This window comes from Cervus canadensis, chromosome 4 (genome assembly GCF_019320065.1).
Source record: "Cervus canadensis isolate Bull #8, Minnesota chromosome 4, ASM1932006v1, whole genome shotgun sequence".
In the NCBI taxonomy this organism is placed as follows: Eukaryota; Metazoa; Chordata; class Mammalia; order Artiodactyla; family Cervidae; genus Cervus; species Cervus canadensis.
In genome coordinates, this window is record NC_057389.1 from 77,297,097 (window position 1) to 77,585,454 (window position 288,358).

Below are 288,358 nucleotides of genomic sequence, written 5' to 3' on the forward strand. Positions count from 1 at the left end.
GTTTTCTATTTGATTGCTATTTTTGCATAAAATAAAAGCTTTTAATAATGTATTTTTACCTAGGAATCAAGCTTATAAAATGCTGTGTGCTTCTATCCTTAATCATATCTTGGATTAAAATTGATTTTACACCATGGTAGAGAACGCATGCAGACATACACACACACACACACACACACACATACACACACACACACACAAAATATATAGTAAGGGCCTGTTTTCAGAAGAGATTCACCATCGTCCATGAAAACTATTAAATATGTCTTTTTAAATTATTTTGAGAGACACCTTGTTTTGCAGAACTCTTTGAGTTATTCATATCGTCTTCAAGGCACTATTATAAATAAATTGTGTCACATAATTGTAGATATGTTAAGCTCGTTTTCCCAAAGTCATGCAAAGCAATCTATTATATAAGCAAATACTCACTGCATATGCTGCGAGAGAATACAAGAAAATTATTAGTCTTCAATCTAATTAGGAAATAAGATATTCTCATAAAACCAATAGAGAACATATGAATAAGCAGGCTTTTACATGAACACAAAAATCACTTTTTCTGATTTTATACAAACATGGGACACTTCTCCCACGTATCCTTTCTCTAAAAGACAGTTAGAGGAAGAAGAAACTCGCACTTTTATTTCTCATCTTGTATTACTTATGGCTTGAACGAGATGAATCATCCTATGCTTTTCAAGAGCAGAATGTTGTGTCTTAGACTTGCACACCGAGTAAAGAGCTCATGCTTTCCACAGAAAGGGATGAAAGAGAGAACCAGATTAAATATGATGCTCTCTGTCTCTTTGAGAAGTGTTCTTTTACAGTTAAGAAAGGCTAAGAAATTTTGTTGTAGATCTGTTTCTTGATGACCTAGATTATAAGCCTAAGTCTATACTCAACATTTCTATACAGGAAATCCACATATATTGTAGTATATCCTTGATGGGTTGAAAAATTAACTCCCCCCAAAAAATAAATACAGTGGCAACAAACCCACATGTTACAATTCTGCTGTCCTTTTCTGACCCTTCTCTAGAGACCTCGGAGGATGACACCTATTTGTTTTCTAGGCTCAGAGATAAAAAGAAAAGCTTTTATCTGCCAGTAAATCACATTCTTTAGGGACCCTGGAATAAGGCAGAACCTGGAGACTTAGTTGAGTAAATGTCTGAATTTACCATGTTCATCAGGAAACAATGTAGAAGCATTAATTTAGGGTAGCTTGCTCTCTGGGGTGACATGGAGTGTGTAATTAAAAGCAATTGGGGACACACGTGGCTCTGGTTTTCACAATGGGGGCATGTTTTTATGCTAATTTACTTGCTGAGTTCAGGTTTTTTTCTGCAAGCAATACAATGAGTAGACCTTACATACTATCATTTTAGAGTGCAAAAAAGAATTCATAGGGACCATCCACTAAAAGTGGTGTACATGCATACACAAATTAGTTCTGTGTTCTTTGGTTTGCCTTGATTTTTATTGCTAGTGAATAACTGACTAGCAGAAAGTGACTATTAGAAATTATTTTTTTACAACTGTCATTTGAACTCTCTTTAGACAGTAGAAAAGAAAGTCATTTAAATCATTTTATCTTAGCAATATGCATTTTTTCCTTAGAAGAATTTAAGTAATTTCTCTGTACAGTTACAGATAAAATCTAAAATTTAAGGTTTCCAATCCAAAACGTAAGAAAAGCAGCTCCTCTAAAAATTCAGTAAACTCATTTTGCTTAGTTTAATATAGAGTGAGATCGTCAGCCAACCAGAAAAATATTATCTAATAAAAGAACTATGGGCAAAGGACAAAATTAAGACAAATAATCAACAGGCAAATGAAAATATGTTCAACTTCAAATTTAAATAACTATAAGTAGGCATATCTTTGAAATATAATTTTTTACCTATAAGTACTTTTTTAACTTATCAAATGCCCATGATTGGTAAGTTGGTGAGAAAATGCCAACTCTTTCATGTTGGTAAGAGTTCAGTTCAGTTCAGTCGCTCAGTCATGTCCGACTCTTTGAGACCCCATGAGCTGCAACACACCAGGCCTCCCTGTCCAACACCAACTCCTGGAGTCCACCCAAAAGCATGTCCATCAAGTCGGTGATGTCATCCAGCCATCTCATCCTGTTGTCCCTTTCTCCTCCTGCCCTCAATCTTTCCCAGGATCAGGGTATTTTCAAATGAGTCAGTTCTTTGCATCAGGTGGCCAAAGTATTGGAGTTTCAGCTTCAACATCAGACCTTGCAACGAACACCCAGGACTGATCTCCTTTAGGATGGACTGGTTGGATCTCCTTGCTGTCCAAGGGGCTCTCAAGAGCCTTCTCCAACACCATAGTTCAAAAGCATCAATTCTTCTGCACTCAGCTTTCTTTATAGTCCGACTCTCACATCCATACATGACTACTGGAAAAACCATAGCCTTGACTAGACAGACTTTTGTTGGCAAAGTAATGTCTCTGCTTTTTAATACGCTATCTAGGTTGGTCATAACTTTACTTCCAAGGAGTAAGCGTCTTTTCATTTCATGGCTGCAATCACCATCTGCAGTGATTTTGGAGCCCAGAAAAATAAAGTCTCTTACTGTTTCCACTGTTTCCCCATCTGTTTGCCATGAAGTGATGCGACCAGATGCCATGATCTTAGTTTTCTGAATGTTGAGTTTTATGTCAACTTTTTCACTCTCCTCTTTCACTTTCATCAAGAGGCTCTTTAGTTCTTCTTTGCTTTCTGCCATAAGGGTGGTGTCATCTGCATATCTGAGGTTATTGATATTTCTCCTGGCAATCTTGATTCCAGCTTGTGCTTCTTCCAGCCCAACATTTCTCATGATGTACTCTGCATATAAGTTAAATAAACAGGAGACAATATACAGCCTTGACATACTCCTTTTCCTATTTGGAACTAGTCTGTTGTTCCATGTCCAGGTCTAAGTGTTGCTTCCTGACCTGCATACAGGTTTCTCAAGAGGCAGGTCAGGTGGTCTGGTATCCCCATCTCTTTCAGAATTGTCCACAGTTTGTTGTGATCCACACAGTCAAAGGCTTTGGCATAGTCAATAAAGCAGAAGTAGATGTTTTTCTGGAACTCTCTTGCTTTTTTGATGATCCAGCGGATGTTGGCAATTTGATTTCTGGTTCCTCAGCCTTTTCTAAAACCATCTTGAACATCCGGAAGTTCACGGTTCATGTATTGCTGATGCCTGGCTTGGAGAATTTTGAGCATTACTTTACTAGTGTGTGAGATGAGTGCAATTTTGCAGTAGTTTGAGCATTCTTTGGCATTTCCTTTCCTTGGGATTGGTAAGAGTTAGGTGGGTACAAATCTTTTGGAGGGAAGTTTGGCCAAATATAGTAACTGCAAAATACTATATAAGTTTAGAGGATTTCCCTGGTGGTTCTGTGGTTAAGAATTCACACACACACACACAAAAAAGGAATTCGCTTGCCAGTGTAAGGGACATGGGTTCAATACCTAGTCTAGGAAGATTGCACGTGCTGTGGAGCAAGTAAGCCCAGACACAACCACTACTGAAACCCATGCCCCCAGAGCCTGTGGTCAACAAGAGAAGCCATCACAATGAGCAGCCTGCACACAGCTAAACAGTAGCCTCTGCTCGCTGCAACTAGTGAAGGTCTGCACTCAGGAAGGAAGATCTAGCACAGCCAAAATTAATTAATTAATTTAAAAACATACAAACAAGTTTAACCTGATAATTATAGTGCTGATAATTTATTGGAAGAAGATAATAAATCCTCAAAAATATTTTAGAGGTATATAATATTTGCACATAAAAACAAGAGACTAGAATAAGCTAATTGTTAGTCAATGAAAGAGCTATAAAATAAACAATATAACATGGAATACTATGCGGCCGTCAAAAACAACAACGATTAATTAATTTGTATCTACCCTGGAAAGAAGTATAGAACATAATACAGATTTTTAAAAATAGATTATTAAGCATAATATATAATGTTATCCTTACTTTATAAGCCTATATGTTGAAAGGTACCTGAAAGTATGTTACCCAAAATATTAATAGTGATTATTTCCAGGTGTTGAAATCTGCAGTGGTTTTTATCACATTCTTATTATTTTTCCACATTGTTAAAATTATTACACTGAATACACTTTACTTACAGTTTGAAGAAAAACCAATTGATATTTCCTCAGTTTTAAGGTAAAATCTCCTTTCATTGATGACAACGATACTTTAAAATAAAACTAGAAAACACCTCAGTTTCTTTACACTCTGTAGAGGAACATGCATATTATAATTATGCAGTATTTTTAGTAAATCGGTGTGAGTCTTTTGTGTTTGAAGCTTTGTCTCACTAAGAGTAACCAGTAAAACAGGTGTGCTAGGCACGGTAGACCATCTGCTTCTCTTTACAGAGATTTTTTTTAAGAGGATGGAAAAGGATTTAAAATCCATCCTCACTGACTGAAATCCTAGGAGAAGAAAATTAATACCTTTCCTACAATGCAGCATTACCTTCTGTTGTTATTTTCAGTGAATGTATATTTAAAAACTACCAACAATACTGTTTACAAGGTTTTGGAAATACAAGCTTTGACTAAGGCCAGAATCTCAAAGGTTACTTGCCAAAAGGATGTTAATTAATAGCTGAGCTGAAGATGGAAACAACAATAACACTAAGTTCTTCCCAGAAATTCCCAATTACGATTAAAGCTCTGTGTTGTGAAACAAAGGCTTGGGGGTCTCTTGAACAGAGAACATTTCTACCTTTCCTTCCTGCTTTATTATTTCTTTCTGCTACCTGAAGACAGAATCACATTTGTGTCCCTAAGAGAGAAGAGGATAAGATTTCACAAAGGTATTATGTTTGTTTTTTAGAGAAGCCACACAATACTCCCCTATAAAAAACCCATTAATGTGGTACAGCCACTTTGGAAGATACTTCAGCAGTTTCATACAAACATACTTTTACTGTGTGGCCCAGCAGCCACAGTCCTTGGTATGTATCCAATAAGTTAAAAACTGAAACGGAATGGTATTTTCCCAAATGAGTTAAAAAACTGCGATATGAATGTTTACAGTAGCTTTTTTCAGAACCACCCAAACTTGGAAGCAACTAGATGGTCTCCAGTAGATGAATGGATAAACTAACCATGATACATCCACACAGTGATGAAAACACATGAATCTTAAGATACGGAGAACCAGAGAACCTAAAATGCATAACTGAAAAGATGAAGGAAACTTGAACACTTTTTGCTAAGTGTAAGAAGCCAATCTGAAAAAGCTACCTAGTGTATAATTTCAAGTATGGGACATTTTGGAAAAAAGCAAAACTATGGAGACAGTAAAAAGTTCAGTGGTTGCCAGGGGTTTGTAGGGGAGGAGGGGAGCCAGAGATGAATAGGCCAAGCACAGGGTACTTTTATGACAGTGAAACCATTCTGTATGATACAATAATGGTATAGATATGTCTCATTATACAAAGCTCACAGAATGAGCAACACAAGGAGGTACACCCAAATGTAAACTATGGACATTTAATAATATATCAATATCGACTTGTTAAATGCACAACAGATTGAATTTGAGCAAACTCTAGGAGGTAGTGAAGGACAGGGGAGCCTGGTGTGCTGCAGTCCCTGGAGTCAACAAAAAGTCTGACTCGACTTAGCGACTGAACAACAAATATACTACACTAAATTCAGATATTAATACTGGGGGAAATTATGGGGGATAGGAACAGGGAGAAGAGTATTTGTGAATTCCTTGTGCTTTCCACTGAATTTTTCTGCAAAGCCAAACTGCTGTAAAACATAAAATCTATTAATTAAAAACAGATGACCAGGTCATGAATGGCTGCTATGAGAACACTGGGATCCATCGTAGAGTTCTGAAAGTCACCAGTAGCTTTGCTTTTGCAAGCGCTGCCAGACCTGGACTGCAGCTTTGGGTCCGGCAGGGCACAGCACACCACATGGATGGGAGAAACATTAAGAATTACATTGAATGCATACATACAAGCTGTTGTATTCATTTTTATCACATGATGCATTAGAACATTCTATGCATAATTTGAAGTCATATTTTTAAAACTTTGACACTAAATTCCTTTAAAAATATCTTAGTTGCTATTTGTTGTATTCATGTCAGAGATTTTCAAGTATGAGAAACATGATTGGGAAGATCTGAAGTATGACACCACTGTGTCTTGATACCTATGGAGTTAGAACAGGCAGGCGTGTGTGCACGCGTGCTCAGTTGTGTCTGACTCTTTGCAACCCCATGGACTGTAGCTGGCCAGGCTCCTCTGTCCATGGGATTTTCCAGGCAAGAGTACTGGAGTGGGTTGCCATTTCCTTCTCTGAGCATATACTACCTTCATTATTATGACTTCCGTGTTTCTGAAATCACTTGGATGAAAACCCCAGCAGTCACAAAAATGCACCACCCAGATCTCCTGCTACAGGGGGCATTGTTGATGGACAGCCATCTGAATTTACCTCAGTGTCTGGGCTGAGGACATACTTTCCCAGTGGCTAAGCAAAGAGTACAGAGAACTTGCTAGTGCAGGCCTACTCTGCCAGAAGATGGACTCATCTCCAAGGACTCACCCTGGGAATGCAAAGCTCGCTTAGGTCCCTACAGTCTGAGACTTCTTTCCAAACCTCTTTGCCTTCCCCTCACCTTTCACTACACTGTGAAGACCTACACTGTGGTCTGATGGCTCTCCCTGAAACTCCTACGTCCACCCCTTTATCCCTCACAAGCATCTCCCCTGTAAATTGCTTGCTTGTCTGATCCTACCTTGGCATCTGCTTCGGAGAAGACCTGAACTAACACAAAGACCAATCCCTAACACATGGTCATTTTTATACTTAGAAACATAATCATGTCAGTGAAACTCTATAAAGCTCACACATCTACTTTTCTGATTTAAACTCTAATAGGGGCTTCCCTGGTAGCTCAGCTGGTAAAGAATCTACCTGCAGTGCAGGAGACCCCGGTTTGATTCCTGGGTCAGGAAGATCCCCTGGAGAAGGGATAGGCTACCCACTCTAGAATTCACGGGATTCCCTGGTGGCTCAGAGAGTAAAGAATCCATCTGCAACAAGGGAGATCTGGATTTGATCCCTGGTTTGGGAAGATCCTCTGGAGGAGGGCATGGAAACTGACTCAAATATTCTTGCCTGGAGAATCCCCATGGACAGAGGACCCTGGTAGGCTACAGTCCATGGGGTCACAAAGAGTTGGACACAACAGAGTAACTAAGCACAGCATAGGACAGCCACAAAACGGGGGCTTCCGTGGTGGTTCAGTGGTAAAGAATCCCCTTGCCAAGGCAGGAGACGTGGGCTCAATCCCTGGATCAGGAAGGCCCCCTGGAGGAGGAAATGACAGCCCACCCCAGTATTCTTGCCTGGGAAATCTCGTGGACAGAGGAGCCTGGCAGGCTGCAGCCCATGGGGTCATAAAGAGTTGGAGCGACTGACCACACAGTACAGCCACAAACTCTTTTTGTTAAGATAATCACATATCCTGTGTAATTCTCAATTTTAAAGAATACCAATTTCATTGATTATGGTTTGTCATGTAGTTCCCAAGTAGATACTGTACCTTTGGAACTCATGCGTTTCTCTCTCTCTCCACTAGTATGAAGAACAAAAGTAAGAGAGAGGCTTCGATATAACCCAGGCTGCTCAGTAAGCATCACTGTTTCCTCATGTAAGTGCCACTAGACTATCTTATCTTTTCCATGTAAATACAACTCACAAACTACTCTTATTATCTGTAAATGTGTGACAGAGAAGATGTGGAAACAATGAAATCTGGCCAAGGCGCAAAGTCATATCTTCAATGAGATTAAATTACTACAAAGCGATTGTGACACAGAGGTGAAACCCAATCAGCTGAACTGCAATCTGTTGAAAGAAAAGTTATTCATAGAGAAGGAGTGGTTTGTATAGATTCTGGAAGAGGAAATCATTCAAAGTAGAGAAAAAAAATTCGGCATTATCCAGAAGAGAGCAATATAACTAATTGATATGAATATTCAACAACCTAGAGTAGCCATGCACAAATCAGACTGGATGACTCTAACCACTGAGAACACAAAATTTTCTCTTAGATTATTACAGCTGACTTGCATATGAAAGAGAGATGTATTTGCCTTTTCTGGCAAACTTCTGATCTACTTAGAAATGATTTTTTTAAATATAAATTAATAAATCACCACTATGGACAATGTCTCAGGCTCACCTGAGCTGTATCAGCTCTCAATTCAGCTCAGTTCAGTCCCTCAGTCGTGTCTGACTCTTTGTGACCCCATGGACTGCAACATACCAGACCTCCCTGTCCATCACCAACTCCCAGAGTTTATTCAAACTCATGTCCATTGAGTTGGTGAGGCCATCCAACCATCTCATCCTCTGTCTTTCCCTTCTTCTCCTGCCTTCAATCTTTCCCAGCATCAGGGTCTTTTCAAATGAGTCAGTTCTTCGCATCAGGTGGCCAAAGTATTGGAGTTTCAGCTTCAACATCAGACCTTCCAATGAATATTCAGGACTGATTTCCTTTAGGATGGACTGCTTGGATCTCCTTGCAATCCAAGGGACTCTCAAGAGTCTTCTCCAACACCACAGTTCAAAAGCATCAATTCTTTAGTGCTCAGCTTTCTTTATAGTCCAACTCTCACATCCATACATGACTCCTGGAAAAACCATAGCCTGCACTAGACAGACCTTTGTTGGCAAAGTAATGTCTCTGCTTTTTAATATGCTGTCTAGGTTGGTCATAACTTTTCTTCCAAGGAGTAAGCGTCTTTTCATTTCGTGGCTGCAGTCACCATCTGCAGTGATTTTGGAACCTCAAAGAATAAAGTGTGTCACTGTTTCTACTGTTTCCCCATCTGTTTGCCATGAAGTGATGGAACCAGATGCCATGTTCTTAGTTTTCTGAATGTTGAGTTTTAAGCCAACTTTTTCACTCTCCTCTTTCATCAAGAGGCTCTTTAGTTCTTCTTCACTTTCTGCCATAAGTGTGGTGTCATCTGTATATCTGATGTTATTGATATTTCTCCTGGCAATCTTGATTCCAGGTTGTACTTCATCCAGCCCAATGTCTCTCATGATGTACTCTGTACATAATTTAACTAAGCAGGGTGACAATATACAGCCTTGATGTACTCCTTTCCCGATTTGGAACCAGTCTGTTGTTCCATGTCTGGTTCTAATGGTTGCTTCCTGACCTGCATACAGATTTCTCAAGAGGCAGGTCAGGTGGTCTGGCATTCCCATCTCTTTAAGAATTTTCACAACAGTTTGTTGTGATCCATACAGTCAAAGCCTTTGGTATAGTCAACTCTAAGAACCAGCAATATAGAATTTCTGGATGAACAAGTACTGCTACCCCTATGGGCTTATTAGTCAGTCAGACTCTAGACACACATTCATCTCTCTATTGTACACATCCTGAAAAATCATTTCAAATACAAAAAGCTTTTTCACTGCTTACCAAGACTCCAAAGAGAAGAGACCACTATGTTTGCAATGTAAGCATTTATTCAATGTAAGCGTTTGTATAAATGTAAGCACTTATTGTCATGACCTATGGAGGTTCTTACTCTACCTGTGAGCTCACAAGTTAGCCTGGCATCATGTCATGGGTGCTGATAGAAAACACAGGATCCCCAGAGCAGAGCTGAAGGACACAATAGCAACAGCCAAAGTGTCGGCATATTTGTAGTTACCTGAACCCCACCTCCCACAGGACAACAGGAAGAGGGCCAGGGGACAGCTGTAATTCACAGTTGGTTATGTTAAAGTAAAAGGAACCCCGAATCGAGAGAGCCAGAATCTTTTCTTATGGGCAGTGACCATGCCTGGGCTTTGCTCTGGAGACTGATACTATCTGTTTCTTTCAAGGCTACAAGTAAACCTGTCCTTTGCTCCAAAGAGCAACACTTTCTCTATTTTTCAGGTGTGCTCATTATATAGACATCCTTGAGATTGTCCAGAAATGAAGGGCAGTGCCTCGCTTACAATAGGTACAAAAATATGAAAGACCCCTAAAGGATTATCTCCTAATAAGTACATATTGCACAAATTCTCAGTTCTGAAAACATTAACTGATAGACTAATGGTTTGCTTCTAGAAATCTTGTCTTTCCCAGTCCTCTTAATATAAATTAGAGGTGAAAAGTTATTACCCAGTCTAGTCTAGTCTAAGATAAAAGCAGATTTGCTATAATAAAAAATAAAAAAATGGCATACAGATATAAAACGCCATGTCCTTCCAAAAACTGACTCAGGCTTCCCTGGTGGCTCAGTGGCCAATGCAAGAGAAATGGTTTGATCCCTGTTTCAGGAAGATCCCACATGTCATGCAGCAGCTAAGCCCGAGCACCACAGCTTCCAAGCCTGTGCTCTGAAGCCCAGGAGCACAACTACTGAGCCTGCAAGCCACAACTACCGAAGCCCGAGGGCCCTAGAGCCTGTGCTCCCCAACAGGAGAAGCTCCCACCATGAGAAGCCTGTGGACTGCAACTCGAGAGTAGACGCCATTCGCCACAACTAGAGAAAAGCCTGCCCAGCCACGAAGACCCAGCACCGCTAAAAATAAACAAAAATAAAGAAATCGATTTTCAAATACTCTTTTCCCCCTTAATATTTCTGTATTTCCAGCACTGTGAGTTTTCTTAAAGATTGTTTGGTTTCTGTTCTTTTCACCTTCAGAATTGCTCGAAAATGTTCTGATTTTTATCCTGCAAAACAACTCACTAGTTTGGAGTCACTCCTCAGTCTTGGCGATTTTGAAAGTTTAGCAAACTGCTATGTTGTTTCATTATTACTATAGTGGTTACAGTTTTCTTCTCCCTTCTGCTTTCAGAGCTTTTGTTTAGGTCAAGCTGCAAAATACTTTTAATCCTTCCTTGATAATTTGTACCAGACATAGTGTCTCCCTTCAGAGATCTGAGACTGCAGTAGAAAGGAAAATCTCTATTCTCTGGTTATGCTAATTGGAACACACTGCCTCGCTCTCTTTTTCTCAATGAGATGTAGAAATGGTAATTTTATATTGTTTAATTTTTTAAAAAAGCATTTAGCATTTTATACAGAATAGGAAAGTGGTTGTCTTTAAAATACAAGTGGGTAATCTTAAAAACACTCCCTGTCATAAATGGTTAAACTCGAAGGGAACATCATTTCTAATTTTGCAATAATTGTCTATGGCAGCTTCATTTGATGTGGATATTAGATTTGTAGGCAATGGAACACTCTCAACTTGGAGTCTGCTTTCCTTTATTATAAGCAAGCTGCTCACTGAAAGAAGAAAAACAGTTTTGGCCTCTTCAATAGCTCGTTATTTGGAGCAGCAGGCTTCAGCTTGGTAGCTGGAACCAGTTCTGGCTCTTGGCCAGCTTTGTCTCCTTTCACACACACACATGCAGCAGCTGACTAGAATCACAGACCCATGGAATGATCTGGTTTCATGGGTTCTCAACACTTCCTGGGGTATAAATCCACACGCTCCAGGGCCCACCATAATAGGAAAAACAAAACCCAAAGCCCCAAATACAAAATTTTCTCTAAAAGTTGTGCCCTTTCTACCATTATGATAATATCTTAGAATTGGTTCTCAAGACTTAGGCATGCCTTCTATGCTGCATCTATGTTTGTCTTAGGTGAGAGCCACTGCTGGTTTCGATGAGACGGGCTTGATTGGCCGAGGTCACAGAGCTGGCTGGTGGCCGAGTCAGAACCAAGGTCCGCATCTCTTCCCTCTCAGACATGTTTTTCAATATCTTGCCTCCTGGGGCACTGGGCAGGTACCTACCTGCCCATTCAGCAACCTAACCCTGTTTCTCTTTATGCTCTGTTCTCTGGGCAGGGCTTCACTTGATGAGTGAGTTAGCCTTGGGCGTAAATCAGGCAGTTTTCATTAAAGCTTAAAGGTCATTAGGGTACCATTAGCAAATGAAAGTTTTAGTTTAACTCAAAGGCACCCTAGTAGCCTGAAAGAATGTTTGTACTCCTGTATACATTAAGCCAGAATTGAGGACCTTTAATTTAGTAATTTAACAAATAATCCAAAACATTGCCTTCTCGAAACTTATTTAAGAATCTACACTTTTCCACTTGATGAAAGTTCTGTATTTCCTTCACTTGTTCATTTTTGTGACTATTAATGAATCATTGATTGGTTGCATATTCATTCACTGGCATCACATATTTTATTGAGTGACAGGAATTTCAGAATAAAGATAAATCTAGTGCTCCCTGAACTCAAGTCACTGAAAATCTAGGAAAGAATAAAAAGTATATAAACAAAAGTCATTTGGCTTGAGTAAGAGTGCAGCCATGTTGGAAGACCTTTTTTCCTAAAATATATTGTAAAATCCCTGCCTTTGCTACTAATATAGAACCCTATTATATTAAGACAATCAAAACTATTAAAGAAAAATGGTAAGAAATATAAAATCATACATTTCAATAACTGCTTATTAAAAGCAAGATTTTCATAGTTTTCTAAGAATTCATGTATATATCACCTTATTTAACCTTCCAAAAAACTCTAAGTAGAATATATACTAATAATATGTAATCTATCACCATTTTATAGGTGAGGCACTGAGACTCAAAAGTTTGGCGTCTTGCATACGGTAACCAACGGGGTTATGGTGGTCTGTCCCTCTTCTGATCTCTGTCCTTACCTAAGGTCCTATGAGCTGGGACTGAAGCTTAAGGCAGCTTTTTAGACCCAGGCAATGTTTTTGGAGGGGGGTGGGTGCTGAATTCTTTCCTTTTTGCCTATCATGGGAATCCAGAAAGAAAAGTAAATTCACTTTACCTCTGTCTCTCAAGCCTAGAATAAAACTTAAACAGAATGTAGCCCAATGTGTATTCTTGGCATCCTTGTCAAGGAGCAACTGACCTTATAAATGTAAGTTTATTTCTGGGCTCTGTCTTCTGTTCCATTGGTCTGTATGTCAGTTTTTATGCCTGTACCATACTTTTTTTTAACAGATAAATGAATAAAGATAATGTGATCTATACACACAATGGGATATGTTTCAGCCTTTAAAAAAAAGGGGGGGAGGGGGAGGAAACCTTGCCATTTGTGACAATGTGGATGAACCTGGAGGACATTAAGTGAAATATAAGGCAGTCTCAGAAGGACATATACTGCCCAATTCCACCTACTTCCTACTTTAGATTACATAACTAAAGTAGTCAAACTCAAGAAAGAGGAAATTATAATAGTGGCTGTAGGGCTAGGGAAATGAGGAGCCATTATTTAATAGGTATAATGCATCGGTTATACTAGATTAACAAATTCTAGAGATCTGCTGTAAAATATAGTTCCTACAGTTAGTAATATGGTACTGTGCAGTTCAAAATTTGTTGAGAGTGGATCTCTTATTAAGTGTTCTTAACACGCACACACATACACACAGAAGTGGCCCAGTTAAGGTTTACTTTAAAAAACAAAAGCCTTAACTCCCAGTCTAAACTATCAAAGATGAGAACTTAAAAAAATAAAACACTACATCTAAAAAAAAAAATTCTAGCATTTTTAATGATCAAGCAGAACTTTCTCTTATCAGATGCAAATACCATTGTCAAGTTGTGACACATCTACTTTCCAAAGGTAGAATAATCAAATAAGAGAAAGGCTGCCCTTACTTTTCCCCAGAGTGAGGTATTTTCTACTTTCTTGCTGTCATTCCCTAACTAGCTTACTGCTAGAAAATACTGTTTGCATATTTCTGGTTTTTTTTTTTAATTGTTATTGGAGTATAGTTGATTTAAAGTGTTGTGTTAGTTTCAGGTGTAAAGCAAAGTGAATCAGTTATATAATACATATAGCCACTCTTCTTTAGACTATTTTCCCATATAGGCCATGACAGAAAATTGAGTAGTTTCCCGTGCTATAAATTGACATTTCTGGTGGTTTTTGAAGTTCTTTCCTTTCTTGTCATTTACCAGAACCTCTCACATAGGAAATTCAAGTGATTAAGGTAAAAAGTATGGCCAAAAGAACCAGTATGGCTATATTTAGTTACAAATATATATAACTGCCAAGGGATTATCCAGGGCAGAATACTGGAGTGGGTAGCCGTTCCCTTCTCCAGGGGATTTTCCCAAACCAGGGATTAAACCCAGGTCCAGAATATTGGAGTGGGTATATGTTCCCTTCTCCAGCAGATCTTCCTGACCCAGGAATTGAACCAGGGTCTCCTGCATTGCAGGTGGATTCTTTACCAGCTGATCTACCGGGGAAGCCTATATATATATGTGTGTGTGTGTGTGAGAGTGTGTGTGTGTGTGTGTGTGTGTGTCTTGTGTGTGTGTATTTGTAACTAAATATATATGTGTGTGTACACATATATACACACATTCTTTTTTAATATTATTTTGATAACTTGTTTTTTCTCCATTCTTATTCCATACGTCAAGCTACCTCAACTAACCTCTTAATTTTTAATTTTGCTTCACTGATTTGATAGTTATTGAGTATGTAGCTATAGGGCTCAAATTAAGAAATAAACAATTCCAGTGTTTTTATATACTGTTTAGTCACCCTTAAAGAACCATTTATCTTTCAGCCTATTCTTAGAAATCTTTCATCATTATCAATTTATAGTAATGTAAGCAGTCTCTAATTTTGACTTTGGTTTACAAGGGCTAGATGATTTTCCTAAAATAAAATAGATCGTCATGTAGGTAACCTGATTGTTGTTAGACTCAGGGGATGCTTACAATGGGACAGTGTAGGAAAGGGATAAAGAATGGGTTCCAGAGTCAAATTGCGTCGGTGGGTCTGATCTGGGGCTCTATCATTGATTCACTGTGTGATCTTTGGCAAATTATTTAATTTCTTTGTGCCTTGGTTTTCTCATGTTAAAAAAAAATGGGGGTAATAATAGATTGATGATTTAGGATGTGTAGACTGCTGAAAAGAAATGCTATCTATGGTCACTCTTACGTGGGAGAACACTGGTTCATTCCTCTCCCTCTTATTGCAGGAATTCAGCCCTCTATTTAAATTCTCACCAATTTGCTTCTGGGATTTTCCAATTATGGCTCTCAGGAATTCACAAAAACCTCACATTCTTCTGCTTTGGTTTTCACCACTCAAGGGCATCTTTGGACTTCTCTGCTTCTGGCCCTATGACAAGGCTAACATCCAGCTGTACCAAAGGTGCTGTTTCTAGATGCCTCCAATGTCTGTTCTACCTGGAAGGGAAAGGAATACATCTCCTCCCATCTCCTGATGTCAGGATTTAGCCTTGTGTGCCTCAGGAAACTGGCTTCTATGCTCATGCCTTCTGCCTTTTTCCATGAGCTCCACACTTGAAGCCCTAGCTGGGGAAAGAGTGATGTCTGAGGCTCAAACCCCCTTATCCTCACTACTCCCTTCCTCCTCCTCCATGAGAAATTCTCTTGAAAATGAGTTTGGGAAAGTCCTGCCCAGGAGCTCCTCAGACATGCTTCCTACTGCTGTGCTTATTTGCTCAGTTGTGTTTGACTCTCTGCCACCCCATGGACTGTACCCCGCAGGCTCTTCTGTCCATGAGGATTCTTCAGGCAGGAATACTGGAGTGGGTAGCCATGCCCTCCTCCAGGGGAACTTCCCAACCCAGGAATCAAACTGCTGTCTCCTGCATTGCAGGTGGATTCATTACCAGCTGAGCTACCAGGGAAGCCCCAGACGTGCTTTAGTGGCCTCAAATCTGAACCCCAGATTCAATCAGGACTCAGATTCTCCCTATTTGGTTATGCAACGATGCTAGTAAAATCCTGACATGCTCTTTGAGCAACCAGTGGAGAAAAATTTCTTCCTGTGCTCCCTCTTGGGTAATTACACATTCCTATACTATCTCCAGTAAATATATTTTCTAAACACATTAAAGCTTTCCATATGCTTTTGTGATTTTCAGCATGCCACTGTGTGTGAACTATAAAAGCCTGAAATATTTGCTGCTGGTAAGATAGCACCACATCCATCTATTTCCTTACACATCTTTCCATCAGGAGTACAATATTTCTCCATAATAGCATCTATTAACAAAGTTATCAGTTCAATGTTTTATCAGTTGAGGCAAACAACTGATTTAATTACCTAGAAGGTTTTTTCTTTGAGGTTCAGAATAGCAGACAAAGAAGGAAATTAATATGCATATAGCTCTCCGGAAAACATGAAGTTTTCATGAGAGAGGAGGGTCACAAACTATTATTTTCTGCAGGCTTTTCCTGATGGATAATGTTTATATGCACAAGTATATTTATCCACTGTTTCTATAAGCTTAGCAGAGGTACAGCTGGCTGCAATTTGTACACAATAACCTGAAGCCCAACTTAAGCCCCACTCCTCATCTCCCACTAATGTGTCATATATTAGCAATTAGGAATCCCTGGTTCCACGATTAATCCTTTCTATGATGAACAGGGCAGCAGAGGATGAGATCATTACAGCATCACTGACTCAATGGACATGAACTTTAGCAAACTCTGGAAGATGGTGGAGGACCGGGAAGCCTGGCGTGTGGCAGTCCATGAGGCTGAAAAAGTCAGACTCGACTTAGCAACTCAACAACAATACCTATGTAAATATTGCAGTTGTTAATGTATCTTGAGGTATATCTAAAACCTCCAGCTGATGTTCCACCTGGTGGGGCTTCCCTTGTAGCTCAGTCGGTAAAGACCCAGAGGAATCGGGTGGAGAGGGAGGTGGGAGGGGGGATCGGGATTGGGAATACATGTAAATCCATGGCTGATTCATATCAATGTATGACAAACCCACTGGAAAAAAAAAAATAATAATAAAAAAAAAATAAATAAAAAAAACAAAAAAAAGAGAATCTGCCTGCATTGCAGGAGACCCGGGTTGAATTACTGTTTGGAAAGATCCCCTGGAGAAGGAAATGGCAACCCACTTCAGTACTCTTGCCTGGAGAATCCCCATGAACAGAGGAGCCTGGCAGGCTACAGTCAATGGGGTTGCAAGAGTCGGACACAATTTAGCGACTAAACTACCACCACCTGGTATGGTGTTTCCAGTTTTGTGAATTTTATCTCTGAATCAACTAACAGAAAATGCCAGTGTCTTGAACCACTACTAATAACTGGGTCTAGAACCCTATTTATCTCTATATTTCAAGAATGTGCCTTTTCATTTGACTCTAGTGAGCTTGGAATGTTAAAAATGCCTTACATAGAGATTCTCTAATATCTGGCAATGGTGCCATTCAAGTGTACCATAAAATAAGGGGCTGGATTAGTCTGCTGTGGAGAAATTGAAGACAAGGCAGCTTCCATGAAACAAAGACTAAGGCAAGAGAGTAAGAGAAGACACAGCTGCTTACCATCAAGACCAAGCTCCACAAGTAGCAGTGGAAGCCTGAAATGAAACACTGATACACATAAGCAGGAAGGACTATTGTTCATGCACAAACTTTTCAAAACCATGATGCCTGCACCATCATCACTGTCACTAATATCACCTTGCAAGCATTTATTTCTTAAAAATAATCTGCAAAGAAAAATCAAGATGCTTGCTTTAACATCAAAGTAGAGCTTATTATGTAGTAAAGCATATATTCGGAGAAGGCAACGGCACCCCACTCCAGTACTCTTGCCTGGAAAATCCCATGGATGGAGGAGCCTGGTGGGCTGCAGTCCATGAGGTCGCTAAGAGTCGGACACGAATGAGCGACTTCACTTTCACTTTTCACTTTCATGCATTGGAGAAGGAAATAGCAACCCACTCCAGTGTTCTTGCCTGAAGAATCCCAGGGATGGGGAGCCTGGTGGGCTGCCATCTATGGGTTCGCACAGAGTCGGACACGACTGAAGTGACTTAGCAGCAGCAGCAAAGCATATATTATTTATAAGTTTTAAAAGGAAGGATAAAGCCCTTAAAGGAACTACCTCAGTCATTCAGAGAATGCAAATATTCCTGTTTCAGTCACCCATCCTCTCTAATACAGCTCACAGGGACTGTTGAAAGCTTCAACTAGAGTTTCTATTGCTAGGGCATAAACCAACATTCACTCAGCCGCCTGTAAATGACAGAGCTAACAAACAGCTGGAAGTTTCACACTTTTAGAAGAGATGGTCATCACCCTAGAATACCCTTCTGCATCTGAATATAGGCAAAGGATGAAGATTATAATCATTTTTCAATCTTGTGCAGCTAGAAAGAGAGATGCTGAACCAGACATGCTAATTTTGTTAAGGTGTCACTAGGCTGTTCACCATGGTTAAAGTCCTATTGGTGTTTCCATAAAAGAGAGAGAAGGGGAGGGAAGGAAAAGGGAAATTAGAGGAGGACAAAAACTTAACAATTAAAAGTAGGCTCACTTATCTGCACTTATTACTATCAACGTTTTCACGATTTGACAGGGGCAGTGAAAGGGACCAACGCCCAACTTTGTTCAGCATTTTTTCAACTGGTCTTTGTCCCTAGACACAAGCTCAGTTGGAAGCACCTGGCAAATCACACTATAATGTAAGCACCTTAAATCAAATGGGTTATTTTGTATATGAAGATGTCCCACCAAATGAATAATTTATAACTTACGGAGGTTTTTTTCCCCCTCTAAAGGAATAACGAATATTCACCTAACCATCTATATGTGCTCATTCAGTTCTTTTTTTTTTTTTTTCCTCAGACTACGTTCTCTCCCTCTTCATCTCCAAAAAGGAAAAGAACGATCATCAATGGCTAATAGCAGCTGCAGAAGCAACACCAAAAGCCGGTTTCACGCTCAGGAGAGAACGCTGCGTCTCCTCCTTGTGGTTTCGGGTGCTCTACACGATCAAAGAAACCTCTCTAGTAACGAACTATAGAAATGATCCCTGAAAGTATAGTCTTGCTCATTCAGTTCTTGATGGCGACAAAGTCCAACCTTTTACCAGGTGATTACCTAGAGCGTGGAGTACAGTGTATGATCACATGGACAGAGTTTATTCCCCATGGAGTGGGAGGAGACCCATATAGATAGTGAAGCCTTGATGTAGGACTCATAAATACAATGCAACTGCCAACTGAACTCACTGACCAAGGAAAAAGAAAGTATTTCCATTTAGGGAACAAACCTGGATGCCCAGTATTTTCTATTGAATATTTAGGTCATCCTCAGCACTTTTTTTCCAGGTTAAATAATTCTACCACTTTTATTCTTCACTCAAAAAGATCTCATTTCAGATACCTAACAACCAATCACATCTGTGAAACTTGATTGGATCCTGATTTGAAAAATATATACAAAAGACATTTTGGGATAATTGGAGAGTTTTGAAAATGACTATATTAGGGAATTACTGTTAATTTTCTTAGGGGCAATGATGACATTATAGTTTTACATGAAACTATCCTTAGTCTCCTCTTCATGGATCACAGACCTGTGGGGGCAAAAGGGCTTGCATAATTCAATGAAGCTATGAGTTCATACAGTGCAGGCCCACCCAAGATGGAAGGGTCATAGTGGGGAGTTCAGACAAAATGTGGTCCATTGGAGCAGGGAATGGCAAACTACTCCCTGCCACAAGAACCTCATGAACAGTATGAAAAGGCAAAAAGATATGATCAGAAGACAAACCCCTCAAGTCAGAAGGTGTCCAATGTGCTACTGGGGAAGAGCAGAGGGCAATTACTAATAGTTCCAGAAAGAATGAAGTGGCTGGGCGGAAACAGAAATGATGCCCAGTTGTAGATACGTCTGGTGGTGAAAGTAAAGTTGGGTGCTGTAGAACAACAATATTGCATAGGAACCTGGAATTTTAGGCCCATGAATCAAGGTAAATTGCATGTGCCCAAGCAGGAGATGGCAAGAGTGAACATCAACATCTTAGGAATTAGTGAGCTGAAATAGAATGGGAATGGGCAAATATAATTCAGATGACCATTATATCTACTACTGTGGGCAAGAATTCCTTAGAAGAAATGGAGTAGCCCTCATAGTAAACAAAAGAGTCTGAAAAGCAAGAAATACTTGGGAGAAATTTTAAAAATGACAGAATGATATCAGTTCATTTCAAAGGCAAACCATTCAACATCACAATAAACCAAGTCTTTGCCCCAATCACTGATGCCGAAGAAGCTAAAGTTGACCAGTTCTATGGATACCTATAAGACTTTCTAGAACTAACACCGAAAAAAAACATCCTTTTCATAATAGGAACTGGAATGCAAAAGTGGGAAGTTAAGAGATACCTGGAGTAACAGGCAAGTTTGGCCTTGGAGTACAAACTGAAGCTGGGCAAAGGCTAAGAGGGTTTTGTCAAGAGAACACACTGGTCATAGCAAACACCCTTTTCCAACAACACCAGAGATGGCTATATACATGGACTTCATCAGATGGTCACCACCGAAATCAGACTGATTATATTCTTTGCAGCCAAAGATGGAGAAACTCTTATACGGTTAGCAAAAAACAGGACCTGGAGCTGACTGTGGCTCAGATCATCAACATCTTATTGCAAAATTCAGACTTAAACTGAAGAAAGAAGGGAAAACCACTAGGCCATTCAGGTGCGACCTAATTCAAACCTGTTGTTATCGTACAGTGCAGGTGACAAATAGATTCAAGGGATTAGATCTGGTAGACAGAGTGTCTGAAGAACTATGGACAGAGGTTTGTAACACTGTAAAGGAGGCAGTGACCAAAGCCATCCCCATGAAAAAGAAATGCAAAAAGGCAAAGTGGTTGTCTAAGGAGGCTTTGCAAATAGCTGAGGAAAGAAGAGAAGCAAAAATCAAGGGAGAAAAGGAAAGATTTACCCAACTGAATGCAGAGTTACAGAAAATTGAAAGGAGAGATAAAAAGGCTTTCTTCAAAGAACAATGCAGAGAAGTAGAGGAAAACAATAGAATGGGAAAGACTAGAGAACTCTTCAAGAAAACTGGAGATGCCAAGGGAACATTTCATGCAAGCATGGGCACAATAAAGGACAGAAACAGCAAGGAACTAACAGAGGCAGAAGAAATTAAGAAGTGGCAAGAACACACAGAAGAACTATACAAAAAAGGTCTTTATGACTGGGATAACCACAACAGTGTGGTCATTCACCCAGAGCCAGACATCCTGGAGTGTGAAGTCAAGTGGGCCTTAGGAAGTATTACTACAAACTAAGTTAGAGGAGTTGGTGGAATTCCAGCTGAGCTATTTAAAATCCTAAAAGATGATGCTCTGAAAGTGTTGCACTCAATATGCCAGCAAATTTGGAAAACACAGCAGTGGCCACAGGATTGGAAAATGTCAGTTTTCATTCCAATCCCAAAGAAGAGCAGTGCCAAAGAATGCTCAAACTACTAGACAATTGTGGTCATTTCTCATGCTGGTAAGGTTATGCTCGAAATCCTTCAAGCTAGGCTTCAGCAGTAATGTGAACTGAGAACTTCTAGATGGTACATGCTGGGTTTAGAAAAGGTAGAGGAGCCAGAGATCAAACTGCCAAAATTCAGTGGATTATAGAGAAAGCAAGGGAATTCCAGAAAAAACATCTACTTCAGCTTTACTGACTACACAAAAGTCTTTGCATGGATCACAACAAACTGTGGAACATTTTTGAAGAGATGGGAATACCAGACCACTTACCTGTCTCCTGAGAAACCTGGATTCAGATCAAGAAGCAACAATTAGAACCTTACAGGAAACAACAGACTGGTTCAAAATTGGGAAAGGAGTACAGGAAGGTTATATATTGGCACCCTGTTTATTTAACTTCTATGCAGAGGGCATCACATGACATTCCAAGCTGGATGAATCACAAGGTGGAATCAAGATTATCAGGAGAAATATCAACAACCTCAGATATGCAGATAGTATATAATGGCACTATAACGGCAGAAAGTAAAGAGGAACTAAGCGGTCACTTGATGAGGGTGAAAGAGGAGAGTAAGAAAGCTGGGTTAAAACTCAACATTCAAAAAACCAAAATCATGGCAACTTGTCCCATTACATCATGGCAAATAGAAGGGGAAAAATTGGAAGTAGTGACAGATTTTATTTTCTTGGGCTTCAAAATCACTGCAGATGAAATTAAAAGACATTTGTTCCTCGAAAGGAGAGCTATGACAAACCTAGACAGCATATTAAAAAGCAAAGACATCACTTTGCCAACAAAGGTCTGTATAGTCAAAGCTATGGTTTTTCCAATAGTCATGCACGAATGTGAGAGTTGGACCATAAAGAAAGCTGAGCACTGAAGTACTGATGCTTTCAAATTGTGGTGCTGGAGAAGACTCTTGAAGAGTCCCTTCGACTGCACAGAGATCAAACCAATCAATCCTAAAGGAAATCAACTGTAGCTATTCATTGGAAGGACTGATGCTGAAGCTGAAGCTCCAATACTTTGGCCACCTGATGCGAAGAGCTGATTCACTGGAAAAGCCCCTGACGCTGGGAAAGATTGAGGGCAGGAGAAGAGGGCAGCAGAAAATGAGATGGTTAGATAGCATCACTGACTCAATGGACGTGAATTTGAGCAAACACCAGGAGATAGTGAAGGATAGGGAAGCCTGCCTTAGTTGGACATAACTTAGCAACTGAACAGTAACAACCTTATTCTTAGAAGTTGCACCTGAATTACTTTGAGATGAGGTGTGATGTCTGTAACTTTAAAGTGATATACACACATATAAGTACAATAGCATAAATTATTAACAAAATGGTAAGCATTTGGTTATTCACTGTATTATTTCAACTTTTCTATATTTTTTTAAATTGTCATAATAAAAATTTGAGAAAATAGTTTATCTTTCACAGTTAGGGCAACCTGAAGAAAACAAACAGTCCAGGCAGTGTCAAGGTTAAAAATGGTGGGAAGATCCAGTTTTCCACACCCATGGGAGTCAAGTAAAATATAGTAAGCAGAGATAGATATCTGAGAGGAAAAATTCCATAAACAAACAGAGGTGAGAACTCCTCTCCCAAGTTAGGTTGAAAAGGAAAATAAATTTGATTGAATTTGTTTCCTTCATTCATTTATTCCACAAATATTTATTGAATATTTACTTTGTGGACCTAATGTGGGATCAAATAATAAGAAATTCCTCTAGGAATTTGTAATTTGAGAAAAATCAATATTAAATATTGTCAGTTCTTCCTCGCCCAACTTTTCATCCCTTTTAACAACTCCATTGAACCATCACTTGATACAACTACAGCTCCTTCTCAATTTTGCCATCATTCTATGCTGGATCATTGCAGTTGCTCCAGACTTGATAATGCCATTCCCCTGCTGAAACTCTCCAGTCTGTCCACTGGCCTCAGATCTCTATGATTAATTAGATCTCTGATTATCTCTCCAGGCTTACCTGTCACCACTTCATATCTCTCTCAAAAATACCTCAAAATCTGAGCAAAGTAAGTTAGACAGAGAAGGAGGAATATCATATGACATCCTTTATATGTGGAATCTAAAAAGAAATGATATATATGAACTTATTTACAAAACAGAAACAGACTTCCAGACAGAGAATGAACTTATGGTTGTGGTGGGGGGTGGTGATGGGGGAGGGATAGTTAGGGAGTTTGGGATGGACAATGTCCACACTGCTATACTTAAAATGGATAACCAACAAGGACCTACTGTATAGCACATGGAACTCTGCTCAGTGTTATGTGGCAGCCTGATGGAAGGGGGTTTGGGGGAGAATGGATATATGTACATGTATGGCTGAGTCCCTTCACAGTTCACCTCAAACTATCACAACATTGTTCATGGCTATACCCCAATACAAAATAAAAAGTTAAAAATATACCTCAAAATCTACACTCAATATAGATTAAATTGCCCTCCGTTTTCCAGATTGCCATGTTCCCTCTCACTTTTCCTATCTGCACATGATGTTCCCTCTATTTTGAATCATGTTCTCCAGCCAGCTCCTCCTCTATCTTTGCTTGTCTACATCTTACGGAGTCTTTAGGTCTCATGGTATATGTCACTTCCTGCAGGAAGCTTTCCTTGTCTTCCAAAGTTGCAACCTATTTGAAAATACCACCATCTACTTTCCCTATCAGACCATTTACCACAACATATTCTAATTGCCGCTTAATAGCTTAGTCAGTCGGAGAAGGCAATGGCAACCCACTCCAGTATTCTTGCCTGGAAAATCCCATGGACAGAGGAGCCTGGTGGGCTACAGGCCATGGGGTCTCGAAGAGTCAGACACAACTGAGCTACTTCACTTTCACTTTTCACTTTCACGCATTGGAGAAGAAAATGGCAACCCACTCCAGTGTTCTTGCCTGGAGAATCCCAGGGACGGGGAAGCCTTGTGGGCTGCTGTCTATGGGGTCGCACAGAGTTGGACACAGCTGAAGTGACTTAGCAGCTTCAGTTCAGTTCAGTTGCTCAGTCGTGTCCGACTCTTTGCGACCCTATGAATTGCAGCACGCCAGGCCTCCCTGTCCATCTCAAACTCATGCTCATCGAGTTGGTGATGCCATCCAGCCATCTCGTCCTCTGTCGTCCCCTTCTCCTCCTGCCCTCAATCCCTCCCAGCATCAGGGTCTTTTCCAACGAGTCAACTCTTCGAATGAGATGGCCAAAGTATTGGAGTTTCAGCTTCAGCATCAGTCCTTCCAATGAACACCCAGGACTGATCTCCTTTAGGATGGACTGGTTGGATCTCCTTGCAGTCCAGAGGACTCTCAAGAGTCTTCTCCAACACCACAGTTCAAAAGCATCAATTTTTCGGCACTCAGCTTTCTTCACAGTCCAACTCTCACATCCATACATGACCACTGGAAAAACCATAGCCTTGACCAGATGACCTTTGTTGGCAAAGTAATGTCTCTGCTTTTTAATATGCTATCTAGATTGGTCATAACTTTCCTTCCAAGGAGTAAGCATCTTTTAATTTCATGGCTGCAGTCACCATCTGCAATGATTTTGGAGCCCCAAAAAATAAAGTCTGTCACTGTTTCCACTGTCTCCCCATCTATTTCCCATGAGGTGATGGGACCAGATGCCATGATCTTAGTTTTCTGAATGTTAACCTTTAAGCCAACTTTTTCATTCTCCTCTTTCACTTTCATCAAGAGGCTCTTTAGTTCCTCTTCACTTTCTGCCATAAGGGTGGTGTCATCTGCATATCTTAGGGTTATTGATATTTCTCCCGGCAATCTTGATTCCAGCTTGTGCTTCTTCCAGCCCAGCGTTTCTCTTGATGTACTCTGCATATAAGTTAAATAAGCAGGGTGACAATACACAGCCTTGACGTACTCCTTTTCCTATTTGGAACCAGTCTGTTGTTCCATGTCCAGTTCTAACTGTTGCTTCCTGACCTGCATGCAGGTTTCTCAAGAGGCAGCTTAGTCAGTGTTTAAAAATTACAATGGTGCACTTTTCACAATGAACTCTGGCAACATTGATAAGATAAGATAACACTGATTGGAAATATTAAATAGGTACTAGAAGAGTTTTCAGTCCTTTATATAGATGAAACCTGAAAGCCATGGTTATTGTTGCATATTGCCATGGGGGAAACTGTCTAGTTAGGAAATTCCAACAGAGACTACCTAGCAATATATTAGCTCTTTTCTGTGTGGAATTATTGTATCCTTTGGAACAGATAAGAAGTCAAAACTTAATCCTACATGTCTGTTGTTCAGTCATGAAGTCATGTCCCACTCTGTGACCCCCGTGGACTGCAGCACACCAGGCTTCCCTCTCCTTCACCATCTCCTGGAGCTTGCTCAAACTCCTGTGCATTGAGTCAGTGATGCCATCCAACCATCTCATCCTCTGTCACCCTCTTCTCCCCCTGCCTTCAATCTTTCCCAACATCAGGGTCTTTTCCAATGAGTCGGTTCTTCCCATCAGGTGGCCAAAGTATTGGACCTTCAGCTTCAGCATCAGTTCTTCCATTGATTATTCAGTGTTACTTCCTACTATCTCTACCTGGTATGATACCATGGGCCCTTAAAGGGCACACACACACACATACAACTGAAAGAAGTGAAATCTCATACTCTGATAATACGCTTATCAACCCCACTGATTATTCCTTGAACTATTCACGAGACAGCCTTTCCTGCAACCTCTGCCAATGTAAATTATTTTAATTGTAACAGTAGGCTTTACCGCATTACTGAGCCCACCTCTTTGCCTTTCTCTTTTGCTTTCTTTCTCTTTACCCTTCTGCCATGGATTATTAATGACGGTTGGCTGTGATTTATTAGCCTTCTTGCACAGGGTTTCTTAAGGGTGTCATTGACATTAGCTAACAGCCAGTGTCATAAACCTGCCATAATCCCTGTCACACTGTTTCCACTTAAACACCTGCTATTTTGCCCCACCTTCATTCATCACTGATATCCTTCTGGGAAGACCAAATAAACGCAACTCTATTATGCTCTATTTATAGTAGTACCCTAATAGCATATTTAAAGCTTGAAGTTCAGCTCAAAGGCAGTTCAAACATAACATCGTATGTTGCTATGCATATATATTTAAATATTACCTTTCTCACTTTTAAAACCAACTAGTTCACATAATAAAGCAGTTGACAAGCTAAAGTGATAATTTACTCTTATTTGAAAAATGAGGAGTCAGCTAGATTTATAGTTTGCACCATACGTTTATTGTATATGTATCACAAAACATGTCTACCCAGCGTTCTGTCTTCTGATACTTTAAATATCCACAGTAAATGATATCCCTAATGATGAAGAGCTTACAAGATCCCAAATATTACAATATTGTCAGTGTATTTTTAGTGTTTAGTGCATGTAATTGCTAATTCTTTCTGAAATGTAATGCATGTGTTTATAGGTGCTGTAGTCTATATTTTCAACTTTTAAGAGTCATTAGTCTCTTTTTAGAATGTCTGTCCTGCATGCACCAATTATCTGCTCTAGGTATTTGCCCAGTTCTCATCTAAATTTTACTTTTTATTTGAGAACATTAAGTTATTTCTGGATGTAGGTAAAAACCTTATGTGTATGTATTGTGTGCTCAGTTACCCAGTTGTATATGACGACTCTTTACAACCCCCTGGACTGTAGCTCCCCAGGTTCCTCTGTCCATGGAATTTTCCCAGCAAGAATAGTGGAGTGGGTAGTCATTTCTTCCTCCAGGGGATCTTCCCCACCCAGGGGATCAAACCTGCATCTCCTGCATTGGCAGGTGGATCCTTTACCACTGAGCTACCTGGGAAGCCAAAAAACCTTATCGTACATAGTTATAAAAGTTATGATCACCAGAGACTGTCTAATACTGAATTTTCTACCAACTAACCTTTAGTTGTGTCACTTAATGGTAATAAATGTGATCATAGCTTGCAGTGCCTTAAACAAGAATTCCAACTTTCTTCCATGCCCTGGTGGTCAATTCCAGTCTCTGCCTTCATCCTTTGGAGGAACCAAGGCACAAAGTTTTCATGATTCTGTATGAGCAGAGCATGAATCTTGGCCTTGAATCTTTGGGTTTCTTAATTAGTGCTTATTTTACTAGATCGGCCACAAATCTATTCTTAAATCCAAATGCTATTAGGATGTCCAAGATTAAATAAAAATCAACAACTCGAGCTGACTAATTCAGGAAAAGAACATGTAATGTGTCTTACTTTACATTTTAGTGTGCTTTAAAATAACCTTTAAATTTCTGAAGTTGTTGATTAGAATTGTAAGAAAAGACACAGAGCAAAATGCTTTCTTTGACTTTTTTCACTCAATGAACGTTATGTCTTTCCTAGTAACGAATGTTTTATCCTCAACAGAAAATTTGGAAAATAGAAAAGAACAAGGGACAAATAAAACATCACTTGCAATCTGATTTTCAGAAATAACCTCTACTATTAATAACATCTGGGATTGTCTTTCCCATCCCCTGTTACATATGCCCATAGCACCAGGTATTTCCCCCTTTATATTGGTCATAATTATGTTTGTTTTTCTTCTAAAGACTGCAGCCTTCTGGAAGCAGGACTGTCTCTGCCTTAGGCACGGTCATAACCAGAGTTCCTAGTGCAGAGTGTGACTCATAGCAGGCATTCAACAAATATTGACAATGGAAAGATAAGTGGCTCTGTGCATTTTATAGATATATTTCTTGCTTCCAAATAAACAGTACTATACAGTGCACATAGCATGTGTTTTCAAATAAAAATCCACGCCAATCAGGATGGCTGCTATCCAAAAGTCTACAAGCAATAAATGCTGGAGAGGGTGTGGAGAAAAGGGAACCCTCTTACACTGTTGGTGGGAATGCAAAATAGTACAGCCGCTATGGAGAACAGTGTGGAGATTCCTTAAAAAACTAGAAATAGAACTGCGATATGACCCAGCAATCCCACTTCTGGGCATACACACTGAGGAAACCAGATCTGAAAGAGACACGTGCACCCCAATGTTCATCGCAGCACTGTTTATAATAGCTAGGACATGGAAGCAACCTAGATGCCCATCAGCAGATGAATGGATAAGGAAGCTGTGGTACATATACACCATGGAATATTACTCAGCCATTAAAGAGAATTCATTTGAATCAGTTCTAATGAGATGGATGAAACTGGAGCCCATTATACAGAGTGAAGGTAGCCAGAAAGATAAAGACCAATACAGTATACTAACGCATATATATGGAATTTAGAAAGATGGTAATGATAACCCTATATGCAAAACAGAAAAAGAGACACAGATGTACAGAACAGACTTTTGGACTCTGTGGGAGAAGGTGAGGGTGGGATGTTTCGAGAGAACAGCATCGAAACATGTATATTATCTAGGGTGAAACAGATCACCAGCCCAGACTGGATGCATGAGACAAGTGCTCGGGCCTGGTGCACTGGGAAGACCCAGAGGGATCGGGTGGAGAGGGAGGTGGGAGGGGGGATCGGGATGGGGAATACCTGTAAATCCATGGCTGATTCATGTCAATGTATGACAAAAACCACTACAATATTGTAAAGTAATTAGCCTCCAACTAATAAAAATAAATGACAAAAAAAATCCTTACTAGGGAGATGGGAGGGAGGTTCCAGAGGGAAGGGACATATGTATACTTATGGCTGGTTCTTGTTGTTGTTTGGCGGAAACCAACAAAATTCTGTAAAGCAATTATCCTTCAATTAAAAAATATTTTTCAAAAAAAAATCCTTACTATACACAATTTAAAACATGATCTCATTGTGAATGGACCTAGAGTCTATCATACAGAGTGAAGTAAGTCAGAACCACTGAACCAGTGAAGTTGCTCAGTCATGTCCGACTCTTCGCAACCCCATGGACTATAGCCTCCCAGGCTCCTCCATCCATGGAATTTTCCAGGTGAGAGTACTGGAGTGGGTTGCCATTTCCTTCTCCAGGGGATCTTCCCAACCTGGGGATTGAACCCAGGTCTCCCGAGTTGCAGGAAGATGCTTTACTGTCTGAGCCCCCAGGGAAGCCAGAGAAAAACAAATATCATATATTAATGCATGTATGTGGAACCTAGAAAAATGGTACAATGAACCTAGCTTCAGAGCAGGAATAAAGATGTCGATGTAGCGAATGGATATGTGGGGGAAGGGGAGGGTAGGTTGAATTGGGAGATTAGGTTTGACATAAAGACACTACCATGTGTGAAATAGCTAGCTAGTGGGAACTTGCTGTCAGTGAGCTCGGCTCAGGGCTCTGTGATGACCTAGATGGGTGATGGGGCGGTGGGTGGAAGGGAGCTCTGAGAGGAAGGGGATATATGCGTACATATTGCTGATTCACTTCCTTGTGCAGTAGAAACTAAAACAGCCTTGTAAAGCAATTATACTCCAATAAAAAAATATTATCTCAGGTGATAAATGATTTACACCTTGTTTCACTTCTAGTTTGAAATAATGTATATACTTCATAAAAAAATATCATTAGAGTGAAGCATGGGTATCCAGCCAAAGACATTTATCTAAATGTTGATAATGCTGTAGTGGACTTCCCAAATTTATAGTACCCTATATTTTTAATTTGTCACAATTTCTCAAGGAAAGCCCCTGAACTGCCATGTTTCCGTGAGAATAACCTGAGCTTGAAAAAGTGGTGGTGGTGACTACAACAGAACAATCACTAGCCTATAAGAAGGAATGGAGTCTTCTGAGGCATTTTAAAACCAATGCATAATGATGATGATGGCAGATGCTTTAACGTGAAAAACATGATAGATGTCTCTTCCAATGCCTTATAGCTGAGTAATTCTCAGAAGATCTGAAACAAGGGTAAAATTTAAATACTAAATGCAATGCCTTATATTTACAACTACCTATAAGCATGAAGAGCTTATACTTACTAATCCCCATTATGATCATCTCCTTTCAACCTTCTTCTTCACTGACCTCTTTTCATTCTTCACTTTTAATATATGCAAGGCTCTGTTCCAGGCACATGCCAATTGTCACCTTTTTTATTTTCAATACTTTGCAGTGGTTTTTCCTCTTCCCTATCTGGCCATGATTTCCTAGCCATTTAACATAACTGGTTTTCTTTCCATACTCTGTTAATATTGGTGACTTTTCATTTTCTTGTGCTATAAGCCCTCCTTTGGGCAATCTTACATACTTTCATAGTTTCAACTATTGCATCTTTCAGAACCATATTTCCTACATCCTGATTGCTTCTCCTCCCATTCTCTGAAATTTTGGCACCTCACTCATCTTCTCCACACCAAGTTAGGCTTTCATTCTGGGTGATTCAATTTCCGGTGGTTCAACACCTGCTTCACACATCTTTCAAGACCTCTGTCATCCCACTTCAGCCACACACTCCCATGGCTGTTCCTTGGAACTTATGATCAACTGAATATATTCCACTGTCAGAATGACTAATTCAGGTATTCTATGCTTCCCAGGTGGCACTAGTGGTAAAGAACTCATCTATCTAACGCAGAAGACAGAAAAGTAAAAGAAAGTGAAAGTGAAGTCGCTCAGTCGTGTCCGACTCTTCTGACCCCATGGACTGTAGCCTACCAGGCTCCTCAGTCCTTGGGATTCTCCAGGCAAGCATACTAGAGTGGGTTGCCATTTCCTTCTCCAGGAGATCTTCCCAACCCGGGGATCAAACCCGGGTCTCCCGCATTGCAGGCAGACGCTTTACCATCTGAGATGCCGATTCGATCCTTGGATCAGGGAAGATCCCCTGGAGGAGGGCATGGTAACCCAGTCCAGTATTCTTTTTTTTTTTTTTTTAATTTATTTATTATTATTTTTGGCTGTGCTGGGTCTCCTCTGGGAGGTAGATTTGGTTGCAGTGTGTGGTTTTCTCATTGCAGTGGCTTCTCCCGTTGTGGAGCACAGACTCTAGGCGTGTGGGCTTCAGTAGCCGTGGCACGCGAGCTCTGTTACTCCACCACATATGGAATCTTCCCGGACCAGGGATCGAGCCAGTGTCCCCTGCATTGGCAGACAGACTCTTATCCACTGAGCCACCAGGGAAGTCCCCAGTCCAGTATTCTTGCCTGGAGAATTCCCTTGGACAGGGGAGCCTGGTGGGCTACAGGCCATAGGGGCACAAAGAGTAAGACATGATTGAAATGACTTAGCACCCATGCTCTGACAAAGCTTCTCTTTTTCCAGTTTCTTCCTGAACTATATTCTCACTACAGTTTTTCAAAAGCCTCAGTAGATCTGCAGTTCACTGACCCTTTATCTTTCTCCTGACAATCAAGTTTGCCTTCATTTCTTTCTCATAAACCTTATCTATTTTAATCCAGCACTTCAGTAGTTTCTTCCCAACATCCTAAACTCCTTTGCCCAGCTGTTCTTCTATCGCACTTTCTCATCAAGCTCACTTCAGTTCCAACATTCCCCTGGAGAAATATCCTACGCTAGGCAGGTTAATGTTGCCACATATTCATGACTCTTAACCTTAATCCTCACACTGCTGAAAAATGTATTTATGTTATGTAGGCAAGTCTCCAATTCTTCATCATGATTATTCCAAAATGTTTCTAATTACCCTCAAAGCTCTGATACCCTCTCTGCCACCTCCAGCTTGTTAGTCACTCCCAGATTTTCTCATCTCCTACTTTACTGAGAAGAGCATAACCACAAAACAGAATTTTCCTCAACTTGTCACAATAAGTTTACCTACAACTGCATCCACTCTTTCCTTCCTCTGTCTTAGCAAACATTTATTGTCTACTGTGTGTCAGACACTTCGCTGGGAATACAAAGAGTGAGACAGATACAGTCTTTTACTCGTGAAGCTCATAGTTTGGTAGAGAAGAGATCCATTAAAGAACTATACCAATAATTAATTTGTGATCAGTGCTATGATGAAAACAGGATGCTACAAGATCCAAGGACAGTGGGGCCTGACCTATATTTAAAGTAAGAATTAAAGATAAACAGGGGTTGTTCAGGCAAATGTATATATACATAGGAGTTCCAGTCAAGAACACAGATAAGAGCATGTCACATCCAAGGACATAAGAAATGGCTGATGTGTGAGGAGCTCAGAGAAATCAGTATGAGATGAGAGTGAGGGCAGACAGATCCCTGCTAACCATGCTAAGGATTTCGGCATTTTTCTAACAACAGGGGGACATTTAAGCAGGGCAATATGATTGGGTTTGTTGTTTTGTTTTATTTTTTTAAATCACCTAAATCTGGCATTAAGAAAAGATTGTTCAGACTTGGGTGGGGGGGTCAGTGGAAGTAGGAAGAGCAAAGGCCTGATTGAACTGTACTGACCAGTGAGTGTGAGAATGAGGAAATGGATTAGCAAGAGCGTATTTATCTTTCTAATTTGGTTACAAAGGAAAAGCTGGTTACTGCAAGAGGATGTGAAATCATAGGGAGGTTTGCTTTCATTTGTAACACACTCGAGTACAGACATTAGGGAGAGGACAAGAGTGAAGGTGTTATATTTGCAAAGATCCAAAGAAACCTAAAAAGCAAACTTCTTCAGGGAGCTTTCACTAAAATTAGGCACATGTATGCTTGAAAAGCCTGGAGGAGGGCATGGCAACCCACTCCAGGATTCTTGCCTGGAGAATCCCCATGGACAGAGGACCCTGGCAGGCTACTATCCATGGGGTCACAAAGAGTCAGACATGACTAAGCAACCAAGCACAGCATAGCATCTTGAAAAGGGGGCCTCCCTGGTAGCTCAGCGGTTAAGAATCTGCTTGCGATGCAGGAGACCCAGGTTTGATCCCTGGGTTGGGAATCCCCTCGAGGAGGGCATGGCAACCCACTCCAGGATTCTTGCCTGGCGAATCCCCATGGACAGAGGAGCCTGTTGTGAGCTGCAGGCCATAGGGTCACACAGAGCCAGACATGACCGAAGCGATTAAGCAGCAGCATGCTTGAAAAGATCCCTCCTTATCCTGGGAAGGACACTGCACAACGCAGCACGTGTAATAAGTTATACAGTTTAGTGTGAGGGAGCGACTGGGTGGGGAAACTAGCGAAGAGGTGGTACATAAACTGAGCCTTGAAAAGCAGATAGACTGAAGATGTCCTGAGCTGCGGTGATGGCAGGTTAGACACAAGAGGTGTTTGAAGAGAAGAGTTCTATTTCCTTTTGCGATGAGGCCAATGTAGATAGCTAAACCTAAAGGAAACTACAAGTTTGAAACCTAGGTGTGTGTGAGTTGGTGATATTAATCTGAACATGAAAGAGCTCATGCCCTGCTTCAGTTTCAGAGATAATTTTCTCCCTCCCTCTAATGAAGCAGGGAATGAGGATCAAGAGATGGAGGGAAGAGGTGAGAAGGAGAAGCTGACCAATATCCAGAGATTACCAAGCTCAGTCTCTATTTTGTGGCTTATTTCCTCTTAAAATTTCTCCAGATGGCAAATCTACACACATTCAAACATAAGCTCAAGTTATTATCCGTTTTGGTCTGTGAGTTGGCAGAAACAAAGGAGGGTAATAAGGCCTCATAGTGACGAGGGTCTGGGCAAGTCGGCACTCTCTTACTTTTGTAGTCAGAAAGGGAACCAGCACAAACTTTGCAGAGTCTGGCAATAAGCAGTGAAATTATCTCTAGAACTTTATCTCAAGGAAAGAATTGCAAAAAGCACAGGTATGAGGAAGCTCATGCAGAGTTATTTTTAGAATTAAAAATTTGGAAACAACCCATGTGCCCATTTTTTGAGTAATAACTAAAGTATGATATATCTGTACAAGGCAATACCATGGAGATGTTTTTTAAAAGAAACAAATCCAGACATATCTAAATATATCAATAGAAATACATTCACAAGGAAGGCAAAAAATGTTATTGAAAATATTTGGCAATACAGTTGATCACATTTATGAAAAACTATTTACTTTCAAAAAAATCTTAAAAGATACACAACCAGAGGTAAACATTATTTTGGGAAAATATGCAACTAGGTTTTAAAAGTGATTGAGATTGGGATTATAGTTCCTGTCAGGTTCATTTTTACTTGCTTTTATTCTCTTCTGCTTCCTAATTATTTGGTAATTGATAAAGATTGTTCTTAGAAGCAAAATTTTTTTTTAGCTTAAAATCCAAATATAAATAATTTGGGGTGATATATACTTATCAACATCTGTGTGCTTATTGGCCTATCCATAATAAAAGGGAAAGTAAATAGAAAATTTAAAGCTGGAATAAGTAAAAGCCATTTCATGTTTATGACACCACAGACTTTCTTCTTAATGTGATGCTATACTAAAAGGTTTTCTAGAGACTTTAAAGCATTAAGTCACCTCTCTACTCAACAAAAAGTAAGATGCAGCAAGTAAAAATGGCCTTTCAAAATTGGATGGATGCCCTAGTAAAATCCAATTAGTGGCAGCTTTCTTAAGACTAAGAATCATTTCCATTAGAGTGGTCCTTGGTCAGAGACCATTCTTTAAGAAATTCTAATCTCTCCAAGATGAACACAGCTTAGTTTAGGATTCTTGAGACCTTAATGTATAATATACCTGTAGAAGCGCCCTTCACTTAGAAGACTCTCTGAAATGAATCAATTAATAAAAGAATAATTAAATACATAGTTATATGGCCAACAGGACAGAATGTGCATCAGAAATTGAGAAGCTGAACATGACAATAATGTACCTAATAACATTAGTAATACTAAAAAATAATAGCTGCTATAAGGGAAGGCAAATTCGTCACTGCTAAAAGTGACACTAATATCAGAAAGTGCTGTCTCAGTCCCTTTCAGCTGTCACAAGAAATACCATTGATTAAACAATAAACGTTTATTTTTCACAGTTCTGGAGGCTAAGAAGTCTGAAATCAGGGTGCTAGCATGATCAGGTCCTTGGTGAGGGCCCATGTTTTGGTTATGTCTTCCCCTGGCCTTTCCTAGGTACATGCATGCAGAGAGAGGGAGATGGGGTATTTCTTCCTCCTTCTCTAAGGCCATGAGTCACATCATGGGAGCACCACCCTCATGATCTCATCTAGACCTAATTACTATGCCTCCCAAAGGCCCCACCTCCCAATACCATCACAATGGGAATTAGAACTACAACATACAGATTTGGGGGGGCACTCAAACATTCAGTCCATGGCAAATGCCAGCATGTCTTACAGAGGCAGAATGTCTCCTTAATCATATTATCCATTAATTGATGCCATTATTTTTACAGGAAAAAAAAAAAAACAAACAATGGAAGTTGGGTGGTCGGCATGACTGCCTAGTAAAAAGGAGATGCCAGAGAGAAAACTTGACAACACCCACCAATGTCTCCAGTGGAGGGTGGATGCTTTAGTTTACAACCCCTCTACCTAGTTCTCATGGCAGGTGACCCTAGTTTAAAGGCTGATAAATCAGGTCATTACAGGGTGATGTCATTAGGCATTTAAGCATCACAATTGTCCCTGTTCCCCCCACTCAGCCACTGCCACTCTCTCTGATTCCACGTTCACTAAATAGCTTCTAATTGTAATGTGCTTCCCCACACAGATTTCCTACTAGGAAGGAATGTGCTGCTCTTGCAGACTTGAAAAGTCCATGAGATAGCTACATTTCTCTTCTCAGCTTTCTGTCAGTCTCATTTACACAAACCATCATCGATGAGCTCATCTGCTCTATGCTGGAGAGCTTGGGGTTCAGTACAGTTCAGGGAGGCTGATCAACTCCGATGGAATCACCTAACCCTTTTACTCATTCACAGAATTTGACCCTTGCTCACAGTCTTCCTCTTTATCTCAGACTCTGGCACCCCCATGGGTGATTTCAACATCTACATGGATGTCCCACCTAACATCCAGGCCTCCAGGTTCTTTCACACACACATATTCTACTAGCTTTTCCTTCGCTCTGCCTCAGGCACCTGCTCCCACAGCCATATCCTAGATCTTGCCAGCACCATCTGAAATTGTTTTACATTTCAAATCATTAACTCATATTTCTTGTTCTCTGACCACAAGTTCTCCTTTCCCAGCTCACCGTTCCCTCCTCTCCTGTCAACTGCTTCCATAAAGGAATCAGAGCAATTCAGAATTTTCTCACAGAATTTTGTAGTCATTTCCCAAAGATTTTTAGCTATCTTTTTTTGTGTTGTATAGCATAAAATCGACCTTGTTCATCACTTTGAAATGTACGGTTCCCTGGCATTAAGTACATCACATTGCTGTGAAGCCATCCAAAGCTCCAGAACTTCTTTTATCTTGCAGAACTGCAACTCTGTACCCATAAAACACTAACTCCCTGTTCCTTCCACCTCCAACCCCTGGCAACCACCATTCTACTTTCTGCCTCTGAATTTGACTACTCCAGGTACTTCATGTAAGCAGAACCACACAGTCCTTCTCTTTTTGTGACTGGCTAATTTCACTTAGCATAATGTCCTCAAGGTCCATCCATGTTACAGGATGTGTCAGAATTTCCTTTTCCTTTATAAGGCTGAATAATATCCCATTGTATGTACAGGCCATATCCTGTTTGTCCATTCATCTGCTGATAGACACTTAGGTTGCTTTCACCCTGTGGCTACGGTGAATGATGCTGCTAGAAATGTGGGTGTATTTATTCACCTTTTTTGTTGCTGTCAGCCTCTGAAAAGCTTTATTAATTACTCCTTTACAAACCAAGCCAGTACTAAAATAATCCCTCAGATATTTGCCCTCTATCTTCCATCTTTGCTTTGTCTAAAAATGGTAACGATAACTCAGAAACTCCAGGAGATAGTGAAGGACAGGGTAGCCTGGCGTGTTGCATCCAAGATATTGCAAAGAGTCAGACACGATTGAGCAACTGAACAACAACTCAGATTCACCTTTGTGATGGTGCTTTTTGGCTAAGGTATTTAACCTTGTTAAAGGCTATTCATTGACCCTGCTTATCAATGGATATATTTGATATATCCATTATATATATCAATATATATTGATATCAATGGATATTAATACTCTATATTTCTAGCTAGCTAATGAATGTTTATTAAACAGGCAAAGCTATGCAGGGGACTTCCCTAAGAGGGTTCAGACTAACAGTATGGCTTTCAAATATAGTTTTTTGAAGGATTTCTCATTACATAGCCAGCTCTCCTATCCTTCAGGCACATGGGACAATTTTACTTCCTTACTGTCCTTGCAGTTAGGAGAGGTTAAGAGACTAGTTCTGGCAAACGGCTGCAAGTTGAATGTGTGTCTCACACTGAAGCATTGCAGGTTTCCTTCTGGACAAATGCTCTCTCTTCTGCTGCTGCATCAACTAAGGAGACCACTTGTTCCAGATGGTATAGCTTTAGGACGGTGGCACTGTCAACGAATGATCACTGAAGGGCCATATGGAAGGCACTTTCCCTGGACGGCTGCCCAGAACCTCAACAGACATTTTGTAAGCAAGAAATAAACCACTGAGATTTGTAGGATTATTTGTTTATGTAACATAACCTGGTCTATCCTGACTAATACAGTAGGGAGCTATGTAATCACATAGTGGGTCGTGATATACCCATTAATCACACAGCTATTTTTTTTTAATGAGGCTAATATATGTTAATATAGAAAAATCTTCCAAATACATTTACTTTAGAAAGCAATGGGACTTGCTCATTGCTAAGTGAGCTGGTGGCTCAGTGGCTAAGACTCCACAATCCTAATGCAGGGGGGCCTGGGGTCGACCCCTAGTCAGAGCACTAGATCCTACATTCCACACTGAAGAGTTCGTGTGCTGTAACTAAGACCCGGCACAGCCAGACACATAAATAACAAATATATACATTTTTCAATTTAAAAAATAAAATAAAAAACAGGACACAGAATGTAGTATATAGCATGCTATCATTTGTATAAAATACAAATAAACACTTACATAGACATTAAATACCTGCTCAGGTATTTTTTTGAATTAAAAAAAAAAACTGATAAGAGTGGTTGCCTCGGAGAAGAGGATGGGAGGACAAACAGGTGTGGGAGAGAGAGATTGTTTACTGTCAGAATATTTCAATGTATTTAGTATTTAACAATATTTTAAAATAAAAAATGTGCATGGATTACCTGGTCACAGTAAATAAGCTTTAAAAGCTATAACAAAAGTCTAAATTGTCTAGTTGTTAGGGGATCAGAAAGAAAAAAATAAGTTTGAGTAATCATGCAGAAATCAGATTGACCAGATTTGACAGCTTGTAAATATTAAGCATATTGGTTAGTCACCCAACCGTGTCCAACTCTTTTGCGACCCAATGGACTGTACCCCACCAGGCTCCTCTGTCCATGGGGTTCTCCAGGCAAGAATACTGGAGTGGGCAGCCATTCCCTTCTTCTTCTTCAGGGGATCTTCACAAACCAGTGATCAAACCCTGGCCTCCTGCATTGCAGGTGGATTCTTCACAGTCTGAGCCACCGGAGAAGCCCAAATATTAAGCATAAGGGAAAGGTAGAAGTCAGAGATGGCTGTAACATGAGTTCCTTGAGGGCAAGAACTCACACTGGCTTCTTTAATTTCATTGATAGTAGGTATGGGACTGATCAACTACATATCAATAATGGTTACGTGGGAAAAATAATTTTTTCCTTTGCAATTTATATTACATTCTGAGGTAGGAAATGTTTTTCATTTTGTACATAATAAAATTTCAATAAGTGATTCCTTTACTTTTATTTTGGCCTACTTGTTACCTTCAATTCCATATAGCTATTTAATAAGAATATGTTAACAAAAAGATAACATCAGACCATGGAAATATGGAGTCAAACATAATGCCTTCACATTTATCAAATATTAAATGGTTGAGATTCAAAGGTCTAGAAGAATTGAAGCTGTTTGAGAATTCAGTCATCATTTTATAGAAAATAACTTGGCTTAAAGTATGATAGCATTTATATAAATCTATTTCTGTATTTTGTTTAACTTCCAAACAATAGTACTCATTTGTTTCAAGTTTTGCATAACAGATATAATGTTTGGTTTCTTTTTCTTCTCTTCTGATTTGCTGGAATTTTGTATAACACACTATAAATAGCATTGCTCACAAGAACAATTACGTTTCTTTTCCTTGAGATTTTTAAAGATATTTTAACTGTATAAAGCATATAGTAGCCTACCACGTGTCATAGAGTGATTTCCAATCTCTCAAACGTGGGGAAGAGGACAACAAGCTGCTTGGTTTTGGAGGAACCCCTTTACATGTAAGGAGACCAGTATTTGCTCCAAATAAAAGTGGAAGGGGTGCAGAGAGTTCTCTCGTAATTCGATGAGGCAGAGCAGATCACCTTTCTTTTTCACAGGTAAAGGTAGCCCAGTGACCCAGAAAGAGAAAAGGGGGGCATCGCCCAGTTGCAGAACTCTGCCTGCCGGCAATGATGCTACGAATGTAGGTGCAGGCAAAAGCCTATCTGATTCTAGGCATGACTAGGTTCAATAACCAATGATGCAGAAATCTAGAGGTTTTCACATGCTGAGCATCTACCTGTAACTCAGCCTCCTTCCTCTGACCCAGAAGATTTCTGACTGGTGCTCGGTCCTGCAAAGCTTCAGCATGTTCCAGGCTGTTCACATACCACACAACTGGTACTTCAGTTTTCACCCTGGCCCTTCCACTTTTACATTTATTCCTGCTTTCCCAACATCTGACCTTATTCATCACTTGTTCCTTGCTGTTGGCATCCCTACCCCATCATGACTTGCACTCACTCCTTGATGCTGCTGCTTCTGGCTGCTTAGGGAATCACTTCACCTTGACCTGCTTGACCTTCACCTCCTTGCAGGCTTCTGCAGGCAACACCTTGCAGTGTACCCCAATCCTTCCAACGGAGCCTAGACAAGTAAACAGGAGACCTTACGAGACTGTACCCAAAAGAGTCTATCATTAGTCACCTCCAGTATCACAAGAAACTATGCCGGTCAAATTGTCACTGCATTTGTCAGCATCATATGATATTCTGTCCTCCAAAGGAAAATCTCAAGTCACTAAACTGCAAGGGGGTATCAAAAGTCTTTTGTAACCCTGAAATTGTGTTGTCTTTAATCAAGGCTTTCAAATAATTATTTCCAACAACTGAATTCCTAGAAATGACAGATTTTTAAAAAAAGATTTTTCTGTTTATTTATATATTGACTTATTTTTATAAATATACCACATACTAATTATAGTGATATAAGACAGTTGACATTTTTATTGCCTTTTCATGAGGTGAGAGAGGGGTCCCACCATCTCCAACCCCTTTTTATTTGTGCAGAATCCCCAATTTGCAATATCATCTGTTATAGAAGCCACAGTAGTCAAATGTTTCATCTTCATGTTCCTGGAGGCTTACACTCAGGCATGTGACCAAGAGTGTTTATCAGAAATTATTCTTGAGAAATGTGGGGACATCTGAAAGTCATTCACATGACTTTTCTGGGGGGTTTATCTTAAAAGAGGAAGACAATTTTCCTCATGTATCATGTGCAGGAGTGTGTGCTAGGTCGTGTCCGATTCTTTGCAACCACATGGACTGTAGCCAGCCAGGTTCCTCTGTCCATGGGATTTCCCAGGCAAGAATACTGGAGTGGGTTGCCATGCCCTCCTCCAGGGGATCTTCTTGACTCAGGGATTGAATCTGGGTCTCTTTCATCTCCATGTGCCATTCCCCTTTACTCATTTCTCCATACTTGTAAAAAGAGTCAAGTTTTAGAATGCTTTAGAGGGATTATAAGGGTGTATACAGAAGGAAAAGTCCAACACAACAAAAGATTTGCATGACTAGAAAACATCCTAGCTGTACCCTCGGTGTATCTAAACACCTCTTTACCCTTTTGCAAGGTAGTAACTACATTTATTTTTCATAGATTTAATTCTGCTAAACATCACTGTAACTTAGGACATCCCTGTAACCATCACCAAAAATGTGGTTCTTGTGCTCGCTTCGGCAGCACATATACTAAAATTGGAACGATACAGAGAAGATTAGCATGGCCCCTGCGCAAGGATGACACGCAAATTCGTGAAGCGTTCCATATTTTAAAAAAAAAAAAAAAGAAAAAAAAAATGTGGTTCTTCTGTGGAAACTAGGAAGAAACACTCCTTCTTCAAGACCCTTTACTGACATGTAACAGAAAATTGTTATTATTTACCGATTTTATTAGAACAAGACACTTTAATACATTAAGCCCCCCAAACTAATTTCTATACAAGATTCCATAACATGAACAGTATATCTTATATGTCACAGACAGACTATAGCCCCATCCTTGGCTTGTTTTCCAAGGGCATGTGCTGTGCTTAGTCGCTCAGTCATGTCCAAGTCTTTGCTACCCCATAGACTGTAGCCTGCCCAGCTCCTCCGTCCATGGGATGCTCCAGGCAAGAATACCAAAGTGGGTTGCCATGCCCTTCTCCAGGGGATCTTCCCAACCCAGGGATCGAACTGGGGTCTCCTGCATTGCAGACAGATTCTTTACCAGCTGAGCTACCAGGAAAGCCCTTCCAATTTCATGAGAACCCCCAAATGGCTAGATCAAGGTTATTGCTTCCAATTCAGTGAAACCATAATTGTTTATCTGCTGAAAGAAATCTTTGAGCACTAAGAATGCTAAATCAGCAAAGCCCCAAGAAGGAAGGACAAGTAGGTCATTAGGTTTAATAGTGAGAGGTGCCACTCCCAGTACCATCCACTGATTCTTGGACCCATATATTATTGCTGTAGTGGAAAAGCACCAAGTATCTGCCTCTGGTTCAGAGTACAAAGGCATCTACAGAATAGCACCCAGAGGAGTTCCCCAAGCTATATAACTGAATATTCAATAGGCATTCTCTTCCTCTATAAGGCAAGCTATCAAGTGATGTCACATGGTGCCCTGCAACCCTAAAGGTATCGGTATATTGCATTATTTCACTAAAAAGTAAACTTATTAAAAGTAACATTTTTTGGATAGCCAACAAGGACCTGCTGCAGAACACAGGGAGCTCTTGCTCAATATTATGTAGCAATCTAAATGGGGGAAGAATTTTAAAAAGAATTAGATACACCTATATGTATAACTGAATCACCTCCCTGTACAGCTCAAACCATCACAACACTGTTACTAAACTGTACTGCAATATAGAAGTTTAAAAGGTAACATTTTGAAAAAGAAGTTGCTAACAAACCAAGTGTTCATTAAATCCGTAGATTGTGTTGCTTGCAGATGTATAGTAGCCAGGAAAGGCAAATCCAGATCCTAAATAAATATCCTTCCAACGAAAACAAAAACTACCCCTTCCTGAATCAGCATACTCTGCCTGACACCAATTGCTTGTCTGGTCCCCTTGGAGCTGGGGACCACATCAGAGGCTCAAATTTAGTTAACACAAAGGTCAAGTTGGACATTCAGTGCTGGGAGTAGGCAGGCCAGCCTTGGTGATGGGGAGTCCATGTAGTTAAGCCCATGCCTAGGTTCTCCTTGTCTCAATGTGACCACTTTATGTGTTCGCCAAGCAAGCACAGTGTGTCTCAGGGCACATCCGATTCTATTGCAAATATTTCATTTATGATAGCAAGTTCATGAGTTGAATCCTAAGGACAGGTGCTCAATCTCTGCTAGGATCTACTAGCTGTTTCTCAAAAGGAGAATTATTAACTCGGCCAAGAGAGTGTGCTTATGTGCCAGCACCCTACAGGCCTCTGTTATGATGTATGTATTGAAATTTTCACAGAATTTAGAGAGAATTCCAATCTGCTATAGAAACTTGGAATCCTGTTGGATTCACCAGGTCATAAAGGAGCAGAGCTGCATGCAGTACAGCTTGAACTGTCCGCCTTCACAGGTTCTGAGCCCCACTCGAATTTGACAGCTTTGAATCAAACCTCTACCTTATGTTGCTTCCAAACTCCAGTGAGGTCTTTCAAGTGTCATGACTCTCTCTTCAGGGGCAAAGTTGTCCTTCATAGTGACAACGATATTCCTCTGTGCTTCAGATAAGTGGGAAGCCTATCTAAGGTCAATGATACCTCTTTTCCTGGGTGTTTACAGCATGGAGTAATAATGTATTAGACTAGCATGAGAATGGTGAGACATTCAGGTTCAAATTGTACAAAGTTCAAGAGCAGTTGTAATCCTGAGACAAGGTAAGTATACTACTGCAGGAAAGGAAGATAAATTTCCGAGATTTTCTGTTTATTGAGAATGCATTTGTCAGATCAACAGATGCAAACCAAAAACTGCTTTTATTCACTCCAGTAAAGAAACTAAACCTGGATTGGCCACTCTGAGTTGAAAAACAGTTGTTGTTTAGTCTCTGAGTCATGTCTGACTCTTTGCAACCCCATGTACTATAACCTGTCAGATTCCTCTGTCCATAGTATTTCCCAGGTGAGAAATAGTGGAGAGGATTGCCATTTCCTTCTCCAGGAGATCTTCCCAAACTGTGGATCAAACCTGCGTCTCCTGCATTGGCAGGTGGATTCTTCACCACTGAGCCATCAGGCAAGCCCCTGAAAAACTGATTCAGTTTATGATAATCAACTAGATGTGAATGTTTATGAAATACCTAGGGTATTTCAGCCTAGGCCAAACAAACTACTTTGGAATCTTTTAAGTCTTTGAAGGTAGCATTTAACTTTGTATCTCCCCCCCACCACCTCTCCCAGCCTTCTCCCACAGATATGATACAGCTCTTGATCTACTTTCTGATGGGGATGGGGAGCTCTAAGTTTTTTTTCTCTGAACCTTCCTACCATAACAGCTAGAGTGACCATATAATTTATCATCAAAACCAGTTTACTTTTGATAGTGAAAAGTGAAGTGAAAGTGCTCAGTTGTGTTTGACTCTTTGTGACACCATGGACTATCCAACCCATGGAATTCTCCAGGCCAGAATACTGGAGAATATTCCCTTCTCCAGGGGATCTTCCCAACCTAAGAATCAACCCAGGGTCTCCTGCATTGCAGGCAAATTCTTTACCAGCTGAGCCATGAGGGAAGCCCCTTGAAAAGAAGTATTATTAATAATTATGCCAGAAAAAGAGATACAGACTGATCCTTAAGGAACCAGCAATCCAGTGTGGGGATTTGGCCATTTGCTGAGGTTATCTGTACTGGTACTACATTTACAAACCAGGAAAACAACTATCAGATAGGTTCAGGGACATACTAGGCCTTGATGAGCTGGATTTGGTTCACAATTTTATTCAAAACCTGAATGCTTTCAGTCTCCATTCTAACTAGTGAACCACACTGAGAATCAACTCCATTTCTTGGAATTAGTGTTAGCTCAAAGCAATGTCCAAATATCCCTGAAAGTTCTGGGTAGTTCTATTTTCCCAGTGCACAGTTACTCTGATAAATGAAAATTTTCCTTTGTGGAAAGCTAGAAAGAAAATCATAGAACATACTTATGAAGTATTACAAGGTCCCCTTAAGTGCATCCTTGTGTTGTTGGTCAGTTGCTAAGTCGTGTCTGACTCTTTGCAACCCCATGGACTGCAGCATGCCAGGCTTCTGTCCTTGCCTGTCTCCCAGAGTTTGCTCAAACTCATGTCCGTTGAGTCGGTAATGCTATCAAAACATCTCATGTTCTGTTGGCCCCTTCTCCTCCTGCCCTTAACCTTTCCCAGCATCAGTCCTTCAATGAATAAATTCAGAACTGATTTCCTTTAGGATGGACTGGTTGGATCTCCTTGCAGTCCAAGGGACTCTCAAGAGTCTTCTCCAACACCAGAGTTCAAAAGCATCAATTCTTCAGTGTTCCGCCTTCTTTATAGTCCAACTCTCACATCCATACATAACTACTGGAAAAGACTATGTGGACCTTTATTAGCAAAGTGATATCTCTGCTTTTTAATATGAGCTTTCCTTGTCATAGCTTTCCTTCCAAGGAGCAAGTGTCTTTTAATTTCATGGATGTAGTCACCATCCACAATAGGGAATGGCAAACCACTCCAGTATTCTTGCCTCAAGAACCCCATGAACAATATGATAAGGCAAAAATGCATCCTGCATCACCTCAAAGTTTTAGGGATGGTTCTGTAGGGACTCAGGTCTGAGAATTAAGTGAAGAACTGCGACTCTGTTGTGCTAGCTGAACACAGGCCTCTCCCAGTCGAGAAAGGTGCTGCTGTTGTTACAAAAATCAAATAGGGCCTGGGTGGCTCTTCTCTAGGGATTCTAATTATAGGCCTGGAGACAGTCAGGGTCAGTGGAGGTCAGGCACATGACTAGGATTTTCCTTGTTTGATAACTTCCTCAGGTAAGACCATTACAGAGTCTTCAAGCAAGGCAGTTACAGATTTATCCCCAGAGGGAGAAGATACTACCTTTGAGACATTCTATTCCTTCCAAATATCCCTATTCCTATTCTTACCAATCAACTCTTTTTCAATAACTGCTCTAGGTTGAACATAGGATTTATTGACCGCACCAGGACAGTCTGGAGCGGGAAAGGGGATGATATGCTAATGAAAATTATCCTAATAGCCAAGACATGGAAACAACCGGAATGTTCATCAACAGATGGAACGGATAAAGAGAATGTGGTACCTGTATATGACGAAATACTACTCAGCCAAATAATGCCAGGTGCAGCAGCATAAATGGACCTGAAGATTGTCACAGTAAGTGAAGAAGAGTCAGAAAAGCGAAAGACAAAGTTGAAAAGGGAAAGACAAATACTGTGTGGTGTCACTTATGTGTGGAATCTAAATTATGACACAAATGAATTTATCTGTGAGACAGAATCACAGACAAGGAGGGCAGACTTGTGGTTTCCAAAGGGGACCAGGGGTAGGGGAGGGATGGATTGGGAGTTTGGGATTCAAAGATGTAAACTATTACATATAGAATGGATAAACAACGGGTTCTACTGTGTAGCACAGGGAATTATAGTAGTTCAATATTCTGTGATAATCCATAATGGTAAGGAATACGGAAAAAATGTGTATATATGTACAACTAAATCACCTTGATGTACAGTAGAAATTAACATTATAAATCAACTATACGTCAGTAAAATAAATTTTTAAAAAAGAAAAGAAAACTATGCTGGAGAAAGAAAACAAGAGACATCAAATATCCAGAAGAAATTAGATGTAAAATCACTTTAGCCATGCTCGTTAGATTATTTTATGACATTAGCCATGAGGTTGCTCAAAGTCCTTTCTTCAATAGATATTTCACTCTAGATGATAATTTGATTTAATCTGAATGAATAAACTGACAGACTTAATATTAGCTAAATATTGTCTTTATGTCCAAACATGCCAATAAACAATCCAGATTCATTGCATTCCATCAGTTTCCCTTACCCACTCATCTTACCAACTTGTTATCAGTCAGTGTTCTTAGTATCAATTGATTCCTAACAGCGAGTGTTGGGCCATCTGGATTCCCACTAGGTAACTGTTTACTTCCTAGGATGGCTTATTTTGGAGCATCTAGGAGAAGGCAATGGCACCCCACTCCAGTACTCTTGCCTGGAAAATCCCATGGATGGAGGAGCCTGGTAGGCTGCAGTCCATGGGGTCGTGAAGAGTTGGACATGACTGAGCGACTTCACTTTCACTTTTCACTTTCATGCATTGGAGAAGGAAATGGCAGCCCACTCCAGTGTCCTTGCCTGGAGAATCCTAGGGGCGGGGGAGCCTGGTGGGCTGCCGTCTATGGGGTTGCACAGAGTCAGACACGACTGGAGTGACTTAGCAGCAGCAGTAGATCTGATGGATGCTCAGTAGAATCTGATACCAATGTCAGATCACCACAAAGACAGCATAAAAGCTCTCCCCAGGTACATTTTGGACATCTAATTAATCGTGTGTTCTAATGAGCTATAGCCTATACAAAAAACTTACAGTAAGCATTTGATTTCTGCATTAATGAGCACATACTACTTGGTCCTTCAAATGGCTATTCTAGTCAAAGCAGAGCACTGTGTATTTTGCAAAGCTAATGTATTTAAATCTTTCATCACTCAGAATAAATTAGTGATTCCAAGCTGTGGAACAAGAGAATAAAAAACAATTCCAACAGAATGGTAAATGTGACCAAAAAGTATCATTTTCATGCTTTGGAGACAGGGATTAGGACAAATCTGGCTCTAGGACAGAATTTTGTCTCATCAATAAATGAAGAGTTGGATTGGGTGAACTATATAGCAGCTTCTAGCTCCAGTAATCTATGAGTTTGTAAAACATTAGCTTGGAAAAACACCTGAATAATTAAATATCCCTCAATGTTAGAGAAGGATAGGTGCTTACCAAGTTCAGGGTGTATGGTTTCTGTTTTTGTCTTTCCTGCTCACAAGAGTGGTGAGCTGAGGGGAAAAGAACTGTGCAATGCTCGTTCCATGCTTTAGCAGAAAGAAATCAGTGTAGGTATAGTTCAGGAAACCGCTCGGCCCCCAGTCTGGAAGATCCTGAGAAGATTGACAAGAGTGTAAGCATGCTGAGATTAAGAGAACCACCCACACGGACACTGAAGGTTTTTAGTTTGGGTGTGACGCTGTTGACCTTCTTCTTTTTGCCACAGATTACACCCCTTACACGCCAACATGGATTTCACACCTGCCCCACTATGGGACTCTACCATTTGCAACCCAGTACACATCTCCTACGGGGCTACAAGAAGTTTGTGAAAACTTTGTGAAAATAAATGTGACTCATGTCCCACACATTGCACTCCTAAAAATTAAATGATGCTTCGTATTATTATTTTGAAAAATCTTTTAACAGTTATTTATATGACCTATCTTTGAACCTTTGATGCCAAATAATGGTTGCCTTCTTTTGGATGTAAGTTTTATTAGACAGTAAATGTTCTCCAAAAATGTAATTTTAAAAAGAAGCTGAAAGAAAATAAATATTTAGAAGCAAATGTCTTATAACTACAAAGCAAATGTCTTGTAATTTAGAGGCAGACACAGTTCATCTTCTACCATGCTTGCTGGTTTTCTGTATATGACTCAGATTTGATTAATAATGATGAAAAACAATACTGTGAGATCAGGAAGGTGGCGCTAGTGGTAAAAAGAACCCGCCTGCCAATGCAGGAGACATAAAAGATGGAGAGTTTTTATCCCTGGGTTGGAAAGATCCCCTGGAGGAGAGCATGGCAACCCACTCCAGCAGTCTTGCCTGGAGACTGCCATGGACAGAGAAGCCTGGTGGGCTACCGTCCTTGTGTCACAAAGAGTTGGACAGAACTGAAGCCACTTAACAAGCAGGCAAGGTCAGGAAAGCATAATTTATCCTTTGAAAGTTATTTTTACTGAATCCCTCAAAACTACTGAAATTACACTTGAAGTAAAATTCTGTGATTTGATGCGCCTTTATTTTGAATCCAGTTGAAACTTTGGGCTTTGATCTGTAACTGTGAATTACTCAACGTAGGCCTCAGCATGTTCTGTTTTGTAAGAAATTATTGTGCTCCACTCTGGAATGAATATCCCCAGGGCTGCTTTAATGGTCTCGGCTCTAATGCATGATAGTTTAAAATTTTTCCAATTTGATCAATTCCTTTAAATTTGAATGAGATTCTGCTTCTCCTCGTGTACTCAAATAATGCTATTGACCGGCAATCAGTAGGGCATACACTTTGAGTAGATTTTGGAGTTGTGGAGACTCTCAGTCTCTTCTCCTTTGACTAAAGACGCTCCTGACCGGTGACGGTACTCTAGCTGTGGAACAGAGTGAAACCCAGAAGTCCACACGGGCCCACTCTCAGCCTGGGGCACCTTGGCACCATCTTCTAACCAGCAGAATTAACTGTCAGCTGACAGTTATTTTCATCTCTGAAGTGTATCCAGGCTTCTGCTGTCTTGTTTTCTCTTTCAATTTCCTTAAGTTGGAATTGCTTTATTTGCTACTACTTCCTAGCTTAGGTTGAATTTCAAGCCAAGGACATTACTGCAAGAGTTGCAAGAAGAGAAAATCAATACCATATGGATTGCCAGTGAAAATGATTATGAATAACTTCTGATACCTCTTTGTATTTAAGGTTCATTGTTTTATCTTCTCCATTTATGGCTTTATGAGTTTTTATAATGAAATTGTTGTGGTTGAAATAAAGACTCAGAAAGAAAAGTGTCATGTCTACACAAGTTTGTAAATTCTTAAATGGTATGCTTCTTTTTTCAATATATGCTTTTCTTTTTTAATCTTTCATCATGGACATAAAAAGGATGATGTTCCTCCTAGGCTTTTCAATAAGAAAAAATTTGACCATTCTCTTGTTCAAATTTATAATAAAATGGTCATGTTCAGCCTGATGTAAGTTAAAGATATTTGCTGTCCACTAAAATTTTCACTCAATTTCAGCACATTGAAAAATAATTTTTTTGTATAGTATGATGTATTTATTTTAGATCTGATATTTCTTTCAAACTTTGACCATGAAAGAAAAGATTTAGCACACCCATGAGAAATGTTCTAAATTTTAGGAAAATCACAGAGATCCAGGTCAAGCTTTGAGCATTTTGGGGCTTAAGAAAATGTATTTCACTCTCTGACAGAAAGTGGGGTGGAAGAAGGTTGAGATGCAAGAGTCTGCAGGGCTTGGTAGTCTCCTGGAGAAATATGACTCTGAGGCTCTCCAGATTCAGGGACACTGATCCTGACTTTACCTTTGGGAAGGTTGATTCAGAAAAGAGCCAGAATCTTGCTGTCATCTTCAATAAAGAATCACATATGATACTTTGGTTGTGGGCAATAGAAGTGACTTTAGTTACTGAAATGAAAAAAAGTAATTCACTAGAGGGATCACTGGTATTTCCAAGATCCAGGAAATACCAAAGACACAGACTTCGGAAAGGACAGGAACCAGAACTGCTTTGGTGATCCGAGTGCTCATTGAAATCCAGACTAAGGAATGAAATAGCACCAGTTATTTCCCTTCTCTTCATTTCTTCTTTTGAGATTCAAGTTTGGGTTAGAGAGAGGACAATTTATCTAGCTAGGGTCCTAGATCTGGGTGGGCAAGACTCTTTGATGGACAAACTGCTATGTTTTTATTCATGGGGGATGTGGAGAGATCGGAAAAGGAAACTAGGAGGCTATTACCAGAAGAAAGCAAGGAAAAACCAACAGATAAGCCTTACAGGCAATATTTTTCTCATAGTCATTGTCCCAATACCCTCCTTTCTCCATAACCCTATGCTGTTGACACTGTCTTCAGCCCTCCCCTCCCTTTCTTATTCTTGAGAAAGAACTGAAAAACTAATTCAGCTTTGAGAGCATTAAGTACATTAAAGAGCTCTTTGTTGGTTAGGCTTTGCCTTGTGGTTTGGTTCTAGAATAGGCTCTGCCTTGTTCTTGAGGACTTCTTGTTTATGAGATTCCAGTTCTAGGGACCAGACCTTATCTTATTTCCTGGATCTGGGTTGAACCAGGACCCTGCTATGCTTCTTACTATGCCCTCATCCCCACAATAGGCTTAGCTGCTTTGCTTCTCTTCCAGTGGATGCCTGGTACCCTGTTCCCTAATACCAGACTCCTCTGGGGCTCCCTATTTGATTGCTTCTGGATTTCCAAGCACCATACTTCCTCCATCAGAACAATTTTGATATTCCTGGTGGGATCCTAATGATGCCAATTGACTGTCTGCCACATTTTCTCTCTTTTTCAATTAAGAATCATCTCTTCATAGAGTTCTGGCTCATCCAGTATTCCTTTTTAATTCTACCTTTTAAGTTTATTTTAGTAAATATTGAACAGATCCAAAACACTAATGATAATATATGTAAGGTTTTAAAAAATATCAAATAATTTCCAATGTACTCCCCCACTCAGTTTAACAGACAGTATGTGGTGTCATTCTCCCTTAAAGTAAACCTTTGCTCAGCTGTTAGCATGAGTCCATTTCCCCTCTAAAGTCAGGGAAACTGTTAGAAATTCAGCTCTAATAGTGCCTGTGTAACCTTAGACTGGAGCTTTAATTTACCACTCAATAGATAGAAATGTATGTCCTTCATTCAAATGCTCTCAGTGAGTATCTAGCACTCTGACCCCCCTTCTTAAACCTGCTCCACATAGCTGTAACCAACCTGCATAAGCCCACTTGTCCTGCGGCAAGATGCTCACTGATAGTTTAATCAGAGATCATTAAATCCTTTTCAGTTGAATACAAGATGTGCCTTAGAGCAAAGGCCAACAGAGACCAGGGCTCTACGACCACGGAAAGAAGGCTGCACAGAGGGCCACACTGTTTGAGAATTCATTACCAATACTCCTAAGTTACAAGATTACATGAGAAACTAAAGGTATCATGAGCTGTTGTTGTTCAGTCACTAAGTCATGTCCGACTCTTTGTGACCCCATGGACCGCCGCACACCAGGCTTCCCTGTCCTTCACTATCTCCCGGAGTTTGCTCAAACTCAAGTCCGTTAAGTCGATGGTGCCACCCAACCATCTCATCTTTTGTCACCCCCTTGTCCTCTTTTTTTTTTTTTTTATTATATTATTTTTTTTCCAGTGGGTTTTGTCATACATTGATATGAATCAGCCATGGATTTACATGTATTCCCAATCCCGATCCCCCCTCCCACCTCCCTCTCCACCCGATTCCTCTGGGTCTTCCCAGTGCACCAGGCCCGAGCACTTGTCTCATGCATCCCACCTGGGCTGGTGATCTGTTTCACCTTAGATAGTATACATGCTGTTCTTTTGAAATATCCCACCCTCACATTCTCCCACAAAGTTCGCTGTGGTACATATACACCATGGAATATTACTCAGCCATTAAAAAGAATTCATTTGAACCAGTCCTAATGAGATGGATGAAGCTGGAGCCCATTATACAGAGTGAAGTAAGCCAGAAAGATAAAGAACATTACAGCATACTAACACATATATATGGAATTTAGAAAGGTGATAACGATAACCCTATATGCAAAACAGAAAAAGAGACACAGAAATACAGAACAGACTTTTGACCCCCTTGTCCTCTTGTCCTCAATCTTTCCCAGCATCAGGATCTTTTCAAATGAGTCCATTCTTTGCATCAGGTGCCCAAGCATTGGAGCTTCAGTTTCAGCATCAGTCCTTCCAATGAATATTCAGGGTTGATTTCCTTCAGGATTGACTGATTTGATCCCCTTGCTATCCAAGGGACTCTCAAGAGTCTGACTGAATGAAAGTCACTCAGTTGTGTCCAACTTTTTGTGACCCCATGGACTATACAGTCCATGGAATTCTTCCTCAGGTCAGAATACTGGAATGGGTAGCCTATCCCTTCTTCAGGGGATCTTCCCGATCCAGGAATCGAACCGGGGTCTCTTGCATTGCAGGCAGATTCTCTACCAACTGAGCTATGAGGGAAGCCCAAGAGTCAAGAGTCTCCTCCAATACAATTCGAAAGCATCAATTCTTTAGTGCTCTGCCTTTTTGGTCCAACTCTTACATCTGTACATGACTACTGGAAAAACCATAGCTTTGACTATACAAACCTTTGTCAGCAAAGTGATGTCTGTGCCTTTTAATATGCTTTCTACATTTGTCATAGGTTTTCTTCCAAAGAGCAAATGTCTTTTAATTTCATGGCTGCAGTCACTGTCTATAGTGATTTTGGAGCCCAAGAAAATAAAATCTATCACTGTTTCCATTGTTTCTCCATCTATTTGCCATGAAGTGATGGGACCAGATACCATGTCAGTTTTTTGAATGTTGAGTTTTAAGCCAGCTTTCTCACTCATATAGGAAGTTATTCTTCCCTAACTTGACCACTTAAACATCCATCCCATTTAAATATCCCTCCTGTTTAACACCAGTATTTATTCCAGCCTTCCAAATCATTTTCCCTGTGAGTCAGTGTTTCCTTGAGTATATGTCTCAGTTATAGAATTAATTATGCTAGATGGTTATTATTTGTTTAAATGTATCCCTTCACATTAGACAGAGCTCCTCAAATGCAGGGCTCTTCCTTGCTTTTCTTATCTTTTTATCTCTCTGTATCCAGCACCATGATCACTTAGTAGGTACTTAATAAATGTGTGTTTCATGAAAGTTGTAGAGGCAGAGTTCAGCTTTGCTAGTCTTTCTTAACATAACTCTAATATAAAAATAGCATTAAAAAAATAACATTTCAGTAGTATGCCTGCAAAGAATGTAGGTCTAAGATTGCTGCTCTGATACTTGAAAAGAACCAACAATCAAATTTGCACATACAATTCATGGAAACATACAATGGTAACAAATTGTCTTTTTATATATAAATTTTAAGGCCCTCAGCCTACATTCCAAACTTCTTCTTTACTAATATTATACATTAACTACTCAATTCAGATTCTCTGCTTTAGGCTGGCCTTGTTTGTTATTGAGTGGGCAGGGAGAATTTTTTATATTCAGCCTGAAGCAATGACCAGGAACTCTTAATGGGAATGCTGACTCTACCCCTCAACTTATACCCCATACTCCCCATCCCCAGGGTGCCAACTATCACATTAAGAGTGTAGGAAAGCTCTACAAATGTTGACAGACAGAATCACACCCATAACTTAGTTAATTTCAGCTTAAATGGATATGTCCAAGTCAATGCCACCCACATCTGAAATTCCCTGATTTTTCTAGTACTAGGTGGTTTTTTTTTTTCCTTAAAAGAAACTCCATTCTGTTGGCCATAGAAATTATTCAAAACTTCAACAATTGTGACATTGTCTTGCAAAGATCATTAGGGATCTTTTAAAATTCATCTTAGGAAAAAGTCTGTAAATATGTAAAATGTTGTATCTGATTAGGGAAAACAACAGAATTTAACAAATCAGATTCTAAGGAGGACATAATAAGCACTTTAACGGTTACTGTGTGTGGGTTGGTTCTGCAGTGGCTGAACAGCTCAGACTATTGAAAGAGCAGTGTTTCTGTGCGTGGGTAGTGGGCGGGAAGGGATGTCCTATATGCAGGCAGCTAAGCAGCAAACATTTGTGATTGCAACGCAGAGGAAAACATCGGTAAATCTTATGAGCGTAAAACAAGTACACAGAGACTTTCTTGTCAGCCTGCATGCATTACAGCAAGGGTCAGTAACCTAGAATGCATGGTCTAATTCTGGCTCACTTAAGAGTTTTAAAAATCCTTGGTGGAGCTTTCACCAGCTCAAACCAGATCTGACTGGACATATGTGGGCAGTTTGAATTAATGTAACTTTCCTTTTTCCTAACCAACACTGTACCACTCAACTTCATCCCGGTTTCCTGAATTTAGAATTCAACTGGGGTTGGCTTTATATGGCTATGAAGTAGCTGACATTTTGATGAATAAATTCCCAAATTTATCATTCTTAAAATGTGAATTTCTAGACTTTCTAAGGCATATTGTTTTTTTGTTTTTTTCTTTTTTCTATTATAAGTTCTTGGGAGTTTAAAGGCCTTAAGAAAGTGAAACTTTCTCTTTTGGGAGGTGGGAAGGATAAAATCTCATTCAAAAGCAAATTGAAATCTGGGAGTCATTTTTATTTTTGGGGGGGAGTAATGTTTAAACGAGAATATAAATTAAGCGTAGTAGACAAAAGAACAATCTGAAAATGGAACAGCCACCACATAAGCAATATCAATCAAATAACAACTTTTAAATATAAAATGGGCCTGAAAATGTATGGTGGGGGTGGGAAAGAGCATTTGCCAGTTGGAATACTCTGGCGAAAAAACAGGGGTCTAGGGAAAAAAAACAATACAGTTGACCCTTGAACAAAGGGAAGGGGTTGGTTCACGGCACCAACCCTCAGTGCAGTTATATGCAGTCAAGAATCCACATGTAATTTATAGTCAGCCCTCCACATATGTGGTTTCCACATCCAAGCCTCCACATCTGTGGATTCAACCAACTTTGGTTCCTATAGTATTTACTGTTGAAAAAAAATTTCATACAAGTGGACCTGAGCAGTTCAAATTTGTGTTGTTCAAGAGTCAACTGTTAGGAAAAGGACTCTCTGGCATGCCATTCAACTCATTCACAAAAGCAACAGGAACCATCACTTTCAGAGTCTGAACTCAGGAGTTCTGGAAAGGTTTGTCTGCAACCAGATCCTCACCCACCCTTGGTATTTCCATCCCTTAAAATGCCTTCTAGAGAGATCTTGGGGGCAAGAGTGTTAGATTGTGTCCAAAAAGTTCTCTGATATAAACTACAAATATTCCTGACATGCTAACGCAGTATATTATTATTAATGCTGAGTCGTTTCATCAAAGGAATGGAAATTCCACAAGAACGAAGAGGAGGGAGACAGTTTTGGAACAGATCCCACAGACCTGTGAGTATAAGAGCACAAGACTGGCGCTGAAACAATGGGAAGGATTCTGAACTTGGAACAGGGAAATAAGGATGGTGGGAGTTAGAGAAGTGTGAGAAGACATTTAAATTTCATTTTTTCCTAGGATAAGACTATTTTAGTTCTAGCTTTCTAAAGTTAGCGCAAGGATGATGCTTTGTAGTATCTGGTAGTTTCTTTAAACACCTGAAAAAATTTAAGGTGCAAAGAACACAAGCTTTAGAATTCCAATCTAGGTTTAAACCATTCTCTGCTTCAGGCAAGTTAAACTCTCTGAAGCTAGAGATAATGTCTAGTGGACTTATGTGGATGGCCTTCCTGGCATTCAGTTCTCTTTTCCCTTTTCCTAAGAAAATTCCCCTATTTCCCAGCCAGTGGCAGTTTGGGAAGGATTAAACATAATTCTAATAGTTGGCTTTGATGAGGACAAACTAATCATTTCATCAATGTAGGCTAAGGCTGCCTAGAGACCTTAGAGGGTGGAGATGAGGCTTCTGGGATACATGCTAACTCTTCTCAGACGTCTGCAATAGTAAGAGACCCTCACTACTCTTACATATGGTGTGATGCGCTAATGTGAGTCGTGGAATGACTGCAGCCATTTTGCTACCACAAAGGAAGCCAGCTGAAATGGATTTGATGTACAAAAGAGGGCAAAGCTGAGAGAACTGAAGAGAAATTCAGCCAGAGCAATGTTGAAATTGTACCTGAAGACTCAACTACCACTGGACCTTTCAGTTATACAAGCCAATACTTTCCTTTTATTACTTGAGCTAGATTTTGATTACATGTTCTATTATTTGCCACCAAAAGATTGCTAACCAATACATGGATCTGATAGGATTTTTGTGAGGACTGTGGCCTAGCATAGTGCTTGATATACAAATATTAGTTAAACTAAGACCTCTCTACTAGTTTATCTTTTAAAATTAATAAATACATGCTGAACATCCAGAATGTCATATATTACATGACACAACGTTCTAGGATCATGAAGGTAAATAAGACTGGATCTCTGCTCTTAAGGAGTTTATGAACAACTAAGTAGTGGGCTTCCCTTGTAGCTCAGTTGGTAAAGAATCTGCCTGCAGTGCAGGAGACCCGGGTTCGATCCCTGGGTTGGGAAGATCCCTTGGAGAAGGAAATGGCAACCCACTCCAGTATCCTTGCCTGAAAAAATCTCACGGACAGAGGAGCCTGGTGGGCTGCAGTCCATGGGGTCACAAAGAGTCAGGCATGACTGAGCAACTAACAACAGTGCTATATACTAGTCTTTCAATAATATTTGGATATCACTAGAAAAGTGTAAGTAATCAGAAACTGTGTCCTTTCATCTAGGATACAAAGTTAGATTACCTAGAACTTAATATGTGAATACAGAAATACTGACTAAAAAGTTAGGTTATCTGAATATATCAACTATAGTAAGGTAATCTAATCATTTCTTTAGAAACAGATAAATAGCATATAATCAATGTTAACTAGGTTTTAGCTATGTTTTTCACTTCTTTACAAATATCAATACCTGTTAGGGTTCCTTCTGGTATCATTTAAAAATATAAACATTCTTCTGTGACTCAAAAAGTAATCAAGTACAGCAGAATTTCTAGTATGTCTCATTTAAGTATAAATTTATTATAGTTCAGAAGAACTTGTAGATCTTTCATAAATGCAGAAGCATTTTTTCCCTAGGATTTCCAGTTGGACTTCTGCTGCTACTGCTGCTAGTATTTTCTGAGTGGGAGAGTGCTATTTTTAGAGCCAGAGTACAGTTGCTATTATAAGCTTTCTTAAGAGTAGGAATACTTACCAGTGACCATTACTTAAAATTTGGTTGGCTTCTGAAGTGATGTAAATTTGCTTCTTGACAGTTTGGGGAACAATACATGGTATATGATTATGATTCTACTTTAAGTTATTCATACAGTAGCATTACATTGAATTGGGTATTATAATAATTATTTATGCAGTATAACTTTGCAAAGTTGATCATAGTAATTTTCCTTTGTTATATCACTCTTTGCAAAGGGGAACACCTACTCTAGGTGGGCAGATTATTCTCAAAAATGAGTTAAAATGTACCAATAAAATGTTTAAAATTGATTAACGATATAGCAACTGGACTGGTTTCAAAAATAACAAGTGTTGGACACAAGCTATGTCTAAAATCATTTTCCCTATTATTTCAAGGCAATCCATTTCAGCCAAAGAATGTACTGCTCTCTTTAGCAATCTCAAATGTTGGCCTATTTAATTGAAATTTTCAATGAGGAGTTTCAATGAGTAGTATCTGATTTCACTTTCACAGGCAGAAGCTAATCAATAAGGAGGGCAAGCACTCAAAATAGTTTCTCTTCAAGGTAGGAAATAAATTCATGTAATGCTCCCTAAGGAAGCAATATATATTTTCTACAAATGATGATTAAAAGAAAAGAAGGAAGATAAGGCAGCAAGTTAAGTAACAAACATGTTATTACCACCCGATGTGTCATTCAACCTATCGCTGATGAATGATAGTGTTGTTTGCTTGTCCAGCAGTTTGAGCTAAACTTCCTTTTGAATCTGCTGATCGACTGACTGACAGTACAGTTGCTCTCCAAGTTTGACCGATTTTTCATAATCCATAATTAAATGTTGGATATTTTAAAACTTTGTTTTATATTAAAAGTATGAAGCAGAGAGGTAAATACCAAGAAAAGACAAGCTGGCCAGCACCTATTACAAAGGAAAGACCTTTGTTCCCTGTTTCGACGTTGGTCTGTTTTTGTCTCTCTTCTCATTGGCACTGTATCAGCTTGAAGTCAATTCCAAAGATGAATGGTTCTTTCTCCTCCTCTTCCTCATTGTCATATTAAATCCTTGTCTGCTTATGCAGAATTCAAGTAATTCTTCAAGAATTCAAGGACTTCTGGGACTGAGTCTGTCCTTGTGCATCTATGATTAAAAGTGAAGGTCACGTCCAGACAGGATAAGATAGTGTAGACCTGTTTTTCTCACTCCCCGCTGCTAAGTACAAATATAGACCCTGGAAATGGGGCATGAGACAACTGAAAGAGAAATGTGAAATGTGTTTAGAAGAAAGCAAGGTGTTTTGTGACCCTAAGATTGTAGAAGCAATATAACTGTAGGAACAATAGAATCCCCCTACCCAACAAAGGAAGGCCATCCAGACCCAGGATACCTTGATTTTCAACCTAGCAATAGTAGGCAGCTCATTCCTTTCCCAGACTCCCTCTGACAACACCACATGAACCTGACCCCACCAGCAAGTGAGATGTATTGGGAACACTGCTAGGAATAGGTGACCAGAGGAGGTAGCCTCCTCCTTTGTTGGGCTTGAGATTCCCATTTTCCATTCAAAGATATTAAGGCAGGCAGGCAGAGCTAGCAGGAGAGACCCAGGACAGTAGCATGATCTGGGAAGCCTCTTTGTCCTTAGAGGTCTTTGTCCTCTCCTTCCTCCCCTCTGCAGGGGAGCAGGTAGGGGTGGGAAAGGGCAGGAGTGACACTTCTTTTCCAGATGATAGATGAAAGAAGAAAGAAGGACAACAAATTTTATGAGGGCCATATTATCCTGATGCTAAAACGAGACAAAGGTAGCACCAAAAAGCAAGCAAACAACAAATGTACCGACCCATATTTCTCAGGAACCTAAATCCTCAACAAAAATCTGCAACAAAATATGGGAAACCAACAAGATGTTAAAAAAAATTGTACCATGATCAAGTGGCTCTTATTCCAGGTATACAAGCCTAGTTAAATATGCAAAGCTCGATCAATGCAATCTGCTGTTTATCACCAACATTCATAATGGCATTTCAATTAATGCAGAAATGCATTTGTTTACAAAATCTAATACCCTGCTTATGATTAAAACTCTCAGCAAATTAGGAGAAGATAATTAACATAACCTGATAAAGAGCATCTACAAAAACCCTACAACTCATATCATACTTAATAGTAGAAGTCTAAGATCAAGGTTGGGGCTTCCCTGACGGCACAGTGGTAAGGAATCTGCCTGCCGATGCAAGAGACGCAAGTTCCATTTCTAGGTGGGGAAGATCCCCTGAAGGAGGAAATGGCAATTCACTCCAGTATTCTTTCCTGGAAAAGTCCCATAGACAGAAGAGCCTTGTGGGCTGCAGTCCATGGGGTCGCACAGAGTCAATACGACTGAGCACAGCACAGCACTCTCTAAGGTCAAGGTAAGGAGGTTGGCTCTCACCATTTTAATCAACATATTGCTGGAAGTTTGTTTTTCTTTTAAGTTATTGCCACTGTGATAGGCAAAAAAAATATAGTTTGTAAAAGAAAACAATCTGTAATGTCAGGTGACATGATTGTCTACACAGAAAATACCAAGAAGTCTACAAAATATAACCCCACAAATTCCTAGCACTAGAAAAAGAGTTCAACAAGATGGCTCAAGATCAATACACAAAAACCAATCACATTTCTATATACAAAAATGAACATGCAGAAGTCACAATTTAGAACACAATACCATTTATAATTTCTCCAAAGAAAATACTTAGATGTATACTTAAAGACATGTCTAGACTTTATATGCTGAAAATTATAAAACACTGATGCTGGGAGATCAAAGCAAAACCAACTGAAAGGAGGCAAATACCATATTTATAGATTGTAAAACTCAGCTCAGTAAAGATGTCAATTCTCCTCAAATTCATCTATAGGCTAAATGCAATTTGTACCAAAATTCCAGAAAGAATTTTTGTAGTCCTAGACAAGCTTATTTAAAAATTCATATGGAAAATCATAGGCCCTAGATATAGCTTAAAATCACTACAAAAAATAATTAAGTGGGAAGAATTACTCTACTTGGTATTAAATCGTTTTACATAGTCACAGTAATTAAGAATATGGTATTGGCAGAAGGATACATAATAAGTACTTTTTGAATAAGTAAAGCAAAACAAAAATGCTCAAACTTAATACCTATACAAAAATTAACTCAAAAAGAATCATGGCTTACATGTAAAATGTGAAACTGCACAACATCAAATCAATAAATTTTTGGCTGTGTCCCGCAGCTTGTGGGACCTTAGTTCCCTGACCAGGGACTGAACCCTGGGCCACATTAGTGAAATTGTGGAGTCCTAACCACTGCACCTGGTAGCTTAGTTAGCAAAGAGACCGCCTGCTGTGCAGGAGACCCAGGTTCGATCCCTAGGTTGGGAAGATCCTCTGGAGTAGGAAATGGCTACCCGCTCCAGTATTCTTGCCTGGAGAATTCCATGGACAGAGGCGCCCAGCAAGCTACAGCCCATGGAATCACAAAGAGTCAGACATTATTGAGCCACTAACAACCACTGGACCACCAAGGAATCTTCTAAATCCCAATCCGCTTATAGAAGAAAAGAGCAAAAAAAAAAAATAATAATAATAATAATCTTTAGGATCTCAAGGCAGGAAAAGACTTCTCTGACATGATACCAAAGCATTTTCCATATAAGGAAAACTTGATAAATTGAACTTCATCAAAATTTTAAAATTTGCTCAGAGAAGAAAATGAGAAGACAAGGGAGAGACCGGAGAAAATGTCTGCAAAATGCTTATTTGACAGAAGACTGGTATCTTTAATATATAAAGAACTCTCAAAATTCAATACTGAGACTTCCCTGGTCGTCCTGTGGCTAAGACTCCATGCTTTCAGTGCTGGGGGCCTGGGTTCAATCCCTGATCAGGGAACTGGATCCCACATGTTGCAGCTAAGAGTTCATACGCTCCAACTAAAACATCGTTTATGCCGCAGTGAAGATTGAAGATCCTGTGTGCCGCAACTAAGACCTAGTGCAACCACATAAATACTTCTAAAAAACCCTCAATTGTAAAATACCAAACAACCCAGTTAGAAAGTAGACAAAAGACACAGTTATGTGACCAAACAAGTAAATAGACGGTAAGTAGTCACATGAAAAGATATTTAACATCATTAGCCTTGGGGGAAATGCATATTAAAACAATAAAGAGCTACTACTACACACCTCTCACAAGGGCTAAAATTTAAAAAACTAGTAAGAGTACCAAATGTGGGTGAGAATTAGAGTGTGAATCACTCATACTGATGGAAATGTAAAATATTTCAGCCACTCTGGGAAATAGCTTGGCAGTTTCTTAAAAAACTAAACATCTAATTATTGATATTATACGATCTAACAATTGTATTCCTGGGCATTTATACCAGAAATATGAAGACTCACAATCATACAAAAACCTGTACTTAATGTTTACAGGAGCTTTATCCATAATAGCTACAAATTGGAATCAAACCAAATGTCCTTCAATAGATAAGTAAATATTGGAAAATATTATTATATAGTACATAATACTACTTAGCAACAAAAAGAAATGGACTATTCAGTTAAAGTTGAAGAAGTACTAGTAGTAGAAGGAGAAGGAGTACAAGTAGTGAAAAAACAGGAGACATCTGTGAAGTAGAAGAAAAAGGATGAAAAAAAAAAAGCATTAACAAAAAACCACTTTCTGAGGAAGAACCATGCACTGGCACAGCAATTGCTGGCCCAGAGAAGAAGAAAAAGGAAAAAAAAAAAAAAGAGTTAATGATGACTACTGGAAGGAGCCATTCTTTCAAAGACTTCATAATTGAATCACCTGGATATATCATGCGTAAGATTCAGTCAGAAATATACCAGAGATGCTCTCTAAAATAATCAGTGGGAGGTTGGATGAAACAAAACGATTAATCATCAATAGCATTTCATATCTACTTGTGCCCTGATATCAACTGTTAATTTTATTATGTCATCATTTCTTAGAATATCTGCTATACAAATAAAAATATTTTCTTTGTATTAAAAAAAAGAAATGGACTATTGACAGATGCAACAACTTGAATGAAATACCAAGAAATTAGGCTGAGCAAAAAAAGCCCGTCCTGGTGGACCCTTCCCTGCAGTGAGGGGAGGACATGGCGACTCTCTTTCCTGAGATCTCAGAAGTGACCTGTGATGGAAAAGTCCAGTACTGGTCAGCCCACGGGCCTGTAAAGAGGAAAGAGAGGACCCGGAACCAGCTGTCCTGACCAACTAGAGAATAGCAGGCAGCAGCAGGGTGGACTGGACGGGCCTGTTGAAAATAAGCCTCAAGAATGCGAGCGACTGTGCCGCTCAGATTCCTTTTCACCCTCCAGAGTAGGACAACCTGGGTCTGAAGGGCCAGCAAGTTACCTTAGAAGTCACTCGAGCGTCTCCTTGGAAACTACACGTCTTTAATCCTGCTGTGACGCAAGAGGCAGTTCAGAACCCCAGGCTTTTCCTTGCTGAGAGCCTGGGAGCGAGCGACGTCCTGCTCTGGTCCGCTCAGACTCCTTTCTGTGGACTGCCGCCGCTGGGCGCTCACACCTGGGAGGACTTTCCAGGCTGTGAACCCCGTGCAGGCCAGAGGGAGGCCTGTTATCTGGAGATACTAGAAAGATCTCCGTCCTTCCCTATATAAATCACCTCTTTTCTTCAGGTGAAGACCTTTGAAAGGGGAGGAGAAAAGTGTTGAAGAGAAACATATGCTACTCTATTATAAAATATTCTCGAAGGGACTTCTAGCCTTTAGCCTCAATAAATAACGCCAGGTCCTCTACTTTTCTAGGGGGACAAGTTTCAATCAGAAGTTGGCTTCATAGAACCTGAAGATTACTCACCCAAGTTCAAATGGCACTTAAAAAAAAATTAAAAATTAGAAATTACAGTGAGTAGCCTTTTCCCAAGCTCACTGACAACTCATACTTTTAGGGTTTATCCTGCAATGCATTAAACTACTTTAAATCCTTGGAAGATGGAGGTCATTGTTAATTTCTCATCCAGTTAAAAAACTGAAATGTATTATACTGACAGTACTTGGAGAAGGAAATGGCAACCCACTCCAGCGTTCTTGCATGGACAATCCCATGGACAGAGGAACCTGGAGGGCTACAGTCTACGGGGTCACAAAGTGTCGGACACGATTTAGCAAGTCAACAACGTAGTATTTAGGAAAACCTTTATCCTAACCTATGTTCCTTCATCACAGGACAAGATAATGAGCAAGCCTGGCTCATTTGCTAATCAAAACAGCTGTGAACCTTAGTGATGACTGTGGCACCTCCTCCCCTTTCCACACACACGTGTGCCTGTTGCCCATCGCAGTAGTCTTCAGTTTCTTTATTGGAGGGGGCAGTAGGGAAGGCCTCTGTGAATTGTTTAGTGGGTAATTCTGCTGTTCTGTTGTTGTTTTTTAGTCACTTATTTGTCTCTGACTCCTTGCCACACCATGTACTATATAGCCTGCCAGGCTCCTCCTGTTCATGGGATTTCCCAGGCAAGACTACTGGAGTGAATTGCCATTCCCTTCTCCAGGGGAATCTTCCCAACTCAGGAATTGAACCCGAGTCTCCTGCTTAACAGGAGAATTCTTCACCACTGAGTCACCTGAGAAGCCCAATTCTGCTGAGTATTAATATTTTAGGAAGCAGGCACAAGATAGAGCATTCCCAAAGGGTGTTTTTCTAATCAATGGCAGTCTCAAGAATTGGGACCTTTGAGCAAAGAGAAGGAGACACCACTCAGTAAGTCAGAAGGTTCCTAGCTCCTTGGTGCTTTCCCAGGTGTTCATTCCTGGGCCTGCCTTTTCACTTAGCCTCCTGAGTCATCTAGTTGATGAATGTTTTCTCTCTGGTGGGAATAGTAATGTCCTATAAATTCTTGGTGTGAAGTTTTCCATGTCAAACTCATGTTTGCCTTAAAAAAAAAAAGCCCATGCCCAAAGGTTACATACCATATGATCACATTGTAAACACTTCTGAAATAACAAAATTTTAGAAGTAGGGAACAGATTACTGGTTACCAGGGATTAGAGTGAAGAGGAGAATAGTTTTGAGGAGAAGGTGGGAGAGAAATGAGTATGTTATAAAATGGTACATTTTATTTAAAAAAGGAGGGGGGTCCTTGTGCTGTTTGGTATTATAACTGGTCATTATATGAACCCACACAAGTGACAATGTCACATAAAACTTCACACAAACACACACACACAGAGGCACAGACCACAAATGAGTAAAAGTAATACTGGGGAAACGAATAAAGTAGGTGGATTTTATTAATGTCAATATCTTTTTTATGATATTAAGCTATAATTTAGCAAAATGTTATCACTGGAGTAAACTGAATGTAATGTACTGGGATTTCTATTATTTCTTATAATTGTGTATGACTCTATCATTATTTGAATAAACACTTCAATTAAAAGAAGTGAAAGTCAGATTTATACCTTGAAGCTTGAAGTTGGTAAATGTGGGACAATCAGAAGAAGTTGATTGCAGATTTACAGATTTCATTGGTCTAATTTTAGATGCTGAAAAACATGAACAGAATAATTTGAGATAGTTTTACATAGACATTCTATCCCAAGGGATTCCATAAGGTAATTAGGATATTTATCATTACCCCTAAGCTTTGACTTCCTTGGTGACTTAGACGGTAAAGCGGTAAAGCGTCTGCTTGCAATGCAGAAGACCCGGGTTTGACCCCTGGGTTGGGAAGATCCCCTGGAGAAGGAAATGGCAACCCGCTCCAGTACTCTCGCCTGGAAAATCCCATGGACGGAGGAGCCTGGTAGGCTACAGTCCATGGGGTTGCAAAGAGCTGGACATGACTGAGCGACTTCACTTTTCTTTCCTAAGCTTTAACGGAATTCATGCTCTTCCAAAAATGTTCTTTGATGCCTCTGAAATTTAATGTGTTCAATAGTACTTGGAAATTGGTTGATATAATTTTTAATGTCAGTGACTGGCAATTTTTTCAGGTGTTTCTGAAGGGAAAATTTCTGTATAAATTCAATTTCCTCCAAATATTTTTCATTTGCAAGGAGTAATCTCTCCTTGTATTCAAGTTTTGTGTTCTTCTCCAGAAAATGTAATTTTTAGTTAAAGTATAAATCATAAGGAAAGCATAGCCTATACTCCAGCTATTTTCCATTTTGTCCTGAACCAAGTCATGATGTAGTCCTTTGAGACATTAAGTTCAATACACTGCCAAATTTATCCTTTTATAATAATTAAGGTCATTGTAAAGAATGTATAATATAAATCACTCCAAGATATACAAAACATCACCTGTTCAAAGCTCATTTCAGCACATTTTCAAGAGGCTTCCCATAAAACAACTTTCAAATATGAATTTTTGGAGTGATGCTTTATAAGATACCTTATCTTCCCTTGTCTCCCTTAGTATGGATTTGAAGAAAGCTCAAAGTGGATAAGATTAAAATATCAACTTGTACTAACATTCTCTTTTTTTCTCCAGAAGATGAATTCATAGAACTGCTCAGACCACAAATAGATAAACTTACACCTGACAGGGGGAATCCCAGGTGGCACAGTGGCAAAAATAGTCTGCCTGCCAATGTGGGAGATGCAAGAGATGCAGGTTCAATCCCTGGGTTGGGAAGATCCCGTGGAGTAGGAGGTGACCACCCACTCCAATATTCTTGCCTGCCAATGTGGTTTTCACCACTATATGGTAACAATTTTCACTTGGGCTTATTCCTGAGATTTTGGCCCCATTCATCCACCGTGTATGGAAACTTATTTAAGGGTTTGAGTCTAACCTGGGGTAGGTTTGTGGTGGCAATAAGGATCCTAAAACCACCATTACAGCAAGATTAAATTAATGTGTAAGAATGCAGTGGAGTTAATTCAGATCTGTGTGTGTGTTAATTGCTCAGTCGTAGGCAGACCAGAAATTACATGCCTAAAAGTCCTTCAGTTTAGTAATGGTCTGAGTCAGCAAGAATTCCCTGGGCACTCCCACCTCCAAGAGTCAGTGGAAACCAAATCAATTCTCTGAAGCATGTGTGCAACTAGAGGGGTGGGCATGTTGCCAATGCAGTCTCTCCATAGAGATCCTCTTGTTATGACATCAACCATAAGAGAACTGTCAGCCCATGAAAGACAAAGCAAATACAAAGGGATCTTTTAATACATAAAATGCATAGACCTTGGTTAATGTTTTGAAAATACATATGCATATTAGATATTTTGTAGTTGGTGTTAATTTTATAGATTTTATAATTTCTATTACTATAGAACTTATAACTTTTAACTTATAACTCTGTTGGACTTTTAACAGTCTTTGTTTTACCTTTGAATCTTTCAAAAATATACCCCATAGCCTTTAAACTCTTGAGAGTTAATTAAATTACAATTAAATGGTATACTCAGCAGCAGAGAACAATTTCATCAGTTAGGAAAGCAAAAGTAGGGCTTTATTTTCAGGGTTTTCGTTATAAAAAGGATATCATTAAAGGAAGGATGATTTTGTGATTCCTAATTGATAAAGTGTAAATGGAAAAAAAACTGATCTTGACCAATATCAATATCCAGAATTATTTTCTATAACCTATATTAACACCAAGGATTACTCTTGTTATGGTAATGAGGCAGACTAAAACAGTAGTGTGTAGACAGCCAATTGTTAAATAATGAAGAATTTTTGTAAGACAGCTGATGTCACATTGATAACTTGAAATTGGCCATGCTGGGAATATTTAAGTTACGAAAATTACCAAATTCTACAAACCACCAGCTCCCCTTTCCTCCCCAGAGAGCCAGTTGTTAACCACTTACCAGGGTACCACTGAAGTTTACTCATACTGGTAGAGAAAGTGACTTATTCATTTGTGATTTTGAGCAGGAACTGAAGGAGGTCCTATCCATCTTAAAGTAACTTCTTAACTAGTTTGCCGTGATAAGCATTAGACCATTGTTAGATAGAGAATTATATCCAGAGAGTCAGTCTGATAGTGAACTACAACCTAGAAAACTATAATAAATGTCTATGTTGTCTTGTACAATTTACAGAGCTCTCAACATGGTTGGTGTCATTTGATCTTTACAACCATCCTAGTGAGCAAGTTTCATTACTATTCTCATTTTATATGTGTGGTAGCTGAGGCTCAAATTTAGTATCTTTAGTATACTAAATATAGTATACTAAATCTTTAGAATTTAGTATCTTTTTTGAAGGTTACACACCAGTGATGGAACTGATAAACTTAAACTATACCTCGTATTCCTAACTTTAGAATACCTTCCACTATGTCCTGTTTTGGGCTTCCCTGGTGCCTCAGTTTAGCCCCAGGGCTTTGCTTTCATCTCAAGTGCAGCGTTAGACATATATCTGTCAGTAGCAGTCAGGGAATTAGAAACCACTCTAGGTATTTCAGGGCTTCCCTGGTATCCTTTTGGATAGTAAAGAACCTGTCTGCAGCATGGGAGACCCAGATTTGCTCCTTGGGTTGGGAAGATCCCTTGGAGAAGGGAATGGCAACCCACCCCAGTGTTCTTGTCAGGAGAATTTCATGAACAGAGGAACCTGGCGGGCTACAGTTCGTGGGGTCCCAAAGAGTTGGACATGACGGGGCAACTAACACTTTAACTTTCTAGGTATTTCTAGGTATTTATGAAGGCTTTTTTATTTTTTAATGAAAATGTTATAAGGAAGGTGATAGCTAGAAATCAGTAATTGTAGGAAGTTGCTCTCACTCTCAATCTTGAAGATATTTGGAAAGCTAGCTTTGTTCAAGAATCACCTTAATAACTCATGTTTTTCTAGTTAATTAGTGGTTTGTACACTTTAGGGTGGGTCAGGTTGGAGAATAGGAAAGGTACTAAAGAGGTCAGGGAGAAGTTATCCTACCAACTTTGTTCTACTGTAGGCAAAAAGATCCACAGTGATCCTTTTTAGGACCAAAGAATGATTTTAGAATTAGCTCAAGGTCTAGAAGTGGGATTAAAGTAGAATTAGTTTCAACACATTTAGATCTGATTTATTTTCCAAAGACAAAGGTGCCCTTGCTTCTTGTCTGAGAACACATGATATTCTTTAGGATCGGTTTCAAAGTGATCTGGGAGGTTGGATGCATGAGACAAATGCTCAGGGCTGGTGCACTGGGAAGATCCAGAGAGATCGGATGTGGAGGGAGGCGGGAGGGGGGATCGGGATGGGGAACACATGTAAATCCATAGCTGATTCATGTCAATGTACGGCAAAAACCACTACAATATTGTAAAGTAATTAGCTTCCAACTAATAAAAATAAATGGGGAAAAAAAAGTCAAACTGGAAGTTATGCACTCTTCAAAAAAAAAAAAACCAAAGTGATCTGGGAGTCTACAGTTTGTATAAAAAGATATAATTAAAGGTGAAAAAGAGCCATTTACTACACCAGGGATCAAAGAAACTTGGTCTAGAAGTTTTACAGTTCAACGTGGTTGAATTTATTTGCTCACATGAGGCAATGCAGAGTCAATGCCACTGAAGGGTGGATGGATAAGATACAAAGCAAAACTGCTTCACAACAAAACAACTACTTATTTTTCTGTTGTATATCATATGCATAAACATATTTACATATTACATGCACATATATTACATATTATATGCATGCATATTATATGCACTGTGTGACAATTGTTGATTATATATTATCCAAAGGCATATGATATTATACACTTACACACACATTTAGAATGTAGATAGCTACAAACTCACAGTGACACCCTTTATCATTGCCCACCCCACCCTTGATCTTGTCCAGGCTCAGCCAATTGCCTGGTGGCAGTCTCATGCCACAATAGAGAATCCATAAAACATATAATCTACTTGCAGGCAGTAGAGAGACATATGGGAAACTCACATTAGTGAGACCACAATGCAGAGATCATAAAGGGAGAAATTATGTTTGAGGTAAAAGAGGGTAAGAATTAGCCCTTCGGTGGGACTAGAATATCAACATCATTATGCTAGGTCATCTGAAACTCATTTTGTTTTTCAGGAGCTGAAAATTTGGTAACTCACAATAGATTCATTTTACTCACATTTCTTAGGCTTGAGACCTGATAAAGGTTTAAGTTGATTCTCACATTTTTTTACCTTAGACTTCTCAGGCTGTCAGAATCCTTGTTGCTTCATTTACTTTACATGTGGAAACTCTGTATTAAGTAGAGGACAATTTTAGACAGTTTTAGATCTTAATATACTTCTAAGTTTCTGGCTCCCTAACATCTGTTCCCTCATGTTTCTCAACACAGGGGTTTGATGTCTTTTTAAAGGATAACTGATGTGGCATTCACTAAAAGGAAACATGATGAAGAAGGTGGCAGTGTTCTCCACCTCTCCCCACAGCGAAATGATACCCCTTTGTTGGAAGGCAGTCTCTCTGAGTGGTATGAAAGCACCAGAAAAAAGCTCTGGCTTTACCCTCAGCATTGACTGGAAAGACAGGGGGACTTTATTTTCTGATCACTTGGCATTTGATAACCTTCATTTAGGGGCTTCCCAAGTGGAACTAACTGGCCTGCTATCAGGAAGATCCCCTGGAGGAGGGCATGGCAGCCCACTTCAGTGTTCTTGGAGAAGAGCCTGGCAGGCTACGGTCCACAGGGGAACAAAGAGTCAGACATGACTGAAGCAAGCATGCTTCACATGCAAGCACAACCTTCATTTAATATTTATCCATTTATTATTTTGGCTGCACCGGGCCTTAGGAGCAGCATGCAGGATCTTTTGTTTTGGCTCATGGGCTTAGTTGCCCCTTGGCATGTTAGATCTTAGTTCCCTGACCAGGGATCCAACCTGTGTCCCCTGCATTGAAAGGGGGACTCAACCTCTGGAGCACCAGGGAAGTCATGACAACCTTCATTTAGCCTACTGAAAGCTACTGTCCTTGAGAAAGAAAACTTGTGTGCCATAACACAAACACACCTAAATTATTAAACTATATTCTGAATATCACAGCTCTCAGCACCTTCATTACTTCTCTGCTCCTAGTCATCATGTTGTGTGTGCACTGTTACAATAGCTTCCTTAATGGTTGCCCTTTTAGCCTAATTCCTTCGGAGCAGGCAGACAGACCTTCTTCAGATGTAAATTGAATTATGCCAAGTGAAAAGTGAAAGTGTTAGTCACTCAGTCGTGTCCAACTCTTTGCCACCCAATGGATGCTGGAGTGGGTAGCCATTCTCTTCTCCAGGGGATCTTCCCAACCTAGGGATTGAGCCCAGGTCTCCTGCATTGGAGACAGATTCATTACCGTCTCAGCCTACAGGGAAGCCTGAATTATGCCAAGCTCCTTGATAAATTCCCCAGTGGCTTTCCTTTATATTTCTCATTTGTAAAAATGGATTTAACAAAAATGCCTGCTCACTGAGGTTCTGAAAATTAAATAAGTATGTGGTATATAGTAGGTACTCAATAAATGTTCAGTGGTATCATTGCTAATATTATTATATTTGTTCAATGGGTAATGAGTTGATAGTGATTTGCTACTTAAAACATTTTTTGAATTACTTGTGATGTTTCAGTTGATACTTTTTTGGAAGAATCATTAACCATTGCTAAATAAATTAGTCCTGGCTACTACACATTTTGGAATGCTATATATACAGAATGCATATGTGAAAAGCAGCTTCATATGCAAATGACTGCCAGATCCTGCTTATTTGTTCGGGTTTGTATTTGAAGATGGTGCTTCCCAGGTGGTTCTAGTAGTAAAGAACCTGCCTGCCAATGCAGGAGATGTAAGAGACTTGGATTTAATCCCTGGGTCGGGAAGATCCCCTGGAGAAGGAAATGGTAACCCACTCCAGTGTTCTTGCCTAGAGAATCCCATGGACAGAGGAGCCTGGCGGGCTACAGTCCAAAGGGTTGCAGAGTCAGACACAACTGAAGCGATTTAGCACACGGACACACACCCCCCCCAAATATACTCTCCAAATTTTGGAAAAAGCTAATAATTTTCATGGAATGTGCAAAATAAATAAACAGGCAGTATCATAATTCTTTTTCACATATTTTCTGTATTCTGTTTCATTATCAAAGGAACCAAGGCAGTTTACAAAATTACTTATAGTATAACAAGGTAAAAATAAAAGGGAGATAACATATGATAACATATAAGATTATTCCAGAGCTGGTTCACCAACATGCTTGTCAAAAGGTACATGGACTGCCTGGAAATAGGCTAAAAAGTTGGTTCTAGACTTCCTAGAAATCAGTGCTGGAAGTAAATATAAGAGTTAAATGATTTATGACATCTGTAAGATGAAAACAAATCAGCTCTCTAAAAGAAGTATGGCTCTTCCTGGTATTGTAACATAAAAGGAATTTGTTTCTGGGGTTCTCTTATAAATGAAATCAAATGGTATAGTAAATATCATCCTTAAAATATTCTGATAGTAACTACTCTAATGAGTTTCATAGGGCTGTTTCTTATAATATCCCTCAATATCAAAACAGAAAGAAAGAGCTTGGTAATTAAAACAAGTCTATGAAGGTGTTTTTGAGCAGGCAGTGGAAGAGACACAAAACAGTATGGGCCAGATACATCTGACTAAATCCAGTGATAAATTTGAGAGTATCTGTAGAAATTGAACTGGTATATTTTTTAGAAAAGCCTCCAAAGAGTAATTTTTAAAATGAATTTTTGGTGTCATGCAACAAGAGGCTTAAAGTTGTACTATCAAATGTATGTCTCTCTTGCTAATTAATGGCAGACATATTAATTAGATGGACATCCTCTTATCAAAGCTAAGGCTAATCAGTATATATTAGAACAAACACTAATTTCAAACAATGTAACTTCCTATTGAATCCCCAAGGATAAACTAGTTGAAAAGAATGCCTGGGATATAGAATTGTTAACAGTTAACAGTTGGAGAATGTTTACTAAAAATAATTATTAATAACTATTTGTGTACTTACATGGCTGAAAAGACCAGCATATATAAGAAAGCCAATTGTACACAAGTAAATATTAGTTTTATTGGTTTAAAGATCCTCTCATTCATTGGGACTTGACATTTGGAATAAGAATGGATTAAGAAGTATTTAACTACAGACCATAGTCATTCTCTGACTGGTGCTGTGTCTGTGAGTGTTAAAATTCACAAAGCTGTGCTTAGAAATAGTTCTTGATTTTCTCTCAACCCTTTTATATCCATCCTTCATATGTATAGAGTTAGTCTAGTTCAACTTGACATAAATCACTAATTTAGGATCCCACTTTCCCTACCTGCTTCCTCCCTTCCTCTTTCCTTTCTTCATTCCCTCCTTCTTTCTTTCTTTGCCTAGACAATTTGAATCTGGAGGAGCAGCAGTAGTGATAGTAAGTAACCCCTCAGTTGGACAATTTGTGCCAGGATCTCCTTGTTTACTTCTTGTTACATCATGAAAAGCGGCATAAATTCATGGACTTTGGAGTCAGACATATGTATTGAAATTTTAGCTCTGCCATTCACTAGTTGAGTGATCAGAGCATTGCCTAGACTGTCTTCTCTTCGAGTCTGACTTTTCTCATCTATGAAAAGGAGAAAGTGATACTTACCTGCAATAAAAGACATGGTTTCTAGAAAGTGCCTGACTCTCTTTGTTCAGGCACTCAGGAGTTGTTAGTTCCACTCTCTCCCATTTATTATTATGCTTCCCTTGTTGCTCAGTTGGTAAAGAATCTGCCTACCATACAGGAGACCTGGGTTCAATTCCTTGGTCGGGAAGATCTCCTGGAGAAGGAAATGGCAACCCACTCCAGTATTCTTGCCTGGAGAATCCTATGGACAGAGGAGCCTGACAGGCTATAGTCCATGGGGTTGCAAGAGTTGGACACGACTTAGCGACTAAACTACCAAAGCCTATAGGCAATATTGATAAAATTATACTAAAAGTGACAGTTACAAGTGGATCCTTATCTCAGCAACTGGGGTTAGGCTTTACTTCTGTAAAAAGAACTCACATCCCTCTATTTGACTTGGTACCTGAAAAAAGGCAGAATAATTGTCCTCCCAAAGATGTCCACATCCTAATCCTTAGAACGAATAAGTGTATTATCTCACACAGCAAAATGGCCTTCACATTAAGTGAAGGATTTTGAGACAGGGATTATCTTGGATTATCCCAGAGAACTCAGTGCAATCAGTGGAGTTCTTACAAGTGAGAGAGGAAGGCAGGAGAGGATCTGAGAAGATGTCAAGATGGAAGTAGAATTTAGTGTTACGTGATGCTGGCTTTAAAGGTGGAAAGTGGCCAAGAAACTAGGAATACAGGAAGCCTCTGGAATCTGGAAAACTCAAGGAAAGGAATTTGCCCCTAAACACTCCACTGTCTTGCCAACGATGAGATTTCAGCTCAGTGATAACAATTGTGGACTTCTAACATCCAGACCTGTAAGATAGTAAATTTGTGTTGATTTTACACCACTGAGTTTGTGGTAGTTTGTTATACAGCAGTAGGAAACTAATATTGTGCTGTTCTCTGCTTGTCCTTCTTCCCAAGGCTCTGTTACTTCTAAGGTGTGCAGGCTGAAGGTACTCACTGCAACTAAATTGGGCTCATTTGGAGACTTTTCTGTGGATGGAGTTAAGAAATATTTACACAAAATTCCTCTGAGTTCATGCCGATATCTCTCATGTAAATTCACAATTATTGGCTGGTTAGGTGGTCTCTTTTTTCATCTGTATCAATATCAGAGATGGTAGAATAAGATATCATCATTACTCATTTTGCTTTATCCCACATTACACATATAACAGTCTCAGAAAAATAGCAAGACTATTACCAACAACATGATTATTGGAAAGTTGAAAAAGAAAAAAAGAAACTTTGTTGCATTTTTTTTGTCCTTAGGATAAAATTTATGAGGGATGTATAGTCAGATTACTTTATTTTAAAATCACTTGGGATTACAAGCTTTAAAAAAATCAGTTTACATGTATAGGATGAAAATCATCATTCTTTTCCTCTGTTTACCAATCATGACCTCAAAATCTATCAGATAATTATTTTAATTTCTTTAGATAATGTTTTAGTCTACTGAGTTTATTAATAATTAACCTTTATTATAACAATTGTATGTAATTGGGTTTTTCTGATATCCGGAAATGAATTCTAAAGCCAGATTCTATTTTCTTTTTTGAAATCTTGATCATGACTTTGTTTCCTTTTCAACACCACTAATAGATTTCTAGTGAGATGTCAAGGTCTGGTTTAAAAGCATGATGGAGGAAGCTGAGGACTGTAGCTCTGGTTTGGAGTACAAACACTCCACAACTAGATTCTCTTTAGTATTCCAAAACTAAGATTAAGTTGACTAGATAGCTTCCAAAAGCAAGGGATGAGGCTTCCTAGGTGGCTCAGTGGTAAAATAATCTGCCTATGAATGCCGGAGATGTAGGAGATGCCGGTTCAATCCCTAGGTTGGGAAGATCCCCTGGAGAAGGAAATGACAACCCACTCCAGTATTCTTGCCTAGAAAATTCCATGGACAGAGGAACCTAGCAGGCTACCATGGGGTCAACAAAGAGTGGGACATGACCAAGAGACTGAGCGTAGGCACACACACACGAAAACAAGGGCTATCCCATCACTAAGGACTCCAATAGCTATAGTAATTTTAGGCTACAAAATCTATTCCATTGTAAAGAGACCACATTAATGTCTCTTTGCTGATCTGAGTCCGGAACAGAAGAGTAGAGGTAAAATATGGAAAGGCAATGAGATATAAGATGACTCTGGCTTTCACTGTCATAAGTATAAACTGACAAGTACACACAAATATATATCAGACTAACAGGGCTAGAAAGCAGCAAGTATTGGCATTTGGTTGAAGTTTTTTCTTGGTTAATATCAAGTCACCCAAGCTGACAGAACACGAAGCATTAAGTCACAGTCCAAAGGGTTAGGTCTGCAATTGGCAGAGTTTCAGCCAGAAGCTTAGGTAGAGCTGCCCGGTGACTGGAGCAGCTGCCCTGAAACAAAGCTCTGGCAGGGTGTGGCCAGTTTTGTCAACTAGGAGAATACAAACCTGAAGCCCAGGGAGCCTCACAACAACAGTGAGATAGTCAGAGATTATATTAGAGCAAAGCCAAAGACGTGAAGCAGGACTGAGCTACAGTTCGGAATTCAAGTATTCTCGTGGGCACAGAGCCAGGCCACACAAGAAAGAATATAAATAGGAGAGACAGTGGTGAGCTGAACCAAAAGACAGGAATGAACGCTTAGTAGTCAGGATTCTTCTGTTGCAAACAAAGGAAACATTCTGGTAATGCCAGCGAAACAGAATTGAATGAAAAGCATTGCTAGCCAAGCGGGGAGGGGGGTGGGTTGTCGTGGGTGGTAAGGGTGGTCTAACAGAATTAACAGGAAGCGGGAAGCAGGAGGGCCAGGTGTGGGTAGGATCTAAAAGGCTCCAAAGGCTGGGAAGTAGGATCGTAACCACGGTTCGAGAGCACAGATCGCAGCCCTAACCCTAACCCTAACCTTAACTGTATGGCCAGAATGCTGCTTTTCGATGGAGTGTGATTGCAGTTGTTTTTAGAGTCCGTGTCTCTCTGCTCACCATTTAAACAGGGCATCTACTGGCATTGTTTGGGCAATGTGTCCTATTACTCTTCCCCCACCTGATAACACACCTATAGGGAGCCAGAGCCCCAGGTTAAAGAATACCGTGGGATGGAGAAAAGTCATCAGAAGGAAATCTGGATGCCATTGCTGCTGTTGTTCAGTCGCTAAATTGTGTCTGATTCTTTGCACCCCCATGAACTGCAATGCGCCAGGCTTCCCTGTCCTTCACTATGAACAACAACGGCACCCAAAACAGGAAAGGGTAAACAGATGCTAGACAGCTAATATACCACGAATGTCCAAGTATACATGGTAAAATCAAGAATAATAGGGCCTGGAGCAGATTTAAATAATTATTTGCTCTGGACCACAAATTCAGTTCCATAAGTCTTGTGCTTTAAAGCTATAAAACAACTTGGGGTCTGATATTTTCAACAACTGATTTTCATTCATGTTGACCTAGAAAATGCAGTTTCCTAAGGGTCACATGGTGACTAGCAATGACCATGAATTGAGTGCTTTCTGTATGCTAGATACTGTGGTAAGTTGATATATCATTGCATTTAATCTTCCTCATAGCCTTATGATGCAGATATTACACATTCATTTTACAGGTGAGCGAACTGGGGTTTCTGACAACTTAAATTGTTCAAGGAAGAAAAACAGAAGGAATCTGAAAAGTAGTATAATTCAAATTGTAGAAGAGGTAGCATAAGAGCTAAAGGAAAGTGAGGTTCTAACTAAGGTATCCTCCCACGTCAGTTTTAACTTTTGTTGACCTTGCGATCTTGTTCAGTCAGATATGGTATCAGCAGCATAATAGGAACAGGTGGGAGGATGAAACTATGTAGAGAATTCAGCAGTACTACTTGGTGAAGAGAAGGATGAAGCATAGATCAGGGGCAGCCAAACATGACAGAGACTGAAGAAACATAATTAGACACAGATTCTGACCCCAGTCACGGCAGTCCTTTGTTCACTGTCCAAAGGGCACATGAAGTTCAGACATGGCTTAGATGAGCTTTGGAAACAATGGAGTACAACGCAGGAGAAGGATACTGTAATCCAGTAAGCCCAGTCAGGAGGTGATATTTAAAGAAGTTGAGGCATTTGCGCCTCAGAGCGGGACCGTAGCCAGTGACCTAGGGTCTAGTCTGAACTTGGTTTAGTGCACAATTTTCCACACCAAGTTTATACTTTTTCTATATTGGATGGGGCTCTGGGAAAGGCTACGGTTTTGGTTATAAAAGGAAACCAAAGGAGAAGTCCAGGACTAGAGACTGGGAATCATTATAGGGGTAACAGAGAGAGAAGTGGCATAGTTGGAAGGCTACTCTCTGATGCAGAGCTCCTCCTCGGCATTCTGCATCTTCAGCTGGAGGACTGCATGATTCCTGTGGGTGAGGCGGATGAGACACCCAGTCTAGGTCACATTTGGCCCATGAGCTGGGATGGGCTCTTGAGGAAGATATTGGGGAATATTACATGGAAGGGGGCTTTCCCTCGTGGCTCAGACAGTAATGAATCTGCTTGTAATGCAAGAAACCTGGGTTCAATCCCTGTGTTGGGAAGATCCCCTGGGGACAGGAATGGCAACTCACTCCAGAACTCTTGCCTGGAAAATTCCGTGGACAGAGGAGCCTGGCAGTCTACAGTTTATGGGGTCACAAAGAGTCAAAAATGACTGAAGTGATTATCACTTTCAACAAACACAACCATGGAAAGCAAAAGGAGACTCGGGGGAGGAAAATGGAATGGGGACCAATGATTATGGCCATCTCTAAACTTTGGCTTCATATGTGATTCAGAATTCAAACTGCTATTGAGAATATTACAAAAAAAAAAAACCAAAACATAGCTTTAGTTAATTCTTCCATTTACCACAAAACAGCATCCTTTGAATAGCCAAACTTGTTTAAAGGCTGCCAAAATTCAGGTCTGTTAATGGAAAAAACAAAAATTAAATTGCCTGCCTAGGGATTTAACCGCTCTTCTTGGCAAGATACTTTCATCACTTTTCAGGGTGTTTGTAGTTCTTCTCTGTAGAGAAGAGCTCTTCTCTTTATTTACTGAAGTTCTTTCTCTTACAAATGCATTCTTTCCTCTGTGAGGTTTTAATGTTATGTTGTTTACAAATTGTCTTTTCTTACTTACATTCTGTCTAACCTTTAGTTGCTCTTTCACTTATAGATGATACACTCTATATAGAAAGTGTTCCTTTCAAGAGTGCTACGGACTGAATTGTGTCCCCCCACCTCCCCGCCCAAATTCACATATTGACACCCTGTGCGTGTTTGCTTGCTAAGTTGATTCAGTCACGTCCAGCATCTTGTGATCCCATGGACTGGAGCCCACCAGGCTCTTCTGCCCATAGGATTTTCTAGGCAAGCACACTTGGGCTTCCCTGGTGGCTGAAACAGTAAAGAATCTGCCTGCAGTGCAAGAGACCTGGGTTCGATCCCTGTGTCAGGAAGATCCCCTGGAGAAGGGAATGTTGACACCCTAACCTCTAACATGGTAGCATTTCTAGATGAGACCTTTTGTATATAATTAGGTTTATATGAAGTCACGAAGGTGGGTCTCTTGATGGGTTTGGGGCCCCTTTAAAAAGAGGAAGAGTGACAGATTGCATGCACCGAGAAAAGGTCATATGCGTACATGATGACAAGGCAGCTAGCCATCAGAAAGCCAGGAAGAGAGCCCATACTAGCACCCTGGTGGCTAGACTTCTAGCTTTCAGAACTGTGAGAGAAACTTCTGTTGTTTAAGCCACTCAGGTGATATTTTTACATCAGGAGTCTGACAAGGAGTCTGAAAGATGTGATTATAAAATACAATACTGAAGACTATGACTCCAAAATACAATAAAACCTCTCAGAAAAGCTCTTTGATTCTTATGTGTTCATTTTTGCCAACCACAGAATACTTAAAATAATTTTCTTGGGCTGTGTAAGCCGGTGCCTTGACCCTCTCTGACTTGACTCCTGTAACAATCTGAAGGAAAGGTTGCGAAGGGGCTGCTACTGCTGCTGCTAAGTCACTTCAGTCATGTCCGACTCTGTGCGACCCCATCCCTGGGATTCACCAGGCAAGAACACTGGAGTGGGTTGCCATTTCCTTCTCCAATGCATAAAAGTGAAAAGTGAAAGTGAAGTCGCTCAGTCATGTTTGACTCTTCGTGACCCCATGGACCGCAGCCTACCAGGCTCCTCCGTCCATGGGATTTTCCAGGCAAGAGTACTGGAGTGGGGTGCCATTGCCTTCTCCGTGCGAAGGGGCAGCTTTCCCCAAACCTGACCTCGCTGCTGCCTGTGACTGGCTTTCTCCCAGAATCCTTCCCTTGCTGCCCCTACTTCAGGCTTGACTGGGGAAAGATTATTTTTCTATTCTGAGTAGAACATGTATCTTTGCTCCCAGGCTCTGGCTATTGCTAGTGTCTCATTCTTCCTGCTTCTACTTCACCATATATTAATGTTTCTTGTCCTCTTATTTTTTTAATTTTTAAGAAAATAAATGTGTTTTGAGGCCACATACCTTAAATTTTTTTCTGTTTCTGGTTTTATGGATATATAATTGATATAGAGCACTGTATAAAATTAAGGAGTACAACACAACATTTTGACTCACATATACATCATGAAATAATTACCACACTGTTTAGTGAATATCCATCACCTCATATAGATACAAAATAAAAAAATTCTTTTTCCTTGTGATGAGAACTCTTAGGATTTACTCTCTTTACAACTTCCATATATAACATACAGAAGTATTACTTGTATTAATTATGCTGTACATTGAGCAGTTATTTATCACATAACTTCCAGTAATAAGACCATTTACTTTTTCATGTTTTAAAATTATATTTATTTATTAATGGCTGTGCTGGGTCTGCGTTGCCGTGTGCGGGCTTTCTCTGGCTGTGACGAGCAGGGGCTATTCTCTAGTTGTTATGCAAAGGCTTCTGATTGCAGTGGCTTCTATTGCAGAGAACAGACTCTAGGGCACACCAGTTACAGTAGTTGCAGTTTGTGAGTTTCAGCAGTTGTGGCACATGCGCTTAGCTGCCCCATGGCATGGAACTTAGACCAGGGATCAAACCCCTGCCCCCTTCATTGGCAGGTGGATTCTTAACCAATGGACCACCAGGGAAGTTCCATTTATCTTTTCTTAATTACATCTGTCCTCCACGAAAATGACTGTTTCCTCTATTTTTATTTTGAAAAGTTCTGGTAAAGATTTTAATCTCATTTTGTAGTTTATATTTAACAGTTTATCACTTGTACATCTTGGGCAAATCAATTTATCTTTTGAGCCCATCCTTCTTCTTTCCTAGGAGGGAAAAAAATAATATCTGCTATGTTACTTCATCAGCTGTTGTCAGAATCAACAGAAAGAATCCTATACATCAGAGTTTGTGCAAATGTTGCTTGTTACATTGTTAGTTGGAAAATATCTGTCTGCATTTAACTCAGCCAGGTTGGCCACATAGTTGATGAGTGAGTGAGTGAGTGAAAGTCGCTCAGTTGTGTCCAACTCTTCAGCCTCATGGATATACAGACCATGGTATTCTTCAGGTCTGAATACTGAAGTAGATAGCTTTTCCCTTCTCCAGGGGATATTCCCAACCCAGGGATTTAAACCAGGTCTCCGGCATTGCAGGGGAATTATTTACCGTCTGAGCTACCAGGGAAGCCCTACACAGCTGATACACAACACCAAAGTAGAGTGTAGATTAATTAGTCCTTGGTGCTTATTTATATTTTTAGGGTATTTCTTGACCAATATGTGCAAAACAAGTTTGTCTTGGGAGAGAATTTTAATAGTATGTATGAGAGGCAGAGGAGAAAATGATTATAACACAGATCTATATGTTAGTTTACAATCTTTAATGATATCCTGGAAATTTGTAATTATCAAATTTCTCTTCTGACAAATGCTTTTTTTTATCATGTTCTACAAGTTTTTTGCTTGAGAGAAAGAATAGTAGGTAATTTTGTGGAAAGTAAAGCTGGCCATTTTTTCTTTTTTTGGCATGCAGTAAGATTTCAACTGAGACAAAAAAGGAAATGGAATAGCTTTCCTGCTTTTAAAACTCTAGTTGAAGGCCTTATTCCTAAACTCTCTCCATTCTGGTTGTATGTGTGTCTGTGTGTGTAAATAGGCATGGTTAGGTAACACAGTGAGTGTGAAAAGAGGTGAGAAGAGATACAGTAACAGAAATAAAGAATCAAAAGACGTAAGGGAGATATTGGACTATTTATACTATTAAAGGCACCCAGAAATTTTGTTTTTTCTTCCCTTCTCAAATTCCCACTTGATAAATTGTTTTTTCCTGAGGAATTCATGACAGTCTTAGACTGAAGCCATTTTGAAGTAACTTCCCTCCGAGTTCTAAAGGTGTGGTAAATCTGCTTTTATCCTGCTTTTCTTAATAATAACAGTTGTTGCATGTCCAAATGATGAAATGGATATTTGCTTATATCTATAGAGACATAAGGGCTCAGCAGTGAAGTCTACTTATAATGCAAGAGACCACCTACAATGCAGGAGATGCAGGTTTGATCCCTGGGTCAGGAAGATCCCCTGGAAAAGGAAATGGCAACCCACTCCACTATTCTTGACTGGGAAATCCCATGGACAGAGGAGCCTGGCAGACAACATTCCATGTGGTCACAAGAGTCGGATCACCACCACCATAGAGATATAAATTCAACAAAATAAAGTTCTGGGTGATAAAAAATGTGACACTGCTTTGGGAAACATGAAAAATATTAATAATAATATAAACACCTAATGAGTAGCAAATGCTAGGAAACAGGTGGTGAAATTAACTATAGATAATATAGCAGATAAAAATGATGATCTGTCTGCTCATGCTAAGACATCATGCTACGGAACAAAGAGTTTTGGTTAAGATGCCTGTATTTGATTATTCTCTCTTTAACATAAGTTATTTTGTATTGCCAATTTTTTCTTAGAAGTTAACAGAACTGTAAGAAAACATTACTGACTTCTCACTTAGGTTACCAGCCAATTTTAATCTATAGGAGCTTCTAGGTCAAATTTTAACAAAATCAGTCTTTACTGAAGTGTTTAAAAACATAAACATTTATTCCAATCCAGATATAATTTTAAAATGTGACTTGGTCTAATTAAATACTTGTATTTCTTAAACATTTATCAGACTTTGATGTAGAGGTGTTCTTGATCTAAACTGAGGTTTTTGAGGTGCAGAGTATAAAATGGTTTGTTGATCGCTGATGACAATATTTACAGTTCCTAAAATGCAGACATTTCTTCACCATTTAGTGAGATATGCTTAATTCTATTTCTTGTCCAGTATCTGGTCCTGGAATATATCAGAACTGTGGAGATGTGTGATTTTAGGGATATTATCCCCAAGCCTGAGCATGCACAAACTGTAGTTGCTTTTTGAATTTCTAAAAAAATGATGGTAGTGTGGTAAACACAGGGGCAGTCCTTACTACCACCGTTCCTCTATGACACGTGATACCAGCCACTTCATAGCCTCCAGTCTGGGAAAGCAGGAGAGTAGAGAGGTAAAAAAGAGGTACTGTTGTACTACAAAAACAAAAATGGCATCTTTCCATACTAACTACCCCTCTGAACATTACACATTGACTCTATCACAGCCTGCTAAAGTAGAAAGGGAAAATGAGAGAAATCCACAGTCATTTTAAAGTGCATTTGTTTCATTGAAGCCTTTCAAGTTTTTTGTGTGGGGTGTGTGTGAGACTGACTCAAGGCTTCCTTGATGCAGCAAGTACACTGAAAATATAAAAAGAAGTTTGCTAAGTTTGATTTTTCTTCATGCACACCTTTATGTCTGACGTTTGAAAGGGCTTTAGACACCGTTTCCAAGAAATGATAGTTTCTGAGTCCTCTATAATGCCTTCATGGTGCATTGATTTCCATAGAGGTCTCCTATATAACCAACCATAAGAGAAGGAATGTAATCTGCCTTCCCTGTTTGGGCAGAGTGGACTGGATGGAGAACAGAGTTAGAATCGGTTTCAGTTTGATGAGTTGATGAGTTGAGTGATGTTTGGTTTCTAGGAACTTCAGGAGATTGGCTAGATAGACAATATTACATAGATAACAGTAATTATAACAGTTACCACACTATATAGTTGAGAGGATTACTTGAACTCACAAATGACTTCTCTATAGACAGGAAATGGAATGCAAACGTAAGCCACAATTTCTAAGCGTCTGAATCCTAGATACAGCACTGGAGTTACAAAAAAGTGGGGGAAAAAGTCAATCCAGTGATGTCATTCCCTGAGGCCAGGCTTTCAAATTCTTTGGCACCTGGAGGGGTGTGCTCCTCACACTCGGCAAAGCCTCGGCAACCTGACTTGGCACAATGGCGCCCTTAGGCTCTCTGCTCATTCAAGCAGCGGGGGACTTTTCATTCCTCCTCTAAACCATGGGCGATTTTCTCCCAGTTCTTGCCAGAGACCTAACCAAGCCTCTTCTCCCAAGGCCTCACCCAGGGAAACAGACGCGTAACCACAATTACTCCACGATGTCTACACGCACCACGGGTGCGGAGGTGGGGAGGGAGGCGTGGCTTGGCTTTTATAGGCCTTTCCAGCCAATGAACAAGCTGCTTTTCTTCCGGTCGGCAAGTCGACCAATCTGAGCAAGTCGGTGTAACGTTCGGCTGTACTCGGCTCTTTTCGCTGATGCGGGCAGCTCAAGGGGCGGCCGCCGCTGGAGAGACGCTTCCCTTTTTTATTTTTTTATTTTTTTCCCCCAAGCGTTCACTTCCGGGTCCGGCGCCGATCCGGATGCCTGAGGCAGAAGGATGTTTGACCTCCGGATAAGCGAGGAGGCGCCGCTGTGCATTCATTGCCGGCTGCATCGGTGGCGACAGCAGCGGCCCGGGCGGCGACTCTCCGGCCAGAGGCGGCGGTAGGACGCACCGGCAGCAGTGAGGGGACCGAGTCCGAGCCGAGCTGCGTTACCTCCCTCGCTCGTTCCTTCCCCCTCTACCTCGCTCGCTCCCTCCCTGCGTGGCTCGCTTTCCTCCTCCGGCCGCCGGCGGGAGCAATGTGCCGCCGCTGCCCCCGCCGCCACTGACTGACGGACCGGGGGGCGCCGCCCGCGCCCGGGGCCGACCCACCGCTGGCGGCCGCGCCTCTGAGGTAAAGCCCCCTCTGCGTTGGCGCCTGGCTGGGCGGCCCCGGCCCGCCGGCAGCCTCGGCGCGGCCGCGGCGCCCTCCTGCCCGGGTGGGGCTGGGCGGGCTGGGGTCCCGGGCTGGGTGGGGTGGGGTGGGGTGCGGCGGGGGCGGCGCCGCCAGCGGGGGCCTCGGGAAGGGGTGGGCGAGGAGGACCCGCGCGGGGGCGCGGAGGCGCGGGGCTGGAGGGGGCCGCGGCCGGGGGGCGAGGGCGCCGCGGGCTCGCTGGGCAGGAAGGGGGCCGCGGGCGGCGGGCCGGGCTGGCCGCAGAAGTTGCCCGAGTGGGGCGGCGCGAGTGGGGACCGCGGGGAGGTGGGCGAGGTGGGCAAACGCAGGGGCTTTTGGGGGGAGGGTTGGGAGGTCGGGAGTGCAGCCCCCCAGCGCTCCTAGGTTTGTCCAGACAGTTCCCTTCGGAGTAGGGATTTTAGGCAAGAGGGTGGGAGCTATCGGTCGGCTGGAGGGAGGGGTCAGGGGCTAGCATTCATTTCGGGGAGAAACTTCCCGATGGGGTATTTGTTTCCAGGTTGCGGGGGCGGGGGGGCGGGCAGGGATTTACCTATTTGTTTGAGCTTTTGACTTAGCTCAAAACTTACCCAAGGCATTAGTCGGGGAAACAAAATTACTCTGATGGTTACTGTTAGGCTGCTGGTTTGTTTGTTTATTCTACTTGCTAGGGGAAGTGACACACAGAAGCGTCGGCTCTCTTGGTCCACAGCCCCCACGGTTCTTTTCTGCGGGGTGGTGATGGAGATGTGTGTTTGCTTCTGGGGTGGGGGTAGTTAGGCCTGTGTTAGGATGGTTCCAGTTCTCCCAGGGAAGGAGGAAAAGTTAATGGGTGGGAGAGAGTGTGTGTGGGAGATGGCTACTGTTGCTGCCATTGTGCGAATTAGTTTTAACTCTGTTGTAATGAGTGCCTAGGCTGGTCAGCAAGTGACCCTTTTTTAACCTTTGGTTTTAGAACATCGACTTTAATTGGACAATTAAAAACCTACTGATTTTTAGTAAGTTAAGAAAAAGTCAGTACTTAATATCTTTTACGTTTGCAGTTACTTCTTGTGATAGGAATGACATTGGCCCACACAGAGAGTAAAAGAGGTTAAGCTATATCTGACTTAGAATACTTTCTAAAATTAAAAATATCTAACTAGTAAAGCCATGTGTATGTTTTTGAAGAATATTTGCGTTCTTTATAAATAAGCAAATTGTGAAAGAAAAGTATCATAAAAGTTGCAAGATGTGAGGCCAGTTTAAGAAAACACCTCCCACCAAAAATCAGATCTGGTTTGTGACATTCTTAGTAACTTTTTGGGGGGAGGGAAGTGGAGAGATGTACTTAGTGTATTTTATAATTATTCCCAAACTTTTGCTTTAACTGTATTCTGAGCTAAGATAAATTATCTTCATATTTTATATACATTAACCTTATAGTTTGTACAAAACATGAAAATCATATTTATGGGAATTGGAAGAAAGGTGTAATAAAATATACTGCATAGCTTTGGTATAGATTCAGAGCAGAGTGTGTAGACACTTTGGTATTCAGGGAGCTTCCTTTTCTGGATATGCCTCAGGTGTAAGTAGTTCTTAGAATGGGGAACAGAAAGTTTAATGTTGATGTGTATGAGACTTTTGGCGGAATCTTGGAAAATGATTTTTTTTTACTGATGATTTAGTGTGCTCATTGACCAAGAGGTCGTTAACCAAAAAATTAATGAATTATATAATTATTGACATTTTCATTGTTAGATTCGCAAGCATTAACTATTAACAAAATCTTCAGCACATGAGATGCATTTATTACTTCAAATAAAAGAACTAGGATTCAAAGGGATAGTTTAGTTCAAACTGAAACTTTGTGCAAGGGACTTTTACTGTGTGTTGAGGATGAAAGAGTGGGTAGACACATGAAGAGGAATTAGATCCAGTTAGTTACCTTTAAGGGAGAAGCAGACACGCACAGAAATAATTGCAACACAGGACTCCTGTGGGGCTTATTAGAGATGTACGGAAGTGTGGGGGTGGTGGTGATGGTGTGTGTGTGAGAGAGAGAGACTGATTTTTGACTGGGAATTACAAACGAGTTTAAAGCTGGTAATACTCCATTTAGGCCTTAAAATATTTTAATGATCAAAATGGTTGTGTGTGTGTAGAGGTGGTATTTTTGTAGGCGAAAGGAGCAGTTGAGCATGGACATGTTGGTTTGATATGATGGGGCCTGTTGAACTGGAGGTAAGGCTGCTGTGCCAGGAGGTTTTTATGGGAAATGAAGCTATAAAATTAGGTGGTGATCAGTCCATGGACATCTAGAATGCCTTGTATTTACAGATGAGTCAGTTCACCATATGAAGATCCAAGTTTGTAGATTCTAAGGTGATAGGGAGTACCTATGAAAATAAGGCTAGTAAGTTTAAAGGAAACAAAGTATAACAGAATAGTCAGTTTGTTATCATTCATGCTTATAGAGGAGATCCAGAACAGTATATGAAACAGTTTATACATGGCTTTGTCATATTTCTTTACTTGCTTTTGGATATGAGTGTGTGGTAATCTGGCAGTTGGTTATGTGAAATAAATCTAGATTTTTAAACATGTGACTTGGAAAGAAATGGGAATCTTTGCATTTCTTCTCTGGGTCCCCTCTGTAATCCCCTTCATGCTGGTAATAGACCATCATTCTGGCAGGGTTTTTTGGTTCATATTTTTTCAGAATGGAGCAAGTGGTGGTTTAGTTTCCAAGAGCTTTCTAAAAGAATTTATCAGACTAAATAGAGGGAATGCGAAAATAATAAACAACAAAATACAGGTCTTTGGATAGTTATAATATTGTTAATACATTTTAAGGTGAGATTTGCTATGGATGAAGTGAAATATGAGGAATCTACATAGGATGAGAATTGACTATAATAGTAAGATGACTACATGAGAAAATTCCACAGTTCTGGATAAATATGTACAAGGTTTTTAGTCATCTTAAGTATCAACAATTCTAAAAAAATTTAACCCCCAATTTAATCATTATCCAAGGAGTGCTTAAAAAATATCACCCTTACGACACCAGTGTTTAATCATCTAGTCATGTTGCAGGGGAGATTGACAGTTCTTACTAACTGTTCCCTTCTTAGTGTTCAACGAGCACTGACTTTATAACTGAATTTGTATCTCAAATCTCCCAATAATAACAGTACCTATTACAATTTATTAAATGCCCACTTTGTGGACCTTAAATGATACTGTTATAAGACAGCTCTATGAGTTAGGTGGTATAACACTTGCTTTTGACAGTAGGAAACAGTCTTCTAGAATTTAAGCATCCTGTTTAAGATATATCTTGGGAGTAACAGAGGGGATATTTAAAGTTTTTTTTTTTTTTTTTCTTCTGGTTTTGCAGTGTTAGGCCAGTGATATCTTCCCTAATCTTCCTTTTTGTCTTCTCTTACGCAGTTGGCACTTAGCGGTATTGATTAGTGTTTTTAGTATGTGTTTGGGTGTTGTTTTTCTAAGATGTAATTTCTTTGGAAATGGTGGTTTGGGGATATCTGTAGTTTTCTAATCGTAGAGTCTCTAGGAGCAGAATGGTTCTAGTAACTTAAGCTACCGCAGAGTATCATTTTTGTGATGATCTATAGGAAAGAACCATACATGGGATTATTAATATGTAGAAATCAGGTGTGTATTGTCTATTAATGTAAAGTGACTTTGGAGAGCCTCTGAACTAGTCAGGAAACATGGAATGAGACAGAAACGTGGAGATGGGTAAGTTTTAGAGACAGTGGAGACTGCTGTTAGCCATAATCTTTCCAGCTCCCTTCTCAAAGTTGAGATTTAGGAACTGTGAATGTTTGGGTTTCTTTCTATTATGGGATGTAAGGAAGATGCATAGTGATTTGTTCTTTAACCATATTAAGTGACTGGTTATATTCTCTCCTTCTTATCCCTGCCAATCATCTTAGTTCTGAACATGAAGTATTTATGTATTTGGTAGTAAGACACATTTTGATCATTTTTTTTTACTAATGACTTATCAAATAGTTATAATTTAATTTGATGAAAATCTGTAACTGTTATATCCAATGACTATACCATATCCACATTTTTTTTTTACAGCTTTTACTGTAATTAGGTAAAAATCTCATGATGGATGCCCTCTTTCTTAAACACAAATTTCTAATGTTTCTTTTCTTCAGTGAGTTGTCAGACTTTTAACTGTATTCAAATTTATTACATATATTTAGCTGATTAGGTGCTGAACTACTTTCGTTAGCTGAAAAGAGTGGGGATAGAGAGTTTCTCTGCCATTATATTTTTCATCAGGACTGAGAAAACTCATATGAAGTGCTAGGATGTGATGCCTGGCACACAGTAGGCACTGTGCAAATCTTCTCTTAAATGTAGAAGTTGCTGATGTATATGAGTTGTCAGAGGGTTGATTGGTGCGTAGAATCAGCAAAGACTCTTAGGGATAGCCTATTACAGGAGAATCTCTGAACTCACCTCTCTTGAACCCACTCAAAAGATTGTTGTACTCTCCATTCATTTACTGTTTGATGTCCATGCTACGTTAAAAGGCAGTAGACTACCTTCTAGTTTCTTGAACTTTTATTCCCATCAGTTACTGTATACCAAGGTATACAGTAACTGATGGGAATAAAAGGTAATGGCAGTTGTAATAACATTGTAATGTACATGTAATTATGTCTTGTTGTAATTACATAGTTTAATGAAACATTATTCAGTGAACTATGAAGGCAAAAAGGTGTTTATCTTGAGACCCAGTGACTGCTTTGAAAAGCAGTTGAGTCATTGAGTAGTTGAAGTCAATAATAGTTAAAATAGTTTTAGGTGAAATAACTTAAATGATTAGGGGAAAAAAAAACCTTAAAGATCTTAGATTTCACAATAAGATTCTTCAGTAAAATTGTTTTTAAGAGTTGTGAGATGTCTTTCCATGTTTAAGAGACAGAAGCTGGAAATCACAGGTGATGTACTATGGGTGTGGTTTTTGCAAGAAAAATAAAGTAGGACTACAATCTGTAGACTTATGCTTGAAGGAAAGGCCTTAGCAACCTGCATTAAAAGACGTCTTGTGGTTGTTTTAGTGTTGGTGGCATTCAACTGTTTAAAGTATGTAGATTTTTTACGATTCCCTTTGTTAAACTCATTTATGAACTGTTGGTTAACAAAAATATATTGAAGAGGTATCTACTTCTGAAATAATACCTCTTTTATACTCACAGAGATTTATTTAACAGTATCCCCTTTTAAAGAAGAGAGAAATACTGGTCCTCCTGAACATACAGTCATTCATATTTTAGGATGAATTGTTCAATTATCAAGTCACATGGTATCCACTTGTTTCCTGATACAGTCCCTTATCTGATTTTGGGGTTCCCTTTCAGCTGTTACACAGTGTCAGGGATGGATAGAGCCATTTGTAATTCCACCATCTCCTCAACCTGAGTGGGGGCTGCAGGAGTGAGTTGGTAGAGGAAATTGTTCTTTGGAAGAGGAAATGCCATCCCCTTGATGTATACCAGGAGCTGTTGAGCTTGGTGCAAAGCGTGCTGGCCTAACAGCTATGGTAACTACCCGCCTTTCCTGTCTAGCTCAGCCCAAGTGGAAAGGAAAGCCTGCAGGTATGTATAGGAGAAGAAGGTCCAAGTTAGAGAAGGAGAGGTAGCTGGAGTATACTCTTTATCTTGGTGTCCCACATCACAACACCAGAAATGCAGTAGCTTCTGAAATGGAGCACTGAAGTATGAAGGCGGGGCTAGTTTTTCAGAGTGTTGGTTAGCTCCTGTGTAATTTACTTGGCTCTGCTTTCCTCTCTGTATGGGGTTCTTCCTCCTCCTGGTAGGTAGCAGGGTCCTGGTGCATTGACCAGGACATCTTTTGCACAAGCCTACCTGCATACTTTCCCCTTCATGTTTTTTTTTTCTCCCCCTTAAATTTTTGTTTCTTTTGGCTGTGTTGGGTCTTTGTTGCTCTGCATGGGCTTCTCTAGTTGAGGTGAGCAGGGGCTACTCTTCGTTGCAGTGCATGGGCTTCTCATTGCGGTGGCTTCTCTTGTTGCCGAGCAGCGGGTCTAAGTGCATGGGCTTCCGTAGTTGCAGCTCCCAGGCCCTCGAGCACAGGTTCAGTAGTTGTGGGCACCGGCTGTCGGCTGTCTTGGTTGCTCCGCGGGATGTGGGATATTCCTGGACTGTGGATAGAACCGGTGTCCCCTGCGTTGGCAGGCAGATTCTTATCCACTATACCACCAGGGAAGTCCCTCTTCATGTTTTATTGACCGGAATTAGATCACATATACTTCTAAACCAGTTATGACATGGGGAACAGGGTTACTGTAGTGAGTTTCTACTAATCAGGATATAGTCCCTGCAATTGGGGACGGGGTCACGTGTTCCTGAGTTACATGGTGGAGGGAGGATGTTGTAAAAAACTGTGGGATGGAAGAATATGGGGGAAGTGGATGTTACAGAGGCAACCAATAGTGACCACCACATCTACTTGTTTAAAGGATGAAAATAAATAATGCATACAAATGCACTTTGAACTTTAAAAGTGTTGTGCAAATGTAACAGATGAAAGATTAGAAAGCTGTTTCTATGTGACTGTCTTAAATATGCTCAGGTATGAATATTTTAGGAGCTGAAAACACTGCTAGTTTCTTATTGACTAACTTTCGAGTCAATAAAATCGATTATTACTTTTTTCATGGAAAAAAGCTCTTTTTACTTTCATACGGCTATTTTAACTTTAAATTAAAAATTTGTACCTCTAAACTTGTTTAAATTTTTTTGTGTTGTTGTTGCCCTCCTTCCTGGACAAAACTTGTCCAACATCATTGATCTCATCAGATTTCTCTGTGACACCTGGAGGGGAGAGTAAGATGTCTTGAGGAAATGGGAATTTATCAGTCAGAAATGGTTGGTTTATTTTGAGTCAACGAATCTCATTGAGGTAGGAGGGAAAGATGGATGTTATATTATCTTGACTACAGCCACCTCCCCACCTCCCCCACCGGCCCCGAAAATTGTAGGGCCAGAGGAGAATCACAGACGACTTTTAGAACTGAAGTGAATTGTGGAAGGTTGAAATGCTTGTCATGTACCTGGTTAATAGAACCCTTCTATCCTCGTTGACAGGTTGATGCTCTTTCTGACCAAAAGGGGAGAGGCTGTGAAAAAATTTGTGTATTTTGCAATTTTGCTCAGGACCATGGGCTAATTATGTAAAGCAGTCAGCCAAGTACCTTTAAAGTTCTCAGGGTTTGGAAAATTGTAGCCAGAGTTGAAGTGTGTGTGTATGTGTGTGTTTGTGTGCATATGTGTTTAAATAAAATAAGCAAACAGATCTTTTAATCTTCCCTCTTGCAGTCCACAAAAACAGCACACTTGCATTCCCACCTGCCTCCACACACAAAATACACCCCCCCCAACCACGCAAAGTAACCTCAAACTTGGTCTGCTGAAATGAAAAGGCAGAAGCAGAGTGAGTGCTTGGAACAGTTCTTGTATTTTTAGTTTCAAGAAAGTTATCTTAAAGATTTCTTTATTGTATGTGTAAAAGAAAGAAATTGTGTGTGTGTGTTTATGGGGACATATATGGAGATACATGTATGTATAAATACATAATTAGTGTACATAATTAATTATTGTAATTCTAATCGCTGCGGTGTTGTAAATATACAGAGTAAATCCATCCATCCCGTGGAAGGATATTTATGTTAATGACATATTTATAAATAGATTTGGGATGATTTTTACTTTTACACTTTTTATACTTTTCTGTATTTGGATTTTCAGCTATGATTGTGCATTATTTGACCATCAGAAAAAAATACTGAGTTTTTTTATTTGAGGGAAGAAAACAAAATTTGGGGATGGGATGTTTTCTCCAACCTAGAATTTACCATAGTCCACTTGATTCATTGTAAATTACCTTGAATAGAGTATGCTCTGAATGCACTGTTACTTTGTAATAGCCTTTATTTAAAAAACTGGGCTTGTTAAAATTATGTTTCTTAAAATTTTAAGTTGAAATTAGCTGTATGAATCCATATGATACAAGAACATTTTATAAAAGTAGACTTCTGAATTTTTGTAATTATTAATTGTGTTATTTATTTTAAACTTGTTTGGTTTTGACTTCAGGTGGTATACTTGGCAGGGTATCAAGAGTATGATATATTGGAGTCAAAGTTACAGTAAGAATTTCCTTTAATAAAAAGGGAAGTGAAAATTCATTTTCCCCTTACACCCAGTCTGTGTCTTGTTTATTTTCTGTTTCTGTGAAATACTTATTGCAATGAATACTTTCAGGCGAACATAGTAGGTAATGTTACAGGGAGAGAAAATTCCTGATATTCCACTATATGTATGGCTATAAAGCCTTTTCATAAAATCCTAGTTTGGCATGTAAAAATAACCTAGCATTGTTTTGGAGGTGAAACTAGTAGGTATCAATTGTTGGTGAGACATTTGAAGAAGAAACTTGTATTTGTAGATGCATATTTTTATAAAACATTATTTTATATTCTTTTGTTCCAGGAATCTGAAAACAATATTAACATTCCCGCCCCCCCCCACCTCCCAAAATGTAAATCTTAAAGATGTGGAATCATGTAATGCCAGTTTTTATTTAAAAAAAATGGTAGACTATTTATTGAATTCTTTTTCTGTCATATGAATGTCAGGGCATATTATTGCTAGTGTTTCTTAATATATTTAAGATTCTGAAAATATTAGAGTAGTTAAAATATCAATGTAATCAGCCCTTTAAACTTATTTTTTTGAGTATTTTCTGATAGTTGAAAGTTGATTACTGAAATATGTGTTGTGTGTTTATATACCGTTAATCTAAATACTCTACTAATGAAAGTTGTTTTTTGAAGGCTGACTGAACAATAAAATTCTGAGCACTGGGAATGAGAACATCAAATAAAATAAATTTTACTATACCCACTTTTTAAAAAAAAATCTTCCAACTGAAAATAATTTTTTTTTTTCTGTGGCAGAATAAAGAAGAGAACAAAATTGGGCAATTTTAAAGATAGTGCTTTAAGTTCTTGCTATAGGGCTGGGAGTGCTAATACTTGCTAGTAGATGAGAGAAAGAGCTTGTGGAGAAGGCAGCTTGTTCACATTAACATTTTCTGTGGAGTTTCAAAAAATGACAGATACCCATGCTGTTGAATCTGGGGATGGGGCCAGGGCATTGATCTGTTTTAGGATTTCTACAGGTGATTCCAATGTGCTTCAGGGTTAAAAATGACTGATTTCCTTTCTTACGGACATCTCTCAGCTCTTTTTGAAATAATGACTTCCTTTTACTTTCAGATTGTCTTTTGAATCGGGGAGGGAGGTGTAAAGATAAGAAAGAAATGCATAGAAAATATATGCAAGAGGAACAGGTTAATGAAGTGAGTTCTCTTCAGGGTTTCACACTCAGAATCCTTCATGAGGCTACTGTATTGCTTGTTCATTAGCATCTTTTGAATAGTATAGCACCACAATTAGTGGAGTTTTGACATTTGGAAAATTTGTTAAAGGGAAATTTATCAGATTAAATTAAGGCACCAATTCAGATTTTGCTAGAAATCTTTTTTTTTAAACTTTTTATTTTATATTGGGGTGTAGCTGATTAACAGTGTTGTGATAGTTCCAGGTGGACAGCAAAGGGACTCGGCCACACATCTACATGTGTCCTTTCTCCCCCAAACTCTCCTCCCATCCAGGCTGCCATGTAACATTGAGCAGAGTTCCATGTTCTGTACAGTAAGTAGGACCTTGTTGGTTATCCATTTTAAATATAGCAGTGTATACATGTCCATCCCAAACTCCCTAACTGTCCCTTCCTCTCATCCTCCCCACTGGCAACCCATAAGCTCTTTCTCTTAAGTCGGTGTTTCTGTTTTGTAAGTAAGTTCATTTGTTTCATTTCTTTTCAGATTCCACATACAAGGGCTGTCGTAGGATACCTCTCCTTTTCTGTCTTAACTACACTCAGTATGGCACTCTGTAGGGCCATCCATGTTGCTGCAAATGGCGTCATTTCATTCTTTTAATGGCGGAGTACTATTCCGTCGTATATGCACACCACATCTTCATCCAGTGCTCTGTCAGTGGACATTAAGGTTGCCTCCATGTCTTGGCTATTGTAAACAGTGCTGCAGTGAACATTGCAGTGCGTGTATCTTTTCGAATCGTGTTTTTCTCTGGATGTATGCCCATGAGTGGAATTGCAGGGTCATACGATAGCTCTATTTTCAGTTTTTTGAGGAACCTCCTTTCTGTTCTCCACAGTGGCTGTACTGATTTACATTCCCACCACAGTTTAGGAGGGTTCCCTTCTCTCTCCACACGCTCTCCAGCATTTATTGTTGGTTGGTTTTTTGATGATAGCCATTCTAAATGATGTGAGGTGATACGTCATTGTAGTTTTGATTTGTATTTCTCTAATAATTAGCATTGTTGGACATCTTTTCATGTGCCTGATGGCCATCTGTATGTCTTCTTTGTAGAAATGTTTACATAAGTCTTGTGCCCATTTTTTGAGTGGGTTGTTGGTTTCGATGCTGTTAGATGTCATGAGATGTTTGTGAATTTTGGAGACTAATCCCTTATCAGTCATATAGCTGCTCTTGGTAGTCTCTTAGGATCTTTGGTATTTCTGTGGAATCAGTTTAACTTATCCGTTTTCATTTCTAGTTTTATTGATTTGAATCCTCTCCCTTTTTTCTTGATGAGTCTAGCTAAAGGTTTATCAATTTTGTTTATGATTTCAGAGAACCAGCTTTTAGTTTCATTATCTTTGCAGTTTTCTTTGTCTCTGTTTCATTTATTTCTGCTCTGATTGTTTTGATTTCTTTCCTTCTACTATAGGTTTTGTTTTTTCTTCTTTAGTTTTTTTAGGTTAGGTTGTTTATTTGAGATTTCTCTTGTTTCTTGAAGTAACATTGTATTGCTGTATAACTTCCCTTTTAGAACAGCTTTTGCTGCATCCCATAGGTTTTGGACCATTGTACTTTAATTTTCATTTGTCTCTAGGTATTTTTTTTTTTTAATTTCCTTTTTGATTTCTTCAGTGACCCATTGGTTGTTTAGTAGCATGTTGTTCAGCCACTACATGTTTGTGTTTTTTAGAGTTTTTTTTTTTTTTTTTGTAGTTTATTTCTATTCTTGTAGCATTGTGATCAGAAATGATGCTTGATATGATTTCAGTTTTCTTAAATATACCAATGCTCACCTTGTGCCGTAGCATGTGGTCAGTCCTGGAGAATGTTCCATGTGTATTTGGGAAGAATGTGTAGTCTGCTGCTTTTGGATGAAATGCTCTTTAAATACCAGTTAAGTCCAGCTCTTCTAAAGTGTCATGTAATTGTGTTTCCTTACTAACTTTTTGTCTGGATGGTCTGTCCGGTACTAAAGTCCCCCACTGTTACTGTGTTTTTGTCGATCTCGCCCTTTCTTACTGTCAGTATTTGCCGTGCGTGTTGAGCTGCTCCATTGGTGGGTGCACGTGTGTGTGCATGCTCAGTGATGTCAGTCGTGTCCAGCTCTTTGCTACCCTGCTGACTGTAGCCCGCCAGGCTCCTCTGCCCATGGGATCATCCGGCAAGAATACTGGAGAGAGTTGCCATGCCCTCCGCCAGGAATCTTCCTGGCCAGGGATCGAACCCGAATCTCCTGCGTCTCCTGTGCTGACAGGCGGGCTCTTTACTCTCTGAGCCATGTGGGAAGCCTCGGTTGGGTGCATATGTATTTATAATTGTTATATCTTCTTTTTTGGATTGAACCCTTGGTCATTACGTGTAGTATCCTTATTCCTCTCGAAATCTTTAGAAACCTCAGTGATGAAAGCAATCCTGTCTTTAAAGTTAGTGTAAGAATGTCACTCATCAAAATTTGATTAGTTTTGGGTTATATTTATCATATTTGCAATATTGTTGAGTTGTATTTTTCATTGAACCTAAGGATGGAAGGAGCCTTAATGGTTTTTTGGTGTAATTGTCCTTCTGCTTTATTCTTTTTTACCATTGTTGATGAGGTATTGTTTCTGTTTTTCCCTTTGTTGGAGATAGTTTAGTACTTCAGTTATAGTATATTGTGCATGTAGTATATTATTTTTATCAGATGTCACTAAATGTATACATGTAAGTACACTGTGATAATAGGGTTTTATGGTTATTGTATCTTGTCATTTATGGCAAATCAGGTTTCAAGATGACTCATTTACTGCTCCTCCCTAGGTCAGGAACATTCTTACTGGTTATAGCATTTTTCTCATGACAAAATGAGGGCAAGCCATTTTATGAGTTCAATACATTAAATTCCATTCAATGAACATTTTTTTCGTAGTGGCAAATTTGCATGTGGCATTTCTTCTATCAGTGTCAAGGGTTAGATATTTGTAAACAGCGCTGATAGGAGAATTTGTGGTAGAGAAATTTAAGAGTGGGTACACTGTAGGGGGCTTCCCTGGTAGCTCAGCTGGTAAAATATCTGCCTGCAATGCAGGAGACCTGAGTTGGATCCCTGGGTTGGGAAGATCCCCTGGAGGAGGGCATGGCAACCCACTCCAGTATTCCTGCCTGGAGAGTCCCCATGACAGAAGAGCCTGGTGGGCTATGGTCCATGGGGTTGCAAAGAGTCGAACACAACTGACTGACTAAGCACAGCACAGCAGAGTGTAGTGGAGATATTATGTGTGAACTGTTGGGAGGCTTTTAGAATTATTTTGAGTTCTTCAATTTACTGCAATAAAAGCCATGATAAAGATGTTACCAGTTACATCTTGCACATATAATTAGTAATGGATTAATGAATACTCTTCTCAGTTCAGTCACTCAGTTGTGTCCGACTCTTTGCGACCCCATGAATTGCAGCACGCCAGGCCTCCCTGTCCATCACAAACTCCCAGAGTTGACTCAAACTCATGCCCATCGAGTTGGTGATGCCATCCAGCCATCTCATCCTCTGTCCTCCCCTTCTCCTCCTGCCCCCAATCCTGCCCAGCATCAGGGTCTTTTCCAGTGAGTCAACTCTTCGCATGGGGAGGCCAAAGTATTGGAGTTTCAGCTTCAGCATCAGTCCTTCCAATGAACACCCAGGACTGATCTCCTTTAGGATGGACTGGTTGGATCTCCTTGCAGTTCAAGGGACTCTCAGGAGTCTTCTCCAACACCACAGTTCAAAAGCATCAATTTTTCGGCACTCAGCTTTCTTCACAGTCCAACTCTCACATCCATACATGACCACTGGAGAAACCAGTGGAAAAACCAGAGTACTCTTCTAGAGGATCACAATTTCTTATCAATAGTTTTGACATCCAAAATGCCCTGAAAACCAAAAAAAATTTTTTTTTTTGTATATTTGACACAAATTGATTTTCTTCCCAAAATTTGTTAACTGTCTTTATTTTGCATGAATGTGGGTTTCACTGTAGAAATAGTAAATGTTTAATCACAGTGCTGTCTTGGACGTCTCTGTGCCATTCCAGCTTTCTCTACGGCTATTTCAAAGTACATAGTGTTTACACACGGTATCACCTGTCAAAAATGCCCTGAAATTCTGAGTTCCAGGATGATTAACTGCAAGAACTTTGGAAAAAGAATGGTGAAATGGCATTGATTTGCTTCTATCATTTGTTTTGTATAGAAACTACTCAGTATCTTACTCCTCTGAGATGGAGTTTGAGTAAGATCCTGGTAAACTTCTCTTGCTTTTTACAGTTGTAAGTATGGATACCAAGAGGCACTTTATTTTAATCTGGGTTTATTTCTTTAGCAGTTGTTGAAAGCTCTTCTGGTTTTTTGACAACAGAGTCTTGTGGGGCTCATTGTGGTCCCAGAAGCATTGTGTAATTAGTATGCTTGAGATGGAAAATGTTTCGGGTAACTTCAGCATAGCTGAGTATTCATCACACTCTCTTTAGTCCTTGGCATTATGTAAGTTTACCTCTATAATTCATGGTAACTTCATGCCACAACACCTGCAAGTACCCCTCTTTTTTTTTTCATATCTTGGCTTCCTTTTTCATAACAGAAAGTAGAAGGGGTGTGGTTGCAGTGCCTCTGTTTTAGTTTCCTTAAACTTCCTTAATTTGTTTTTAAGAGTTCACTGCAAAAATCTTTATACCTACTCTGGCTTCTTCCCCCCCCCCCCCCCATCCTGTTTCTTTTTTTCTTGGTTACTTCCCTGCCCCCTTCCCTTTCAAATAATATTCCTCAGCCAGAGAAGTTCATACTTAGGTATTCTGTATCAGAAAAATACAGCAATTTGCTGAAAAGGTGACAGAAGTGAATGCGCACGTTCTGTTTCCCTAAAGAGGACCTTTCTGTGGGGGAGTGATGATTGTACTGCTTGTGCACGGATAGTGTTCTGTGTGTATGATCTTTGCTTTCTTTCCATCCTTAGAGACTGAAGGGTAGCGGTGAGCACTGTGGTGCATGTATTTTCGTGTTTACCAGGATACTAGACACCTTATGGTGCAGATCCTAACGGGAAATTGAGACCTCTTCATGGTGGCTCGTGGGAAAGAATCTGCCTGCAGCGCAGGAGACGCGGGTTGAATCCCTGGGTTGGGAAGCTCCCCTGGAGAAGGAAATGGCAACCCACTCTAGTATTCTTGCCTGGGCAGTCCCATCCCATGGACGGAGGAGCCTGGCGGGCTACAGTCCATGGGGTTGCAAAGAGTCAGACACGACCAAGGGACTCAGCACACAGAGCGTGCTTAGTTATGGTGCACTGGCTGTGTCCTCGGACAGCATTGTAATTCTCCTGGAGGACAGATTTAACCTTGTGTTGCGGTTTGTTTAAGCTATGTGATGCCAGGGATTGTGATGGCTTTATTTGCCATTTGTATTTCCTGTGTTTGGTATGTAATTGGCCTCTAATGATTACTTCTTTGTTGAATAGATTAATCATTTCATCTTTCATTAGGGAGAATTTTTTTTTTTTTTTTTAGGGAGAATTTTAACATGGAAGAACCTTCATTAATTAAATCCCTCCTGAGGCACCATACTCATCCCAGACCAGTTTAGTTTGCATCATCACAGTTGTATAAGACAAACTTCAAACAAGTTAATTGGGCCTAGTTTAAATAAAGTAATAAACACAACCCTCTGACTGACTTGATACTCAGGCTTAAAAGTAGAGAGATACATTATAGAAAGATTTTTGAAATGAAAAGCATTCATGGGCTAGCTAGAAAACTTAAAGGAACTATTCTGTTTTTTTTTTTTTTTTGAGCATGTCAGTTAATTATGATTTTAAGATTTTTTTATATTCAAGTTTTTCTCTCTCAAGTTCACACAGCAGACTTCACCCCCCATCACAATCAAATTAGAAAACTGTTTCATCATCTGGAATATCCTCTCATGCTGCCCCTTTGTAGTCAAGCCCCGACAGCCACTGCTTTCTTCCTGTACTTTTGCCAAATAGCGTGTAAATGGAATCGTGTGGTGTGTAGCCTTTTGAATCTTTCTTCTTCCACAGTGCAGGATGCATTTGAGTTTCATCCATGTTGTAGTGTGTGTCAGTAGTTTCTATTTGCTGCCAAGCAGTAGTCCATCATATGGATATACTTCAGCCTATTTATCCATTCACCAGTTGAAGTACTTGTTTCTAGTTTTTGTGATCATGGATACAGCTGCCACAAAACTTTGTATGCGGTTTTGTTTTTGTGTGTGTTTATTTCTCTTGGGTAGGTTTCTAGGGGAATTGTTGGGTCATATGGCAAGTATGGCTTTCCTGGTGGCTCAGACGGTAAAGAGTCTGCCTGCAGTGTGGGAGACCCGAGTTCAGTCCCTGGGTTGGGTAGATTCCCTGGAGAAGGAAGTGGCAATCCACTCCAGTATTCTTGCCTGGAAAATCCCGTGGACCCAGGAGCCTGGCGAGCTACAGTCCGTGGGGTCTCAGAGTCGGACACGACTGAGCGACGAACACACACAAATGGCAAGTGTACGTTTAACTTTATAGCAAACTGTCAAACTATTTTCTAAAGCATTTTGTATTCCCACCCGTAATGTAGGAGAGTTCCACTAATAATCAGTTCCCAAAATTTAAATTGGCTATATTGAGTTACTCTAGTAATTTGTTGGTTTGATTATATACCAGAATATCTTGACAATAAGATTAATTCTGAACATGATATTTTTATAGTTGCAGATCTGTTAGACAAAGATAGTGATTTTGGGGAGTCTCACTTTTCAGTAAATGCAGTCTTCCGTATGGTTTGGAACTATTTTTTCTTGCTAAGATCATGTAACCCTGATCTTTGTGGAAAAAAAAAAAAAAAAAAAAGGCAAAAATCTAGGCCTTAACCCTGGTGTTCATATTGGGGATTAAGGTGCCTTTGGATCAGTTCTGTCTCTGTCTTCAGGTTTACAACACTACTTTGGGGACGGATTCTTTTGGATTGAACCAGGCAGAAGAAAATCCTTCCCATGGAGAAGTGGTTGTACCTTCAGCTAGTTTCTGTTGCCTGTTCCATGTTTCATTCCACAGTTTTGTAGATGTCAACTTATTTATGATTTCCTGTCAATTATACTAGTTAGGGGCTTCACTTGTAGTCAGACAGTAAAGAATCTGCCTGCAGTGCAGGAGATCTGGGTTTGATTACTGGATTGAGAATGTCCCCTGGAGAAGGAAATGGTTACCCATTTCAGTATTCTTCCTTGGAGAATTCCATGGACAGAGGATCCTGGCAGTCTACAGTCCATGAGCTTGCAAGGAGTCGGACACGAGCAAACAGCTAACACTACCTATACTACTAAGTCCTTTCTGCGATGAGGGTTGACAATATTAACTTCATAATTGGAATTTCCAAATGCTAATCCCATTGAATGACTGTCTTAAATCTGAGGCCTTTGTCTACACTAAACTGTTGTTTTTAATAACATATTTTTATAAATTAGGAAACAAGCACTGTAGTTAAGAAAGAATATAACTTTGTTATGGGAACCATGCATGAAATAGCTGCTGACTTTCCTGAAGTGTTTTCTCATTTATCTGGTGTTATTCAGGAACAACCTGTTAGATAAATTAGAAGTTTGTATTTATAGTTAAATGTTAGTAAAATTGTTTTAAATGGTAAACTTTACACAGTAGTACTGTTTTCTCAGTGTTTTCTAAGCATATTCAGATCCTGCTGATGCCCAGTTCTCATTCTGAACATCAATTACAAACTGTGCTGTTACGCGTAGATGCCAGAATTTATGGAAGTTGTATAAGGTTGCCTTCTTCCTGTTCTCTGTCGTGGTTTTATAAGTCACCTCAAATTTTCCATTTTAAGTTAGATTTCTAGTGTAAATGTGTCCAAATTATGTTAAAATTAAAATAGAGTTTAGGGGCTCTTATTAAGTGAACAGAATATGCATTTTGTGACCTCATATAGTGAATTTTTTTTTTCTTCTGACTCATAGCTATGTCTTGGAAAGCTGAAATTACGGTATCTATGACCTTTGACTTGAGAGGTGTTATTCCACTTGCTGTAGTATCTCTCAGAGCCATAAATGGCCTGCCTGCCCTCTGATACCTTTTTCTTTCCTCCTTTATTTGGAAAAGAGACGATCATATAATTTATGAGTAGCCTGGTGGGAGTTGGACACAGCTTAGCGACTAAACAACAGCAACAGCACCAACAGGGGAAATACTCAGTAAGTATTTGTTGGATGAAAGTAAGTGCCCCCAAATGGAACATGATTTTTCCATTGATGGCTTGGAGTTTAACATCATTCCTGTGATTGAGATTTGTAGTCAAGTGTATGCTTAGAGATAGGGAGATGACCTGCTCTTAGTATAAATTTAATATGATGTCTACTTGATTTTTGATTTCCTTCATGCAGGCAATGAGAGTGACTGGATGTATTTATAAGTGCTTAAGGGGCTGGACATTTTCAAATTAAACATTCCCTCCTTCAAATATTGAGACTAACTAGCAATGATAAAGGATGTTACCAATGGGAGTATAAGTTCACCTGTGAAATTCAAGAGGAGGCACATGTCCTCAGAAGACATTTTGAGGACCTATGGAACAGTCACATCCTACTTAACTAGAGAACAATCAGATGTAGATAATTAGAAAATTTACTTAATTAGACTTTCAGTAATATTTATATATTTTATGAAAGTTGAGATTTTAATATAATTTCCCATAAAATTGACTCCGTTATAACTGAATATAGTATGTTTTGCTACTCCTTGGCTATTATGTATTATGCAGTAGCTTTCAAATTTGGAAATATTTTTGACTACAGCACATAGAAAACTATTTACCACTTAGAGAAATATATTTTGCATTGTAACCTAGTGATATGTATATATTCATATAAGGAACCAAAACAAAATCTCATTAAACAACACTATTCTTACTACATTTGTGCACTCTATTTTCTTTCTTTTTTTGATACTATTTTATTTAAAAAACTGTTGCTTAAGACCCATTTGTTTAAACACCCAGTAATGGGTCATTATCCACAGTTTGGAGAACACTGTTGTCTGATAGAACCGATGATAAATTTCAAAGGCTAGAATTTTCTGGGTCTTAACAAGGGACATCACTGAAATCAGGTTTTGAAAATCTAAAGTGTTGTAGATGATAGTTACTAAACATTTCTGAGATAAAATAAGTTTCTGTGGTATGTAATTAGAGAAATTGATTTCCATTTTTGTCATTACAGTTAATGATTTAGCTTTCAAAAATAAGTGTTTAGTCTTTTCTTAGATAACCACAGTTGAGCTCATGCCAGAAACCAGTAACTGGGACACTTGCTGCTAACAGAAGCATGTGATGTAACGGCTAGCCATCACATCACAAATATCCTTACTCATTTAAATTTTGGAGAAGCTTGGAGACTTGTAGTAGTGTCATTTTTCTAGAGATTGCACTAGGCATTTAAAACACTGAATGGCTCATTTTGTGTATGTATTTTTACATTTAAGATAAAGCAGGGAGAAACCAGTGCTATGACAACTAACTTGTGAAAAAAAGTAATTAAAAATTTCTATTCCATGTGATTTTTTTTATTTGCAGAGAATATTGAATAACACTCTGAATGTGAAAAGATACCTGTAGATACTTTTAATATTTAATATTACAAGTACATGAAAATTCTATATTGATTACAACATATTTTGGAAGATAGTTTCAGTTCAGTTGCTCAGTCGTGTCCGACTCTTTGCGACCCCATGAACCGCAGCACACCAGGCCTCCCTGTCCATCACCAACTCCTGGAGTTCACCCAAACTCATGTCCATTGAGTCGGTGACACCATCCAACCATCCCATTCTCTGTCGTCCCTTTCTCCTCCTGCCCTCAATCTTTCCCAGCATCAGGATCTTTTCCAATGAGTCTGCTCTTCGCATCAGGTGGCCAGAGTATTGAAGTCTCAGCTTCAGCATCAGTCCTTCCAGTGAACACCCAGGACTGATCTTTAGGATGGACTGGTTGGATCTCCTTGCAGTCCAAGGGAAGATAGGTAGAGTACTAATAATTATTTTAAACAATTTAGAACCGATCATTAATGTTTACTGGAAAGCTTTAGCTAGCTGTATGGCTTTTTATGAAGTAGAACATACTATACTAATATGTTCTCAGATTACTTTGATTTATCTATTTGCAACTTAAAGGAGGTCAGTTGGCTCTGTAATGTCCTAAATTATTAGGCCATGCAGATTAGAGAATCTGATTTTCTGTTTTCTGTTTTGAAGATTCATCAGTGATCATCAAATTAGAAGTATGCCTGTGACCTACATTTTCATTCATATAATCAGATTATATCTAATGTTTTCTGTATTTAGCAGCTCATTTTTTATCTTTATTAGTGAATGATACTCCATCAAAATTGTAGTTGTTTATGAGAGAAAAGCAATTGATTATTCTTGTGTTCTCAAGGATAATTTGAAAATGCATCCCTTAGATAAATTCTGTCTTTTTAATATGGATATTTAAGTAAGTTAGTATCTGAGAATTATGATAGAATCAGACATAATTCAAAATATTTTGTTACCATTTGTGTACATTCATGTTAACTTATGCATATAAAACGCATGGTTTTTCTTTCTGGTTGTATAATGTTCAAGGTTTCAGTTAAAAGAAGTAATATGTCTTATAGAAATTAAAATATCCTTAAACCATGTGAATCACTACTTTGTGTTATGAGAACTTGTAAACCAGGGATATTTCTATAAAACTGTCTTCTTTCAATAGTTTTTATTTCTATGGTTGCCCAATTTTAAAGTCTTGAAGCTGTATTTTCCTATTCCTTTCCTTGTAATTTTTGAATTTAAAGCATCTCAGAAGCTTTGTGGGCTTTTTATCAACTGGTGTAATTTTAATGGACACTCTGAATCTTATCTACTTATAGTTCTGGTTTTGCTTGTCTTCCCAAAAGCAGAAAAATTAAGTATGGGTATTGAACTGTGTGTTATCCATTTCATGTGTTAGTATTACATTGCAGTGCAGTCACTGAGTCATGTCCAACTCTTTGAGACCCCATGGATTGCAGCACGCCAGGTCCCCCCCGCCCCCGCCCGTCCCCAGCTCCTGGATTGCACCCAAACTCATGTCCTTTGAGTCAGTGATGCCATCCAACCATCCCATCCTCTGTCGTCCCCTTTCTCCTGCCTTCAGTCTTTCCCAGCATCAGTATTTCTCCTGGCAGTCTTGATTCCAGCTTGTGCTTCATCCAGTCCAGCATTTCTCATGATGTACTCTGCATGTAAGTTAAATAAGCAGGATGACAATATACAGCCTTGATGTACTCCTTTCCCGATTTGGAACCAGTCTGTTGTTTCATGTCCAGTTCTAACTGTTGCTTCTTGACCTGCATACAGATTTCTCAGGAGGCAGGTCAGGTGGTCTAGTATTCCCATCTCTTTCAGAAATTTCCAGAATTTATTGTGATCCAGACAGTCAAAGGCTTTGGCATAGTCAGTAAAGCCAGAAGTAGATGTTTTTCTGGAACTCTCTTGTTTTTTTTGATGATCCAATTGATGTTGGCAGTTTGATCTCTGGTTCCTCCTTTTCTGAATCCAGCTTGAACATCTGGAAGTTTATGGTTCATGTACTGTTGACGCCTGGCTTGGAGAATTTTGAGCATTACTTTGCTAGCCTGTGAGATGAGTGCAATTGTGCGGTAGTTTGAGCATTCTTTGGCATTGCCTTTCTTTGGGATTGGAATGAAAACTGACCTTTTCCAGTCCTGTGGCGACTGTGTAACTAGTGGTACATAGTTTTACTTATAATATTATTTTACTTCCCTCCTGACTTCCTTACTTAAAACTATTCTCAGTCTTTTGGTAGTATTTGTGTATTGTAAACTGCCCTAAAAAGCTTTTTATAACAAGGTTGGCTTTTAAATTAAGTACAAATGTTATTTAATTTTAGGATAAATTGTTTCTAAGAATATATAAAATAATTCAGTGAGAAAATAACTCTACTTTTCAATAGTTCTTAACTTTTTTTAGGGTCATACACTCTAGAATTCTTTTTTAAGGAAATGATTTGGAGGTTCCCTGGATTTCAGGTTAAGAACTTGGTGACTATCTTTACTATTGGTGGACTCTGGTATCATGCAGGGCAAACCAAATCAAAACAGAAACTATATAGAAGCTCTTAATACTTTACTACTCAATTATTTGAAATATTCTTAGCAAGTTTTGACAGTAGTTTTTAGTTATTTACTTTAGGATGAAAGTTACCTGTTTGTTTATAGTAGAGTTAATATTTTTATTAAGTTGCTGCATATATATGCAAGAATATTAAAATAATACAAAAAGATATATAAATAATAGTTTCTTGCTTCATGTCTTTGAATTTTTAAAAATTTTCAATAGATAAAGCCATTTTTTTCTTAAGGAAATACTAAAAGCCTGTCATTATGTCATAAAAGGAGAAAAGAATACAACTTTTAAGACCATTTAATCAGGATCCTAGATAGAAGAAAATTTGATATTTAAAATATGAGTCATTTTGATATTTTTCAGAGTACTCAGAAGTATTAAAAGGAATTTATTATTCTCATAAACTTTAATGTTTAAGTATGTAGATTATAAATGCTCCCGTGTCTAGTTCTAGGTTCCTTCCTTTCTCCTAAACCATATCTAAACTCTCTTTGAGACTGAGCATATTTGAAACCACTTTTAAATGCTTCAGATGGTTACTCATATAACTTAAAATGATGCTCATACAATTTTTTCTTGGTTCTTTAAATTTTGCATTCTTTTTAAAACTAGTTTTCAATTTATTTTTCCACCTGTATTGAGGCAAATAAAATTGTCTATATTTAAAGTGTACATGTCACGTGGTTGCCTTTTTTTTTCCCCTCATCCTTAGAAGAGTTAAGATCTACCCTGTTAGGAAATTTAAAGTATTAGATTATTATTATTATTAGATTATTAGAACATTGGATCTTCAGAACTTAATTATTTTTATAACTGAATATTTGTATCCTTTGACCAACAGCTCCCATTTCTCCCAGCCCCTGGCAACCACCATTCTACTGTTTTTATGGGTTTGACTTTTTTTTTAGGTTCCACAAACAAGTGGTTTCATACAGTATTTGTCTTTCTCTGTTTGACTTATTTCACTTAGCATAATGCCTTCCAGGTTCACCCAGGTTGTTACAGTGGCAGGACTTTCTTCGATTTTATGACTGAATAATGTTATTCCATTGAGTAGACTATATTTTCTTTATCCATGCACCCTTTTTCATCCTTGCTTTGGCTCTTTGGGGTCTTTTGTGGTTCTGTTTGAATTTTAGGATTTTTTTTCTATTTCTGTGGGAAAAAAAAACCCACAAAACTATTGGAGTTTTAAGAATTGCATTGAATCTGTTGATCACTTTTGATAGTATAGACATTTTAACAATGTTAATTCTTCCAATCCAAGAACATGGAATATCTTTTGAAGTATTATGCCTTTTTCAGTTTCTTTCATTAAATGTCTTATAGTTTTCAGTGCAAAGGTATTTCACCTCTTTGATTAAATTTACTCTAAGTATTTTATTCTTTTTGATATTATTGTAAGTGTGATTGTTTTCATAATTTCTCTTTACAGAGAATTCATTGTTAGTGTATGGAAATGCAACTGAATTTAGTATGTTGATTTGTGTATCCTCCAACTTTACTGAATTTGTTATAACTAATAAGTTTTTTTAATAGAATCTTTGGAAACACATCATACCAAAACTAATGAGATGCAGCAAAAGCAGTTCCAGGAGGGACATTTATAGCAATGTATGACTTCCCTGGTGGCTCAGATGGTAAAGCGTCTGTCTACAATGTGGGAGACCCGGGTTCGATCCCTGGGTCGGGAAGATTCCCTGGAGAAGGAAATGGCAGCCCACTCCGGTACTCTTTACCATCTGAGCCACCAGGGAAGCCCCACTCCAGTACTCTTGCCTGGAAAATCCTATGGACAGAGGAGCCTGGCAGGCTGCAGTCCATGGGGTCGCAAAGAGTCGGACATGACTGAGCGACTTCACTTTCACTTTCATGCTTACAGTAATTAAAAAAAAAACCCAAAGATCTCAAATAAACAAACCTAATAAGGAACAAGAACAAAAGTTAGAAGAAGGAAGGAAATAAAGATCAGTGCAGAAATAAATGAAATAGAGAAATGACATGAAATTTCATGAAATAGAGAAATAGAAAAACAATGGAAAAGATGAATGAAACTGATATTTTTCTTTTTTAAGATAAAATTGACAAACTCTTAGCTATACTAAGAAAAAAGAGAAGACTCAAATAAAATCAGAAGCAAAAGAGGAGGTATTGCACCTGATAACCACAGAAACACAGTGGATGTCAAGAGACTGCTGTGAATAGTTAGATGCCAACATTGGATAATCTGGAAGAAATAATGTCCTAGAAACAAACAACCTACCAAGAGTGAATCAGGAAGAAACTGAAAATCTGAACAGACTTGTAACTACTAAAGAGATTGAAAGAATAATAACAAAAAATCTTGCATCTAGCAAAAGCCTGGGACCAGACGGCTTTACTGGTAAATTCCACCAAACGTTTAAAGAGATAACATCAGTTTTACTCTAACTCTTCCAAAAAATTGAAGAGGAGGGAACACTTTCAGACTTGTTTCTTGAGTCCAGCATTATTATCCTGATACCATAGCCAGGTAAGGGCATTACAAGAAGAGGTCACAGGCCAATATCTCTGGTGAATATAGATGCAAAAGTTCTCAATAAAGTATAAACTCAGTGAACTTAACAGAACACCTGTAAGATTATATTAATATACCATGATCAAGTGGGATCTATCCCTGGATGCAAGGATGATTCAGCATACACAAATCAATACATGTGATACATGACATTACTATAATGAAGGATAAAAATGGTCTGATCGCAGAAAAAGAGACACAGAAATACAGAACAGACTTTTGAACTCTGTGGGAGAAGGTGAGGGTGGGATGTTTCAAAAGAACAGCATGTATACTATCTATGGTGAAACAGATCACCAGCCCAGGTGGGATGCATGAGACAAGTGCTCCGGCCTGGTGCACTGGGAAGACCCAGAGGAATCGGGTGGAGAGGGAGATGGGAGGGGGGATCGGGATGGGGAATAAGTGTAAATCTATGGCTGATTCATATCAATGTATGACAAAACCCACTGAAATGTTGTGAAGTAATTAGCCTCCAACTAATAAAAAAATTAAAAAAAAAAAAATGGTCTGATCGTTCTAACAGGTGTATAAACAGCATCTGACAAAACTCAAGTTCCTGTGTGGTAAAACTCTCAACAAATTAGATAGGGAATGTATCTCAGTAAAGGTCACGTGTGACAGGTCTATAGCTAACATCTCACTTAATGGTGCAAGAATGAAAGCTTTTCCTTTAAGATCAGGATGCCCACTCTCATGCATCTATTCAGCATAATTCAGGGGGTCCTAGCCAGTGCAGTTTGGCAAGAAAAAGAAATGTACCCAAGTTGGAAAAGAAGAAGTAAAATTGTATTGTTTGCAAATGCATTATCTTTTATCTACTGAGTGATGAAATTTTAGCTCACATACTCCCTCATCCCCTTTTGTCTTTAAATCTTTGGGTAGTTAATTTACTTCCATCTTTTGCTCCCCTTTGACACTTCTGTTCTTACATTTCTGTCTTTTTGTTCTAGCAAATTTTACATTATCTGTATAATCTGTGCTTACTAAGATGCAGGTGTTCATATCCCTGTCCTTCCCTCTACCTCTTCTACTCCGCCTTAACAGCTGAGCGTCTGTCAATTGCAGTGTTATTTTAACACTGGAAAAATTTACATTTTCATCAATAACATCTTATTTGGGGGGGATAAAATTGATTCGAAAAGCTGAAAATCAATTAACCTTGCTTACACTTTTAGAACTTACAGTGGAATGCCTGTGTTAGTTTTCCTTTGTCTTTTTTTGCCGCATCTGCAGCATGTGGGATCGTCTTTCCCAAACAGCCACTGAACTTGTGTCTGCTGCAGTGGAAGCGTGGATTCCTAACCACTGGACCGCTAGGGAATTCCCTAGTTTTCTTCCTTGATGAGCCCTCAGGGCCCTTTTTGCTGTAGCTCAGGAAAAATTTCTTTTTCTTAATTTCCTCTGTCTTTAATGCTAATTTATCTTATTAGTTGGAAGTCAGAGGTATTGAATTGCTTTTGTCTCTGTTCCTTTATTTTTTGTTTCTTTATATTTTTCTTTCACATAATAGGATTGTTTTCCTACTTCGGTTATTCCATATGATATGGCACTATTTTCTTACTCAGTGTTTATTATTGTCCTTCTCAAAAGTCACTGAGGATCTTTTTTTTTTGGTAAGTTTTCTTCCTTTTTCTGAATGGTGTACTTCCCTGTATTTTTAAAAAACTGCTTTTTGGGGGGCATTTTTCTTTCTTATTGTTAACTTTCTTCATGAGTCTAGTGATTCAGTCAGTTCATATTTGTGAAGGAGTGATTAGGTTACTGTTTCTGTGCAGATGGCTAGGGTTTTCTTTGCCATTCTGTTTGCTCTGCTGTCTTTTTCCGTATTAGCCTCTTGAATCTGTCTACACAGGTGGGGCTTATTGACCAGCATATTTCACATAGGGTGGGCACTCAGGGAACTACAGCCAGTATCATACTTAAATGGTAAAACAATGAACTCTTAATCAAGACTAGGAAAAAACACAAGGAAGTTTGTTCTCAGATCTTCCATTCAACATTGTACTGAAGAACTAGTCTTTTGGCAAGGGGTTCTTTAAAATGCCACCTTGGCTCAAATTAGGATCTGACAACATTGAGGTACTGTAGAGACAGTATAGGCTGGCAGGAAGGGACCTGCTGATCCAGATAGAGAGGCAGACACAGTTTAGACTTTGGGAGGTCAGAGAATTAGTGAAAACACACACCATCAGAGTTTAAGTGGGTAAGAATGTGAACTCAGGAATCTGACTCCTTGTGATCATATTCTCACTATACCATTTATTAACTTGACGATGCTGGTCAAGTTGTATAATGGCTCTACGTTTTAGTTTCCTTATTGGTAAAAATAGGGATTGAAAATAATATCTTATAATTGTGGGAACTGATGAGCCAATCTATTTAAAATGCGTAGCAAATTAAGTGCTTAGCAAATGGCAACTGGAGAGATTTTATGTAAAATCCAGGTTTCTGGATTTTTCTTGAAAAATTTGGATATCTGATGGTCCTGAATGGTAGCAGTTGTTTACAGCTGAGTGGTAGCCACCTCTTTTAATTGGAGTATTTGCTTTCCAGATTGCTGTAGCCCCCCGTACTCCTTACTGTCTCACACTCTATTTGATTCACTCTCTTTGTGGTACCTGTTCGGGCATTTGGATTTGTGACTTCTGATGTACCAGTTATTAACTGTAGCTAAAAGGATATCTGCAATTTTCAAAACTGATTTTTCTTTGGTGTTAGAACGAATCAGTACCAAAGGCACAAGCATAGACCGAGTTACAAGAGTAATTCAGGCAAGGGAATGCTACTACATACAGGAAATTCTTGGCAGTGCTTGTAGCATACTGGTTGGTGAGGTTCAGTGAGTGCATCAGGTGAATGAAGAGACTGATGTTGGGGGGTGTGGTGATATGTACTGGGAATGCTCTAGGTAGGAATCATACCACTAAATCCTGAAAATGTTTAGAGATAGAAAAAAATTCATTTCTTAATCTATAGTAGCTACTGACTGTCCTAGGTGCCTGACAATATGCTAGGTTCAGAGATATGCTAGGTTACATATAATGAGTCCTTGTCATCAAATACAGCAGACAATTATAATAATATGTATAATGTAAGAATAGCCTCAGAAGTCTCTTAGTCTAGTCCTCCTATTTTATAATTATTAAAATAAGCTTAGACAGATTAGGCCTTGCCTAAGGCTTTACAACTACTTGAGATTCTACGACGACATCAAAGAGGTTTGGGAGCAGCTAGCAGGGGTTCCAAAACCTGGGAGAAGTGATGTATTGGAGCATGGTACAAAGATTGGGACTTGGGTATGAAAGAAGGCTATGTTGCCTTATTTAAGACTTATTCTTCAAAGATTGGAGCTAGAGATTCCTCTTAGGGGTGTGAAGAAGTGGCCATTTTGGAGAAGTCTGTGTGGCAAGGAACTGTTGGTAGCTGCTGGGAACTGTTGACACCATGTAGGACCCGAGGGTGGCCTCTGTCTGAGAGCCAGCAAGAAGCTGACACCATCAGTTATACACTGCAAGGGCGTGAGTTCTGCCCACAATCTGAAGGAACTTGGAAGAAGATTCGTTCCCATTTTCGCCTCCAGATAAGAGTGTCGTCTAGCTGATCTTTGATGAAGTCTGTGAAACCCTGAGCAAATGCCTCAGCTCAGCCGTGCCCAGACTTCTGATCCACAGAAACAGTGGACTAATAAATGTATTGCTATAAGCTGCTAAGTTTTTGGTAGTTTGTTCCACAGTAACAGAAAACTAATACTTTTGGTCATGTCCAAGTATATGATATTCTTTAATGTCATTATATAATAAACACAGCACTTTGCCATCTGATTTGAAATACATAATCCTCACTCCACTGTGCCTTAGAAGCATGAAAATCACTGCAGTTTGTGGTATTCTGGCACCACTGTGAAATGATAAGAGTGCCCCACATGGTCTCACAACTATTGTCTTGTAGCATGAAATAGCTTTAACAATGCATAAATGACTTAGCATGGATTCATTCTTAACATTTGAATTTCATATAATTTTCATGTGTCACAAAACACTATTTCTTCTCCAAACATGTAAATATGTAAAGACCATTCTTAGTTTGTAGACGGTGTATAGTGGACAAGAGACTGGATTTAGCCTGCAGGCTGGAGTTTGCTGACCATGACTATAGACAGACTTGTCTATACTAATGCTGTTTGATAGGCGCAACAATAGGGAAAGTACTAGCACTCTTTGGGATCCTTAATAAAAAATATTTAATCAAAAATTCTACTTGTTAACTATATTAAAAGACTAAAAAAATCTAGTAAGAGGTTTGTGAGCAGTTTCTTGAATGTGGTGAAAAGGATGGAGTAAAATAGGAAACAGCCTAATTTCTCACTAACCACTAAATTGTATACTTTGATTATTCTTCTTTCCCCACTCATAAATGATATAAGTGGCTGGTTTCCATTGATTCTTACCATGTATTAATAGGAATAAGTTCAGTTTTGGCAAGACTTATTTTGGGGTGTTAATACTTGTCCCATTTTCAAGTACAGTTTTAAGCTATTTGGTCACTTCTTCCTGTCTCTTGAAATTTCTTCTGGGGAAGGAATTTGGGGCTGTCTCTTGACTTTTCCTCCTGCTTCCTCAGCCATTCATTAAGCTGCCCCTTGATCCTCCAGGGTCCATGTGAGTGGAGAGTTATGAAAGAGAAAAGGCAAAAGTTTTTCAGTGGATGATATGCTTTCAGATGCTGTTTCTTTCGTGAGGAAGTTTTAGTTCATCAGAGGCTGTACACTGACCTATTCTGTAAAACAAACAGACCTGCTAGTATTGCTGTACATAAATATATGCATGCACAGGCATTACAAAAAAGAGTTGGATCATATAAAACAAACTGAAAGTAATGTTTACATCTGAGGAGAGCAAGTGGGATGAAGGATAAGACATATGGGCATCCCAAGGGTATTTTTACTTTGTATTTAAATTCTTACAACATGTAGAATGTATTTTGGATATTTGGTAAACGAAAAGGTATATATTGAATATAGCATGAAAAATGCAAATGGGAAGGAAATTACTTTCTTCTAAATAGAAAAAATTGTAGAAGGGCCTTTTTTTTTTGTTGTTGTTGGTTGCACCTTGTGGCATGTGGGATCTTAGTTCCCCAACTAAGTATTGAACCCACACCCTTCTGTGTTGAAATGGTGAGTCTTTTAACCACTGGACTGCTAGGGAAGTCCCCTGAAAGGGCTCTTTTAAAAAAAAACCTGCTAAAATACTTACATGTTCGTTAACCTTAAAAAGCTGTAGTGTTTTCACATGAGTTTTGGGATAAAGTTATAGTAGAGAAAACATACGAACTTTGAGATGTAGCATTATTTTTGGAGTGGGTTATTTCTAAAAATCATGTTTTGAAGTATTATCTACTGATAATACAACACATAGATTTTTAGTTTGATGACTTTATATAAATGTATACACTTGTATAATCCTGTCCCAAGCACAATAGAGAATATTCCTTTCTCCCATAAAGTTCCCTTATGCCACTTTCCATATTAAAAAGCAGAGACATTACTTTGCCAACAAAGGTCTGTCTAGTCAAGGCTATGGTTTTTCCAGTGGTCATGTATGGATGTGAGAGTTGGACTGTGAAGAAAGCTGAGCGCCAAAGAATTAATGCTTTTGAACTGTGATGTTGGAGAAGACTCTTGAGAGTCCCTTGGACTGAAAGGAGATCCAACCAGTCCATCCTAAAGGAAATCAGCCCTGAATATTTATTGGAAGGACTGATGCTGAAGCTGAAACTCCAATACTCTAGCCACTTCATGCGAAGAGTTGACTTTTTGGAAAAGACCCTGATGCTGGGAGGGATAGGGAGCAGGAGGAGAAGGGGACGACAGAGGATGAGATGGCTGAATGGCATCACTGACTCGATGGACATGAGTTTGAGTAAACTCTGGGAGTTGGTGATGGACAGGGAGGCCTGGTGTGCTGCGATTCATGGGGTCGCAAAGAGTTGGACACAACTGAACGACTGAACGACTGAACAGAACTGATGCCACTTTGCAAGCTTTAAACCACTCTTGGCAACAACTGATCTGATTTCTATCACCACAACTTATTTTTGCTTATTCTAGAACTTCATTTGACGAGAATTGTATAATATGTACTCATTTGTGCCTGACTTGTCTCAATCTCATATCTGAGAGATTCATCCATATTTTACATGTATCAACAGTTCTTTCCTTTTTATTTACTGAGTAATATTCCACTGAATGAATATCTCAGTTTGTATATCTGTTCTGTTAATAGATATTAGGATTTTTTTCAGCTTTGGCTGTTATTGATTTAGGCTGCTATAAATACAGGTGTACAAATCTTTCTCTAAATTATGTTTTCATTTCTCTTGAGTAACTACCTAAGAGTCATATTGTTAGGCCATCAGATAGGTGTATATTTTACTTAGAATAAACTATCAAACTTTCTTAGAATCAAAGTTGTACTATTTTATATTCCCATTAGGAATTGAGAGTTCTAATTGTTCCTCATTCTTGCCTGGACTTTTCTTTCTTGGGAGGTTTTTGATTACTGATTGCATGTCTTTACTATTGTTCTGTTGAGGTTTTTCTTTTTTCCCCTAATGAGTCCCACAGTGATCACGGTGGGGCAAAACCAGAGTGGGCCTCCCAGGAAGCGTCGTGCCAGACCGGGGCAGCTGGAGGTCCACCTTGGACTTCGGTGAAGCATCCTGCCCGACTGGAGAAGCTGGAGGTCCACCTGGGACTCTCATTTTCCCGCTGGGGAAACCATAGGCTTGAGGGCCCTGCGGGTGTGATGCTGTGGCAGCCTTGGGGGAGGGCCGGTGTGGTCAGAGTGCAGCCACTCCTCTTGCCCTTCTCTGCCTCTCTGCTTCAGGAGGGTGCTTTGGCCTCAGCCCTGGGTTCTGGGAATTTGTTTCACTGGTGTCTTGTCTATGGATAGTTGCTTGCTAGTTGGTCTTCTTGTGAGGGGGGCTGAAGTTGGGAGTGACCTATGTTGCCCTCTTGATGATGTCTCCCTATAAGGTTTTCTGCACACACAGTTATAATGTCTGAATAACAGTAATTTAGCCTTTTCCTCTTCACTTTTCATGCCTTTTGCATCTTTTCTTAACTTACTCTACAGGCTAGTTCTTCTGTACAGTGTGTTGAATGGAAGATTTGAGAGCAAACATTCTTTTGTTTTCTCCTAGTCTTGATTATTCAGTGGTTTACCATATAAGTAAGATGTTGGCTATCCTTTTTTTTTTTTTTAGGAAAAACCCTTTTATTAGGTTGACATTTGATTCTCTTTCTGGTTTACTGAGAAGTTTTAAACATTAATGGGTTGAATTTTTTCAAATGCATTTTATTGTCTGTTGAGATACTTTTTTTTTCCTGTTAATTTGTTGAATTTATTTCAAATATTGAATCTTAACATTTCTAATATTAGAAATACTAGATCAGAGAGTATACTTTAATGTTTTAGTTATTTGAGACTTAAATAATGATAGCATATGATCTTGATGAACATTTTTTGAAAGGAAATATTATTCTTCAGTTTTGGGATATTGTATTTTATAAAAGTTCAGGGTAGTTGATGATATTTAGATCTACTGTTTCAATATTCATACTGTTATTTTTGTCTTCTACTTTATCAAACAGCAGTGAAACAATAGTGTTAACATTTCAACTATGATTGTCTTTTTCAAACAGTTATTTCAAACTAATCCTTGTTTTTAAAGTCTTTCCTTCATTTTGCTCATTTATATGTCATTTTTATGATTTTTCGCATTTTTCTGTTGAGTTGCTATTTCTGTTACTATGAAATAGACCTCTGTATCTTTGGAGAGTCTCCCTTGTTTTGGTGTTCACTTTGTATGATAATGTTACAGCCTCTGAAGCTTAATATACTTGATGTTTGCATTGTTGTTGTTCAGTTGTTTAGTCACGTGCACCTGTTTGCGACCCCATGGGCTCAGCACACCAGGCTTCCCTATCCTAGCTCAGACTAGTCCATTGAGTCGGTGATGCCATCCAGCCATCTCGTGCTCTGTCATCCCCTTCTCCTCCTGCCTTCAGTCTTTCCCAGCATGAAGGTCTTTTCTAATGAGTCAGCTCTTTGCATCAGGTGGCCAAAAGTATTGGCACTTCAGCTTCAGCATCAGCCCTTCCAGTGAATATTCAGGACTGATCCCCTTTAGGATGGACTGGTTGGATCTCCTTGCAGTCCAAGGGACTCTCAAGTGTCTTCCCCAACACCACAGTTCAAAAGCATCAATTCTTCAGCACTCGGCCTTCTTTATGGTCCAACACGCACATTCATACACGACTACTGGAAAAACTACAACTTTGACTATATGGACCTTAGTTGGCAAAGTAACATCTCTGCTTTTTAATATTTCTGTCTAGGTTGGTCATAGCTTTTCTTCCAAGGAGCAAGTGTCTTAATTTCGTGGCTGCAGTCACCATCTGCAGTGATTTCGAGTCCAAGAAAGTAAAGTCTGTCACTGTATCCATTGTTTTCCCATCTATTTGCCATGAAGTAATGGGACAGGATGCCATGATCTTAGTTTTTTGAATGTTGAGTTTTGAGCTAGCTTTTTCACTCTTCTCTTTCACCTTCATCAAGAGGCTCTTTAGTTCTTGTTCACTTTCTGCTGTAAGGGTGGTGTCATCTGCAAATGAGGATGTTTGTGTAGTGTATCTTTCTATTATTTCACTTTTAGTTTGTCTGTGTCTTTGTATGTAAAGTTGTTTCTTAGAGACAGTGTATAGTTGGATCTTGATTTTTTTCTTTTTTAAAGTCTTTTTGCTTTTTATGGAGAGAATATGGTCCATTTTCATTATAAGTATGTTTTTAAGTCTATTCTCTTGGTGTTTTCCTTTTTGTGTCATATCTCTTTTAATTCTCTTGTTTTAATCAGATGTTTATCATCCTACTTTATTTCTTGTATTTACTTTTTAGCTGTTTCTACTGCAGTTAATTTTTAGTGTTTGGTCTGGGTATTACAATATGCATTTTTAATTTGTCATGGGCTGCTTAAAATTAATATTGAACCACTCATTCTTAACAAATATAAGAATCTTAAAAAATAATGTAGTTCCATTTACTGTCTGCCCTGCCATTTAAAATTAATATTTAACTACTTTATTCTTAACAAATATAAGAATCTTAATATAATTCCATTTGCTTGCTGCCCCTGCCATTTCTGTTATCATATATTTATTCTTCTTCCCCATATCTTATAAATGACACTAAGGAATTATTTGTGCTTTAACAAGTAACTTTATCTTTTGAGGAAATGAATACCTATGCATTTCCCATTTCTAGTGTTCCTCGTTTCTTCTTAAAGTTTCACATTTCTATCTGGTATCATGTGATTTAATTAAGCTTAATGGATTATTTGAAAAGTATTTCTTGTGGCAGTGTGCTGGTGTCTATTCTTAGCTTCCTTCATCCGAAAATGAGTTTCTTTCATTTTCAGTTTTAAAGACTAATTTTATTGGGTGTCTTGTTCTTGGTTGAGAGTTCATTTCCTCCTTCCATTGCTTTGAACATATTCTCCCATTTTCTTTTTGGTCTCCATTATTTCTGATAGGTTTTGAAGTTCACCTGTGTGTTGTGTAGTTTTTCCTCTGTCTGCTTTCAGGACTTTCCCTTAATTTTTGGGTTTTTGCACTTTGATGTAGCTAGGTTTAATTTTCTTTGTATTGATTCTTTATGGAGTTGCTGAGTTTGCCCATTTTTGTAGGTGAATGTTTTTCAGTGAATTTGGGAAATTTTCAACCATTATTTCTTCAGATGTTTTTTCTGTTCCGTTCTCCTTCTTTAATGTAGTAGAACTTTAATAGCTACTTAGTAGTTTTGAAGTCCTGTCTTCTCATTTCAGTATCAGGGTCATCTTGGAGTTTGTTTCCTTTGATAGCTTTATTTCTGACTGCATGTCACATTTACTAACTATTTTCATGTCTGGTAATTTTTTTTAACTGTATGCTAGACATTATGAATTCAACGTTGTTGAAAGTCTGTTTTTGTTTTTTTTCCCTCTGTCTCTTTGATTATGTCAGGTTTCATTCTGGAATGCAGTTAGTGTAGTTGGAGATATTCTTAATCCTCTCTAGGCTTGGTTTTAGGCTTTAGGTGGGCCCTTCTCAGTAGTCCTGACTCTACACTATGATCCTTACTGTTAAGACTTGGTCTTTCTGATATCTCAAATTCTGGGATATTAATGAGGTTCTTCCACCATGACTAGGTAGGAACTTTAAGATATCCTGGCACTCTACAGCCTTTGGTATCTCCATTCTTTATTTAACCCCATTCTTTATTTAACAGGCCTTGTTTCGGCCCTGTCACCTCCTACCCCTAAAACTGTACCTCTCACCTTCAGTACTGTCCTGCAAATTCCACCAGCTTCAACACCCCAGACTCTGATCTGTGCTCCTTGGGCACTGCCGGAGTCTCCGCTTCCCTGTGCTGTAGTCAGAAGACTGTCCCTCGCTGGAGCTCTTGAGCGAAGGTGGAATTCACCTGCTGTTTCTATTTTCTCACAGATCACAGTTTGCTCTGCCTATTATTCAATGCCTGAAAATATTTGTCCATTTTCATAATTATTTACAGCAAGGGGGGAAGTTCAGTATTAGTTACTCTATTATAGAAAGTAAACAGTATATGTAAAACTCATTAAATTTTACTTAAACCAAACGGATGCTTACATTTCATCTGCAATATTAAGAGCATGGAAGATATAATAAGAAACTTTATAAATAGATTGGGTGTTAGAAATAATTGCATATTTGGTGGGTTGCTAAAATTAATCAGAAAGGTACTATTTATTTCAAACCTTGTTGTGATTGCTCCATTCCCATGTGTAGTTACGAGTAATAAATATTTGAATAAATGAAGATCAAATAAGAATGTATATTTGAAAAGCCCTTGAAAATTATTAAATGTATAAACATGTGAAAAATATTAAACTCTTTTACTAATTTGCAAAATGTATTCTCTTTTCTTGCTTTTAAATTGATATTCCTGTATTGACTTACTGGAATTCTTTGGATTTTTTTTTTTTTTTTTTAAATTGGAATGATTCTAAGCTGGAAGGTCTAGGCTGGTGAATATATATTGGCTTATGAAATAATACATTTTTGTTATTTTTATTTATTTTTTTAAAAGTAAGCAAATCACTGATTTTGTTTGGTTTTGTTTTTGTGATCTTTTTGGTATTAAAGTATAGGAATGAAGGGTAATGATTAAGAGTCTGCTGAGGTTTGATTTCAGTGGGCATTAAGTCCATTGCCTGAACTTTTATTATGTTATTAATTTCTGAAACATGGTTTTTAATTCTAAGTTGACTGATTTTCTTTTCTTAATATTCTAGCTCTCTATCAATATCAGCTCACATCATTGAAAAAATAATTCTGAAGACATGTTTTGCTGAAAAGACAGCTGAGAAAAATTTTACGAATGGGATGAACACGCGCCAGTTCATTGACTACCTACTGCAATTTGAATGTTAACATCACCTACCTGGTACAGTTACCTAGTGATGTACCAGTTCTCACGATACCCTATTTCAGTGTGCTTGTCTTGATTAAAGAATTCAAAGTGGAGTACCGCAAACTTGATATGGAAAATAAAAAGAAAGACAAGGACAAATCAGATGATAGAATGGCACGACCTAGTGGTCGGTTGGGACATAACACTCGAGGAACTGGTTCTTCATCCTCTGGAGTTTTAATGGTTGGACCTAACTTTAGAGTTGGAAAAAAAATTGGATGTGGGAATTTTGGAGAACTACGATTAGGTAAGACTATTTTGTTTATTCCATAATAATGGGAGCATTTTTTTTTTTAAATGAAGGGTACTTTTTAATGAAATGATTTACTTGTTTAGTTGTTTCATTGTTGTGGTAATTTTAAAGAATACAGATACTAAGAATTTCTTATGTACTTGTATTTTCATTTGTGGGTCATTACTTAATACAGTGTCTGTTTTCTTGAGATTAGCCATCCAGATTAAGAGAAAAAAGAAAGTAAATGAAAAAACCCTAGCAGGCTGAAAGAGATACCAGGGGAGTCTTTGCAGTGTACTCTTTAAGAATGATATTTAGGCTACCTTTTCTGATTGGAAAACATTTAGTAACTGGTTACTTGAGGAGGATACATATGGCTTAAAGTTAAGGTAATATCCTTAAACTGCATCAAAAATCAGTGCAGTTTGCAGTGTTGTAATTTATTCCCCTCTTCCCCCATGTATGTCCAGAGTGGTTTAGAAATCTATATTCTTACCAAGGGACACAAAGTACTGATTCAGTTTATTCTTAAGATCAGGTAAGTTTGGGAAACATTGGTCTAGTTTAACCTCCTAACTCTACGTTTAAGACATTTGAAACTCAGGGAAGGTTTCTTGACAAATGTCACGCATCAATTTAATGATGGACTCACAATCCAAATCTGTCTTTTTAGCTCCTAGTGCAATGAAGATGTGGCTATCTTCATTGAAGAGAAACAAGAAGGAGGACAGCACGGTTTTATGGGAGTCAGTATTGAGGTTCCTTGAGGGCTGTCTGGTTAATGCACTGGCACAAGTGTAAACTTCTTTAAATAAAAAGAAAAAACTTAGCTTTGCAATTTTCATTAGATTCAACCTTGGTGTTATAAAAATATATACAATGTATGTTCATCTATTAAACTACCTCTCTTTATCATCTTGTAAAACACTCTGAAAGAAAGTGAAGTGTTAGTTTCAAAGAGTCTGATACTCTTTGAGTGTCAGTCCCCCATGGACTGTAGCCCACCAGGCTCCTCTGCCCATGGAGTTCTCCACGCAAGAATACTGGAGTGGGTTGCCATTCACTTCTCCATGGAATCTTTATAATCCAGGGATCGAATCCAGGTCTCTTGCATTGCAGGCAGATTCTTCACCATCTGGGCCAAAAACACTCTAATTTTTAGTTACTCCTTCATTTTATTACTGTTTTATGTAGTTAATGTACATTAAATCTTTGAAGCAATCCAATAAAAGGTAATGACATTTTATACATGTGATGTGTCTGATAGACTCTTCTGCATTTTAGTAGGGACTCAGGTATTTGAAAGTGTGAATGTTATATAAATTATATTTTATTTTTTAAAAGATATTGTAATGATACTTTGAAATTCTTAAACTGTTTCTGATTTTGGCATTAAAAAAAAGAGCAGATTATTTACTTGTCTGACCTTGAATTACACCCATCCATGCATTAAAAATTTATCACATGTCTACAGTATTATGTATGAAGCATGATTAGACACTGATGATACATTGGAAAAATATAAAAATTATCTCTGCCAATATGGAACGCATAAGTCATTTAACCACATGGGGCTTCATATTTGTCCACTTTAAAATGGAATTATTTCCGCTTCCTCAATTACTGTGAAGATTAAATTTAGATAACAGTATAAAAGAACCAACATTATCCTTGCCTGTTTTAGGAAAGCAGTGATTGTTCTCCTCCTTTAAAGGGTATCAAGATATTTGTTCTTAATTAAGATTATAGCATGTTGTATGTATATTTAAATTTTTTAATATAAATTAGTTTTCTAACTATATATTATGACATATATATTTGTACTTTGTCACTCTCTGTGTATATGACTATAGTACTCTAGTACTTTGGCATTTATTATTCAGAATGATTTCATATAATTTATTTCAAAATAACTATATATATATATATACACACACACACACACACAACTGTGTGTGTGTATGTCTGTATATGTGTGTGTGTGGGTATATGTGTGTATACACACCAAAGAATCTAGTGGAACATTTTAGCCAGGGCATATGAGAAAACTGTATTACTCCTATGTACTGAAACTAACATGCTGTATACTGAAAAAAACAGCAAAATACCCCCATTTTTTTGCAGTCTGTGAATAAGCAGGAATAGGGATAAGATGACTTATTAGTCTATCCATCCATCTGTCCATCATCATCTTTCTATTTATCTATCTATATCTAATCTACCTGTGGGTTTTTATTGTATATTTCTGTAGATTTTATTTAAATGTTTTATCTGTACATGTTACTGTTTCAGTACTTAGATTCATGTAACATGTCCACTTGCATAATTATTTTAATCATTTTTCTTTCTTGGTAGACTACTAAATAAAGGGAGGTTTTATTCCCTTTTAAAAAGGTTCCAGGTGATTTCTCTGTACAGAAAGAGTTGTTATAAGTATCATTTTTTCTATGATAAATGTGAATAAACATGTTTATTTAATCTGGATAAACATGCTAATGTTAAAATCTGGTTTGAATTCTTAAAGTGCTTTCTTTAAAACCATGTTAATAGACATTGATTTCTGGCACTAAGTTTTCTGTGATTAAGTATTGAGTAAGAAAGAATATAGAGTGTATATGTTAAGTTAAATGATTGTCAAAACAGGTGCTATTAGGATCTTGGGCTGGACAGTCTTTTGTTTTTGTTTGTTTGTTTGGTAGAAGGCTGTCCCATACATCGCGTGGTATTTAGAACTTCAGACCTCTTGGACACTAAACAGGAGTTGCATCTCCATATGCAGCCCCAGATTCCTTCCCCGCAGCCCCCACTGCCATTTCCAAAGCCCCAAGGAGAGACAGTATTACCCTCTGTTGAAAGTACTTTTATAGAGGATCACTAAGGAAAGAAGGAAATGGCAACCCACCTCCAGTGCTCTTGCCTGGAGAATTCCATGGACAGAGGAGCCTGGCAGACTATAGTCCACGGGGTCGCAAAGAGTTGAACACGACTGAATGGCTAACACACACACACACACACACACACACTATAGTCCATGGGGTCGCAAAGAGTTGAACACGACTGAATGGCTAACACACACACACACACGAAAGAAAGCCGAACATAAAATATTTGCCTTGAGATTAAAAAGAAAATAGTTAATTTTTTTAAAAAATCTAAAATTAAGTAAATGTGTTTACTATAATTTTTATCTGTATTTTTAATTGTAAAATGATGAATTGATATTTTTGGTTTTATTTTATCCTTGAATTGGTGGTAACGCTTCCATCCAGCATGTTGAATATATTCCTAGCTTAGACAATTAACCAAAATGCCTTGGAAATGTTTTTAACAGGTACAGAATGAGACAGAACAAAGCTAGCTAAAATGTGGGGTTATATTGTATACATTTTTTATTTTCCTGTGTATTATGAGGCTTTAACATCTGAAGAAAAATCTTTCTGGTCAACCATATAGACGTCTTACTGCAGATGTATTCTAGAATGTATGGAATACAAACCAGCTAATATAACATTGCTTTAATAATAAAAAGAAACCAAAAAACCTCAAATCCTTTCACTCTATGGAAAGAGTGCTCCTCTACAGGATAGCCAGTTCTTCAAGATAAAAAAAATTGGGAGCATGCCTTTGTTCTGCAAACTATCCAATCTAGAGCCATACCTCCTCTCTCTGACCCATGCATTCTAGGAGGCAGTCTTCCTGAAGGCATCCCATGGCAAAGTACAAGACAGCTAGAGAAACTGCCCACCGAAGGTTAACAGAGTTATTCAAACTAGTCACTCCTAAGCTGTTTACCCTTCCTTATCTTGCTTTTCCTGCAGAAATACCAAAGATCTAGGCCAAAGCTCTTCCCTTGCTCCTGTCTTCTACCACCTGACCAAAACATGATGTTTCTTCTGTGACCCCTTCTTTAGCACCAGGAAAACTTTGTTTTCCTGAGCTGCTTCTGTGTCTCCTCTTGTAGCTATGCCTGACTGACCATCACGTGAAAGAACAGAACAAGGGTGTTATATTTTGTTTTTTGAATTACCATATCTGAAGTAAGATATTGTAAATTTTGATATAATTAAGTAGACACAGAAGTTTTTATAACTTTTTATTTTTGCTTAAGAACTGTTTTGTTGAAAATTCTTCAGGTCTTACTGTATGTATCAAGTAAATATACAGATTTGGGTGGATTCATCTTTTTTATGTTTATTGATTTTTCTACATTTACTAGCTGAAGCTTAAAATTTTTCTGAAAAATGTAACAAGGAGTAGGCTATGATGCTTTAAGAAAGAGATCCTAGCATACAGTGGTGTTAGGCAAAGTAGTTTCTTTCTTTCTCACGTAACACAGGCCAGAAGAACAGCACCAAGGGCTGTCAGGGTATCTCTGCATCCTCAGAATGGGGCTTCAGTCTCCATGTGTGAGTTGTTTACTCCCCTTGTTGCTGTTTCCCAGACACCCAGCCAGCAAGAACAAAAGGGCCAGAAGATAGCACGTTCATTCTTGCAAGTGGGCAGTGACATACCTTTTGTTGACTCATGTCTAGAACTTAAAATCACATGTCTGCACCAGGTTGAAAGAGGCTAGAAGTGTAGTCTAGCTGGACAACCATTTTAGGCCATTCTTTTCCTAAGGAAGGTAAACAGGGGTATTTTAGTTGATTAGTCGTCCCTGATATAACCATATATGGAGTTTCTGTAGAAAATAGTTTTATAATAATGACCATTCAAATATCCCGATATTGGTAAACACATCTTTTCAAGTTCAGTATGGCACAAAGCACCATTGGAAACATCGTTTGAAATTGGATTGAAACTTCAGTGAATTGGAACCAGTTTACTTGGAGCCTTCTCTTAATTGGTTTTCCTCTATACACACACTCCTCTCTCTTGCTTGTATTGTACCCACAAGCATGTACTTTGTGCATTGAACATACATTGTTAGTTTGTTCGTATATATACCAAATATGGATTTAAAAGCCGATTATTTAAGGGCATGATGATACAAAGTGAATCATTGAAAAAGCAAGAGAGTGCCAGAAAAATGTCTACTTCTGCTTTATTGACTACGCCAAAGCCTTTGACTGTGTGGATCACAACAAACTGGAAAATTCTGAAAGAGATGGGAATACTAGACCACCAGACTTGCCTCCTGAGAAATCTGTATGCAAGTCAAGAAGCAACAGTTAGAACTGGACATGAAACATGAGACTGGTTCCAAATCAGAAAAGGAGTACTGATATATCAAGGCTTTATATTGACACTCTGCTTGTTCATCTATGCAGAGTACATCATGAGAAATGCTGGACTGGATGAAGCACAAGCTGGAATCAAGATTGCTGGGAGAATATCAATAACCTCAGATATGCAGATGACACAATGTTTATGGCAGAAAGCAAAGAAGAACTAAAGAACTTCTTGATGAAAGTGAAAGAGGAGAGTGAAAAAGTTGGTTTAAAGCTCAACATTCAGAAAACTAAGATCGTGGCATCTGGTCCCATCACTTCATGGCAAATAGATGGGGAAACAATGGAAACAGTGACAGACTTCATTTTGGGGGGCTCCAAAATCACTGCAGACAGTGATTGCAGCCATGAAATTAAAAGACGCTTGCTCCCTGGAAGAAAAGTTATAACCAACGTAGACAGCATATTAAAAAGCAGAGACATTACTTTGCCAACAAAGGTCCATCTAGTCAAACCTGTGGTTTTCCAGAAATGTATGGATGTGAGAGTTGGACTATAAAGAAAGCCGAGCGCTGAAGAATTGATGCTTTTGAACAGTGGTGTTGGAGAAGACTCTTGAGTCCTTTGGACCGCAAGGAGATCCAACCAGTCCATCCTAAAGGAAATCAGTCCTGAATCTTCATTGGAAGGATTGATGCTGAAGCTGAAACTCCAGTACTTTGGCCACCAGATGCGAAGAACTGACTCATTTGAAAAGACCCTGATGCTGGGAAAGATTGGAGGCAGGAGGAGAAGGGGACGATAGAGGATGAGATGGTTAGATGGCATCACTAACTCAATGGACATGAGTTTGAGTAAACTCCGGGAGTTGGTGGTGGACAGGGGGGCCTGGCGTGCTGCAGTCCGTGGGGTTGCAAAGAGTTGGACACGACTGAGTAACTGAACTGAACTATGCAAAGTGACAAAAATGCATTGGTAGTATCCAATCATGGCTCATTTTTATAACCTTCAAAGTTCAGTGAAATTGCTAATATTCAAAAAAAGAAAATGCTTTTAGGATTTAGTGCTTTCTTCTGTGACTTCACTTTCACTTCACTTTCTGTGACTTAAAAATAAACATTTGACCATGTAAATGACAACAAGAACAATGTTTTAAGAAGTATTTTGTTTATTTTCCTTGTATGGGATCTGTTTTTAACTTTTTGTCCTATAAATATTTTTTCTCTGTGGTTATGAATAAATATCATATACAATACAAAATAATTCTGAGAAGATGGTAATGTCTTGATGAAATATAAATTCCATTTCTAAACTAAAAATTTTTCCTTTGTTAGACACTCAGGATTTAAGTGTTCCTCAAGATTTAAATTTTTCATTGTATCAATTTATTCACTAAGCCAAGTTTATACATCATGTATTCTTAAAATATATATGGTCACATCTAAATGCTGAACTAATTGGCTGAAAAATGGTATGTTTTCTAAAATTTTTCTTAATTTATGGGCTCAGTGAGTACTTTGACTACAGCTTAGCTTACACCACTTAGGTATTCCTATTAATCTCCATTTTTGTGATCAGTGTAATAGGTTTGTGAGACTTATGCTACTTAGCATTAGAATGAACATTTTTTTCCCACTCATTTTTATAAAACAAGAACAAAACTCAGAAGAGCATTATAATATTTCTATGAACAAACACTACTGTACAGTGTTGGAAGTGGTTCTTACTATTTTTGCCATGACATTCTTGTCACAAGTAGTCGTGCTGTTTGGTCATACAACTCATTGACCGTAAGGCAGTTTTGCCCTAAAGGGTAAGATAACTGGTTGACAATTTGGTTTCAGTGCTCTAAAAGATAAAAAAAAAAAAACTGGCTGACAGTTTGATTTTGAATGATTGACAGTTTGGTTTCATTTGTCCACGGATGCTGTGCTTTCATGTTTTTTTTTTTTTTTCATTTTATATTGGATTATAGTTTGTGTGTTGTGTTAGTTTTAGGCATACAGCAAAGTGATTAAGTTATTTTTACAGTCCCATCACCTCATGGTAAGTAGAAGGGAAATAGTGTGAAGCAGTGATAGGTTTTCTTTTCTTGAGCTCCAAAATCACTGTGGACAGTGCTGCAGCCATGAAATTAAAAGGTGCTTGCTCCTTGAAAGGAAAGCTGTGAGAAACCTAGACCGTATATTTAAAAGCAGGGATATCACTTTGCCAACAAAAGTCCATATGATCAAAGCATGGAAATGAGAGTTGGACCATAAAGAAGGCTGAGTGCTGAAGAATTTATGCTTTCAAATTGTGGTGCTGGAGAAGACTCTTGAGAGTCCTTTGGATTGCAAGGAAATCAAAGTAGTCAGTCCTAAAGGAGATCAACCCTGAATATTCATTGGAAGGACCGATGTCAAAACCAAAACTCCAATACTTTGGCCACCTGATGTGAATAGCTGACTCATTGGAAAAGATCCTGATGCTGGTAAAGATTGAGGGCAAGAGGAGAAGAGGGCAGCTGAGGATGAGATGGTTAGATAGCATCACTGACTCAGTGGACATGAATTTCAGCAAACTCTGGGAGATAGCGAAGGACACGGAAGCCTGGTGTGCTGCAGTCCATGGGGTTGCAAAAAGTCAGACACGACTTAGTGACTGAACAACAACAACTTTGGCTAATTTAGATACAGTTGCTTGTTCTCTGATGCCGTCTTTACCAGGTTTATCATGCAATTAGAAATTGGAAGCTAAAGAAGAATCAAGCTCTTTGTGTCCCCCACAAAAGAAATGATTACACGATTCCTGATGAGTGTAAGTTTCTTGAAAATGGTCAAAATTTTTGCTGTTTGATAGTGGAGAACATGATGGAGACAGAGTTTTTGTATTTGGTATAGTATCTAGCTTAGTTGATTTGGTGAAATATAAGGAGTGGGCATGTGTTGGAACATTTAAATGTAGTGCAGTGATTTATTACCAGTTATGTAGGTTACATCCTGAGGAGGAAATGGCAACCTACTCCAGTACTCTTGCCTGGGAAATCCCATGGCTGGAGAAGCCTGGTAGGCTACAGTCCATGGGGTTGCAAAGAATCGGAGACAACTGAGCGACTTCACTTTGTTTCTTTATATAGGTTACATGTATTGATAATCAGTAGGAGTGTCCCTCAATTATTCATTTTATTTCCAGGGAAATCTGGAGAGACTTAGTGCAAATTTTTTTTATATCATAGAGAATTTAGATCCAGTATGAGATCCTGAATCCTTAATGATTGTCTTTGACAAAAGGTAACAAAGTATCACCTTTTCTCAGATATACCATAATACAACTATTACCATGAATCTTCACAAATTTTAAATGTTTTTTATATTTTCATTTTTCACAATAAAGTCTTTAAAAGATTTTTTTTTACTAGTTTTTCATGTGTCATTGTGTCCTTTTTAATGTTTATTTAAAATTTTATTTTCCTTGTTTTTTATGGCAAAATTGCCTTATGGGCCGTTAGCTGGCTGTGAAGTTGCTTGTGGCAAAGAGTCTTACGTGAAAATACTGCTCACTGTGGCAACATATCTAAGACTGAAATTTTGTCTAGAGGTTTTACTGCCGTTCATCAGCTACTGAATAAAATGAAGTTAGGAGTATTATGTTGGAAAAAATTGCATGTGTGAAAGTTGATGATTACCTATTTTATTCAGTAGTCAGTGTAACCAGGGCCATTTACTATCACAGTTAAACATAACAACTATCATTGTTCTCCTTTTCTTCAGAAATTCAGAAATCTAATATTGTTCTCTTTTTTATCCTTTTAGCTATACTTGTAAAGAAGCACATGAATTTATGTATCAGATTATCTTTATATACTTAATTCTCCATAGTGTTTTACTTGGACAACAGATGCTGACCCTGTGGAATTTTCTACATTATTTTCAAATTGCTGGTGCCAATGATTAGTGTAATTTACTTGTATTCTTTACATATTAATTATGTTAAATCTTTATTCTGATTGTCTTCTATCTGTTCTTTGTATAGGTTTTTCGACTTAAACAGGTTTAAAATGTTTTAAGTTGTCAAATCTGTATAAAATCTTCTGATCTCTTAATCTTTTTCCTTTTTTTTTTTTTTTTAATGCTCAAAAGGCTTCTATATACTGGGCTGATAAATATTTTTTCTTGTTTTATGGCTTATATCTAACTCTTAAAATAACTGGAATTTAATTTGGTTTTAAGGTGAGTTGCTAATAACACTTCTTCCCCTCAGAGTAAATAACTAGTTTGTCAAAGCCAGTTATTGAATAGTATTTCTAAAATTTTATTTTATTTTAAATGTATTCCATATTTTTCTATATATTTACTAGATTATGTAAGAGCCCTATTAAGATCACATCTGATAATGACAGAGGATTTAAAATGAGGTGGTGATTGAAAAAGGAATTGTGTAGTCTTGTTTCTATATGCACTTCTGGTTTTGAAACTTAGTGTGTTTGCCTATTGATTACTTTCTAAGTGGTACACAGTATTCTAACAAAATAAGAGTTTTTCTTTTTTTTTTTAATAAATAGGCTAAAGTATTTCTTAGTCTTACTTCTTTCTCTGAATCCAGGTGAAATACTAAATGTTACTGAGTTGATCATAAATTTAAATATATCCCTGTTAATGAGGTTTCTGCTAAATAGTTGGAAGCAAAAATCTATATTTTATTTAAATGTATCCTGTGCTTTTCCTCCTATCCCCCCGGAGCAGTTTTATATAATATATCTTTTAAAATTCACTTCTGGGAGAATCTGACATTTTTCTTTCTTTTTCAAGGGAAAAATTTGTATACAAATGAATATGTGGCCATTAAATTGGTAAGTTCATGTTTCTTATTTTTCTTCAATTATTTTCTTGTTATTTCTCTAATGATTAAGTTGTATTTTCACTAGTTTTTTCCATATCATTTGTAACTTGAGTGTTTATTTGGAAAGTGCGAGGCATAACTGACCTGTTGTTATTAAGCTTCTAGCATCATCGTGCCCCTCAAGTGTATGGTAATGTATATGTAAGATATCTGTGTCTTTCCGTGTTACAATAACTTAATTCTTTTACTTTGGCAGCATTATCGAATTGAATTCTTAAAATGTGGCAATGCTTCAAATTTGAGGAAGCTGATGTACTGGCATTTTTAGTATGATAGAATGCAAGGTTTTTCTTCCTGATTCAAGCATTTGGACAAAAGTGTCTTTAGTATTTAGGATTACATTATTTGAAAATGTATTTCCAGGTAGCTTCCAAAATCTTCTTTTCTGTTTGTGTTTTATGTTTGGTAAAACTGGGTCTTTCTTGACCTTCAGGGATTCAGAAATTCTTGATGTGGGTGGAGGTTAGCCAGGAAAGCAAACTCCCAAGGGACTGATTTGAAGTCCTAAAGAAGCCTGCTATGACAGCAGTAAGGCAGCTTTTTTTTTTTTTGTATAGTTGGGATCTGGGGATTTTTATGATATATAACTTTGTTCTGGTGCAACTTTACTATTTGGTTTACCAGCCAGGTTTCCCTGAGGTTAGGCATGGCTTGCTTGGTTTTCCCAGCCTGCCTGCCAGTCTTGATCTTGTTTCTGCCAATATAACCTCTGTTATTAGGGTAAAGTGACTACAGAAGAGACTATTCAAGCAAGAGGCAAGTTGGAGAAATTGAAAAACAAAACTTTGGGGATAAGATAGAAAACTGTGTTTTAAGTTAAAAAGCACAGTTTAAGTATCTTTCTGAGTGTAAATCAAGTTTCACTGGAACAAATGCTGCCTGTTTTTATTGGAAAATAAAAATGCGCAGTAGGGGTTGTGGTGCTTCTGAGATGGGCTCACTGACATGTGAGTTGGGACTGGCATTTACCTGGCATGAGTTCACCTAGGTTTAAGTTCTGGTCCTTGATTTTTATGACAGAAAATCTGGTTAGGTTGTCTCATTAAAATTGTCACTGTTAGTCAGAACTAGATTCACAGTATTCATCAATTCACTTAGTCAATCAAGCTCTCAGGTATAAGTATTTCAGAAGAGTTAATTTCTAACTTAAAGTGAAGGTATTTTACTGTTATGGGTCCAGAATGCGCACAACAGTATGAATCATGTTTTCTTTCTGTAGGCTGATCTACATAGAATATTAAGCTAAAATTACAAAAAGAAATTTACAAGGTTCTCTCATGAGTGTGTAGTCATGACAAGGGGAGTTAGTTTGTGTGAATCACAATAGGGAGGCCAGGATGCAAGGAATGGACACTGCTGACTTTTCTTTGCCCATGGTCTAGGCCAGTGGTCTAAGATACAGACATTGAATGGTGATGGGAGTGGACGTGGCACACTAGGATGGCAGTACCTATATTCTTTGTTATTGATGGCTTGTAGTGAGTAGTTCCATTCATGGGAGCATGTGAATGATACTTAGGTTAGGGCAGATAAATCTTTATGTCAAAATAGGAGCCATGCTAGGCTCACCTTGACTTGTCAATTTCAGTCATTAACTGGTGACCCTTAGCTCCAGTTATTTTCAGATTTGAAACTTGTTTACCCTGTTGACATCTTTGATACCTTACTAAACATGTACTATGTCATCCGTTAGCCTTCTTAGGTATACACATATGTCACTTGTTTTAGTTTACCTTCATGCTGTATCACTGTTAACGTACTTTTTTTTTTAATGTCAAGTTTTTTTTTGATTCTGGAACCTAAAATTATTTACTAATTTATTTTTGGCTAAACGGAGTCTTTGTTGCTGTGTGAAGGCACTCTCTAGTCGCTGTGAGCAGGGGCTGCTCTGTGTTGTGGTGCGTGGGCTTCTCACTGCGGTGGCTTCTCTTGTTGCAGAGCGTGAACTCCAGACGAGCAGGCTTAAGTAGCTGTGGTGTGTGAGCTCAGTAGTTGTGGTTCTCAGGCTCTAGAGCACAGACGCAGTAGTTGTGGTGCTTGGGCTTAGTTGCTCCACAGAATGTGGGATCTTCCCAGACAAGGGATTGAACCCACGTCCCCTGCATTGGCAGGTGGATTCTTTAGCACTGAGCCAATGGGAAAGTCCCTTTATTTTTTTTTTTCTTCTTTTGTTTTTTGACATTATTTTTCTGCCTTGATTTGTCCCTTATTAAAGCACAGTAATCAGAACTACATATAATAATGTTGTTATTCAATATTCTTTGGGAAACTGGGAGTATTTTTATATCTACATGTGGCATTTTGAGGTTGAAGTATGGTACAGAGTTATGCTTGCCTCAGATTTATCCAAAAATGTATTGGCAGGACAGAAAATTTTTCATATAAACTGTTGAACCATGGTTGTTACTTAGCTTCCCAAATATTTGCATGTGTGTGTGTGTGTATTTATATGTGTATTATATGTATATACACACATATGTATAATGTCCTTATATATTTTTTCTGTCTTATATGTCTGTCTGTATCTATTGTCTCTGTTTATAGAAAACCACATAATTTTGTTCAGAACCTGCCTTAAAAGTAACCACTTGAAAATGTTGTATCTGTATACCTTCAGTACTATCTTATTTTTGTACCTTGGTACAAAGGCCTTATTTGATGACAGTGGTGTTCATTCAGGGAGCGAACTTTAGTGACTAATTTCAGTTTTGTTATATATCCCATATAAAAGTTTACACACTTATTTAATGTTACCCTAGTTCATATTGATAGTTTGCTTCAGGTTAATTTGTTAACTTGATCTCAACCACCAGTTTCATATCTTGTTTGTTCAGTTCAGTTCAGTCACTCAGTCATGACTCTTTGCGACTCCATGGACTAGCACGCCAGGCTTCCCTGTCCATCACCAACTCCTGAAGCTTTCTCAAACTCATGTCCATTGAGTTGGTGATGCCATCCAACCATCTCATCCTGTCACCCCCTTCTCCTCCTGCCTCCTGCCATACAACAAATGACAGGTTATTATGTATCTTGTTTATAGTTACATAATAACCTGTCATTCATGAATAATGAAAAATTCATCCAATGGTGAGGTGACTTTTCTTGTACGGTGGCACAATAAAATTTTAGTGCTAGTAAATATTGGAATCAAGCTGAACTGACTCTACTAAATTAGATCTGGGTTTCTGTTTTTACCTAGGGAATATTAGTGATTGAGTGAATTATGTATTTTACTTGTGACTGTCTACTTGGGTATCTTTTTATTATATCTTATGGTTATATACTTTAATATAGTTAACTAAAGAATTCCACTCTATGGAAAGGGCTGTTTTAAGTCATATATATGTGTATAGAAATAAAATGAGAGAATACTTTATCTGTTTTTTGTAAATGAGGGAACTGAAAAGTACAAAAAGATTAAGTAAATATAGCAAGTAGTGAATTTATGATTCACACCCAGCACAATTTAATTTCAGTGCCTCTGCCTTTACCCTACCATCCTGCCTCTTAAGAACTAAGTTGATTGTTTTCTCTTATAATAATCTTTATGATTAAATTGTTCCACTGGGATTTTACAGCTTTCTTATTTGAAGTCTTTGTCATTGGTTCTTTCATTACGATATGTCCAAGTATAAATTTCTTTCTAGTTACTCTGTTTGGGATTCACATTCCTCTTGATTCTCTGGTTTGTTATCTTTCATCAGTTCTCTCATTTATTTTTTCAGTTATTGCCTCTGCTCACTTTTCTTTCTCTTTTCCTTATCAAATGCATATTAGTGCTCTTTATATTGTCTAGCTCTTTAATCTTTTTTCTGTGTTTTCTATTTTTCTTCCTGAATAATGCATTTTGTATAATTTATGTAGATGCATTCTACAAAATTTTCTTATTCTTTAGATATTTTTCTGTCTCTCAGTTTCCAAATTCTCTTTGCTGTTGTGTTAGTGTGTTGACAGATTGGTTTTAAATTTTGGTAATTTTGGGTTTTTTGTTCTTCTTGAAGTTTTGTTGATTTTGTTTGTTTAAATTTTGTTAGCTTGTTACATACTTTCCTGTTGGATCTTGTTCAATTTTCCTGTGTTATTACTCTGTTATAGTTTTGTTTCCTACAAATATTTTCACACATTTATATCTTAAATCTGCTTTGCTTCTGTTTATGTTCTATGAGTGTGTGTGTGTTTGTCTGTGTAGGTATAAATCTCAAAAACATGTTGTTGAATGAAAAGTCAGACACATACATATAAAACATATATCGTACAATCTCATTTGCATGAAATCCAGCAACAGACAAAACAAATCAAAAGATGATAGAAGTCTGAGAGAAGGGTGATAGAAAAGCGCTAAAGGCTTTTTGAGCTAGTGGTTGGAATTTACAAAGCTCATGAGCCTAATATTTAGAAATTTTGTGTTTTACTGTAAGCTGTACTCCACCTATAATTTTTTAAACTGTGTTGTTGCTACTGTCAAAATTTTCCCATCTCCATCGTTGTTCTTTTTTACTTTTCTGTAATGCCACTTTAACCCAGAACCTTTCCATCAGAAATATATAGTGTAGAGGGCACAGTAATTCCTGGGAACAGGAGAAATAGAATCAGGGCCATCATTGCCTTAGTCAAGAATCTTCACAGAATACTTTTCTTCAGGGTCAAAGAGTCAAACATAGTTTTCCCTAATGCTTGTCTAATAGCCATTTAACCTTGTATATGTTTATGGCATTAATTTATTTTACATTGTACTTAAAGTTGATTATTATCTGGATTTAACCTTAGGGAGACAAGGATACCTAATATATATAAGAGTTGATGTCAAGATTTGTAACATTCATAATAATTGGAGCCTAGTGACACTTTAGTAACTTAAATATTTTTTATTGTTGCTTTTTTTTTTTTTTTTTTTAAACAGGAGCCTATGAAATCCAGAGCACCACAGCTACATTTGGAATACAGATTCTACAAGCAGTTAGGATCTGGAGGTAAAGTCTTATATTAATTTTTAAATTTGTAATAAAATGAATTGTCATAGTAACTCTAGTTTCAAGGAATACTATGTTAAATTTAGTTAAAAGTAATACTTCTTAAGGCTGTGGTTAGTAGGTTATTTTCTTACTCACTCTAGAGTCTTCCCTTTTTATTTTAAATATGCCGTTTTGGGAGCTTTTTGTGTTGGTACCAATAGAAATAGAGAACATTGTGAAAAAATTTAATTGGGGAATATAAAGTTCACATAGTTTCTAGACTCTTAGACTTTTTGGTGGTATTATAGACACTGAAATGACTTATGACATAGTAATAGGCTGAAAAATGGCCCCTTAAAAGATATCCATATCACAGTCCCTAGAACCTATAAATGTGACCTTGTAGCAAAGACTTTGCAGGTATGAATAAGTTAAGGATCTTGAAATTAAAGATTATTTTGGGTTATCTCAGTTCAGTTCAGTTGTTCAGTCGTGTCTGACTCTTTGCGAGCCCATGGACTACAGCACATGCGTTATCTGGGTGGCCCCAAATGCACAGTAAAAGAGAGTCAGAGGAATAATTTATGTAACAGAAGAGAAGGCCAGGTGGCTACGGAGGCCAAGACTGGAGTGATATGGCCAATAAGCCAAGGAATCCTGAAATCCTGGTGTAGAATTGTCCTGTAGAACCTCTTTGATTCAGCATGTTGAAACTGATTTAAAATTTTTAGCCTCCAGAACTGTGAGAAAATAAATTTCTGTTATTTTAAGCCACAAATGTGTAGTAATTATAGTGGCTATAGAAAGTTAATACTGATATAGTTTTACATAAACTCTAAATCTAATTGAGAATGGATATTTTGTTCCATTGGAAAAAACTAATGAGAAAATTCCCTATTTTGTGTTGTATTTACTTTATGTTAACGTTTTTCTCAGCTCCACTTTTCATTTCTGTTCTACTAACTGTAATGATTTTTATATGTACAGTGTCTTACCAAGTAAGGATATTTTGTTTTCCCAGATTTAATAGAATGGAATTTTTTCATGTGTCTTTTTGTAAGCTCATGTTTACCTTCTGCTTGGTAGAGCTGTACATTTCTTAATACATTATCAATTTTGCATTCTTTTCTTTTTCCTTAGAGCATGCTTTCCAAATGAGTCATCATTGTGGGGACACTAAGTTGACATTTTGTAATAATGGTTTTATCATTATAAACTTTCTATAGTGCATGTTTGAGTCTGATACAGACAGTCCTCCAGGACTTACCAAAATTATCACTGACAATTGAGATTTAAATGGTGAGGGGATACAACTAGTTATATGTGAAACTATACATATTAGTTAGGACTAGTAAGTGACAGAAAGCCCTAAGAAGCTAAGTGGGGGGAAAAAAAGGAGTTTATTGACCACGTACTATAAATTCGGGGAAAAGACTTGTCTATAAGACTTTGCAGTACTGTCACCAGAGACATTCTTTAATTTGTTTCTGCTCTCTGTGTGTCTGTGTGTGTGTGTAAGCAAATGTGTAAGCTTTGTTCTCTGATTGGCCCTTCTTACAAAATGACAGAGAAGCTTACCAACAGCCTAGCTTAGCACTTATAAAGGTATCTCTTAACTAAAAATTTCAGCAAAAGTTCTAGAACTGTGAATTGTAATGGTTGCCTGAAGTGGGGAGGGAGGGGTAGTTAGGGATTTTAGGAAGGTCATGTGCATACTGCTGTATTTAAAGTGGATAACCAACAGAGACCTGCTGTATAGCACATGGAACTCTGCTCGGTGTTATGTGCCAGCCTGGATGGATGGGGGTTTGGGAGAGAATGGATGCATATATGCTTATGGCCAAGCCCCTCACTGTTCACCTGAAGTTAGCACAGCCTTGTTAATTGGGTAAAAGTTTAAACTTTGGGGGAAAAAGTTATAGCACCAAAAAAATAAAAGTTCTAGAACTGAATCGTACTTGTTTTGTATCTAGTGATTTAATCACTGTGAATTTGATTGCCCAGACTTGCATCTTGTGCTCATCTCAGGCACTACCTGAAATCCAGGGGCCGAGAATAGGGAGAGGTGGTTGTCTCGTGGGAAACTGAGGTGTCACCAGAAGAAGGAAGATTGGATTGGCTGGGGACCATGTGTTGAGAACTGCTGAGCTGGGAGTATAAGCATTGGTGCTAAAAGTTAAGAATACCTGAAAGCAAAGAATTTCCTTGGAAAAGAACATAACCTGTGTCATAATTCTATAGTTTTTCTAATCAGATTTCAGTTTTTCTTGATCAGGTCTGTAGAGTTTAAATTTCCTGATAAGAATGTTAATATTGATGTGCGTGCATTCTAAGTTGCTTCAGTCATGTCAGACTCTATGCAACCCTGTGGACTGTAGCCCTCCAGGCTCCTCTGTCCATGGGGATTCTTCAGGCAAGAATACTGGTGTGGATTGCCATGCCCTCCTCCAGGGGATCTTCCCGACTCGGGGATCGAACCCATGTCTCTTACGTCTCCTGCATTGGCAGATGGGTTCTTTACCACCACTTCGGTTCTAATCCTTCCTACATGAACAGTAGTGGACCTGAAAATGGAAAGAAACATCATGACAATCATTCTTTTAATAACATGCTTAACTGTTGCCCGCCTATAAGGAACTGAAGTACCAAGCAGTATTAAGAGTGTAGGATCTCCATATGTTATTTTGTGACTTAATTGATGGTGCTTTATCACATAAGTGAAGTGCTGAAATATAAAATGAAGTGTTAAATTTATTTTGGGAGAGAGATGGTGCAATTGTACTTTCACGTTGTGTATGAATTTTGTATTCTTACCCATTCTGGAGCATTTCTTGGGAAAAAAATACTTGTCTCCAGTGTTGGGGATGCTAATAAGCATCACTGAAAATTAGTGATGTTAGAAGTTAATCAGAGTAACTTTTGTCAGCCCACAATCAAGGACTTTTTGTAGTAGTCTCAAAAATGCTTTTGGAACAATTGAAATTGGGTGGACTCTAAGTTTATAGTTTAAAGTTCACTGGATATAAAAACAAGTAAAAAAGCTTGCTTTTGCTCATTGAGTTGGATTGTGTTCATGCTTTTCAGTAGCCAGAAAACTTTGATCAAGAGACACAGCTAGTAACTTAAAACCTCATTACTCTTTGCTCTCAACCATCTCTCCAGAGCCTCTCTTCTTGCCCTCTTGTCCCTCACCTCTCACTTCTGGTCTTGCGTATCATACTTATATTGCTGTGGTTGTGTTGTTTTATTTGGTGCTTGTTTAGGGTACTCCCTATCCCCTGTTTATTAGTTGCAGCTTTTCCTAATTCATAGCAGTTTGATTTGTTTGCTCATTGTTGGAAAACTGCCCAGCCATGTCCTGGGAAATGGAATTTTAGTTTGGTTTTTCCAGTGCTTGCTTTTTGCTTTGTATTCGATTTTGAAAAGATATGTAACTCTGATCATGTATTCAATGACAGAATTTGTGTTGAAATACATTATCCATTATATTAGTAGTTATGTAAGAAGGTTTTGCATTCATTGACTCATGAAGCAATATGTATTTCAAAGAGTTATTTAGCGTTAGATCATTTTTTTTCACCAAAGATCTTTGCTGAATCATTTTAAGGTAAAATTATGTTGAATGATAAAGCTGGGGTATTTTTCCTCAGATTGGAGACTAAATATTTAATTTACTCAGTGAAATGTAATGCTCTTTATGGAATTTAGCCATCTTGGATAAGGTAGAGATAAATATTTTTGAGACTCTTTGAAACCATTAAAGAAAGGAAGTTTTTGAAGAAAATGGAAGCTGTTCTCATTTGTTCCTTTGTTGATCTCTTTCTCAGTATTATTTTAGAAAGCCAAAGATATATTATGTGTATACCTTGCTTGAATGTACATGTACAACCGCCAACAATGAGTTGGCTTGTATGAATTTATTTACACATACGTCTTTTCAGTTCAGAAATTCTATGTGAATAGTTATGAATTTTGAGTTATGCTTAATAGATGCCTTTGAAGAGAGGAAAATTAAACATTGGGAAGCAAGGAAGTTGGTGATTTGGATAGCAGAACTAGGGTAGGAAACTTGAAATGCAGCCTTAGAACAAAATAGCAAGGCAGAGTAAATCTGGGCCTTAGAATGGGAGGTATGGTGGGGAGGGAGAGGAAGGCAAGATTATATTATATGGTGGCAGAGTCTGAACACTACACAGCTGACCCTTGAACAGTGGGGTCCACTTACACATGAGTTTTTTTCAGTAGGAAGTAATACTTCCCTGGCGGGCTCCGCTGGTGGCTCAGACAGTGAGGAATCTGCCTGCAGTGCAAGAGACGCAGGTTCCATCCCTGGGTCTGGAAGATCCCCTGGAGAAGGGAATGGCTCCCCACTCCAGTATTACTGTCTGGAGAATTCCATGGAGAGAGGAGCCTGACAGGCTACAGCCCGTGGGGTCACCAAGAGTCAGACAAGCCTGAATGACTAACACTGTCACTATAATACTACATGATATAAGATTGGTTGAATGTGAGGATGTGGAATCTCAGACACAGAGGATCCATGATCCAAAACATGTATATGGGGGCCTGACTGTGAGTTACATGTGGATTTTTGTGCAGTGGGATCAGTGCCTCTAACTCCTGTGTTTTCCAAGGGTCCCTTCTACTTTGCTTAATTCCAAGGAGCTCCAAAATGAAGTTCATGGTTAATAAGAATAGAAGTGAGGCTATATAACTTTGAATATTAGGGAGGGTATTTGAGAAATACTTACTCAGTACAGTTAATACTTGGATTAAGTAAATGTGGCCTAAATCTTTTTCCAATTCGTTTTTCTTTGTTGTCCCTGAAGAGTTTTTTTCTAAGTCATTGGAAGTTTCAGGTGTGCAGCGTTATAATCTGACATCTGTGCAGGCACTCCCTGTTCTGTTGCTCTTCACCAGTATTTTTTTTTTTTTAATTACAAATGGACGTTTGTGGCATCCCTGCAGAGAGCAAGTCCTTGGTGCCCTTTTTCTAACGGCATCTGCTCACTTCATGTCTTTGTGTCACATTGGGACAGTTTTCACAGTATTTCTGACTTTTCTGAGTGGCAGCTTCCCTTGTAGCTCAGTTGGTAAAGAATCTGCCTGTAATGCAGGAGACCCAGGTTCGATTCCTGTGTCAGGAAGATCCCCTGGAGAAGGAAATAGCAGCCCAGTCAGTATTCTTTCCTGGAGAATCCCATGGACAGAGGAGCTTGGCAGGCTACAGTCCATGGGGGGTCTCAAGAGTCAGACCTGACTGACCAACTAAACCACCACCATCAGACTTTTCCATTATTACTATGTTTGTTCTGGTGAACTATGTTCGGTGATCTTTGATGTTACTATCACAACTTGCTGAAGGGTCAGATGATGGTTAGCATTTTTTAGCCATAAAGGGTTTTTAAGTTAAGGTATGTACATTATATTTTTAGACATAATGCTACAGCATACTTAATAGACTTCAATATAGTGTAAACATAACTTCTATATGCACCAAGAAACCAAAAAGTTCTGTTTAAATTTATTTTGATCTTCCTGTTATTGCAGTGGTCTGGAACTGAGCCCAAAATATGTCCTAAGTATGCCTGTACACAGTACAAAGTGATCATCATCACATTTCTATTTACCATCCATCACTGTACAGCTGACTCTCCTTACCCATTTCACTCATCCCCCCAACTCCCTTTCCCTCTGGTAACCACTAATTTGATTTCTACATCTGTGAGTTTGCTTTCGATTTATTTTGTGTATTCATTCATTTTGCTTTTTTTAGATCCCACACATGAGTAAAATTTTGTGGTATTTGTCTTGTTTGCTTATTTCACTTAGCATAGAACGTTCAGTGTCCGTCCATGTTGTCACAAATGGCAGGACTTCATTCTTTTTTGTGGTAGAGTTCCTTCATGTATATGCACCACATCTCTATCCATTCATGCATCCATGAACACTTAGCTTATTTCTGTTTCTTGGCCATTGTAAATAATGCTGCAGTATTCAGGGGTTCATGTGTCTTTTCACATTGTGTTGTGTTCTTTGGATAATACCTAGAAGTGGAAATAGCTGTAGTTCTATTCTAATTTTTTTGGGGAATCTCAATGCTGTTTCCCATATGACTGCACTAATTTTCAGTCCCACCAACAGTGTACAAGGGTTCCCTTTATCCACATCTTTTCCAATATTTGTTATTTTTTTTTTCTTATTTGATAATAGCCATTCTAACAGGTGTGAGGTGATCTTTCATTGTGGTTTTGATTTGCATTTCCCTCATAATTAGTGATGTTGAACATCTTTTCATGTGCCTTTTGATGTGTCTTTAGAAAAATACCTATTCAGATCCTCTGCCCCCTTTTTTTTAATCATAAATGGATTTTTCAAATTCAGTCATAAATTGAATTTTGTCAGATGCTTTTTCTGAGTCTGTTGAGATAATCATGAGATTTTTATCCTTCATTTTGTTAATATAGTATATCATGTTGATTGGCTTTCAGATGTTAAACATTCTTGCATCTCTGGAATTAATCCCACTTGATCATGATATATGATTCTTTTAATGTATTGCTGGATTTGGTTTGCTGATATTTTGTTGAGGATTTTTGCAGCTTTGTTCGTCAAGGTTGTGTGTGCTCAGTCTGCTGAGTTTTGTCCAACTCTTTGTGACCCCATGGACTGTAGTTCGTCAGGCTCCTCTGTCCATCGAATTTCCCAGGCAAGAATGCTGGAGTGGGTTGCCATTTCCTACTCCAGAGGGTCTTCCTGACCCAGGGATCAAACCCGAGTCTCCTGTGGCTCCTGCATTGGCAGGTGCATTCTTTACCACTGTGCCACCTAGGGAACCCTCCTCAAGGATGTTGGCCTGTAATTTTTTTTAATGGGGGTCATTGTTTGGTTTTGGTATCAGGGTAATGCTGTCTTTGTGAGATGTGTTTGGAAGGTTTTCTTCCTCTTCAGTTTTTGGGAAGAGTTTGAGAAGAGTTGGTATTAAATCTTTCTGAATGTTTTGAATAATTTACCAATGAAAGCCATCTGATCCTAGACTTGAATTTGTTGGGAGCTTTTTGATTACTCATTCAGTCTCCTTACTAGTAGTTATTCTACTAAAATTTTCTATTTCTTAATAATTCAGTCTTGGGAGCTTGTTTCTAGGAATTTTCCACTCTTTTCTCAGTTGTCTAGTTTATTGATATATAACTGTTCATAGTGGTTTCATAATTTTTTGTATTTCTGTTGTATCATTTGTAATTTCTCCTTTTGCAGTTTGATTTTGTTTGAGTCCTCTCTTTTTTTTAAGGTTAGTCTAGCCAAAGATTTCTCAATTTTATCTCTTCAAAGAACTAGCTCTTATTTCATTCATCTTTTCTATTGTTTTTAAATGTCTTTCATTTATTTCCCCTCATATCTTTATTATTCCTTCCTTCTAATTTTGGGCTTCATTTATTCTTTTTGTTTCCTTTAGGTATAAAGTTACATTATTTATTTTGGATTTTTCTTGCTTTTTGAGGTAGGCCTGTATTGCTATGGACTTTCTTCTTTGAACTGCTTTTGCTACATCCCATGGATTTTGGTATGTTGTTACTCTGCTTTCACTTGTCTCTAGGTATTTTTAAATATCTTCATTGACCTGTTGGTTTTTTGGTACATGTTGTTTATTAATTTCTATGATTTTTTGCTTTGTGGTTGATATTTAGTTTCATAGAATTGTGGTTGGAGAATATGCTTGAATTAATGTCAGCCTTTCTGAATTTATTCTGAGACTTTGTGACTTAATATATGATCTGTCTTGGAGAACGTTTCATGTGCTCTTGAAAAGAATGTATATTTTGGTGCTTTTGGATGGAATATTCTATATATTAAGTCCATGTAATCTAATAACATGATTGAAATTTGTTTTCTTTCTGATTATTTTTTTCTGGATGATCTATCCATTGGTGTAAGTAGGGTGTTAAAGACTTTTACTATTATTGTTTGCTTTCAATTTCTCCTTTAGGTTTGTTAATATTTGAGTTGTATATCTTAGTCCTCCTCTACTAGATGCATGAACATTTATAAATGTGTTAACCTTTTTCCTGGATTGACACCTTTATCATTATGTTTGCTCTTCTTTGTCTTTTATAGTCTTTGTTTTAAAATCTTCTTTCTCTGATATGAGTATAGCTAGTCCAACTTTCTTTTTGTTTATATTTGCATTGAAATGTTTTTCAATTTTTTCACTTTCAGACTGTGTGTATCCTTTCTCCTGAAGTGAGTCTTGTGTAGACAGCATGTAGATAGGTCTTTTTTTTTTCCCCTTTAAATTCAAATAGTCCCTCAGTGTCTTTTAATTGGCCGTTCTAGTCCATATACATTTGAAGTAGTTCTTGATAAATACATACTTATTGTCATTTTGTTATTTTTTTTCTGGTAGTTTTGTAGTTCCTCTCTGTTCCTTTCTTCTCTTCTCCTCTTTGTTTGTGTTTTGGTAGTTTTATTCAGTGATATATTTACATTTCTTTCCATTTTCTTTTGTGTATTTACTACACGTTTTTTTCCCAGTGGTTATTATGAGATTCACATCCAACTGTCTATATAAGTAGTAGCCTGTTTTAAACTGGTAGCACCTTGAATGCCAAAGCTTTATCTAACAGAAGTTTTTCTCAGTGTTTTATGCTTTTGATGACATATGTTGTCTCTTAATTTAAAGCATCCATTGTTATTGGAATTTAATTTAAATTTACTGCTTTTTGTCTTTAAACCATCATGTTTGCTTTATAAGTGATTGATCCGCTACCTTTATTATATAGTGACCTTTTCCTGTAATATTTTTTACTTGTGTATGTTTTCTTACTATTAATTAGTTCTTTTTCTTTTCAGCTTAAGAAATCGCTTCAATATTTCTTATAGGGCCAGTTTAGTTGTGATGAACCTCTTTAAACTTGTGTTTATCTGGGAAACTCTTCATCCTTTCTTCAGTTCTGAATGATAAACTTGCTAGACGGAGAATTCTTGGTTGAAAGTTTTTTCCTTTGTAGCACTCTGAATACATTATGCCATTTACTCTTGGTCTATAAAACTTCTGCTGAAAAATCTGCTGATTATCTTATGGGATTTACTTTGTAGGTAATGAGTTGGTTTTCTCTTGTTTTTAGAATTCTCTCTTTATCCTTAACTTACATACCATTTTAATTATGACATGTCTTGGTGTATGTTTGTTAGAGTTAATCTTTATTGGAACTCTCTGGAATTCCTGGACCTGGATGTCTTGTTTCCTTCCGCAGATTAGAAAAATTTTTGGCCATATTTCTTCAGATGATTTTTCTGGCCCCTTTTCTCTCTCTTCTTCTTCTGGGATCTGTGTAATGCAAATGTTATTTTGCTTTATGCTGTCTCAGTGGTTTCTTAAGTTAATTCCACTTTTTAAGATTCATTTTGCTTCTCTGTCTGGATAAGTTCAGTTGTTTTGTCTTGCAGTTAACTGATTCAGTCTTTTACCTCATCCAGTCTACCATTGAACTCCTCCAGTATATATATATTTTTAATTCAGTTATAACTTATTTGGTACTTTCTTGTATTTCTGTCTCTATGTTAATCCATTCTCCTCCTGTGTTCAGTGAACATCTTTATGGCTAGAAGCAACAGGAAATGGGTTATTAGAGATTGCTAGATTAAGAACATAAAAATACATTTCAGTGGCACAGAGGAAGGAGAAAAACATCGTAGAAATATTTTTTAAAACTTAGTAACTAAGAGCTATTGATAAATCTTAATTGCATCACTAGGCTCTTAATGTATATAGCATAGTAAAAGCAGTATGTCAGAGTTAGAGTAAACATTAATGAGGCTCTTATCCACTATTTCTGAGCCTTTTGTCTTCTTTACACGTCATATGGGTAGATATAACTCAAGTATCGTATGAGTGGCTCTAGTAAGAATTCATGCTAAGGTGGTGGTTTGGTTGCTATGTCAGGTCTGACTCTTGCGACCCCATGGACTGTAGCCTGCCAGGCTCCTCTCTCCATGGGATTCTCCAGGAAAGAATACTGGAGTGGGTTGCCATTTCCTTCTCCGGGAGATCTTCCCGACTTAGGAATCGAACCTGGGTCTCCTGCATTACAGGCAGATTCTTTACCAACTGAGCTACAAGGGAAGCTGCCACTCAGAAAAGTCAGAAATACTGTGAAAACTGTCCCAATGTGACACAAAGACATGAAGTGAGCAGATGCCGTTAGAAAAAGGGCACCAAGGACTTGCTCTCTGCAGGGATGCCACAAACGTCCAATTGTAATTAAAAAAAAAAGTACTGGTGAAGAGCAACAGAACAGGGAGTGCCTGCACAGATGTCAGATTATAACGCTGCACACCTGAAACTTTTAGTGACAACAACCAGAGAAACGATTCAGGGACGACCAGGGAAAACTTGAATTGGAAAAAGATTTAGGCCACATTTGTTTAATCCAAGTATTAACTGTAACTGAGTAAAGTATTTCTCAAACACTCTCCCTAATATTCAAAGTTATATAGCCTCACTTCTATTCTTATTAACCATGAACTTCATTTTGGAGCTCTTTGGAATTAAGCAATGTTGAACTGACCCTTGAAAAACACAGGAGCTAGGGACACTGACCCTCTGCAGAGTCAAAAATCCACATGTAACTCATAGTCGGCCCTCCATATACATGTTTTGGATCCTCTGTGTCTGTGGTTCCACATCCTCCCATTCAACCAACCTTAACTCATGCTCTAATGATTCTTTTGGCAGGGGAAAATGTGTGTGTTTGTCTGGTGTGTGGTGCAGGGTGATGACATATACACATGGGAGTGTATGTATATATATGCGAGTGTATCTTTATACACATGGGAGTGTATGAGAATCTCTGTTTTTGAGGAGGGGACCATGTATGCAGTTTGACTGTGTCTCCTTCCTCTGTGCTTATCATGACTATATTATGCTATCTTCAGCTGTCCTAACGCCTCCCTTACATTCGCATTTCAGGAAAAATTGGTCTTTTCTAAACTATTGATATTATAGATAAACTGAAGTCTACTTGAGAGATTGAATAGTTAGTATTAAGACAAACTAAGAACCTAATTATCTTGGCTTCCAGTCCAGTGTTTTATTTTGCCCATGCAGTACTTACTATGCAAAATGATAGAATAAACAGTAAGAGTGAAATTGCATTCCTCATACTGTTTATTTTTAAAAGAATGGGGGAAAGTTTTAGTATATTTTAGAAAGTTTTTTCCCTTCCAAAGTCATTACACAAAACAAAAAACACTTGTAAGTAAAACTGAGGCATTTTAGATGGAAGTTGTTCATTTTCTCAAAACAAATAGATAGATGCAGTATTAAAATAAAATGATCACCTATTATATGTTAGTTTGTTGGGAGTCTTAATTCTAAAAATGAAGTATATGAGAGAGATTCAGGAGGGAAGGGACATAATGTATATCTGTATCTGATTCATGTTGATGTATGGCAGAAACCAGGACAATATTGTAAAGCAATTATCTTCCAGTTAAAAACAAATAAAAAAGTACACAAAAAAGTAAAAGTAAAGTACATTTGATTTCTGTGCATTTAGGCTTTATATTTAGAGTTTGTATTATTTTGTGTTCTTGCATAATGAATTATTTAGTAATTAGTGATATACAATAAGAGACTTTATTGTCTTCTCCCAGTTTCTATGGAGTCCAGGCATAGTTTAGCTTTGTCCTTTTTTGAGGGTCTTTTTCTAGGTTTAGACCAAGGTGTAAGCCTGGACTGCAGTCTTTTCCGAGGCTCAGAGTCCTCTTCCAGGTTCATTCGTATTTTCAAAATTGACTTTTTCAGGGCCATGGGACCAAGCTCTCAGTTCCTAGAGCCTGCCCACCGTTCTCTGGCATGTGGCCATCTTGTGCAACATGGTAGTTGGTTTTTAACGTCAACAGAACTGCTCTGCTGCTTTTGAATATTTCTGACTTCTAGCATGGCTTTTTAAGTGTCTTACCTGATTAGGTCAGGCACATCAGAATAATCTCCCTTTTGATTAAACTCCAGTGACATGGGCCTTAGCTATGTTACCTTTGCCATATAATACAACCTAATGATTAGAGGAAAATCTGGGAATCTTGCCCACAATTGGAGAAGGATTATACACCAGAGGGATGTGTACACCAGCGGATGGGGATCTTGGGGTTGATCTTAACATTATGCCTACCACAAGGTTATCAAAGAGTGCAGTGGCTCCTTTTTTCAGTACGAATAAGATCTTTCCTGTGTGCCAGACATTTCTGTAGGCCATGGAAATAATAAGGCTCAAATGCACAGTTCCTTTCTGTGGTGAAGTGGTGGAGACCAACAGTGAAGCAGTGTTTATAACATAGTTCAGCAATGCAGGTGGAGCAGAGGTGTAACCTGACTCCCTATGCTTCATGAGGGAGGAGGCTGTTTTAAGAAAAGTTTGTACAGAAAAAGTAAAAATCCTGCTGCAGTTCTTAAAACTACAGAATGTTTTAAAAATTGTGTATTGATTTTCTAGGAAGCAGAGTTTGATGTTTAAGATGAGGAAGTTATTAAAGCCCTTCTTCTTTCCCCCAGATGGTATACCTCAAGTTTACTATTTTGGCCCTTGTGGTAAATACAACGCTATGGTGCTGGAACTACTGGGACCTAGTTTGGAAGATTTGTTTGATTTGTGTGACAGAACATTTTCTCTTAAAACGGTTCTCATGATAGCTATCCAACTGGTAAGTAAAGCAGAATGTTTTGAAGCTGCTTGACCAATTGTATGGTTCCATTTGGTGACTAAGTTCCTTTAAAAGTTAAAAGTTCTGCAACATTGTCGTCCACAGCATTCAACCTAATAAAAATATGTCTACTTTTCATATCATTGTCTTGTCAGGATGAATGTAGCTTAAAATAACTGATGCAGATATATTTTTTTTGTATGAAAAAATTAGTATCTTATTGCTTTAAGATCAGAATGCTCCATTGGAGAATTAAGTTGTTTCTAGCACTCTTTTCATGTCAAAAATGAATACTTAGGGAGGTTCAAAAGGGAAGAGATATAGGTATACCTATGGCTGATTCATGTTGAGGTTTGACAGAAAACAACAAAATTCTGTAAAGCAGTTACCCTTCAATAAAAAAATAAGTTAAAAAAGAATGAAAATAGCAAACATAGGTGATGATATGGAGAAAAGAGAATGCTTGAACACTGATGGTAGTAATGTAAATTGGTACAGCCACTGTGGAAAACAGTATGGAGATTTCTCAATAAAACTAAAAAAAAGATCTACCATACGTGGAAAAAAAAAATGAATACTTAGAGAACCGTCAGAAACACAGGTTTTTAATCTCAGTAAATTAATGTAAAATGGCCTAGGAAAAGAAGAAACAAACTAGTGAGGGGGTCTTAGACATTTAAATTTCAGGGAGCCTATGGGGCAATAACTTAGAGGATAATTTTTAAGGATGTTTCTAAACAAATGTTAATAAGTATATGTTGCAGAAGTCTTAAAATTGTTTTTAATCTGTTGATTTTTTTCACTTCTGCAGATTTGCCCTATAGAAGTATTCAGGTGTACTTAAAGCTTTTTGTCCAGAGATGTCTATAATAAAGTGGGAAACAACCCAAATGCACAGAAATAAGTTAGTTGAATAAATTATTAATAACAATAAGATAATATGTAGTCATTAAAAATTATTTATTAAAAGAATATTTCATGACCTGAAAAATGCTCATAACACCTAGTTAATGAAAAGTATAGGTCATAGAATGTTATGTATATATATGACCCAAAATTTGTTAACAAACTAAAATGGCTTGAGTGACTGTGTTCACTTACATTGTATTGTGAACCATGGTTATTACTAAATGAAGCATTTTTATTTACTTGTAATGTTTTATTTTGTGACAGTTTATACAATGAATATTGAGTAACTGTAAAGCAAGGAATAAAAATGTATTATATTATTATTAGAGTTGTATTCCAAAGTTTTCTAGTTTCAATATCTTTTTAAATGTTTAATACGTAAGAAAAGTGAACAAGTTATGAAAAAGAAAAATATGACTGAAGGGTGCTCTGTTAACTGTTTTTAACAGTTTAGACTCTCTAAGTTTCTTTAGTGTAAGAATTGTAAAAGTTTTTCCATTATTGAACTGAAAAGGAAAAATAAATTGCAATTTTCTGAATATATCTGTTTATACTTTTAAGATTTTGTATTGGTAAATTTATTTGATTGTATAAGGTGGCATCATCTGAAAGTTTTGATTAAATCAGTCTTCCTGATATGAAAGGAATTCATAAAATGCAAGCACTTCCATTTATAAGTGACCAAAATAGAAAAAGAGATTTTTCATCATAATTGAACATGTTTTTGAGTGATATAGCATGTTGCTTTTAAGGGGATAAAACAGTTTCTGTTTGGTTTTTTTTTTTCCCCTTTACATTGTTTTCATTGTGAAAATTGTCTTGCCGCTCTCATCCTATTTTATGCTAGTCAAGCCTAAAATAAAATTTATCTTTTGTTTTTTTTCTTTTTTGCATCAAGATTTCTCGCATGGAATATGTCCATTCAAAGAACTTGATATACAGAGATGTAAAACCTGAGAACTTCTTAATAGGCCGGCCGGGAAACAAAACCCAGCAAGTTATTCATATTATAGATTTTGGTTTGGCAAAGGAATATATTGATCCAGAGACAAAGAAACACATACCATACAGAGAACACAAGAGCCTTACAGGAACAGCTAGATACATGAGCATAAACACACATTTAGGGAAAGGTATGTGTACCTTTTGTAAGTATGGATGTTTGAACTCAGTATGCTGCCAGTGTGAGTTTTTATTTGTCATTATGGTTCAGTTTTTGCAGGTTACAGTTGCTTCTATTGTAATTTTTATTTATCTCATCTAGAGTGTACTTTCATTTGTATTTGATAAGTCTTTTAGAGTAACTTGTTTGAAATAAATGGATGACAGATATCCTTATGGTCACTATATCTTTTTTTTTGTAACTTGAAATATATAACTTTGATACACTTAGGGTGATCCATTTGATTATTTCTGTTAAAAGAATGTCAGAGAATACTTAACTTTAACTGAATTTAATGTGTGTAAAGATTTCAGATTGAGACTTTAGCTCTCCGGTACAGCTAGCCAGGGAGATAGCAACCTGCCTAATACATTGAATACTGAGACTACATATCTTAGAGGTACTGTTTACTTTGTACTATTATTTAACCTTTGAAAGAAGATCTCTTATTTGTATAAAGGGTAAAATGATATCAACTGCACAGAGTTTCTTTTAGCTTTTTCTCCCCTTGGTTCAAGTTCCAGTTCAGGATCGCATATTTCATCTTTTTGTCATATCTCTTTAGTCTCTCTTCATCTGGGACAGTTCCTTGCCTTTCTTTATGGTTCATGACCTTGATATTTTTTGAAGTGCAGGCTGTTTGGTAAAATGTCCTGTGTTTGAGGCCGTCTCATATTTCTTCATGATTATACTTGGGTGTGCAGTCTAAGCACAGATATCATAGAAGTGGTATGATCTCAGTGCATCGCATCAGAAAGGGACATGATGTCGCCTTGGTTCCAAGTAGCTTTGATCACTTGCCTAGGGGAGTGACTGCTAAGTTTCTCCACTTAACAGTTTCTTATTTTCCCTTTGTATTTAGAAAACGTTTTCTGAGGTGAGTTTTGAGATTTTTAAATAGGTTTGTTTTTCATCAAATTTATACCCCCTAGATTATTTTCTGACTTCATCATTCCTTATGTATTCCAGTTTACATTCTAATGTAGGCAAAAGCTGTCCCTTCTTCCCTAATTTGTTAATTTATATAAGCATGGACTCATGGATTCTTATATAATTGGATGTATTATAGTCCATTGCTATCATTATGTCATCATTTATTTTGAAGTGCAGATTGTCCCAAATTTGGCCACTGGTTGCTCTGTCATGCTGGCTCTGCTGTTCCTTTGGCATGTTCTCATGACTCTTGGAAAACTTCTTTCCTTTTTTATGCAGCATGTTGTTCTAGGCTCATCTTATAGCTTTTCTACTCTAGCCCAGATACAACATTTTCTAAGCAGCCCTGGGTCCTTTTATTGAATAATAAACACACACACATGTAATAAAACCAGGAAATGTGTGTAGGTGTGTCTGTTTTGATTTCTACCAGCAGCAAATGGGAGTTGTGTTTGTTTCACATTCTTGACAACATTTGGTATTGTCTATGTTTTTCATCCTAGTCATTCTAGTGAATATCTGTAGTGCTATTTTATTTTACTGTGACTAATGTTTGTGAGCACCTTTCATGTGCTTATTGACCATCTGCATATCTTCTTTTGTGGTGTGCACATTGTTTTATTGTTTGCTTTTAGGAGTTCTTTATATATTCCAGATGTGAGATTTTTGGCAAATACTTGCCCTGTGAACGTTTTCTTCTACTCTGTGGCTTGTCTATTCATCTTCCTAGTGTTGACAATTGATGAGCAAAAGTTGTAAATACTTATGAAGTCTAATTTATCAATTTTTTCTTTTATGATTACTACTTTTTAAATCCTAAGGAATCTTTGCCCGTTATAATGAGAACATTTTGTGTTTTCTTCTGTCACCTAGAATTCATTTTTTGTGCGGTGTGAGATAGGATTAAGATATTCTTTTTATGATATTCTTTGCCATTGGATTACTTTTGTGTGTTTCTGAATAAAATTGGTTCTAGGTTGTGTTTCCAATAGTTTATTCTTAAGTCTTAAGCTTTGGTCAGGTTTCATATCATAGGAACTCTAACTTAAGTTTCTGCTTTTAGATTCTATATCTACCATGTTACTCACGGAGAGAAGAGACAGGAATGTAAATTGATTAGTTTTTATCCACTATCACTGCTCAGTGTACCTTAAAATATAATCACAGTTTGTCCAGAGCCTTAGAAGTCATCTAATCCAACCTCTAACTCCTGGTCTTAGCTGCTTCTTTAACCGTTCTCTCCAGACCTGTCTGCTATCCACCATTGTTCCCTGCTTCTGTCTCTAAGCACATGGCATCTTCCCTGACAGCTTACCTGATAGTAGACTCTTAATATTTTTTCACGTTTTTGAAATACCTGAAAATGTAAGTTTGCCTTTTTTTTTTTAATATTTCAGGTGATATTTGTGTGAGTGCCTTTCAGTAACAGACTTTCCTGATAGATTTTAAAACATGTTTGGGTAGATATACAGCTTATAGGATTGTGTCTTCTGTTCAAACCAGGCACATCTATGTTTATATGAACAGTGTCTGAGAAATTTTCATTTCATGGTGGTTGTTAAGATTATTTTATAACAACTAACAAAGGTTTGCCATCATTTTATTATGAGACATGAAGTCATGACTTCCTTCTGGCCTGGTGTTCTGTATCTGAACAATGGTAAATGTAACAGGATTCTATTTGTAGAAATGGCAAAGTAGTCTGATATGTTTGTCTTTGTTAGAAAAGCCCCCAGAGCTTGGGAAGTGGCATTTAACGATTGTAATAATCTCTTTTTTACTCTTCTTTCAGGAAGCAAACACAAAATTATTTCTTTGGCAAGTTCTGCAAAGAACAAAAGCTTTAAACCTTACTTTATCTCGTTTGTAAAAGCTCTCATTCTCAGTTTTGATGTAGAATTTGGGAATGGATGCTAAAAATAGAAAATTTATTTGACAGATTATATGCGTTCCTTCTTTTTAAATTAAGAATGAGCTAATGTAGAGTGAGTTTGAGTGCTGAAGTTAAAGCATTCTATAAGTTTGAAGAGGCTGTGAACATTCAGTAGTGGTGTTTTGAGATTAGAGCACTTGGCTTTGTGAGGAATCCGGAAGAGATTAAAAACAGTGAAAAAGTGACCTTTCAGTGCTGATTTTAATTTATGTATATATATGATTTCTTCCTTTCCTACTTTACTGGGACTTTGGTTGTTACTTTTAAAGCCTTCCTATTCATTCACTTTTGTGCAAACAAGGGCTTACATACGTGAACTTTTCAAAATAGAGAATTTGGTCAGAGGAACATTTTTTCAGGTTTATATGTATTTTTCGTTTGCGGAGGTGGACACTGTATCAGATTCAAAAAGGAAAAAGTTGTCCCTTAATATAATATGGAGGAATAGTGTTAAGATCACATTTATAGACTTTAGTATCTTTATTTCTGTGGTGTATGTCTATTGATCTTAATTAGAAGATTTATGTCTAGAAGGAAGATACAGTGATTCATTTGTATAATATTTTTCTTGTACTTGCTGAAGTCACTGATCAAGATGAAATCTCAATTAAGCTGCATGTGACAAATGTTGATTTCCTTTGTTTGCTTTAATGGAAGCATTCTTTAGTACTATCAGCTTGAATTATTTTTAATTGCATCTCATCAAGTATTTTCTTTTTAATAATTTTTAAAGATTTTTTTTCTCAAGTGCTTTGAGCCTCATTTTATAATCTTCCTTTGGATTACTTTTTGTTCTTTTTTGCCTTATTGGAGTCATTTGAAATTAAGTAAATACTATGTATTTCTCTTTAGTAAGTGTCTTGAAATAAACTTGTCTTTTATTTTTAAATATTATTGAGTATTCATGAGTAAAAAGAGTAGGATTTGAGGAATAAGTTGCCAGTTGCTTTGTAATTGTTAAGAAGAATCTGTGTTCCAAAGAAGAATGGTATTTTAATTCCCTCAGTGGAAAGTGCTCAGAATGTGAGAGAGAGAATCACAGAATTAGGGTGTTACAAAAATCATAATTTTTTTGTTCTGTGATGTGATGTGTATAATTTCCAGCTAATTGCCCCAAATCCTGAGACCTATTGCTGGAGCCTCCCCAAACAGCTTTTTAACAGTTTAAAAGCTCGTGTTTTCATTTTTCAGTTACATTTTAACAGTTTAAAAATATACTGCACAATTCCTTGCTTTTTGGAACAAAGTATAATAAACCTAATTGGTGTTTTCTTGATATTTCAGTGTCATAATTTTTGTATGATTATTGTTCTAAAGTGATACCCTCAAGGTCACTTGGAGAGTGTTAGGATGTATATTTAAATAAGCTTAGAAAAAGTGCATTTATTTATTATTATTATTTTTTTCAGACTTTAAGGTGACTTTTGCCTTTGGGCAGGACTTTTTTTTTTTAAAGTGCATTTAAATAGTTTTGTATTTTTAAAAAATAACATTAATTTTTAGAGCAGTTTTAAATTCACAGCAAAATTAGGCAGAAAGTAGAGGTTTCCTTTTTACCCTGTCTCCACATGTGCTCACTGTAATACTATCACACCAAAGTGGTACATTTTTGATAATTGATGAATCCACACTGATGCATCATTATTGCCAGGAGTCCGTAGTTTACTTTGGGGTTCACTCTTGTTGTTATGTATTTTGTGGTTTTGGACAAATTTATAATGACATGTATCTACCTGTAGTATCCTACAGGTTAGTTTCACTTTCTAAGCATCCTCTATGCTCCACTTAATCCCTTCCTCTCTCCAGCCACTGACAACCACTGGTCTTTTACCTGTCTGCATAGTTCCGCCTTTTCCAGATTCCGTATAGTTGGAATCATACAGTATATAACCTTTTCAGATTGGCTTCTTTCACTTAGTAATATGTAGTTAATTTTCCTTCATGTTTTTTCATGGCTTGATAACTCATTTCATTTAAAGTTGAATAATTTTCCATTGTCTGGAGATAACACAGATTATTTATCCATTTGTCTACTGAAGGACCTCTTCATTGCTTTCAAGTTTTAGCAATTATGACTAAAACTGATATGAACATCCCTATGTAGTTTTTGTATGACGTAAGGTTTTCAACTCCTTTGTGTAAATATAAAAAAGCTCAGTTGCTTCAAACATGTGGTATGAGTATGTTTAGTTTTGTAAGAAACCCCCAAATTGCCTTCCAAAGTGGCTACCATTTTGTATTCCAACTACCAATGAATGAGAATTCTTACTGCTCTGCATTCTCACTAGCATTTGATATTGTTAGTGTTCTGGATTTATACCAGTCTGATAGGTCTGTAGTGTTATCTTGTTTTAATTTGCATTTCCTGGTGACATGTGATGTGGAGCATCTTTTGATATGCTTATTTGTCATCTGTGTATCTTCTGTGGTGAGGTGTCTATTAAGGTCTTTGGTCCATTTTAATCAATTTGGTTATATTCTTATTGTTGAATTTTAAGGGTTGTTTGTCTCTTTTGGATAACAGTTTTTTATGAGATGTGTCTTTTTTTTTTTTTTTGAGATGTGTCTTTTGCAAATATTTTCTCCCAGTCTGTGGCTTATCCTTTTATTCTCTTGATGGTAGTTTTTGTAGAGCAGAAGTTTTAATTTTAATGAAGTCAAGTTTATCAGTTATTTCTTTCATATATCGTGCTTATAGTATTACATCTTAAAAGTTATCTATCACCAAACCCAAGGTCATCTAGATTTTCTCCTGTGTTATCTTCTAAGAACTTTGTAATTTTGTGTTTCATGTTTAGGTCTCTTATCTATTTTAGTTAATTTGAATAGTGAACAGTGTAAGTTCTGTGTCTCGATTCATTTTTCTACATATGAATGTTCAGCTGTCTTAGCACCATTTGTTAAAAAGACTTATCTTTGCTCCATTGTACTGCCTTTGCTCCTTTGTCAAAGATCAGTTGACTGTGTTAATGAGAGTCTATTTCTGGGCTCTCTATTCTGTTCATTGATCTATTTGTCTATTCCTTAGCCACTACCATACAGTGTAGGTCTTGAAGCAGTGTTTTTTTTTTTAAACAGGTTTTTACCCCATCAACTATATTTTTGATTACTTTTTGTTATTATATGTAGTACACCTACTTCTGGCAGCACTTTCTCATCTTTTGTTTTGCTTCTTGTAACCTGATAGCCAAACTTATTGGAATTATATCTAAATTAAGATGACAAGATTTTTAAGAGGACTTTTTGTGGAATCACATGTATGCATATTTTGAGTTCCATTGCTCAGAAAACATATTTTTTCTTTCTGAGTTTTTGATATTGCTAGATAAGGCATTTGGATTAGTGGGTTGTTGCTGAGAATTGTCTTGCATAATTATGTTTGTCTTTTTTCTTTTGAGTTTGTGTTTTCATTTCTAAGAAACTCAGTTATGTGATTCTGAAAAATGTGAGTAAGCTCAGTGAATCTTGTGAAAGAGTTTTGGGTTTTTTTTCTTCTATGAGTTGCCAAGGAAAAATAACTTTAAACCTTTTAGAAGGAGATATAAAGTGAAACTTTATTTGCTTGTAGTGATTTTTGTTTTTATATTTTGGTTTTATTTTACATATAAAGAATAAACTTTCTTTGGTGAGATTTTTTTGTTGTTCAGCTCTCTTGTCATGCTTGTATTTAGTTTAACATGTTTTTAGCCTCATTTTTTATTTTTTCAGGGAAATGCAGTAATAAATTTATTTTTGGAAATACATGTGCGTATATTAGAGAGTTTCCTACCTTTTAGTGGAGCTTTTGATATCTTGGGGTGGTATTTTTCTGTTGAAAATTGAATAGAAATTCAGTTGCAATGGAAACAATGCTAGGTAATAAGTCAGTTTTAAAAAGAGGAAAATAATGTTGAGTTGCAAGAGTAGAATTTTTAAATAGAAAAGCATTGTAGAGATTTCTAATAAGCGTTTGATTAATTGGTTGACTCTACCTTGTCTTCTGAAATGAAAAAAAGTACAGGCACATGATCTGAAATTCTGCATAGTTCTGAGCTAGTGACAATCATTCTGAGCCTTAATTTCTTTATTGGGGGCTTACTGACACTTCGAGTATATCTGTAATTTTAAAAGATCATCTGTATGAAGCACTGACACAACTAGGCTTGTAATATGTGTCGGTTGTGTTACTTTATGTGATGCATATATTCCCGAAGAGCAGAATTTTAATTTGATTCTTTACATAACTTTTAAATTTATTGGAGAACCTGTTTAACACATTATTGACTGGGAGATTTTTGCAGAAACTAACAGCTGTGGCCAGTGATTTGTTAGTTAAGTGAATATTGAAACTGGTCAATAATGTTCAGGTTACAGAAGATGTATTAATATTAATAATGTCTCTGGCCAATAAGTTGTTAAAATAACAATAAGTTGTTAATGGTACCTATTGTAAAGAAAATTGTCACTTTTTAATGTTTTAGTTGCTCAAACAAGAGTTCCTATAATAAAGATTCTGCCTTTGACAGAAACATCCATTTTCAAATAATCCTTTGTAGTTAACTGATTTAAAGATTGTGAACAAGATTTAATAAGGGCCAAATTACCTTTGGGAGATTTTTTTTCATCTAACTCAACTGTTAAAGACCAGAGGAGGTATTCTTTAGTTACTGTGTTTCAAAGAGAAAGCCCTCTTCATGACTTCTGTTATTGCACAGTGAAATTTATTTTCACATTTGTCAGTTGGTGATAAAACAGAAAGAAAGGAATTATCAGAGTAAGGAATATTTCAGACCGAGTTTCGGTAATAGGTTTATTTTAATAGCTCCTATTTATGGTTTGAATTTTTAAATACTCTGTAGGTTATGAGACTATTCTGTGAGACAAGCATGTAGGCAAGATCACCTTATGATCTTGACTTATTGTCACTGTGATAACTAAACCTCCCCTTGGATTGAATTCAGTGGAGAATTGCCTTTATGACCAGTTCCTCTCCTTAGTAAAAATCCTACTGTAGGGCTCAGTATACTTGTCCCTTGGTATCCACAAATTGGCTCCAGGACCCTGAGGATGCCAAAACCCAAGGATGCTCAAGCCCTTAGTATAAAATTGCATAGTATTTGCATATAACCTACACACATTCTCCCATATACTTTAAATCATCTCTTGATTATTTATAATAACTAATACAATGTAAATGCTTTGTAAATAGTTGCCAACCCTTGGAAAGTTGAAGTTTTGCTTTTTGGAACTTTCTGGAATTATTTTTTACAGATATTTCAGTCCATGGTTGGTTGAATCCGCAGAGGCAAAACCCATAGATATGGTGGGCCCACTGTTTTTATGTATCACTTAGCATTTAGTCTTTAAAACCATATACTATAATTAATACAAGCAATACTTTGTAGTATTTTGATAAATTTATCCCCACGTTTCATGTTTTCTGATGCTATTGGAAATTTTATTACTGTTCACATTCATTTTCTGATTGTTCATTTCTAGTATAGGAATACAGTTAATTTTTATATACTGACCTTGTATCATATATCCTTGCTAGAACTCATTTACTAGTCCTAACACCTTTTTTTGTGTCTGGGTTACTTAGGATTTTCTACATATGTGGTCATATGTAGAAAGAAAGAGAAAAATAGTTTCACTTCTTCAGTTACAATCTGGATATCTTTCAATTTTTTCTCTTTCTTTTGTTGTACTGACAGGAACTTCTAGTACAATATCGAATAATAGAAAATGTGAGTGAACATCCTTGCTTTGTTCTGGATCTTAGGGATGCCTTTTCCTCATATAAGAATTTTTGTTTTTTTCATAGAGGTCCTTTTTTAATATGAAGAAGTTTCCTTCTTTTTTTATTTGAGAATTTTTTAATCATAAATGCATGTTAGCTTTTCTCAAATACTTTTTCTGTATTTTTTGAGATGTTCTTATGATTCATATCTTCTTTTAATGTTGGATAATTATATCAATTGGTTTTTGAAAGTTAAACCAACCTTCAGGTCATAGGATGACCCCTACTTCATCATGGTTTACTTTCTTTTTAAGGATTTTGCATCTGTGTAAACGAAAGGTATTTCCTGTAGTTTTCTTTGCTTGTTTATGCCTTTGTCTGGCTTTCGTAACGGGATAGTGAATTAAGTTGGGAGGGGTTTCCTTCTCTTCTATTTTCTGAAAGAGTTTGTGTAGAAATGGTATTGTTCCTTAAATGTTTCTAGTAAATTCTAGTAAATTCTATTGAATTTACTAGTGATAATTTCTGGGCCCATAGTTATATTTGGAGATTATAGATTATAAATTAAATTTTGTTTAATATAAAGCTGTCTTCTTCTTGAGGTAATTTTGGTAATTTATAGCTTTCAAAATACTTGTCCATTTCATCTAAGTTGTTGGATGTATTGGCTTAATGTTAGTTTGTAACATTCCTTTATCATCCTTTTACTGTCTGTAGGATCTGTCCTGATGCCCCCAGATAATAGTAATTTGTGTTCTTTCCTTTATCCTAATGAGAGGATTAATTTTATTCAACTTTTCAAATAACCAGCTTTTGATTTCAGTGTTTTTCTCTACTGGTTGTCCATTTTCTCATTATTGGTTTTCTAATTTATCATTATTCTTTTCTTTTACTTATTTTGGGTGGTGTTGGTATAGACATAGGTAATTGAATCATAATACAGTTCTGAAATGGACCCATACATGGATGCTTAATTGATTTTTGAGGATAGTGCAAAAGTTACCCAAGGGGAAAAGACAGCCTTCTCAAGAAACTTTGTGAGAATAACTGGGCATCAGTATTGAAAAAAATGAATCTAAACCCTTACAACAAAAGCAAACAGGAGAAAAATACTTCAAATGATTCACAGATTTAAATGTTAGAACCAAAACTATAGAATTTCTTGAAGGAAAAATAGAAAATCTTTGTGACCTTAGGGTAGTCAAAGATGTTCTAGTTAAGACATAAAAAAGCATAAGCAATAAAACAACAACAAACACGTCCAATAAATTGGGTTTCATCTAAATATAAACTGCTGTTCTTTGAAGGATACTGTTAAGCAAATGAAAAAAACATGCTACAGTGTGGGGGAAAGTATTTGCAAAGCTTGTATCTGAAAGTGACTTACATCCAAAATACACAAACAACTCTTTAAGATTTATTATAAGACAAATAATGTAATTTTTTTAAACATGGGTACAGTATCTCAACGTGTCACAAAAAGATATGTGAATGACCAGTAACAATGTGAAACAATGTTCAGAATGTTGTCATCAGTGAAACTCAAATCGCAGTGAGGTAATACTTCATGGCCATTAGCGTGGCTAAATATGAAAGATTGACCATACTGAATGATAGGTTCTGGAGCAGCTTGAAGTCTCATGTATTGCTTGTGGAAATATAAAATGGGACAAACCCTTTGGAAAACAGTGCGTAAGTTTCTTATAAAGTCAAACCTACACTTTCCATATAATGGAGTAATCCCACTCCTGGATATGTGAGAGAAATGGAAACATATGTCCACACAAAGACTTACACAAGAATGATCCTAACGGCCTTATTTACAATAACTCAAAACTGGAAGTTAGTCAAAGGTACCATCAGTAGCCGAATAGATAAATGATTTTGGCAATAAAAAGTAATGAGGTCCTAATTAAAGCTTACAGCAACAGGAGTAAAGCAAAATAATCTGGACACAATGGTCCATACTGTATGATCCTATGCATGTGAAACTCTATAAAAAGTCAAATCTTCTATAGTGTAACAGAAAACATGTGCGTGGTTGAGGCCAGGGGAGGGGGAGCATAGCAGGTAAGGCGTAAAAGGGAATCTTTTGGAGGGTTGGAAATACTTATTGATTGTGGTAGTACTTATATGTATGTGTGGCCAATATTTATCAAACTGTACCCTTTAATAAGTATATTTTATTATATGTAAAATTAGACATAAGTAAAAGAAGTTTGTTTTTAGTGCTTATCAAATCGGGTTATACTTCAGAATCATCTGCTAAACTTTAAGTAAACATTCTTCTACTCTATGTCGTACCCAAAGAATCAACATCCAGCCTTAGCTATACTCATCTGACATTCTTAAGAGCTTCAGAGGTGATTCTGATTCTCAGTGGGACTTCAGAAATAGTATTTTTTTTCTTTCTGTGACTTCTCATTCTTTAAGACTCCTCGGGTCTAGTAAAGTGAAATTTTAGTTATAAAAGTCATTACTGGACTTTTTTCATGTTATTCATATCCTGCTTTCATTAATCGGTTTTAGAAGAATTTTAAGTCTATATTACTTATTTTGAAAGTTTGCTTTTTTAAAAATAAAATATGCTTACATTGTTAAAATATGAAATATAAGGAAAAATCCCCATTATATCACATTTTTTAACATATGAAGTAAGCCGTTGAAATACCCTTTCTAGTCCCCCAGTTTCATATCCCTAATTACTAATGATTTGATTCCTATTCTTCTAGATATTTCCCTATAGTTATAGAAAAGAGACATACTCTAGATTTAATAGGGACAAATCTAGTATATTTTTATATAGTCACTTATATATTTAAGTAGTATGCCTTGATTGCCTGTTTTGTGGCAGCCATTACGATAAGGCCCTGAGGCTGTTGAGCCAGAGACCTCTGTTCTCCTGTGATGTTGTAAGGTGAGAGGATAGATGTTGATTAAATAAAAACACAAACATATTTACTAAAACTGTAACAGGTGTTTCAGAAGACAATTACAGAATATTCTAAGGTTGCATAGTAAAAATTAAAACATTTTTTACCCTTTTACTCTAGTTCAGATTCGTCCTTTGAAAGGTTTGCTTTTCCTAAAGCATTTAGTACTGCTTGGATAGTCTTAGTGTTCATTTGGATGAAACATCTTGCACATGAACATCCTCTTATTAAACTATTATTATCTCCTCTTACTGTTAACATTTTTGTATTATTTTAAAATACTAACAAAAATTAAGCATTTAGCTCAAGTGACAAAAAAAATTGAAAAAAAAAAACAAATGTTCACTCAGCAAATATTTGTAAGTACCTCCCTGAGTCTTGGTCTGTTATTATATCATTCAGTTATATGCTATACAACATTTTGTTACTAGAACAATAGAAACTTGAAAGTGGCAATTTGTTCTGGTAGCATATTTTTGGTGCTGCCAGAGACTCGAGTTACTACCATTGGAATGCGTCAAACGCGAGTGCTTTTAAAAACATATTGTGCAATGTATTAATGGTATTTAATACTAATGGAGAGTATGGTATGTGGGATGGAATTTTTGTGCTCATTTAAGTTTAGGAAATAGAGAACTAAAGAAAGTTAAACATTGTTAGTTCTACGTATTTTCAAAATTTTTAATATGTTATATTCTAAATCTTATAAAATGGAGCTGTAGTACACAGTGACTCTGTTTTTCATCATGGAACCCTTTCCTCCTTACCTTATTTGTAGGAATAGATATTAATATTTAAGGAAAGAAATAAATCTCCAGTAGCATGTAGAAAAATCATAGTGGCATGTTTTTTAAGTGCATGATAATTTTACTGTAAACCCATTATTGTTTAGACATGATTAGATTTGTATTTTATATGCTGAACTTTGAGAAATTATCAGGAATTAATTTACATGTAAGGACAAAATTATTTTTCCATTCTTGCATCCTTTACTGGGAAAGGAAAATTAAATTTATGTTTCTTTTATATTTCAGAACAAAGTAGAAGAGATGACTTAGAAGCTTTAGGTCACATGTTCATGTATTTTCTGAGAGGGAGTCTTCCTTGGCAAGGTTTAAAGGTAATTGTTTTTGTGTTTCTTTATTGAATTTAATAAGTTATTAATCTATTAAGATACTTTTTTCCAAGTATTTAATTTTAAAATTACTTCTCAAGAGTTTTTTCTTTGTTTTAGGCTGACACATTAAAAGAGAGGTATCAGAAAATTGGAGATACAAAACGAGCCACACCAATAGAAGTGTTATGTGAAAATTTTCCAGGTAATGAATAATGCTGTACTGATACATGTGCTTATTATACACAGAAAACTGTAAGTGTTAATCGTCATTACTTAAGTTTAGAAGTACTTTTTTCATGCTTAAAAAATACGACTCAAAAGATGTCAGCATTTGATACACAGACCACAGGGGCAATTTATGTATTTGCTTTGTAAGATGATATTAATGGAAAAAAATCCTAACAGTGTTGACCAGTACCAGCTAAAGTAATATTTTCTTCAATAGCATACTTTGAATAAGTTGAAATATTTGCTCAGAAATACCGACTGTAAACTTTTGGTGTCCAGTATTAGTCATTTGAGTCTCAGTATCAATCTTAAAGGAGGTATATGATATATGATGTAGTCTAGTTTTCCAACAGCAAAATCTACTAACCTTACTACTTTTAGGCTAATTTTTGATTTTATGAAGATAGTTTTGCTCTCATGTAGCTTTTTGGCAACTCACATGAAATCAACAAAAATTTACTTAAGATTTCTAAATTAATTAATGGATAAGAGTAATGTGTCCGTAATGTGTTAAAATACCTGTTATAATATGTTGTTGCTGTTCAGTCCCTAAGTCATCTCCGACTCTTTGCGACCCATTGGATTGTAGCATACCAAGCTCCTCTGTTTCCCACGACGTCCTGGAGTTTGTTCACATTCATGTCCATTGTATCAGTGATGCTTTCCAACCATCTCATCCTCTGCCGCCCCCTTCTCCTCTTGCCTTCAATGTTTCCCAGCATCCCGGTCTTTTCCAGTGAGTCGGCTCTTTGCGTCTGTTGGCCACATATAGAGCTTTAGCTCCAGTGCATAAACAGGGTTGCTTTCGTTTAGGATTGATTGTTTTGGTCTCCTTGCAATCCACGGTACTCTCAAGAGTCTTCACCACTGCCACAGTTCGAAAGTATCAGTTCTTTGACACTTAGCCTTCTTTATGGTCCAACTCTCACATCCATACATAACTACTGGAAAAACCATATGTTTTTGACCGTATGGACCTTTGTCAGCAAAGTGATGTCTCATCTTTTTAATAAGCTGCTAGGTTTGTTATAGCTTTCCTTCCGAGGAGCACATGTCTTTTAATTTCATGGCTGCAGTCACTGTCCACAGTGATTCTGGAGCCCAAGAAAAGAAAATCTGCCACTGCTTCTACTTTTTCCCGTTCTATTGGACATGAAGTGATGCGACTGGATGCCATGACGTTAGTTTTTTGCATGTTGCGTTTTAAGACAGCTTTTTCATTCTGATCTCACACCCTCCTCACAGGCTCTTTAGTTCCTCTTCACTTTGTGCTGTTAGAGTGGTTATCATCTGCACAGCTGAGGTTGTAGATCTTTCTCCTGGCAGTCTTGATTCCAGCTTGTGATTCATCCAGCCTGGCATTTGCATGATGTGCTCTGCATGGAATTTAAATAAGCAGGGTGACGCTATTCAGCCTTGTCATCCTCCTTTCTCAATTTTGAACCAGTCCAGTGTTTCCTGTCCAGTTCTAACTGTTGCTTCTTGACCCACATATGGTTTTCTCAGGGGACAGGTTAAGGTGGTCTGGTATTCCCATCTCTGTAACAGTTTTCCACAGTTTGTTGTGATCTGCACAGGCAAAGGCTAAAGCAGAAGTAGATACTTTTCTGGGAGTCCCTTGCTTTCTCCATGATCCAGCAGGTGTTGGCAACTTGATTTCTGGTTCCTCTGCCTTTTCTAAACCCAGCTTGTACTTCTGGAAGTTCTTGGTTTACATACTTCTGAAGCCTTGCTTGAAAGATTTTGAGCATAGCCTTGCTAGCATTCAGTTGGGTATATCTTCCCCTTTATCCCTTGCCTTTCACTTCTCTGCTTTCCTTAGCTTCCTAAGCCTCCTCAGACAACCACTTTGTTTCCTTGCATTTATTTTTCTTTGGGATGGTTTCAGTCACTGTTTCCTGTACAGTGTTATAAACCTCAATCCATAGTTCTTCAGGTACTCTCTCTAGTAAATCTAATACCTTGAATCTATGCTTCGTCTCCATTGTATAATCATAAGGAATTTGCTTTAGGTCTAGTGGTTTCCCCTTCTTTCTTCAATTTAAGCCTGAATTTTGCAATAAGAAGCTAATGATCTGAGCCACAGTCAGCTCCAGGTCTTGTTTTTGCTACTGGTATAGAGCTTCTCTGTCTTCAGCTGCAGAGAATATAATCAGTCTGATTTTGGTGTTGATCATTTGGTGATGTCCATATGTAGAGTCGTCTCTTGTGTTGGAAAAGGTGTTTGCTATGACTAAATGTGTTCCCTTGACAAAATTCTTTTAATCTTTGCCCAACTTCATTTTGTATTCCAAGGCCAAAATTGCCTATTATTGTGGGTAACGCTTGACTTTCTTCTTTTGCATTCCAGTTCCTGAGATTATGAAGGGCTTTCCAAGTGGCACTAGTGGTAAAGAACACACCTGCCAATGTAGGAGACTCAAGAGACATGGGTTCTTTCCCTGGCTTGTGAAGATCCCCTGGAGAAGGAAATGGCAACCCGCTCCAGTATTCTTGCCTGAGAAATCCCATGAACAGAGGAGCCTGGCAGGCTACAGTCCTTGGGGTGGACTTGCAAAGAGTCAGACACGACTGAGCACACATACACACAGCCTAATTATGAAAAGGACATCTGTTTTTGGTGTTAGTTCTAGAAGGTGTTGTTGATCTTCATAGAACCAGTCAGCTTCAGCTTCTTCCATATCAGTGGTTGGAGTATAGACTTAATTATTGAGATGTTGAATGGTTTGCCTTGGAGATAAACCAGGATCATTCTGTCATTTTTGAGATTGCACCCAGATACTGCATTTCAGACTCTTTTGTTGACTATGAGGACTACTTCATTTCTTCTAAGGGATTCTTGCCCACAGTAGTTGATACAATGGCCATCTGAATTAAATTCACCCAATTATTGTCTATTTTAGTTCACTGATTGCTAAAATGTTGATATTCACTCTTGATCTCCTACTTGACCATGTCCAGTTTACCTTGATTTATGGACCTAACATTCCAGGTTCCTATGCAGCATTGCTCTTTTTTTTTTTTTTTTAATTTATTTAATTGGAGGCTAATTACTTTACAATATTGTGGTGGTTTTTGCCATACATTGACATGAATCAGTCATGGGTGTACATGTGTCCCCCATCCTGAATCCCCTGCCCCACCTCCCCCTGCACCCCATCTCCCTGGGTTGTCCCAGAGCACCAGCATTGAGTGCCCTGCTTTATGCATTGAACTTGAACTGGTCATCTATTTTTCATATGGTAATATACACGTTTCAATGCTATTCTCTCAAATTGTCCCACCCTCGCCTTCTCCCACAGAGTCCAAAAGTTTTTTCTTTACATCTGTGTCTCTTTTGCTGTCTTGCATATGGGGTCATCATTGCCATCTTTCTAAATTTCATATACATGCATTAGAATAATATATTGGTGTTTCTCTTTCTGACTTACTTTGCTCTATATAATAGGCTCCAGTTTCATCCACCTCATTAGGATTGACTCACGTGTCCTTTTTTTATAGCTGAGTAATATTCCATTGTGTATACGTACCACAGCTTCCTTATCCATTTGTCTGCCGATGGACATCTAGGTTACTTCAGTGTCCTAGCTACAGTATTATTCTTTACAGCATCTACTTTACTTTCACCAGCAGACAGAACCGTAACTGAGCATCGTTTCCACTTTGGTGCAGCTGCTTCATTCTTTCTGGAGCTATTAGTAATTGCCCTCTGCTCTTCCCCGGTAGCATATTGGGCACCTTCAGATTTGGAGGGCTCATCTTCTGGCATCATATATCTTTCCCTTTTCATATAGTTCATGGGATTCTCCAGGCAAGAATACTGGAGTGGGTTGTCATTTCCTTTTCCGTTGGACCACGTTTTGTGAGAACTCGTCACCATGACCCATCCGTCTTGGGTGGCCTGGCATGGCATGGTTCATAGCTTCTTTGAGTTACGCAAGCCCCTCTGCCGTGACAAGGCTGTGATCCATGAAGGGGATTGTGATTTATGCAATAACAGTAAATGAGAACCAAACTTGAAGGTAGAAGATGGAGCTTATGTTAGGTTGCTGCAAAAGTAATTGTGGTTTCAGACCATGAATTTTAAATCATTATAACTAGGCTCTGACACATATTTTTTAATCAAAATAGGAACCATTACAGACAACACAATTTTGCCCACGAGAGAGAATTCAGTTTATTTCTGTAGCATAAAAACCCATGCTTCCAGATTTGATGAAGTCTTGGAAAGCATTTTCTGCCTCCTGCTGATTGTGGAAGCATTTTCCCTGCAGAAAGTCATCGAGACGCTTAAAGAAGCGGTTGTCAGCTGGCAAGAGGTCAGGTGGATATAGCAGATGCGGCAAAGCTTCTCAGCCCAGTTCTTTGAACCTTTGAAGCGTTTGTTGTACAACGTGCAGTCAGGCATTGTTATGGAGAAGAATTGAGCCATTTTTATTGACCAGTGCTGGCTGCAGGCATTTCAGTTTTCAGTACATCCGTTTGCTGAGCATACTTCTCAGATGTAATGGTTTTGCCAGGGTTCAGAAAGCCTACAGTGTAACAGACCAGCCAGCATCAGACCACCAGCCAGTGACTGAGCTTTTTTTGGTGCAAGTTTGGCTTTGAGAAGTGCTTTGAAGCTTCGTCTTGGTCCAGCCACTGAGCTGGTTGTCATATAAAATCCACTTTTCATCACATGTTACAATTTGATCGAGAAATGGTTTGTTGTTGTAGAATAAGAGAAGACAGCCCTTTAAAACAGTGATTTTTTTGACTTGTGGTTGGCTCATGAGACACCCACTTATTGAGCTTTTTCAGCTTTCCAATTTGCTTCAAGTGCTGAATGACCATAGAATGGTCGACCTTGAGGTTTTTGGCAGTTTGTCGTGTCAGTTGTAAGACGATCAGCTTCGATGGTGCTCTCAATTGTTTGTTGTCAACTTCTGATGGCCGGCCACTGGGCTCCTCGTCTTCAAGGTTCTCGTCTCCTTTGCAAAACTTCTGGAACCACCACCATGGTGTATGTTTTTGTTAGTATTTCCAACGCCAAATGTGTTGTCAATGTTGCGAGTTGTCTCCACTGCCTATGACCCAATTTGAACTTAAATAAGAAAATCACTTGAATTGGCTTTTTGTCTAACATAATTTCTGTAGTCTAAAATATGTATACAGTAAAAAGCAAGTAATTAGTCATTAGCAAAAAAGAATAAAGTGAGAAATGTGCATTAAAATGATGTATAACCATACTTATTTAAGAATGTATTCCAACATCAAATGGCAGTGTTCAACCGTACAGAACCGCAGTTACTTTTTCGTCAACCTAATATCTCACTTCAGTATTTGCAGGTTCTCTTGTATAGTGCTGGCATTATTACTATAAAAGTATCAGCAGCATAATCTCAGGTAGCCCTTTTTAAAGTTTGCTTTTTTTATTCATTGATAGCAAACTTTAATTATATGTTTTGTTTTCTAGCTATCACATCTAGAACTGAAAGATTAAAAAAAAAAATCACTTGATAATATAGTACCAAACAGTTTAGTGGTAGGCAGATTGGCTCTGCATTAAGAAGCTTGTACAAATTTCTGCAGGAAAAATGGGAGTGCCAAAGTAATTAGCTGATTAGCTGGAAAGTAGAATATTGGGAGAGTCACCATGTAATTGGGTTGGTGTTACTTTCACGCCTCTTAGGCTGTGGGTTACCCTGTTCTTATCAGCTGCCATGAATAAATTGGATCAGCTAGGTATAACCTACCATCTCTTATTACAGTGCTCACATGATGAAACTCTGTTTTACTGATCACCATTTTGCTTGTTGATTTTTATGACTTTTTCTTTCTTTTGCTTCTGGAAAAGATGACCTTTTGAAACATACATATCTCTAATGCATTTGGGAATTATAATACCATTCAAAGGTTTATGTATTACCAAATAATTTAACTTTTATGACCAGAAATTAAGAGAATAATTAAACTGTTCTTCTGAATCTGTTTTAGCTCGATGTTGCTAGGTTCGTTGGGTAGAATACCATTTAGCCTAGGTTAAGTATTTGAATCCTCTTTTGGTCAGTTAGTGTGTGTCACAGATTGTGAAGGAAATCCAGCAAACTAGTGCAAATGCTTTCATGTATAAATCGGCTCCCATCAGTATTAACAGTATGAGCTGAGTATGGTGTTTTGTGATTAAATGATTATGCATTGTTGAACTTCCTATTTCAACCTTCAGTGCTATCCAAGGTTTCTATTAAAAATATTACTTAAAAAAATCTTCAGCCTTTTCTACTGAAGCAAAAATAATACTTGTTTAATCTCAGGTTTTTCTTTTGTCTGTTTCCTTTCCTCCCTTCTTTTCACCCTTTTAATTTCATTGTTATTAAGTTCATAACATTTTCACTGATAGTAGAATCTTGTTACGTTTTCATGTGTTCTTATAACACTTGTCCTTTTAGCTATTTATAATTTTACTATTAAAATGTATATAGAAAAGTTTAATCAGAGTAATTTTTATTTTCTTTCTAGAAGAAATGGCAACGTATCTTCGTTATGTAAGAAGGCTAGATTTTTTTGAAAAACCAGATTATGACTACCTAAGAAAACTTTTTACTGACTTGTTTGATCGAAAAGGATATATGTTTGATTATGAATATGACTGGATTGGTAAACAGTTGGTGAGTACTCCAGGCTGTATAAGAAAAACAAAAGATAATTTGTAGTACTTAGCTTCATTTTCATAGTACAGATCCTTTATTTGAAAAGAATTGAGAACAAATAATTTTTTATTTTGAAGTATAGTTGATTTACAGTACAAGTTTTAGGTGAACATCGTAGTGATTTAATATTTTTATAGATTATGCTCCATTTTAAGTTATTACAGAATAATATCTATACTTTTCTGTGCTGTACAGTATATCCTTTTTGCTAATTTATTTTATAGATGGCAGTTTGTGTCTCTCAATCCCCTACTCTTGTCTTGCCCCTCCTTGGTTTTTTCTCCTCACTGGTAACCACAAGATTGTTCTCTATATTTTTAAGTCTGTTCCTTTTTTGTTATATTCACTTGTTTGTTCTATTTTTTAGGCTCCACATATTAATGATAACAAGAGTATATTTCTCCTAAGCATAATACTCTATAGTTCCAGTCACATTGTTGCAAATGGCAGAATTCCATTCTTTTTTATGGCTGAGTAATATTTTATCATATAGTCTAGTTCAGTCGCTCAGTCGTGTCCAACTCTTTGCGACCTCATGGACTGCCGCATGCCAGGCTTCCCTGTCCATCACTAACTCTCAGAGTTTACTCAGACTTATGTCCGTTGAGTTGGTGATGCCATCCAACCATTCATCCTCTGTCATCCCCTTCTCCCACCTTCAATCTTTCCCAGCCTCAGGGTCTTTTCAAATGAGTCAGTTCTTCGCATCAGGTGGCCAAAGTATTGGAGTTCAGCTTCAACATCAGTCCTTCCAATGAATATTCAGGACTGATTTCCTTTAGGATGGACTGGTTGGATCTCCTTGCAGTCCAAGGGACTCTCCAAGTCTTCTCCAACACCACAGTTCAAAACCATCAATTCTTCGGTGCTCAACTTCCTTTATAGTCCAACTCTCACATCCATACATGACTACTGGAAAAACCATAGCTTTGTCTAAATGGACCTTTGTTGGCAAAGTAATGTCTCTGCTTTTTAGTATGCTGTCTAAGTTGGTCATAACTTTTCTTCCAAGGAGTAAGCATCTTTTAGTTTCATGGCTGCAGTCTCCATCTGCAGTGATTTTGGAGCCCCTAAAAAGGAAAGTGTCTCGCTGTTTCCACTGTTGCCCATCTGTTTGCCATGAAATGATGGGGCCAGATGCCACGATCTTAGTTTTCTGAATGTTGAGTTTTAAGCCAACTTTTTCACTCTCCTCTTTCACTTTCATGAAGAGGCTCTTTAGTTCTTCTTTGCTTTCTGCCATAAGGGTGGTGTCATCTGAATATCTGAGGTTATTGTTATTTCTCCCAGCAATCTTGTTTCCAGCTTGTGCTTCATCCAGCCGAGCATTTCTCATGATGTACTCTGCATATGAGTTAAATAAGTAGGGTGACAGTATACAGCCTGATATACTCCTTTCCTGATTTGGAACCAGTCTGCTCTTCCATGTCCAGTTTTAACTGTTGCTTCCTGACCTGCATACAGGTTTCTCAAGAGGCAGGTCAGGTGGTCTTATATTCCCATCTCTTTAAGAATTTTCCAGTTTGTTGTGATCCACACAATCAAAGGCTTTGGCGTAGTCAATAAAGCAGAAGTAGATGTTTTTCTGGAACTCTCTCGCTTTTTCGATGATCCAGTGGATTTTGGCAATTTGATCTCCTCTGCCTTTTCTAAATCCACCTTGAACATCTGGAAGTTCACGGTTCACACACTGTTGAAGCCTGGCTTGGAGAATTTTGAGCATTACTTTGCTAGCATGTGAGATGAGTGCAATTGTGCCGTAGTTTAAGCATTCTTCGGCATTGCCTTTTTTGGGGATTGGAATGAAAGCTGACCTTTTCCAGTCCTGTAGCCACTGCTGAGTTTTCCGAATTTGCTAGCATATTGCGTGCAGCACTTTCACAGCTTCATCTTTTAGGACTTGAAATAACTCAACTGGAATTCCATCACCTCCACTAACTTTGTTCATGGTGATGCTTCCTAAGGCCCCCTTGACTTCGCATTCCAGGATGTCTGGGTCTAGGTGAGTGAGCATACCATCGTGATTATCTGGGTCAACAGGATCTTTTTTGTATAGTTCCTCTGTGTATTCTTGCCATCTTTTCTTAATATCTTCTGATTCTGTTAGGTCCATACCATTTCTGTCCTTTATTGTGCCCATCTTGGCGTGAAATGGTCCCTTGGTATCTCTGAGTGTCTTGAAGAGGTCTCTAGTCTTTCCCATTCTATTGTTTTCTTTTGTTTCTTTGCATTGATCATGAGGAAGGCTTTCTTTTTTTTTTTTTTTAAATTTTATTTATTTGTTTATTTACTTCTAACTGCACTGGGTCTTGCTCGTTATGCACAGGCTTTCTCGAGTTAGGCAAGCGGGGGCCACTCTGCAGTCTCAGGGTGTGGTGACTTCTCTGGCTGTGGAGCACGGGTTCTGGGGCACTCGGGCTCAGTAGCTGCGGTGAACAGGCTTAGTTGCTCCACAGCATGTGGGATCTTCCCGAACCAGGGATCGAACCTGTGTCCCCTGCCTTGGCAGGCAGATTCTTAACCACTGGGCCACCAAGGAAGTCCCAGAGGAAGGCTTTCTTATCTCTCCTTGCTATTCTTTGGAACTCTGCATTCAAATGAGTATATCTTTCCTTTTCTTTGCTTTTCTCTTCTCTTCTTTTCACAACTGTTCATAAGGCCTCCTCAGCCAATCATTTTACGTTTTGTATTTGTTTTTCTTGGGGATGATCTTGATCCCTGCCTCCTGCACAATGTCACGAACCTCCGTTCATAATTCTTCCGTAACGTTCCTTTCTAAAATGTTTGTTTCTTTATCCTTTTACCTTGGGCTGTTTTGGGTCTTCGTTGCTGCACAGGCTTTTCTCTAGTTGCAGAGAGCAGGGGCTGTCTCTGGTTGCAGTGTGTGGGCTTCTCACTGCAGTGGTTTTTCTTGTTGTGGAGCATGGCCCCAGGGCTTTGGGCTTCCGTCGTTGTGGCACCTGGGCTCCAGAGCACAGGCTCAGTAGTTGTAGCACTCAGGTTAGTTGCCTCAAGGCGTGTGGGATCTTCCGGATCAGGGATTGAACCCACGTCTCCTGCATTAGCAGGCGGACTCTTTACCACTGAGTGACCAGGGAAGCTCCCCTCCATACTTCTTTGTCCATTCATCTGCTGATGGGCACTTAGGTTGCTTCCGTATCTTGGCTATTGTATATAATGCTGTTTTGAACATTGAGGTGCGTAAACCTTTTGAATTACTTTTTCATTTTCTTTGGATATATACCCAGCAGTGTAATGCTGGATCATATTGTAGTTATACTTCTAGTCTTTTGAGGAATCTTCATAATGTTTACCACAGTGGCTGTACTAATTTAAATTTCCACCAGTAGTGCACAAGGGTTCCATTTTATCCATATCCTCACCAACAGTTGTTATTTTGTGTCTTTTTAATAATGGCTATTCTGAGAAGTGTGAAATGATGTCTCATTATGGTTTTGATTTTAATTTCTCTGATGATTAGTAATGTTGAACATTTTTTCATGTATCTTAGCCATCTGTATGTTTTCTCTGGAAAACTATCTATTCACATCTTCTGCTTTGTTGGTTTTTTTTGGTACTGTATGAGCGGTTCATAAATTTTGAATATTAACCTCTTGTCGGTCATATCATTTGCAAATATATTCAGTAGGTTGTCTTTTCATTTTGTTGATGGTTTTCTTTGCTTTGCCAAAGCTTTAAAGTTTAATTTGTTTAGTTTTGCTTTTGTTTCTTCTACCTTAAGAGGCAGATCCAAAAAAATATTGCTGCAATTTAAGTCAGAGTGTTCACTTCTGCTTTCTTCCGGGAATTTTGTGGTTTCATACATAAAGGTCTTCAATCCATTTTGAGTGTGTTTTTGTGTGTGGTATTAGGATATGTTCTGATCTCATTCTTTTACACACAGCTGTCCAGTTTTTCAGCACCACTTATTGAAGAGACTGTCTTTTCTTGCTTGTATATTCTTGCTTCCTCTGCCATAGATTAATTAGGTTAATTGACCGTACATATGTGGGTTTATTTCTGAGCTCTCTTTTCTGTCGACATATGTGTCTGTTTTTAACGCCAGTACTGTGCTGATTTAATTACTGTAACTTTGTAGTATAGTCTGAAGTCAGGGAGTGTTATACCTCCAGATTTGTTCTTTTTTCTCAAGATTGCTGGACAGGATCTTTGTGGTTCCATATACATTTTAGGATTGAGAATAAATAATTTATAAAGGATTCATTCTTTGAGTTTTGTAAAAATAGAGAATTTGGAATCTGCTTTTTAGAGTGATGGGTTATTTTGAATGTTCTACTTCTGATTTAGTTCTTAATATCAAACATACTTTTTAAAAATATAGTATTCTAGTGATTACTTTAAAAGATGAGCTAGTTTTTTCTTTAGTCATTGCTCAAGATATTTATAAGTTTAGAATATACTTTAATTATTCTAGCAGTTTTAGGTTATTTTGCAATAGACTGATACTTATGTATCAGAGCAAGTTTAGGTTTTTTTAACTATAAAAACTGCCCCCAAAATTTGTCTTGATCATGACTATGGGATGAGTGTCATTACTTAAATGAGCACAACATTAAGTTCTTTCTTTGAAGAGATGACTTAAAAAAAATCAAATATTTATTCTCACTAGTCTTCTTTTTAAATAAATAAGAATGCCTTACAAAATTTACTTTCAGTTCACTGATACCAATTTTTGTCCGTATTTGGAACTGCCAGGCTCTCAGATTCAAGTACTTTTGAACAGTTGGCTTACTTAAATGTTTAATCTGTATTTTTCTTAGCTCCAAAGTGATTTGAATATATATTGTATCTAAAATGCATACCTGAATATACTTTGATTAATGCATTTATTATGAAATTTTGAATTATATTTGAAGGTTTAAATTTTATAAAAGTCTCTTCTGAGTTAAAATATTGACAGTAACCAATTTTATTAGCTTATTTAAAAAATTATTCCCTTAATTTTCGTAAAATAACCTTTTCTGTTTATGTATTATTGGCTTTGGAAATGAGAGACATAAGCAAATACATTTTGTTTTTTCCATAAGAAGAATTAACCTAAAAAGTAATGGTAACATTAAAAGGTCTTTTGTTGATACAAAAATAAATACTTGATAAAGTATTTAAATATTTTGAAGCTACTCTAAATAGTAGCTATAATTTGTTTGCTTTAATTTGGTATATTTAGCAACATATTTTAGGGAAGATACCTTTTCTTAATTAAGGCTTTATGTAATAGTATCTTTTATTATTTTTTTATTATTTTAAGGTGCTAGATAATTTTAAATAAGCCTTCTGAAATAGAATGCATTGATGCTAATTGTTATTGTGTCACAGCCTACTCCAGTGGGTGCAGTTCAGCAAGATCCTGCTCTGTCATCAAACAGAGAAGCACATCCACACAGAGATAAGATACAATCCAAAAATCAGGTTTGCTGTCCTTTTAGATATGAGCTGTCTTAATTTATTTCTTTGTTACCTTCTCACTGTTTATAAATGTATTTGGTGTTTTATCATGCCCAGATGACAACTTTATATGTGCGTGCATTTGTGCATGTGTTTGCACATGTGTGTATACATACTTATGTATACATATTGAATGATTGAAATACATATCCTTTTCTTCTATAAAACAGACTGTATACAGACATATTAAGGATAAAAATGCACATATTTTCATTGCATAGGCTGTTTCCCCTAATGTTCACATTAAAATTGTTTAATCTCAAAGCCTGATTGGTGGTGTTAGTATATACTTTGAGAATATTGTTCTGTTGGAATGGAAGTATTTGGATACCCCTGTTGGAATGAATTGTAATAGTAGTTGTTTTTTCTAACTGTAGTCCAGTTTAGTGTAATAAATTATTTACTGAGTTCTGTTATTTGAAAGCTACTGCTCTCCACGTTGCAGAAATGCAGAAGTAAGGAAAAACATACAACCTGTGAGCAATGACTTTGTAATGAGTGGCTAAGAGCTCATTGAACCTCTGGAATCAATCAGACCTGGATATGGCAGGTTACTCATTCACTCAAAGCCTCAGTTCTCATCTATAAAACAGAAATATGCATGTTAATTCCTAGCATATAGTAAGCATTCATTAAGTCTCAACTCTTGTGGCTGGTGTTCCTGTTATCATTATTACAGTAAATTCACAAATAACTACATAACAATGCAGAATAAGCTGTACCATGGGAGATACATTAATAAAGTGCCATAGAGGATCATTGGAATATGTAGGATCTATATGCAAAGGTGGTTTTTGAGATGAGCATGAAGAATAAATGGAATTTTTAAAGACAGGCTAAGGAATAAGAATTTTGGAGAGAGTGAGCATTCAGAAAATATAAGGCAAAAGTTTAAAAATGTGGAATATGTTTGAGGAGAAATAAGCAGTTGGTTTGGAGCAGAGAGCAGGTTCAAGACAAGATATAGAAGATTCATTGAAGAGTTTGTATTTTCTGGGTAAGATAAATTGGAAGCTGTTGAATTTTTGAGCAGCATTTTCACTCGTCTTTTTTATATAAAGAAACCTTACTGAATCCATTTTGACACAGGATTTTTGCTGTTACCTCGAATTAAGCAGTGTCTTCAGAATTTTCGGTTATAACCCTTTTTGGAGAGGGGTAGTGTGCTGTCCTTTTTGTATTCCATCAGGGTTGAGGTGAGGGTTAAAAAAATGACGTCAAAGAAGAAACACAACTTACTAAAAATCATAGTCAAATAAAATGCTACATTTAGGAAGTATTTATAATTTTATGCTTTAAAGTATAGACAATTTTAAAAAGTTTAGTTTTATAATTTTGCCTTAGAAAAACTGGGCAGTAAAGGGTCTTATGTATAAATTACTTCTGGTATAAATTAAAAGACATTGGTAGCTTGAGTACTCTGATAAGATGCTGTGTATAGAAACAAATGGGAGAAGTGAAGACTTGGAGTATGTGTTTTATAAATCAGTTAATTTCTCAAATGTATGTGGAACAAGACCAGTAATTCATATTCTGTGAGTATCTCCACTTGAGCTATTAGGTATTGTAATAAATGAAACTCTTCTTTTATTGTTGAATTAAATTATTCTTGAAATAAATTTAAATATTTTAAAATTTTAACTTTCTACCTGTTTCAGATATGTCTTGCTAGCCTGATTGCTAGCTCACTGAGGGTGGGAACCATATTCTGTTGATGTAGTCCTTCTTGCAATAAATGTAGGGAGTCAATTTTTTTTTTTTTCCAGGAAATCCTTTAGCATAGCTTATATATTGAATTTGCAACCTAGATATATAGATTCTTATCATGATAGAACATTGTATATCTAGAAAAAATTTCTTAACTATCTGTGCTGCAGTAAACAGCTTAAGTTGTGTGATAAACCCACAGTTCATAATCCCAAAAGAAGAAAGGTTAATTCTTTAAATGTCTGAAACCTTTGTAATATCCCCAGATAAACAGTTTTAACTTAGAGTCAATTGCTGAAGTTCAGGGGATCCTGAAATTTTACAGGAAGTCTTGGGTGGATGCAAATGTTTATTTTGAGGAGCGGTTGCATAGCTTTCGGTGTCTTCTTAAAGGGTCCACGATTCCCACACGTTGCCTGCTGTCTCATGGTCTCACCTGATTTATTTCACTTTAACCTACAAGTCAGCTGAATTCTGGTGGTAAATTTGGAGGATTTAATGAAGGGACATGAGAATTGTCGTAATTGTTTTGATGACATATTTTATGCTACAGAGTATGTAGTTTTGTATGGTACAGTTTAATTTAGGAAGCTTAGTGCCAAAACATTTATTCTGTGTCTACTTGATTTTAACATCTTTTCTCCTAAAGGGTTACTCTGGCCACTGATCTTCTTAGTCTGCATATAGCCCAGTGTACTTGACACTTTGTGGCAAGATTTTCCTTACTTTAGTTGAAAAAGAGAGAAAAGAGCCCTGAAGTCTTCAGAGCATAATGTAATTGCGGTGATGAGCTAGGTACTAATACTGGGAAAGTAGTCGGCTCTCAGTTTGAATACCAGGTGTACTATTTGCTACTTCAGTGATGTGAGAGAAGTATTTAATGTCTTCGTGTCTTCATCAGTAAGATGAGGATAATACTTTCTGTCTCAAAAATGAGATAACACATATAAAGCAGCTAGTGCAGAACCAAACATACAATAGAAACTTAAATATTGTATTCCTTCCCCGATATTAGTACTGTCCACATTTTCCTGAAACATAGAAATTGCTCCCTGTTAAGCCGTTACTCAGTTCTTTTAGTAGATTATTATTTAGTTTGTGGTTATTGCCATACAGGCTTGCCAGGTCATCTAAAATCTTCAAGAATTATCAGCCTGTTTCATGAAAATAGGTCTCTTAATTTGAACCAGATGAAAAAAATAGATGAAGGAAGCAAAGGGATTCATATATGAAGGATTGTCACTTAAAAAATTTGTTTGTCATATCCTCTTGGTATTCTGTTTAGCAGTTCTTATTTTTCAAGGAACTTTTCTGTTTTGTTGTATTATGCTCACAGTCGGAAACAGGGTACTACTAAGCAAGAAGAGAAAATTTTTTAAGTTTTCTGAGACCTTAAGTGTGGCTGTTTAAGTAATGTTTTTTAAAAACGTTGATGGAAGTAATTTCTTATCAGAAAACCAGTGGGGACCTCTACTGTAAGAAAATATAGTGGGATGGCTTTTTAGAACATTTCACGGTTTATGGAGTGCTTTCTTGACCATGTCATTTTTATCTTTCTAGTTTTGGTTAGCTTCATTTATAAAATTGGAGAGTGGAGTCTGTGATATCTAAAGTCCTTTCACTTCTAAAATTCTGTGGTGCTATTTTATTTTTGTGGTTGATCATTACATAATTGTAGCATTTTCATTGAAATCTCTCCACATTCACTATGCAAAGATGACTGCATCTGTGACTCAGAATAGTAAGGGTTTTTAAAATTTCCTTTTATACATTTGTTTTCTATATTATAAGGATGCGATGTTTAACATTTTGGGTTTCTCTTCTTCCATGCATGCCACATGCATTAAATAAATGGCAGTCGGCAGACCACAGGGCAGCCTGGGACTCCCAGCAGGCAAATCCCCATCATTTGAGGGCTCACCTTGCAGCAGACAGACATGGTGGCTCGGTACAGGTATTTCTGATTTTTGCATGAGTGATTATTTCCCAGATTTATACAACTAACCCTTTTTGGAACTCATGGCATGATTTCTTATCCTAATGAAAGACTTGTTGCTGAACTCTCCATAATTCTATTCCTTTGAATTTAACCAAAAAAGAAAAATTAACATGGTCTAGCAAGACCACCTGAGGGATACCAAGATTTTGCCTTTGTTCATTTTTGCAAGCACATGCAACAGTATTTAAGTAAGTTGTACTCAGAATAGGTTAGAAAAACAAAATGTATTACTTGAACTATCTGTTAAACTTGATTGTCCAGTAATAAACTCAGTCTTTTTTAATGCTTTAAGTAATAGAACATTTTTATATCTTATCCTTTCATTATTTTGCTTCCTTTAAACTTAGTTAAGCAGTTACGTAACATTTTCATTCTCAGTCCTTCCTTAGAATGTATTTTCTGATTAATTGGTCAAGTAAATATGACCCCAGTTTTACAATGACATATTTTGTTTTATTTGGATAAAGTATAACATGGAGAAAATAATTTCAAGGACAGATATTTATAAAACATTTCCCTCTATTTTCTGGATATTTACAAAAATTTAAAGTTGTCTCATTTTTTTGATGTGTTCCTTTTCCCCCCTTTTCTATACATTTAGAGATAGCTACTATATTCTTCCCTTAAATGCCCCCCTAAAGTTTAATCTTTTATATATATTATAAAAATAGGAAAAGATTACTGAGTCTCTTATTTCTTTTAAAAATATCAGTTTAAGATAATCTGAATGCTGGCTTAAAGTAATTGAGATGAGAAATGTTCTCTCAATCCATTTCAGTCTAGAACCTGTTTTTGATTTTTTTCCTCCACATATTTAGACTTGAACAATTTTCTGTTATATTTTACAAAATTTATATTTTTCTTCCTATATATTAATCTGAATCTATGCTTGGATTTTCTGCTGTCTTGATTTGAACTCTTAAAGAAGCCAATTCTTAATTAAATCTTATGAGTTACCATATTTTTCCCACCTTTATACTTTAGAGGAAGTTTAAATTGTGAAACCAAATTTTATAGAATTTTGTAGTCTGTGGAACTTTCAGTCATGTATTAACAGAAGAATTTGAATAGTGCTGTCAAAGTTTTTTTAGAGTGAGGGATTCAGAGGCAAGGGAGCCTGAGAGGTAAAACTTTTCTGTGATCGAAATTCATATCATTGGAAAAGTTAATTGAGGAAATTATGTTTAATTTGCGTAAACACAAGCTGGATTGTGTGTGTATCTGTGTACATTTACATGTTTCTAAGTGTTGTGTGTTTTTATAGTGAGTGTCTTGCTCAGACACTTGCTTTAGGGAAATCTATAACAATTAAGACACTGTTAGAAAGCTTTCCTACCACTTCTGTACCAATGCCACAAATTTATCAAGAGTTTTGTTTTTTTTTCCCCCACTTTGTGAAATTCCCAAAGATGGCTCATGGGATCTCTTTGGACTGTCAAAGAGTGAATGAGTTTCATTGTTGGCTCATCATTCTAGTATTTTATTCTATTTTTTCACGTATTCTCAAAGATATATTTTAAATCTGCTTATTTCTCATCTCTTTAAAACTCTTCTGCCTTATAGAGATTGCACCTGACTTCATTCTAATATTTAGTAAGTGATCACTTCACTATTCTGGTAAATACATAAGTGAGTCAAAATTTTTACACTATTTTTCAGTTACTTCCTGAATTAACTTGATGGGATGAACATTAAGGTAGTTTTACTGTCATGAAAAATTAGATAGCAGTGTAGTAAGATCATGCGTGAGTCTTGCTCTATCCCCAAATGTTGAATTTATGTATAATTTAAAATTTGAAAAGTTATGACACTGGCATAATTGGACTAATGAAGTGGTAGTTTAAAAATTAATAATAGTGAGAGGAAGTAAAGGTACCTTAATCTGAGCTAATATGATTATTCCAATAATTGAATACTCTATTTTACTTTGAATGAAGGAAGAAGGGAAAGCAGTGTGTTTTTTTCATTCTCATTATTTGATAAAGGGAAGATATAAAGAGAAAGATCTTTTTACTAATACACAAGTATGAGAAGAATTTGCCTTGAGGTTCTTTGTTCATGGTTGTTAAACCACCTGTTGGACAGTTTCAGTTACTGGCTTTGCAAGGTGTGGGAGACCTGGGTTTGATCCCTGGTTTGAGAGGATCCCCTGGAGAAGAGAACAGCTACCCACTCCAGTATTCTGGCCTGGAGAATTCCATGGACTGTCCATGGGGTCACAAAGAGTCAGACACAACGGAGCGACAAAGATCTTACATGGCAATTAAAAAGTTTTCCTCAACAAATACTAAGGGCATATATATCATCAAATAGTTTTCAGGAAATACATTTACAGAAATAAATAGATTGCTATCTGGTAATAAAATGCATACAACACCTCTTGCCTTTTTGACTATAGAAAAATCCTCACTCACTATTTCACATTATGCCCCTTGGAGTCTATATTTGATCTCCTTATCTTTTCAGAATTATTATATATATATTATAGGTCAGATATATAGGTTACCAAGTTGATTTAATTGTGGTTAGCAGCATAATTTCAAATTTCGTGCCTTAGATTATTCATCAGTAACATGGGGATATTAATAATAGCTTTATTCATGGTTTGTGAGAACTTTCTAAAAAAGTATTTAGCATAGAGTCTGGGACTAAAGAAGTACTAAATAGTAGAATCATCTATTGCTTTGGCAAATTAAGAAGCTTGACTAGTATTGTTATCCATCTCTGAAAAGTGAAGTATAGAGAAATAGCCAAAAGAATGCATTGTGAAATGGGATTTATCTAATTTTATTCTGTCTCTTCAGTTAATTTACTAATCAGAAGGATAATGTCATCCCCTTGATAAACTTTCCCCACTTAAGAGATTAAGAATAATATTAAAATATCTTGAAGTCTGTGTTTTCAATCTGTTCTTGGCTTGTATGTGATTTGGAAAGTTTCCTAGGGGTACAAGTGTTTCCCCTCCTGCTCCTCTGAGAATCACTGGTAATAAATATGGTTGAGAAGCCTAGACCTACCACTTTCAGTTTCTTGGCTATTCTTTATTCAGCAAATGTATATAAATGTCTACCAGGTGCTTGGCACTGTGCTAGTAGGTTCTTTGAATAAAGGAGAGAATAACAGATATGGTGTCTGTCCCCATGGGGCTTTCAGTTAATGGAAAGAGCTAATAAACAGGTGGTATGATAAGTGGAGAAAGTACAGGGTGCTATGAGAATTTGTAGGTAAAGCACCTAACTTGGATTTAGCAAGTTAAAGTTTTCTGAAAAAAAAAAAACATTATTTGTGCTCTATTTTTTCACATGTTTTCAAAGTGAAGAATCAGTAGGACTTCGCATTTGAAGAAGGTAGGAAGGTAGAAGGGGTTAAGAGAGGCGTGTACCAGGCAGAGAAAACTGTGTAAGATTGTGGAGGAGAGAGAGGGTGACAGATTGAGGAATTAAATGCAGTTTTGTCAAGCTATTGTGTATAGAGAAATGAGACTGACAGGCAGGCAGGAGGGGAATTATGAAGGACCTGAAAGTTTGTTATTTAATTTGGGTTTTGGTCTAAGGGTATCGGGTAGGCATAAAGATAACTAGAAGTAACTTGATTAGATTAGCACTTACAGAGAGAATTTTGCTCGAGACTGGATGGAAGGGAGATAAGTCTAAGGCAGGGCCACAACTCTCAAAAGTCCGCAGTTGAGGAGAGATGATGGGTAGTGAAGATGAAGAGAAACGAAAGGACTTGAAAGACAGAAGATACAGTTCAACTGGGTATGAGGGTTGAGGGAAGGGGAGGGGTCAGTTACCCCTTTTTGGTAGGTTCCCACCTGGCACATTGGGACTTCCAGAATGAGGTTTTAAAATGTGCCACGGGCAGCAGGTAGCACTAGTCTCTAATTGTACTGTGTTGAACTTTTCACTGTAACACAGTCTTGGAGCTCTATGCTAACTAAACATCTGATCTGGAAAAGCTGAGAGGTCATGGCAAGCAGAGGGAAGAAGACAGCTGTTACGGGCACTACTCAAAGAACCATTTTACTTGGTGTGGCATACCTTCTGATTGTTGGAAAGCTCCTCTGCTTGCCCAGCCTTTCTTTTTCATGTAAGGAGCCATGTGACACTGGGGAGAAAGGGCAGAATCACAAGTGGTGCAGATGTGTTTTGCAGCCAGGCACTGTTGATGAAATGAGAGGATAATATTAACTGTTATAATAAGCAGTCTGATATTTTAGTTATTATCACTTCAGAAATGCAGATACAGGTGATGATAACAGAAAAAGAATCAGACAAACATATCTTGAAATGATAAGAAAACATATGTGGTTAAAAGTCAGAGGAGTAATAGATGTCACATCTGAGTCAGTTCTCCGTTATGCTAATTGTTAATGCAGGCCTTTTCAAAACATTTCAGATAACCAATTTTAGTTTTCTTTGTCAAATCTTTGAAAATACTGAAGTCCTAACAAGGAAAAAAAAAATTTAGTGACTATAACAGTCATCTCTTTTATTTTCGGGGGGTGGGGGTACTAAAGTTTGGAAAAGAGAGGTTTGTGGAATGAGAGAAGTTATGTGCCTTTATTACATACATAATTTACAGTTCCTCTTTTTTTTTTTTATTTTAGTTTTGGAAATCCCCTGTTTAGTTACAATTGGGATAAATCAGCATTACACATTTGTTTTGATACTCTCTTTTCTTTTTTAGCAGTAAAGAAAGATTTTAATAGCTACTATAGTAGGGAAGAGAATATAGTGTAAACTGAGCTTGCTCTACCCAAAACAAGAGGCAGGAGACTTTTTGAATGGTTGGGGTTTTGTTGACTAAAAAATGTATTCACAATCTAAAAGTTGAGAGTTATGTTTTATTCAGTGGGAATTTTCAGGACTTCAAGCCTGGAGGCAGTATCTTAAGTAACTCTTAAGAACTGCTCCAAGGAAGGGGAGGGGAGAGCTAGGATATATAGGAGTTTTGCAGCAAAGGGCTGGTAGTCTGAACATTGAAAGTGAAGTCACTCAGTCATGTCTGACTCTTTGCGACCCCTTTGACTATAGCCTGCCAATCTCCTCTGTCCATGGAATTCTCCAGCAAGAATACTGAAGTGGGCTGCCATTCCCCTCTTCAGGGGGTCTTCCTGACCCTGGGATTGATCCCGGGTCTCCTGCATTGCAGGCAGATTCTTTATTGTCTGAGCCACCAGGAAGCCCAAATATTATTGTTAAAGAAAGAAAAACAGATATCTCATGTTAAGGAATTTAACACTTTTCCAGTATCATTTGCAGTAACATCTTGAAAGACTGGAGAATACTCAAAGAATAGAGTGCTGTTAAGTCTAAGTGAACATTAGATCACTTAGAGATCTAATAGAGAATCTATTTTGGTTTCTCTTTGTTGAAAGTCACTGAGAATGTCACTGGGCCTTTGGGTCATCAGTTGGAATATTAACTATATTTCTATAGCTTTTAGAATATGTTAGCTGGTTTCAGTCATGTTGAACCCTAATACAGGTCTAGTAAACTCTTTGAAAATTACTCTTTTAACTGTATCTCATTTACTAGTGTGCTTTCTTATAGATGCCTCTAGAAAAAGCTGAGTGTCTTAAGTAAAATATATGATTTTTTAATATTTCTAGTATATTTTTTGGCTAGATGAAGATTTAGTTCATTAATGTATTATGCCTCTACTGAGCATTTGATAACATGCTCACAAAACTTCAAATAGAATTTAGGACGATAGTAGTATAATGAATTTGAATTCATTCTACTCGGAAACTAAATTAATTGGCCTTTTAACATACTTGAGTACAAAGACATGTTGTCTTTGTACTTGTCTATGATAATGATTTCTTTTGAAATTAGATGGGGCAGGCAGGCATTAAATGAACCATTATTTTTTGCCCTTGCTTAGCTACAGGCTGTTTGCCCACTGCCTCCCCTTTAACTCTGATAATGTGAGAGTAAAACTGTCGCCTAGTTACCTTTTTTTAAACCTCTTAAAATGAGAATTACACCAAGTTTCTTATCAAGTGGGAATAACAGTGAACATTTCTTTAAGAACAAGAACAGCAAAACAGAAATCCTATAAAATAGCTGAATTTCCTTTTGAAATGTGAAACCTCAAAGCATGTGTGATTTTTCGATTTGCTGTTGTTTAGTCGCTCTGTCATGTCTGACTCTTGGCGACCCCATGGATTGCAGCACTCCAGGCTCCTCTATGCTCCACTGGAGTTTGCTCAAACTCATGTGCATTGAGTTGGTGATGCCGTCCAACCGTCTCATCCTCTGAAGAAACTAGCCTGATAAACACTAATATTGCTGAGATTCTTATGTTCTAGTTTGAATTATCATTCTAGAGATGTCACCTAAGTGGAATCATTCCTCACAATTTGGCTTACAAAAATAATTTTTGTTTGTTTGATCAATTGCCTTTGGTTTCCAAGAAGATATTGACACATTGTTTATAATATTATGTCTTTGTTTCTTCTTGTAAAATCTGTTTAGAAAAGACCACTCCTTTTCTTAAGTGGAAACAATTTTAATGCCTGATTCACTCTTAGGTCATTGCTGTTAAGTGGGTCAGCTTAACAGAATTCTGTTACCACATTGATTGTATTCTGACCCTGGGCTATTGGCTTTTACTCAGAGAGTTAGGGAATCTGGGGAGCCCAGGAAAAATTACATTAAAATTTTTATAAAGTCAGATGTTAACTTTTTAATCTGGTTATGATCAACCATGTAGAATGATATTTGAAACATTTCACTAAATTTAAGTAAAATTTATTGAAGTCTGATATAACTTTGTTATGAAATTATATGAAATGAAGCAAATCAGATTATATAATTATAGTGCATGTATAGATACTTTTGCTGGAAATTTAGTACTGGAGTTTCAAATTTTTATTTATGCTGCTTAAAAAAGGGACAGTGCATCAGAGGAACTGCCAATAAGTTTATGGGATAAGGAATGTCCTTCCAACTATGTAGGGCCGTTGAACAAAAGGGTGGGGGGAGAAACCTGTTGACTATCATGTTAAGGGAATAAAAATGGAAATAGTTCATTGAACTGTTAGTTATCTACTACATTCAAGGCATTCTGCTTGTTAAAAGTGATGGAGAATACATAAGTATGGGATAAGAATTCTGCTTTTTAGCTTCTTTCCAGTTCAAGGTAGAGGCTCTGACATTTTAAAAATAAAGAACCCAATTATATTCAGTAATTAAAACAAATAAATATCTTCTCACATTTTCAGGAAGAGAGAAAATTGGCACAGAACCACAGAGTTCAACAGAATGACAGAAAGGAGGAAGCAGGTGCCCCAGAAGCTGAGAGGGTGACTTAGGAATTCCTCCCATTGAATTGCCTCTAAAGAGGATCAAGGCAGCTTTGTGTTTTCAGCTGAAGGAACAAATGCAGTGCTCATTTCTTAAGTACTTGTTCCGTATAGGCTATCGGAAATGGAACTTGTATAAATCATGACCTAGTCTAGATACATTGATTGATTTCTGGTTATCTTCCTTGAGTTGGGGGAGAGGGCCTATTTCTCTACACTGACTATTAAGTCTACAAGGACAGGGATGTTTTTCTGTATTGTTTACTCTGGTATTCCAAGTTCCTAGAACAGTGCTTGGCGTGCTGTTGCCTTTTAGAACTTAAGCTTTTTATATATGATTTTATTTAATATTTTTGGCTGTGCTGGGTCTTCGTTGGTACGCAGGCTTTCATCTAGTTGCAGTGTGAGTGGCGCGCTCTAGCTGTGGTGCGAGGGAAGTGGCCTCTCTTGCTGCTCAGTATGGGCTCCCGGGTGCCTGAGTTCAGTGGTTGCAGCACACGGGCTCCGCAGTTGCAGCTCCCAGGCTCTAGAGCACAGACTCAGTAGTTGTGGTGCATGGCATTAGTTGCTCAACAGCATGTGGGATTTTCCTGGGATCAAGGACTGGACCCATATCTCCTGCTTTGGTAGGTGGATTCTTTACCACTGAGCCACTGTGGAAGCCTGGAATTTAAGTTTTAGAAATATACAGGCCTCAGTAAATGGAAGTGTTAAGCCTACTAGTCACCTGTCAACTCTGATACTTAGACTTTTGTTACATCATAGAGAGATCACGTAGAGAAAGCATCAAAAATGATTCTGAGGTTTTGAGCCTGGAGCTCTGGGAAGTGGGTAGGGCTTTATAGTAAAAGTAGGGACTATAGGAAACATAACAGATTTAAGAAGGAATATGATAAATTTGGTTTTAGAAATAATGAGATGCCAAACTTGATCTAGCTAACTAACCATGTAGGTGAGCAGTTAGGCTTGGGGAATCCTTTTCATAAAGGTAATAGTTGAAGCCATTGTTTAGGTTAGACTGATGGTAATAATGATGGCCACCATTTGCTGAACTCTTACTATATGCCAGTCACTGTATTTTATATATTAATTTTATTTCCTATTCATGTAAACCTTACTAAGCAGATAACTTCTGTTTCCAATTTCATAGTTGAGAATACTGAGGTATAGCAAGGTAAAGTGTCTTCCCAGAGTCACATAAGTGGTAAGTGGTAGAACTAGGTTTTGAATCTAGCTCTGTCTCACTTCGAAGTCATTAGCTGGTGCCAAGTGATAGAGATGTACAGGCAAATGAAGACTGAGCAAAGACCACTAACATACTTTCTAGGAACTACTGGAAACCCTCGAAAAAAACCTCAATGCGAGTTCTGATAGAGGGTCAGAGTATAGATTGGGGGGAGTTAAGGAATAAATGGGGAATTTTATAAAAATTTAAGTGGTAAATTAAGATGATTGTTTTTTATTACGTTTAGAGGAAAACAAGAGATAGGACAGTAGAGAGACTTTGTTGGACCAAGAGAATTTGGGAGTGTTATGATTTTTATCTTTCTTCAAGCTTTCATATATGCATGCATATATTCATTTATTCCAACAAGTATTTATTGAGTGCCTATTCTGTGCCACATAGAGGTGAGGAGATCTCTCAGGAAATAACAGAAGGCTCTTGCTGTTATGGAGCTTAATTTTAATGGCGTTTGGGGTGGGTATTAAGAAACTCATCAGTCAATCAGTCAGAAAAACATCATTATTGATAAATGCTATACAAAGAATTATAAATGAAGTATAACATACAAGAGTGTTTCTGCACAGAAGTTCTAGATTATATGTTGAAAAAAATTCTACTATCTGAGAATCTGAAAGACAAGAAAACAGCCAGTAAGCAAGAAGAGAATTCCAGGGAGTGAGAAAAGATAATGCCAAGGTCTTAGGTGGAAATAAGCTTGATGTTGGATGGAGGCTAGTGAACAAAGGGAAAGTGCTATGAGATCAAAGGGGTAGATAGGATTGAGATCTTGTGGGACTTTGTAAATTGGAGTAAAGAATATGGATCTTTATTTCAAATGAAACCATAAAGTTGACATTAAAAGAGTTTTAAGCAGAGAGTTGTATGTTGCCTTATTTACATCTTAAAGGAACATCTTGGTTGTTATGTGGACAGTCCATTAATGGGAGGTAGATATAAATAAAAGCTGACCAGTTGATCGGTTTTTGCTCTTCTTCATTCAAGAGATAATGGTGCTTTGGATCACGGTTCTAGTAGTCTTACGAATGGGGAGAACCAGTTAGGTTTGGGGTTTGTGTCAGGGAGGATTTAACATAATCTGCTGATGGTTTATGTCAAAGAGAGGAATCACAGTGATGCCTAGATTTAGGGCTTGCAAAACTGGGTGAATGAATGGACAAAAATGAGGGTGAGACCTGAGCATGATTACCAACTGAAACGGAGGATCTGTTGGAAGAACAATATTAAAGTTTTCAAAGGAAATAATTCATGATGTAGCAAAGTACCAAAGGAGATGAGTATCCAAAAGGGAACTGACTGCATTAGCCTTAAAAACCAGAGGACAGCAGACAGGACAGAAATTTCAAGATGATCAGGAAGTAAGTTGAAAAGCAAGTGTTGAATGACTTTATCTTTAATGTAGACCTGTTAGTATATTTAGTTATGAACAACTACATACTAATTGTTTTGTGTCCTTCATATTAACTTTCTAATTTAAAAACTTTATGTTTATCATTGTATAACTTATTACTTTGTGTGTGTGTGTGTGTATATATTTTTTTTTTCTTTTTCTTTTGTGCAGGTTGTAAGTTCTACAAATGGAGAATTAAACACAGATGACCCTACTGCAGGACGTTCAAATGCACCCATCACAGCCCCTACAGAAGTAGAGGTGATGGATGAAACCAAGTATGTATTGGTTTTGCTTGATTTAGTCACTTTTTTCCTTAAACTGTGCATGTTTGAGACAGTCATGTGCAATTATTTAAGGAATTTTTTTTTCAAGGAATAGGTGCATGCAAAACAAGTTGGTATACTTAATTGTTTTAACCACTAAGTTTTAAATAGTGCTATTTCAGTAAATGTTTTAATAATACAAAAATAGTTATTTAAGAACTGTGCTCAAATTCTTATTTAGAGGTAATAGCATGTTTTTAGCTTATTAGTTTTAGGAATGTCGGTGCATGAAAATTACTGCTATACTCTAGAGGCATATTTTTTTCTGTAAACATAAAAATATTAATTTTGTGGTATGCTGCATGTATTAATACTAGTTTTAAATTAGTTGTTTTTTGTTAAAATTATAATAATTCTGCTTGGAAAAAAATTAAGCATGAAAACAATGTGATAATTTCAGTGTGGGCAGTTTCTGATGATATCTCTCTCTCTTTTTCCTTCTATTTTTTTTGTGTTTAGCTGCCAGAAAGTGTTGAACATGTGGTGAGTTCTCAAGTGTAGGCAGGCAGAAATAGCTCCGTTGACTATAATCTCAAAAGATTTAGCACCAGTTTGTGTCTTTAAAAACAAACTTTTCCACATAGAAATTATAATTGGTAAAAGTCATATGAAAGTCTTCAATATCATTTACATTAACTCTGAAAAGCAAGAAATAATTGAGGAGCTCTTTTGCCTGCTGCAGCTTTTTTGTTTCAAGTGACATAGATTTGGGGGCACTTTTTATTGAGTAGATGATACACCAATCTTGCTTGTGCTTGTGCATTTGTTTTGTAACACAATGCATTATTTGCTTTTCAAAGAGGCAAGTTTTTGAGTTAAACTTTTTTTCCTATTTGTAATTGTTGAATACACATAGCAATAATATCACTAAACCAGTACTTCCCTTGCTAATTATATTGCCATTAAATACACATGCTATGCATTATTAAATTTCATGATAAGCTATAGTAAGAGAGTGTTATGAAAAATCCTCATCTAAATAGTAACTGCTAAATACAGATATTATGAAAAATAATATTCTTATCTGTTGCAGCAATACTGAATTTAAACTATTTATTGACACTGCCTTTAGTTATAATGCTGTGTTTAAAATGCTTCTCTCAATTATAGGACAAATTTTGAGTTAGCCTTGGGGTAAATAATGAAAGTTGTTTAGATTTAGTAAATTGTGTAACATTCTACTCATGTCTAAAAGGAACCTTACATAATTTTTAAGACACAGCTCATTTATTGACAGCAAGATGAGGAAACTTTCGTGGATATTTCTGTTTGAGAGTAATGAGCAAGTGTCCCTTTTAACCAGTTTGACTGTGGAATTTATTCATAGTCAGTGTGACTTAGTTTTGGTGGATTTCAGGATATAATCAGTCAGCTACATACTTGTGTATTTTCATGTCATAAGTAAAAAACAGTTATACGTGCTCATGCAATCCCAAGCACAGTTATGAAAGGGGGTGGCATATGGCAGATAGTAATGCACATGGCCTTTGCAAATAAACATAAGTTGTAGAAACCTACTTCTGCCACTGTTTGTTTCCTTCTTCAAACTTGTTTCTTTTCCTGTAAAAGGAGGCTAATAATATCTACCTCGTAGGCTGTTGAAAAAATTAAATGTACTAAAGTGCTGGTATTTTGTCTGGCACATGGCGTGGCAGGTACTCACTTGCCATTATCACCCCTTCTGTTTCTCTACTTCTTGCTGCCATGACCTCGTTCATTTTCCTAGACTTGTGCTGCTTCCATCAACATTTTCTGTTTTTACTTCCACACCCAGATTCTTCACCAAAACTGGCCATTCTGTGTTCTTATCCTCCTAGATATCTACTTTTTGCCAAATCTATTGCATTTTTTTCCATGTATTCATTCAGCATTTACACTGCTTGGATTTCAGAAATACTGATACTATCCTTGCTTTTATGAAGATCACTCTTCAGCAGGGATAATTGCAGCTATATTAGCATTTATCAGTGTATGATAAATACTGTGAAAAAGGTCCCATTAGAGTTGTTTGACAGGATGATCAGAGAATGCTTTGTGGAGGGTGCTTTGAAGAATGGGTAGTAATTTATTTAGTTGAGATGAGTGTGAGTGTGTATGTTTACGGTTTGGGTTTCTACCTGTAGGTGTTGGAAGATAAGAAAAAAGGAAGTGGCAGGGGGAAGACTTTCTGAAGGGAGGTTCTCTTTTGCATAGAGCAGCAAGTCCAGATCACTTGGCATGGCACCAGGCCCTTTGTGATCCCTCTTGTCTGTCTTTCCCAGCCTCATTTTCCATTCTGAATTCTGTGTTCCATCAGTTTCTTAAATCTGTCATTGATATGTTATTCTCTTTATCTCCCACCTTTTAAAACTTCTTGAAGTGAAAGTGAAAGTTGCTCAGTCGTGTCCGACTCTTTGCAAGCCCATGGACTCTACAGTCCTTGGAATTCTCCAGGCCAAAATACTGGAGTGGGCAGCCTTTGCCTTCTCCAGGGGATCTTCCCAACTCAGGGATCAAACCCAGGTCTCGCACATTGCAGGCTCTTCACCAGCTGAGCCGCAAGGGAAGCCCAAGAATACTGGAATGAGTAGCCTATCACTTCTCCAGGGGATCTTCCTGACCCAGGAATCGAACAACTGGGGTCTCTTGCATTGCAGGTGGATTCTTTAGCAACTGAGCTATCAGGATTTCTTAAAAACAAGACCTTTTTTATTGTAAGATCCCCAAAGTCTCAATAAATTATTACTAAATAATTGACTACATAATATAGTATATCCATGCAATGTACTATAAGTTGACAATATAAAAAAAAATAAAATTGAAAACATGATGCAATGTGACATAAACCAGACATAAAAGCCTACACATTATAAGGTCCATTTATGTAAAATGTCTAGAATAAGCAAATATACAGAAAAGTGATTGCCTGGGACAGAGAAGAGGAATTAGGGGAGTGACTGATGATAGGTTATGTGGTTTCTTTATGGAGTGAAGAAAGCGTTCTGAAGTTAGATAGCGGTGAGAGCTGAAAAACCCTTTGCCTATATTAAAGAAACATTGCGTTGTACGCTTTAAAAAGGTGAATTTAATGTATGTGAATTATATCTGAATACAGCAGTTCTTTAGAAAAATAGATAGCAATCCATGATTTCAGTGAAGCTTTATTCCAGATGGGTTACAGAAATTCTCAGAACTTCCCAAACTGTTCATTAGTTGGAAATTCTTTTTAAACATACAGCATTTTGTCTTGTCTTTGATCAAGTTTATTCTAATGTTCCTACAGCCTTATTATTGCATGCCTTATACCCTCTTAGTCTGTGATTAAGAAATGTGAGCATAATTTCTTTTCCAAAGTTGAGTCTAATGCTTCTCTTCTCTCTTCCACAATTTTCTGAGTAGCTAGGGACCAGCCTAGAATTCTTTTTCAGGATCTATTTACTACTTCTTTCTTTTCTTCTTACCTGTGATTGGCAGAGGTCTTTCTTACCCCATCTCATAAACCAAAATGTATTCTACAGCAAATATTTTAGAGTCTTAAGTTTACGTAAATGTATGATTTCCAGATGATGTGAAATAATCTCTTCCCCCAAGACAAAGTGGCTCCTTCAATAGTAATGAGATTTTGCCGCCTTTTTTTTTTTTTTAATACTGTAGTGGAGAATTTTTTTAAACAGGTGATACAAATGATAGCACCCTCATCATTTCTTCCAGGAATTTAGGAAACTAAGGCTTCAAGTTTAGGTACTAAGTTTTGAAGTGTTGTGAATTCATCTTTTTTCCTGTTTCTCTGCGCCCCCCCCCCCCCCCCCCATTTTCTGTCATTTTCTGAATAGTATTGTGTGTATGGTGATACGATGATTATGAAGATAAGTCAGGACCCTGTTGTTCCACTAGAGAAAGTAGTGTACACCAGAGACTTTTATGTAGAGTGGTTCTCAAACCTGGCTTGGTATCACAGTCATCTGGGCAGTTTTAAAAATATGTCAGTACTTAGGCTGTGCATTCTCAGTGGTGGTGGGGTCTGGTTACCAGTATTTTTAAAATGCTTTTAAGCCGATTCTAAGGAATAACCAGGATTGAGAATCACCAATCTAAAACAAGGCGTTATAGGGTTAACACTATGGAGTTCAGAGACTGGGTATACATTTCCAGCTGAAGATCATAGAGGTCTTTGTGGGTAAGGATGCATTTGCAGTAGTTCAAAGGTGAATATGATTTGACAAGGGGAATGGGGGTCAGAGAGAAGAGATTGTGCAACAACGTGAAGCAAGGAAAGAATGGGTAAGTTTGAGTAATGACTCGTGCAAGTAGAGTGTGATTATATTAATGGGAACTGAGACAGGCTGAGTACCTCATCTCAAAAGGCTTTAGTAACAAGGTTTAAAAAAAAAAAATTGGACATTAGCTTTCTTAGCACAAGAAAGCACACTGTGGGTTTTAAGCCAAGAAATGGTATAATCAGATTGAACCTTAAGAAAATTATTTTGGTGGCAGTTTTGAGGCTTATGTCGCTTGCTGGGCTTCAGGAAATCTCCCTTCCCTCCTTCCTGCCCTCTTTTTCTTCCTTCCTTCTAACGTACAGGCTGTCTGGAAAGGAAGCCTAATGTAGGATGAGACTGAGAGGAGAGGAGAAACACATTGGAACCAGATTTTTAAAACTGATGCCTTAGGACAGTGGAGAACCATTGCTGAGATTTAAGAGGAAAGGGCATGGCCATATTTATGATGAGGGAAGTTTGGATGGCAGATTGGAGAGAGGTGAGTCTCACATGAAAGTCAGTTAAAAGGCTCTTAGCAGTGATGGAGGCAGGAAGGTATAAACTAAACCAGCATGAGAGGGTGGGCAAATTTTGAAAGTCATTTCCGGTTTGAGACACTTACTGCATGGGGGTGGAAAGGAAGAAACTGAAGGTGCAGTTTCTTTGTTAGAGTGGTTACATGCATGGTCTTGCTCTCTGATCTAAACCCCACTTGTCTAACCAGATAGTTTCTCGTTTTTATCATTGAGAAACCTAGAGAAATGAAATTACATTTCAAGTATAAGTTTTAAGGGGAAAAAAAATCCTTTGGCAGTGAATTAAAATTTAGATGTCATGAAAGATACTTCCTGTATCCTCTTCAACCAGAGGAGGAGAGGTTAGGTTCTGGGGTCCTAAGTGCAGAGGGTCTGGCAGGTACCAACAGTCCCTCAACTGGATAGCGATGAGCCACTGAGTTATTACAGGGGCAGATAAGAACTTCAGATCCAGACAGAGGAACATGCGTCAGTTTCTGGGTAGACTTTTGAGAAGAAAGTTTGAGAAGAAAGAAAGAAGAAAGACAGGCCATGTTTTATAAGAAGAAAAAGGCAGTCAGTAATGGGGAAATGGTGGTGTGATGTCAGTAGCAAAATCTTGGTTGTTCCCATCTGTGTTTTCTACAGAGTTTAGGACTTTGGCCCATTATCATTTCTTTTTTTCCATTATCATTTCTTATTTCCTGTGTAAACAGTATTTGAGGCAACAGTGTTAATCAGAAATAGAACTTAATGTTTATGCCCAAAGGATTTAAGAGTGGAGATGTTGCCTCAAAGATTCTAGGCTAGCCTCTGTATGATCTGGTCAGAAGCGTGACTCTGACTTATGAGAGCATTTTGGCTTACTGGAACCACACAAGGGATAATCAAGAAAGAGCCGAGAAAAATAGAATCATTGACAGGAACGTGATTTAAATGTCTGCTCAGCCTGAATCTTTTCCCAGGATAGTTGTTGGTCTAGATCTGAGGAGACTCCATATGAGGTATGAACAAATGGATAAGAAAATGTAGTCACTGAACAACAGGAGAGAAAATGTCTTTGAAAATTTTAAAAGTACAAGTAATTTTCTAAGACCAAATAATTGGACTTATTGGTAGAATAACTTGCTCACAGCATCTGTGAAAATTTCTATATGTGCTAATTCCTGGAATCTTTGCTATTATTACAATTATCGTTTCCAATAACTACCCTCTACACCCGCCCCCCTTCAGCTGTACCAAGTTAAAATGCTGTGGTTTCATGTTATGCCTTTGCCTGCTCTCATGTAATTGATGACAGAGTGCTCATTCAGTGTCTCTGTTGCTCAGCTCATTGCATCCAGGACAAGTCCTCATTGGATCTGGAAAGCAGTGCTTCTTGCGGTTCAGATTCCTTTATTAATTTAACTCCTTTATTGATCATTTCTTTCCAGAAAAGTTTCCATGGGCACTAAGCTCTATATTTTGTAACATTTCACTAGAGTTTGTGGCCCAAGGCTAAGAGCTTTGGCTTTAAAACATGATTTAGGATTTTGACCAGGTTCTTACTTTAGAAGTTAGTTGCATTTATAAGGCAAAAATTTTCATTTATTCAGTAGATATTAAATTAAAAGTACCAACTTTGTGCCCATTTGTGGAATGTATCATGATCAGGACCTTAGGAAATTTAAGGATTTTGTTGTTTAGTCACTAAGTCATCTCCAACTCTTTGAGACCCCATTGACTGCAGCACACCAGGCTCTTCTGTTCTTCACTATCTCCTGGAGTTACTCAAATTCGTGTCAATTGAGTTGGTGATACTATCTAACCATCCCATCCTCTGCCACCCTCTTTTCCTTTTGTCTTCAGTCTTTCCCAGCATCAGGTTCTTTTCCAGTGAGTCGGCTTTTCACATCAGGTGGCCAAAGTACTGGAGCGTTAGCATCCATCATTCCAATGAATATTCAGGTTGATTTCCTTTAAGATTGACTGGTTTGATCTCCTTGCTGTCCAAGGGACTCTTAGGCATCTTCTGTAGCACCACAATTCGAAAGCATCAATTCTTCAGTACTCAGCCTTCTTTATGGTCTAACTCTTATATCGTTACATGACTACTGGAAAAACCATATGCAGTCTAGGTTTGTCATAGCTTTCCTTCCAAGGAGCAAGCATGTTTTAATTTCATGGTTGCAGTCACCGTCTGCAGTGATTTTGGTGCCCAAGAAAATAAAATCTGTCGCTGTTTCCACTTTTCCCCCATCAATTTACCTTGAAGTGATGGGGCCAGATGCCATGATCTTAACTTTTTTAATGTTGAGTTTTAAGGCAGCTTTTTCACTCTCGTCTTTCACCCTCATCAAGGGGCTTCTTAGTTTCTCTTCATTGTCTGCCTTTAGAGTGGTGTCATCTATATATCTGAGGTTGTTGACATTTCCTCTGGCAGTCTTGATTCCTGCTTGTGATTCATCCAGTCTGGCCTTTCCCAAGATTTACTCTGCATATAAGTTGAATAAGCAGGGTGACAGTGTACAGTCTTGAGGTACTCCTATCCCAGTTATGAACCAGTCCATTGTTCAGGTCCATTTCTAATTGTTGCTTCTTGACCGGTATATCAGGTTTCTCAGGAGACAGGTAAGGTGGTCTGGCGTTCTCATCTCTTTAAGAATTTTCCACAGTTTGTGTGATCTGCACAGTTAAGGGCTTTAGTGTAGCAGAAGTAGAGGTTTTTTTAGAAATCACTTGCTTTTTCTGTGATCCAATGAATGTTGACAATTTGATCTCTGATTCCTCTGCCTTTTCTAAACCCAGCTTGTGTATCTCAGAGTTCTCTGTTCACATACTGCTGAAGCCTAGCTTGAAGAATTTTGAGCATTATCTTACTAGCACGTGAAATTAGCATAATTGTATGGTAGTTTGAACACTCTTTGGCATTGCCCTTCTTTGGGATTGGAATGAAAAGTGACCTTTTCCAGTCCTGTGGCACTGCTGAGTTTTCCAAATTTGCAGGCATAGTGAATGCAGCGCTTTCACAGCATCATCTTTTAGGATTTGAAATAGCTCAACTGGAATTCCATCACCTCCACTAGCTTGGTTCATAATAATGATTCCTAAGGTCCAGTTGACTTCACACTCCAGGATGTATGGTTCTAGGTGAGTGACCACACCATTGTGGTTATCTGGTCATTAAGACCTTTTTTTGTATAATTCTTCTGTGTCTTCTTGCCTCCTCTTTTAAATCTTTTCTGCTTCTGTTAGGTCCTTGCTGTTGCTGTCCTTTATTGTGCCCATCCTTGGCATGAAGTGTTTCCTTTATATCTCCCCGATTTTCTTAATGAGATTGCTAGTTTTTCCCATTCTATTGTTTTTCTCTATTTCTTTGCCTTGTTCATTTCAGGAGGCCTTTTTACCTCTCCTTGTTATTCTCTGGAATTCTGCATTCATTTGGGTATCTTTCCCTTTCTTTCCCTTACCTTTTGCTTCTCTTCTTTCCTCAGACATTTTTAAAGCCTCCTCAGACAATCTCTCTGCCTTCTTGCATTTCTGTGGGGTGGTTTTGGTCACTGCCTCCTATACTGTGTTACAGACTTCCATCCATAGTTGTTCAGGTACTCTGCCTACCAGATCTCATCCCTTGAATTTATTTGTCACTTCCACTGTATAATCATAAGAGATTTGATTTAGGTCGTATCTGAATGACCTAGTGGTTTTCCCTACTTTCTTCAATTTAAGCCTGAATTTTGCAATAAGGATCTCATGATCTGAGCCAGTCAGCTCCAGGTCTTGTTTTTGCTGACTATATAGAGCTTCTCTATCTTCAGATGCAAAGAATACAGTCAGTCTGATTTTGATATTGACAGTTTGGTGATGTCACTGTGTAGAGTCGTCTCTTGTGTTGCTGGAAGAGGGTGTTTGTTATGACCAGAGTGTTCTCTTGACAAAACTGTTAGCCTTTACTTTGTTTCATTTTGTACTCCAGGGCCAAACTTGCCTGTTATTCCAGGTATCTCTTGAATTCCTACTTGAATTCCAATCCCGGGTGGTGACTTTGGTGTTGGCACTAGAAGGTCTTGGAGGTCTTCATAGAACCGTTCAACTTCTGCTTCTTCGGCATTGGTGATTGAGGCATAGACTTGGATTACTTGTTGAGTGGTTTGCCTTGGTAATGAACCAAAATCATTCTGTTGCTTCTGAGATTGCATCCAAGTACTGCATTTTGGACTCTTTTGTTAACTGTGTGGGCTACTCCATTTCTTCTAAGGGATTCTTGCCCACAGTAGTAGATATAGTGGTCATCTGAATTAAATTTGCCCATTCCCATACATTTTAGTTCACACATTCCTAAGATGTTGATGTTCACTCTTGCCATCTCCTGCTTGAACACGTCCAATTTTCCTTGATTCATGGACCTAATATGTCACGCTCCTATGCAGTATTCTTTACAGCATCGGACTTCACTGTCACCAGCAGACACAGACAGCTGGGCGTCCTTTCCACTTTGGCCCAGGCACTTCATTGTTTTGGGAGGTAGTAGTAATTGTCCACCACTCTTCCTCAGTAGCGTGTTGGACAGTTGCAGACCTGGGGGGCTCATCTTCCAGGGTCATATGTGTTTGCCTTTTCAAACTGTTCATGGTGTTGTCGCAGCAAGAATATTGGTTGCTGCTGCTGCTGCTAAGTCGCGTCAGTTGTGTCCCACTCTGTGGGACACAGAGCAGCCCACCAGGCCCCTCCGTCCCTGGGATTCTCCAGGCAAGAACACTGGAGTGGGTTGCCATTTCCTTCTCCAGTGCATGCATGCATGCATGCTAAGTCGCTTCAGTCATGTCCGATTCCGTGCAACCCCATAGATGGCAGCCCACCAGGCTCCTCTGTCCCTGGGATTCTCCAGGCAAGAATACTGGAGTGGGTTGCCGTTTCCTTTTCCAGTAGACCACAGACCATGTACATTTCGTCAGAAGTTTTCACAAGCCCTTTCACCATGATAAGGCTATGATCCATGAAGGGGTATGTGGAGGTAGATAATAAGCAAATAAATAAAATAAATTAAGGTTAATACTACGTACTGAGAGGAAAATTAAACAATCGTGTCAGAGTGGTCCTATGCTAAAAAGTGTTTTAGACTGAGTGCTGAGGACAGTTGAGATGAGTCCTGGTTTATTAATCACTAAGACTATAAATCAGCTGTTTTGGTGATGACTTTTAAGAAAATCAGCCACAAGCTTAATATCAATTTCCTTCTTCTGTAAGTATGTCATATTTTGAGAACATCTGTGTTCTCTGTATGTGGATGCATTCATGTTCGGTAAAGCAATGCTGTCCTCTCGTGGTCGTCGGTTTAATAGCATTGCCAGCTCTACTTGGGCAAATCTATTTCAAGGATTTACTCTATTGGGATTTACTTTTTAAAAATGGATCTCTTTTTTTAGATTGCTTTGTTTTAAAAAGGTCTCTACAATTACCATGCATTTGAAGATTTTATTTAATCTTAAATAATGCTTACAATAGTTTTCTGTATTCAACAATACTTATACAATAGAAAGAAAGATTACCTAGGAAATAGGAAGAACTCAACTCTCAGAACTGAAAGCAGATTAATAATGGTAAAAAATAAATAAATCAGACAAGGCGAATTGCTAATACAAGTGTGGAAAATCTGAGCCTTGAACTTGTTTATCAAAACATCTATGAAAGCCCCTTTTCCAAAAGTCTTATTATGTAAACCTTTCAACACTTTTTTAGTAGAAAACTTCATTAGAAGGACATACTTTGGAATTTGAAAAGACAACATTATTAAAAATAGTGAACATTGTTAATAAAACTTCATATTAAACAAATTTCCATTGACATATGATCATATTCTTAAATTTAATCTTCTAAATATTTGGTTTGTTTCTTTTAAATACTGATTTTTTAACATTTGCTGTTTACAATATAGACGTTTTCTAACTCTTTTCTAAGTCTTTAATTGAAGAGTTCTTTTTAGAATAATGATTTTTATCTCCTAGTAGTTTTCTTATGATTAAATTTATTTATTTTTAATTGAAGGATAATTGCTTTACAGTATTGTGTTGGTTTCTGCCAAACATCAACATGAATCAACCATAACATAGGCATTCCTAGTCGTTTTTTTGTTTTGATTTATTATTTTAGAAAATATATGTAACGTGTTTGAGAAAGTATTAGGTAGCTGACAGAAAAATTTGACTTTTCTAAATCTAGGAAAAATGTATTGTGCCTGAAGTCTTCTTTTACCTTAGTGTCTCTTTTTAAGACCCTTGATTGAGTAATTTATTTCCATTCTGTCTGGTAGTTATCTCAATAAGAATAAAACTCATACAGACTGATAACAGCACATATTTCTAGTTGAATCTTTATCAGCAGATATATACAGTTTTAAATTAGTTACATTCCCTAGTCTAGTCATTGTGTGCTATTTGAATGCAGTTTAAAAACTTGGTTTTGAATGCTCCATAGTGATTTCATAATCATGGCATAAATCACAATAAATGTTGAAATTATTTTTTCTAAACATAATGTGAGCTGAGAGAGTGTGTAATTTAACTGGACAGTGTGGGGCTTTGTTTACATTTATTTCACGGAAATATATAAAGATTTCTAGCCATTATTTCATCTGCAACGATCTTTTGCTGGATAGGACTCCTGGAGCTACCTGGTCTCTTTTATGCTTAGCTTGAAAATGTTTGCGTTAATATCCTTTGCGGAAGGTGGGCTGGTAAGAATTCAATGAGTATCTTTGTAAGGACTTAAGAGGGGTGAAGAAAAGAGCCTCTGTGTATGTGGCACCTGTCATCTTGGTATTTTGATAGATTGACTTCAATATGGAAAGGAGATAAAGCCAGACCTTTATTTGAAGGAATGATAGACTTTTAGAATACATGTGTGTATTTGTTTTGTTAGTTGGTAACCAGTGATTCTCGTTTGACTCTCATTTCATACTAGCCTCAGCATATCTCTGCATGTGATGCCTCTTCTCATAATTAGGAAAATTCACTGTGAGAAAAACCAGTAGCTTCAGGGATCATGTCTAGATTTTTTTCATCTAGGCATAAAAACCAGATATATCTTTAATAGAATTCAAAAACCGAATCAGTTTTCAAGTATGAAACTGAATCACCTTGATTATGTTATTTTAAATGTTAAGCATAATTTTTACCTTCATTAAAATTACATGATAAGCTTGACCTTCTTTAACCCCTAAAGAATTAAAAATGCCAGTCTTAGAATTTTTATTCTAGTTAATGTATTTTTTTCTCTCTTCCACTTTGTAAACATGATGGAGAATGTTTGTTGAAGAGTATTTTGGGATTTCTGTCTTCATTTTTGAAATCTAATTCTTAGTGAAAATAAAATCCCCAATGTTAGGCTCATTATTGCTGTTCTAACATTGGCTTCCACCAATCATATTCCACAATCAGGAAAAAAGAGAAAGACTACATAAGATCAACTTTATATACAGCATACAGTTGGCAGAAATTAGTATCTAAAATAGGATGTGGTGGGTCAGTTGGGGTTCAGAGCTTTATGGCTTTTTAATTAGTCTTGGTGCAGAGCCTTTTCAGTTTAGTGGCTCCTTTTAATATTGCATAGAATGTCTTGCTGTTCTAAAAAAGCACATTGATGAAATGATAGTAATAATTGCCATCATTTCACTAATATATATGCTTCATTGATATGCTCACTGTTTGTTGCACCAGCCTATGGCTTTTATGACCACTTACATTAATGCAATAGAGTTCAACCTTATTTTGCAATACCCTAGTATTTTTATAATAAAAGAAGTATTTCTCTCCATCTGCAGGTGCTGCTGTTTTTTCAAACGAAGGAAAAGGAAAACTATACAGCGCCACAAATGACTCTGGACACAGACAGATCATGGGGAGTTACTTACGTGTTCATCTGCTGTCTTGTGATTGAAATCATCTCTGTAGTGACCACATATATTTTCAAGGACTCACTCTTAGAAACGAAAATGTCATACTTTCATACTTCATTTTGTGGTTGTCTTACAGTCATTTTTTTTTTTTTTCTAATTTAACTTTTATGGAAGCTTTAAAGTTTTGTCAAAACATGAGTGCTTTGCCCATCAGTGAATGGAATGGACCAATGAGGTGGTATTGATGACTTACACAGTTCTATAGAACATTTTTCAGAAGCTCTCCTCCAGTTGTAGAAAGCAGTACAGTATCTGAAATGTCAACCAGTTATATACCTAACCTGTTTTTTTTTTTTTATAACTTCTGTAAGAGCATAATCAAACAGGAATTTTCTCCCCGGCGGATAAAGCAACAGAGAAAACAGTTGCCCAAATATTTAAAAGAAGTGATCCCTTGGGAAGTTCATTATCTGTGTGACATCTGCATTGATTTCACTGTTACCGATGGTACTGCTATTCATGAATCACATTAACATTCTCTCTGTGAAATCAAGGTACAGTCACTGCCCAGAGGTACTGAGGAAAAAGCTCTATGGGTTCAGCCGATGGTAGTTGGTAAAATGAATCACAAAATAGCGTGGCAAATACGAGCTCTGCTTTTGTTGCACCACTTTGTGAAGTACAGTGTTGCCGAAGTGGCAAAAGTGCTTATTTTTTAAAAATGCGAAATATTTGTGTAATGTAACTTTATGCTTCCAGATAATGATGTATGTTAGACAGCAAGAAATGAATACTTTGAGAAATGAGATACGTTGGAGTTTTTGGAGAAATACACTAGAAGGAATAAATGTGAATCTCACCGCATCGTATGAGGTTGAAGTCTAAGGAAATCCCACTGAAACCTGCTGCTGAATGACTACATTCTCCTTAAGCAGAAAACTTTGGATGTGCCACGCAATGGTGTCTGTTTATTAATTAGTTGCTCTTTGATTAAAAAGGGGCCCCCCCAGCAATAAAAACGGGGTCCCCCTATTGCCACCTGCGCACATTAGTCTCTGGTATTCAACTTTGCTGATTCTCTGGAATTTTCCTGCTTTTTAGTATAGTTTTGATGATTGAAAACTATTTTGGAAAGGATGGGTCAGGTGCTTTGTCCCCATAGTCTTTTGAAGTGCCTGCATATGAACAAAGAAACGAACGGTTCTGTTTTAAAAAAATAGGGAACCCATTCCATTTTTCAAGAATGTTTTGTTTTAAGCCATACAGACACAGGTTATGCTTTTGTCACATTTTCCTAGCCAGAATTTTCAAGGAGAGTTAAGATAAAAAGACTGGCTAGAAAGATAACTGTGTTGTTCAGATCTCATATTCACCTTTCGTTTATGAAATTGTTACTTACTCCTTCAATGCAGCCCCCCCCCTTTTTTTTGTCTCTTTAAGTGCGTGCCTCTGGGCAAGCTTATTTATTTTTATTGTTTCAAGGTAACATTTAAAATGTGTAATTAAAGTAAATAAATCTACATTTTTGACTTCATTATTGCATTTCCAGAAATTTGCTTGTACTTTGTAATTTATTTTCTTATTAGCCAAAAGTTCAGTGTGTTGTTTTTGATGAATTAGGCACCCATATGAATAGCGCAGATCAGGATGTTGTTTCTCATCGTCGCTTGGAATCCTGTAAATGATCTTTATAAGTTCTTGATTTTAAAGATCTACACTCAGCCTAGAAAACATATACTGTATAATTTGGTCAACAGTTTCCATTTTTTCTATTTGTATACTGTCATGATGTCTTAAACTACAGGAGTTACATACTGAGTTTTTATTTTTGTTTGCTTTGAGCAAGGTAGATGGATGTTTTAGCCATTATAATGTGAAACCACTTCTTTCTTTACAGTATTTGACCAAATTTGTGTGTCTATGATATTTGTAAATACATGCGATATCTGTATTTCTTATCATAAGCCTGTTTAGTTTTATTCTCAGTAGGGTTTTTGGACTGTACAGTGTTTATATGATCTGAACTCCTTATACATAAGAAGGTGTGTATATTAATCCAATTATGGACTTAAAATATTTTAAAAGTATAAATACCCTTATTTGCTGCAAAGACCAGTGTGTAGACATTTGCTTTTTAGCAATATTTTTAAGTGCTCCATTTTAATGCCAAGGAATAAGTCTTTTGGCGACACAAACTGGTCAATAATAGGTAATGCAGGTATGTTCAGGTTAAGCCAACAATGTTTTGCATTTTTATGCTTCTTTTCTGTCAACACTAATAAAGTCAACATTGCCTGAATGTCTGAATAATGAAACACATCCCTGTTTAAAAGTATGTAACTGAAAAAGAAATAAAAAATAAAGGTAGTTTTTTTAAACTTGCTCTTTCCCCTTTCCTCTGATCATGGGTAAAATAATGCCACTCATTAACTGAAGATAGAAATTTTTAAAATTCGGTTTATGTGAATAAATTTAACATATGTGAAAAGCAGAGCTGAAGGAACATTCTTTTGTGTTTTTGTTTTTTGTTTTGCTTTGTTGGAACTCTATTGTAAGGAGTACGTACGTAGCTGGGTGTATCCAAGCTTTCTTTAATGAAAGTTTAAAAACATTTTTTTATTCCTCTGAGCTCTTTAATAGAACAATAAATTAGAACTAATGCCATTAATAAACAAAGGAAATAAACTGTATCATTTCATTCCTTTTAAAAAATGAAGTCATACTATTATGTTTCCAGAAATGAAGTTATTACTGCTCTAGTTTGAAGTGAATGACTTTAAGATCATTGCAGATGCAGAGCACATATCTGTGGCAGTATCTCACAGTTCATCATCGTGCTGTTCGCTCTAGGGGCTTTTACAAGGTGCTGCCGCGCTTACTGAAAGATGGCAAAGGTAAGGTAAGTCAGAGCAGCAGTCTTAAGTCCGTATGTGTCCACTAAGCACCACCGTTCAGAAACCGTAAGAAGATGTGGAGATCAAACATAGCATAGGTTAAGCATGGGTTAAAGGCCCTATCTAGAAATAAATGACCTGAGATTAGAGTTTGACCTGAATGATTATATAGGTGCTTTAGTCAGCACCCTTGGCTTTGCAAGTGCTAGAAGCCTAATTTGGCTTCAGCGGTAGGCATGCACATTATTGCATTTGAAAAGTCCATTCATAGGAGTGGCTTCAGACATGCTTGATCCTGGTGTAAGGCTCAGGAATCTGTCTGTCTATCTCTCTCAGTTTTGCTTCCTACCCTTCTGTTTTTGTTGTCAAGGGGATTTTTCACGCGTGATGGTAAAATGACCACATAACAACTTTAGACTACTGCCTTCTTCATAACCTCAGCCAAAACAAAGGACAGTTTCTCTCAACAGTTTCAACAGAATCCTGACGTTTATTCCTTCATTGGTTCACATGCCCACCCCAGAGCCAATTACTGTGGCCAAGGAAATGTTCTCCCATCTTCACAGGACACATTGGACTCAGAAATGAGGTAGAAGGGGTGTTCCCAAAAGAAAATGAGGGTAGTGTTATCAGAAGGAAAGTGAATGAATTCTGTGCAGGCAAAATCTAGATATTTGCTGTCATGGTGAGAAAATCAAATGAGTGTAAAGGGAAAAATAATTGCTTTAAATTAGAAAACGTTTCTATTATTGAGACATATTAGTCAATATATTATTGAAAATCACTAATACACATTTGAAAAATGTTTTGGATTTAGGTAAAAATGGACATCATAAGTACCATATTTGATGTGTTTTTGTTTAGTTTTTAAAGGTGTCTGTGATTACCATTGGATTAGTAGAGTGAAAAGCTAATCTTTCTACTAGAGAAGAAGTAAATGGAATTGTAAAGTTTTGCTGATGTTTGGGATGATGAGTTTCTTCTCTGCCCATCTCTAATATGGACCCACATATTATTTTCTTAGGAAATTTACCTCATAGGAATACATGGATCATAACCAAAGAAAGGACTACATATACAAGTATTATCAGGTAATACTGCTGGGATATGAAAATGGTTTTAGAAGGAAGAGTTGTTCACAGGAATGTTTACCATACTGTGATTTTGCTTAATGTGAAAAAAAGTCCTGCACTGCTCCAGAGTGGGGTTGGCAAACTTTGGTTTTATGGGACCAAAGGCAAAATTGAAGTTTTTATATACTTGCATAATGAGAAGACAAATTTCCAATAGTTTTGTATTGATGAAGTTCAAAATACATATGAACACTTGAGTACAATTTTTTTTGTAATACAAGTCTACTGATAAGAATTGAGGTATTTTGAGAAGGTAATATTTCACTTAGGAGTTTGAAATTGATTGCACGTGATCATCTGTTATGCTGATCTGTATGTGATTTTATGTATTTCATCTTTGAAAATGTCTTCAGTTAGATATTACCAAATACTGTATCAGTCCATACGTATATGATTTTATTAGAGCATATTCACCATTAGGATGGTGTTTTATAGAATTTTCTTAGATTCTGCCCTTGATATTTGCCATGGACCTATCATTACACTGCACATTCATTACTTCCTATTGAAGATTAGATGGGTGCTCCTCATTTGTACAGTTAAGTGGATCCAAAAATGTAGCTGAAACAGCAGTTGAGTATGAAAAACACATCCACTGCAAATTGTGTAGGAATGGATATCTTGCTATTTGTTTTAACTTGACAGCATAGGAAGTTGATAAAGCGGTTTGACATTACTTGTGATGTAAACCGCATTAGTTTTGTCATAATGATTTTGTTGCAGTATAAATGTCACATATATGTGCTGTTTTGCCTTATAGTTTTTAAATCGATTTACTAAGAAATGTTATCAAATCTGCAAAACCTAATTTTCAAATCTATTCAAGTTTCATTAATAATAGGTGAAGATAATACCTATTCAGAAAAAATTCAGTGTTGGTTCTGAGCTCAAAAAAACTTGCAATAAAACTTTCCTACTAATATCAAACTGCTGTGTAGTTGGGCAAGTCAGGATATTCAGTTTCTATTCCTAGCAAAAACTTACTAGAAGTAATGATAGTTAAAACTGCAAGAGTGAATGAAATTCACCACTGACTTAACGAGTTCAATAACATGACAGATTCAAATAGTTCCCCCAGAATACCTGATGATGAATCATGTAATGCATAAAGATTGATTTTAAACATTTTACACTTTCACAAGCTTTGTAAATTTGCTCAGTAAACCATTTTCTACTCCATATGCCTGTACCACCATTAAGTTACAGCACATCTTCACAGACCCCGCTTCAGTTAGCACTGATACTTTCTCAAGTTCTTTAAAAATCTTTCTCTTAAAAAAAAAAAAAAAATCTCTATTGGAGTTGTTCCATGGAGTCTATTCACAGAGGCCAATTCCTGAGTTACTTTAAGCTCCATACTGACTTCTCTTGTAATCAACAACTAGGCAGTATTGGTAACATGTATTGACTCATGAAAAGCCAAATCATTTGCCTTGTTTTTTAGTTGACAGTTGGTGTCTTCAAGCAACTGTCCTTGCTCAAAATCTAGTCGTCTTCAATGTGTTTATCTTCCCTGGACACACTTTGTAGCCGCTGCAGTCAAACACAATTTAATTAACTTAACACACCGTCAGTGAAGAACTGTTTGCTTGGCTAACGAATGAGCCACTTGGAAAGTAACTTTTGTTGCACCTTCATTCTCATTTTTTGTATGTTTGAATAAATTCTGTTATAAGATATTCTGCTTTAAAGTTTTAATTGTTCTTACTGTTGCTTTCCTGTCAGTTGGGAATATTGTGATGAGTGCTTGGTCTGGTAATGTGAAAATAAATTGTATTCCTTTAACACAGCTGAAGTGTCACTGCATAATAAACATGGTGCTTTGCTATTATAATTTTATAACAAAATAATCCACATTCCACCATGCCTTAAAAAGCACAACACTCAAAATTCACTTTACTTTTTGAAATATGATTAACCTGCATTAGTAATAAAAGTAATAAAATGTTTGCATGACCCTATGTGTAGCACTTGAAATGCTGTCGCATGATCACTGTGTCCCTGAGATTAGTAATGTGTTGAGCAGCAGTGTAAAGTACTGAGCACCACATATGGTCTCTGTCACAACTATTCAACTTTGCTTTTGTAGCGTGAAAGCAGTCATAGACAACATGTCAATGAATGAGCATGGCTGTGTTCCAATAAAGTTTTATTTATGGGTACTGAAATTTGAATTTTATATAGTTTTTATGTATCATGAAGTATTCTTTGGATTTTTTTCAATCATTTAAAAAATGCAGATACCATTCCTTAGTTCATGGGCCAAATGAAAGCAGGAGTTGGACTGGATCTGGCTTGCAGACCATGACTTGCCAACTTCTGTTCTGGACCACATTGGAAAGATTTGAATGTTTGAAGTTAATTTTTTTTTTAACCTAATTGAGTGACACAAAAGATAACCTTTCTTCACTTTATAAAAGGAGGGGTCATTTTGAGATAACCTGAAGGATTATGATAAAGAAAATGCTCTGTAGTACATTTGGGAGTTATAAATGAGATAATTCAGTGTCTCATTTGAGCTTAGGTGTTGAAGCAGTGCATGGTCTTAGAAAGACCCTGAATTTGGGAACCAAACAAATTTAATTTGATTTGCAACTTTTTCACTTGCCTTGTGAGAACTGTGGCAAGTTACTTGACTTCTTAGCATCAGTTTCCTCACCTCAGATTGGAGTAATGCTTTCTTTGCAGCACGTCTCTGAAGTTTAGCAGTAATATTTATAAGAGCTCTCAATGCAGACTGCCATTTACTGTTACTCTCATGATAAACCATATTTGGAAACTGAGCAGCACCTTTATTCCTCAAGCAGAGTGTGTGCTTCTGCTTTTTGAGACAAGACTTTGGTCTGGTATTGATTAAACTGTGTCTTAGATTTAAGCTGTCGTTCTCTGTTTAAAAATATTTGTACCCTGATTTTATCACATTGCACAATTGGCTATTTTGACTGGTAACAGCATTGATAAGTTAAAAATCATTAATTCTGTACCTTTAATGATAAAAATAACAAACAACAGAGGCAAGGACAAAGCCCTGTGTCACGTCACTGTATTCCTGCTTGCTTTAAGCTCAGTATCAGTCCAGTAAACCTAAGACACGATGCCTAAGTGGGCTGTCTAATGTGTGACAATCCTCTGCCATTTGGCTACCATGAGCTATTTATGTTTTTCTGAAATCTAGGTGATCTGAACAATTTAGTCCATTTCTTTGCCCTCCCATTCTCATTATTCAAAGGAACTGAATTTAGTTTGTAATGTCTTTCCCTAATGAATCTGTGTTTACTTTAGAGATCACCATTTCTAATACTATAAACTGCCTTTTAACTAATTCAGTCTAATCTTATTTGGAATCCACATTATTGACCAATCTGTAGCTGTATAGTCTACTTTTTTTTTTTTTTTTCCCTTTTAATAGAAATTTCATTTCCAGTCTAGTCTTTTTTGCCTTGTTCTATTTACCATCTGCAGAGTCTTTCAGGATGAATTTTGTCCGGGTCTGGAGACTTGTTTGTACCTATGATGGACCTCATTTCCTACTTACTTTTCCCGCTTATCACCCACTTAATTTTCTAGGCTGAAGATTATTCTTGATTTTAAAAAAAAGTAAAAAATTTTAAAGAAGCTAAGTCTTACATTATCCTCGTAACCATTTCCTTACATTTGTCTCTACACATAGTTTATAAAACCCTTTTTATTGACTTGAGCTTTGTTTTTTCTTTTAAGAAATTGTCAGTTCGGAGAGGGAGGTTAAAGATTTTACCATTTCTTATATTCATTAGCTATGCATACTTCCATTCTTTTAACAGTTTAGCTTGTCAAAAGAGACATTTTTTTGCAAGCTTGCTCCTTCCCCCTCCCCTTATGGAGTCAATTTTGATTGCAGAACTGGAATCAACAGTCTGAGTTCTCTTCACTAGGTATCTATCACCAGCCTTGAAATGATCACATTCTCTCAAGGTTCTCAAACCTTCCACTTTATCAATTAGTTCCTTCCTGTTGGTCATTTTGGCAGTCCAGATAGTAGTTTCAGTATTTGCCATTTCCTCTATTTCCTGGAAGGTTCCCAGATGGCTCAGAGGGTAAAGAATCTGCCTGCAATGCAGGAGACACAGAAGACATGGGTTCAATCCCTGGATTGGGAAGATCCCCTCAAGTAGAAAACTGCAACCTACTCCAGTATTCTTGCCTGGAGAATTCTATGGATGGAAGAGTCTGGCAGGCTACAGCCCATGGAGTCTCAGTCTGACAGGACTAAGCATGAATACCTGACTAGTCTTTTTGGCATATAAAGAGTCATCAGATGCTCTGATTTTGGTAAAATAAGAGATTTATAGACAATTGAAGCTATCGTGACCATATGTTTCCCAAATCTGGGCTTTTAAAGTTCATGTATTTAACAACTTTTTTTTGTTTGTTTATAGCACCTTATTTTAGTCAATGGTTGCATGCTTAACTCTGATTTTCTGAGCTGGCATTCTGTAGTGTATTTTCATAACTGTATCCCAGGTTTTTCTTCTCGTCTTTCCGCAGTATTTCCTGCAGTGCATTTTATGTTTGGTGTCCATGTACCAGCGCTGTCAGTCCGGGATACTTCCCCGCACTCTCTCCTCATTTGTGTGTATTCCAGCCAGGAGTCTCACCATACCCAGCGTCGGTAACTCCTGTGTCTCATCTCCCACGGCCTCTTGTTGCCTAAGCTCATTTATTGCTTGTGTCTCTACGTTAGTGTGAAGACCGCTGGGTGTTGTTTCACACTTCTGAGGTTCTTTTCTAGTCCATTTCCAACCTGACAGTGTACATAACAGTCAGTTTCTTGTTTCTTATCTGAGTTTTTTCACCCTTCTCATTGCTGGGAGGGATTGGGGGCAGGAGGAGAAGGGGACCACAGAGGATGTGATGGTTGGATAGCACTCAATGGACATGGGTTTGAGTAAACTCCGGGAGTTGGTGATGGACAGGGAGGCCTGGCGTGCTGCGATTCATAGGGTCGCAAAGAGTTGGACGCGACTGAACTGAACTGAACTGATCCTCATTCAGTTAAAAAATCTCTTCAATGAGTCATATATGTTCATACCAATATCTCATGAGATAACATTCTACCCATTTTAAATTGTGCCTTGGAAGTTCAAATCATTTAAAAATAATCATATGGGCAAAAAAAATCACTTCCTTCTTATACCTTGTATTTTATACTGAATTCCATATTAACTTTGTCAGGATGTTCTAAATAGTCTACAGTCAACTTTTTTTAAAATTTAATATGATAAATTGTGTATGTGTGTGTGTATATATATACATAGATAAATGTATATAATGAATTATAAAGATTTGGCAATTAGAGCTATTTTTTCTCCACAGTAATTGGTGCTTAAGTTGCTTAAATGGCAACACCAGCTGAAAATCATACCTTGAAAAATTACCATCTGGATAATCTCTTATGGTCTCCTCTACAGGTTTGGCTGATAGAAGACCAAAAGAGAGCACTGAGAATTAAAAGTGCTTATTTTTCATATTCAAGAAAGGTAAAGGCTGTTCTTCAGTCAAAGTCCCAAGTTGCGAACAAGTAACCACTGGTAATCAAGATAACTTCCAATTAAGTCACAAGCTCTGAAAATGAATTAGCGACATCACACCAGTAACTCTGGTTCCGAAAATGAGCAAGACAACAGCAGCCTCACCACAGTCTTGTGAAACTGGGCAAATCGATGACAGCCTTAACGTTTGTGGACAACAGCTGGTCAAAAGTGCCTTGCTCCAGTGACCACACCGCAGGTATTTTATCAGCCCTTTTTGTTTCCTTAAATCCTACTGCACCATTGTAAATAGTTTATGTATTACATTCTCTATTACTCTCTTTGTGTTATCTCTCTCCTCTGTAAAGCTCTCCCTCTCCCCACGCCATTGAGGACACAGTGAGAAGGCACCTATTTTCAAGCCAGAAAGAGAACTCTCAGCAGGAACTGAATTTGTTGGTACCTTGATCTTGGACATCTCAGCTTCTAAAACTGTGAGAAATAAATGTTTATTGTTTAAGCCACCCTGTTCATGGTATTTTGTTATAGCAGCCTGAACTGACTAATACAGGAACTGTTCAAGAAAACTAACTCCCAAGTTTTCATGAAAGTGATTCTGTTTGCCTTCGACATCTTTACAAGGACATGATGGTCAAATGAAATAATGGATTTGGACGACATTGTGATCTCTAAAGTAGAGGTTTCCATACCTTGCTGAGTGTAACAGTCACTTATAGATAGTACTTTTTTTGAAAGAAAACCCTTGGGCTCTCTACTCCTAGCGCTTCTGATGGAGGAAAAGAGTTAATTAGAGGAGTTAAGAAGTTCTTTAAGGAGTTCTTAAAGAATTCCTCTAATAATTCTCATGTATCGCCAATTTTGGGATGTATTACCCTGAAACAACTGCCCTAAATTGTCCTCGAAGGTGGTGACTTTTAAAAAAAATATTTATTTCACTACACTGGGTCTTAGTTGTAGCACTCAGAATCTTTGATCTTCATTGTAGCATGCGGGGCCTTTTTAGTTGTGGTATGTGGGATCCAGTCCCTTGACCAGGGATTGAACTGCAGTCCCCTGCACTGGGAGCATGGTGTCTTAGCCACTGGACCACCAGGGAAGTCCTGAAGATGTTGACTTATATTAGGTAAACTTCTGAGAGTTGGTTCCTGAGATGTCCCTTTAAAATATTCTCTTCCGGGGCACGGTACCTTAGTACTGTTCGTCAGGTGTTTCTGGTTCTCCCCTCATCCAGACACATGATAGTACTGTACTTCCTGCTCACTTGTGTTGGGTGAGGCCATGTCACTCACCACCTAGACCATTATCTTCTGACTCCTCTCAGTTTTTTAGTTCCTGACTGGCCTGCCTCTGCAGACCTGGGCCAACACTCATCCAGTCTCCTGTTACATTCTTGACTCAGTGAGCAACCACAGCCAAGGGGGTTTTGACACAAACAAACCCCCCTTCATTGATCATGCTCCCTCATCCAGTTATTCTTCTGTTTTTTTTCCTTTCTCTTGGCGAGACATCTCAACATTTTCCCCATTTCTCTTGGCGAGAAAGAAGAGTTACAATATTATCCTGTAGTACTCCAGTGGCTGAATCACTGCGTAACATGATCACTGCATAACATGATCACTGCGTGACCCTTACAGGTCTTGCCTCTATATGTTTTGCTTTGAGGTCCGGGACTGTGATGGTAAAAACTATGTAGTATTTACTGCATTTGAAAGACAATTTTTGTTTAATCTTGTTTCTTGAGCATCCGTGGATAAGTATGTTCAGATGTAATGAAAAGTAAAAAACTGTTAGAAGTCAGGTGGTGTGATATTTAGGGGAATTATGGGCTAAAATCCTTCTCTTGACCAGGTCCCAAGTTAGTTAATAGGTTCTTGTCATAAGACAGGGAGTGAAAAGTTCAGAATACCAAGGGACAGATTCAGTCAGAAATGCCCTTTTACTTTGCACTTAGTATAATATGGTTATTAGATACTATCCCCACTAGTTTCTCAGTTCTCTGCTGATATAGCTTCTTGCCTTGAATTATTCAAAAAGCTTAAAGAGTGAAAACAGCCAAACGAGAGAAATATCTGTGTTTAAGCTCCATGATATAATCTGGTCACTGCTTCATTTTTCATACACCAAAGAACATCAACAAAATGATGATATTCAAGCTCAATTTTACCTTTCACAGGACATTGAGAAGTAGATTTTTTCTCTTCTCTAACAGAGATATTCAAAAGTTCTCATGCCACAGAGAAAGACAAAATGATTAAAAATGATTGCTTGTGGTTATTTCCTCCCCTGGTTATAGGCTATATAAATTACTCCTGGAAACAAAAGAGCATGTTTTATGCTGCACTGCTATCCAGGAGATGGCTCATTTTTATCCCAGAGGAAGGAAGGATGGCCATTTGGCCAAAGGCCAAGAAAACCTTGGCTGAATTTTCTAGGAGCCCCCTGACAAAGATAGGCCTGGACAAAGAAGGGAAACTTTTGTTTATTAAATAACTTTTCTTTAAAAGTGATCAGATTGTGAATGAATTTTGTTTTAGATTTTTTGCAATATTTTGCAAATGAAAATTTAAAATCAATGAAATGAGTGAAAAGATGAAAAAACAGAAACTTTGGAAACAGGTTCCTCTCTCACGAAGCCTGGCTGAGAGGAAAAAAAAAAGAGAGAAATAAGTGGATGTTTTGCTTGTGTTTTTACGATTGGAGCAGCTCGAATGGGTTTGTTTGCTGAGGAATACTGTCAGTGAAGATGAGGTCAAAGATACTGGAGAGAATGATGTGGATGAAAGGAAATTCCTGGGGGAAATGAGCTAGGATTCCGAAGAGAAGGGAAAGTGGAAAGGAGAAAGGGCTAATTGGCCTTTGTAGAGTTGATAACAGGCTTCCCTGGTGGCTCAGATGGCAAAGAATCTGCCTGCAGTGTGGGAGACCTGGGTTCAGTCCCTGGGTTGGGAAGATTCCTTGGAAAAGGGAATGGCTCTACCCATTTCAGTGTTCTTGCCCAGAGAATCCTATGGACAGAGGAGCCTGGTGGGCTGTAGTCCATGGGGTTTCAAGAGGTGATATGTGTGAGGGAGGTGAGAAAATCATTCAAGTGACTGGCTGTAGCATGTATGTTGAATTGAGATAGAAGTGAACCTGAAGGAGGCTGCCTGTGGGTTTCTTTTTATCTGGAAGAAAATGGAGCCATCTAGAGACTGGGGGTGGTCCTGAAGAAAAGCTCAGTTCAGTCGCTCAGTGGTGTCTGACTCTCTGCGACTCCATAGACTGAAGCACGCCAGTCCTCCCTGTCCATCACCAACTCCCGGAGTTTACCCAAACTCATGTCCATCAAGTTGGTGATGCCATCCAACCTTCTCATCCTCTGTCGTCCCCTTCTCCTCCCGCCTTCAATCTTACCCAGCATCAGGGTCTTTTCAAGTGAGTCAGCTCTTCTCATGAGGTGGCCAAAGTATTGGAGTTTCAGCTTCAGCATCAGTCCTTCCAATGAACACCCAGGACTGATTTCCTTTAGGATGGACTGGTTGGATCTCCTTGCAACAAGGGACTCTCAAGACTCTTCTTCAACACCACAGTTCAAAATCCTCAATTCTTCGGCGCTCAGCTTTCTTTATAGTCCAACTCTCACATCCATACATGACTACTGGAAAAACCATAGCCTTAACTAGATGGACCTTTGTTGGCAAAGTAATGTCTCTGCTTTCTAATATGCTGTCTAGGTTGGTCATAACTTTTCTTCTAAGAAGTAACCATCTTTTAATTTCATGGCTGCAGTCACCATCTGCAGTGATTTTGGAGCCCCCCAAAATAAAGTCTGCCACTGTTTCCACTGTTTCTCCATCACTATTTGCCATGAAGTGATGGGATCAGATGCCATGATCTTAGTTTCCTAAGTTTTTCCAAGCCAGGTTTCAACAATACGTGAACCATGAACTTCCATATGTTCAGCTGGTTTTAGAAAAGGCAGAGGAACCAGTGATCAAATTGCCAACATCTGCTGGATCATCGAAAAAGCAGGAGAGTTCCAGAAAAACATCTATTTCTGAAGAAAAGAGCAAACACAATTACTTCAAACTTAATTTTGTTATATGACCTTCAATTTTTCTTTAAGCAATGTATAGTTAATAACATAAAAATTATTGAATAGTAATATGGTAGTTAAAAATGAAAGAAATCTTTTACCTGCTGTTATAATAAAGACCTTTTAAAAAGACCTTTTTATAAGAAGTGTTTCATAAGCAAGTTGCTCTTTTAAAGAGCCCTTGGTAATATAAGTTGTTATTATGCACTTAGCTGACATTTTATGAATGCTTCATGTTAATCATACTACATTTTTATTGGTATAGATATGGAAATCTGGTTAGCTCAAGATCTAAATATTCAGTATTAATGCAACTCTAAATTTTACTTTCAGATACATGTAGACTGTAAATTATAATCTTTATATATTTACATAGAGTGTTACATACAAAGGACAAAGTTCTCCCAAGTCAGATTGCTTAAAAATATAAAATTTAAATTTTATTTCAGAGGAAAACAAAGTTTCAACCAGCAAAGGTCTGAATCTTTATGATGATTTCAGCACAAATTAGTTCAGTTTAGTCATTCAGTCGTGTCCGACTCTTTGTGACCCCATGAACCGCAGCACGCCAGGCCTTCCTGTCCATCACCAACTCCCAGAGTCCACCCAAACCCATGTCCATTGAGTCGGTGATGCCATCCAACCATCCAATCCTCTGTCGTCCCCGTCTCCCCCTGCCCTCAATCTTTCCCAGCATCAGGGTCTTTTCAAATGAGTCAGCTCTTCTTAGCAGGTGGTCAAAGTATTGGAGTTGCAGCTTCAAAATCAGTCCTACCAATGAACACCGAGGACTGATCTCCTTTAGGTTGAATCTCAACACAAATAGACAAGTTCTATTTGCACATAGGTCTAGATATCAATATACCTAGGAAATTTCTTTCTGTAGTGGCAAAAATTAGATTTTATTTATTTCTTTCCATCCTTTGTGCTTTCACAGTATACCTACAGTAAATAAATTGTGTGTAATACTAACTACAGTTTAGAGGCCAAAAAGAATATGAATGTAAATCAGCAGCATTCTCAATTGCTAGTCTAAAAGTGTTCTTCCTAGTAGGCATTTCATCATTGAAGAGATATTAGTCTCTAATTTTAAAAGAAACCTCGAAATAAGCAAATTCTTGTGGGTTTGCATTATGTGTAAGCACAGTTGTCTGTCTGTCCTCTATCTAACACTGAGATCAAATTCCCATAAAAATTCATCATTTTCACTATGTACAATTCAGTGGCATTAATTACATCATGCAAATAATATCACTGCCTAATTCTAGAATATTTTCATCACTCCCAAAAGAAATCCTGTCCCATTAAACAGTCATTTACCTTCCCCCTCAAGACCCCAGCCTCTGGCAACCCGTAATCTACTTTCAGTCTCTACTGATTTGCCTATAATGAACATTTCATCTAAATGCAATTACATATGTAAACCTATGGCTGACTCATGTTGATGTGTGGCAGAAAGCCACACAATATTGTAAAGTGATTATCTTTCAATTACAAATAAATTTTAAAAATAATTGCAATTACATAATATGTGGCCTTTTGAAACTGGTTTCTCTCTTTTAGCTTAATGTTTTCAAAGTTTATCCCAGTTGTATCATGTAAGAGTTCAGTTCAGTTCAGTTCAGTTGCTCAGTCATGTCTGATTCTTTGCGACCCCATGAATCGCAGCACGCCAGGCCTCCCTGTCCATCACCAGCTCCCGGAGTTTACTCAAACTCATGCCCATCGAGTTGGTGATGCCATCCAGCCATCTCATCCTCTGTCGTCCCCTTCTCCTCCTGCCCCCACTCCCTTCCAGCATCAGGGTCTTTCCATGTAAGAGTACTTTTTCCTTTTTTTGGCTGAATAATACTGTTACATGTATGTACAATTTTTGTTTATCCATTCTTCAATTAAGGAACATTGGGTTGTTTCTGCCTTTTGTCTATTATGAATAACAATGCTATTAACATTGGTGTACACACTTTTGTGTAGTTAGGCTCTCAAATTTCTCAGATAGAATTTCAGGATTCCATAGTAACTATGTTTAACATTTTGTGGAACTGCCAATCAAACTTTTCCACAGCAGTCATACTTTTTTCATTCCCACCAACGGAAACATATGAAGATTCCATATTTTCCATATCCTTGTCAACACTTGTTACTTTTCATTTTTCAGAATATTTTTTAAGTGTAGCCATCCTAGTGGGTATGAAGTGGTATTTCATTGTGGTTTTGGTTTAAATTTCTCTAATGACTAGAGGTGTTGAGCATCTTTTCGTGTGTTTATTGACCATTTGTATATATATTAGAGACATGTATGTTTGAGTTATTTGCTTATTTTTGAGTCATTTCTCTTTCTATTTTTGAGTTGTAGGGATTTTTTTGTATTCTGGGTACTAGACCCTTATCAGTTTTATATATGTAATATTTTCTCCCATTCTGGGTTGTATTTTATTTTGTTTATAATGTCCTTAATGCACAAAAATCTTAAATTTTGATGTTAAATTAATTTTTTTCTTTTGTTGCCTGTGCTTTTGCAATGGTTTAATTGCCTAACTCAAGACAAAGAAGATTTTCACCTGTGTTTCTTTCTAAAAGTTTTACAGTAGTATCTCTTACATTTAGGTCTTTTATCCATTTTGATTTCATTTTCATATGTGGTGTGAAGGTCCAAATTAATCTTACATGTGGATCTCTAATTGTTGAAATCTGTTTGTGTCTTGTTGCTGTTGAGCCATCTTACGGTGGCCAGGCAGGAAGCCATTTTTCCTTAGGTGTTAACCTAAAACAAAATAAGCTACTAGGTATTTTTCCAGCAAAAATCAAATTATTTAGAATCAGCAGAGAATTACAGTTCGGGTTCTATTGTCATGGTGAACCACCTGCAAGTTCCCACTCGGCAAGGGAAACAGAGCAGTTTTATACAGGGGAGAATGAGGTGGCTGGCTGCAAAAAACAAAAAGTCCAGTGCTTTCCATTGGCTGAGTCCTTGCCAGGAAAGGAGTCTGTCTTCTTCTTGTTGGACTCTGCAATTGTTGCAGGGCATGAGAGCTTTCCCTGCTGGTGTCTTGACCCTATTTGGATGAGATTTCTGTTTATTAATTTCTTTACATTTTTCCCTTTTGATGAAGGCCTCAATCTGAAAGCATCATGAGTAAGAGTCAGGTTTTCCAGTGTTAGAGGCTTTTTATCATTCAGTGCCAGGACGGACCTTTCTGTCCAGAGTGTCTCCTATGGAAGAGTGAGTGGTCATATTGGGAAACTAATAAGGCCACATTTAAGTAGTAATGAGTAAGAGTGAAAACTCTCAGACTCTTTTATCTGAAGTTCATATATTATCAACGTCATAGACATTGGAGATCATTTGATGTGTTATGTCATCATCATCATCAGCCCCATCTGGATATGTTGAGAAAGCCATCTCATCAGTTACTGTCAGCTTTGATTCCAGGAAATCTTTAGTTTCAGGTTACCAGATGATGTGTAGCTCCAGTCGATTTTGGTGCTTACTTTAGGTATATCACATGAATCCAAGAGTCTATTCCCTGGAAATTGGTAGTACCAGGTTTGGTTTAGTTCAGTTGCTCAGTCGCCTCCGACATTTTGTGACCCCATGGTCTGCAGCACACCAGGCTTCTCTGTCCATCACCAAATCCTGGAGCTTGCTCAGCATGTCTTATCTAGTCAGCAATGCCATCCAGCCATCTCATTCTCTGTTGTCCCCTTCTCCTCCTGCCTTCAATCTTTCCTAGCATCAGGGTCTTCTGCAGTGAGTCAGTTCTTCACATCAGGTGGCCAAAGAATTGGAGTTTCAGCTTCAGCATCAGTCCTTCCAATGAATATTCAGGATTGATTTCCTTTAGGATTAACTGGCTTGATCTCCTTGCACTCCAGGGGAATCTGGAGAGTCTTCTTCAACACCACAGTTCAAAGCATCAATTTTTTGGTGCTCAGCCATCTTTGTGGTCCAACTCTCACATCCGTACGTGACTACTGGAAAAACCATAGCCTTGACTAGATGGACCTTTGTTGACACAGTGATGTCTCTGCTTTTTAATATGCTGTCTAGGTGGGTCATAGCTTTTCTTCCAAGGAGCAAGCATCTTTTAATTTCATGGCTGCATCACCATATGCAGTGATTTTGGAGCCCCAGAAAATAAAGTTTCTCACTGTTTCCATTTTTTCCTCATCTATTTGCCATTAAGTGATGGGACTGAATGCCATGATCTTCGTTTTTTGAATGCTGAGTTTTAAGCCAGCTTTTTCACTATCCTTTTTCACTTTTATCGAGAGGCTCTTTAATTCTTCTCCTTCTGCCATAAGGGTGGTGTCATCTGCATATCTGAGGTTATTGGTATTTCTCCCGACAATCTTGATTCCAGCTTATGCTTCATTCAGCCCAGCATTTCACATGATGTACTCTGCATATAAGTTTAGTAAGCAGGGTGACAATATACAGCCTTGACGTACTCCTTTCCCAATTTGGAATTGTTCCATGTCCAGTTCTAACTGTTGCTTCTTGACCTGCATACAGATTTCTCAGGAGGCAGGTCAGGTGGTCCAGTATTCCCATCTCTTTAAGAATTTTCTAGTTGTGAACTGTGGCTTTAGCATAGTCACTGAAGCAGAAGTAAATGTTTTTCTGGGTCTCTTGCTTTTTCTATGATCCAAAAGATGTTGGCATTTGACCTCTGTTTCCTCAGCCTTTTCTAAATCCATCTTGAACATCTGGAAGTTCTTGGTTCATGTATTCGTGAAGCCTTGCTTGGAGAATTTTGAGCATTACTTTGCTAACATTTGAAATGAGTGCAGTTGTGCGGTTAGTTTGAGCATTCTTCAGCATTGCCTTTCTTTAGAATTCGAACGACAGCTGAACTTTCCAGTCCTGTGGCCACTGCTGAGTTTTCTAAATATGCTGACATATTGAGTACAGCACTTTCACAGCATCATCTTTTAGGATTTGAAATAGCTCAACTGGAATTCCATCACTTCCACTAGCTTTGTTCGTAGTGATGCTTCCTAAGGCCCACTTGACTTTGCATTCCAGGATGTCTGGCTCTAGGTGAGTGATCACACCATTGTAGTTATCTGGGTCATTAAGATCTTTTTTGTATAGTTTTTCTGTGTATTCTTGCCACCTCTTCTTAATATCTTCTGCTTCTATTAGGTCCATACCGTTTCTGTCCTGTATTGTACCCATATTTGCATGAAATGTTCCCTTGGTATCTCTAATTTTCTTGAAGAGATCTCCAGTCTTTCCCATCCTATTGTTTTCCTCTATTTCTTTGCATTGATCATTGAGGAAAGCTTTCTTATCTCTTGCTGTTCTTTGGAACTCTGCATTCAGATGGATATATCTTAACCAGTGTTGGTTAGCAGTACCTGATAAGGGCTTTTTCAGTAAGGTTGAAGAGAGTCTGTCTGGCTATGTCATTTTCACTAGAGAAAACCTCTAGGTTGCAAGGTATGATGCTTAAGTCTCCTAGGAGTGCACTGTGAAAGATTGCTCTACCAATCTTGTTTCTTTGTTTTTGGCCATGCTGTGTGGCGTGGGGGATCTTAGTTCCCCAACCAGGGTTCAGACCTGAGCCCCTGTGGTAGAATCATGGAGCTGTAACCATTGGACTACCAGAGAAGTACCAAGACATGGTTAGTTTTAATGTTAATAGAAACAGATCTTTACAATATTGGATTATGTCTCCTTTTGTCAGTTGCGGGTCAAAAGAGGCAAGAGGCAAGTGCATTGGGCATCCTGTGACTGTCTCAAAGGGTTAAGAGTATGAGTTACAAAAGAAAAGTTCAGTTCAGTCACACAGTTGTGTCTGACTCTGCAACCCCATGGACTGCAGCACGTCAGGCTTCCCTGTCCATCACCAACTCCTGGAGCTTACTCAAATTCATGTCCATTGAGTCGGTGATGCCATCCAACCTTCTCATCCTCTGTCGTCCCCTTCTCCTCCTGCCCTCAATCTTTCCCAGCATCAGGGTCTTTTCAAGTGAGTCAGCTCTTCACATCAGGTGGCCAAAGTATTGGAGTTTCAGCTTCAACATCAGTCCTTCCAATGAGTATTCAGGACTGATTTCCTTTAGGATGGACTGGTTGGATCTCCTTGCAGTCCAAGGGACTCTCAAGAGTCTTCTCCAACACCACAGTTCAAAAGCATCAGTTCTTCGGCGCTCAGCTTTCTTTATAGTCCAACTCTCACATCCATACATGACTACTGGAAAAACCATAGCCTTAACCAGACGGACCTTTGTTGGCAAAGTAATGTCTCTGCTTTTTAATATGCTGTCTAGGTTGGTCATAACTTATCTTTCAGGGAGTAAGCATCTTTTACTGCAGTCTGCAATCTCCATCTGCAGTGATTTTGGAGCCCCCCCAAAATAAAATCTGCCACTGTTTCCACTGTTTCTCCATCTATTTGCCATGAAGCAATGGGACCGGATGACATGATCTTTGTTTTCTGAATGTTGAGCTTTAAGCCAACTTTTTCAGTCTCCTTGTGCACTTTCATCAAGAAGCTCTTTAGTTCTTCTTCACTTTCTGCCATAAGGGTGGTGTCATCTGCATATCTGAGGTTATTAATATTTCTTCGAGCAATCTTGATTCCAGCTTGTGCTTCATCCAGCCTAGCATTTCTCATGATGTACTCTGTGTATAAGTTAAATAAGCAGGGTGACAATATACAACCTTGAAGAGTTCCTTTCCCTATATGGAACCAGTCTGTTGTTCCATGTCCACATCTAACTGTTGCTTCCTGACCTGCATACAGATTTCTCAGGAGGCAGGTCAGGTGGTCTGGTATTCCCATCTCTTTCAGAATTTTCCAGAATTTGTTGTGATCCACATGGTCAAAGGCTTTGGCATAGTCAATAAAGCAGAAATAGATGTTTTTCTGGAACTCTCTTGCTTTTTCGATGATCCAGCAGATGTTGGCAATTTGATCTCTGGTTCCTCTGCCTTTTCTAAAACCAGCTTGAACATCTGGAAGTTCACAGTTCATGTACTGTTGAAGCCTGGCTTGGAGAATTTTGAGCATTACTTTGCTAGCGTGTGAGATGAGTGCAATTGTGCGGTAGTTTGAGCATTCTTTGGTGTGCCTTTCTTAGGGATTGGAATGAAAACTGACCTTTTCCAGTCCTGTGGCCACTGCTGAGTTTTCCAAATTTGCTGGCATATTGAGTGCAAGCAATTTCACAGCATCTTCTTTTAGGATTGCAAATAGCTCAACTGGAATTCCATCACCCTGCTGTCTTTGTTCATAGTGATGCTTCCTAAGGCCTACTTGACTTTGCATTCCAGGATGTCTGGCTCTAGGTGAGTGATCATGCCATCATGATTGGGTTGTGAAGATCCTTTTTGTACAGTTTTTCTGTGTATTCTTGCCGCCTCTTAATATCTTCTGCTTCTGTTAGGTCCATACCATTTCTGTCCTTTATTGTGCCTATCTTTGCATGAAATATTCCCTTGGTATCTTTAATTTTCTTGACAAAATGTGGTCCGCTGGAGAAGGGAGTTGCAAACCACTTCAGTGTTCTTGCCTTGAGAACCCCATGAACAGTGTGAAAAGGCAAAAAGATAGGGCACTGAAAGATGAACTCCCCAGGGTTGGTATGTGCCCAGTGCTACTGGAGATCAGTGGAGAAACAACTCCAGAAAGAATGAAGAGATGGAGCCAAAGCAAAAGCAATACCCAGTTGTGGATGGGACTGGTGATGGAAGCAAGGTCTGATGCTATAAAGAGCAATATTGCATAAGAACCTGGAATGTTAGGTTCATGATTCAAGGCAAATTGGAAGTGGTCAAACAGGAGATGGTAAGAGTGGACATCAACATTTTAGGAATCACCGAACTAAAATGGCCTGAAATGGGTGAATTTAACTCAGATGACCATGATATCTACTACTGTGGGCGAGAATCCCTTAGAAGAAATGAAGTAGCCATCATAGTAAACAAAAGAGTCCGAAATGCAGTACTTGGATGCAGTCTCAAAAACAACAGAATGATCTTTTTGTTTCCAAGGCAAACCATTCAATATCACGGTAATCCAAGTCTATGGTCTGACCAGTAACACTGAAGAAGCTGAAGTTGAACGGTTCTGTGAAGACCTACAAGACCTTTTAGAACTAACACCCAAAAAAGATGTCCTTTTCATTATAGGGAACTGGAATGCAAAAGTAGGAAGTGAAGAAACACCTGAAGTAACAGTGAAATTTGGCCTTGGAGTATGGAATGAAGCAGGGCAAAGGCTAATAGAGTTTTGCCAAGAGAATGCGCTGGTCATAGCAAACACCCTCTTCCAACAACGCAACAGAAGACTCTACACATGGACATCACCAGATGGGCAACAGCGAAATCAGATTGATTATATTCTTTGCAGCCAAAGATGGAGAAGCTCTCTACAGTCAGCAAAAACAAGACCAGGAGGTGACTGTGCCTCAGATAGTGAACTTCTTACTGCCAAATCCAGACTTAAAATGAAGAATGTAGGGTAAACCATTTTCAGGTATGATCTAAATGATCTAAATTAGGTGTGGTCTAAAATTCAGGTATGATCTAAATCAGGTATGATCTAAAATTCAGGTATGATATCATTCAGGTATGATCTAAATCAAGTCCCTAACGATTATACAGTGGAAGTGAAAAATAGATTTAATGGACTAGATCTGATAGAGCGCCTGATGAACTATAGATGGAGGTTTCTGACATTGTTCAGGAGACAGGGAGCAAGACCATCCCCGAGAAGAAATGCAAAAAAGCAAAGTGGTTGTCTGAGGAGGCCTTACAAATAGCTGTGAAAAGAAGAGAAGCAAAAAGCAAAGGAGAAAAGGAAAGATATACCCATTTGAATGCAGAGTTCCAAAGAATAGCAAAGAGAGATGAGAAAGCCTTCCTTGGTAATCAGTGCAAAGAAATAGAAGAAAACAATAAAATGGGAAAGACTAGAAATCTCTTGCTAGGAAAAGCATCTTTTTTTCTTCCAGTAGGGCTCTGGCTACTGTTGCAGGGCCAGAGAGCGCCCTCTTCTGGTCTCCTGAGTCTTTAATTGAGGCTTCTGTTTATTTGTGGTGTTTGTTTTATATGAGAAATTCTTTCTTACTGGTGTGCGAATGTCTTCTAAGATTGTTTAATATCTATTTAAAATATTTCATCTCTGCCATTTAAGGGTACTTTCCTAGTTCCTAATGGTCTATGTTTGATGGTGAGAGAGGGGATTTTTCTTCGTTACATTAGCTTATAAAACATCTCCCTGTTTTTAATTCACGTCTCATTCATGATTCCTCTTTTCCTGGTGTCTCCTCAGTCTTTTAAGGATTTTGAAGAATAAAATGGTTCTCTTATTGTTTACACCTCTCTGGTTACTTAAGGCTGAGGACCACTCTGTGAAATCTAATTTGTTGTTCTTGGCTGTCCTACCTGTCCATGTGTATGTTTTAATTCCAGCTCTACCACGTGAGTGAGTCTGATAGGTACTTAAGTGCTCAGATGACCAGAATCCTCTCAACAGGACTGAGAGATTTTCCCTAGTATCCTTTCATTAGGAGACTTGAGGCTATTTTTAAAGATGTTGGTGTTTTACAGAGCCTACTATAGGGTTTTACAAATAAATACTACTCAAGAAATAGCTGTTTTTTATTTGGTTTTATTGTTGAAGCCTAGTGAAAAAGGCTTCTCCCTAATCTATGTAGGGAGAAGATAAAGTGGGACTTCCTCAGGGAAACTGGGGGGCAAGAAGAGTGTTGATTGACAGAAGTCTGTTAAACAGGAAGTATCAGAAAGTATATTTTTTGCATCAACAGGAAGGTTTAGATGACTTAACAAAACATCAAATGGTTATTAGACTCCAATAATTACCCTAATCTGTTCCTCTTACAATTATAATGTACTTGTGTTCTCTATTACATAACTAAAAATACAGTATACATATTAATGTTTTAGGTAATGTTATGTAGTAGACATAGCACTATTTAGTCAAATGCTTTTTAATTTCGGTTGATTTTATAGCATCTAACCCTAGAATCTCTATACTAAATGCTTTTCTAAAGCTATTGACTCTTCTCCCCATTTTACAAGGATAGTAAATTAAACTGAAAGTCCAGTTAGGAAATGACAGGTTGTTTACTTGTGAGAGGTTTTTCAGGAACATTCTTGATGGAGTGAAGTGAAGTGAAAGTCGCTCAGTCGTGTCCAACTCTTTTGTGATCCCATGGACTGTACAGTCCATGGAATTCTCCAGGCCAGAATACAGGAGGGGGTAGCCTATCCCTTCTCCAGGGGATCTTCCCAACCCAGGGATTGAACCCAGGTCCCCTGCATTGCAGGTGGATTCTTTACCAACTGAGCCACAGTAACTACATCTAAATTGCAATGACACCCTTAACTGCTTTATTTACCCTTCACAGGTCAAATGTACCATCATTGTATACCTTAAAAATGTACTCTACAATTGCAAAATGTTTCAGAACAAAAAAGCATGAGTGAGTGAATATGTCGTTCTCATGTGAGCTATACTGTGAACCTTAATTTCTTTATGGCCCAAATAAAGTTCATGTGAAATTACAGGTACAAGTACACTTCTGGAGTGCTGAAACTTAAGGAGTTATTAAGAAGATGCCAAAGCTCTGCCTTCTTACTGAGATCTTTGTCCATGTAGCAAATGTAAATTTGTTAGGAAAATAAATTTTTATATTAAACTGGCTCAGAAAAGAATTATTCTGACTTTTGTTTCTGTGGTCCTCGAACATCACCAGATAGTTTCCACAGTTTATTCTAACTATGCCTTGAAATCAGAGCCTTTGCCCTCAAATAAAGGAGACCAGATATAATATTGAAGTACTTTAAAAATTTATTAAACTGTATTTTGTCTTTATGGAACACATGTAATGAATATAACTTTTCTATCTTTACAGCCTGGCATAAAGATATTAGATCACTGATTCTAGAATTAACTCTTTGAATAAATGATATACTACAGCAGTGTAATATTATTCTGACTCTGTGCATCTTTTATAACTAATCAAGCACTTTATAACTTGTGGCAACATTACCTGTAGCTTGGGCAATAGGTCTATTACTACTGAGATGCCTGGGCCCTAGGAAGTACAGTTCTGTGCACGGCTTCTCTGACTTCTCTGCTACCTGGAGCTTTAAAGTGTCTTTTTATTAATCCAAAGAGTAATATATGCCAATGATAGAAATCCAAATAATATAGAATGGTTATGCAAGGAAAGCAAAGTCTCCTTCTGTTGCCAGATAAGCAATTCATCAATCCCTCCTCCTCAGAAGCAACTGTTAAATTTATTGAAAGTATTGTCTAGAAATGTTCTATGCATGTATAAACTAATAAATAATATAAATATATATATATAAATGTTAAATTTATATATCTAAAGTATGTATATGTACATATATACACAAATATATATCATACAATATAATTCTGTGTAAGTATAAACATACTGGGCACACTGTTTTGTCGCTTGCTTTTCTATTTAAAAATAGATCTTAGAAATTATTCTATATTAGCACAAGTATTACTTATTAAGGGCTTCCCTTGTGGCTCCAAAGGTAAAAAATCTGCCTGCAATACAGGAGACCCAGGTTCAATCCCTGGGTCTGGAAGATCCCCTAGAGGACAAAATGCCACCCACTCCAGTATTCTTACCTGGAGAATCCCATGGACAGAGGAGCCTGGTGAGCTACCGTCCATGGGTTCACAAAGAGTCAGACACGACTGACTGACACTTTGGCTTTTACATTTTCATTACTTATTAGCAAATATATAAATTGGACATATCCCTTGAATTGAAATTGCTTGATCAAAAACAATATGTATTTACAACTTTTAAAAACTTTTGATCTGCTTGGAATTTATTTTAATAGGAGTAAGGTGGGAATCTCCTTTTTACATTTCCAGATAGCTGCTAGTTTTCCCAAATTCTCTTTCTTGATTAATAAATCTGTCTCCACTACTCCAAAATATATAGTTGTTATCATATACTAAATTCCATATATATGTGGAATTCCATATATATATTTAGCCTTTATGCTGTCAATAAGCTAACCTATTCATCTTTTTAAATTACCATAGCTTTTATTTTAAGATCAGAGGTTGGTCAACTATATTTTCATGTTTACTTTTTGGCCTGTTCCTTAAAATTTATTATTATTTTTTTCAGCTTAAAAAGAAATCCTGTAATAGTCCCCCTCCACACTCCAGGCCCTCAACTTAATTTATGGATTGGTTTATGGAGATTTAAAGTCATTGTTTCCCTTATGTAATAACAGAGTATGCATATTACTTTATTTACATGGTTGTGTTATTTTTTTATATCTTTATGTGTTTTCATTTATTTTCTAAAATAAGATTATCTCCATTGCTTGATTTATCAGCTTTAAACAATACCCAGTGATAATCTGCCTTATAAAATTAGAAAATCAGTGTGCTTACATTTCCTTTATTCTTCTACTCAATATTTATTAATTAGATTGTTTTTCAACATATTTATTATTTACAATATTTATATTCTATTATTTCATCCAATCCTAGTTTTTCATAATTTCCATGGCTCTAATATTTGAGTGGAATCAACTATTATTTTTCTGATTCTTCTTGCATTCCCTCATGTTTGAGACGTTATTTTTCTTTATTTGTGGAAACTATCTGACTAGAAATGAAATTTCTACATCATCCTTTTGCTTCTGGAACCCTCTAGACTTGCTTCACTGATACTTGGCAATGAAAGTTTCTCATGGAAAGTGAACTCAGTTTATTATGCACCCCATCCCTAATGACTTGGTTGATTTTTTGGCTTGGGTACTCATAGTATCTTCTAAGTCCATCTTTGAAATCTCGTGGTTGACTGTTCAATATAACTTTTGGAGGGGGAAATTTAGCTTTTCGATCTTTTATTTCAGGAAAGCTTTTCCCTGTAATATCTTTTAGCAAACTTCTGTCTCATTTGTCTCGTGTCCTTTTAAAGCAACATCAGTTACACCTATCTTGGAGCTTTAATCTGTCATATTCTTAAATTTTTTCCTACTATTTTTGAGGTATTTTCTCTTTTTCATTTATGTTGCTCAGTTTTATCAATGTTGTTCTGCATATTCACGACCTTGTTTTCAGTAGTTTCGGTGCCCCCTTTTTTGATGCTTCTAATGTTTCATTCATTTAAATCATTTTATTTTTCTGTTTATTTCATTAGTTTTATGTAAAAGCTCCTTATGGCCTTCCTCTGCTTTCTTTATATGTTTTGTGGTACAGTTTTTCTGATGTAGTTTTTGGTTATCTTAATTTTTTTCTTCAAGTATTTCTTTATATATTTTGGTTCTTTTTGTTCCCTTGGGGTATATTCTTACATATTTTATGCTGGTTCATTTCTATTTATTATTTGTTTTAGAATTAAGACTTTTAAAAAGGGGGGAGGGAAAGCTGAGTCATTTGTCAAAATAACAAGATATGGCTCTTTGAAATAAGAGCATTGAAAAGAGATGAAAAGGTACATAGGAAAAATGAAACAGAAACGAATAGTGAACTGGTAGAGCTCAAAAACAAATGGGAGAGAAAAACAAAATCCTAATAGAAATGAAGACCTTAGATGCTAAACAGGGATGAAAATAGAGTCAGTGATGAGAAGAATAGACTTGGAAAGCCTTATTTTAGTGGACCAGTTTTTTTTTTTTTTTTTATAGATAGTATAGTGTAAGTGCTTTAAGAGTGAATGGATTAATTGTCTTTGTAGGCTTTATAAATTAAGGAAAAACCTCATCTGTGGGTTGGATTCTGCTGATATCCTGTAGAACTTCATATTGGGTCATGTTGAAAATTCCTGTTTCAGGATTTTTTAATGTACTGATTTAGTGTTTAGTTCTTACCTTGCCAAGAGCTCCATCTTTCTTCTCAATTCTCACCCAACAGGTGAATTTTTTTTTTGTTTTCCGTATGTCAGTTTTCCGTTACGTGGTTCCATCTCCTTTGCCACAGTTGGTGATCAGCTAGCAGTAGGGACTTGGAAGGGCTCTGCCACGTATCCAGGTCTTGCCTTTGTGAGTTAGGACTTGTTGCTTTCACTCCTCATCTGGTTCTCTTCCTGTCACCTGGAGATGTGAATAATCTGCCCTCCGCTTTCTCTCTCAGTGAGATCTGATACTCATTGTACTTGGCAAGCGTCTTCAAGCATGGTTCCGCATTGTGGCTACATACACATTTGTATTTTGTATTTCCGTTTATATTTCATATTTCCCATTTTTATTCACCTTGTCATTTTGTCTTTTTATCAAAGAAGAGAGCTTAGGCTTTGCCGCATTAACTAGACATCTTGACAACAGTCCTATGAGAAAGCCATTCCTCTGGACTAAGCATTGCTCTCTCACTGTCAGTCACCTTCTAGAAGGAAGATACTGAGTTAATGATATGGTGACACTTGCAGTTAGAAACACCAGAGCCCAAATTTATTTTCATCATGTTTTGAAGGACATAGAAAAGTGCCAGAGAAGCGTGAGTGGCAGCTGCCTGAAGGGGGAAGAAGAATTGCCTTGTTTCTCCAAGCACTGACTTTCATAGTGATAGCCACTGGCATACTCCTAATAATCTGTACTTCCTTGGTTCCTGAGACAATCCTGAACAAGGTAAGATGTTAATAGCCCCAGATCCATTGGTTGGTAAGACCTGGAATTAGCAGTGCTGTCCACAGATCAAGGATAAGCCCAAGGTGTTCAGGTGCTGACAAATTGCAAAAGTACCTTCCTACTACCCAGCTTACACTTTATGATTGGATCATACCCATCAGATCCTGGCCCTACATACAACAGCTGCTGAATGAATGAACGCTTTGATTCCCTTCTAGGACAAGGGCCAGGCCAGGCTTCAAACCTGGCCACTCATCTGGGGCCCTGTTGTTATTCCTCTATATTCACATGGCCTTCTACTCTTTGCCTCTCCTTTTCTGTCCATAACAAGGACACTGTCATTGGATTTAGAGCCCATTTGGTTAATCAGGATGATCTCATCTTGAGGTCCTTAAATACATCTTTGAAGACATCCCCCTTTTGTTAAATAAAGCCATATTCAAAGGTTCTACATGGATATATATTTTGGAGGCTATCATTCAACCCACTACATTTACAAAACATGTATTGGAGAATATTCTCGTGTGTGACAGACATACATGTCCATCAGTATTAAATCGATATATAGAAAAATTGTAAGCTGTGATGTATGTGAGATTTTCAAAGAGTTAGCTACAATCCCACATCCTTCCTGCCCACTCACCTCCAACATACTGAATTATTGCAGTCGTGGTTGAAAATCAGTGAATGGTTATAAGGCCACTTAAATGCCTATCTTTGAATATCGCCAGGATTTTACTTTTTGCTGTGCCTCACCCCCAAGGTTGAACTCCCCTAACATTGGTACTCACCCCCAGCTTCATTTAAACGTGCTCTATTCTTTTTGCGTTTTACTTTGTTGACCCATGTGGGCCTACACTTTGACACATTGCCTGGTCGTTGCTTTGACCATCAGTTTCACACATTGACTCAGCGGTATTGTGGGGTCCTGGGATGATTTCAGTACACACTGCATTTTCAATGAAGAAAATACTTGCAAATTCTGCTATTGTACCTAGACTCATTTTGTGGCAGTTCCGTAAACAGGTAGTGACAATAGAACAGTGGCCCCCAATTTGTTGAATGCAGAGCAGAGGAAGTTAGGGAACTGACCTATGTTTGGTAGAACAAAGTTTCATATCCAGATCTTTCTAACTCCAAAGCCCAACATTCAGCCACTATGCCGTAAGGCTCCCTTGGAAAGCAGTCACTTGAACCAGGGATGGGATTATGTCACTTCTGTGTGCCAGATTAATGAAACCCTAAAACAGGTAATCTCTGTGAGATCATGTGACTCTTCAAAATAGTATAGAGAATTAAATAAATTACTTTATCCAGAGGATTAATAACTTGATTAAAGAATTTTGCAGAAGCACCTAATGGATATAATTCTTCTGGCTTTCTGGTAACAAAGGCAGGCTGCCTTTAAGTTAAATTTTCAATGCCGTGCATGTTACACAATTCCTATAGGTGGTATAATGTTAGAAATAACCTCACTCAGTTAAAAAGGCATGAGAGGGCAGGGATAACAGTGGTGATCACAGTAAAATGAGGTACAGTCGAAGGCTCTACTATAAACAGCAAGAAAGTACGTTGAAATTATACTACACAGCCTAGAGACACAAAACATTTCATTTCCCTTTGAATGAAACTGGTCTGACCTTCACCATCCTGAAATAACAGGAAATATTGTTTCTCTGGTAACTGTATTGCATTTTAGGCAAGTAGTTAAGCAGAATGCTCAGCATGAATAAATACAGTTAGAAATTGTTCAGGCAGATTTCTATGAAGAGTGCATGTTAAGCAGTAATATAAATGTAAGAGCTTACAGCAAAATGAAATTTGTATTGTAAAGGTCAAACTTGCCTAAGAGAGATATTTAGGTAAACTATTGGGTGGAAAAACTGATTCCTATTTTGTTTTAATCGTTAGTAACGTATGGTGGCTGAGGTGATGGGTTTCAGCTGAGTGAATCTTACAGTATTATCTTGTGTTTGATTCAGCAGAATGTGGATGATTTTTGCAGGACTATGAAAAATGGCTGAATTCCCTCTTCCTGAGTCTGAAATTAATGACTGGAAACATTATCAACAAGGTAGGTTGTCAAAAGAATGGTGTAAGTACTTTATCTAGAAATGGTGTATTTTCCCTTAGATAAACATGGAGGATTTTATGGGATAGTTTAGGAGGACAAATTTATGTAATTTTGTACTCACCCACAATATTAGCTAAAAACAACTGAAGATAAGAATCAGATATATAAATATATGATATATGTGTGTGTGCGTGTTCTTCCTCAGTGGCTCAGTGGTAAAGAATCTGCTTGCAGTGCCGGAGCTGCAGGAGATGTGGGTTCAATTCCTGGGTCAGGAAGATTCCCTGGAGGAGGGCATGGCTACCCACTCTAGTGTTCTTTCTTGGAGAATCCCATGGACAAAGGAGCATGGCGGGCTACAGTCCATAGAGTCACAAAGAGTTGGACACGAGTGAAGTGACTTAACACACACACACGTATATATATATATATATGTATATATATACACACATACTGAACTTCAAGGAGATCAAACCAGGCAATTCTAAAGGAAATCAATCCCGAATAGTCATTGGAAGAATGGATGCTGAAGCCGAAGCTCCAATGCTTTGGCCACCTGATGTTAAGAACTGACTCATTAGAAAAGACCCTGACGCTGGGAAAGACTGAAGGCAGGAGGAGAAGGGGACGACAGAGGATGAGATGGTTGGATGGCATCACTGACTCGATAGACATGAGTTAGAGCAAGCTCCTAGAGATGGCGAAGGACAGGAAAGGCTGGTGTGCTGCAGTCCATGGGGTCACAAAGAATTGGACATGACTGAACAACAACAACAGTGTGGATAAATCTTTGCCTGATTCCTGGATTTGAAGTATACTGTCTAGGCTCATTCCCCAGTAAGAAGACTGGCTGGGGTCATAAGAACTTGTAGTAGGACCAGAAGATCCCTAATATCACACCTGGACTGGTGGATGAGCCCTCAAAGATCACCTTTGCGCTTGGGCAATTTTATACTTACTTACCTAGTCCTTAAATTTATCAGGCATTTATTGAACCCTACTATGTCGCTCTTCTAGAGATGTGGAGATCAGTGAAGCATAGTTACTGCCTTCAACGCTGTTTTGGGACAGTGGGCATGGTGATCAAGTAGATAGGCTAGTTACATTTTAGAGCGTTAAGGGAACCCTGAAGTCGTGAGGGAGCCTAGCTGATTCCACTCTATCTAATTAGAGGGAGGGGAAGAATTGAGGGGAATCTCGAAGGAGTTGCGGTCTGTTGAAAGAGTTTGCGGTTGTAGTTGCGGGACTACAGAAGTTATTTAAACTTCGGGCCTGTTTCTTCTTCTATAAAACATTGAGAGACGGTCCCACCTATCTTTCTGGGTTGTCTGTCTTTCTGGGTTGTCTTGAAGATTATATGAGAGGTGTGTGAGAAGTCTGGCGCTTTGTTAAGTATGGTTAAGTTTTCATTATGATCACTTTTGGTCACTTTCCTTAGGATTTAAAAACAAAAGCCTCTTAACTCCTTCCTGAGGGCAGGGAGCTTCTGAAATCTCTGTGAAATCCGACTAGCCTTACCATTTTTGTCTGATACCTGTATGAAGTTAAGGTATAAGTAATTTCTCAAGTAGGTGATTCTGCTCAGAGAGTCAATGGCTTAAAAGTGAATTGTTGACCCCATGCACATCTAGACTATAAAGAAAAACTGTTAATCTAGTGTTGAACTTTTTGTTCTTTCCTGTCTCTTCCTTAGTCATTCAGTTATGTCTGACTCTTTGTGACCCCATGGACTGTAACCCACTAGGCTCCTCCGTTCATGGGATTTCCCAGGCAAGAATACTGGAGTGGGTAGCCATTCCCTTCTCCAGGGGAATCTTCCTGATCCAGGATTCGAACCTGGGTCTTCTGCACTGCAGGCAGATTCTTTACTGTCTGAGCCACCAGGGAAAGCCTGTCTTACTCTCTGCCTTACTCTCTCTGCAGCCCCTTTTCTCTGTAGAACACCACAAGTGTCCGCTGTTCCTGAGACAGCCATTGGTGTCGTTTCCAGCTAGTCTCACACATGAAAACACCCAAGGGAAGCATTTTTAAAGTTTGTTTAGATATGATTAATCAGCTCAGGACAGTTGTGTGAATACTGGATAATGATTTTATTAGAAGAACCTGAGAAAGTAGTTTTCTTGGGGATTGATCCTTGTTTTATTGGCTGGAGCACTCATCCCAAACCTTTTGATCCAGTTTAGTGAAAAGGTTAAAGTGAACCCATTTTCAAATGGTATATCTTCACTAGATATAATTTTAAGAGCTCACAATCAGGTATCTGTAACTCTAATATCTGTTTATTTATTTAAATCAACTGAGATCTTTGGGCATTTACAGTGCATATTGGTATTTCGTATTTTCTGCCCGGGATTTCTTTCTTCACTAGTATGTCCAGTCCTATGATAATCATGGTCTCTTCTGAACCTGCTGCCTCCCTGTGAAAATTTTCCTTGCTTGCATCCTAGTAGCTTCCTGTTCTGGCTCTAAGTTATGGCATAGATTGTCATCTCTACTCATCAGCTCCTCAGTTGGTGGAGAGTGAAATAGCTGTCTCTGTCCTGTAATTCTCTTAGTGTCAGGAACAGCTAATATTAACAATTTCTCTGAATATTATAGTTCTTCTAAGCTGCTTAGAATAAAATTGGGATATCATTTCCTAGAGGACTCTGACATAGCTTTCCAGGGCTGTTAAACCATTTTAGTTCATTGGGAAGATGCATCAGAAGCATATTGTGAAAGTTATTCATACATGAAAGAAAGAATATTGAACTTGATGGGTTACATCATCTTTTAGATAAACTTCATTTTTCTCTGCTCTCTTTTGGCCCATGTACCAGTGAAATGAAAGATTGTTGTAGAACCACAATTACAGGAAAAAGGGGAAGCACTGTTTTTGTAAAAGCAACTCTAAAACATAGCTATTGAAAGAAGTTGTCTTTAAAAAATTTAGAATAGACCCATCTAAATTCTCAGTTTAAAAAGACTTACTAATACAAATACCTAAAAGGTTTTAGATAATTGTCGATGCTATTGAATAAATGTTGAATGAGACAGCAAGGTATCTTGAAATTGGGTTATGATTTATTGTAATTATTTGTGGGCTTTTGGTTTCTCATTTTAGGTAGTGTACCTCCTGCAGGCAGGAATGGGCTTCATTGCCCTCATCATAGTTGAGAGAAGACTAGAAGCTCCTGTCTTTACAGGGAAACGTGGGCTGGCTCAGCCTTAACCGGCAATTTCAGATCTGTTTGCCTATTGGTTTATTTTTACCTAATCTTTTTCAAGACTTTCAGAATCACTCTGTTATATAGCAGATGATTTTGTCTTTTTAATCTAATCTGAGGGCTTTAGATATTGAAGTATGGAGGGTTTTTTTTTTCTCCTTTGCATTTAGTGTTTTGACAACAGTTTTTGTTTTAAACCTGTTGCTTTTTATGATATTCTTTTAGTTTTTAATCATTTTTATTTACTAAATGATCTGAGATGTTTATCTTTTTCCTTGTGTTTATATATTAGTCATGATTTAATGTTATCTCTCTAAGACTGAAGAATCTACTTGATGTCTAGGCGATGTAGATAGGAGTATGCTTTCTCTTTATTCTACTTCCTCTCCTCATATCACCAGAGGTAGATTATATTATTATCTTTTAAATTGTTATGGTCTGTAACATTTATATTCTGTTCCACTTATTCTCACAGGTGTATAGTGTCTTTATAGTGATTTCTCCGCTTAATTCTAAGTTTATGGGATATCATATTACAGTAATTGTTTTAAAGAAGGGCTCAAAGAAGCTATGCTCCTGAGTTTTTGCATGTTTCATATTATCTGTGAATGACCTTTATACTTGATAACTTGTTCAGATTGAACATTCTTGGTTTATATTTTCCTTTCCCAAGAACTTGGTAAATATTGCTTTATTGCCTCCTACAGTAATTTTTTTTTAAAGTCTGAGGTCAGTCATTTTTTTTTTTTTAAATAGGGGAATTGATTCTTTCTTGCCCTCACCAACCCCTGTCCCCACCACCCCCACCCCCCAATACACACACACAGAAAGCTCTGTCATTAAACTCCAGAGAGTTTCTCAGGTTAAGAGCTGATCATTCTAAAGCAACTTTTCCTGGTATACAGTGTACTCATTTTACCTGTACACAATGAATTCATTTTTACCTATATGCTTGATTTTTCCTTTACTTCAAAGAAATGTTCTTTTGTTTTACATTTGGATATTTATTGTTATATTTCTTCTTTAGGAAAGTCAACTATATCCATGTTGTATCTCCTTTAGCTCCATAACAGTACTGTCCTTTCAGATACTTAAATGTCATTGTTCTATATTTTTGTGCTTTTGGAAATGGTTTGTTTTTTCCTTCTGAGAGCTTTAATGTGAACTTCATTGTTGTAGAGTTTTATTTTTCTCTCTTCCTTTCTTGGACTTTGACTCAGCACTTTACATTTGTTTTCTGATCTTTTCTCTTGAGGCCTACTGTGTCTTATCTGAATCAGCTGTTTGATGTTCGATAGTATAGAGGAGAGTTAGTTTGACTGCAGCAGGAAGTTTGGATTTTAGACCAAACTTTAGATTTTGAACATATTTCCATGAGCATTCTACCCTAAGTATATAGTAAACCAATTCTGTGTAACCTAGCAGTCTTTCTGGCACCTAGTGAAGCCATAAGCAAATTCTGTTTCTTTCTGTCTTTTTTCCCCCCTCCTTCCTTCTCTTCCCTCCCCTCCCGTCCCCCTGCTTTTCCCTCCCCTTTTTTTTCTCTCTGGCTTTCTCTCTCTCTCTCATCTTTTCTCTCTCTCCCTTCTCTCCCCGTCCTTTCTTCTTTTTCCCCTAATTTCTGCAGGGCTGCTTCCACTGATAATTTCTCTACAACCACGTTTCACCCACAGCAGCTCTTTTGGAGAGATGACATGTATGAATGCTTTCATATTCAGCTTGGCAATATCTGCCACAGTATAAAGTGAGGTTTACCGAGAGCTGCACAGCTCCTGCCTGAAACCCCGGAGGCTGTCCAAGCGAAGAAGGCCTCTCTGTCTTGGCATATCCCGCCTACGGTGGTGAATGCTTCGCTGTGCTCAGGCCTAAAGTGGCTTCTGTCTCGTGGAGCTCTCCGCTGTCTTTGTGTGGTTTTACTGTGCTAGGCAGCCACTGTGGTCTAGCTCTGTGGTTGCTTCTTCGTTTGTTGTGGTTTATGGTTGTGGTGGTTTCTAAGTGTATTAGTTATCTTTCATTATGGAACGAAGCACCTCGAAACTTGGTAACTCAAATCAACTGCAAAGTGTTACTTCTCCCAGCTCTGTTGCTTGACAGTTCTGCTGATCTTGCCTGGGTTTATTTACATGGCCTCACTCAGCTGGTGACTCATTTGCAATGGCTGAGAAAGCTGGGATATTGTGGTCTCTCTCTCCATGTGGTTTCATCCTGGCTATCTTCATGGCATGGTTATCTCAGGGTTCCAGAGGGCAGGAAGCTTCAAGACCTCTCATGGCAGAGGCTAGAAAGTCTCATAGCAACTTTGCTGCATTCCATTACTCGAAGCAAGTCAGAAGACCAATCCAGTTTCAAGAGGTGGCAAAGTCGTATTGTAACTGGCATATAGTTATAGAGTTATAGAAGGGATGATTAATATTTTTCCTCTATTTGGGCAAACATTGTGGTTCATTTTTTGATTTATGTTTCTTCACCCTGTTTTCATTTGGTTTAATGGTTAAGAAAGGAACAGTTTTACACTGTTGCCTTTATAAGAAGTCAGCTATTATTAGTTTTAATGGTGATTAATATTAATATACCTTATTTATAATAATATAGCACCTTTTAATTTTTACTTACTAAAGACCATAAGGTTTAACATAAGAAATGACTCTTCTGTTTGTTGTTAATAGCTCGCAATCATAGTGCAAGAATTCTGAGACTTGAAATGGGAAAGCTTTTTCCAGTTTATATAGTATGGGATAATGAATTTTAGGCTGGAGACCAGGAAGGCAGTCTTCTGTTTCAGATTCTAATCCTAGCTGTGTGATCTTAAGAAAATAAGTTTACTTTTGTTTCTCATTTACTAAAGTGAAGAGGTTCTAAACTTTAAGGTCATAGAATTTACCTATGAGGTTTCTTAAAAATTCAAATTCAGTCTCTCCCTTGAAATTCTTACTTGATAGGTCCAAGATAAAATCTAAGAATCTGATTTTTAAAATAAGCATTTTATATGATCCTGTTGTGGGTCATCTGTTGACCATATTCTGAGGAATACTTTACATCTTAGTTTTCACAGAACTTTGAAAACCTCATCAGCTTCCATTTGCAAAATTCTATTGATTATTAAATGTATATTTAAAATCTGTTATTTGAGCAATGATAAGCTGTTTAATTACCTGCCTCACTTAAAATGTGAGAATAAACATCCTAACTTGGGCCCAGTGTTTTCACAGCTACCATTATAGAAATGAAAGAAAAATTAGCTTCTCATGCACATCATTAGCATCTGTTGATTAAAAAAACTGTACATTTTAAAAAATTCTCATCTTTGTACTATACTTTTATTCTCTGCCATGCAAAGTGGAAATCAGTTGACATTATACAACCCACCCCAGTATTCTTGCCTGGGAAATCCCATGGACAGAGGAACCTGGCAGGCTACAGTCCATGGGGTTGCAAAGAGTCAGATACAACTTAGAGAATAAACAACAGCAAATAATTACTCTTATAGATCTGGGGGCCAGTCTTTAATAAGTTAAAAATTTCTACTTTCCACAGCCTAATATGTGAAAGTTTCATTCTCTGTGCTAGGGAAGCTATTTCTCATGACTCAGACGTATCTACTTCAAAGTTAATTTTAAGCAATGGACAGTGGAAATCATTAAAACAAAGCTTGCACATATAAGGTGCTAAGATTTTTAGATAAAATATTTTTAAATATGAGAAAATAGAGTTCAGTGACTTTTAACATCAAATAGTTCAAGTTCAGTGTCACCAGCATATCATCATAGATGGGCTTTGGGTTAAGGATATATGATTTAATAATAATGTATCCAGAACTAAAGAATATTCACTTACAGGGGGTATTGTAATTTTTTTTTTTCTCAGATTTTTGCAGGCCATAGTTTTAGTTTGTGGGCCATACAGAAACAGACCATGGGTCACTTTTGGCCCTCAGGTAGTAGTTTTAAGGTCCTTCTTTATTATAAAGGGCTTCCCTTCTGGATCAGCTGGTAAAGAATCCGCCTGCAATGCAGGATACCTGGGTTCGATCCCTGGGTTGGGAAGATTTCCCTGGAGAAGGAAATGGCAACCCACTCCAGTATTCTTGCCTGGAAAATTCCATGGACAGAGAAGCCTCACAGGCTGCAGTCCATGGGGTCACAAAGAGTTGGACACGACTGGGCAACTAAACAGCAAGTGAACAAAAAAAAAAAAAAAAAAAAGACAGCAGTGGTGATCAAAGACCTCATACCAGTAAAGTCTCAGACCCAGAATATTTTATAGGAGACTTTTACCAAAAATTAAGTAGTAGAATCTCTCTATATTATACAGATTGTTCTAGAAATTAGAAAAATATTAAATCCACCCAACTTATTTAGAAGCTGCTGTCACCTTGGTTACAAAGTATAAGAAATAAAATTATAAGCCTGTTTCATGCGTGAGCCTAAATAATAGAATCTAAGTAAAATATTAAGAAAGTTTAATAATAATAAAATAATAGCTGACATTATTATGTATATCTAAGTAGAATTAAAACCTTTATACGACAAAATATCCCAAAATGTTGGAAAAAGTATAATAAATCAACTCAGGCGCACAACTCAACTTTAAAGAAGTAAAGGAAATCAGTAATGATCCAAAATGGAGGGTGGTAGGGCTATTGAATGCCAAAGAAGTAAATCTGATTTGATATTGTGGTTGTCTTAGAGACTGGATACTCGTTTCACTGACCAAGGGACTTGGTAGTCAAACAAAACAGGCTATCAGCAGTGGGAAATTTGAACTCAGAGATGCTGATATTAAACCTTCAAGGGACTATATGCTGTATGAAAAATGGAGCAGAAAAATTCTGGCATTTTCCCAGTCTTTTGTTATTTCACCAGCATAGAAAGAAAACTTTTTTTCATAGTAGAAAAAAATTCTTCTCGTATAATTCTTAATTTGTGAGTATACCCTAATGCATCTATACATTTTTAATTGACATAAAAATCAGTCCTAATATAATGCTATCCCTCTAGTGCTTCAGAAGAAAATGTAAAATCACATAAACTGCACACACAAGGTTATGTTGAGTTCCTGCTAATAATGTGTCACTAAAGAGATTGTAACCTCCAAAATATATAACACACATGGAAATAATCAAGCATATGTAAGAATCAGTGGTCAGTAAAATTTAACCCTCAAAAGGTTCAGATATAATTCATGTGAAATTTATACTATAAAAGTAGCATGTTTTAGATTCTTAAGGACTTAACTGTCAAAAGAAATGGGAAGAAAACATGAGATTAAACAAATATAACATGAGAAGTTCTAACAGCTGAGTTCAGCAATGTCACAGGATACAAGATAAACATATAAACATCAATTATGTGTTTATATACTAGTAATGAACCCATGGACACTGAAATTGAATGATCACTTATAATAACTTAAAAATAATGAAATACTTCACTGTAGATCTAACAAAACTTGTGCAAGACTTGTATGTTGAAAAGTATACAATGCTATACAAAAGTATACAAGAATATCTACAGAAATAGAAATATCTATTCATACATTATTGGAGAAGGAAATGGCAACCCACTCCAGTATTCTTGCCTGGAGAATCCCATGGGCAGAGGAGCCTGGTGGGCTGCCGTCTGTGGGTTGCACAGGGTCAGGCATGACTGAAGTGACTTAGCAGCAGCAGCAGCAGCATTCATACATTATAAGCCTCAGAATAATAAAATATCAAACCTCACAAATTGATGAAAGGGTTAATATATATCCAAGCAATATCTTTTATAGATACAGACAATATTATCCAAAATTTACATGGAAAGAAAAAAGAACTAGGTTAGCTAGATCTATTTTGAAATAAGAAGACTAAAGTGCAAGGGAGTCTATCTTTCCAATTTGAAGAGTTATTTATAACTAAAATAAATATCCCTACCTTGAGAACTACATGAACAGTATGAAAGGGCAAAAAGATAGGACACTGAAAGAGGAACTCGTCAGGTCAGTAGTTGCCCAATATGCTACTGGAGATCAGTGGAGAAATAACTCCAGAAAGAATGAAGAGACAGAGCCAAAGCAAAAACAACACCCAGTTGTAGATGTGACTGGTGATGGAAGCAAGGTCCGATGCTGTAAAGAGCACTATTGCATAGGAACCTGGAATGTTAGGTCCATGAATCAAGGCAAATTGGAAGTGGTCAAACAGGAGATGGTAAGAGTGAACGTCAACATTTTAGGAATCAGCAAACTAAAATGGACTGGAATGGGTGAATTTAACTCAGATGACCATTATATCTACTACTGTGGACAAGAATCCCTTAGAAGAAATGAAGTAGCCATCCTAGTCAACAAAAGAGTCCAAAATGCAGTACTTGGATGCAATCTCAAAAATGACAGCATGATCTCTGTTTGTTTCCAAGGCAAACCATTCAATATCACAGTAATCCAAGTCTATGCCCCGACCAGTAATGCTGAAGAAGCTGAATGGTTCTATGAAGACCTACAAGACCATCTAGAACTAACACCCCAAAAAGATGTCCTTTTCATTATAGGGGACTGGAATGCAAAAGTAGGAAGTCAAGAAACACCTGGAGTAACAGGCAAATTTGGCCTTGTAGTACAAAATGAAGCAGGGCAAAGGCTAATAGAGTTCTGCTAAGAGAATGCACTGGTCATAGTGAACATCCTTTTTCAACAACACAAGAGAATACTCTACACATGAACATTACCAGATGGTCAACACTGAAATCAGGTTGTTTATACTCTTTGCAGCCAAAGATGAAGAGGCTCTATACAGTCAGCAAAAACAAGACCAGGAGCTGACTGTGCCTCTGATCATTAACTCCTTATTGCCAAATTCAGACTTAAATTGAAGGAAGCAGGGAAGTCCACTAGACCATTCAGGCATGACCTAAATCAAATCCCTAACAATTATACAGTGGAAGTGAGAAATAGATTTAAGGGACTAGATCTGATAGACAGAGTGCCTGATGAACTATGGATGGAGGTTCTCGCCATTGTACAGGAAATAGGAAGCAAGACCGTCCCCAAGAAGAAGAAATGCAAAAAAGCAAAATGGCTGTCTGAGGAGGCCTTACAAATAGCTGTGAAAAGAAGAGAACCAAAAAACAAAGGAGAAAAGAAGAGATATACCCATTTGAATGCAGAGTTCCAAAGAATAGCAAGGAGAGATGAAAAAGCCTTCCTCAGTGATCAGTGCAAAGAAATAGAGGAAAACAAAAGAATGGGAAAGACTAGCGATCTCGTCAAGAAAATTAGAGATACCAAGGGAACATTTCATGCAAAGATGGGCTCAATAGAGGACAGAAATGGTATGGACCTAACAGAAGCAGAAGATAATAAGAAGTGGCAAGAATACAGAGAAGAACTGTACAAAAAAGATCTTCACAATCCAGACAATCACGATGGTGTGATCACTCACCTAGAGCCAGACATCCTAGAATGTGAAGTCAAGTCAGCCTTAGGGAGCATCACTACGAACAAAGCTAGTGGAGGTGATGGAATTCCAGTTGAGCTATTTCAGATTCTAAAAGATGATGCTGTGAAACTGCTGCACTCAGTATGCCAGCAAATTTGGAAAACTCAGCAGTGGCCACAGGACTGGAAAAGGTCAGTTTTCATTCCAATCCCAAAGAAAGCCAATGCCAAAGAATGCTCCAACTACCGCACAATTGCACTTATCTCACATGCTAGTAAAGTAATGCTCAAAATTCTCCAAGCCAGGCTTCAACAGTACATGAACTGTGAACTTCCAGATGTTCAAGCTGGTTTTAGAAAAGGCAGAGGAACTAGAGATCAAATTTCCAACATCTGCTGGATCATCGAAAAAGCAAGAGAGTTCCAGAAAAACATCTATTTCTGCTTTACTGACTATGCCAAAGCCTTTGACTGTGTGGATCACAACAAACTGTGAAAAATTCTGAAAGAGATGGGAATACCAGACCACCTGACCTGCCTCTTGAGAAACCTGTATTCAGGTCAGGAAGCAGCAGTTAGAACTGGACATGGAACAGACTGGTTCCAAATAGGAAAAGGAGTACGTCAAGGCTGTATATTGTCACCCTGCTTATTTAACTTATTTGCAGAGTACATCATGAGAAATGCTGGACTGGATGAAGCACAAGCTGGAATCAAGATTGCTGGGAGGAATATCAATATCCTCTGATATGTAGATGACAGAACCCTTATGGCAGAAAGTGAAGAAGAATTTAAAAACCTCTTAATGAAAGTGAAAGAGGAGAGTGAAAAAGCTGGCTTAAAGCTCAACATTCAGAAAACTAAGATCATGGCATCCGGTCCCATCACTTCATGGCAAATAGATGGAGAAACAGTGGAAACAGTGTCAGACTTTATTTTTCTGGGCTCCAAAATCACTGCAGATGGTGACTGCAGCCATGAAATTAAAAGACTCCTTGGAAGAGAAGTTATGACTAACCTAGACAGCATATTAAAAAGCAGAGACATTACTTTGCCAACAAAAGCCTGTCTAGTCAAGACTACGGTTTTCCCAGTAGTCATGTATGGATGTGAGAGTTGGACTATAAAGAAAGCTGAGCACTGAAGAATTGATTCTTTGAGCTGTGGTGTTGGAGAAGACTCTTGAGAGTCCCTTGGACTGCAAGGAGATCCAACCAGTCCATCCTAAAGGAAATCAACCCTGAACATTCATTGGAAGGACTGACGTTGAAGCTGAAACTCCAATACTTTGGCCACATGATGTGAAGAGCTGATTTATATGAAAAGCCCCTGATACTGGAACTATTGAAGGCGAGAGGAGAAGGGCACGACAGAGGATGAGATGGTTGGATGGCATCACCAACTCAATGGAGATGAGTTTGAGTAAACTCTGGGAGTTGGTGATGGACAGGGAGACCTGGTGTGCTGCCGTCCATGGGGTTGCAGAGAGTCGGACACGACTCAGGGACTGAACTGAACTTACTGATAACTAAAATAATAATAACTATGTGGTAATGGTGGTGGGATAGACATAGACATTGTAACAGAATAGAGACCATAGAAATACATACAAACGTGCCTTAGTTTTGACAAATCTGCAAAAGCAACTTAATAGAATTAAGATAGAATTTTCATCAAATAGTGCTGGGACAATTGGACATCCATAGGTTAAAAAAATAAATCTTCAACCTAAGCCCCATACTTTGTAAAAGTTAAAATGAATCACAAGCTTAAGCATAAGACATAAAACTATAAACTTTTAGAAGAAAACATAGAAAAATTTTAGGACCTGATACTAGGCAAATGTTCGTAGTTTTGACACCAAAGAGCAATCTACAATAGGGAAAATTGCTATATTGGACTTTATCAAAATTTAAAAATTTTTGCTCTCTGAGAGAACCTGTTAAGAATATAAAAAGACATTTTCCAGAATGGGAAAAAGCACATGTTTCTGACAAAGTAGTAGCCACACATTAGACAAAAGACTAATATCTAGGATATATAAAGAACTCTCAGAATTCAACTGTAAAAAATATCCAAACAATCCAGTTAGTACAAGGGCAAAAGGCATAGACATTTCATTGAAGGTAAACAAATGTCAAATTTAACACTTGAAAAGATGTTCAACATCAGTAGACAACTGAGGAATTCAAACTAAAACCACATGATAATATCAGTATATACCTATCAGAATGGATAACATAAAAAATTGTGACAGCAGCAAATTCTGAGGAGAATACAGAGAAACTGGATCAATCATACATTGCTGATGGAAATGTAAGATGGTACAACCACTCTGGAAAATAATTTTGACAGTTTCTTTAAACTGAATATGCAACTACCATGTGATATAGCAGTTATACTCCTAGACCCTTAAACCAGATAAATGACTTAGGTTCACATAAAAATCTGTACACAAATGTTTATAGTAGTTTTATTTGTAATAGCCCCAAACTGGAAAAAAATAGATTGAGCAAATTGTAGAATATCCATATCAAGCAATACTACTCTTCAGTAAAAAGGAAACAGCTACTGATATACTACAACCTGGATGTATTTCTGGTGTCTGCCTGCAATGCAGGGGACCAGGGTTCGATCCCTGGCTCAAGAAGTTCCCCTGGAGAAGGAAATGGCAACCCACTCCAGTATTCTCATGTGGAGAATTCCATGGACAGAGGAGCCTGACGGGCTACAGTTTATGAGATTGCAAAGTGTTGGACATGACTGAGCAACTAACATTTTCAGTTTCACTTTTCATGCTGGGCTAAAAAAGCCCATCTCAATAGGTTGCATACCGTATGCTTCCACTTATATAACACTCTTAAAATGACGAAATTATGGAGATGAAGACTAGATTAGCAATTGCCAGGCATTGGGACAGCAGGGAAGTAGATATGATTATTAAAGTCAACATGAGGGATCCTTGTGATGATGACACTGTTCTGTGTCTTGACTGTATCAGTGTCAGTTTTTTTATCATGTGTCAGCAATTTTTATCATGAATAGATGCTTAATTTTATAAAATCATTTTCCTACATCTACTGAGATGATCATATGATTTTTCAAACTTAATCTTTTGATGTAGTTAATTACATTGATTTTCAGATGTTAAGTCAGCCTTCTATTACTAGAACAAACCAGATTTGATCTTGACATATTATCCTTTTCATATTATCCTTGTTGCTATATTGCTCTAGTTTTGCAAAGTGTTACCACTGGGGAAAACTGGATGTTTCTATATTATTTCTTACAACTGCATGTTAATCCAAAATTAGGCCAGACCAGAATAATGGAGTGGGTAGCCTTTCCCTTCTCCAGGGGATCTTCCCAACCCAGGGATTGAACCCAGGTCTCCCCCATTGCAGGCAGATTCTTTATCAGTTGAGCCACAAGGGAAGCCCAAGAATACTGGAGTGGGAAGCCTATCCCTTCTCCAGTGGATCTTCCTGACTCAGGAATTGAACTGGGGTCTCCTGCATTGCAGGCAGATTCTTTACCAACGGAGCTATGAGGGAAAAGCCCTAAAATTACATTAAAAAAGCTTAATTAAAAAACATAAGACAACAATGCAGAGGGAGCCAAATAAGAAAAATGTGATTATTCTGGGTTGAATTGTAGATATGGATGCCCAGTGGATCAGAGTCGGTAGTGGCAGGAATACCTTTTAGTGTATTCCTTTTTCTTGACATAGGAAAATTTACAAGTCATAAATTTATATCTTGATGATTTATCACAAAATGGACCCATCTACATAACTACCACTCAGATTAAGAGCTCGGATATGACCTGACACCAGAAATTCCCTTTGTGCCCCTTCCTTTCACTACTCCCTGTCACGCTTCCAAAGGTTTAAGTTTAAGTATCATAGATTAGTTTTGCCTGTTTCGAATTTCATGAAAACAGAATCATACAGAAATTATTATTTTGTGTCAGGCTATTGTAAATCAACATTACATTTTTGAGATTCATCCATGATGGTGCATGTAACAATAATTTGCTCAGTTCTGTTGCTATGTAATATACTATCATGTTGTTCATTTGATCAGTTGTGTCTGACTCTTTGCCACCCCATGAACTGCAGCATGCCCAGCTTTCCTGTCCTTCACTATCTCCCAGAGTTTGCTCAGACTCATGTCCATTGAGTTGATGATGCCATCCAACTATCTTATCTTCTGTCACCCTCTTTTCCTCCTGCCCTCAATCTTTCCCAGCATCAGGGTCTTTTCTGATGAGTTGACTCTTTGCATCAGGTGGCCAGAGTATTGGAGCTTCAGCATCAGTCCTTCCAATGAATATCCAGGACTGATTTCCTTTAGAATTGACTAGTTTGATCTCCTTGCAGTTCAGGGACTCTCAAGAGGCTTCTCCAACACCACAGTTCAAAAGCATCTCAATCTTCTTTATGGTCCAACTCTCACATCTGTACATGACTACTGGAAAAACCATAGCTTTGACTATACAGACCTTTTTTGGCAAAGTAATATCTCTGATTTTTAATACACTGTCAAAGTTTGTCATAGCTTTTCTTCCAAGGAGCAAGCATCTTTTAATTTCATGGCTGCAGTCACTGTCTGCAGTGATTTTGGAGCCAAATAAAATAAAGTCACTGTTTTCATTTTCCCCCCATCTATTTGCCGTGAAGTGATGGGACTGGATATCACGATCTTAGTTTTTTGAATATTGAGTTTTAAGCCAGCTTTTTCACTTTCCTCTTTAACCTTCACCAGTATACTATCATATAAACCATAATTTACCCACCCCACTCTTTATGAACTTTTAATTTTTTCCTCAAATTTTATGAATAATGTTGTCATGAAAATTATTTTTTTCCCATGTGATTTTCTTTTTACTGTGTATAGGTACAAATTTACCTTAGATGAATAAATGAAAATGACATTGCATTTCTTGTAAGACAAGCCCAGTGATGAATTCCCTCAGCTTTGTTTATCCTCCCTTTGGAAAGCACAGTTTTGCTGGATGTAGTATTCTTGTTTGGCAGTTTTTTTTTTTCTCTTTCAGTTCTCAGTAAGAATCTTGGGGCACACGCTCCTCTCTCCTTCCCCTGAGGGAGAGGTGTGGAGCTGTATCAGCCTCTCTCTGCTGTTCTGCAGGTACTTTGTAGCAGCAATGTGTTGCCCAACTCTCTTGTATTTTTCAGCAAACCTGAGGCATCTAGAGATCTAGAGTATATCATGTCCCATCAGTGCTCTGAGGCAGGAGAGAGATACCAGTCCTCAGGCAGCCCGCAGAAAAATGGAATGCTGGATATATGTTCCAACTCTGTCTCTCTCCGGGTAGAAGTCAAGAACTGTTGTTTTTTTCCCCCTGCATGATGCACTGCGCTGGGGGATGGTCTATGGGGAGTGAGTGCCTCGAAACAGTGCCTTTGTTCTCAGTAACTTCCAAGCCGGTGCTCTTTCTTAACAGTGCTTAGATTAAGGCAAGACAGAAACCAGTCTTTCAGGAAGCCCCCTCGCCCTCAGTCTAACTGTTAGACATAGGTTTCTGTCTTCTCTTTCTCTCGCCAGGGAGAAACTGAGCTCTGGGAATCTTCTGATTGTGCCATGTTGAGCAAGGGGAGGAATTATGGTGAGTGTCATGAGTTTTCCTTCCCTCTTTGGGCTTTCCTGCTGTATAGAAGTCTATTAGTTGGCTTCTGGGTCTCTCACAAAGGGAATTGGTTCCTGTATTGTTGTTGGGTCCGTGTCTCCATGAGGGGAAAGAGGGTATCGGACTTGCTGCTCTGCTCTTGATTATTCTTACTCTTGATTCTCTCATTGTTTTGGCTTTGTCTGTTTTTGCACCAATATGTCACTGTCTTAATTAGAGTAACATATCCAGTAGTGTAAGTTTTCCAATTTTTTTAAATGAAGTCAGGGTTATTATTAATCTTTTAAATTTCCATATAGTATTTAAGTTAGCTAGTTTTCGTGTGTACACATAGGTACACACACACACACACACCAGCTGGCATTTTGTTTGGAATTTCCTTGAATCTTTAGATAAAGCATGAAAACTAACATCCTTACAATATGAACTCACAATATGTGAACATACCTCATCTCACTGTTTATTTAGCTCTTTATTTAATTTCTCTTAGTAATATTTCATGGTTTTTACATAGTTCTCATTAGATATTTTCCAAGCTCTCAGGTATTTTTAAAGATCTTATAAATTTTTTTTAATTTAAAATTTTAAATTTAAATTCTATTTGTTATTCATATTTAGACACAAAATAGATTTTAAATGTTGTGATTGTTTGAAAGTCATGTATTAGTTCTAATAGTTTATCTGTTGAATTTTTTGGACTTTTAGCATACTTATTATACTACCTGGAAAATAACAGTTTTTTTTTTCTTCCAATCTTTTTCTTATTTTTTCTTGCCTTACCGTATTGCAATAGCTAGTACAGTGTTATTAGAATTGGTGACAGCAGACATTCATATCTTGTCCTCATTCTTGGATTAAAGTTTTCATTATTTTACCATTCAGTATAATTTTTTCAGTAGGATTCATAGATACCTTTTTACACAATAAACTGTTCCTTTTTATTTCTAGTATAGTAGCAATTTTTATCATGAATAGATGCTTAATTTTATAAAATAATTTTCCTGCATCTACTGAGATGATCATATGATTTTTCAAACTTAATCTTTTGATGTAGTTAATTACATTGATTTTCAGATGTTAAGTCAGCCTTCTATTACTAGAACAAACCAGATTTGATCTTGACATATTATCCTTTTCAAATATCTTTGTACTTTGCTAGTATTTTTTATAGTATTTTTACATCTTGAATCCCTATCTTAGGGTCTGCTTCCGGGAAGCCTCATATCAGACTGAGAATGTATAATTTAGGATAAAAAAAGTTTCAAGTCACAAAAAATCTCAGCCCTGATTAAAGAAATAGTGGCTTACTTTTGTCACACAACAGAGATTACAGTGCTTAAATCTGATAGAATTAATCCAAGTGCTTTGTGATGCCGTCTGGAACCTAGCTTTTTTCTAACTTTTTTCTTCTCTCCTTTTTAACTACATGGTAGTTATCTCATGCTGTAACTTAGAGCAAGGAAAGGAAGAGGAGTGGGCAAGGCTTTCCCTAAGTGAAGCTATCTATGTATGAGGAAGGGAAACTCCGAAGCATGTATCCTATTTTGTTTCTTTGTCCAGGACTGTGTCATGTCTCATATCTAAGGAAATCACTGGTAGAGGAAGTGCAGTTCCTATGACTGGATTGAATTAGTCAGATTCATCTTCTAGGGCTAGAGAGAGAGTCTGAATTTTCCTTGAAATCAGAGATCTATGTGTGCCACAATGTTTGTGTTCTTTTAGCTAGGAAAAAATAGGGGAATCATATCTGCTACAAATAGTTCAAGAAAGAATAATTTTTGGAAATTTGACTACATAAAAACTTGTAAATTTCTATTCAATGAAGGGAGCCATCACTAAAGTCAACTGACAGAGGTAAGGCTGAGAGAAGTTAATCTGAGAACTCAAAAACTAAGAAGGGATAATATCTAGAATATTTAGTAAATGTTTATTAAAAAAAGAAGAAACTAACAGAACAATGGTTAAAGCAGAGACTATAGATTGCAACAACTCCTTTGGAAAATAGTCTGGAGATAGTTTAATTTCATATGTGTAGATACCAGGACCCATCCACTCCACTCCTGTGGAACTTTTAGTTTCTAAGAAGGCATATATAAGCTTGATTACTTGCAAATGATTTGTAGAACGGGGCATTGTAAAAAACATAGGTATCTATCTCTAGGGGAGCAGATGGGAGAAATGCTGTGGATATTCACAGGGGTAACAAATTAAAGACAGAGTTATGTGGAGAAATCTTTCAAACATGAGGAAAGATTGAGAGGAAAATGTAAGATAACAAAAGACCTGTAACATGATATAGCTGGCAAATTTAAAACATAAACACACAACAAAACAGTACCACTTTTCAAATATACCTGCATGTTTAGGAAAGGTGCTAAATGTATTCAAGTAATGTCTTACAGGTGGAGGAGTTGATTAGAAATGAAGATTGAAGATTAGAGGAAAAACAAAGTAAAACAGAGACCTTGCATGGACAGTTGAATGGCTGTGTCATGAATTTGGAGTCCAGCTGATTCAGTTCTTTGCATTCTAGTTTATGTGTTTACTTTCTAAGTCCAATTAAGATTCTAGTTTGCATGCTAGCTCTTAGTTAAGCATACCCACTATTTTAAATATTGGTTGTAAAGAGAGTCTACATAGAGACTTTTGAGTAATTATTTAATTTGTAGAAGCGTGTATACCAATATAAGTCCTCACTGTAAACAAATGAATATCTTCTTCCAAAATCACGCTTTTAAATTATCGATGGGGATATGTTGTCTTTTCCATTTGGTCTCAAAGGCTTTAGTTTGTAAAACACCACAGTCAACTTCACCTGTCATTTTACTCAATATAAGTTCGATTTTGCTCTCTACTTTCTTATTCTCCTTTAAAAATCAATAACAAATGTTTTGTTATTGAATAACAAAACTATTCTGGAATAGTGATCAGGTTTTCACTATGTTTTTCCATTTTTCATGAGAATGATGTTCATGAAGAAATTTGGAAGAATTATATCTTGATCTGAAGACATATTATAGCTGAAGATTTGGCTGGTGAATTTAAGCTATGGTTTAAAGCTGACCACACTAAGTTCACCTGTTAGAAAATTCTGAAATTCATTCTGCAGTGTGGGAATGAGAAGATTTTTGATGTAAGTTTTCTTTAGGTAAATTTCCCTGTGCCTTATATAAATCTAATTTATTATCTTTCTGATGAAATTACGATTTGAGTTTTTAGAATTGATTGCTTATTGTGTGTCAAGACATACATGTTATTTTATTAACCATGGATAAGTTTGCCTGACCCACGAAGCTCACCAAAATTCTAGTGATGGCAAGACCAATTAGTTAATGCTGACTAGGAAATTGCTACTCAAAATGTGGTTTCAGTCAATAGAACTACCTGGGGATTTTCAGACCTACCAAAACTCAGGCTCAATGACATACCTAGTGAATAAAAGTTGTATTATAACATGATGCCCAGGTGATTATTAAGTACCTAAAGTTTGAGACTTTCTGGCAATCTTTCCTTGGCATCTAGACAGTGATGTCAGGTTGAAGAATAGCTGTTTTAAAATTTAACCTATTTTTACATAGTCATCCTTGCTTTTCTGATTATTTCTATCATTCATCCATTCAATAAACATTTAGTCAATAGTTTCTGTATTTCAGGCTCTAGATCAAATTGCCAACAGCTGCTGGATCATCGAAAAAGCAAGAGAGTTCCAGAAAAACATCTATTTCTGCTTTATTGACTATGCCAAAGCCTTTTGCTTTGTGGATCACAATAAACTCTGGAAAATTCTGAAAGAGATGGGAATACCAGACCACCTGACCTGCCTCTTGAGAAACCTGTATGCAGGTCAGAAAGCAACAGTTAGAACTGGACATGGAACAACAGACTGGTTCCAAATAGGAAAAGGAGTACGTCAAGGCTGTATATTGTCACCATGCTTATTTAACTTATATGCAGAGTACATCATGAGACACGCTGGGCTGGAAGAAGCACAAGCTGGAATCAAGATTGCCGGGAGAAATATCAATAACCTCAGATGTGCAGATGACACCACCTTTATGGCAGACAGTGAAGAGGAACTAAAAAAGCCTCTTGATGAAAGTGAAAGAGAAGAGTGAAAAAGTTGGCTTAAAGCTCAACATTCAGAAAACTAAGATCATGGCATCTGGTCCCATCACTTCATGGCAAATAGATGGGGAAACAATGGAAATGGTGAGAGACTTTATTGTTTTGGGCTCCAAAATCATTGCCAATGGTGACTATAGCCATGAAATTAAAAACACTTGCTCCTTGGAAGGAAAGTTATGACCAACCTAGACAGCATATTAAAAAGCAGAGATATTACTTTACCAATAAAGGTCCGTCTGGTCAAGGCTATGGTTTTTCCAGTGGTCATATATGGATGTGAGTTGTACTATAAAGAAACCGGAGCACTGAAAAATTGATGCTTTTGAACTGTGGTGTTGGAGAAGACTCTTGAGAGTCCCTTGGACTGCAAGGCGATCCAATCAGTCCATCCTAAAGGAGATCAGTCCTGAATATTCATTGGAAGGATTGATGCTAAAGCTGAAACTCCAATACTTTGGACACCTGATGTGAAGAACTGACTCATTTGAAAAGACCCTGATACTGGGAAAGACTGAAGGCAGGAGGAGAAGGGAATGAGAGGATGAGATGGTTGGATGTCATCACCGACTCAATGGACATGAGTTTGAGTAAACTCCGGGAGTTGGTGATGGACAGGGAGGCCTGGAGTGCTGCAGTCCCCGGGGTCGCAAAGAGTCGGACACGACTGAATGACTGAACTGAACTGATGCCTTGAGTGTTGTGAATAGTGCTACTATGAACATAGGAGTACATATATCTTTTTGAATTATAGTTGTGTTAATTAGGGAAGTTTTGTGTATATGGAAAGCATTCAGTAAATTCTAGCTATTTCAGTAGGGTCAAAGGGTCAAATTTTATACCTAGGAACTAAAGCAAGATAATGGCATGGGAAAACCCTGAACTCACCTCTGGGCGTGGATTAACAAACTAAAGCTACATATGAAACAATATCCTCTGATAAGAACCTGAAAACTAGCTCCACAACAAAGGATAAAAGATACACACTGAAGTGGATAGAAGGGGCAGGGACAGGCTATTACCAAAAATTCTTCCCCTGGCATGGTGACTGACAACTGGCAAGAGGGAAGGGTCTTTTAATAATCAAAGACCTCCTCCCTGAGGAGCAAGGGGTTTGTACTCCACATTTGGGTCTAGTTACCGTATCACAATACAAATTTAATACAGTATTGTTGTATATAGCTCTCCTCGTCTGTCAGAAATGAGTCCACCAGGTTCTTTTTCTTTTGGGTCTGTCAGAAATGAGTCCATCAGTTTTTTTTTTTTTTTCTTTCTGTACATAATTCACATTATGTATAAATCACTTAGTTTTCTAGCACTTAGGAAAAGCATCTTTTTTTTCCCCCTTGAAACTCCAACTCTGTAATAGATTTATCCCCAGCACAGTCTCTCTTTGTGGAGAAGGCAATGGCACCCCACTCCAGTACTCTTGCCTGTAAAATCCCATGGATGGAGGAACCTGGTAGGCTGCAGTCCACGGGGTCGTGAAGAGTCGGACACGACTGAGCTACTTCACTTTTACTTTTTACTCTCATGCATTGGAGAAGGAAATGGCAACCCACTCCAGTGTTCTTGCCTGGAGAATCCCAGGGACGACGGAGCCTGGTGGGCTGCCGTCTATAGGGTCACACAGAGTCGGACACGACTGGAGCGACTTAGCAACAGCAGCAGCAGTCTCTCTTTGAGGAGGAGAGATCTTATTTGGTTTGCTTCACAAAGTGGCTGACTTCCCTTTGCATCTTGGTGAGCAGAGGTGAATATTCTGTAACTGAATTATCCAACCTCCTGAAATGCAGCCATTGTGCTTTCTTAGACCTATTTGATCTCGCTCATCTCTGTTCCCATATGATTTTCTTACATTTAGTGTATTCATTATTGCAGCATGGGAAAGGGAGCTGGGTCATGAAAGAAGAACCAAAGACTATGCAGAACAGAGTTGAAATTATTAATATGTTTGTTCTAAAAAATGTGGGAACACCTTTTTAGAAATATATGTTTTTCGATGGGCAGTTCTTCCATCCTAGGCTGAGGCCCATTCTCTATGTAAATGGATACCCTTTAGGGTCTGCTTTCCTACAACAAAGAGGTGCTTTGTCTGTGCCAGAAGTTAGGGCTCCAAAAATGATAAATACAAAAATTTTTTTGGTGTTTTGTTAGGGACATAGTGTGATACCAAAGAGACGGAAATAACAAAACTCATTTGTCAAAGTTCAGATTTATCAGTCCCAAGAACTTGCATATCTTAATGACACAGATGATGCCTGATGCTTTCTCGCCTGTTACAGGATTTAGCAACCTGGTTCTATTGTCTTGATTTATCATGTGGGTTATTTTAATGTGTGGAAATCACCTAGAGGAAAAAGTTCTACCATACAGAGGGGATGCTCTGATTTTCTAAAGAAAGTGAAAGTGAAGTTGCTCAGTCATGTCCGACTCTTTGCGACCCCATGGACTGTAGCCCGCCAGGTTCCTTCGTCCATGGGAGTTTCCAGGCAAGAATACTGGAGTGGGTTGCCATTTCCTTCTGCAGGAGATCTTCCCAACCCAGGGATCGAATCCGGGTCTCCCACTTTATAGGCAGACGCTTTACTGTCTGAGCCACCTTTTCTAATTGCTTACTAATTATGTGTTCTGGAAATCCTGGGAGTGGATAACAGGTTTTTTTTTTTTTTTGGCCTGGGTTTTGTTTTGCTCCCTTTTGCTTACTTGTGATGTTGTTTTTCTGATGCTTAAATTTTATGTTAGGTCTCTTTAGCGTGTTTGACATCAATACCATGAAATTTGAAGCCAAACTTGGCTAAGTAAAAACAAGTGAAGAATTGGAGTTATGATCTTGACAATTTAAACAAAGGAAAATTTGCTTTAACCTTTGAAAGGAAACGTTGGTTTCAAGGACACATGATTATTTCTGCCTAGTTGTGTGTATTACTTTTGTCCCTTTTGTTTAAATCTCCATTTTAATGGTCGACCTGCACTCATTCTGGCTTTCTGGCATTGTATTCATGTCTAACGAACTCTTAATGGAATAAAATTGCAAGGCATAGAGTGAAATAAAAGATGGTGGGTTAGACTAGCAGTCTGGGTAATACATAATCAGAATTTCGAGTATCTGTTAATCACCAAATCAGAATAGATCTGTTTAGCATACAATGAAATTTAGTTTACAGTACCTTGATGGATTTAGTGTCATCTGGACAAGAAATTTTTACTTGGAGCCTTGTTTTTTTCTACTGAAATACTGACATGCTCTGGGCTGCTACGCAAGTATTTTAGGGAGTCCTTCAGTGGTATTTTACTTATTTAACATTCACATATGACATTACATCTGAAAGCTAGATATAAATAACCAAGAGTTTGATAAATAACCAAATTGAGTAGTAGCACCTTGCATTTTTTATTATTATATAATTTATAGGGTGTACAATATAATGATACATAATTTTTAAAAGTTCTGCTTCACTTATATTACTATCGATTATTGGCTGTATTCCTTGTATTGTCCAAAATATCCTTATAGCTTATTTTATACCTTGTAGTTTGTACCTCTTAATCCCTTACCCATAATTGTTCCTCGCCTCTTCCCTCTTTCTATTGGTAACCACTAGTGTTATCTATATTGGGCTTCCCTGGTGGCTCAGAGATTAAAGCATCTGCCTGCAATGTGGGAGACCTGGGTTTGATCCGTGAGTTGGGAAGATCCCCTGGAGAAGGAAATGGCAACCCACTCCAGTAGTCTTGCCTGGAGAATCCTATGGATGGAGGAGCCTGGTGGGCTACAGTCCACGGGGTCACAAAGAGTCGGACACGACTGAGCGACTTAACTTAGTGTTCTTCATATTTATGAGTCTGCTTCTTTTTTGTTACATTCACTAATTGTTGTGTTTTTAGATTGCACATATAAGTGATGTTGTGCAACATTAGGCTTTCTATGTCTTACTTTGTGTGGATCACAACAAACTATGGAAAATTATTAAAGAGATGGGAATACCAGACCACCTGACCTGACTCCTGAGATATCTGTATGCAGGTCAAGAAGCAACAGTTAGAACTGGACATGGAACAACAGACTGGTTCCAAATAGGAAAAGGAGTACATCAAGGCTGTATATTGTCACCCTCCTTACTTAACTTCTATGCAGAGTACATCATGTGAAATGCTGGGCTGGATGAAGCACTAGCTGGAATCAAGATTGACAAGAGAAATATCAATAACCTCAGATATGCAGATGACAGAACCCTTATGGCAGAAAGTGAAGAAGAACTAAAGAGCCTCTTGATGAAAGTGAAAGAGGAGAGGGGAAAAGTTGGCTTAAAACTCAGCATTCAAAAAACTAAGATCATGGCATCTGGTCCCATCACTTCACGGCATGTAGATGGGGAAACAATGGAGACAGTGAGAGACTTTCTTTTTTGGGGCTCCAAAATCACTGCAGATGGTGACTGCAGCCATGAAAATAAAAGATGCTTGCTCCTTGGAAGGAAAGTTATGACCAACCTAGACAGCATATTAAAAAGCAGAGACATTACTTTGCCAACAAAGGTCTTTCTAATCAAAGCTGTGGTTTTTCCAGTAGTCATGTGTGGATATGAGAGTTGAACTATAAAGAAAGCTGAGCACCAAAGAATTGATGCTTTTGAACTGTGGTGTTGGAGAAGACTCTTGATAGTCCCTTGGACTGCAAGGAGATCCAACCAGTCCATCCTAAAGGAAATCAGTCCTGAATCTTCATTGGAAGGATTGATGCTAAAGCTGAAACTCCAATACTTTGGCCACCTGATGCGATTCATTTAAGCTGACTTATTTGAAAAGACCCTGATGCTGGGAAAGACTAAAGGCAGGAGGAGAAGGGGACGACAGAGGATGGGATGGTTGAATGGCATCATCGACTCAATGGACATGAGTTTGAGTGGGCTCCAGGAGTTGGTGAAAGACAGGAAAGCCTGGCGTGCTGCAGTCCATGTGGTTGCAAAGAGTCATATACAGCTGAGAGACTGAACTGAACTGAACTGTCTTACTTATTTCACTTAGCACTATGCTCTCCAAATCCATCCATTTTGATGCAGTTGGCAACATCTTTCTTTTTTATGACTGAATAGTATTCCATTGTATCTTGTACTTTTCATAGGAACATCTTTCAGATTTTCCTGTGAGGCTTCTACACTACCACTTAAAATAAGGAGGCTTCTGTTTTCTAAGATGTGATCCATTAAAAAGGTCCAGATTTCTGGTTGATAAGAGAATTCTTGCAGTTGAATACATTGACTCCAAGGAGTTTCATAACAAAAGAAACCTGCAGTGTGAGAGCTGTATGGGAGTAAAGTGACAGGAATAAGAGAACGTAAATGTGAACTCAAAAACACATGTGACTGGAGTGAGTAGAGAAACTGATATTCATCATGATTATCCTGAATTTACCAAGAGAAATCCAATTATGATTGCTGTCTTTCGATTAAGAACATGAAATCCATTTTGGAAAATTTGTCAACCAAATAAATAAGTAAATAATTAAAAACCTTTTGATACGCAAAACTTTTGATATAGTCTCTTTATCAGCAAAACTTAGCTTCCTGAGCAGTTTTTTCTTCTTAAGAAGGAGAGTGGAAACTACAACTCATGGGCTGTATTTGGTCTACAGATGTGTAGATTCACTGGAATGGAAGCTTTGAGTTTGTCACTCAATCCAGCTATAGCCCAGGTCTATGCCAGTGGGTAAGAAGACTGCTTTAGGATCACACCCAAAAAGAAGAATACAAGTTTCCTATGTATTTTCAAACAAATAGCTAAATAAAAACCCATACCACCCCAATTCCTTTCCTCATTCAGTTAGTTAAAATTTCATTTTCTGTAAAAGCTAAGAAAAATTGTTGGGTTTTACTTTCAGTTTTATTTTCTCAAAACTAAAGTATGTATACCTTCAAGTGTATAAAATGAGTAGTGAAAAATAACTAAAACAGTTGCAAGAATGTAGATTTGAAATGATCCAAAGATTTTTTTTTTTTGAAAGGATTGCTTTTAATAATCCAGGAGGATTAGAGGCATGGAAAATTCCAGAATTTAAAATATCCCAGGTCCTCAATTCAGCTAGTGTGAAAGAAGCATAGTACTCAGGAGTTCTTCACCAAAGAACCTCTTCCTTCTTCTTGGGGTTGTTCTCTTCGACTTTGTGGGGAGAATGTGAGAGACGAGAGGGGGAGATGGCTGGTCCTACTAGCCTGCTGCACAGATCCCCCCATGCAGACAGTGTCTGGGATAAGAAAGTGGGCTAGATGTTAAATATTTCATTTAAAAACAAAATTTGTGAGAGCTGAAGAATATTCCAGTTCTGTTGAGTATGTGCAGTGGCTTCTTTCTGAATAAATGGCTTCGTATCCCTTAGAGGGATGTTTGCTGTCCAAGCTTCTGACTTCTGGCCCCCCCCCGCCTTCCATATTGATCTGTTGCCCCCCTGAGTTAACTGCTGCCTTCGTGCTCTTGTTCCACTTTCTGTAAGTAAATGTGCTCTCAGGAAGGGCCCTGGAAGTTATTTATGCTAAAAGCTGAAACTAAAGGAATGATTAGGAATTCAGTAATGAGTCATGAAATAGAGAAAGGACATGGGACTTTCTAACCAGCTTGTTTTCAATTTATGTGATATAGATTCATATAGACCATTTGTTTCCAAAGTGAGAAAGCTGGGTGAGCATTCTAGGAGGTGTTCAAGATAATCTACATTAGAGCATGTATACACATGCACACAAACGCACACTCAGACTCATGTTTTAAACATACATTTCTGTGTATGGTTTTATAATATATATAATATGCTAGCACTTAAGGGGCTAGCACAAATGGGGCTTCCCAAGTGGTTTAGTGGTAAAGAATCTGCTTATGAATGCAGGAGATACAGGACACACAAGTTCGATCCCTGGGTTGGGAAGATCCCCTGGAGAAGGAAATGGCAACCCACTCCAGTATTCTTGCCTGGAAAATCCCATGAACAGAGGAGCCTGGTGGGCCACAGTCCATAGAGTAACAAAGAGTTGGACATGACTGAGCATGCACACAATATATAAATGAGCATATATATAGTGATTTGTGATGTATGTATGTGTCAACTTGACTGGGATAAGGGATGCCCAGATAGTTGGTAAACATTATTTTTGGATGTGTCTGTGACAGTGGTCCCATAGGAGGTTAACATTTGAATTGTTAGATTGAGTAAGAAGATGCTCTTACCCATGTGGGTAAGGGCATCATCAAGCCTTTTAGGGCCCGAATAGAACATGGAGGCAGGAAAAGTATCAGTTTGCTCTCTGCTGGAGCTGGGACATCTATCCTACCCTGACCTTAGGCATTGATACTCCTGGTTCTTGAGTCTGCAGACTTAGACCAGGACTGGGAGACCATTGGCCTCCCAGTTCTCAGGCTTCAGGGGTTGGGTTGGAGTTACACTACCAGCTTTCCTGGGCCTCCAGCTTGTAGATGGCAGATTGTATCACGTGTCAGCCTCCATAGTTGCATAAGCCAAGCCCTCCTAACCAAACTCTTTCTGTATTCTGTATATTACATATTCTACTTGTTCTGTTTGCTTGGAGAACCCCGACAGACACAGGTGACATAATCGACAATTTTTTTTTTCCTGATTAAACTTATGTGAAATGTTTTGGAGATTACTTATTTAGATGATCATCTGTACCTCTGACCCCTGTATGTGCATGCTCAGTCATGTCTGACTCATTGCAGCCCTATGGACTGTCAGGCTCCTTTGTCCATGGAATTCTCCAGGCAAGAATACTAGAGTGGGTTGCCATTTCCTTCTCCAGGGGATCTTCCCAACCCAGGGATTGAACCCATGTCTCTTGTAGTTCTTGCATTGGCAGATGGATTCCTTAACCTCTGAGTCACCTAGGAAGCCCCGATCATCTGAATGCTTGGCCATAAAGCTGCACTTGTTACTCGGGGCTGGTGCACTGGGAAGACCCAGAGGAATCGGGTGAAGGGGGAGATGGGAGGGGGGATCGGGATGGGGAATACATATAAATCCATGGCTGATTCATGTCAATGTATGGCAAAAACCAATACAATATTGTAAAGTAATTAGCCTCCAACTAATAAAAATAAATGGAAAAAAAAAGCTGCACGTATTTTTCAAATATTTGGTATAATACTTATATAATGAAATTATTTGTCTTTATAATTCCTCTTTTGCTGTCTCTCTTCTCACACTTTATCATGGTCCACTGTGTTCTGCTGTGTCAGACGGGCAGATTGGCAAGTGGTTTTTAGTTCAAGTCTGGAGTTTTGGCCTCTGGAGACTTCCCTTACTCTTTTCACATCTCAGCTATCTCTGTAAAAAGAATGTTAGTTAGATTTAATCCAGTATTTCCAGGAGGTTTAAAAAAAAATGTGTCATGTATACCATAATTCTCGAAATGGAGCATGTTACATTTCAGTCAGGGAAAATGTTTTCTTATTATCCTCCTATTTTGTTTTAATATGCAGCTGAATAAATTCCTCCTTATTACTCATTTTTTTCTTAATTCTGAACTATCACTGTCTGTTCATTCTTCCAAGGAAATTTGGTATTAATTTTGCCAAGTTTGAAAGAAAGTGCCATCGAATATGTGTGGATTAGTGCTAGGATTGCTACACACTTTAAGGAGATGTCTTCCAGTCATCTCCCCTTCTCATAGCCAGAGAGCTACTCTGTCTCACATAAATAAAAATTTCAAAGTCATCATTTCCTCCACGACTGGCATATGTGTTTATAACATGGAAGTACTTATGTTTCTAACATTTACAGAAAAGTTAAAAAATATTTGAGGATGAGCATTGTTCTACCTCAAACATTCTATTTGCTTTATCATGTATCTTATCAATCCTCTGTCAATTCATATCTTATTTTTTGCATTTTAATGTAAATTCCAGATATCAGGAAAGTTCCATATGAAAACTTCAGCATGCGCCTCATTAATCAGAGTTCAATATTTGTTCTTTTAGTTAAAATTTAGATACAATTAAATGCAAAAATAAAAGTGTATATCTACTGAGTTTTGAAGAATGCTTGCTTGAATCTCTATCAAGATGCTGCATATTATCACTCCTATCAAGATGTTAAATATTGCTACCACCTAGAAATTTTCCCCGAAAGTGAGAGGAGGCTCTTTTTATTTGTCTGATTTGCAAAGTCATAGTACACAAAGCAACTCTATGGATAAGTAATGCTTTTGGCCACAAATAACAGAAAACCTGACACGCAGTGACTATCAAGTAGAGTTAAACTGTCACGTAACAAGTCTGGAGGGAGGCAGCTGTTGATATTAATAATATCAAGGGTTATGTCTCTGGAATTCTCCTGATTTTTACCTGTAAGTTTCAAGTAGCTGCTGTAACTCCTGGCATCATTCAACAATATTTATTTATTCAACAAATATTTATGTATATTATAAGCACTTTTTTTGTTTGTTTTAATTTATTTACTTTTATTTTTTTATTGAAGTATGGTTGATTCAAAATGTTGTGTGAATTTTTGCTCTACATCAAAGTGTCTCAATTATATATATATATGTGTGTGTGTGTGTGTATATATATATATATATATACTCATATATATGTTCTTTTTTATACTCTTTTCTTTTCATTAGGGTTTATCCTGGGACATTGAGTATAGTTCCCCATGCTATACCTTAGGACCTGGTTGTCCATCCATTCTAAGTCTAATAGTTTGTGTCTACTAACCCCAAACTCCCAGTTAATCCCTCTCCCACCACCCCCACCCCTTTTGCAACCACAAGTCTCTCTTTATATGTGACTCTGTTTTTGCCTAATTTAATTTCATATTTGTTCATTTGTGTCACATTTTAGATTTCATGTATAAGTGGTATCATATGATATTTCTCTTTTTCTTTCTGACTTACTTTACTTGATAAATCGGATAATGTATGATAATCTCTAGTTGCATCCATGTTGCTACAAATGGCATTATTTCTTTTCTTTATGGCTGAGTAGTATTCCATTGTATATATGTACCATACCTTCTTTATCCATTCATCTGTCAATGGACATTTAAGTTTTTTCCATGTCATGGTTATTGTAGATATGCTGCTGTGAACACAGGGGTGCATGCATCTTTTTGAATTAGAGTTTTGTCTGGATTTATGCCCGTGAGAGCAATTCCTAGATCATATGATAACTCTGTTTTTAGCTTTCTTAGGAGCCTCCATACTATTTTCCATAGTTCCTGAACCAACTTACATTTCCACTAATAGTGTAGGAAGGTTCCCCTTTCTCTACACCTCCTCCAGCATTTGTTATTTGTAGATTTTTTAATGTTAGCCATTCTGACTGGTGTGAAGTGGTACCTCACTGTAGTTTTGGTTTGCATTTCTCTAATAATTAGTTATCTTAAGCATCTTTTCATGTGCCTACTGGCCATCTGTATACCTTCTTTGGAGAAATGTCTATTTAGGTCCTCTGCTCGTGTTGTGATTGGGTTGTCTGTTTTTCTCTTATTGAGTTGTATGAACTGTTTGTATATTTTGGAACTTAATCCCTTGTCGGTCTCATCATTTGCAATTATTTTCTCCCATTTCATAAGTTGTCTTTTTGTTTTGCTTATGGTTTTCTTCACTGTGAAGAAGCTTGTAAGTTTGATTAGGTCCCATTTGCTTATTTTTGTTTTTATTTTTATTGCCTTGGGAGACTGACTTAAGAAAACATATGTGAGAGAATGTTTGGCCTAGATACTTTTCTAGGAGTTTTATGATGTCTTATGTTTCAGTCTTTAAGCCAGTTTGAGTTCATTTGGTGTAAGATGTGAGGGTGTGTTCCAGCTTGATTGATTTACATGCAGCTGTCCAACATTCCTAGTACCACTTACTAAAAGACTGTCATTTCTCCGTTACGTTCTTGCCTCCTTTGTCAAAGATAAATTGACTGTAGATGTGTGGGTTTATTTCTGGACTCTCTCTTCGGTTCCATTGATTCATGTGTCTATTTTGGGGCCAATTCCAGGCTGTTTTGGTTACTATAGCTTTGTAGTAGTATGTGAAGTCAAGGAGGGTTATGCCTCCTGCCTTATTCTTTTTCCTCAGGATTTCTTTCCCCCAGAATTTTCCCAGTTCTGGGGCTTTTATAATTCCATATAAATTTTAGATTTTCTGTTCTAGTTCTGTGAGAACAAATACTGTTCTTATGGAGACAGAGAAGGAAACAAAAACATTCTTGTTCTCTGAGTAGGAATAAAAAGGAAGACATAACCTAGGTCTAAGTGTCCATTTATCATGAAGACAAAATCTTGCCCAGAAAACCTTTTGTTTCTTTGGCAGGGTTATTTTTTCTCATTGGATGCTAGAGAAAAAAGGAGTGTTTGTATGTTTTAATCTCTTCCTTTGAGAAGATTTGGCATAACTGTGGAGTCAGTCAAACAATATTATCTGCCAGAGGAATGTTGGGAACTAAGTTATGGTTCTGGTCTCCTTGAAGCAATAAATTGTATTTGAAGTTGTCCTAGCATTCAGATGACAGTGTGATGAGTTTTCATCACACTAGACAGATTAGATTCATTTTCACTTCCTAGAGAGATGAGTTCTACTGTTAACTTCTCCCTAATGCTGTCAGTAAGAAAGTTATCAAGGACCCTCCATCACTGGCATGTAGCTTTATGTAGGAAAAGAGTCCTGAATTGGGAGTCAAGTGACCTGGTGTCTAAGTTGGTCTTTGGTTTGCTTAGTGTGAAAATGTAGGAGAATTATATCACTTCGTTCGGCCTCAGTCTTTAATCTGTGAAATGAGTGGCTTTTGTGCTACTTTGGAGTAGTTTGGACCAATGTCTGGGGTAAAGTCCACAGATTAAGCACCTTTCTATTGTAGAAATGCAGACCCTCTTAAGTACATTTCATTTGCAAAGAAAGTAAGCCTCAACTAAACACATACGGGATAGAGTGATTGATCATTATAAGTTATGTATTTTTGTTTTAGAATGACAATGTACCAGTGTTCTTTTGAGAACAAGTAGACTTGTAAAATTGTTCTGTATGCTCTTTGACTTTTCTCTGTTATCCCCTCCTCTTCTGCAGTAGGCAGAATAATTGCCCTCCTAAAATGTGCATGTCCTAATCCCTGATATTTGGGAATGTGTTATGTTACATGGCAAGGGGAGATTAAAGTTGCGAATAAAATTAAGGTTGCTGATCAGATGACTCTAAGCTTGGGAGTTTATCTTGGTTTATCCTGATGAACATGTGTGTTTAGTCACTCAGTCGTGTCTGACTCTTTGCAGCTCCACAGATTGCTGCCCACCAGGCTCCTCTGTCCATGAGATTCTCCAAGCAAGCATATTGGAGTGAGTTGCCTTTCCTTTCCCCAGGATATTGAAGTGGGGTCTCTTGCATCGCAGGCAAATTCTTTACCATCTGGGTCACAGTATTCTTTCCCACATTCCTAGGTCAGATTAACTAAATTTAACAAAGCTAAGCAGAAGGCGGGCACAAAAGGGATCAAATAAGCCAAGGCAAGCATCATATTACATTTCTGCAGAATTGGTAATATAATATTAGAATATATGTTTTTATGTGTCAATCTGCAAAGGGAAGTCAAACCATCACCTCTAGAGGATCAAATATGATTTTTCCTCTTCAGACAGATACTATGTTGTAAATTCATTATAAGATAAGGGTTTAGGAAGAAAAAGAATACTCTTTCTAAGTGCTAGAAAACAAGTGATTTAGACACATATGAACAGCCCCAAAGAACTTGGCTGACTTTTCCTTAACAGGAGTAGAGCCACAAAAAAGGTGATAAGATCCCAAAATCATAGAGTCAGGGTGGAAATGTGTCCCTTTCCATCATGGGTGATTGTGAGGATAACTTCAGACTGAGTTCCCATACCACTAAAAGGTCAAGAAATGGAGACTTAGAATCATAGTATTTTTATTTTCTAATCTTTCAGCCTTATCATGTGTGCTATTATGTTCCTGCTCTTTGCTTTAGGTATTTCCCTCTCCACCCCCATTCAATCTTGAGAAATATTCTCTTCCAACAAGTTTTCTTTTAGGCTGTTGAATGTTTGTTTTGATAAGAGTAGTTGAAGGCATGGGAGACTTTTCATTACATTGCCGAGTGCCTTGAGTACACACTCCATGAGTATTTGTTGAATCGAACTATGTTTAATGAACATTTAAAGCAAATCAATGAAAAAATAGATGGGGAAACAGTGTCAGACTTTATTTTGGGGGGCTCCAAAATCACTGCAGATGCTGATTGCAGCCATGAAATTAAAAGACGCTTACTCCTTGGAAGGAAAGTTATGACCAACCTAGATAGCGTATTAAAAAGCAGAGACATTACTTTGCCAACAAAGGTCCATCTAGTCAAGGCTATGGTTTTTCCAGTGGTCATGTATGGATGTGAGAGTTGGACTGTGAAGAAAGCTGAGTGCCAAAGAATTGATGCTTTTGAACTGTGGTGTTGGAGAAGACTCTTGAGAGTCCCTTGGACTGCAAGGAGATGCAACCAGTCCATCCTAAAGGAGATCAGTCCTGGATGTTCATTGGAAGGACTGATGCTGAAGCTGAAACTCCAATACTTTGGCCACCTTATGCGAAGAGCTGACTCATTGGAAAAGACCCTGATGCTGGGAGGGATTGGGGGCAGGAGGAGAAGGGGATGACAAAGGATGAGATGGCTGGATGGCATCACCGACTCAATGGACATGAGTTTGAGTAAACTCTGGGAGTTGGTGATGGACAGGGAGGCCTGGCGTGCTGTGATTCATGGGGTCACAAAGAGTCAGACACGACTGAGCGACTGAACTGAACTGAACTGAATGGAAAAATTATTCATTGGTGTTTAAGCCACCTTCGTTTGTCTTTGAATGAGAGAGACTCATGCTTCAGCCCAAAAAAAGAAATTATGTTCAGGAATAATACCATCTTATAAATCTGACCTTAATAGAAAAGAGAATTCCCCAAAACTGAGAATTATTCAAATAATTCAGCATTTTCAAATATTAAAACAAATGCTAAATTATGACATGTAATTGGGTTTAAAAGTCATTCTTTTCTTTCTTTTGAGTTTGAAGACATGAAGATGTAAAGATATAAAGTTTAATGATGTAAAGGGGAGGGTTTGGGCTGCATGATTCCTGGGGTGTCTTGGAGCTTTCTCATACCAGTTGATGAGAGTCAGTTATACACATCTCTTTACAGATCTATGTTCAGTAATATCATACTGGTAGCTTGAAATTGGCCATGGTGGGAATAAGTTCACAATGGAAACAAGCAGATGCTATAAATCAAAACTTGGAGAGCTAGTTGTGAAACTTTTACCTGCACACAATTGTTATAGATCATACCAGAATAGATCATGGGCTAAAAAATGTACCAAAGAGGGTTAATATTTTTGGCAGAGAGATCAGTATAGCAAATCATTTTTGTTAGGGCTCAAGTTTTCCCCTTAATCCTAGGGAGTAGTCCTTAGACCTTGAGTGCTGCTCTCCAAGTATGCAGAAATTCCAGCCCTTCTCACTTGGCTAGGATCTTGCACTCCAGTCCCTGTCTCCCCAGAACCACAAGGCTGCTCACTTCTATGCTTAGCCTTCTAGCCTCCTAACTGCTGTCTTTTGTTAGTTTGCTTTTGTTTGTGTACTATAATCCTATGCACACAGACCCTAGCTGTCAGCTGACTACCAAAGAGAAATTTGTTTGGAAATTTTTAGAAGTGTTGTGGTTCCTTGCTCTCTGAGACTTTGCCTTTACATTTTAGCCTCTTTGGCTGCCTAGATTTGGACCTCTGCCTTGTCAGCCCAGCAGGACCACTGTTTTTGTTTGGGTTTCCTTCATTCCCCAGCTCTGTAAATTCAGAAATGTTCTTAGGAAAAACAGCCAAGGTGATTGTAGAGTTCACTTCCTATGTTTCTCTTTTCTGAAGAAACACAAAGCCCCTTAAATACTGCCTGCATTGGCTTCTCTATATGCCTTCAAACGTTTTTAAAGTATGTTGTCCAGCTTTCATAACTATGTTCAGCAGGAGGGTTAGTCCAATACCATCTACATTGTCACAGCCAGAACTAGAAATCTGAAGGCAAGCTTTTAAGTCTGGAAACATTATTGAGTTTTCAGTAAAACTAATTTTAAAACCATTCAGTATTGAATAATCATAGTTGAAGGCAATTCTTTTCATTCAGAAAAATTTCAGTCTTGGCCTTGAGCTCAAAAAATAGAAAAAAATTTATCTTGCTAAGCCATGAAACTGCTGTATGATATGACAAGTGACAATATTCAGCTTTTATCCTGACAAAATGCAAAGAACTGACAATAGTTTCAATAGGTTCATGTGTTATGAAATATTCTTCTTCAAAAATTTTAACCATTTAAAAATTCCCAACTCATCGGCCGTATGTAAAATGGCCAGGGACTGATGTTTCCCATTTCCTAGTATATAGTACAAAATTTTCAATGTTGTTTTTGAAGCTCAGTAGCCAGTAACTGAGCCCTTTCTCTGACTCTCTCATCCTATCTCTGACGCCAGACTTCCAAGTTTCATTCCCTATCAGTTGTAAGTTCTGTGACCTTGGGCAAATTACCCAACTTCTCTGTGATTCAGTTCCATAACTTGTTAACTGGAATCAATAATAGTGCTTATTATTGTGCTATTATAATAATATAATAATAGGGTGATTGTGATAGTGAAATGATTTAATAAGGATAAGATGATGAATCCAGAATGGCCTGGTTGCCTTGAGGAATGGGTGATGGGAAACCTAAGGATAAAGTAAAAACTAAGAGCAACCCAAGGATTAATATTTCATAAATATTAATGTAGTTATTCTTCTTCAATGTAGGAATTTTCAGTTAAAATTTTATCTCTATGAACTGTTTTGGCTGTATCCAATAAGTTTTGGTATGTTACAGTTTTGTTTTAATTCATCTCAAAGTGTTTTATGATTTCTGTTGTGATTTCTTCTTTAATTCATTGGTTGTTTAGGAGTATGTTGTTTCAATATATTTGTGAATTTCCCTAATTTTCTTCAGCTATTGATTTATATTTAATTCTATTTTGATCAGGGGATATACTTGGTATAACTTCAACCCTTTTAAATTTATTTGAATTTGTTTTATGACCTAGTACATAATCTATCTTAGAGAATGTTCCACATGTACTTGAGAAGAATATGCTTTCTGCTGTTTTTGGGTAGAGTGGTCTAGGAATGTCTGTTAGGTCTAATTGGCTTATAGTGTTTTTCAATTACTTGGTAGCCTTGTTGATATTCTGATCAGTTGTTTTACCTGTTATGAAAAGTGGGTTATGACATCTTCAACTATTATTCTTCAGCTCTTTGTCTTTTCAAGTCTCTCAGTTTTGCTTCACATAGTTTGAGTTTCTTTTGTAAGGTGTGTGTATTTATCACTGTTATGTTTTACTGATAGATGGACCATTTTATCATCATAAATGTTGTTCTTTGTTTAACAACTTTTGCCATATTTTGTCTGATAGTAGTATAGTCACTGTAGTTCTCTTTTGATTCCTATTTGCATGGTATTGTTTCCACTCTCTTACTTTCAACTTTTTGTGTCTTTAAGTCTGAAGTGTGTTTCATATAGTTAGAGCCTATTTTTAAAATCCATTCTGCAATTTCTGACCTTGCTATTTCTTTTACTATATTTTTATGATTTTTTTGTTGTTATCCTAGAATTAACATTAACATCATAACTAAAAACAATCTAGTTTGTGTTAGTACCATTCTCTTCCCGCTCCTTTGTGTGATTACTGGTTAACAAATTATATCTTCACATATTGTAAAGGCTTCAATACAGTTTCATAATTATTACTTTATGAACTTTTCTTATAAATCAGATAGGAAGTGTTTACAAAAATACATTTGTACTTCTTCATCTGTGTGATTATCAGTATTTTTTAATTTCTTCACTTGGACTCAAGTACTCCCCTGTGTCTTTTCATTTAACTTAACTTTTAACTTAACTTGTAGGGCAGATCTGATATTGATGAATTATTTCAGTTTTTGTTTATTTGGGAATATCTTAATTTCTCCTTCATTTTTAAAGGATAATTTTTCTGAATACAGAATTCTTGGTTAAATCTTTTTATTAGCATTGTTACTTATGTCAACCCATTGTCTTGAGGTCTTTCTGATGGAAATCAACTGTTAATCTCAATTGGAATATTCATTTTCTTATAGTTGAATTTTAAATATTCTTTGTATATTTTAAATATATTCCTTTATCAGATATGTATTTCCTTTATCAGATATGTTTTATGTGACTATTTTCTCCTAGTCTTCGGTTTGTATTCTTATTCTCTTGACCATTCTTTATACAGGGATTACAGTGTTTTAAACATACTTATAATGATTAATGATAATAAAAATGAAAGGTTTCATAAAGTAAGTCCAGCATTTGGTCCTCTTCAGATTAGTTTCTGATGACTGCTATTTTTCCTATGTATGGGCCATACTTTTCTGCTTCTCTGCTTGTCTTGCTATTTTTGTTTTTGTTGTTAAAACCTGGATGTTTTAGATAGCATAATGTTATAACTCTGGAAATCACATCTGCATCCCCACCTCCTGCCACCCAAGGGTTTTTCTTGCTGTATTTTTGTTGTTGTTGTTTTTGCTTATATGTTTGTTTTGCGACTTTCTTAAACTAATTCTGTAAAGTATGTATTCCCTGTTTTATGCGACTGCTGAAGTCTTTGCTTGGTTAACTTAGTGGTCAGGTAATGATTGCTTAGAGATTTCCTTAAATGACTTGGAGCAATAAGTCTTCCACTCTTTGTTGAGGAGTTGTGTATGTGTTGGACCACACCGTCAACCCTTATTCAACCATAGCTCTTACCTTAGCCTTCATTTCCTGCTTGGAGAGGGTCTCAAGGTCAGCCAGAGGTAAGAGATAGGTGCATGAATAGGTCTTTTCTGGGCACGTGCATAGCCCTGCACATGACTTTGGTCTTTTAAATCCTCAGAAATATGTCAGAGTTTGTTGTGCCTACCTCCTGCCACCATCAGACATCTCATTCCTAAGATCTTTTTAAAATTTTGGCCGAGTTCTTGTTTGTTCAAAGGGGTATCATGGCCTCAGGAAGTTATAATGGTAAATAATTGTCACTGATTGTTTTTGACAGACACTATAAGGATAGGTCTTTTTCTATGGAATGAGCTACTAATTAGGTCAAATAATAAAAACACACTGCAAATTGGCACTTTTTCAATTTGCTGTGAGGTCAAATAGTGTCAGTACTCTGGGTATGTGGCTTTTTGAGGCTCTTCAAACCTAGCGTGCTTTATTTCTGTAAGGCTATTGTTGATGTTGATTGAAAGATTGTGGGTTTTCAAGGCTCCCATGGAGCTCGGGGGGCTTCCCAGGTGGTGTGTTGGTAAAGAATCTGCCTGCCAGTGCAGGAGACACTAAAGACACGAATTCGATGCTTGGGTTGGGAAGATCCCCTGGAGTAGGAAATGGCAACCCACTCCATTATTCTTGCCTGGAAAATTCCATGGACAGAAGAGTCTGGCAGGCTACAGTCCACAGGGTCACAAACAGACAATACCGAGCATGCATGCTTGGGAAGGAGGTTGGGGTGTAGGTCAAGTTAAAATTCCCAAAGTCCTCTGTTCTTACTGAGATTTTGAATTATTTCTTTAATAGAGGTTTCCAAGATTGTTGAAACCTTTGGTTAAATTTTAGAGTTCTGAATTTATTATTATTTTAAATTATTGAATTAATTCAAGTAAATTTTGCTAGGTTTTCACTGCTATTATGTAGAAGTAGATTTATAGAGGTATTCACTTGATCATTCCCTCCACCTGTTTTTGAGCCTCTGTAGGATCTGGTTCTGTGACTGGGATTTTAAATATTTGATTATGATTATGATAATAATGAAATAAAAATAATAGATTATCTATTTTTAAAAGTAGAACATTCAAGAACTTTAAATGTATGTGTATTCGTTTCTCCAAAGAGTAAACAGTATAATGAATTTTGTTGTATTCCTCTTTTGCTTGCTTTTCATGATCCGTCTATGATAAATATATGTACATATATACATATCCCTTAAGCAACGTATTGTTTAGTTTTGCTTGTTTTTACAAAAACAATATTATAGTGAAGGTATTTGTTTATAAAATGCCTTCCCCTTCCCTAAACCTTATTTCTAAGGGTCAGTGACAAGTATAGCCACAGTTCTTTTATTCTCATTGTTCAAATGTTTTTAATAGCAAGAATGCATGACATTCCGTTGGATAAATGTCAGTTACATAAAGTTGGTTAACAGTATTCAAATCATTATATCCTTATTATCTTACTATCTTTCTATCAGTATTGAAAGTGGGATTTTATTCTCTGACTATAATTGATGAAATAAATAGGTACAGAGAATAAAGGCGATGATTCAACGTAAGGAAAATAAGAATTCCCAATAAATAAATATAAAAATATAGGGCAAATGTCATACGGAAATGAAGAAAAGTTTTTTCATAAGCTTGAAAAACTTAAGTTTCAATTAAAAGTGTTCACTTTTTTAAAACCAAATTGAATATAAATACAAATTCATCTAGTTTTTTTTTTTTTTCGTGGTGAAAATTTGAACTTACATGATATTGAAAATCTCTTGCAAGCTTCCTAGCAGGAAAAAACTGCTGCTGTATTTCCAGGGACTCAAATAAGGTACGCCTCAGAACTCCCTGAAGCACCAAGTGCTGGAAGATAATAGAGCATATATCAAAGAGGTTTGTGATAAAAGTCTGTGCTTCAAGTATTCTCTTCCTAGTGAAAATGTTATTCATATGTATAGACAATAGAAAAACGTTCTCAAATATGCTAAGACACAGAAAACATACTACCGACACATCGTTGAAAAATTTACTTGGGCTCCTTGCTGATCAAAGGCAGTGTATCAGTATCACCTGGGAGCTTGTTAGTAATGCAGAATCACAAGCCCCTCCCCAGACCTCTGGAAATTAGAACCTGCATTCTAACAAGATCCCTAGGTGATTGATATGCATATTAAAGTTTGGAAAACGTGGCTCTTACTGATCAAAAGTCAAAAATAAGAAGTAAAGGAAGAGGAAGTCATTATAGAAAGACTATATTATCCATTAATACACTTTAAACATACAGAGATGTCTAGATAATCCTTGAGCAAATTAAAAATCATCTTTGAAAGATATGATCTGTAATGTAAAAGTGTAATAAAACAATTTATGTTTAAAACCTTAGGTTATATTGGCCAAGATCAGTGTAATGTGGGAAATAAGATTGTACTAAATTCTTCACCTTTAAAGGTAAAGATGATGTCATTTCATCTTTTCACCATCTTTTTCACCATCATGAGTATGATGTCGTTTCACAAAGGAAGCAGTGTGAAGTGCCTAAAACAAGTTGACACATGAATTTATTAACTATGGAAGTTACAGTTGAATAAATTAGATCATTGTTTTAAAAAAACCTTTAAGATAGGGTTAAGAACTTTCCTGCGAGGAAAAAGTTGGGGGAATAATGATTTAATATTATTACTATGTATTTCTAGTCTATGGTGGCTCAGTGGTAAGGAATCTTCCTGCCAATGCAGGAGACATGGGTTCGATCCCTGGGTTGGGAAGACCCCCTACAGAAGGAAATGGCAACCCACTCCAGTATTCTTGCCTGGAGATTCCTATGGACAGAGGAAACTGGTGGGCTACCGTCTGTGGGGTCGCAAAGAGTCGGATATGACTTAGCGACTAAACAACAGCAACAAAAGTTAGTGATATATTCCCTCTGGACAAAACCACACTTTGATTCTTTTTTTTTTTAATTACCAGGTGGAAACTAAGATATCAAAAGATGGAAAATGATCAGTGAATTTTATTAGTTTATTCCCTATTGACTGCAAAACTGAGTATTTTCTGTCCTGCTTCCAGACTCTTCGTGAAGGTGGGCTTCTCCATGGTTTCAAACAATCCTAGGTGGTGGGGGCAATAGCAAAAGGATTTTGTATGTAATTGGCAGCCAGCAGTTAACCACTGCAGTGACATCCAGGTGAATGTGTCACCTTGGGAGTGGGGGTGGGGGGAAGTGGAAAATGGCAAGAGTGTGGCTCCATTCTTTAAATTCTTTTTTTAGAGACAATAATGTGAGGCCACCATCTCAAATTCTTTTTGTCTTATATTAGGTATAAAGGAACAAATTTCATCTAATTTTATTTTTTTCTCTGCTTTAAAAATCAATAATGCTATTATAAAATACTTTACATTTGTAGATAATTATAGAGTTTAGTATGAACACTTAGATATCTGTGATCATGTTTATTAAATTATAAGATTTTTGCCATCTTTACTGGAGATTCTAAAAAAAATTACAGTTAAGAGTTAAGAATACTCCCTAGCTCTATTCTCTTGCCCCATTCCAGAAATACCTACTATCATGAATTTAATGTCTTTCATGTTGATAGTTTGTAAAATATTTTTGTACAGATCTAAACCTCCGTGTGTGTGTGTGTGTGCGTGTGTGTTCAGTTGCTCAGTTGTGTCCGACTCTTTGCGACCTCATGGACTGTAGCCCATCAGGCTCCTCTGTCAATAGGATCCTCTAGGCAAGAATACTGGAGTGGATTGCCATTTCTTACTCCAAAACCTCCATGACTGTTTAACAAATACTTGTGGATTTTAAAACTGTGTTATACTGTGGGTTTCCTTCTGCAACTTTTTTTTTCAACACTGTTTCTGAGAACTCTCCATGTTAATTATATGTAGACCCCATGTATTCATTTTAACAGCGGCAGTTTTCCATTGTTGCATATGCTACAATCTATCTAGTCCCCTGTAACAGAGCACTGAATTGTTTCTGAGCCTTTGCTTTTGCACACAGTAATATGAGGGTCATTCTCATACAGGTCTCCTTGTGCACACATGTTATCTAAGTTTCCTAGATATTACCAAGTCGCTCTATAATGCATGAATACCAAGCTCCTCTCTCCTAAGCAATGAATGAGAAGTTCTAGTGCTACACTGCTTCATCAACCCCTGATATTGTCTGACTTTTAAATATTAATATTTGCTACTTTAATGGGCATAAAATTGTATCTCAGTATTTTAATTTACATTTTCCTTGTAACTTTGGGGGCTGACCACCTTTTCATTAATTGGCTATCCGGGTTTTCTCTTCCATGAATTGCTGCTCATATTCTTTACCGATTTTTAAAACTAGATTTTTCAGTCTTTGTTTTCCATCAATTTGTTGGAATGCCCTGTGAATCCTGGGTACAAATTGTTTCTTGATTGTATGCCTTCTCCCAAACTGTGGCTCCATTTTTATTGTTGTTTGCCAAAGCTTTTACTTATTATATAATCAAATATAATAATGTGGATTTTACTCTATGTCCTTTTTATGAAATTATTTTCTAAGTTCCTACAGATGTTCTTCTGTCTTTTATTCTAAAAAATTTCTACCTACCTATTACTGATTTTTATGTCCAATGTGAGGTAGAGATCTAATTTTATTTTATTGCAAATGGACAAACAGTGACCCCAACGCTACTAACAGGTGTATCCTTTTTTCTCTTTGTAATATCACTTTTATCCTAAACCTGGTATCATTCTGTAAGAATGTAAGATTTTTCTTTTCCTTTGGTCATGTCGTGTGTCATGCAGGATCTTAGTTCTTTGGCCAGGGATGGAACCCATGCCCCCTGCATTGGGAGTGCAAAGTCTTAACCACTGGACCACCAGGGAAGTCCCTAGAATGTATGATCTATGATGCCAAAGACCTTGCCTTTTTTGTTCACGGATGTATGCTAAACATCTAGGACAGTGCCTGGCACATAGTAGCTATTTAAATTTATAGGTAAATGAATGAATATTCAAAAGGCGTTTCTGGTGTAGAACATAAGCAAGCATGATTTCTCAATAAAGAGACTTTAATTGGGGGTTTTAAAGCTGCTTTAGTGTTTTCCTCTCTTCTTTCTGAGAGGTAACCCATGTCTCTGAAGAGTCAGAGAGACCTTATAATACCTCATTTGAGAACAATAACTACATGAATGGAATCTTTTCTAGTTAAAAGAAAAAATTGTTTCACTTCAGTAATAGATACCAGAGGAACCATTACATAAACTTTTAAATATAGATATTATGTGATAACATTTAAGTGTGAATGGGAGAGGAGAAAGAAAAGATAAAACTTGATTGATTGGGTATCAAGTGACTTTTACTCCTACTTCCTGTTTCTTTTTTTTGAGGATGTAACCATAATGCTGTCGGGGTTGTCTTGGAAGGGAGTGATTGGCACGTGGGGAGGGGAGTTTAGGGTGGCGGGTGTGCTCTATGGCGGTCACAATCCTGTAGAAAACTGTCATGGACATTGTCCTTCAGGATTTCATTCAGGTCTGGAATGGAAGGGTTTTTTGAGTTTATACTCTGCTTCTCATGATTTGATAATGGCTCTTTGATGTAAAATCATGGGGAGAAACAAAAAGCACTGAGGGGTTCAGATAATACCATTTATCAAGGAGAGTTAAAAAGAGAGTTTGGGCACAAATACCTTGAACAATAACTTCAGTTGGAAAGAGTTGCTTTCATTGAATTTCTCGACCCTGTAAGATTATTGCCATGATGTTTGAGAAATGAGCATCTCACGAGGAGTCTAATGCCTGCAGCATCACAGTCTGGGTGGCCATTGGTGTTGGCCAATGGAATCCCTCTATTTCCCTGAGTGCACATAGATGTCCACCCTCCATGTCCATCGTGGCATAAGTGTGCTGTAACCGCGCATGGTGACGATGCCCCTGTTTGACGGGCCACGTAGTCTGGAGGGGGCTTCTCCAGTGGCTCGGTGGTAAAGAATCTACCTGCAGCACAGGAGCCGCAGGAGACTTGGGTTCGATCCCTAGGTGGACAAGATCCTTTGGGGAAGGACCTGGCAATCCACTCCTGTATTCTTGCCTGGAGAATCCCATGGACAGAGGAGCCTGGTGGGCTACAGTCCACAGGGTTGCAGAGTTGGACATGACTGAAACAACTTAGCAAGCACACACACTCTAGTATAGAGGATGGATTGGGATGGATTATCCTGTTCACAGGGTTGGACACAACTGAGCACCTACACACACACACACACACACACACACACACACATCCTGTTCTCAGGAAATCTGACCATGTTATAGGTTTTTAAAAATGTTCACAAATTTTAAATCAATCAGTAATTTATTTATCTGTTGAAACAAATGACATCATTTGATCCCCTTATCAATTTTCTGGGGCCAGAACCTTCACTTATCACATGACATGAGATGTGTGAATTCCTCTGTGCTTGAGATGTCTTTAAATCTTTACACCAGTCCAAGGTCGTCTGGAGGGAGAGTCAGGTTTCCTGTCTCTCTCCATCCCCTACTACTCATATACTCCTCACTTAGTACCCTTATTATGAGTTATGTAAAGGTTTGTGTTTTATCTCTGTTTAATTGAAAGTTAGTAAACAGAGAGGTCTTTGAGAGCAAGGAGTTGGTGTTATTCACTCTTGTAGCTGTGGGCCTAGCACAGTGTCTGGAGCTTCAAGGAAGCAGAGTGTGTGAGGTGAAATGAGAGAGAAGCTTGCCTAAATTAGCTGGGCTACACTAGCTTTCTCATGACCCAGGCTAGTGTTCTATGATTAATCAACGTCCTCTCACTTCAGTTTGTATGTGTAAGTTTTTTATGTTTCATTTTTTATTGAAGTTTAGTTGATTTACAATGTTGTATTAGTTTCATGTGAAAAACAAAATGATTCACAAATACAGATATATATATATTTTCATATTCTTTTCCATTATAGGTTATTACAAGATATTGAATATAGTTTCCTGTGCTATATAGTCCTTGTTGTTCATCTATTTTATATATAGTAGTGTGTATCTATTAATCTCAAACTTCTAATTTATCTCCCACTCCCCTTTTCCGCTTACATAACCATAAGCTTATTTTCTATGTTTATTAGTCTTCTGTTTTGTAAATAATTTCATTTATATTCTTTTTTAGATTCCATGTATAAATGATAACATATGATGTTTGTTTTTGTCTGTCTGATTTACTTCGCTTGGTGTGTGTAATCTTTGATTTTTGTTTATTTGCTTCAGAATTTTAAATTTTTATAGAAATTGGTAGAGTTAGGTGTATATATCTGTTTCAAAGAGTGACAGTTTGTTTAAGGCTCCTTCTAGCTCTGGCCTCGTCTGAATCATTGGCTAAAAGTTTCAGGACAATTTATAGCATTAAAACAAGTGTTAAATTACAAGTGGTAATATCAAGTGATAATATCATGGTGAAAATTGTAAATTTACCAATATATCAGAACTTTTAACCAGAGCTAAAAACCCATCTGAACAACTTGAATTTTTATATCCATCTCTCTTAGTTCATGTGTGTGTTTTTTTTAAATCAGTTTTCTAAAATCAGAATGTCCAGGGATGAACTCTATTGTGAAGCTGGTCATGAGAACTGGTAGGGTTTGAGACCTCAACTGAGCAGTATTTTACTGAGGTGTTCACTGGGTCAGGCAAGAATAGTCTGGCTGAGTAATCAGTTTTTTTAGACAGGCTGCTGGCTATTAGACATATATCTGTGTATGGGATGCTGAAAAGGAAACAGTAAATAAGAAGACATCTAATTCTCCTATTTTTTTTTTTTTTTTTTTTTTGCTGATGTCATATATTTGTTGATGGATTATATTTCTGGGAGAAAGGAGGTTTCTAGATAAGTAGTACCATTCTTTCAAATTGAAAAATATGAAATGTGTTAAGAGTTCCTGGGGACTAGACTGAATAATCAGTTCTAGGAGCTTTGCCCGTCTATAAGACCCAAATTTGCTTCCCTGCAAGAGTGTATTAGTCCTTGGGGCCCACGGGAGGCAAATGTTGACAGCAGCAGTTAAATCAGCATGCTGTTCTTTACTGCAGGCGTTTTCCCCTTGTAGAGACATCATAGTCATGCTGTTGTACACTTTTCCCCTCATTGTAGATTACATTTTCCAGGTGAATAGAACTTGAAGCCCTCAGATGATATAGCATCCCTGGGAGAAATTATGTAGCTAGTATAGAGACCTATTCCCAAACAATTACCAAATAAAGCAGCCTTCAGAGCCTGCCATTATACCAGTGTTAGACCCAGTCAGGTCCTGCCATCCATATCATTTCCTGGGCAGGAAGCACATCGTTTTAAGTGGCATACTGTAACCCTCTGTGTCAGATAGGCTTTGGATGTTGGGCCCCAAAAGGTCTTATTTGCTCTTTTAGCAGAGACTCATCTTTCCTCTGCCAAACTGTTTTTAATGAGAGGGCTGTAGTTATTACACGCGTTCCCCCCTTTCTTTTAGTATTTATAAAGCCAAGAACCCTGTAAAAGTTTGCTTTTGTGTGCATACATAGGATACATACTTTGGTTAAGTGCTGACACCTTTTATTTTTTTCTTCCAGAGGAATCAGTTGTTTCCTTTTTGCTTACCTTGCTACACTTTCACTTTTAATACTCCGGTCACTCTTTCAAATGCCTCAGGGAAGTAAGTTAATGGTTCGGTGGGAATGGGAAGAGGAAGAAATTTTCAGAAATGTCTTCTGGGTTCTATTATTTATACATTTGTTGGTGGTATTTATTGTCTTCCTAATATATGAAGAGTTTCAGTATTTTAACTGTCATTCTGGTATTTTGTTCTAAGCAACAAGCTTAAATCAGTCAGAGTTTTTTAAGGAAGGAACATTTGAAAAAAAAAAATCTCTCCAAAATAGAACATTAAGGAAGCTAGCACTGAAACACTGACATGTGTATTTCTGTATACATCATAATAAAGTAAAAATCAGGGAAGCTTAGTTCATTTGATCAAAATGATATGTCTTTAATAGCAGTTTCTTTTCTTTCAACATTTTACCCAATTTACCCAATTAGTTACTTATTTAATAATAGAAGAGATAAATATTAATTTGGACTCAGAAACTTGAGTCCTCACTAAGTGAATGATTTTGGTCATCATTTTGGTAACTCAGAGTTATAATTCATTAATGTAGTAATATGAGATGCTTCTTTGTACCTGTGAAGATTTCCCAGTATGGTAGAGACTGCTGATGCCCTTGTTATGAATAAAGTATGCTCCACTGTGTAAAGACACAATCATACAAAATGAAAACAATAGGAAGAAGTAAGCCTTCTGAGCAACCTCATGTACAGGGTCAACGTATTATGTGCTTTGCTGTACAGACATCTCATTTGATCCTCAAATGTTGTAAGTAAAGTGTTACTGTCCCTATTTTACAGATGAGGAAACTGAGGCTCAACAAAAGTGACTAACTGGCTGAAAAATAGGAAGATGAAAAGAAAAGAAATATGTTTTTCTGAAGCCAAAGCCCTTACTTATTCTCATCATGCTTCCAGAATGATTTTGGTAAGTGGAGGGGGAGAACTGCTGTTCAAGAAACATACGACTTTGCATTTAGAATTCACTTCTGATGTTATGATGAAGCCATTCGTTACTCTTTTGGATTTAAGTTAAGGGTTCTGTAGGAAGGGAGGGAGGAAGAAGTTTTCTCACCTGTATCATTATTTATGTGTCTGTTTACTGGCCTTATTATCTTCCCAGTGGGTGGAAACCTTCAACATCTTGGTTGTTATTTTAAATTTTCTAGGGGAACAGATACTTGAAACAGTCCTCAGTCTTAAACTAGGACCTCTAGCCTTAAGTAACTGACTATTCTCCTGTAAAACAGATTCATCCAAAATGTGTCCTTTGTGTTTGATGATATGAATGTCTCCAGTTTGTTAATTAATATTGTGCTTATTTTTGGTATGATTCGTGTGTCTTTCCAGTCTGATTGTGCCCTGAATCTTATTAAAATGAATCAGTATTTCTCTGAGCGGACATTAGGTCTAAAATGTCCCAAGCAGAATTGGGTGTTGGTTATTTAAATAGTATGTTAAATGTTGTTTGGTTTCTTTGTGCTTTTTATGTGTGTATTGACTTATCATATGCACTTTCAGCTCCCTTCAGGGAAAAAATATAAAATACACAAATAAATTTTGGTGATCTGAGAAATCGTAACTCAGGTTACTCAGTCACTTGCCTGGTGGCTCAGTCAGTAAAGAATCTGGCTGCAATGCGGGAGACCTGGGCTCGATCCCTGGTTTGGAAAGATCCCCTGGAGGAGGGCATGGCAACCTTCTCCAGCATCCTTGCCTGGAGAATCCCCATGGACAGAGGAGCTTTATGGGCTACATCCATGGGGTTGTAAAGAGTAACATGCAAATGAGCGACTAAGCACAGCACAGCACAACTGAAGTACTGACAGATGGGTAATGAACAAATGGTAAGTGCCAAGTGATGATTTTTATTTTTAAAAAGAATAGTTTGAAGCATACTTATTTCACTGTAAACCAGAAAACTCTGACTGTTTCTTGTCTCCTGTGTGCATGCGTGCTAAGTCACTCATTCGTGTCTGACTCTGCGACCCTATGGACTGTAGCCGATCAGGCTCCTCTGTCCACAATCTTCTCCAGGCAAGGATACTGGAGTGGGTTGCTATACCCTCCTCCAGGGGATCTTTCTGACCCAGGGCTCGAACCTGTGTCTTTTACGTCTCCTGCACTGGCAGGTGGGTTCTTTACCACTAGTGCTACTTGGGAAGCTCCTTTTTGTCTTCTGGGTATTGGTTAATCTTAACATGTTTGCAGTTACATCACATTTATTTTTAATAGGAGCATTAAATGAAGATGACTAGTTTTAGCTGGAAGTTAAGAAGAGCTTTTAAAATTTATCCTTTTCAGATGTCAGATTCCCAAACCTCCCCCATATCCACTTACTTTTTCTAAATGCACTTGTCCTCCCCATCCTACTATCCAAATTTTAGAATCCAAATAGTTTTGCAATCTAGATAAGAAAACTAGATTCTATATCTGAATGCGAGCATGAGAACAGTGAAATTTTAAGTGCAGTTGATCACTAAATTCAGTGCTGTGTCAGCAGGTAATACTACAGTAAGACTGACATATTGAATCTTTCTACATTCGGAGATTTAAACTCATGTCAGCACATACTCTATTTATTTCAGGCTGTGCACGAGCATAAGTCAACTTTGAATATGTTGTAATGTAATCCAGTGTAGATAGAAGCTGCAGGAAATTTATAAAGAGAAACATAATGGTAAACCTCCACGGACCCGGTTCTTTGAAGGTTATTTGAGGACTTTGTCTCCTCCAGATCTTCAGTCATGCCTATTGGCATCACTTATCCACTCCCCATGGGAATTTCAGGATCCCAAGGAACATGTTGAATGTTCTCTAGAGTCAGGAATTAGATGAAGAAAGATTAAATCCTTGTACCAGACACCTCACTTTGAAATCTGTTGTTAGTTATTGTTGTCTCTTTAATCTGACTCAATACTTTAGGGAACATTTTACAGGTAATAGAAATTGCTTGACAACATGTTAGATTGAATGTTGTGTCAGAGGCATTCCTCTTAGAGCTTGGCATTAAGTCATATCCTTTGATATTGTATTACTTTTAGCATAAGTAGTATTGGTACATAGAAACTGCTACGGGAATGTAGCCTGCAGAATGTCTAAGTATGGCTCCTAACTGTTTTTATGATTTTGGTTCACCTGCCTACACACTCTAGTTTCTTGCATGTATATAAAGGGAAATCCCATAGTAATTGATGTGTGTGCCATATACAAATACAGTGAACAAGACCCACATGGCCTCACATTTTTGAGGTAGTCAGATACAACTCTGGATAGAATACTGTTGAGATAATTTATTGGAAAGACATCAGAAACAGAAGTATAAGCTTCATCCTCAAAGGAGTTTTCAATCTGGTGGATGAGATAGAATATACATAGATGTGAGTTACTTGAACTTTACAATTCACCCTATAAATAAGTGGGGGCCCAGTGCAGCAGGCCAAGGAGGCTCACAGTTAGGTGGTATTCAACAGTATTCCCTCAAGGTGGGCTTCAGGAGGTGGTAAATTTTTTGAATTTTTTTTCTAAAAAGCTTAAAAATATATATATCATTACAAGTTATCTGAAAGTGCAAATAATTCAGAATTACTTACAGTATTGGGTATAAATTTTCCCTCATAACTTTCCCCCAACTTACTATTCCACTCACTTATCCAAAGATAACTTCTGTTAGCATTTACTATGTAATGCACTATTTCTCTATTCAGGCATCTCTTTGTCTATCATCTATGTTTTATGATACACCATATACATTATTCTGAATATGACTTTTAACTTGTCAATATGTATTAGAACTTTTCTCATGTTAGCATATGTATACATGTGTTTTATCCTTTTGAAAAATTTTACATAGCATGAATGTATCATAATTAAAACTTTCATTTACTGGTATATTTTTCTATCACAACTAGCATTGTGATGGAAATCCTTGCAGTTAATTCATTAATTTATTTATCTAATATTTTGGGGGATTATTACATGTCAGATATTGTCTTATGTATGCCAAAAATGAACACAAAACACAAAATAAACAATAATAAAAATATATGGTTCCTGCCAGATTTGGAACCAGGCGAGGTGAGTGAGCCATTTGTCTTAGGCCCCAAATTTAAGCTCAGTAATCAAGACAAGGGACTTTCCAGGTATCTGAGTGGTAAGAATCCACCTGCCAATGCAGGAGACACATGAGAGGTGGGTTCGATTCCTGAGTTGGAAAGATCTCCTGAAAGGGGAGATGGCAACCCACTCCAGTATTCTTGCCTGAAAAATCCCTTAGACAGAGAAGCCTGTTGGGCTACAGTCCATGGAGTCACAAAGAGTTGGACATGACTGAGTGACTGAGCATTCATGCAATCAAGATAAATAATATTTTATACACTTTAAAAAAATAAAATTTAAAAATTCTATGATAAACAAAATATGACATTTTGAACAAAAGCAGATTCTGTGCTTAGCTTGCACCAAGGAGATATTAAATAATCACAAAATTGCTATTTTATTTTTCTTAATATTATTCACAAATTGTGATTAAAAAACACTAGAACAGTAAAAAAGGATTTTGTGCTAAATTATATTTAGGTTTCAGAGACTGTCACAGATTAGGTTCCTTGAAAAGCCATTTCAAAGATTAGCATTTAGGGCATTTATTAAGGCATGTTCTTGGGATGAACTCCTGAGAGGGAAGGAAGAGAAGTGGGATTTGGCAGGATAAGATTTGGCAGCATTTGCAATGCTGTGTTAGTGGACACATCAGGTGATCCTCTAGGGAATTCTGAAGATAGGATGACTTCTCAAAGCCCTACTAAGTTGGGACGGTGGGTCTGGGCTTTCAGTCCTCATGTCAACAAGTCACTTGATGTGGACTGCCCTGGAACTCGGGTGTGTCCCTGGACCAGCTGGCTCTCTTCATTTAAGACAGTTCCTGAAAGGGTTGACAGTGGACCACTGGATGCACTCCCAATATCTCGGTAATAAGTGTTTCATCCTTGAAGGGTGGGGGGCTGAGAGGCACATCAGAGAGATGACAGGGTCCGTCACAGAGCTTTCCCAGAGGAATTGAGGCCTGCTGGTGAAGTAACAATGTGAAATTCATTCAACAAGTATTTTGGAATCTCCTGTGATACGATGGGCCTGTTTTAAGTTCTGGGAACCACAGCAGAGTACAAAGACAAATTTTTTAATTGAAAGCTTATGTTGTGCCATACAATGTGTTAAACCTTTCACATGAATTATTTGATTCTTTCTTTCTGATGAACTTGTAAAATAGCTCCTATTATTACCTCTATTTAATAGATGAGGAAACTGAGGTTCAGAGATTTTGCATCTTACCCAGAGTCCCAGAGTTAACAGAGTTGGAAGTAGGATTTGAACCTAAAGTTTGCATACTGCAGATCCTTGGGTGTAGTTGACCTCAATAATTCCTCTTATTGTGTGCATGTTAGACTATTTCTATATTTTGATATCTAGAAGTATAATAGTTGGGTCACAGTGCGTACGCATTTTAAAATGTTGGTCAGTTCAGTTAGTTCAGTCGCTCAGTCGTGTCCGACTCTTTGGGACCCCATGAATTGCAGCATCCCAGGCCTGCCTGTCCATCACCATCTCCTGGAGTCCACCCAAACCCATGTCCATCGAGTCGGTGATGCCATCCAGCCATCTCATCCTCTGTCGTCCCCTTCTCCTCCTGCCCCCAATCCCTCCCAGCATCAGGGTCTTTTCCAATGAGTCAGCTCTTCGCATGAGGTGGCCAAAGTATTGGAGCTTCAGCTTCAGCATCAGTCCTTCCAATGAATACCCAGGATTTATCTTCTTCAGGATGGACTGGTTAGATCTCCTTGCAGTCCAAGGGACTCTCAAGAGTCCTCCAACACCACAGTTCAAAAACATCAATTTTTCAGTGCTCAGCTTTCTTCACAGTCCAACTCTCACATCCATACATGACCACTGGAAAAACCATAGCCTTGACTAGACGGACCTTTGTTGGCAAAGTAATGTCTCTGCTTTTTTAATATGCTATCTAGGTTGGTCATAACTTTCCTTCCAAGGAGTAAGCGTCTTTTAATTTCATGGCTGCAATCACCATCTGCAGTGATTTTGGAGCCCCAAAAAATAAAGTCTGACACTGTTTCCACTGTTTCCCCATCTATTTCCCATGAAACGATGGGACTGAATGCCATGATCTTCGTTTTTTGAATGCTGAGCTTTAAGCCAACTTTTTCACTCTCCTCTTTCACTTTCATCAAGAGGCTTTTTAGTTCCTCTTCACTTTCTGACATAAGGGTGGTGTCATCTGCATATCTGAGGTTACTGATATTTCTCCCGGCAATCTTGATTCCAGCTTGTGCTTCTTCCAGCCCAGCATTTCTCATGATGTATTCTAGACACTACCAAACAACTCTTTAAACAGTACCAATTTTTATTTTCACTCAAGGTCTATGGAAATGTCCATTTGATCACACCCTTTATTACATAAACTTAAAAAAAATTAAGTAGGCAATGTTGTCTATCTTTCTTTTAAGTTTTCTATATTTTATATGTCTTGCTTGCTGCTGCTGCTGCTATGTCGCTTCAGTTGTGTCCGACTCTGTGCAAACCCATAGACGGCAGCCCACCAGGCTCCCCCGTCCCTGGGATTCCCCATGGACTGCAGCCTCCCCGGTTCCTCTGTCCATGGGATTTCCCAGGCAAGAGTACTGGTATGGGTTGCCATTGCCTTCTCCATATGTCTTGCTTAGAAAAGCTTTTTCCAACATAAGAATATTAAAATATTTTATATTTTTGTATATTACTTGTAGTACATATTATATTCATGCATAGTATTTTTATGGCCTTATTGTCTTGTTGAGACCTCTAGTAAAGTATGTACGCCTTTATTTTTAGGGGCAAATTGCTCTGTTTCACCGTTATGTGTGATGTCAACTCTAGATTTTCAATAGGTGCTCTTTATCAGGTTGAAGAAGTTTCCTTCTTTTCCTAATTTTTAGAGAGTTTTTTATTGTGAGTGAATTTTGAATTTTGTCAAATGCTTTTTGTGCATTTAGGTTATCATATGATTTTTCTGTCTCAATTTGTTGATATGGTGAGCTACACTGATTAGTTTTATTTTGTTAAAGCAACTCTACATTCCCATGATGCATTTCACTTGGTTATACTTTCTTATTATTTTTATATATTGCTGAATTCAACTCATTAAGTTTTTAAGAATTTGTTTCTATATAATTGAGGGGTATTGTTCAGTGATTGTCCTTTTTTTTTAATATTGTTATCTGGTTTTATTAATGGTGTATTTCTGGACTCATAGAGTTGGAAAGTGTTACCTCCTCTTAATTTTCTAAGAGTTTGCAAACAATTTATTTTATTTCTTCATTAAAAGTTTGATAGATTGCATCAGTGAAGCCACCCAAAGCCTGGGATTTTCTCTGTGAGATATTTAACTACAAATTCATTTTAAAAATACTTATAGGACTGTTTGACTTATTTATCCTTTTTGAGGGAGCTCTCATAGTTTTTGTTTTTCAGTTAATTTATTCATTTTTATCTAGGTTGTCAAATTTAGTGACATAAAATTATTTATAATATTCCTTTATTACTTTTTTAATGTTAGTAGGTATGTCCCTTCTTTCTCCCTGCTACAGGTAGCTTTTTTTTTTTTTTTCTGTTTTTCCTGACCAGCCTGGCTAAAGTTTTATTAATTTTATTGATTTTCTCAAAGAAACAGTGCTTTGTTTCATTCATTTTTCTCTATTAGTTTTTCTGTTTTCTAATTCATTGATTTTTGCTTTTATCTTTGTAATTTCCTTCTACTTATATTGAGTTTGATTTATTCTTATTTTCTTAAAGTAGAAACTTAGCTTACTTTATTTCTAATAAAAGTTTATGTCTATAAATTACTTTTTAAGCACTGCTTTAGTTGCAGTATATAAATTTTGATATGTTGTGTTTTCATTCAGTTCAAGATATCAATAGTTTTCAGTTTCCCCTGTGATTTCTTCTTTGACACACGAATTATTTAGCAATGTGGCTATTACATTTCCAAGTATTGGGGGATTTCTTCCTGTCAGTTTCTAATATAATTCCATATGCCAGAAAACATAATTTGTATGACTTGAATTCTCTTAAATGTATTGAGACTCATTTTGTAGTCTAGATTATGATCTATCTTAGGAAGTATTCTGTGTGAAATTGGATACAATGTATATTCTGCTGTTATTAGGAGAATCTTCCTTAAATATCAGTTAGCTTGAGTTTATTGATAGTAGTCTTCAGATATCCTATATTGTTACTGATTTTCTATCTACTTACTCTTTCAATCATTAAGAAAAAGGTGTTGAGATCTCTGTATATAGTTGTGGATTTTTCTATTTCTTTTTCCATTTCTGTGTATGCTTGCTTTATGTATTTTTAATCTCTGCTATTGATGACATAAAAATTTAGGATTGTTATCCTCTCAAATCCTCAACTTTATCTTTTGAAATGATCTTTTTTATTCCTGGTAATATCCTTTGCTTGGAAATTTATTGTGTCTAATATTACTACTCTAGCATTATTTTAAATTAAATTTTCATGTATTTATTTCCATTGTTTCACCTTTAATCATTCCATAACTTTATTTAAAGTCATAGATTTTTTTTTTAATAGATGGTGTATAATTAGTTCTGACTTTTCATCTGTGTTTCAGTTTGGATAATTAGCAACTCTGTGTTTTCAAGTTTCCTGATGTTTTTCTTTTTATTTAGCTGATTTGGCTCTGCTATTCAAACAACCCTTTGGAGATCTTTCCTTAGTACGCTGGGCTATCAGTGAGGTCTCTTCATTATGACTTAGCAGAACATATATATCTCTCAGCTCTGTGTGAACTTGGAGATTGCTTAGATTAAAAATTCCCTATATTTCTTTGCTTCCTGGCTTTGTAACATGTGTGCCTGTGCTCAGTCGTGTCCAATTCTTTGCAACCCCATGAACTGTAGCCTGGAGGCTTCTCTGTCCATGGGATTTTCCCAGCAAGGGTATTGGAGTGAGTTGCCATTTCTCTGGGGATCTTCCCCACCCAGGAGTTGAACCCATATGTCCTGCATTGTAGGCAGATTCTTTTTTTTTATTTTATTTATTTATTTTACTTTACAGGATTGTGTTGGTTTTGCCATACATTGACTTGAATCTGTGTAGGCAGATTCTTTGCTGCTGAGCCACTTGGTGTGATTTGCTTGGAGTCCCACTCTATGAACTATGATTTTTTTTTTCTAAAAAGGTCTACAGCCAGAAAGACAGTATGACTGTAAGACTTGCCTCAGTAATTTCCTTCTCTTCAGGGATCGCAGTCATGTGCTGCCTGGTGCTTAATGTCTGAAAAGAGATGCTTCTTGTAAATTATCCCATTTTCTATTTACTTATAGTGGGGGCAGCAAGTCTGCTACCATTTACTCCATTGCAGAAGTGGAAATTCTCTTTCTAGTTTTTAATTCTGTTGATGTACTGAATTTCATTACTAATAGTGACATTGATATTTAAAATCCTACTTTATATTATTCATTTAATACATTTTTGGATAATTCCACTAATATTTTAATTAGGAATTTTATATTTGCATGCATAAGTGAGGCTTGCATATAATGTTTTAATCCTTTTTTTCTTTGACTTAATATCAGTTCTGGTAATTTGCAAATTT

At 37.7% G+C, this 288,358-nt stretch overlaps 1 protein-coding gene, 1 long non-coding RNA gene and 2 other non-coding genes across 12 annotated transcripts in view; 3 read left to right on the forward strand and 1 right to left on the reverse strand.

The window, feature by feature from the left end:
- Positions 1 to 18,661: 18,661 nt before the first annotated feature.
- LOC122441175 lies at positions 18,662 to 18,871 on the reverse strand. The gene has a single exon (XR_006269297.1). It is a non-coding gene; the product is annotated as a small nucleolar RNA U3 (small nucleolar RNA).
- A 22,379-nt stretch (positions 18,872 to 41,250) lies between these two features.
- On the forward strand, positions 41,251 to 41,357 carry LOC122441043. Its single transcript, XR_006269188.1, has one exon. It is a non-coding gene; the product is annotated as a U6 spliceosomal RNA (small nuclear RNA).
- A 42,330-nt stretch (positions 41,358 to 83,687) lies between these two features.
- On the forward strand, positions 83,688 to 203,921 carry CSNK1G3 (casein kinase 1 gamma 3). Of its 9 annotated transcripts, none has more exons than XM_043465916.1 (14): positions 83,689 to 84,143; positions 119,732 to 120,157; positions 130,107 to 130,147; positions 135,098 to 135,167; positions 147,703 to 147,851; positions 149,659 to 149,893; positions 162,475 to 162,560; positions 162,675 to 162,759; positions 169,284 to 169,432; positions 174,812 to 174,904; positions 178,506 to 178,595; positions 188,763 to 188,869; positions 189,377 to 189,400; positions 201,469 to 203,921. In XM_043465916.1, exons 2-14 carry the CDS (start codon positions 119,980 to 119,982, stop codon positions 201,521 to 201,523), a joined length of 1,362 nt encoding a protein of 453 aa, XP_043321851.1. In that variant the 5' UTR covers positions 83,689 to 84,143; positions 119,732 to 119,979; the 3' UTR covers positions 201,524 to 203,921. The 9 variants fall into 9 exon arrangements, with proteins under 9 accessions (XP_043321852.1, XP_043321851.1, XP_043321853.1 ...); XM_043465914.1 differs by having other exon boundaries at positions 83,690 to 84,143; positions 178,506 to 178,601; XM_043465915.1 differs by having other exon boundaries at positions 83,690 to 84,143; positions 169,287 to 169,432; positions 178,506 to 178,601.
- Positions 203,922 to 272,925: 69,004 nt separating this feature from the next.
- Positions 272,926 to 288,358, forward strand: part of LOC122440097 — a 73,044-nt gene continuing 57,611 nt past the window's right edge. Inside the window, exons 1-2 of the long non-coding RNA XR_006269046.1 lie at positions 272,926 to 273,154; positions 279,496 to 279,622. This is a non-coding gene — a long non-coding RNA (uncharacterized LOC122440097). The remainder of the gene's footprint in view (positions 273,155 to 279,495; positions 279,623 to 288,358) is intronic.

Bases quoted from the DNA above. Each gene is read 5' to 3' on its own strand.
- CSNK1G3 (XM_043465914.1), top strand. From the start codon at position 119,980: ATGGAAAATAAAAAGAAAGACAAGGACAAATCAGATGATAGAATGGCA. The intron at 169,433-174,811 runs GTGAGTACTCCA...ATTGTGTCACAG, and splicing joins ACTGGATTGGTAAACAGTTG to CCTACTCCAGTGGGTGCAGT. The intron at 188,870-189,376 runs GTATGTATTGGT...TTTTGTGTTTAG, and splicing joins GAGGTGATGGATGAAACCAA to CTGCCAGAAAGTGTTGAACA.